The sequence below is a fragment of the Zootoca vivipara genome, chromosome 1 (assembly GCF_963506605.1).
Source record: "Zootoca vivipara chromosome 1, rZooViv1.1, whole genome shotgun sequence".
Classification (NCBI taxonomy): Eukaryota; Metazoa; Chordata; class Lepidosauria; order Squamata; family Lacertidae; genus Zootoca; species Zootoca vivipara.
In genome coordinates, this window is record NC_083276.1 from 13,587,036 (window position 1) to 13,875,393 (window position 288,358).

Genomic DNA, 288,358 nt, shown 5'->3' on the forward strand with positions numbered 1-288,358 from the left:
GTTAGGATGCGGTTCAGTAGAAAACGCAGAGTTAATTTTAGCAAACAGCCAGCAACATTTAAAAAACAAAAACAAACCTAGAGCCAAAATTTGTGGTAAGGACCCCTTGCAAGCTTTATCCCCCTCAAAAAAATGGGGGAGGCAATCACACACAGCTGAAAGAGGGTAGCCTCTTTAAATCACATGAACATGTATCAGTGTCCTTCACAGGTTTCTGAATAGACTCTTGCTACTTTCCACCTCTGCTTTTTGCACAGACTAGCTTGTCAGCAATCCTGCAGGGAGGTCTTGCTGACTCATTACCATGTTATGTGCCAGCAAAGCAGGTGAAGCCTCATCCCTCTGGGATGCTGACAAACGTTGCAGGTGCATATGGCACTGCTTTTGAAGGAGATTCTTGTTACAGCATCCATATCTCATCGCTATTATCAGAGGAGCTCCAATGCTTCCTCTTTATGCATGCATAAAAATGCCACACTTCCTTGCAACTACACACTGGTGGAAATCTAGAGCAGGGCCCTCTCACACTTGTTTCTCTCCCTTTTGTCCTTTGTCATCATTGTAGTTATTTTTATTTTGGTTCTCACATGACTTCAGCTGAGAGACAAGCAGGTCACTGCCTTCAGCTGTGTACAACCACATACTGTACACAATTTAAGTAGACATTGCCTCCTCTCAGAGCTAGGTAATTTAGGATGTGATCCAGCCCTTTCATCATGTTTAAAAGACAAGATCACAGAAGCTTCCACAGATACAAAAACACAGTCTCTTTTAACCTCCCAACTAGATTACTGCAAAACACTTTACATTAGATTAGCTCTGAAGAGTTTGGAAGCTCTACAGCTGGTACAAAATGCAGCCTTCTGGATGTTGGCGGGGACCCAAAAAACCTGAACACATCACATTTCTGCCAGTAGCACTGGCTACTAGTAGGATTCCCGGCCCAATTCCTAGTGCTGGTCTTAGTATTAAGATCATGGAGCTGTCCCAACATGTCACCGGCCCAACACACACAGTAGGCATATGGACCTTGTTTTCTCAAGTAAGGATTATCCTCCATCCGAAAGTGGATGATATTGATAACAGTCCCTTGTTGTGGTCAGATCACTTCCTGGTGGGGGATCTATTAGGATGGTCCATCCTCAGAGGCTGATGGAAGCAATGGGTTTCCAGATGGCTCTGGGGGAATCTTCTAGCTGATATGACTGGCACTCCTGTCAAAGCCCTGGCCAACTTCTGGAACATCCAAATAGCAAGAGCCATTGACATTATCACTCCTGAGTGTCCTCTTCTTCTTCATGGAGCCCATTTGGCTCTCTGGTATACTCAAGTTTAGGGTGAAGAAATAAGCTGGGGGGACTGCTCAAATGCAAGTGGATGAAAACTCCAGTCGAATGCAATCAAACACAGGAGAGGACTGATAATCAAGCTTACCTAGTGGCAGTGAAGGCAGCAAATAAGGCATACTTCGTTGCCTCCGCGGCATCCTCATTATGCCATCCAGCAGAGCTATTCTGGGTAGTGTGGGGCCATTTACAGTCTGACCCAAAGGAGGTGATAGAACCAACAGTAAAATCTCTTGCATCTATCTGCCTGGAGACCTTGGCTCCACTGTTAACAGCAGATGAAACTCCAGAGCACTGTCTAGTCCTGTTATGTTGCATGAATTTCCACTAGCAAGGCTCAAGGATGTGCACAAGATGCTTGGATCGGTCAGGGCAATCACTTGTGCTCTGGACCCTTGCTCCTCTTGGCTTTTTAAAGAATAAAATATTTAAAATACATTTATTCAAAAGGTACCCTTCAGCTTCGTCCACTGCCATAATACAACCTCTTTTGATATACTAACCATACTTGCCATCACCCTCAAAATCAGTAAATATTGGTTCAAATGAGTTGGCAATCCAATAGGAAGCCTATGGAAAATCTTGGGGGTAGGAAAGGCCAGGGAATTGCCAAGCTCTTATTATTATTATTTTGTTGTTGCAATGCATTTTAGGTAATGCATTCAATGTATGATTCATGTTCTAAGTTTTCTAGAAATGTAGAATTTAGCTAGAGGTCAAAACATAAATGTATGCTAAGCAAACCAGTGTTTCAGGGAGCTGTTGGCTAATGGCTGCAACTGGTTATGAACTCGATATGGTAGAAATAATCTTTTGTGACTGCAGAAACAATGTAGTTCTCCTGGGCTTAATCTGCTTTAGGCCTAGTCTGTATGTAGGGTTTATGCATGGAACTCTCCTCTTTTGTCATTTGGGTCTACATCAAGTATTTTTGCCGCTGCTGCCAGGCTAGTCAAGGATTAGCACAAACACACAAGGTAAATGAGGACATTCTTTGTTAGAAATCAGACTATATTGCAATGATACACAATTTAAAAGCATTTCTAAACTGCTTAATATTTAAAATATCTAAGCAGTGCCCCCCCATCACTTGAATATTGCTGGGTCCTGGCAAATTACTTAATGATTTTTCTGCCTTTTTTTTAGCAATCATAATTCACTGTGCTTGATGTAGTATGATTTTTTATTTTTGCGGACAGGCCGCGGACCACCTGAATAAGGTTCAGACTACCATTTTTGAACCCCTGGCCTAGGGAAAAGATACGTCTTTTAAAAGAAGTCTGAAGCAGCTGGTGAATGATACTTCGCATATGGCAAAGGGAGAGGCATTCCATAATTTTCTTTTACCTTTTATCATATAAGAAAAAGGGTTCTGAGATACCAAAATACGACACATAACCCAGGCGTGTTAACATTTAAAGGGCAGCAACATGAATACTAATATTGAAATGAACACTGTTAATGTTATTTGCACCGTTAGTGCCTACAGGTAGCATGACACGTTCTCAGTGCAACAGACTCAAGTCATAACCACATGCAGACACAAATATATCATTGGCCATAAGCCAAATGTTTTCCACTACTGGCTTTGTGCTAAATACTTAATGCTTTTCTGCTAGGTGCCTGAAGAAACTTTTTAAAAAAGGTGGTGGTGGTGGGGAAGGCATGAAAAACTGAAACACGAACAATATATGCTGCTTATAATTATGCTAGGAAAGCTCATTTCACTTTTTACATTAACTAATATGCTCTGATTTATAAACACACATTATCTAATAAAGGAGCTGCATTCACACAGAGACATTCATGAGTCTTCAATCAGCCTCTTCATTCCCTTTCCTCCGCCTCTTTTATTCCACTGAAATGAATACCTCAGTGGAGAGATCCAATGAATAGTAGGAAATAAAAACATGATTGGAATGCAATAATCATTTCTTTATCACAGTAGAAACCATCTAGAATTACAAATTATCTGGCATTAGCAAAATAACTTGTTATATTGTTGCTAAAAGATTCAAAAGGTATCATGATGATACTGTAATTGGGCTTTTACAAACTGAAGTATTTAAAAGCTCTCTGGAAAGCAAATCTCTTATTTTGGCAACCTCTGTGGACAGTCAATGGCAATGTTGCCATTCGCATTTGGTTTAGACAAGGGGGCTATTACTGCTACAGAGCAGGTGCAAATTTATTTTGAATAATCCGTAGGGAAGTCCATGTTTCTGAATGCTTTGATGTATGATTTATGACCAGCAATTATAATGCAGAGCCAATCATTTAACAGCAGGCTAGCTTATGTTTATGAAAAAATAATGACTTTCTTGCTTTCACTCTCAGCTGAAGAATGATTGTTATACATCAGTATGGTATTGATGAGTCACCATTATAAGAGTACCAGTATTACTTTAATAATATACATTTTTTCCCCTTCATGTTCTGCCACAAAGATAAATTATCTCTCTTTCAAAGATATACAAATGGGTAGAATCATTGGTGCACAGCAAGGCTGCAGTGGTCTGTATATACAAAACAGAACAGCAAACAACATATCCAATCGCCTAGAAAACTAGAGGGGAAAGGTTTTAAAGCTGGTGTTAGTATGATCAGGTGGTCAAATGCACCACTAGAATATGGTTAAGCAACATAAGGCAAATTTCAGCAAAAAAGGAAAGGCACTGGGAGATCACAAACTGTGATCCCATAGAATGTTTATAGTTGCTAAATACTGACTAGTGTGTATTTACTGTGCAGAAGTAGGCCTATGTACCTGTCTCAGTTCCACAGGAGTATCCTTGGGAATGTTCCTCTGAAGAAAACAATCTTCCAAATATGAACAAATATTTTGTGTGATTTTTTTAATGCAATTATATTTTTTCTATGTATGGTTTAGCACTTTTTACATCTCCCCCTTTTATAGTTTCACTTGGCTTGAATGCTCATGGTTTACAAAGAGGATCCACCAATGTCTCTTTTTTTACCATAATTCAGGACCCAATGAATTATGACCCATTGGTTCAAACTTCTATCTTGAAATGAAGCCACATATTGGGACAGAGAAAGTCAAGAGCCACTGTTCCAGGAATTAATAGTTCTTACTGAGTGAGGACAAATATTACCATCATTCATGAGAATATATGCAAATGAAGAAAACACAAAATGGTTTAAATGAAACCTTTTATTAAGTACAGGAGAAATTAATTCTGAACTCTCCTCAAACACTTTGATAGTTCTCTAGTGTTTATGTAATTGGTCAATCTGAAAACAAAGCTAATTAAAATAAATTTTATTCCTTATTTCAATTGTCTTATACTGTACACAAATCCATTTCATAACTGTTCATGTAATAGAAGAATCATCAGGATCCATCACTGATTTATTTCATCTTACTTCACAAGCACTATCTGCCTAACCTATGTAGCAGTGCTTACAATGTTACCATTCTTACATTCCACCAATTTTATCTGATGGAAGCTGTTCTGATATAAACTAGAAAGAAAAGCACTTTGACTCTGAGATCAGTGAGGCGGGGGGGGGGGGAATCCCATGTAAGAGCATGTGTGTAGAAAGTATGCTTAATGATGCTTTGCCAGCCAACACCTGCACAAAAGTACAATACTATTTTGAGATGGTTTAGTATGTCAACTATGTGGAAGGAAGAGCCTTGGGCATGCTTAAGTGGCATGTATGTGGATCTTACTCCTGAATATACCTCCAAAAAAAGCTGTCTTCCTTCAAATTTATATCCTGAGCAATTAATATGTAGAGGAAACTCATTGTCATTTGATAATGGAGGGAGCGTATGATGTGAGCTTCTCTGAAAAAACAAATTTGGTATATAGCCAAACCTGACTGAAGTCCTTGCATGTACTGAGAAGTGTGACTATTGCAGGCTGAATGCTCCCTAAAACAAGAACATTTATGCTTTATCTAGACACAGGATAATAGGCATGCAGTATAATTCTGGCTCAACACACAAAATTCAGTTAAGCTAGAACAGACAACTGCTAAACAGAGAGACACACATCATTTATGCTCAGCAGAGCAGTAGGCGATCTAAAAGTAATTACCAATGTGAACTGATGTCTAGAAGCACTCTTACATTTCTGAGCATATACATTCATTCTCTCTTGACAGCAGGGTAATTGGCAATCAGAATAAAAGGAAATAATTAATAATAAAACAACCAGCACAAGGTAGTCCAAAGCCATCAACGAGAGGTGCAGCAGTAAACAGACAATATATCCTAAAGCTGTTGGTTTATCTAATTCCCAGAGTGTTAAGACTATTACAGTTCCTTTATTATAAAGAAGTAATTTGAAAAAGTGTCTACAAATATACTTTTAGAAAACACTTTAGAGCTAAATGAATTTAAGTATTGAATTTTTGCACTTGTAATCATGTACTTTTGTCATACTATGTACAGCCAAAGCTCAGATCCCAAACACCTCTGTTTTGGAACGTTTACCCGGATGTAAATGCTCAGTTTTTTGGAAGCCAACTGCCCAAGGCGGCTTCCGCTTGAATGCAGCAAGTTCCTGCAACCAATCAGAAACCGTGCCTCAGTTGTCGAACATTTCGGAAGCTGAACAGGCTTCCGGAATGGTTTGACAACCGAGGTTTGACTGTATAATTTAATCCCCCCACCCCGCCCAAGTTTACCTCAAGAGTAGCTCACGCGCTTTCCTTTTTCTTACTACAAAATAGTCATTCTGGAACATAAGTGTCCCCTTGTAGATCAAGATGGCAATGAAATAATGGAGCATACAGACATATTTTTCAAACCAGGAAGAAAGATTCCATTATTTGGTGCAGTTCAGCTCTCACCAAGGAAGCTTTTAACTAAGATTCTGTTGCATAAACAATGGTAGTTGGCTTCGTTGCAGGAGAATGAGAAGTGCTGTTCAACTTGCATTCATGTAGCTTCAAATATCTGATTTTAAGAAACAGCCACGGTCGCCACTAAGATCCCAGTAATAATTAGGCCTTTCATCACATATATGCAGCACTGTGACCTACTAGCTTTCAGCTTCGCTCTTTTTTTAATCCAAATCTCTTGCAAGCTTTCTCAAATGCCACTTGTCCCATGAGAAATGTGATGGTAAAATTTCGTTTATACCAATCTCTAAATTTCAGAACCAAGGAAACAAAACAACATAAAACACAATTAGCCATATTGAAATTATTGCTGACAGTTAAAGATGTAAGATTCTGAGATGTCTTAATCGGTGCTTTTTCTTTCCTTGCCAATTAAAGCAAAGTTACTTTAGGTTTTTAAAGTGCTTATTCAGATGCCCTACTTCATAATCCATGTGTGATAATGCATGGCTCCAGGCAAGTATCTACATATTGCAGATAGGCTTTTAAAGAAACTTGATGACTAATTATATCTGTAGTTACATAAGCTATAATAATGTGATACCAATGCAGTGAGGAAAGAATTAGCTTAAGGGACATCCCAGTTATTTCTGTTTAAAGGATTCTGTACAGTACAGTTACTGGTATGTGTAAAAACTAAACCAAAAAATATTTATCAAAGACTTGACCCAGCATATCAAAACCATTGACCTAAGTAAACACCAGGACAGATGGATATCTTTTTAATGATGGAATAAACATTTATAATGAAGTGAACCCATGCACAGAACTTCCTGACAGTAAGAGCTGTTCGACAGTGGAATTTGCTGCCAATGAGTGTGGTGGAGTCTCCTTCTTTGAAGGTCTTTAAGCAGAGGCTTGACAGCCATCTGTCAGGAATGCTTTGATGGTGTTTCCTGCTTGGCAGGGTGTTGGACTGGATGGCCCTTGTGGTCTCTTCCAACTCTATGATTCTATGACATCTACTCAGTAGTAAGTACCATTAAGTTCAATGGTACCTGCTCCCAGGGAAGTGAGTATAAGTCTGCAGACTAATATTGTGTTAATAATATGCCTTAGAAAGTTGCTTGGTTACCTGATTCAGTGTTATCCCCCTCCTTCCCAGATTCCTTTTTTTATAATAATTTTTATTAATTTTATACAGACAAGACAAACAAAACATACAATATAGCACTGCCCCTTCGTTTTCCCTCCACCCACCGGTCCACCTCTGCCACCGGTAGTACCCGTGTGCGTTAAGAATCAAAGGGGTCCATTATAGGTTGGGTTTGGCCTCCCCCCTCCCCCCACATCCCCTCCCTGCCACTGAAAGGACGGGAATGGAGGAGCTCTGAGGATTGGTTTCCCCCAACTCTTTCATAAACATACTTAAACAAATACAAACACAATTTGTGTGATTCCTTTCTTTGTATGTATATTTGTTTTTTTAAATTGTGAATTTGTAGAGAGGATTATGCACTATAAATTTCTGTATGATGCCTAGCATAACAGTAGGAAAAGCATAAATAATTAATTATGGTGAAGCAAAGATTCTGACTCTTAATGGAATAGCAAAATGGGGAATCAGGTGGCAGCAAAGAAACAAGATCTGTTTGGTTCAGAAAAGGTTTTGCTAAAAAAAAAAGTGGTTTTAAAGGCAGACATGAACAAGAAAGATAGAACTGAATACACAAATAAAGAGACACAATTGTTCCAGGAATTATATTCTCACCTGTTATAATAAATATGCTTTTTAAAGTTTTTACTTAAAAAGGCTTTGTAAAATTCAGCCATTTCTTCTGCAGACAATGTTATTTTCTGGCCTGAAAGAGAAAAAAATTACAATACCTAAGTCAGAATGTTTTAATCATCATACCAGTGCTGTACAAACATTGAAACATAAATTCCTTGCAAAAACTGAACTTGAATTTTCAAACACTCAGACTGTAGTCTTAAGTCTTGCTATGAACGTCTTCGTTTGTCTTCCATAAATCACAAACTCTCAGCTTTCTTTCCTATATGTAATCAATGAATAATAGTGACTTGCTTTATGGGATTTTTAAGGGCAGTAATTTTTCTTTCTTTCTTAGAAACTGAGAAGCTGCAGATTCATAGCACAACCTGGAATTCTGGTGCAACCTCTCTAGGCTTCTGCCATAAACTATAAGATTCTCATTACACTCTTCTCTGAGTTCTCTCTCTGTTTTGTAAATTCAGTGCCAAGGAGCAACACTCTTATACAGAAAGACAAAGTTTGCTGAATAAATAAGTATTATTTATGCTAGATTAGAACATTTTAAAAAATGTAAACCAGAATCCTCCCCATAAGAAAAGTACTGTGAAATGTAGAAACAATGATCTAACCTTTTTCATCTCTCAGTTGTAGACCTTTGGCTTTCAATTTGGAATAGACAAATTCTTCTTTTTCCTGAAATAGGATCAGGAAATCTTAGAATATAAGGTTTTTGGCATCTTAGTTTGCTTATTTCACCTCAGCAATAACTGCTACTAAGTATAGGACTTTTAATGATCCCCGATCCCATTCCATCAAATATATTAACTGGCTGACTAGACGATCTTCAGCAAACAATTTGTGGATTATTTTGCAAATAAGCAATCTGTAATGCAGGAAAATTACTGGGGTAACTTCTTACTGGCCTAGTTATCTATTTGGTTTGACCTGCAGGCTTGGGAGAGGGTCATACAGCAGTACATTCAGCTCTCTGTCCTTTCCATCTGTAACAGGAGAGGCTGAATTCGTTCCTGCAGGCAGTGATTTTTACCAGAGTGACATCATAAAATATATTATTTGGGGCATTTATGTGTTAAAATTATTCTTCTGATTCTATTTTAGTCTTAATAACTACGGGGTGCAAAGATCAGGCCTCATACAAGAAGGCAACAGCAAAAAAATATGTTGGATGCCTCTCAACAATTCTCCCTACAAACTTTTAAGGACTCTCAGCACCACCAAGTGGTTTTACACTTCCTCTACATGCTTACCTTTCTAAATGATATATTCTGGTCTGCCCAGAACTGTTGATTCCAAACCTGAGTTTCCTGTCTAAACTCTCTAAGCCTTCGTTCCAATGGGGATTCGTGTTTGGATATATAAAACATTACTGGTCGGAGGTTTGAACATCGATCAGGAGGACCAATCCAATCATGGCAAGAATGTGAAGGAGGGCAAAAACTTGAAGCCTTAAAAAAAGAGATTTTTTTTAATAGTACCGTATGTTTCTTCCCCCATACAAAGGCACCACAAACTTTTTCAATTTTATCTGAAAACCCAAGGTACCCAAGACACAAAAAGTTAAGAAGTGAGCATTAACAGGTCTCCAGATCACATTTGTTCCAGTTCACATTGGGAGAAAAATCTAACAACTACAGTATGGTATCAAAGATAATTTATGTGGCCCATAACCATGTATTTCCTAGCCTCTCTTTGTAGCCAAAAGGACTAAAAAATTTAAAATTAACAAATTAAAGCAGGGGTACTCACAATGATGATTTACACCCAGCACCAATTTCTGCATTTGCCCAATACAGGATTCTAATAAACGGCATATGCATAGTAACTGAAGAACATAAACCAAAATTAAGCTTGTTTTCAGTATCTCACTTGGCAGTAAATCCATTTTAAATGATTAGGCCTTACTTGGCTAGGATCACCGTGCAAGAATACTGTAGAATATCCACTGTGTCTACCTACTAAAACCTACAATTTGCCATGTTTCTAAAAAAAAAAAAGGAAAGACAATAAGTAACAGTATGCAACTACAGTATTCAAATCAGCATAGCTTGCCAGTTCATTATCATTTTGGAATACAGCTCATATCTATGTGTTGATAGTTTCCCATCCCAATCAGACTTTGAGATACCATCATATGTAAATATGTTAAAAGAATCACAGTAGTTGTGTTCAGGCACCTGCCTTTATAAATTATTTTTAAAAGCAGAGATGGGAGGGGGGAGTGCTGCTGCTCATACAAGCTCTGCCCACAGCAACCCAGAGCACATCGCTCCCAGCTGTGCAGGGGCGAGGTGTCTGTTGGGTTTTTTTTACATACATTTGCTTGAACACAACACAACATACATTTATTTAAGTTATACTGTACTCATGTATAGCTTTAACTATACGGACCTTGCCTACAAAGGTCCGTATAGTTAAAGCTATGGTTTTCCCAGTAGTGATGTATGGAAGTGAGAGCTGGACCATAAAGAAGGCTGATCGCCGAAGAATTGATGCTTTTGAATTATGGTGCTGGAGGAGCCTCTTGAGAGTCCCATGGACTGCAAGAAGATCAAACCTATCCATTCTGAAGGAAATCAGAACTGAGTGCTCACTGGAAGGACAGATCCTGAAGCTGAGGCTCCAATACTTTGGCCACCTCATGAGAAGAGAAGACTCCCTGGAAAAGACCCTGATGTTGGGAAAGATGGAGGGCACAAGGAGAAGGGGACGACAGAGGACGAGATGGTTGGACAGTGTTCTCGAAGCTACCAACATGAGTTTGACCAAACTGCGGGAGGCAGTGGAAGACAGGAGTGCCTGGCGTGCTATGGTCCATGGGGTCACGAAGAGTCAGACACGACTAAACGGCCAAACAACAACAACATACTCATGTTCAATCAATTTCAAGCAGAAGTCCTCTGCAGACCTATTCTGTACAACACAGGGAAAGTAGGGAAATGAGGAGGGTGCAATGTGTTGAGGATGCTGGGGGCAGGGTCTTGCTAACCCAGGCCGATAAGCAGGAGGCCCTTCTGGCTGTCCCATCCATGGGGATGTAGCCATCTCTGTAGTGGTGTCCTGACTACAGAATCCTCCCCACCCACAGGTTCAGTCAACCTGTAAATTGATCGGCTTCTGGTGCCAAACTGAAATGCACTTATTCACTGAAACTGAAACTGCCAAACTGAAATGCACTTACAAACTTTTAGTGGTGCCAATTACAGGCCAAGGTTTTGGAATTTGCAGATTAGGTCTGTTGATAAATTGTATTTGATGCTAATTTTTGTTCTTAAGTTTTATTGTTAGTATGCATTTTTATCTGTATTTTACTGATTTGTTTGTGAACTGCCCAGGGATTCATTTGAATGAAGGACTATTTAGAAGTGTGACAAACTAAAATTGGGAAACACTAAGTGCACAAGCAGCACTGGATTCAGCTAACAGTTATTTGTGCTTATTTTGTCTCATATAAGTAAGACCAAAAAGCGGTTGTCACCTATGATTTGGAAGCTATTGATGGCATTGACTGACCTGCTGTGTGATGTCATGGAATGCTCACAAACATGCTAACTGATTTTGAAGTAAACGGTGACAGAATGTTAATAATAAAGTGGAAGATTGGATTGCCTGGGAAAATAGTTCAAGGAGCATCTAGCAGTGTTTCTCAAACTTGAGTTCATAGCTGTTGTTGAACTACAACTCCCATCATCCCTAGCTAGAACCAGTGGTCAGGGATGATGGGAGTTGTAGTCCAGCAACAGTTGGGTACCCATGTTCGAGAAACACTGGAAGAGGTAGCTCAAGGAAACATGTAGAGAAGGCACCCCCAAACTTCGGCCCTCCAGATGTTTTGGCCCACAACTCCCATGATCCCTAGCTAACAGGACCAGTGGTCAGGGATGATGGGGATTGTAGTCCAAAACATCTGGAGGGCCGAAGTTTGGGGATGCCTGATGTAGAGCATGAGACTCTTAAATTTGTTGTGGGTTGTGAGTTCGAGCTCCACATGGGGTAAAAAGATACCTGTATGGCAGGGGATTGGACTAGATTACCCTTGTGGTGTCTGTGAAATCCTTCCCCATTTTAACTTCATAATCTTGGGTCAACCACTACACCAGCTTTTCCTAACCTTAAACTCTCCAGGTGTCTTGAACAACTCCCACTGCATGCAAAAAGCCCCACGTTTAATGTCTAGCAACTGCAGGTAGGGCCATGGATGACTCCTGCTTGAAACCCTGAAGTGATGGCCACTGCAGTGACCTAATGATTCAAAGCAGCTTCCCACATCCCCATCCCTCAGCCTGACCTGCCTCACAGTTGTTATGATGACAAAATGGGGATGGAAAGGAACCAGTATGGTGTAGTGGTTTGCTGGTCTTATAAACCAGGACGGGGCGGGGCAAGATCCAGGTTCAAATGCCCACCTGGTGACCTTGAGCCAGTTACTTCCCCTGCAGCCTCACCTACCTCACAGGGTTGTTGTGAGGATACCATGGGGGAGAGAGAGAAGAGAACCAAGCAGGCTGCCTTGACTCAATGTAGGAAAAGCAGAATATAGGCTGTAATGAGTAAGAAGAGACACGTAGGTTCGGACCTCCTTGAATAGTGGGGCATAAATAGCCAGTTTGAGTCCCCTTCAGGTGAAACAGTGGGTATGAATAAATATAATAAATAATGATAATATAAGAAATGAAACGGAAAAAATAAGAATTAGGTTGGAAAGCCCGAAGCCTGAGTTTGAAACAAATACAAGCAGCAATAACCTCACCCAAAGTTTCCTTGGAACTAAGGCTCGCTGTGCTGAACAGGGCTTACTCCCGAGTAAATGAACTTGGGACGCACCACCGTTTGGTGTCTTAGGGGAAACCCCCGACATACTTTCCCTCGCCTCCAATCTCCCCCACAACTTCCATTACCCGGCTTTCGTGGGGCGGAGATACACCCCCGGCCTCAGGCCCTCCGCCGCGAGGGGAACCCCCGGGGGACGAGGAAGAAAAACGGCCGCAAGATGCACGTGAAGCCGCCGCCACCGCCGGGCGGCTGAGGGAAACTCGGCTCTTCACAGCCGCCGCCATCTTTCGCGCACAACCGACGCATGCGCACGACGACCCCTTCCACCCGGTCGCCGGGCAGATAACCGGCGCGCGCAAGGTCCGATCCAACCCTCGATAACAGGCAACGGTCGACTTCTGTCTTTCCGCTTTACGGCAGGGCGTCGCGAACGCCGAAATCCCTCTACAGCCTCAACAAATAGCCGTAGGGCGGGGAAGGCGGAGAGGAAAAAAAAGACGAGGGCGCATGCGCACACGCGCCAAGAGAGGCTCAGGTTAGTCCCCGCCTCAGGTTAAGGCAGGCTAAGCTGAGGGAAAGGAGGAGAGTGTGAGGCGACGGTGGGTTGGCCGGCGGAGTCCGGAGACGGCGGGGCTGAAAGGAGCCTGGTAGCTGTGGGATGGCCGGCGTGGCACGGCTGGCGCAGAGGGAGCGAGCCGGAAGTCGCCTCGCTGCGCCTCCCCGGCGCCCCTGAAGGAGAGGCGATGCGCTGACCAGAAAGGTGAGGGGCCGGGTGGGCGAGGGGCTAAAAGGCCTGTTGTTGTTTATTATGAGTATCCCCTGAGGAAAGAAGAATAAGGCGAAGCTAAAATAAAAATGGAGGCCCCCAATCTCACGCCCTTGGTTGCGGGTTCAGAGAGACTCGTGACAAGTGGTCGTGGGAACCCGGTGCGAGGCACTCGGTGTTGCAGCGCGGCGGCTGGTAGGTCCTTGCTCCGCTTGCGTGTTGAGGGAGAGATAATTAATCAGAAGACGGGAAGCCATACTAGGGGCTGGAATAGGAAGGCGAGTAAGTGCCGGCTTTAAAACGACTACGTGTGAGTGGTAAGTGAGAGGGAGATATTGCAGCCAGGGTGGCCGGAGAAGGGCTTTCACCTAATAAGAAAGGCGGGGAAGAGGGGCAGGGCTCGCCCCACCGTCATGCTCACAACCCGTGTCTACTGGAAGTTGTTATTATTTATTAAACTACTATACCGTAGGGTGGTTTGCAATATAAAAACGCCAAAGTGCATAGTAACAAGTTGCTCCAGTTGGTGAGGAGGATAGTAATAATCCTTACCTCTCGCTTTCGCACACTGGCTTCCTTCCAGATGAATACGCTGCTGCGTAGGGTTGTAGATCCCATATTGCCTGGTTTAAAAACAAAATAAAAGTGAAAAGTTCCAGGGCTATTGGGGCAACTTGGGAAGGGCCCGACCTGGGTAGGGGAGGGTCTCGGGACGCAGAGCGGCCGTGACGCGCCTCTTTTGCTCACCCGGTAATTTCACCCTCTTGCCAAAAGCGGATTATACGCAGGAGAGGTTGGTCGGTAGGTGCAATGGTTTGATCCGAGGGGACGAACGCTTTGGGAACGCCGGTGGGAAGAGGCCGACCCTACCTACTTGCGGGGACGGGCAGAGGAGTGGTGTTTTTTTGGGGGGGGGGTTTGCAGAGCCGCCTGGGCCTTGTTGCGCGGATTGGAAACCGCGGCGTGGGCATCATGGCACGCGCGGGCGCATTTGGACACCGGTTGTAGGATTGCTTGGCCGGGAGGAGAAGTGGCAGCTGGGAGGCGTCTCTGTAGCGAGGGCAAGGCATAGTAGGACTGGGTGAGTGACTACTACACCCTGTAGGGGAGAGGGAATCCCCCTGTGGGGCGGGGAAAGGATCTCACGTATTTTAAAGTTGCTGGGAGAGGGAGATGCCGGCCTAGGCCTGGCAAAACACGGCGAGGGGGATTTTCCTTCCTCCCCCCCCCCCGCCTTCCTCCATCGATCTCCTTCTGGCTGCTGAAGCTGCCTGCTTCCCGTTTTCCTGGCGCCCCCCTCCCGCTTTGAGCCGCTCCCGGAGAAGCGACTCGGACCCCAGGCGGAATTAGAGTGTCCGGCATTGTGAAGTCACTGGGGACCGAGGGCGGCGAGGGAGGCTGCCCGCGAACTCCGCCTGGGGGGAAGCGGCCCGAGCTCAGGGCTGATTCCCGGCTTCCTTCCTGCAGGAATGTAGGGTTGATATAGGGGGCGGGGGATCAAGCTCTGTGCACGGGGACTCGCTTCCCCCGAGGTGCTTCTCGCTGGGGTGAGAACGGGGCGGGCGCCTCTGTCTTTGTGTGTATGTGGGGTGGTGGGTGGGGCAGGGAGGGGGAGCTCCCGGGTGGGAGGACGGCGACAGCAAGAGACGGATGAACTGGAGACAAGGCCATATAGGCAGGGAGGGAATTGGGAAGTTCCCAAGGAGGTATTGAGATGTTGCCTGGCCGCAGGGCTGCTTGCCGTGGTTTGAAATGATGAGAGTGCACAGCTGCCTTATTGCTGGGGGCGTTGGAGAGGGGAAAGTGCAAGTGAAGTACTGACTGTACTGGTTATATTATGTATCTCATTACTAGTCTGACCAGGGCAAGTGAAGATGAGCGGCACTGTATCTTCTTTTCCTTGTTTAGTTGCTGCCTTTTTCTAGCACCAGAAAAGTAATGTTTGGGAAGCAGGTGGCACTATCATCTTTAATTTTCTTCCTTAGTGCATCAGCTACTTTGTTCTGCCTCGCCTGTGATGTCTAATGACAAAGGAAAGAAAACCCTCTTCTTGGTGTGCATATGATTGGGGGGGCAAGAGAGGCTCATGAAACACAGTTTACTACTTTAGTTAAAATGCATAGGATCAGGTGGTTAGTGTGTGACAGTAGACAAAATTCTAGGAGATACCCTTTTAAAATACTTTGTTCAAAAAGATCCAGAGATGTCATGCTTTTTAAACTACCATTTCATGAAACCCAATGGGACATCCATAGGGAAAGTCCTCTTTTGTTTGTGGACAGGTATTTCCAAGACTAGATGTTGGTAAAAAGTGAAATGTTAGGTCTTTGTAGAATTAGAGCAGAAAAGTTGAATTTTCAAAATATTGACTAGCAAGCAGGCATGTATTTCAAGCATCAGTTATATTTGATTGTATCTTTGCATTATTTCTAGCTCTGTTGGAACTGGATGAAGAAAAAGTATGGATATGGGTAACCAACATCCTTCCATTAAGAGGCTACAAGAAATACAGAAAGAAGTCAAAGAGTTTGAGTCACAAGTAATATCCTTCAGTGGTCTGTCTAGTGACAGAGCTTACAAGAAACTAGAGAGAGTTTTGACTAAACAACTTTTTGAAATCGATTCTGTGGATGCTGAAGGCAGAGGTGATGTTCAGCAAGCCAGGAAGAGGGCTGCCCAGGAAACTGAAAGACTGCTTAAGGAACTGGAGCAGAATGCAAACCACCCCCAAAGGTTGGAGATTGAATCCCTGTTTAATGAAGCACAATCATTGGTGGAACAAGAAATCACAGCTTTTTACAAAGGAGGCAATTGTGTAACTGAGGAATTTGAAGAAGGTATTCAAGATATCATCTTTAGGCTCACTCAGGTGAAAACTGGAGGTAAACTCTCTTTACGGAAAGCCAGGTATCGCACTCTGACCAAAGTATGTGCTGTTCAAGAAATTATAGACAGTTGTACAAAGCAGCAGCCTTCACTACCATTGTCCAGTGATGCACATCCTTCTGTCTCTAAGATTAATTCTGTCATGGTTGATGTGAACAAAGCGAAAGGGACCCTTATTGCTGTTTTAATGGGAGTAAATAACAATGAGACCTGTAGACATTTATCTTGCGTGCTCACTGGCCTGATTGCTGATCTGGATGCCTTAGATGTATGTGGCCGTCCAGAAATAAGAAACTACCGTAAAGAAGTTGTGGAGGAGATCAATAAATTGCAGAAATACCTGGATCTTGAAGAAGAAGCTGATGCCACTTCTGCTTATGACTTGGCACAAAACAGGTGCATTATAAAAATTGAGGAAATCCGCACAAAAATGAAAGAGATTTATGCTTCTCTTTCAAAAGTGGAGAGAGCTTCAGATTTATACCTGAAGTCAAAAGCAGAACTGCAAGGGTTAATTGCACAGTTGGATGAAGTGAGTCCAGGCAAAAATCCTTGTATCAGAGAAGCCAGGAGGAGAGCAGTGATAGAAGTACAAACCCTCATAACATATATTGACTTAAAGGAAGCACTTGTCAAGCGACAAATGTTTGCAGAGCAAACAGAAGCAGAACCCGCATCACATAAAGCTGTTTGGAATATTCTTGGAAACGTGTCCCAAATTCAGCAAGAGGTGCTGTCCTTCGATGGAAACAGAACTGATAAGAACTACATGAGACTAGAGGAGCTCCTCACCAAACAACTTCTAGCACTTGATGCTATAGACCCACAAGGGGATGAGCACTCAAAAGCAGCCAGGAAGCAGGCAGTGAAGCTTGCACAGAATATTCTTTACTACTTAGACATGAAAACAGATGAATGGGAATATTAAATAACAGAGGTCTTGTGCTGGACATTGCTTTCTCTCTTGCACTTTACGCCGACCAATCTCCCATAAATGACACAAGACCAAAAGTTTATTTGCTCATCACTTACAGGCCAAGTAAATGTTGGACTGAGCTATGCTGCAGCTGTCTTGTGTTGTCGCAGTCAGGCAATGACAGCAATCATGCCATTTGTGTTAGTTTTGGTCACAGCCATCTTTCCTCCATGATTTTTGATGAAGTGTTGCAGAACTGCCAAACCATCCTGTATAGAATTCTTCTATACAGTGAGAGAAAGCTATCTGTCCAACATGTTTTCTTTAAGGAGTCAAAGTGAAACTGATGAAGAGAAGACAAAGAGCTAATGTCTGTTAGCCATAAACCACCTTAGATGTCACATATTTCTGCCACTGCACAGTTACGATCCAAAGGATTAAATGCAAATTGGTCATGGCCTTTTTTGTATGTGCATTTGATTTAGTCTCGCTGATCTCTTGCCTAAGGTTTGGCTGATTACATACAGTGTTTAATAGGGGCTAATATAGGACTGTGTGTAAAAACAGTTTTTGCACTTGGGCATAAACTGCAGGCTGCATTTTGAAGCAATGTACTGATTCATATAGGCGTAGGTTGTGTGCAGTTACACTGATTCATAGTGGTCATTCTGAAAGCAGTTTTCTGTTTATAAACCAGGGCTGACAGCATAGGTTGGAAAAAATTCTACATGTTGTTGAAAAACAATAAAATATAGTGTTTGAAGAATTAAGCTGAATTCTTCAATAGCCAAGAGACACCTCCCTTCACCCCCCCCCCAAAAAAACCTGGGCTCTTAATGGTTGTGAAACTACTTTAGCCAGATTTTGTGATGTCTAAAATAACTTGCTTCCTGACACACTGGGCAGCTTCTAAATGACTCCTTTGCATTTTTCTGGTTTGAATGAAATTACAGCTTTTGGCATGATAAAAAATGAAGTAAGTGCGTTTACACATGAATTTGGCCGGAAACCATTGGTGTTCGTCACAGTTTCATGTGTTCCTGATACGCCCCAAATCCTTCTGGACTTAGTTGCTTTTAGTTATTTTTGGTGAGCTATGATAGTATCCTTAGCTATGTGTGATGGCAAGATGTTTGTACTTATATGCCTAAGATGTGTGTGGTCTGCTATACTTATATAGTTTTGAATCTTTCAGGCAGTTGGAATGGCAAACACTTCAAAGTGTTTCTATTTTTGATTGAAGCATAGTTGTCTATTGTGTTAGCTGTATTGATATAGTTGCATGTATCATTTGGTAACTGCTGCTATGTGTTTCTTTCTCCCCCCCCCCCATTAACCCAATGAATTCCCTGAATCCTTAGAGGAGCCTTACAACTTACTGTCAGATCTTATTATGTCTGACCATATTCCTAAATAAACTGAACTCATGTTCAGTGTAGATTGTATGCTAACCTGTTAGTAGTTTTGGGAAGAAGAAACCAGCATCAATCAAAGTGTTTGTAGAGTGCATTCTTAGTGGCATGCAGAAATCAGCATTAGGTAGAAATAAGTTGTAAAAGAAGTAACCAGAGTTTCTCAGATAGCTTCTGCAATCAAAATTACTGGCTTATGGAAGATTATTTCTTTGAAATGGCTTATAACTGTACATCTTGGATTTGTAAATAGAGTTTCAATATGCAATTAAGAGAAGCAAGGCTATCCTTAAGAGACGTGCCTTTTTAAGCGACACTTGAATTTACAGCACCTTATAGCTATGACTAGCTGGCTACATGCTGCTTCCCAGTGAAGTAGTCTACCCTTCAGACTGCTTCTATCCTTCAGCTCTAATATGGATAAAAAAATATTCTGCCATATTCACAGGACAAGAAGCTTGTTCAAAGCTTGGTGTTACCTCTTTGTGTTTATAGGAACTTGCTTAGCAAATTTTTGTCAAGGAAATTTATGGATTCAGTTTCAGTCTAGGTTAAATAGAACCCAATGCTAAATGATAGACTTGTTGGATGCTTCACCGTGAATGTCTTTCCTTTACCCTTTACCCTTTCCTGCTTTTTTTCTAGTTTGAGTCTTTAATGAATTGGTTAGCATCTATAACTAAAAGTAGTTCACTTTCAGTAGGTTCTTTTAGCCATAAAGGTTTTGAACCTAAGTTGTGTGCATACAGAGTTCCCATGTGCCTTGGGTTCCCCAAGTCACTTTATTTTCAAAACATGCATGTTTCCCCTATTCCCCTTTGCATACACTGCTGCACTGACTTCAGATTCATTGATGAAGCTATTGTTTATGTGAGAACTTCAGATGTATAGAACTCTCACTGTATAAGGAGCTCCTGGATTTGGCTTCAGATGGAATGTTTACTTCAGGAGGTGACAACTAAACAATGCTTATTAATGTTTCAGTTAACAGATTCATGGTACTTATTTTTTTCTAGTGATTTCATCTTTCATGTTTTTGTAAACATACTTAAATGTTCATATATTACCTGCCAGGGGAATACTGTTCTTTAACTATAGACTCCCATTATTTATACCCATTCCTAAGATTTGCTTCTCATAGTTATGTAGCATGTCATAGGTGCCGATTTAACAGAAAATCGTATGATGAAGACATATTACAAAAGCTAAACTCGCCCGGTTTTCTTTTTAAAGAAGAATGCCTATTTCATGAGTTTCAATGTACATCATTTAAACTTATCATAATCAGTTTATGCATGAATCAAAATAGTGAACTAAACAAGCTAAACCAAAAAGTCAGTTAATGTGGATTGTAAGAAATCCTTGTTTTGTGCTTTGAAGAATGTACTTTTTGTATTCAATATGCAACCAGGCTAGGAAATATGCTTCTTTCCATTTCAGTTGGCTAAAGATGTTTCCTGCTTTTGAATTACTCAGCACTGGACCAACTCAGTCTGCATTTTTTAAAACAATTAAAATCTTTTCTGTATGGAGTGCCATGACATTGTAGCAAAATAAGCATAGTGATGTGATTTTGCTGAATCTTTAAACATCATGATACTATTTTTCCCCCCAGATTATGATTGTATTGCTTTAGGAAAGGGTTGATCCAAGCAGCCTTGTTCTGATATATTTGCCAGCAACCACGATCAATTATTTTTCCTCTGATCTTTTGGATTTAACTATTCTTTTGCTGTGATCAACAAACTGTTGAAATGAGTTCCTGCACTTAAGCTGCTTCTAGGTCCCAGCACTTGGTGGTACAGATTGTGCTTTTTGTTCCTCATTTTTCTTAAAATTTAATTGACATGTTAGACTTGTATAAAAACTGCTTTTCATAAAGTGTATTGACTTCGTTTTTATGTACAGTATAGAATTGTTTTGGTGTGTACAAATTCATCAGATATTCCTAATAAAGCATTTTTATGCTTTTCTTCTTGATAATTCATTTCAAGATAAAACTCTTTTCCTTCTTTTGATAATGGACTTTCCATATAACAGTGCAAGAATGACACTTTTCCTCTGTACTTAGCAAACTGGTCTAGGTGTATGTTTAAAATGAAGATTTGCCTTCCCCACTTTTTGATAAAGAATGGAAATGTAACATCACTAAAAGCGGTGTATAATAAAACATCACAGGTTAGTGAAAACATTTAAGCACCTTATCTTTAGGCTCTGGTTAACAGACCTTTTCTAAAAGGTCTGAGTCTAATAAACAGAACTGGGAAATATTTTATCATCTATGTAGGATAGCCCCTTTAAATGTAGCAAGTGCTAAATGCTCCTATTCTACCTTTAAGTGAAAGCAAGTCTTGCTGATTTCAGTGGAGTGAACCCCCCCCCCATAAAGTATACATAGAATAGCAGTGTTAGCCAAACTGCATGCTTATATGAGAAGAGTCTGCTGGATCAGGCCAGTAGCCCATCTAGTCCAGCATCCTGTTTCACAGTGGCCAACCCAAATACCTATGGGAAACTGCAAACAGGACCTGAGGGCAACAGCATTCTCCCATCCTGTGGTTTCATGCTCTGCTTAAATGTGTAGCTGAATCCCTTCCCTACCCAATTATTTGGTATGAGAAGTAGAAGCAGGGAGACGGGGGAGAAAGAGGATGAAGCACCACCTTTTTCAGCTACTTCTCTCTAAATTGTCCCTACAATGTGTTTTTTGCAGCAGGTGCTTCATGTTTCATTAACATAATTTGCATGTAATTAGACCCGCCTTCTTTTTCTGTTTAATTGCTTCAGGTAGAGGGAGGCAGTCTCCTCTGACAGCAGACATTCAATGTCATTAAGGCATGGCAATTTTCTCTCTCTCCAGGATTCTTCTTTGAGGAGGGTGCCATTTGGATTTCCTGCTTCAGGTGCAAAAAGACATTTGGCCACCCCCATTTTCAGATTAGAAAACTAGATTTCTTCTTGCAGATTAGTATGTTTACAAAGAGAACAAATAGAGATAGGCCTCTCAGGGCATCGGCTAGTCATCATGTGATACATATTGGGAAGAATGTTTCCTTAGGAGCAGTCTTCCATAGAAAGTTAATTTTCCTGTGCTTGGCAATACTTCTTGATGATGCATCCTATTAACTGGAAACCCTAATCTCAAATGTGTGAGGACTGGCTATGTTCGTTCTGTGAGATGAATGTCCCCCGTGCATGTTCAGGGCCATCGTTTCCTTCCAGGGTTGAATGGGGGCCTGAAAACAGATTCTTTGGCCAAGCCTTGATTCAAAGTAGACCTTGCAACTTTCTCTGGACTATCAAATATTGGATGTTGGATGCTGCTGTGTCCAATATAGAAAGCTAATTTGATTGCTGCTGTGATAACTTTAATAGATTCCCCTCTAGCCCTACTTTCTGAGCAGTTCCTCTGGGGGAAAAACTTTAAAATATAATAGGAGCACAGTGGCAATTATAATACTTCTGTTCCAGTTTTGTCAGACAAGCTTCTGTCTTGGAGGAGCTCCTTAAAAACCTGCCTTTCAAGAAACTTAATCAGAAAAGGTATCAAGAGAACAAGAAATAACTCACAGTGATTTATTAAGGCTTGCCCTACATCTCTGTCTTAATTATTTACAGCCTCATCTGCCAAGTGCAAAACCTAAGAAGTAAGGTGATCAAACTACTGTTTAGCATGCAGCTTGCTTTTATGCTAGTTCACGCTGATGCCTCTTGACAAGGAAGAGGAGAGTTTCATATACTATTATGTGGTGAGCAGCTGGCTGTTCAGAATGAGCTGGAACTTGTGAGTAAAATGGAAGAAGCAAAAACATGGTACCGTGGTACCTCGGTTTACGAACTTAATTCGTTCCGGAAGTCCGTTCTTAAACCGAGGTGGTTTTCCCTAATGAGGCCTCTCGCCGCCGGCGCCCTTCCACCGCTCAGCTTCCGTTCATAGACCGAGGTAAAGTTTGCTAACCGGAACACTACTTCTGGTTTTGCGGAGTTCGTAAACCGAATAGTCCGTAAACAGGGCTGTTCTTAAACCGAGGTACTACTGTATGCTGAAGCAACATGGGGTATCTACTAGGAAGTAGTACCTCCAAGCATCAGGGATATTTGTTGAATCTCTACTTTTTTTTAACCTACCCCAGACTGGAAACCATTGAAAATGCCTCCACACCTAGTCTAAAAGATCATGATAGGACACAGGGCAGTAGCGGAGTCTGCTCTGCCATTTACAGGTAGTTGGAAAAGTTAGCAAGACACAAGCATCCCCTGTGATTGAGAGAAGAGAGAAAAAGTACGTACAGTATGTTTACTAGGCAGTGTTCTCTGGTGAGCAGTCCTCATCATAGTAAAGGCAGCTGAATTCTGCTCTTGCCAAAACCTGAATAATAGCAACATCCTAGCCTAACCTTAACACCATGCCTCTTATTAAACTACATGCACAATAAAAAATAAAAAATCCTTCCAGTAGCACCTTAGAGACCAACTAAGTTTGTCATAGGTATGAGCTTTCGTGTACATGCACACTTCCTGTCTTTTGTTGACAGGTGTGTCTCTTGTAATAATGTTTCTTCTGCTAAGTACCAGTCTAGTTCATAGGGGGTGGGGGGAGTGTTCTCTGTTCTTAGAGTTGTTTCATTTCCTGACACTGCCGGTAGCAATTTCTTTATAACATAGTATGAAGAGTCCTCTGGCATGTGTCAGCTCAATTAGCAGATTCTGGTTTGTTCTCTGTTGGTGTTTTCTTTTAAAGGTAGAGTCATCCCTAATTCCTGCTGGGTTTGATTTTCTCTTTATTCCAAAGGGAATATTATCTAGTAGCTGCATGGTTAGGACAGCAAGCCTGAGCTACTGGGTGTGGTTGCATGAGTGCCATTGTGTTTACAGTATACCTAAGACTAACACAATGAATGTAAATTTACTTGGATGTGGAAGTCATAAGGTTTGGAAGGGAACAGAAATTATCTTGGTCCACCCTTCTGTTCCAGTTCAGCACGGCTGTCCATGTGCATACTCCCATAATTCTGGGCAGGATATGACACAGGTATACGATTTAATATTGCCTCAAGAGAAGCACAACTCAGGCACCTAGACTTTGTTCTATAAACTGGCAATGACTGCAATGGTGCAGAAAAGCCCTTAGCTATCCATCTGTAAAATGGTTATAATATGAATGGCATATCTTATAGATGATCAGATTGCATTCCACTCTGTTTTTACCATGTTACTTGCTTCTATAGTGGTACCTCTGGTTATGATCTTAATTCGTTCCGGAGGTCCATTCTTAACCTGAAACCGTTCTGAACCTGAGGTACCACTTTAGCTAATGGGGCTTCCCGCTGCTGCCGCGCCGCCAACACACAATTTCTGTTCTTATCCTGGGGCAAAGTTCTTAACCCGAGGTACTACTTCCGGGTTAGTGAAGTCTGTGTGCCACACTTCTGTGCCACCTCAAGGCAGTTCACACTACATAAGCAGTGGCAGACAAGCTTTAGGAAAAAACCTGAAATGGTCAATAAAACTAGCAGTAAAAAATAGTAATTGCAGCTTAATTTAGAAACTCTTCGGAAAGAAAATGGGAACATTATGTCCTTGGGAGTTGCTGTACGATGGATATTCATTAAAAAATGCCTGCTGAGTTACTGCATCTCATCTTTCTGTAGATTACCACCCAAATTCTTGCCCTAAGCCTGGCTCTTGATACCAGATGTGAGCCAGGCTGGGAGAGCAGAAAGGTAAGAAAGGGGGAGGCTCCTCTCATCTGCCCATCATTTTTGACATCCATACCATGGATGGGACCCAGGTGGCGCTGTGGTTAAACCACTGAGCCCTACGGATTGCTGATCAGAAGGTCGGCGGTTCGAATCCCTGTGACGGGGTGAGCTCCCATTGCTTGGTCCCAGCTCCTGCCAACCTAGCAGTTCGAAAGCACGTCAAAATGCAAGTAGATAAATAGGAACCGCTACAGCGGGAAGGTAAACGGCGTTTCCATGTGCTGCTCTGGTTTGCCAGAAGCGGCTTTGTCATGCTGGCCACATGACCTGGAAGCTATACGCCGGCTCCCTCGGCCAATAATGCGAGATGAGCGCACAACCCCAGAGTGGACCTAATGGTCAGGGGTCCCTTTACCTTTACCATGTGAATGGGACAGACATTCAATATCAAATTCTAGATTTTTCTTATGATTGTTGCTTGCTTTTGTGATACCAATAGGCTGAAACAATATCTTGCCTACCTACAACTACCCTAGAAGAAAGGATTAATTTCTCTGCCTCCCCAAACAGTGAAGGCATTGGGTGCCTTACTGTCTCGTGTTTTGCATTCAGGTGGTGTGGAATTCAGAAAAGGTACTCTTGCCCAGGCTGGGGAGAAGTTTTTATCCTTATGTGGATGTGACTGCTTTCTGCACAGCAATATGTCTCACTGTATGTTGTTGCGCTTGTCTCGTTTTTCTAAACTCTTCTTTCTCACGGGAAATGCTCTATTTATGGAGCTCACAGATCCCGTTTCGACTGAAAGCATCAGTTGCTGTCGGCGTCTCATTGAAGAGTGGCAGCCTGACTTTGAAGTAACAATATCTCTGCTTTGCTTATTAGCTATACCCCCCAAAAGTCCTGATCTATGCAAATAAGATACAGTAATTTATAAATAAACCTCAAATGTTTCTTCGACTTCATTCCTCAAGGAGATTTCAGGCACCCTCTTAAATAAAACTCCCAAGCATGTTTTGGACTGCTGTGGCATTCTTCAGCTGAGTCATGTGTTATTAATATAAAGCGTGTAACCAGCCACTAGTCTGTGGCTGCAATCCTAGTTTACCTACCTCAATATCAGTGGTCTATGTTTTGTAGGCTGCCGCATAGTGTTCTCTTTGCTAACCACTGCCAGCAGGAATAAGTACCGCTTTGGGGGTCTCTGCCTAAGTGGGCAGTAAAGTGCTGCTGGCAGGAGCAGTAACTAATAGAAATATCCCAAAATGTTGCCTTTTGGGGTGGGATGCCAGAGGCTTTGGTTTTGCTCGGGGCTCTCAGTCTGGAGCTGGCATACAGCAAAAGGGGAAGAGAAGGAAGGAACACACATACACACCCCTTCATTGCGTATGAGAGAAGCAAAGACTCTTGTTCTAGGAAGTAAAAAGCTACTGTGTGGTTAGGAGGTGGGGTGTGAAGAGAGAATGATAAGAGATTGCTGCTTGGCTCGAGGCTATTTGAAGCCATGGAATTAACTGCAAATTGTGGATTCTGTGCCCCTTAAAAGTTGTACAGACCAGGATATTTTGGCAGGTGCAGCTTCCCCTGGAGGGGCAGGGTAATCTGCATCTGCAAAAATCCCTCATTAAAATGATAGGGTCCCTGACTTTTTTTATCTGGTCCCCTTACAGAGGCATGACCTTGCAGTGAAGAGGCAGCTTTCGTAGAGAGATGGCAGCAACCGAAGGCCAGGAATCTAACCTGCGAAAGGCAGCACCATTTACGCATTTCCAGCTTCCATGGATAAGCATTAGGACTTTCTATGGTGCTGTGCCTCAAGCCAGAGAGTGAGTGCAGTGCAGAAAGGAACTTGCGAAGCAGGTTGGGCCACACCAGCCTTCCCTAATGCGATGCCCTCTAGATGTTTTGAACCACAACAGCCATGCTAGCCGGGGCTGAAAGCAGTTGCAGCCAAAACATTAGGTGACACCAGATTGGGTAAGGCTAGCCTACACAAACAAGCCTACACACACACATGAGCGAATGAAAAAAACCCCTACTTGATTTCCTATATGTATGATCATGAGAGAACAATCCCATCATAAACAGCTGTAATCTACCCAAGTGCAACTGAAATGACTGCAAAGTTCAATACTAGTAGGGCCTGCTGCCACTAACCCCTCCTCCCTTTGCATTTGGCCAACCCCCTCACCTATCCCCTCAAACTCACCCAAACTGCCCCTCCAACTCCTAGCTCTCCCCATGTCCCTCACAGCTTGTCCCAAGCCCCACCACCTTTTAAGGGAAGGGAGAAGCACTTCAGAGAGTGGTTTATTGATGTGCCCCTCTTTCATTAAACAGCTCATGTGGCCCATGTACCATCCACACTGTTCACTTGGCTACCTGCTGTCATGTTAGAGTTGGGATGGCCACCTATTGGTGGTGGTACAAACTGCAGCATGATGACAGCCTTGCATTTTTATGTAAATAGGAAGAAAATAAAACTACTGGTTGTGTTTGAAACACTGGTGAATGGAGGTAAAGTTTTAAGAAGAGAAGGTGACGGTGTAAAGTTGGTCAGTCTTACTGGCTTTAGCAGTAATTTGGGGGACAACTTTTTGGGAATGAAATATTGGGATGGGCCACAAGTTCTAGTATTATGAGAGTAGAAAAATGTCCATATGCTTTATAATTTTACAAAGCTCTATTTGTTCCACTACCACTTTAGTGTTTTTTTTACACATATTTATTTCTTAAAAGTTATACAGAAGCCAGAATTTAACATGGGGTTTTTAGTACAGAAACCAGAAAGAGGTCCAGCCATATTTCCCCAAAGAAGCCGTTATGCCCAGCAAGCATTTTTGCTGTAGCCTGCGGCAGAAGGAGGAAACAAACAAGTACTAGTTTTTCAGCTTCTCTGAGCATTTTGCTAGCTAGTCAGCAGTGAACATCCGGCAACTGAAAGCAGTGGGAGCTGTTCTCTTTACAAACATCTGTTCAAGTACTTTAACACTGATGTTTTATTAGAATTTCTCTGTCTTCTGAACCTGGAGAGGAAGAATTGCTGTGTGGAATGAAGTTGAAGGGGAGCAGAGCAATATCCTTGCTTTGACAGTAATTCCCAAACTCTGGGCTGGGGGGACACTAGTGGGGAAAAGACTGTGCTGTCTGAAAAATAATATATTATTCGCCTCTATTGTACTGCACTTGTAGCAATAAAGTCCTTAGCTGAGCTGGTGTGATGTGGACATTAATAGCATGAATGCTGTGAACTTGCCCATTTAAGGTTATGTAAATAGGGAAGCTGCAGCCGCCTTTGAACCATAGGCGTGGGATAGGTTTTCTCTTTCTGCCAATTCTCTATTAGTGCCAATGCAGGCTTCCCTGCAAAAGTGAGATGTGGCTTCAGAGAGAGTATTTATAACACCAGCAGCAACGAAAGTGCATGTTAACTGCAGCTAATGTTGCACCTACTTTGGCCCTCAGACCCACTCAGTTCTTAAGGAAAATTACAAAGCAGTTTTCGGGATGGTAAACATCTCACATGGGATAGTTAAAGACTGGGGTGATGTCCAAAGAGGTAAAGAAGCCTAAGGGACAGAGTGTAGAAGCAGGAGGCAGAAGGGGGAGGGCGATGCAGAGCAGGCAATGGACTTGAGCAAGAAGAACCTAAAGGAATAGTATGTGAACAGTGCTGATTTGAGGGGAAAGAACTGAGCTCATATTCCCCCCTATAATTTTCTATTACACTGCCTTATGCTGAGCCAGTCTATGGGTTCCATCTAGGTCAGTATTGCCTATTCCAGGGTTTCTCAAACGTGGGTCTCCAGCTGTTCTTTTGGACTACAATTCCCATCATCTCTGGCCACTGGTCCTGCTAGCTCGGGGTGATGGGAGTTGTAGTCCAAAAACAGCTGGAGACCGACGCTTGAGAAACCCTGGCCTATATTGAGTGCCAGCAGCCCAGGTTTCCAGAGGCAATCTCTTCCACTACGCTGTCCAGCGGAGCTTTTTTTTGGAAAGCATGGAGCCTATTATACTCTTGCCCAAAGGAGGTGGTAGAACCAATGATAGCTTGCTGTGACTTTGTTTGCAAAGCATTTAGGTGCTAAAATCACTTGCATCTGTCAGAACCTTCACTCCGTTGTTACTGCAGATGAGTCTCAAGAGGTGTTCTCAAAGCTTCTCATTTTGGGAGAAAAACAACCATCAAGACCTCCCCCCCCCCCAAGCTAATGCTAATCTAGGCGGCATCATCAGAAATATAGTGTCCAGATCAAGGGAAGTCATACCGGTAGTACCATTCTATTCTGCCTTGGTCAGGCCACACCAGGAATACTGTGTCCAATTCCAGGCACCACAATTTAAGAAGGATGTTGGCAAGCTGAAACTTGTGCAGAGGAGGGCAACCAAGATAATCAGTGATCTGGAAACTAAGCCTTACCGAGGAGTGCTTAGTTGAAGGAGCTGGGTAGGTTTAGCCTGGAAAAAGGGAGACTAAGAGGAGATATGAGAGCCATCTTTAAATATCTCAAGGGCTGTCACATGGAAGAGGGAACAACCTTGAGTTCTCCTGCTCTGGAGGGTAGGACTTGAACCAATGGCTTCAAGTTACAAGAAAGGAGATTCCAATTCAACATCAGGAAAAAACTTTCTGATGGTAAGAGCTGCTCGACAGTGGAATGGTCTCTTTCGGGAGGTTGTGGGCTCTCTTTCCTTGGAGGTTCTTAAGCAGAGGTTGGATGGCTGTTTTTCATGGATGCTTTCGCTGAGATTCCTGCGTTGCAGGGGGTTGGACTACATGACCCTTGGGTCCTAATTATACAATTCCATGATTCTATGATCAGAGTGGAATGGATTCTTTCAATCTGAAATGAGGCTTTGGCGAAAACAGTATATGCTTCCTTTTTAAAGACTTAGACTCCCTGGCACCTGACCACGCACCTTCAAATCCAGACAGGTTTGCCTTAGCCTTTAATCTTCTGAGTCAAATAACGCACGCTGTCTCTTCATACTACCCTGGGCTATAATCATATTCCGGTGTTTTTAAAAGTCAGAATCAGTCAGGATCATATTGAGACTGTTCCAGAAAAGCATAAACTAGGCCAGACAGTTGCTCATAATATCTAAGGAGTGTGTTTAGTTCAGGAGCTTTGTGCATTTGGGCACAACAGTGGAAGTTTAGGATCAGTTTTCGTTCTCCAAGATGGGCTGCCTTCCCAGGTTGATGAGCCCTATCTGCCCCTCATTTAAATACAAATCCACCACTAATACAACATTACTGCACCAATACCATGTTGCAAAATGCAGCTGCGCAAAAAATACTAGTCTGGAAGGGCCCACAGAAAAAAAAAAGCCACAGATAGAATGGAATAAAATAGGATATTAGAGCAGTTATGCTGGAAAAGAAGAGTTGTCTGGAGAAGGAAATTTAATAGTGGCCAGTGGGGAGTATTTTTGCTGCCTTGAATAAAAGAAGAAGAAAGGAGTCAAAGAGAACTCCACGGTTTTGCATTGGGAGAGAACCAAGAATAGAAGTATTACCCAGCGTGAGAGAATTTAGTGCAGAAGGAGAACAAACAAACCATTTTGGATACGGTAAGCTTAAGTATAAGGGGAAGAGAGTATAGAGACCCCCCCTCATCAGAAGCAGTTCCTCCCCAAGCAGCAATGGCAGCGAGGACGCTGAGGAAAGCAGTCAGGAAGTGGGGAGAGAGGGCCAGGGCTCTGGCAGCACGGGAGAGCCCCTGCAACACAGGAGGAAGGAAGAGAGAGGGGGGAAGGGGGGGGAGAAGGAAAACATAGAGCGTAGACCCTTTCCTCCGGTTCCGGAATTACGCAGGAGAAGGAGGGGAAGGAGGTTTGCTGTCCCAAGACTATTATGTTGGAGGAAGTCAAGGGGCGGTTCAGTGCCGGATTCTGCATCGGACTGAGCAGACATGTTGTACATACCCAGCTCACTGTAAATAGCCTGCACTAATAAAAAGCTGTTTAAAGACAAGCATGCGGAGTGTCGTTACTCTAGAGTAGTCGCAAGAACCTCTGGCATTAAGATAAGTGGGAAACTTACAGCAAGCAAGAGCTACAAGACAACCATCTTTATATGAGAGGGGAAGATGAAAGTTATATCAGAAGAAGAAAAGCTGAGCTGCAGGTCATCGGCATAAAAGGGATAGTAACCGTTAAAAGAACAAATGATTGTGTTTTACTTTTAACTGCTTGACACGTTGTAAGATGGCTTGGTTGCATCTAACATCCTTGGCAGCTGCGCTTGCCAGTTACTGCCTGCTTGTCAGTGAAGTCAGATTTGGCAATCTGCGTGTTGTCTGCTGCGAAAATAAAATATCACTTTGTCACCCGACAGAACGAAGGGGTTACTTTGGAGCAGGGAGGAGTGGCATCCTTATCACCCTTGCTGTGACAACACGGAGGGGGCAAGCTCATTAATCATGCGGCGCCATCGTTTTTAAAAATACCACAAGGAGGCATGGTGCATTCATCAAAGGTGCATGATTTTACACACACACACACACCACCCTTCATCAGACGAGATGTCGAGGTGGTAGACAAGCTTAAAAATGAAGCATATAGTGGTACACAAAATAAAAGCAACAGGTAAAAGTCTTCAAGCTGGCTAATTAAATAAAAATGCCTGGCACCAGTGTTTTTGCCAAGCAAAATCCCTTTGCAGGGGCATTCCATAGCTAGCATGCCTCTGCTTAGCTAATGTCCATCTCAATGCAGATGGAAGAGACTTATCATGGAATTGTAGAGCCGGAAGGGACCCCGAGGATCATGTAACCCAAACTCCCTGCAGTGCAAGAATACGCAGCTGCCCCATATGGGAATCGAATCTGCGATTTTGGTATTATCAGCACCATGCTCTCTAACCAACTGAGCTATGGGAGGTCCTAGAGACCTGGGTAGGGGCTTGTGGAGACCTTAAAGCAGGTGTGGGGAATGCTTTTCAGTCTGAGGGCCACATTTCATTCCGGGCAGCTTTCCAGGGGCCACATGCTGTGTGCGCACAGCAGGGCCAGAGGCAGAAGGGAGCAGAGCGGTGAATGTGAATTTTACCTTTTGTACAGTATGCTTCTTTCCACACACTCACCCCCAACGCCCCACCTGCCATCAAGGCAAAGGAGGCATTGCCAGATCTCAAGGACACATTGCAGCTGAGCAAAAAGAACCAAAGAAGGATGCAAAGCAGGACCCCTGCTGACGGAAAGGCTTGCAGGGTTGCATTGTGGACCCTCCTCCCTTGCAGGTTTTTAAGCAGAGGTTGGGTGGCCATCTGTCATGGATGCTTTAGCTGAGATTCCTGCATTGCAAGGGGTTGGACTACATGACCCTTGGGGTCCCTTCTAACTCTTCAATTCTGCGATTTGGCCCCTTGGTCTCAGGTTGCCCACTCTTGCCTTAAAAGTACAAGCAGGTTGAAGTGGGAGCAGGGGCTTGAGCCCCAAGCTGTTTTAGGTCCCTTAAATTATTATTATTATTATTATTATTATTATTATTATTATTATTATTTTATTTATACCCTGCCCATCTGGCTGGGTTTCCCCAGCCACTCTGGGCAGCTTCCAACAGAAACATACAATACAATAATGGATTAAACATTAAAAGCCTCCCTAAACAGGGCTGCCTTCAGATGTCTTCTAAAAGTCTGGTACAGTAGTTGTTTTTCTCTTTGACATTTGATGGGAGGGCATTCCACAGGGCAGGCGCCACCACCGAGAAGGCCCTCTGCCTAGTTCCCTGCAACTTGGCTTCTCGCAACGAGGGAACCACCAGAAGGCCCTCGGTACTGGACCTCGGTTTCTGGGGGTGGAGACGCTCCTTCAGGTATACTGGACCGAGGCCGTTTAAGGGCTTTAAAGGTCAGCACCAACACTTTGAACTGTGCTCGGAAACGTACTGGGAGCCAATGTAGATCTTTCTTAGGACCAGAAGTTAACAGGTATCCAGTGAAGGCTTTCTGTTTGTTTGTTTATTTTAGAGCTGGTGTAAAACGAGTCGTGCCAGTTGGAGTTGTAGCAGCTGTGTTTTGTGCTAATTGAGGCTTCTGAGCTGTATTCAGCGGCAGCTGCTGTGTAACACATTGCATTAAACTAACCGAGATCACTGTGGCTGGAAAGCGGATGAAGTAAAGTTTGTCTCCTAACTTGGGGTCATCAAATGGAGCCTAATATTGAAAAATTCTGGACAGACAAAAGGGCATCGTTGAACTATGGAGTTTCCTCTTACAAGCCGTTGAGATAGCTCTGTCCTCCAAAAATTGATCTAACCCTCTTCTTAAAATATCCAGGTTGATAGCTGTCAGTATAACACAATATGGCTATTTTCTATTCTCCACTGTTGGAGGCAATATTATTCTATGTACCAACTGACGAGATGGTTGGACAGTGTTCTCGAAGCTACAAACATGAGTTTGACCAAACTGCGGGAGGCAGTGCAAGACAGGAGTGCCTGGCGTGCTATGGTCCATGGGGTCACGAAGAGTTGGACACGACTAAACGACTAAACAACAACCAACTGATGGTGCTTGCAGGCTCCCCATGGGCATCTGGTTGGCCACTGGGAGAACACGATGCTGGACTAGACGAATCTTTGGCCTGATCTAGCACGGCCCATGTTGTTACAAGAGGAAGGGGAAGTTCTCCGGCACTCAGGGAAGAAGCTATTCCCCACATGCATTGATACAGCTCATGATTTTCATGCAGAAGGTCCCTGGCTCCTCTCCAGGTATGGTGGGAAATGTTGTTCATCTGAAACTGAGACAAACCACTGCCAGTTAGTTTCTGTAATAGCGAGATACATGGACCAATTTTCCATTTGGAAAATTCCAGCTCCTCTTCTCAGATTACTGTTAAAGTGAACCACCACGAGATCTATGGATGAAGGGTGGTATACAAATTTAATAAATGAACAAAAAGGCCCTAGCCACAATGCCGGATTTCCATATAAGCTAAACAAGCTATATCTTAGGGCCCCACTCTCTTGGGGGCCCACAAAAAATTTAAAGGGAAAAAACCTGGATGTACATTTCCAAAATATAAGATGATAAGCAAATAAAATAAATCTACATACAGCAACAGTGTTTTGTGTTGTGTAGGCTCCTATTTGTTATGTGCAAATGGCTTTTGATACCTATTAGGGCCATAAATTACCATATGGCATATATTCAACACAAAAAACAGTGACAATTTGTTGTTGACAAAGGACAGCTGGACATATAAAGGGCCCCTTTACCTTCAGTAGCTAAACCTAAATCTGGCCCTGCCTAGCCATTGTTGCGGGGCAGCTTCAGGCATTACAGCACCCGAATAACAATAACAATAAAACAACAACAATATTTGTACCCCCACCAATCTGATTGGGTTGCCCCAGCCCCTCTGGGCAGCCTCCAGCATACACGAAAACATAATAAAGCATTAAACATTTAAAACTTCCCTATACAACGCTGCCTTCGGGTGTCTTCTAAAGGTTGTATCTCCTTGAGATCCAATGGGAGGGCATTACACTGGGTGGATGCCACTACCAAGAAGGCCCTCTGCCTCATTTCCTGTAACTTCACTTCTCGCAGTGAGGGAATCGCCAAAAGGCCCTCGGACTCAGTGTCTGGCCTGGATGATGGGGGTGGAGGTATACAGGGCCGAGGCCACTTAGGGCTTTAAAGGTCAGCACCAACACTTTGAATTGTGCTCAGAACTGTACTAGTGGGAGCCAACGTAGCTCTTTCAGGACCGGTGTTATAGGGTCCCAGCCACTCCCATGATGGGGGTGCAAACTAGAATCACAGGATCATAGAATTTCCAGATCCCACCCTTCCACCCTGCAGTGTGGGGCTTTGCACCAGCTCTTCCCTTGAGGAGAAGCTGGTGCAAAGCTCTGTTACACCACTGGGGGAGGGGAGATCTGCCCCCCCCCCAGAGGCAAAGCCGGGTGGCAGAACACCTCACCTCTTCCCAACTTGGCAGGAGGGGAGGTTTTCCGCAGAGCTTTGCGTGACAGCGGGCTATTCCACCAAGGGTGATGTTTCATGCCCTCCTGTATCTGCCTAAATTAAAGCCTTTTCTTTTTCCCAAGAGAACAAGAAAAGTGATGTTACCGTATGTCAGGGATCAAGCACAGCCATTGCAACTTCAGTATGGAAATGCCTCACAAGTCTGCCACCAGATGGCAATCTCTGCCTGTGGTTGCACTGAGGTAATAATAGCTAAGGTCTTCAAAGAGTGTGAATAAATTCTGAATGAAACAGACAGGGGTGGGAAAAGTTGGCTCTTAGGACTCTCCCCCTCGACAGCCAGACCCTTACCAGCCCTGCTTCACACCCTCTTTGAGAGGGTTTCGTTTTCATTCTTATCTGACTGGAATGAGTCCTTGCACTTCACAGATTTCAAGGGGGCCGGGGAGGGGGGGGGACATGACTGGCCAGTGAGAGATTCCCCGCCTAGGATTTTATTCTTTTTATTTATGCCAAGTTTCAAGGAATGAGATTAATTCACTTTTATTTATTATCCCCTGCTTATTTGGTTATTATTATCTTTCTCCTTGTCCTGACCATCCTCCCGAGGTTATATTCACAATCTTTCAATTTGGCTGGACTCTACACTTAACCGGCCCGGAACATTCCACCAGAGAGAAGGTCGCCACCCATGGGACAGAGGGATATCGACTGAATGACAACCCAGCTTTTACCTTGGGTTTTAATAGGTTTTATTGGTAACCATATTTGTAATGTATTTTTTGTTGGTGTTTGTCTTTTTGATGCTATGGCCCGCCGGCTATGCAAATAAAGTTGAAGCTTTAGTCCTTGCACTCCAATAATGCTTCTTGGATGAAGAATAGAGAGGGGTGCACGAGTGCCTATAGAAATGGGATATGCTACCCCTAAGAATCTTGCTCTCAAGGGTCGCAGCAATGGTTTTGTGTTCACTCACTTTTCATAGCAGCCAGAAATGGCTGCACCCCTTTATCTCATTCCTTGCAAATATTCTGCCTCTCAGGGCCAGGCACAGCAAACTGTGGTTGATTGCAAAAAGCAAAACCAAACCCCAAACCCTCCAAAACTAACTCTATTACCCATATATTGTCTCACTCTAGGTGGGAACAAAGCTGGTGCATTAATGCTATATGTATTGGTAGCTGGAAATTGCTACAGTTTAGGGGTTGCCAACAAGGAGCTTGCAGGTGCACTTGGCTGTGGGCTGGTGCCCATTACAGTTTCTCCAATTTGTATATGTGCCCAGTGGCCCAGAAAGGTTGGTGACCCTTAGGAGCTCATACTTGGGGTAGAAAATATTATTTATTTATTTATACCCCGCCCATCTGGCTGGGTTTCCCCCACCACTCTGGGCGGCTTCCAACAAAGATAAAAATACATTAAAATATCACAGATTAAAAACTTCCCTAAACAGGGCTGGCTTTAGGTGTTTTCTAAATATCAGGTAGTTGTTTATCTCCTTGACCTCAGATGGGAGGGCGTTCCACAGGGCGGGCGCCACTACCGAAAAGGCCCTCTGCCTGGTTCCCTGTAGCTTTGCTTCTCGCAGTGAGGGAACCGCCAGAAGGCCCTCGGCGTTGGATCTCAGTGTCCGGGCTAAATGATGGGGGTGGAGACGCTCCTTCAGGTATACAGGACAGGAAAATATAATAGCTGGCTTTCAGAAAGCCTCGTTCTTCACCATCAGCTACTACTCTACGTATGCATAATCTCACATTCAGGGTGCTTTCAGACAACCTGTTTATTGATCATCCGGATTTTTCTGCAGGGAGATTAGATTATGTTGGCTATTTAATGAGCATCCATTGTGATTTGTTTGTGTGGAAGATAGGTGCTGCTGCATCAAAGCAAATCAATGCAGGGAGCATTTCTGAAATGGCTATATGTCGGGGATCTTATTCCTGGGAAGTGATTCTCTTCCCCACTAGAAGTAGCAAAAATACAATGGCTCATTCTGAAGCAGCCCCACTTTTCAAGATCAGCTATCTGTACTTCATCTCATTTTCCACTTCAGCGGAGAACAGAAGAGCGGAGAACAAAACAACATAATGTCCCTTCTGTCACTCTCTAGAGAAAAATTGCTACATGTCATGATAGCGTACCTAGAACACTGTCTACCTTTGTGGTCCAGCACATAGGAAAATGAAATGTTCCCCACCTTGCGAACAAAACAATTGGGTGCTCTTCTGCTACCCTCCTGGCTAGCCAGATATTGCTAAATGCCAGCACCTCATCAATAGTGTCTCTCCAACTCAGGCATAACAAAACGTGACTGCTGGTTTTCGGAAGCCTTGCTCTTTACAATACACTACTTAAAAAATCAACTCATTTTTCACTTCTGGGTGAATAAGATAACGTCGGGTTAGTTAGCACTAAGGCGAATGTTCCATCAGTCAGTGCAAGGAATTTTTAATGTGCAGTGGGATGGTCTCCCCCTCTCCTCTGGCATGCCCCCCAAACCTGTTCTGGGGTTTCTCTACTGCAACCTTCTGGTCTGGAGCAGATGGGATACCACAGGGGACCCACAGACAGGAGGGGAGGGGGGAATTCTGTTCTGCTGGCACAAGTAGCTGTGGGATAGCTCCGTTGGTTAGAGCATGGTGCTGATAATGCCAAGGTTACAGGTTCGGTCCTCGTAAGGGACAGCTGCAAATCCCTGCATTGCAGGGGGTTGAACTATCAGATGATCCCCCAGGGTCCCTTCTAACTCTATGATTCTAAGTATTTAGTTGAATGGCACCCATAGCACTTGGTGGTACATATTGCATGGGTTTTGAAAAATGGCCACATCTCAGGGATCTCACACTTGGAACACTGTCTGTGGCGTCAAGCAAGGCAAAAAAATTATACAGTGGTGCCTCGCTAGACGAATTTAATTCGTTCCACGGGTCTTTTATAACGAAAAATTCGTCGAGCGAATCCCATAGGAATGCATTGAATTTTTTTTGAATTTTTTTTGCCCATAGGAACGCATTAATTGAATTTCAATGCATTCCTATGGGAAACCGCGATTCACTAGACGAATTTTTCGTAAAACGAATTCGTCTAGCGAGGCAACCTCCGCTAGAAAAAACCTTTTGTTAAGCGGAAATTTCGTTAAGCAGGGCATTCGTTAAGCGAGGCACCACTGTACATGTTTTTCAAATCGATATATCTGTCTCCACCTCTCTATTTAACATTACAAGTATTTTATAAACCTATGCTATCCAGCTAACATGTCCCCTAGTCAATTTTTTTATTATTATGATCTTTGAGCCACCTGGAAGCCTATTTCGCTTATCTGGATGGGCCATATTGCCTCTTCCTTGTATGATAAGAGTACTGGGTGCTCTTCAAACACCTTGGTTCCCCCACTTCTTTCTAAAGGAAAGCAGCTTAGAAAAATTCTCCACAGAGATGCCATTCATTAAAATATGAGGTGGTGGAGTGCTTTTTTTTTTTTTTTTTGCTAAGTGATAGCTCCAGTTCCTCTCTCTGAGAGGTTTCCTGGGAATACAGGCCATTAAGCAACCCCTCTGTTGGAATTGCCATAGCAACCCTCACACAATGCCAGTGTCCTGCTCCCCCCCCCAAAAAACCACCCCAGACTCTTGTTTCTGAGCTGACAGCTATGATTCGAATGCTCCTTGAACCGAATCTTTGCATGTGGAGCTGGCTTTACAAAAAAAAGGAGAAACAAATGCTTATAATCAGGGCTTGACTGATTTCTTTCATTTATGCTTGAGAAGGGAGTGTAAGAGGTTTTTAACACAGCACCCCTCTCTGCCAGTCATAGGGCAAATTCTCAGTGATGACCGAAAAAACAGAAGAAGCAAGGTTGGATTCTGCCATCATAATCTAGACCCATGCACCAAAAAACACAGGATGCAATGGGATTTGGTTTCCTAAATCTCAGCTATTAGTCTCTCTCTCTCTCTCTCTCTCTCTCTCTCTCTCTCTCTCTCTCTCTCTCTCTCTCTCTCTCTCTCTCTCTCTCTCTCTCTCTCTCTCTCTCTCTCTCTCTCTTAAAGCCAGTTTCTAGTCCTTTGGGTAATGAAAATGTGATTGAAAGTGTTTGGCCGTGCTTGCTGAAAAGTACAAGAGGTGACTGAATCAGTTTTCAGGGGGCTGGCGGTTCAAAGCTCTGCAAAGTTTTGCTGGAGATTAGCAAAACAGGAATAAATTCTGCAAAACAGTTTAAAAATTAGAACGAATTATGAAAAATTGCGCCATTTGCACTGGTCGCAGAAGGCTACTTTTAGGAACATGCTGTCTTATACCAGATCATACTTTTTTGTTCATTATATAGCTATCCCACCTTTCCTCCAAGGAGCACAAGACAATTTGCATGGTCCCTCCCCCCCTTTTGCCTTCACAGCAACCCTGTGTGGTAGGCTAGGCTGCGAGAAAACAAAGCCCCAAATCACCCAGTAAACTGAACAGGAATTTAAGCTTGGCTCTCCCCAGCCCTAGCTTCACATGATAGCATTGTTTAAGCAGTTCTCCTGGGTCTCAAGCAGTAAGCACAGGCCTTTCTTGTCACTTTTGCTGCCTTGTGAGCGTAGGGAGCAACTCTGGCACCGGGAGTGGCAAACCTAATGCGCACCTGGGGGCGGGCCATCACTACGTAGTGATGCATGTGCAGCGGTGGCGCTCCAGCACTGTGATCCCAGCACCGTCCATACGGCGCTGGAGCGGCAGTGCCGGCAAATTGCGAGCAAGCCACGGAGCAAGGTTTTTTTACCGTGCGGCTTGGGAGGCGCCATTGTCCTGCCGCCCGGTAAAAAGCCTCACTCCTGCTTGCCGCACACTTTGCTTCTTCCTGCTCCTGCAGGTGGAGGTGAGGGGTGGGCCAGGGAGGGGCATCAGCAGCCGCCACTGACACCCCTCCCTGGCCCGTCCCTCGCCTCCGCCCGCCCCTCGCAGGAAGAAGCAAAGCGCACGCCAAGCAGGAGCGAGGCTTTTAACTGGGCGGCGGGGCTTGGCGGCTTGGGAGTCGCGGGGAGGGGGGCACACCAAGTGTCACCCCCCTCCAGGGTGGCACCCGGGGTAGCACGCCCCCATGGCCCCCCTTGCTACGCCCCTGGCTGAGCCTTGAATCTTCTGCATGCAATACAGGTGTTCGACCACACCTTTGTTGTTGTTAAAGGCCCATCTGGAGATTCAAGCCCTCCACCTGCCACCTGGAGGAGGCCAGGAAAACCTGGAGACTTCATGCCAGACCTGCAGTCCAGCAACCATAGTGATGAATGGAAAATGGGAAGTTTGAACCATCCTGAGATTTATGGATGAAGGGTGGTATACAAATTTTAACGATGGTGATGTTGATGAAAGTGTGGAGTCTCCTGAAAGAGCTTCCAAGCAGAGCCTGGATTATAATATTTTACAATGATCCAAAACAAAACGAATGAGAGGGGGAAACATGCAAATAGTATTGTGTATTTTGCACGTGACCAAACTTTGATACGAGTATTTTCCGCATTTCAGTGAAAGAAGAGGATAGCACAGAAATACATGTCTAGAAAGAACTCTGTGGCTTCTTCCGGTGGATAATAATTAGCAGTTCTGCGGGTGCAGTTGTTAGGCTGGTGTTTAATATCCTTAAAAGGAAATTCCCCCCCTTTCTGCTGATTTTACATCTGGTGACACTCCCTGCCTCTTTGAGACCCAGCGCTCTAAAATAGAACAGTGTTAATTTTTAGACTCTTGGGTGGAAGTACAAGTGGCGGTTTCACTTAGGGACCTTAGGTTTGCAGTGTCAGACCCTTTAAGGCCTTTCCGTATGCATTGTGGATAATTCATTTCAGTAACCCTCTAGTAACCTGAATGAGAGCCATAATATATAGCCCACAATGTAGGAGGCTAAGGAAATGCCTGACATGGTGCGGTGTAGTAGTTAGAGCATTGGACTAGGACCGGGGAGACCAGCGTTCAAATCCCAACCGAGCCATGAAGCTCACTGGGCACTCTTGAGCCAGTCACCGGCCAGATCCATGCCACACATTTTAAGTGCATTCACAGCACATGACTTTCTACCAGAAGAAAGTGAGAGGTGGCTGGCTCCATAGAATCAGAGGGGGACTTGCTCAGATATGGTAGTTAAGGCCCATGAAGTGGGTTGGAGCAACTGCCTCAGGCGGCGGAATAATGCAGGGCGGTGCCCCCACGGGAGTCCTGCCCACCCCTGCTACCCGGCTCAGGGTTGCACGGCTGAGGTGGCAGCTTCTTCCAGCGGGATCTCGTGAGATTTCTAGCGAGATTTCACCAGAAGCTACTGCCACACGACTCCAGTAAGCAAGGCTTTGGCAGGGTGGGGTGGGGTGGTGGCAGTGGCAGCAGGGTGATAGTGGCACCTTCCTGTTTTGCCTCAGGCAGTGAAACAGGCTGGGCCACCCCTGGTAGTAGTAGCCACTTCACCCAAAAAAGAGGAGACCGCCTCTTCCCGTATGAACCAGTCTGGCCCCTGTAATCCTCATCAGAGGCCCTTCTTCATGAGTCTCCTCCAAAAGAAGTCTGGAGGGTGGCAACACGAGAATAGGCCTTTTCTGCAGTGGCTCCCCATTTGTGGCACACTCTCCCCAGGGAAGCTCACCTGACACACCTTCATTTTGTATTTTGTGTTTTTAAGTTGTGAACTGCCCTGGGATCTTCAGATGAAGGGCAGTATACACAATTTATAAATAATCATAATTCTGACAGAGAAGACAATCCTCTAACACCAACGGGCCTTTAATTTGGGCTTGTGTTTGCATAGACGCTTGGACTTTCCTTGTCTAAGAAGACAGTTTTATATCAGTGAAGAGAGTCACCAGAATCCTAAAGTCCCCAGCAGTGTCAGAATCATAGCTGCCAAGTTATCTCTTTTTTAAAGGGATTTTCCCTTATGCTGAATAGGCTTCCTCGCGAGAAAAGGGAAAACTTGGCAGCTATGGTCAGAATAGTTGTTGACATACAACCTTCCATGTGCCTTCCTTTCATTTCACTCATAACAGGGAAGAGGTTTAATGTTGCAAGAGATAAGCCTTCATAACACATACATGCCTTTGCATTTATATATGGGGCCCCCAATGTGGCGCCTCTGGGCACCTCTATGCCCCCAGACATCCCTCTTGGTGCTAGTCAAGATCCGCTGCCCCTACCAATTTTAAATCCCCCCCACTGAGTTACTGGCAGGCTGTTTTTCTGTTTTGGGAGGAGAGTGTTTCCTGCTGTTTTCTATCTTAGTTTTTTGGGGTGTGTGTGTGTGTGTGTGTGTGTGTGTATTTTTTTGCATCACTGTGTTCTCTTCTGAGAAATTGGTATCTTGTGGTGCCGCAGCAGTTTCTGAGATTCCCCATTCTCCCCTACCCCCCGCTATTGAAGCAGATTGAACTGGTGTGTGTGTGTGTGTGTGTGTGTGTGTGTGTGTGTGTGTGTGTGAACATTTTGCTTATCACCACCAGCAAGCACCCACCCACACAATTTGCCTTGGTGGGAATTCAGTGTGACTTGGAGGCACCCCAATTTAAAGACGAGGCAAAGAAGCCCTCATTCACTTTCAGCAGGGAGAAGAAGAAAAAGAAAATCCCTTTAATTCTGTTCCCTTCCACACCATAACTTCCTGTGACAAAGCAGTTTTTCAGTCCTACGTGCGTAGCTTGGCAAACAGGAGCTTGTGAGAGAGAGGAAACTGCACTTGAGAGAGCCGCTCATTTTCTTTGCATCTCTGACTTGCAGCTTCCAACTATCCCTTTGCCTAAAACACTGAGGTTTCCCTCCACCAACACAGCCCTACATCTTCCACACTTCGGACGTTGCTTATTTGTAGCAAAAAGCAGGGCAGTTTGTTTATTTACTTTGGACTACTTCTGGCTTTGCTAAGGGCCAGTTTCATTGTTAAGTTGCCCCATTCAATGGCCAGGGAATATAAAGAGGCCTTTTCCCCCCCCTTCCTCCTCCTCCTCCTCTCTCTCTCTCCCCCCCGCCGCTTGGTTTTCTCCTGCAAGGGGTCATTTTTTATTCAAGTGCCATGAATGATGTGAGCAGGGTACCAATGGCAGACAAAGAGCTGCATCCAGAGCTGGCCAAGCGTAGAGCGGCCTTTTTGTTGACAAAGGTGGGAGATGTAACCTCAGAGGCAGGACACAATGGCCAAGCCCGACAGAAGAAGCCTGAGAGTCGGCGTGGCTCCGCTTTCCAGGAGCTGAGGAACCATTCTGAAACATAAATCACGTCGGCTCCTACCAAGAGCCTTTCTAAGGTATATAAAAGGCTCCCAACTTTGCCACTCAAGTGACATGACGTCAGGGAATAATTTTTAAATGCCCAAAGGAGCAGGAAACACAGCCATTGAGGAGACAGGTGGTGTTTGGGGCTCTTGAAGCAGAGGGATTTGCTGCTGTTAATGCCGATGATTTGTTTGCTGTTCAGCCTGAGTCCTTTAAACGCATTCACTGGTGTTCCGTTGCAATATTTAAGTTTGGCCAAGAATCCCCACTTTGATAGGTGATCCTTTTGTCAGATTTTGCCAAAGAATTCTGGGAGCTGCAGTTTGTTAGAGAAGAAGAAGAAGAAGAGTTTGGATTTGATATCCCGCTTTATCACTACCTGAAGGAGTCTCAAAGCGGCTAACATTCTCCTTTCCCTTCCTCCCCCACAACAAACACTCTGTGAGGTGAGTGAGGCTGAGAGACTTCAGAGAAGTTTGACTAGTCCAAGTTCACCCAGCAGCTGCATGTGGAGGAGCGGAGACACGAACCCGGTTCCCCAGATTACGAGTCTACCGCTCTTAACCACTACACCACACTGGCTCTAGAGGCACTGAGGGTTATGGGGAGACCCCTATAATAAAGAACTCCTCATTTTCCATGTGGCATAAAGTCTGGTTTTTGCAGGGTGGGGGAGCAGGGTCGTTGCGCAAGAGCTCCAAACCGCAAAACCTGAATTTTCTGGTACTGTATATGACTGAACCCCGCCCCAAAATGGTGACAATTTGGAAGTGCCCGCAATTTAACCTTGGAGAGCAAGCTGCTTTTGCTTAGGAAACTCATTCTTTCATTTCTGTCCTTTTGAGAACGTTAAGCGGCAGAACATTCAAGCAAAGGCAACTGGGAAAGGCACATTTTCCGATGTGATTAATGGGGCAGGTCAGAGGCCAAAAAGAGCCCGAGTGAAACAGAAATGTGTTTATGCCTTAGAGATGATAGGTACCTTGTTTTTCCTCAGAGGACCCACTTACGTTCGAAAGCCCTCCATCTCCTTGCCTTAACCTTTCCGTTTCCTTATCTACTGCTTTCTCCTAGATAAAAATGTCCTTCCAACCTCAAAGAGCTTTTGAAATCACTGGGACAAATCCAATCTTGACTTATCACTATTCTTGTCAATAAAGAACACACCGGCGTTCTAAAGCAATTCACGTGTGTAACATCACAGATCACTTTTAAAAAATGGCATAGATGCAGCAAAACATTTCTTTTTCTACTTTGCTTGAAAAGTACAACCTCTGTACTGCTCCTATGTTTTGTACCATCGATTCTGTTTTCTTTTTTGCTTGTTTGTACTTCTGATTTGACATTAATAAAGAACTTTGTATATTAAAAATGCCATGCATGCAAACGACAATGGAACAAAGCTATGGTGATACAAGCCGCAAATATTTTGTCTGTTTCTCACTAATCTATTTGCTAAAATCCCTCCATTTACAGTTCATCTAGCTTGTTTGAATAGACCTTGTTGCTTAAGGTTATTCACATTAGCTCTAAAAGGTAACCTTCTCTGGAAGGCAAGCTGAGTGATATATGATGTGGTCGAAAGGAAAGCAGAGCAATACATTTGGCACCAGCTTGGCTGCAGGAGTTTACAGAAGGGTTATTATTATTATTATTTTTATTTATTTATTTATTTATTTATTTATTTATTTATACCCCACCCATCTGGCTAGGGTTCCCCTCGCCACTCTGGCCAGCTTCCAACAAATACAAAAATACATTAAAATATCACAGATTAAAAACTTCCCTAAACAGGGCTTAGGGAAGTTTCAAATATGTTCAAATATATAAAAGGATGTCATATAGAGGAGGGAGAAAGGTTGTTTTCTGCTGCTCCAGAGAAGCGGACACGGAGCAATGGATTCAAACTACAAGAAAGAAGATTCCACCTAAACATTAGGAAGAACTTCCTGACAGTAAGAGCTGTTCGGCAGTGGAATTTGCTACCAAGGAGTGTTGTGGTGGAGTCTCCTTCTTTGGAGGTATTTAAGCGGAGGCTTGATTCTAGGGCTGCCTTTAGGTGTTTTCTAAATGTCAGGTAGTTGTTCATCTCCCTGACCTCCGATGGAAGGGCGTTCCACAGGGCGGGCGCCACTACTGAGAAGGCCCTCTGCCTGGTTCCCTGTAGCTTTGCTTCTCGCAGCGAGGGAACCACCAGAAGGCCCTCGGCGCTGGATCTCAATGGGGGTGGAGACGCTCCTTCAGGTATACTGGACTGAGGCTGTTTAGGGCTTTAAAGGTCAGCACCAACACTTTGAATTGTGCTCGGAAACATACTGGGAGCCAATGTAGGTCTCTTAGAACCGGTGTTATGTGGTCTTGGCGGCCACTCCCAGTCACCAGTCTAGTTGCCGCATTCTGGATTAATTGCAGTTTCCGGGTCACCTTCAAAGGTAGCCCCACGTAGAGCGCATTGCAGTAGTCCAAGCGGGAGATAACTAGAGCATGCACCACTCTGGTGAGACAGTCTGCGGGCAGGTAGGGTCTCAGCCTGCGTACCAGATGGAGCTGGTAGACAGCCGCCCTGGACACAGAATTGACCTGCACCTCCATGGACAGCTGTGAGTCCAAAATGACTCCCAGGCTGCACCCCTGGTCCTGCATACAAAGCGCCACCCAACCACGTTAAGGACTCCACTCTGGATTTGTGTAGGGTTTACTCCTTAGCCTTTTCTTCTCCCCAAGATATCCTGCAAGGCAGTGGAGGTTCAGGATCAGAGTTTTCCTTCTCCTGGATGGGCTACCTTCCCAGGTTGACAACCCTCATCTGCCCTTTACAGCATGGACAGAAACAGCCTTCTTTTTTTTTTTTTTGAACATACTTTTTATTAATTTTACAAAATACAAAAAAAACAAAAAAACGGTACATACTTAAACCCCTTTTCCACCTCCTTCCTACCCACCCACATGGGTCCTCCCCTGCCACAGAAGTATCCCATGTATGTGAACAGTCAGAGATGGTCCATTTTATGCTTGGATTTCTGTCCTCCCCCCCCTCCCCTGACCCCAAAGCCCCCCCCTGCCACCAGGGAGCTCCAGCAAACCAGGGCAGTACGCAGGAGGACATCCATCCAACCATCTATTATCATACCAAAAAAAGAGAAAAATAGATATAGGAAAAAAGGAAAAAAGAAAGAGCGAAAAAAGAAAGAAAAAAACAATACAAAACAGAAATTTTTTTCTTGCATTCATAGTTGTAAAACCATATTTTGTGGGCTTCCCCTCCCCCCCCTTCCCCGGTTTTCATCCCTTTTTTATCATCTGCAACAGTTTCTTACTTTATAAAAATACACCTTTGTATCTTATACAACTTATAAATCAATTGTTAGCATTTTCATCTAATATTCAAATCACTGAAAAATCAAACTCCCATTTTCTCTTCCCGTGCCTAATTTTTTTTTCCTCCCTCTATAAGCCTCCATATTTTCACATTTTCCAAAATCCATTCACTTTTAAAACTATAACTATTCTCAATTTAACCTTACATCCCCGATTACCGGCTCCACCCCCCCCCAATCCAGCAAATTCCAAAGTCAGCAGACCAGTTATAAACCTGTTAATCCATCCTTATAATCACAACATCACTTTCCCTTCACCCCACCCCCTGTTTACAGTCTTTTGCCATCCAGGCCACCATACAGGACCCCTGGATTTCTTCTCTTCTCTGCATATTTTTTCCTTCTTCCCTGTGGGTGTTCTGGAATTCCAATAATACCAATCGTGCCCCCCTCAAAAGCAGGGCACTCCATCCAACTTTTTGTAGAGTAGAGTCATCATTTTTTCCGTGGTGTGCTTCATTTTGTATTGAATCATCACAGTCCTCATCCTCATCTTTTCCTTCCCCATCATTGTCATTCTCACATTCATCTTTTTCAGTGTCAAAAGCTTCATCTCCTAAAAAATCATATTCCGCCATCACCTCCTGGAATTTTTGCTGTAACACTTGCCGTCGTGTCTCCTCTTGACATAGCTCTATTCTTGTTTCCCACATTAAGGTCAAAACAGACCGCTGGAACTCAGGGGAACACTTTTTTGTTGACATATTTCAGTCCTGCCAAGGTCAAAACTTGTCACGTGGGGTGGAATATGATCACAGTTTATTTTCTCGACTCCATTTTAACAAGCTGGCTGCATTCTTCAAGTCTTATTAACAATAAAGTTCGAACTCACATTTCACAAGCACTTAAGTCAAAAAAGAAATTCCACAAAGTCCAGAAATACAAAGTGAAGTAAAAATTGACTTATAAATCCTGATCAACTCACTGGGTTGTCTGGGCTGCCGGCTCCCAAGGGAAAGAAAGGTTTTTCTTAGGCTTACCTCTTGCTGCAGGGCAGTCATAAACCACAGTCTCTCTCCCCTTTTCACCCTGCATCAAAGGGGAGATTCTCTTTGATGCCTTTGAGGGATCCTTTTGAATTACAAATCTTCTGTTTATGGCTTCGGGTTTCTATTTACTGTCTCTTTGTTACCGTGGGGGGGGGGGTGGCTTCCTCTTTTCTCCCCTCTCTCCCAGATCCAAATTGTTTTATAATCCAAATCGTGAGGTTACTTACAGTCTTTTCCAATCGTTTTATTTTCGGAAGAATCCAGCGCTCTCCGCCTTCGGCTTGAAGCTTCTCCCTGCTAGAATAACGTTGCCGCTCAAAATGGCCCCCGCGACTTCTACCCTCCTCACTCCGGAGCTCTTATTAGAGCTAGCCGAAGAGTTGGGGAGTCCGGATTGGGTCTGTGCTGAGCAAATTGCCCTCGGGACGCCCTTCCCGAGGTTCTAAGGGGCGCAGCGTCGCTCTCGCTGCCCTCCCCACTCCTAGCAGAGACGGGCCGTCTTGGAGACGAGACGAAACCCCGCCGATCGACGCTGGCGCTGAACCCGGAAGCCCAGAAACAGCCTTCTTGACCGTTGGACGCATTATTGGTGGCATCTACTCAATCCACCAGAGCCTGTCTTTACATGCAGGGGAAGTCCAAGTCCTAGAATAGAGTTTAATTAAATCAGTGGGTTGTTCTGTCTGGCCTTTGGCCTGGACCCAACTTCATCCCCTCCCCCATTTTCCCTTTCCCTTTTCCCTTTCCGTATGAGGCTGCATTTTAATTTTAATGTTGTATTTAATCTTGTTTTTAAGTTCTGTCTTAATCAATTGTTTTACATCTAGTGTTAGCTGCCCTGAGCTTGGTTTTGGCTGGGGAGGGCAGGGTATAAATAAAATTTATTATTATTATTATTATTATTAGTAGTAGTAGTAGTAGTAGTATATCTCCATTTATTTTTAATATATATAATAATTTTTATTAAAGGTTTTCCTGGTTTACAAAGGTACGTGCATTGTCTCCTTTTCAGGTTGTAAAGTCTTTCCCACAGATCAGTTACATTTGTTATGAGACATTAGGGTTGAGTACAGTATAAGGTTGGGGAAGAAGAGGGAGTTCTTGATATAGGTAGGTAGCCCTGTTGGTCTGCTGTAGTCAAAACAAAATAAAAAAATTCCTTCCAGTAGCACCTTAGAGACCAACCAAGTTTGTCATTGGTATGAGCTTTCGTGTGCATGCACACTTCTTCAGATAGCGTACATGTGGGGTTTTGTGTCAGCATCAACTGGCCAGGTTCTCTTTATATTCACTTGTTGCATTTCCTTGGTAGTAAGAGGGATTGGGGAAGGGGAGAGTGTGGTTGGTTGCCTGATCTCATCTGATATATATCCCCATTTTATTCCCTGACATCCTTCAGCTGGAAAGCTGTCCAGCGTAACCTAAGCCAGAAAAACACATCCTTTTTTTATAAGAAGCCTGGACCAGCTAGGGAGCTGTCCAGCATGAGCTGTGTTTTCAGGGCCCGGCATGTGAGCTGTCCACACAGTGCTGTTGCACCAGCAACAAACAGGCAGAGACAATGGAGTCTTGGAGTGGATTCGGCTGCCCTGCCTTTTCCGGAAGCACAGCAGCTCCTGATCCTGAGCACATGGCTAATACTTGCATCCTCCCTCTGAGTAAAGTTGAGGTACGGGAGATCTCAGGCTGCCAAATGGTCTCCAGGCAGCTTCCGGGTAAGAATATAAATACCCGGTAAGAGCAAACATTAAAAAAGTAATACACTGTAAAGGTAAAGGGACCACTGACCATTAGGTCCAGTCATGACCGACTCTGGGGTTGCGGTGCTAATCTCGCATTATTGGCCGAGGGAGCTGGCGTACAGCTTCCAGGTCATGTGGCCAGCATGACAAAGCCGCTTCTGGCGAACCAGAGCAGCACGCGGAAACGCCGTTTACCTTCCTGCTGTAGCGGTACCTATTTATCTACTTGCACTTTGACATGCTTTCAAACTGCTAGGTAGGCAGGAGCTGGGACTGAGCAACGAGAGCTCACCCCGTCGCGGGGACTCGAACCGCCAACCTTCTGATTGGCAAGCCCTAGGCTCAGTGGTTTAACCCACAGCGCCACCCGCGTGGGTTTTCATATAAACAATGAAAAATGCAAACCAAACAGCAGTGAAAACGTAAGTGTAAAAAACATCGATATTAACAAGACATTGCCAATTGCTCGTCAGTTATCAGACATGGGGAGTTGGCGAGTCAATTTCATTAGTTTTTTTGCAGTTCCTGCAGAGCCAACTCATTAACCCGCCAGTAATTCATCAATGTTCCGAAAACCCAGCCAGCATGGTAGCTTTTTCATTAACATATGAAGAAATGCAGCTCTGAGGCTGGACATTGTATCTTAGCCAATGCCATGCAGCAAGTGTCAGTGGGGCTCAGCCATAGTTTACTAGGTGATCTCGAGCTGTTGGCTGTCTCTCATGGTAGCTGCAAGGATGAAGTGGGAGAGCCCGCCTTGTCTGCTACCCTGAGCTCCTCAGAGGCAGGGCAAGATAAAATTGCAATAAATCATAAGCAAGTGATATGCAGGGGCCTGTTGATAAATCGTATGGGGTACTTAAATCTTGGCAGCTCGCTCTGCTGTGAAACTGAAACTTGTGGGCCTAGAGATGGTATCTGATCCTAGCCAAAAGCAGGATCAGGGTTATGGGTTCTTTGTGGAGTTGACTCTTCCTGAGGTGCTTGCCTTCATTGAGAAGAACAAGCTATTAACAGAGCTCAGTTAAGCCCTTACCAAAGACTCTGCCAAGATCAAAGCCAACATTCGGATGGTTTTAGAGGCCTTGCATGAACTCCAAGGTCTGCAAGATTTGCCTGAGGAGACCAGAAGGGACATCTTTCTTTAGGCACCAGCCCTTCCCTAGAGGGACGTTTTCAATGTGATATGCTGGAAGAAGAGTTGGTCTTTGGGGCATTTTGGTGGTGGCAGCAGGACCTGTGTTTGTAACTGAGGAAACCCTTGTGAGTTGGGTAGGGTGAATGTACTTACAAGCACAGCAGATCGGAGAGTTTGAGAGAGCAGTTTCTCTTGGGGTGGTTGATTTCAAATATTCCAAATATTCAACCCTTCTCTGCCTCTGTTTCCCCAGGAACTGTGTCTTAGTATAAGTTCATCTCAATTTGCAAAAGTAATAAATAAAGATGATTATTTAAATAAAAAAAAGCAGGATCACAGGGGAAAGTGCAGCACTCGAAACAAGGTGAAGCCATGTATGCAAAGGTACAACCAGGAGAGCATTCCTGATATTTCCTTTGCAGCTGTGACTTTACCTTTCCTGTGCCTGCCTGATGGTGTCAGGAGATTGGCAGATGGGCACACAGAGGGCTTGTCCACTTTTAGATCCATTCCGCTGAAGAAAAGGGGTTCTCCACCCCTAAACTAGAGAAATGTCTGGAGCACTTAAAAGCTGCAGCATTGCTGAAACTAAATAGGAGTAGGTCTGCATAGAAACTTGAGTGGAAGACCTGTGGGCAATGCATGTAGAAGTGGGATAAAAGCACATTAAATACACACACACACACACACACACACACACACACACACACGGGTGGGCTTGGCCACTTTTTCACTGGAGCTATTTTTCAGAAAGAACAAAATTCAAGTATGTTTCACACCAGGGTTTCCCAAACTTGGGTCTCCAGCTGTTTTCAGACTACAATTCCCATCATCCTTGAACACTGTTTCTGCTAGTTACAGGTAGGTAGCCGTGTTGGTCTGAGTCGAAGCAAAATAAAAAAATTCCTTCAGTAGCACCTTAAAGACCAACTAAGTTTATATTTTGGTATGAGCTTTCGTGTGCATGCACACTTCTTCAGATACACTAGAAACAGAAGTGTCAGACCCTATATATATACAGAGGGTGGTGGGGGTGGGTGGGAATGGGTGGTGGGCTGATGGGAGTGGTAAACCTGGAGATGGCTGTTAATGGCTGCTGATGGCTGCAATTAGTCCTGGGCTGAGGTGCTAAAGAGAGCTTGATCATGCATAATGAGATAAGAATCCGATGTCTCTATTCATCCCAGGTGCTTCCATGGTTTTAAGCTTGGTAATGATTTCCAATTCAGCAACTTCTCTTTCCAGTCTGTTCCTGAAATTTCTCTGTAATAAAACAGCTGCTTTGAGATCTTGTATAGAATGTCCTGGGAGATTGAAGTGTTCTCCTACTGGTTTTTCAGTCTTATGGTTCCTGATGTCAGATTTATGTCCATTTATCCTTTGGCGTAGGGTTTGGCCTGTTTGTCCAATATTTAGAGCTGAAGGGCACCGTTGGCATTTGATGGCATACACAATGTTAGAAGATGAGCAATTAAATAGTCCTGAGATGGTATGTTGGATGTTGTTGGGGCCAGTAATGATGTTGTCCGGGTGTATGTGGCAGCAAAGTTGGCATCTGGGTTTATTGCAGGCTCTGGTACCAGTGTCCATGTTAAGTCTGGTGGTTGTATTATTGTGGGTGAGGAGTTGTTTAAGATTGGGTGGCTGTCTGTAGGCAATGAAAGGTCTTCCTCCCAGAGCTTGAGAAAGGGAGCTGTCATTGTCCAGGAGAGGCTGTAGATCTCTGATGATGCGTTGTACTGTTTTAACTTGGGAGCTGTATGTGATGACTAGTGGTGTTCTGTTATTTTCTTTTTTGGGTCTGTCTTGCAGCAGGTTCTCCCTAGGTATCAGTCTGGCTCTGTTGATCTGTTGTTTAACTTCATCAGGTGGATATTTTAGTTCTAAAAAGGTTTGCTGTAGATCTCTTAGGTGAGATTCTCTGTCTGTAGAGTTGGAACAGATACGGTTGTAACGTAGGGCCTGGCTGTATACGATGGATTGTTTGGTATGTTTGGGATGGTAGCTAGAAGTATGTAGATATGTTTGTCGGTCAGTTGGTTTTCTGTATAAGGTGGTGTCTATACGTCCATCCTGTATTTTTATAGTAGTGTCCAAAAAATGTATTTCTTGCATGGATTGGTTCATTGTTAGGTTGATGGTGGGGTGAAAGTCATTGAATGTCTGGTGGAAGGTTTCCAGGGTCTGTTGTCCATGTGTCCAGATAATAAAAATATCGTCAATGTATCGTAGGTACAAGAGAGGTTTGAGTGGGTAGGAGTCTAGGAAACGATGTTCTAAATCTGCCATGAAGATGTTGGCATACTGTGGGGCCATGCGGGTGCCCATGGCTGTGCCACTGATCTGGAGGAACAGGTCATCACCAAATTTGAAGTGGTTGTGGGTAAGGACAAAGTGGCAGAGTTTGGTAGCAAAGTCCGCTGTGGTTTTATCTGAAATGGTGTTCCTTATGGCTTGTAAACCATCATTGTGTGGGATGTTGGTGTATAGAGATTCCACATCCATAGTGGCTAGTATAGTATTGTTTCTGCTAGCTAGGGATGGTGGGAATTCGTGGTGCCCTTAATAAACTACAGTTCCTAGCATTCTTGGGGGTAGCCATGTCTGTTTAAAGTGGTATTATAGAACATTAAATGTACAAGTTCTCAACCCGAAGTACCACTGTACAGTGCAAATGTGGCCCATCTGAATTTCTCCTTCCTAGGAGCCTGGTTTCAAGAAACTATGTAAGTAACACCTAGAAACCTTCCTAATCCAAACTGGTTTAGGGAGATGATTTTTCCCTTAAGAGTTAGTCTGAAATGACTATTAGCCACCAGTGCCCTGTGTCCCCCACTCTGTATTCAGTCAGTAAAATAATTATATGATGTGACCAGATTCTCATTAATTTACTGTAGTAGCCTAGTAATTTGATGGCCTCTTTAGTTTGCCAAGTGATACAGAAAATGCTTTGATGACTTCCCGTCCTTTGCTAAAGGTGGTGACTAAGGCCAAGAGAGATTCGGGATGGGGGTAAGTGTGAGGCAGGGAGCAGCAGCAATTTGATTCCTTCCTTTGGCCTCTGGCCCAAAAAGGCGGACGTGATTTGGAAGCTATTCATTCATTCATTTATTTTAGATGTTTGCAATTTGCCCTTCACCCAAAGGGCTCAGGCTGGCACACAGTAAACATGATAAGCCATCGTTAACAGTAAACAAAATTAAAAAGCAATTCAGCACCCATAATATTAGGCCACACTCATAAATAAAAGTTCCCAGACAGCAGAAAACAAAATAGAAGCATTCTTTCAGTGTTTCCAGATGACCTGTTTATTGAGTATTCATTCAAATTTGTTTGCATGGTGATCAGATGACGCTGGCTGGTTAATGAACATTCATTCTGATTTGCGAGCAGGCGGGTTAGGTGACATTGCCTCAAAGCAAGGGTTAACCCAACCTTTCCAGTGCTTTTCTCCTCACTTTCCTTATGGGATAAAGTTTGATCTTTGTGGAGGATTGTTGTGGAATACAGCCTGCATTTGCTGTAGTGATTGAATCCCACCCCTTTATCCTTCTTTATTAAATTTATGTCCTGCCCACCCATCCTCCCAAAGGAGTCCAGGGTGGCGAACAGCATGTGATAAAACAGTAAAAACAAACACACACACAACTCTTTAGAACAATTCCCGCACAGATGCAGACTGGGAAGGAGCTCAGCTGAAAAGGTTTCTTGGAAGAGGATGGTTATAATAATTGTTGTTGTTTAGTCGTTTAGTCGTGTCCGACTCTTCGTGACCCCATGGACCATAGCACGCCAGGCACTCCTGTCTTGCACTGCCTCCCGCAGTTTGGTCAAACTCATGTTCGTAGCTTCGAGAACACTGTCCAACCATCTTGTCCTCTGTCGTCCCCTTCTCCTAGTGCCCTCAATCTTTCCCAACATCAGGGTCTTTTCCAAGGATTCTTCTCTTCTCATGAGGTGGCCAAAGTATTGGAGCCTCAGCTTCACGATCCGTCCTTCCAGGGAGCACTCAGGGCTGATTTCCTTAAGAATGGATAGGTTTGATCTTCTTGCAGTCCATGGGACTCTCAAGAGTCTCCTCCAGCACCATAATTCAAAAGCATCAATTCTTCGGCGATCAGCCTTCTTTATGGTCCAGCTCTCACTTCCATACATCACTACTGGGAAAACCATAGCTTTAACTATACGGACCTTTGTCGGCAAGGTGATGTCTCTGCTTTTTAAGATGCTGTCTAGGTTTGTCATTGCTTTTCTCCCAAGAAGCAGGCGTCTTTTAATTTCGTGACTGCTGTCACCATCTGCAGTGATCAAGGAGCCCAAGAAAGTAAAATCTCTCACTGCCTCCATTTCTTCCCCTTCTATTTGCCAGGAGGTGATGGGACCAGTGGCCATGATCTTGGTTTTTTTGATGTTGAGCTTCAGACCATATTTTGCGCTCTCCTCTTTCACCCTCATTAAAAGGTTCTTTAATTCCTCCTCGCTTTCTGCCATCAAGGTTGTGTCATCTGCATATCTGAGGTTGTTGATATTTCTTCCAGCAATCTTAATTCCGGCTTGGGATTCATCTAGTCCAGCCTTTCGCATGATGAATTCTGCATATAAGTTAAATAAGCAGGGAGACAATATACAACCTTGTCGTACTCCTTTCCCAATTTTGAACCAATCAGTTGTTCCATATCCAGTTCTAACTGTAGCTTCTTGTCCCACATAGAGATTTCTCAGGAGACAGATGAGGTGATCAGGCACTCCCATTTCTTTAAGAACTTGCCATAGTTTGCTGTGGTCGACACAGTCAAAGGCTTTTGCATAGTCAATGAAGCAGAAGTAGACGTTTTTCTGGAACTCTCTAGCTTTCTCCATAATCCAGCGCATGTTTGCTATTTGGTCTCTGGTTCCTCTGCCCTTTCGAAATCCAGCTTGCACTTCTGGGAGTTCTCGGTCCACATACTGCCTAAGCCTGCCTTGTAGAATTTTAAGCATAACCTTGCTAGCGTGTGAAATGAGCGCAATTGTGCGGTAGTTGGAGCATTCTTTGGCACTGCCCTTCTTTGGAATTGGGATGTAGACTGATCTTCTCCAATCCTCTGGCCATTGCTGAGTTTTCCAAACTTGCTGGCATATTGGGTGTAGCACCTTAACAGCATCATCTTTTAAAATTTTAAATAGTTCAGCTGGAATATCATCACTTCCACTGGCCTTGTTATTAGCAATGCTTTCTAAGGCCCATTTGACTTCACTCTCCAAGATGTCTGGCTCAAGGTCAGCAACCACACTACCTGAGGTGTACGAGACCTCCATATCTTTCTGGTATAATTCCTCTGTGTATTCTTGCCACCTCTTCTTGATGTCTTCTGCTTCTGTTAGGTCCTTACCACTTTTGTCCTTGATTATGGTAATCTTTGTACGAAATGTTCCTTTCATATCTCCAATTTTCTTGAACAGATCTCTGGTTTTCCCCATTCTATTGTTTTCCTCTATTTCTTTGCATTGCTCATTTAAGAAGACCCTCTTGTCTCTCCTTGCTGTTTTTTGGAAATCTGCATTCAGTTTCCTGTATCTTTCCCTATCTCCCTTGCATTTTGCTTGCCTCCTCTCCTCCGCTATTTGTAAGGCCTCGTTGGACAGCCATTTTGCTTTCTTGCATTTCCTTTTCCTTGGGATGGTTTTCATTGCTGCCTCCTGTATAATGTTACGAGCCTCCATCCATAGTTCTTCAGGCACTCTGTCCACCAAATCTAAATCCTTAAACCTGTTCCTCACTTCCACTGTGTATTCATAAGGGATTTGATTCAGATTGTATCTTACTGGCCCAGTGGTTTTTCCTACTTTCTTCAGTTTAAGCTGGAATTTTGCTATAAGAAGCTGATGATCTGAGTTACAGTCAGCTCCAGGTCTTGTTTTTGCTGACTGTATGGAGCTTCTCCATCTTTGGCTGCAGAGAATATAATCAATCTGATTTCGATGCTGTCCATTTGGTGATATCCATGTGTAGAGTCGTCTCTTGTGTTGTTGGAATAGAGTGTTTGTGATGACCAGCTTGTTCTCTTGACAGAACTCTATTAGCCTTTGCCCTGCTTCATTTTGAACTCCAAGGCCAAACTTGCCAGTTGTTCCTTTTATCTCTTGATTCCCTACTTTAGCATTCCAGTCCCCTGTAATGAGAAGAACATCCTTCTTTGGTGTCATTTCTAGAAGGTGTTGTAGGTCTTCATAGAATTGGTCAATTTCACTTTCTTCAGCACCGGTAGTTGGTGCATAAACTTGGATTACTGTGATGTTAAAAGGTCTGCCTTGGATTCGTATCGAGATCATTCTGTCATTTTTGAGATTGCATCCCATTACAGCTTTTGCCACTCTTTTGTTGACTATGAGGGCCACTCCATTTCTGCTACAGGATTCTTGCCCACAGTAGTAGATATGATAGTCATCCGAACTGAATTCGCCCATTCCCTTCCATTTTAGTTCACTGATGCCCAGGATGTCGATATTTATTCTTGTCATCTCATTTTTGACCACATCCAGCTTACCTCCACTCATGGTTCTTACATTCCAGGTTCCTATGCAATATTTTTCTTTACAGCATCGGACTTTCCTTTCGCTTCCAGGCATATCCGCAACTGAGCGTCCTTTCGGCTTTGGCCCAGCCGCTTCATCAGCTCTGAATCTACTTGTACTTGTCCTCCGCTCTTCCTCAGTAGCATGTTGGACGCCTTCCGACCTGAGGGGCTCATCTTCCAGCGTCATAACTTTTATATGCCTGTTGTCTTTGTCCATGGAGTTTTCTTGGCAGGGATACTGGAGTGGCTTGCCAGTTCCTTCTCCAGGTGGATCACGTTTAGTCAAAACTCTCCACTATGACCTGTCCATCTTGGGTGGCCCTGCATGGCATAGCTCATAGCTTCTCTGAGTTATTCAAGCCCCTTCGCCACGACAAGGCATTGATCCATGAAGGGGGGTTATAATAATAACAAATAATAATTTATTATTTATACCCTGCCCATCTGGCTGGGTTTCCCCAGCCACTCTGGGCGGCTTACAACAGAAAAATGAAATAAAATAATCTATTAAACATTAAAAGCCTCCCTAAACAGGGCTGCCTTCAGATGTCTTCTAAAGATCTGGTAGCTGTTTTTCTCTTTGACATCTGATGGGAGGGCGTTCCACAGGGCGGGCGCCACCACCGAGAAGGCCCTCTGCCTGGTTCCCTGCAACTTGGCTTCTCGCAACGAGGGAACTGCCAGAAGGCCCTCAGTGTCCGGGCAGAACGATGGGGGTGGAGACGCTCCTTCAGGTATACTGGACTGAGGCCATTTAGGGCTTTAAAGGTCAGCACCAACACTTTGAACTGTGCTCGGAAACATACTGGGAGCCAATGTAGATCTTTCAAGACTGGTGTTATGTGGTCTCGGTGGCCGCTCTCAGTCACCGGTCTAGCTGCCGCATTCTGGATTAGTTGTAGTTTCCGGGTCACCTTCAAAGGTAGCCCCACGTAGAGCGCATTGCAGTAGTCCAAGCGGGCACCAAAAAGACAACAGAGATGGCACCAGTCTAAAATTCATGGGGAGAGGATTCCAAAGGGCATGCGCCACCACACTAAAGGCCCAATACTGATAAGATGGTATCTGCAGGAGGCCCTCACATGTGGAGGTCAGTGATCAATTTGTGAATGCAGGAGGCGAGATGAGCCTTTGCCAAAATAAAAACAATGTAGGGGCATGACACACCTCAGAGGGGAGACTATTCCAAAGTTGTGGGGCTACCACTGAGAAAGCTCTGCCCCAGATCCCGACACTGCTATTTTCACGAGGAAGGTGGTGTCAAGAGGGTTTCCTGTGCTGATCTTAGTAGACAAATCTGTTTTTTCCTGGCTTCTCTTGTCAGCCCTGCTGGTATCGCAGTCCATCCCAGGAACAACTAGCTAGTCAGTAGGTACACACTTAACAAGGGGCTGGCCTAAGACCCTGTCTGCACTGTGCATTTAAAGCAGTATCAGACCACTTCAAACAGTTGTGGCTTCTTCACTTAGAATATTGGGAACGTGTGGTTTGTTAAGGGTGCTGAGAGTTGTTAAGAGACCCCTATTCACCTATGAATTGGGCAACTCACAAAAAATAGACCAGTGAAGACTGGCACAGAAGGCTGAGTGTTGTGGGGAGGGAAGAATTTTAAGAATGGAGGGTCGGGGGGGGGGGGAATGGAATGAAGCATTCTGGAAGAAGCCACACCTGGCTGGCAACAGGACCACTTCACACTGCAACATTCTCTTGTTGATTCCACTTATATTCCTGTCCCCTGGAATGAGGAATGTCTGAAATATATGCCTCTGGTTGGCTTTGCTACCATCTGTTGCCACAATCAAAGCAATTTCCTTAGGAAACGAGAGGGAGGAGAAAGCTATTTCCATTATCCCGCAAAATAAAATACTCACCATTGACTCCCATGTTGCAAAAGAGCCTATGATGGATTATTAACCAGGATATTTTCTTTGTTTTGTGACCCAGGCACATTTTATACATTAGTCCTCCAAAGCATCTTCCAAAATGGTTGTTTGATCTCCCAAAAATAATGATGGGGATGGGGAAAGAGGGAGGGGATCGGACCAGACGGCCTTCACATCTAGCGCGCCTACAGTGCTGAGAACGATCCTTGCCTCACAAAAGGATTGATGGGATCAGACAGGTGTCAGTTGAAGGCTACAAAAGCAGAGAGGAGGCATCTAACTAAGTCACCCCCCCCCCAGCTGCTCTCGTCCCTCTGGAAGAATGTTTAATGAGCTGCAATCTGTTAAACTGCTCCGAGGTATCCTTAGCAACGGGGCTATTCACCCATTATGTGCTCCTGGCCCTGTATGTCAACCCACAGAATGAGTTGAATAAGGGCCGAGGGGGAACAAAGCAAGGGAGTTATTTAGGCTGTTACTGACTCAGCCAAAGCAGGCAGTCCTGTGGCCCATCTTAATTATACCCTCCGCAGCTTGAACAATAGCAAGTAAACAATCCCACCCTTCCCATTGGGGAGACGGACGGGCCTCTGCTTTACAGAGCACCACTAGGCATTCCCAAGCAAGTCCATTCCCTTCTGCTGTTATCCCAACATACAACCCGCTTTATGATTCGGCCGTCCTTGTACTTGTTTGTGAAGAAGGCAGCAAGGTGCTTGCTTTGTTGAGCGGCGGGCTGGAGCTGACGGCTTGGTTGGCTGTCGAATTGAGGACTGAGAAGAACTGAGCTGAACTAAAACCTGTTGAAAGCAGAGTGTTGGGAAATTCAGGACAAATAAAAGAAAGTGCTTCTTCGCACAGCACAACTTGCTCCCCCAGGAGGCAGTGACAGTCAACCATTTGGAGGACTTTAAAAGAGGATCAGATAAATTCATGAAGGAAAAAGGCTGTCAATGGCTACTTGGCATGGTGGCTAAGCTCTGCCTTCAAGGTCAGAGGCAGTTGACAGATAGTAAGGAAAGAGGAGGTTTTTCCCTACCAGATCTTAGGATATATTATGAAGCCGCTATCTTTTGCTGGTTGAAAGAATGGTGTTTATTGGATAATACAGATGTGTTAGATCTGGAAGGTTACAATAATGTATATGGATGGCATGCATATTTATGGTATGACAAGGTTAAAAGTCATAAAGGATTTAAAAATCATGTAATTAGGAAATCATTGATAAAGGTCTGGGATAAATATAAAGAGTTATTAGAGAGGAGGACACCCCTATGGATCTCACCTTTGGAAGCTAAGGCTCGGAAAAAATTGAATATGGAGGCCAGATGGCCCAAGTATAGAGATATTCTGGTGGAGGAAGGAGACCAACTTAAGTTAAAGACATATGAGCAATTAAGAAGTAATCTGGATGATTGGCTCCAATACCACCAGATAAATGAATTGTATAAAATAGATAAGAAAAATGGTTTTTCATTGGAAAAATCGAAGTTGGAGACAGAATTGCAAGATCCAAAGACAAAGAATCTTTCCAGAATGTATAATTTATTGTTGCAGTGGCATACGAAAGATGAACAGACAAAAAAGGTTATGATAGATTGGGCAAAAGATGTGGGACATAATATTATGATAGAAGATTGGGAAAGGTTATGGAAAAAGAACATGAAATTTACTGCATGTACGGTTCTTAGAGAAAATATGATGAAAATGATGTATAGATGGTATTTGACCCCAGTAAAACTTGCTAAGATTTACCATAACCAGGACAATAAATGTTGGAAATGTAAAGAGGCAGAAGGAACATTCTATCATCTGTGGTGGATGTGCCCATTAGTGAAGGATTTCTGGGAAAAGATTTATAATGAACTGAAAAGAGTGTTGAAAAACACGTTTGTCAAGGTCAGAGGCAGCAAATAGTGACTGGAAACTGCGGGAGGAGAGAAGGCTCTTGGATTTGGGTCTTGTTTGCGGGTTCCCCACAGGCACCTGTTTAGCCATGGTGAGGACAGGATGATGGACTAAAGGGGTCATTGGCCTGATCCAGCAAGCTCTTCTCAAAACTGCCCTGAGGTCATCATGAGCACAAATAAACACACACAAAAAGACATCTGGAAGGGTCCCTAATAAAAATCTTTGTTGTGCAGTTGAGCATTCCAGTGTCCCCAGTGGCCAGATGGCGATGGCAACCCATGGTCTTCTGCTGCTCTCAAGTCCCAGGTTCAAGACTTCCCATAATCTCTGTCACTCTGAAATTCTCACTTCCTTGATGGGAATCCGAGCCAATGAAGAATACATCTATTTGACATGCAGCTGGATAATTTCTGATGGAAATCCACACTGAAAATATGTTTGCTAAAGCACTTACTCTGTTTACCCGATGTTTTCATTCGAGTCGGATTTAAGAGGTAATGCACAGGATCTCATAAACTTCCTTTCTTTCACAGTGTCTTCTGTTTACACAGAAATGCAGACCTTTTGGCTGCAGAAGAGCCAAGTGCATTATTGATGGCTCCACATTCTGTAAATAGTTTATACGGGCTCATTTCATGATTGCAAAAAGATTGTCCTGTTTTCAACCCAAACAGGGACTGAAGAAGCTCCCTTGAGGGTTCTACTGTGATGGCAAATTCAGCCAGTCTTCCATCTGCTGTGCAGGATTATAATTCACCCTGCAGCAAAACAGAGAAGAAGAATGAGTCAGTTTAGCACTGGGATATTTTTTTTCTTAATGAAAACTTTCTCATTAAAACACACACACCCAAATAGAGAAACCTGTGTAGCCCAATCCAATGCATGCTTACTTGGAAACAATTCCTACTGAATTTACAAGGAATTGCATCTACAGGGGCTTACTCCCATATTTATTTCCCGAAGTGATCAATAGATTTAGGAATGTAACCGGTTGCTATTACTTATTGCTAAGTGCTAGGGTTGGTTGGCATCCATCTATCTTGAGAGACAATGGAGGAGTTCACCTTTGGGGGTGCAGTTGAACTGTTGGAAGGTTGCAGCACCTGCTGTGGCTGTAGAGACTGAAAGGGAAGAGACATGTTTTGTTGCAGCTGGGGAAGATGAAGGCGTCCAGCTGGGCTGCTGCAAATGCAACAGGGTGTTTCTTCTCTCTGGGCTCCTCCCAGTGCTCATTCCTCTTCTGGTCACTGTTATGGATATACAACTTGACTGTCTGTCTCCAGGCACTGTGGTCATCTGCAAGGGATTCCCACACGGCAGGGTTGATACTGCAAGCCTTCATGTTACATTTACAAACATTTCTGTAATGCAGTTGGTCTGCCAACAGCCTGGTGCCTGAAGCCAGCTCCCCGTAGAGTATTCTGGGGATGTGACCAAGCCAACATAGATGTGGCTGACACAAACTTGGTGTGATGCCCCAAATTTTCCTGACGCAGCACATGTGGAAGGTGCTGAGAAGTTGCTCCCGGTGGGTATAAGCTGCCCACTATCATAAAGCCGTGTGCTCAGGAAACCTGGTAGACCTTCATCTTGGTATTGGGCATTAGCATCACTTTCCTAGACTTAGGAATGTGAACCACTGAGCCTCTTGAGCTTGCTGATCAGAAGGTCAGCGGTTCAAACCCCCTTGATGGGGTGAGCTCCTGTTGCTCTGTCCCAGCTCCTGCCAACCTAGCAGTTCGAAAGCATGCCAGTGCAAGTAGATAAATATGTACCGCTGCGACGGGAAGGTAAACAGCGTTTTCCATGCACTCTGGTTTCCGTCACAGTGTCCCGTTGCACCAGAAGCAGTTTAGTCATGCTGGCCACATGACCTAGAAAGCTGTCTGTGGACAAACGCCAGCTCCCTCGACCTGAAAGTGAGATGAGCGCTGCACCCCATAGTCGCCTTTGACTGAACTTAACCTTCCAGGGGTTCCTTTACCTTTACTAATGTGATTACTATTTACAGTCGTACCTTGGCTCCTGAATGCCTTGGGACTCAAACGTTCCAGTTCCCGGACAATCGAAAACCAGAAGTGAGTGTTCCGGTTTTCGAACGTTCTTTTGGAAGCCAAACGTCCAATGGGGCTTCTGCCACTTCCGATTGGCTGCAGGACCTTCCTGCAGCCAATCAGAAGCTGCGCTTCAGTTTCCGAATGTTTTGGAAGTCAAACGGACTTCTGGAATGGATTCCGTTCCATCTGAGGTAAGACTGTACTTTATTTCTTCCCCTTACTTAAAGTGACTTTAGCTACATTTGAGCCTTTAGAAGTGGGAAGCATTTAAAAACCCGCCCCAGCTAATAATGTTTCATGAGTCACATATGCCTTCACATTAATGCTCCCTGACTTGATGGTGAGATGAAAAACCTTTTGTGATCCAAGAGTGTGAAGCACTTTTGCTCACAGCAGGGGGCAGTGCTATATGGTAAGTGGATTAATAGTCTTTCAGACATTTTGATGGCAGGAAATGTGTATAAACCACAAAGCCAAGCACAGAAACCAAGGAAGTTCAGTTCACACTCCTTTTTTTCACTGCTTTAAAAACAACAATGCTCAGTAACAATGCTTGTTCGTCATCAGCAGTGCTGTTCCTCTTCTTAAAAAAAAAAGCTGTAATTTTAGATCAAGGATGGTTTAAGAAGGCATGTGGGCATGTGTCTGATAATGAAATTCTGCTTAACTTTACCAAGTATACCTGTCAATCCCCCCCCCCCCAAGTTATGTTAACTTTCGATATGCAGCAGAGACACCCAGGTAACACAATTGGTTTTGCTACAGGACACTAGAAACAGATTGTTTTCACACCATTATCATGGCTTCCTCTGTTGAACAGCTCTTACCAGACAGCTCTAACACCAAACAACACTTACCAAACACCATATACAGTCATACCTTGGTTTAAGTAAGCTTCGGTTTGAGTACTTTCAGTTTAAGTACTCTGCGGACCTGTCTGGAACGGATTAATCCACTTTCCATTACTTTAAATGGGAAAATTCGCTTCAGGTTAAGTACGCTTCAGGTTAAGTACAGACTTCCAGAACCAATTGTGTACTTAAACCAAGGTACCACTGTATTTGAATTGGGAAAGTCTTGCCACTTTATAAGTTGTCTATCTCGCCCAATTTTTATCACACCAGTATACATGGATGGGGTGGCGGCGTGGGATCAAACTTCCTTTCATTACTGTATACCGAATTAGGCCAATGACCATTCTGGCTCAGTGTTGTCGACACTGAGTGGCAGCAGCTTTCCAGGATTTCAGACTGGGTTTTATCTCCCAGACCTAACTTGAGATGAATTGAACATGAGACGTTCTACAGCAAAGCAGATGCTCTTATCACTGAGAGATGTGGACCTTCCTCTTCAACAATGCAGACAACTAAGTGGCTAGTAAGATGACAATACTGGGCCGAAGTAAAAAAGAAAAAGCACCGTCGTCAGCTGAAGCAGTTCTCCTATTTGCTCAGACCAATAAGCAAGCCTAACCAGTAAACTTTTATAAGGTGAAGGCCTAGGCTGCCACAGAAGCTGGGGAGTTGGTTGACAAGGGTCTAGCTGTGACGGGAGTATTCTCTTTGTGCTGACAGCAGGGCATAAAGCCTTTGTCGGTGAATCAGGGCTTCCAAGGGGATGAACATCTACTGACGTGACGTGTGGGGAATATAACTAGCGTAACCTAGGGCAGCGTACCTCAAACTTGGGTCTCTGGCTGTTGTTCGACTACAACTCCCATCATCCCTAGCTAGTAGGACCAATGGTCAGGGATGATGGGAGTTGTAGTCCAGCAACAGCTGGTTACCCAAGGGTGAGAAACACTGAACTAGAGCTAGCCAATATAGCACCCTCTAGAGCAGGCATGTCCAACAGGTAGATCGTGATCTACCGGTAGATCACTGGACATCTGTGGTAGATCACCGGTAGATCAGTGGCTCCCCCAAAGAAGCTAAAAATCTTTGGCTGCCCTTAAAAAAGCTCAACATCTTTGCCCTGCACCCCTAAAATGACCTGCACCACAAAAAACAGGGCTTTCCTTCCTAAAACAAAAAGCTCAACGTCGCTTTCTTCCCTAAAGAAGCTCAACAACTTTTATGTGAACCCCCCAAAACAGGGCTTTCCTTCTTAAAAAAAAGTTCAACAACTTTGACCTGAACCCGAAAAGGGGGGGTGTAGATCACTGCCAGTTTTTAACTCTGTGAGTAGATCGCTGTCTCTTGGAAGTTGGCCACCCCTGCTCTAGAGGTTGTTGGGCTACAACTCCCATAATCTCTTGATGATTGACCATACTGGCTGATGGGAGTTGTAGTCCAAACACCTGCTTAGCTGTTGGTGACATTAGCAGGGCACCATGAGCATGAAGAGAGGTCCTGAAGAACACAGTCGAGGAAGTGAAACAAGACACTACTACTATGGGGGTAGAAGTGGCTTGAGATGTTGCTTAAGATCTAAATATAGCTGTAGCCAAAGGATGTGTTGCTGAAGTTTTGAGAACTCATTGACTGGAATTCTTAGCATGTTCTGCTGAACTTCCTCTAGGGCCTGAATTGGCTTGCTGGCATCACTACATTCTTTTGATGATTTCAGGATAGCACAGGGAGCAGCGGGGAACCTCCAGGCTGTGGGTCTAAGTAGGCCTGGCTGGGGTCCTACATTGACCCACAAGGCTCTTTTCCCTAAACCACACCCACCTGTCTAACATCTGACATCACATGTGCCATCAGGTGTTGGCTGTAGAAGACGAATGGGAGCCTAAAGAGCACTCCCAATACGCAGGTGGCGCTGTGGGTTAAACCACAGAGCCTAGGGCTTGCCGATCGGAAGGTCGGCGGTTCGAATCCCCGTAATGGGGTGAGCTCCCATTGTTCGGTCCCTGCTCCTGCCAACCTAGCAGTTCGAAAGCACATCAAAGTGGAAGTAGATAAATAGGTACCACTCCAGTGGGAAGGTAAACGGCGCTTCCGTGCGCTGCTCTGGTTCGCCAGAAGCGGCTTAGTCATGCTGGCCACATGACCTGGAAGCTGTCTGCGGACAAACGCCGGCTCCCTCGGCCTATAGAGTGAGATGAGCGCCACAACCCCAGAGTCTGACATGACTGGACCTGACAGTCAGGGGTCCCTTTACCCTTTAATATTTGCTTGGTGAGTGGGGCTCACAGACAACACCAATCAGCTGATCAGGGATGACAGCGAGTCCATTTCAAGGTGTGCTTTCAGTGCCAATCAGGTCATCAGCACTGACAGCGAGCCCTTTGAAGGTGTGCATTTGGGGGACGGTTTGTATCTTTCACTACAGAGGGGAAGCCATTGCTGGATCCAGCCCATGGATTGAGAAAAGGTTGCCCTGCCTGGCCTAGGGAGTGGCTTGCATCTCTGTTACTGGCTTTGCTGAAAATAGCACAAAAGAAACAGCTAATAGAGGGGTGGATTTTGCTTTCTCTCGGTTTCTCGTTTTTCAATTTTCAATTCAGCTCTCTACATTTTCCCACCAATTTGCAATTTTAAAAAAATCCACCTGAAAATCCTTCAGAATTTTAGTGCATTTCTCCTTCCATAGACATTTGTATGCAATTTTGCTTAATACGCACATTTCTGCAATGCGATTTCCCCTAATATAATACATTTTCCTATATAGCTTTCAATAATACAGGCATTTTTATGGACGATTTACCCTAGTATAGGCATTTGCGTCCAAATTATTTGGCTGGAGAACTGCATTGCAAAAGTGTGAATTTTAAAGCGTGGTTATGTTTCAATTCAGGCATTGAAAGTGTGAATGATGAGATAGATATGCCTTTAATGGTGAACGGAATTGAATTTCTTCCCCATCTCTACATCTAAGTGATAGTAATCTAATGCTGTTTACTCCAGCTTTGTTGATTTAAGACAAGGTGTCACCTAAACTTTCAACAAGGACTCCCTGCTTGGTCAATTCCAATACGGTTTGTCTCTTCCATCAGTAAAGCTCCTCTGAGTCTCCAGGCTTCAGCCACTGAGGCTGACAGGGGAAAAGTTGAGGTCTCGCTTTTACCTGAAGATTGAGGTGAGCGAGGCTGGCCATCCCCTTTTACCAGAGATATTAAGTGTATGCAGTAAGAAATCGATAATTATCCTGTGTTTTTGGCTGCAGCTTTCTGAGCTCATCTCAGGCATCTTGTCGAGAAATATATTGTACTGGGCCTTTGTGAGTACTTTTAGTAGTCAAATAAATCTGAGTTGTATCTTTTTCTTTTTATAGCCCGGATTCTTGTTCCTGTTTACACTGCCTGGTTAAACCCTTTCAGCCACCGAGGGCCTTCTGGCGGTTCCCTCATTGCGAGAAGTGAGGTTACAGGGAACCAGACAGAGGGCCTTCTCGGTAGTGGCACCCGCCCTGTGGAACACCCTCCCAGCAGATGTCAAGGCAATAAGCAACTATTTTACTTTTAGAAGACAACTGAAGGTTGCCCTGTTTAGGGAAGTTTTTAATGTTTGATGCTGTACTGTTTTTAATATTCGGTTGGAAGCCGCCCAGAGTGGCTGGGGAAACCCAGCCAGATGGGCAGGGTATAAATAATAAATTATTATTATTATATAACCAGAATGGGGGGACTTGTGGTCTCCAAAATCTCATTGTCCTCCAGCTCCCATCAGCCTCAGCATGGTCAATGATCAGGGATTATGGGAATCAGAGTCCATAAACTGGGCCGGATCATTTGTTAGACTGTCAAGCTTTTTATAGTTCCACCTCTTACATGTCTGCTGGCATATATCAACCGTGGCGTTCTCATAAACTCCTTGAAAATCCAAAGGGAAATCTCAGACAAATCACTCTGAAACAATTTACTTGCACAGGAAGCAAAGTAAAATGTTGCAGGGCTGAACCCAAAATTATTAACCAGGATGACTTTTCAGACCAGATATAAAGATAGCAGGGAAGGAGAATGAAACACCAAAAATGGAAACATGAAGATCACACTCAGAAAAAGATACTGCAGGAAAAATTATTCCTCACAGCTAGGTCATCTTTCTTGAAATGGGACAATTGCCAGAGGGACTTGAAAGAACATTGCTAGCTATTCTGAAGGGAAACTGTGTGTAACTTTCCTCCCTACTGGATAATAATTGCTGATAAAAAATATGACTGGTGAGAGGCTTTCATTCCAAGCAGAGACTTTGGTCCGACAACTTACACGGTGTATTTATTATTATTATTATTATTAGGTTATTTTATTTCATTTTTCTGTTGGAAGCCACCCAGAGTGGCTGGGGAAACCCAGCCAGATGGGCGGGGTATGAATAATAAGTTATTATTATTATTATTATTATTATTATTATTATTATTAACACAATATCAAATGCATTTACACATAAGATAATTAAAATCGGTTAGAGATGCAAATGCAACATGTACATTTAAAATAAGACTATAACCCTAACAAGTAGACACTCTTGATATAGAACTCAAAAAGCCTATCAGAACAAAAATGTCTTCAACTGCTTCCAGAAAGTGCAGATAATGGGAGCCTGTTGTATCTTCAAGAAAGAAGATTCCACCTAAACATTAGGAAGAACTTCCTGACAGTAAGAGCTGTTCGGCAGTGGAATTTGCTACCAAGGAGTGTGGTGGAGTCTCCTTCTTTGGAGGTCTTTAAGCAGAGGCTTGACAGGCATATGTCAAGAATGCTTTGATGGTGTTTCCTGCTTGGCAGGGGGTTGGACTGGATGGCCCTTGTGGTCTCTTCCAACTCTACGATTCTATCATTCTATGTATCTCGGCAGGAATGCTATTCCCCAGAACTGGGGCAGCCACACACACAGCCCTGCTCTGAAATCTTTGGAGCTTGCAGGATAAAGGCATTTAAAAGGCCATAGATTGCTTAATCGGTCAAAGCCCTGGTTATAGAGGAACGTTTTCACCAGGCTTCGAAAGATGTATAATGAAGGCGCCAGGCGAGCCTCCCTGGGGAGAACATTCCAGAAATGGGGAGCCACTGCAGGAAAGGCCTGTTCTCATGTTGTCATCCACCAGACCTCTCATGGAAGAAGGGCCTCCAAAGATGGTCGCAGGGCCTGGGTCGGTTCATATGGAGAGAGGTGGTCCTTGAGGCATTGTGGTCCTGGTCCATTTAAGGCTTCATAGGTCAAAACCAGCACTTTGAACTGGGCCTGGAAACTAATTGGCAGCCAGTGCAGTCAGGCCAGAATCGGTGTAATATACTCAAACGATTACTACTACTATAATTACTCAAACTATCTTGTACCGGTGAGCAACCTGGCTGCCAAATTCTGCACCAGCTGAAGTTTCTGAACTGACCTCAGAGGCAGCCCCATGTATAGCACATTGCAGTAATCTAACCTAGAGGTTGGACCCAGGTGGCGCTGTGGTTAAACCACTGAGCCTAGGGCTTGCTGATCAGAAGGTCGGCGGTTCGAATCCCTGAGACGGGGTGAGCTCCCGTTGCTCGGTCCCAGCTCCTGCCAACCTAGCAGTTCGAAAGCACGTCAAAAATGCAAGTAGATAAATAGGAACCGCTACAGCGGGAAGGTAAACAGCGTTTCCGTGCGCTGCTCTGGTTCACCAGAAGCGGCTTTGTCATGCTGGCCACATGACCTGGAAGCTATACGCCGGCTCCCTCGGCCAATAATGCGAGATGAGCGCACAACCCCAGAGTCGGTCACGACTGGACCTAATGGTCAGGGGTCCCTTTACCTTTACCTTTTTAACCTAGAGGTTACCAGAGCATAGGCAAAAGTAGTTAGGCTGTCCCTGTCCAGATAGGGGCATAGCTGGGCCACCAGCCAAAGCTGATGGAAGGCACGCCGCCACGCCACTGAGGCCGCCTGAGCCAAACTCACAGATCTAGTCAGAGTTTATTTTCCAAAACCTGCTTCCATTCGCTTTTCATTCTTCAACCCTTTGTTTCCCCACAACACAGCAGAAGAGCAACTGAAACAAAGAAGCCTCTGAAATAAAAGTTTCCTTTTGATTAGGACATTTCAAAGCCAGGCAGAGACTGGAATTGGGCTTGAAATGAAAATTGATTTTCTGTTTCACACACAGCTGCTCCAACACGTACAACGCTGGAGAAGTTGAACGGGGTCAACCTGGCACAACTCTCCAGTACAGCAGCAGAAGAAGAAGAACAAGGGGGGGGGGGAAAGCTTCATTCTGCACACAAACCCTCTGCAACCAGGAAACTAGATTTATATCAGGCAGCTCTAAGAATCCTCTGGTTTGGAAGGGTGGAAGCATTTAACCTCCATGCCCAGCCAGGACTTCCACAAAGGGTTTTGTAAGAACATCAGAAGAGCCATTGGCCTGATTCAGAAGGGCTATTATGTTCTTACATGTGTGGTGAAGCCAAAATCATTTGTACAGCACTGACCAGGGGCTCCATCTCCAGGGGGTCGAGACATTTTGGGGGATGGGGCCAGGGACCCCCAATGTTCAAAAGGGGTAAAAGGTAAAGGTAAAGGCCCCCCTGACCGTCAGGTCCAGTCGTGTCCGACTCTGGGATTGTGGCACTCATCTCGCTCTATAGGCCGAGGGAGCCGGCGTTTGTCCACAGACAGCTTCCGGGTCATGTGGCCAGCATGACAAAGCTGCTTCTGGCGAACCAGAGCAGCGCACGGAAACGCCGTTTACCTTCCCGCCGGAGCGGTCCCTATTTATCTACTTGCACTTTGATGTGCTTTCGAACTGCTAGGTGGGCAGGAGCTGGGACCGAGCAACAGGTCAAAAGGGGTAGAGGAGGCCAATTACGGTGCCAAGCAAGATGCGGCTTCAGTGGCCAGCTCCTCCTCTTCCTCCTCCTCCTTCTGTGGAGGGGAAGGAACGGGAAAGGAGCCCCTGGCTGGTGGCGGCAGCAGCAGGAGGAGTTGGTGTTTGTGTGCATGTGTGTTTATGATATGTGATGTCCATATTCAGGAGGAGCAGGGCCATCTTCACCATAGGCACCAGGGTGCTGGACTCTCATGGGTGCCATGCCAAGAGTCCGGGGCCTGAGAGTTGGAGTCCGGGGAAGAGCCTGCCCGTCGGTTGGAGAGCTGCGGCGGGCTCTTCTGCTGTGGGAAGTTTGGGGGCAAGCGAGCCAGTGAGGTGCTGGGGCGGCCGGCCAGCTCCAACCCTTCGGCATGCCTGGGATTGGCGTAGGGCCGTGGAGAGACCTGCTTGCACCACGAGGTGCCCAGCTTCACTCAGTTGCTGACGCCGACGCCTCGGCCTGATTTGTTGTGCTGGGCACCTTATGTTTCCTGTATTCTTTTCCTGAGCAGAGATAAGCGTGATGTCAGCTCCCTAGAAAAAGGTCAACAACTTTGGGCAACCGGGGGGGGGGGGAGCACCGAGCAGATCTTTGCACCCCAGCGCCGCATATGCTTAAGACGGCCCTGAGGAGGAGTGGGATCTAATACGCAACATTAGGGATGTCACAGAGTTCTGACCAAAACAAAAACAGGAGCAGAAATTGCTGGTGTTCGTTGATTTGCCACATTTCCAGAACAGAAATCAGCCCAGCAATTATAATTGGTAATTGTGGTTGTTGTTCGTGGTTGTTGCTTCGAGTGTGCAAACAATATGGAATTGATTACGCGCGTGCGCACACCCCGAATTGTGTTTCCTGTGAGTGGAATAACAATGTAATTAGATCATTTATGTAATTCTCATAAGTAATTACATTATGTAAGTTATGTAAGTGACGTACTCTTGCCATAGCAGAGAGTGAAACAAATACAGTGGTACCTCGGTTTACAAACACAATTGGTTCCTGAAGTCTGTACTTAACCTGAAGCGAACTTTCCCATTGAAAGTAATGGAAAGTGGATTAATCCGTTTCAGACGGGTCCGCGGAGTACTTAAACTGAAAATACTCAAACCGAGGTATACTTAAACCGAGGTATGACTTTAATGCAGTTTTTGGAGGAAGAGAATTTTTAGTGGAACAGAGGTGCTGCTGCAAGCGATGAATACGAGACATAATAGAAAATCATGCTGCCTTCTTTCCTCCCTACCCAAAAGCAAGGCTTGTTCTGTTTTGGCCTTGCAGGAAAGAAAAGAAAAACACACACACACTAAGATTGCCCTTGGGATAATGAACAGATACAGCTGATGAATCCAATATGCTGCTGTCATCCCTGTTGTTGTGGCATTAGTGTTTTATTATCTTGTTTTATATTGGTTGGCTGTGTTTTAAATTGATTTAAATTGTTTTATTATTGGGATAAGCTGCCTTGCGCACTGGCTCGAGCCAAGAATGCAGAATAAAAGCTGGAAAATAAATTAAAATAAATGACAGCTTATCCTATAATGGGGCATCTTCGCTGCATCACATAATATTGCTTTCTACTCCTTGAAAGAGGGCTGCAGCGTGGAGTACACAAAAATCTGTCCTTGGGGGGGAAAGAGTACTTGAAACTCAAGAGCAATGAGCAGATGGGGGGTGGGGAGGAATCCTGGATACAGAGTTTGCCAATATGACACCCATGGCTGCCAGTCACTATCACCCTCCCCTCTAGCTAAGGATCTCTGTTTGTAAGCCTGTTTGGTTCCTGTCCCCAGAGTATGGTTCAAAGATGCTAAAAGCCGCCCCCCTGCTGATGCTAAACCTGCCTGGGTCTGGTCAACCTCCCTGGGAACCACATTTCTGCCACCTTGGTTTCCCGATCCAAGGAAAGGAAAGATAGATGTGTAAGAAAATATATTTACACTTATTTGCTAAATTTGTATCTCACCCTTCCTCCCAAAGAAGCCCAATAAGACAAGTGTTTGATAAAGCCTTTGTGCAATTGTGCGTCTGTCGGTTGCTTTTAAATAGCAAGGAAGTTTGCGCTTTGGCACTTAAAGCTGAATTACAGGATCAGGCTGCCGAAAGGACCTTTGTTTTACTTTGCTCAGGTTCTTTGTCTTGATCCTCCCAGATCAAGCAGTACCAAAGCTTGGGGGAGTGTGTGTGTGTGTGTGTGAGAGAGAGAGAGAGAGAGAGAGAGAGAGGATAACAGGAAGTATATTACACAAAAAGGTAGAACAATGAATCGCAAAGCCCTTACTAAGTACCATGGGCTTACAGTACACAAAGCTTCTACACCTGGCAAACATGCTGTTCTGATAAATGAAGGGCATTGCCTGAAGCGCTGAGGTAGTGTCTAAAAAAGCAACTGGCTGGAACACAGCTTTCAGAAGTCTTGCAGTCATCTCATTACACCTCCTGTGCCAGATAGACTACATTTCTTACTGCTTTCTTGTTGGGCTTTGCACACAATATTGTGTCATAGCTGCCAAGTTTCCACTTTTCTCGCGAGGAAGCCTATTCAGCATAAGGGAAAATCCCTGTAAAAAAGGGATAACTTGGCAGCTATGTATTGTGTGATTGATTATGCGGGGCGGAACTTACCTGCCCCCCCCCAATATTTATTCAAGTTGGCACCCCTCGTTGGAGGAAAGCACATTTCAAAGCACTCCCCCCCCACCAATAATTCTGGGAACTGTAGTTTATTCCTCCCAGAGCTAAAATTCTCAGCACCCTTAGCTAACTGCAGTTCCAGGATTCTTTGAGGGCGAGGAAATATACTTTTAAACCATGGGAAGGCGAACTAAGGCCTGGGGGCTGGATCCAGCCCAATCACTTTCTAGATCTGGCCCGCGGACAGTCCAGGAATCAGCATGTTTTTACATGAGTAGAATGTGTGCTTTTATTTAAAATGCATCTCTGGGTTATTTGTGGGGCGTAGGAATTTTTCAAAATATAGTCCAGCCCCCCACAAGGTTTGAGGGACAGTGGACCGGCCCCCTGCTGAAAAAGTTTGCTGACCCCTGCTTTAAACGTATGGAATGTACCATAGCCAGCGTGTTTCATTGCAGTGGACATGACAGTATAGCTGACTAATATTAGGTACTTTTTGCCACAAGGAAGAAAATATGGGAAGTGAAACAGTAGATGGCAATTCACGAGAAAAGCAGAGTTGTGTGACTGTAAATAAACTTCTTTGGGGGAAGCAAGTCATAGGCCACATTGAAGGAGGACTCATTTATTGCTCAAATAATCCACCTCGCTTTGACTAAAACAGCCTATTTTGTTTTTATTCTGCTTAGAAGAAGCCGTATTTCTGAATACAGTGGTTTTATTTTGTTTAGGCAGTAGGAGCTCAAAGGGTGTAGTAGGCTAAACTGCATATGAACATGGAAAGCAATTGACAGACTTAAGCTGAGAATTCATTTCATTCCCTTCGCTATCTTTTTTGTTTATGTTCTATGCCTGCAGGCAGGGCTTGAATCCCTTTTATCTTTGTCATAGTCACTTAATTATAGTGCTCAGTGGGTTTTATGGGCTTTGTAAAATAGCAACCATCCTAATATCTGGGACAATGTATAATTGATTAACCAGATTGGTTTTAAAAGCTTATAAAGGAAAATGGTGCCCATAATTCATTGAGCACTAATGGAAGGAAAACAATAACTTTTAATACTAGCAGTGATGAAATCTGCAGGTGGGAATCACCGTCTTATTTTCTCATATATGAATTGGGATATTTCTAACAGAATACTTCTGAGAAGAAGATTGATGCAGCCAATGTATGCATTATCTAAAAATGAAGGCAACAGGCTTCAGCACTATTGTTTTTAGCAATTTGTAAGTTTAAACCCTGCTTATTTAACTTATATGCAGAATCCATCATGCGAAAGGCTGGACTAGATGAATCCCAAACCGGAATTAAGATTGCCGGAAGAAATATCAACAACCTCAGATATGCAGATGACACAACCTTGAAGGCAGAAAGTGAGGAGGAATTAGAGAACCGTTTAATGAGGGTGAAAGAGGAGAGCGCAAAATATGGTCTGAAGCTCAACATAAAAAAAAACCAAGATCATGGCCACTGGTCCCATCACCTCCTGGCAAATAGAAGGGGAAGAAATGGAGGCAGTGAGAGATTTTACTTTCTTGGGTTCCTTGATCACTGCAGATGGTGACAGCAGTCACGAAATTAAAAGACGCCTGCTTCTTGGGAGAAAAGCAATGACAAACCTAGACAGCATCTTAAAAAGCAGAGACATCACCTTGCCGACAAAGGTCCGTATAGTAAAAGCTATGGTTTTCCCAGTAGTGATGTATGGAAGTGAGAGCTGGACCATAAAGAAGGCTGATCGCCGAAGAATTGATGCTTTTGAATTGTGGTGCTGGAGGAGACTCTTGAGAGTCCCATGGACTGCAAGAAGATCAAACCTATCCATTCCGAAGGAAATCAGCCTTGAGTGCTCACTGGAAGGACAGATCCTGTAGCTGAGGCTCCAATACTTTGGCCACCTCATGAGAAGAAGACTCCCTGGAAAAGACCTTGATGTTGGGAAAGATTGAGGGCACTAGGAGAAGGGGACGACAGAGGACGAGATGGTTGGACAGTGTTCTCGAAGCTATGAACATGAGTTTGACCAAACTGCGGGAGGCAGTGGAAGACAGGAGTGCCTGGCATGCTCTGGTCCATGGGGTCACGAAGAGTCGGACACGACTAAACGACTAAACAACAACAAAGTTTAATCAACTGATTATTCAGTTCATTGGCTAAAACCCATGACTGAATTAGTGGCCCATGTGATGCTTAATTTGATTCTAAAAGGTAAAGGTAAAGGGGCCCCTGACCATCAGGTCCAGTCGTGTCCGACTCTGGGGTTGCGGCGCTCATCTTGCTCTGTAGGCCGAGGGAGCCGGCATTTGTCCGCAGACAGCTTCCGGGTCATGTGGCCAGCATGACAAAGCTGCTTCTGGCGAACCAGAGCAGCGCACGGAAACGCCGTTTACCTTCCCGCCGGAGCGGACCCTATTTATCTACTTGCACTTTGATGTGCTTTCGAACTGCTAGGTGGGCAGGAGCTGGGACCGAGCAACAGGAGCTCACCGCGTTGCAGGGATTCGAACCGCTGACCTTCTGATCAGCAAGCCCTAGACTCTGTGGTTTAACCCACAGCACCACCTGGGTCCTATTTGATTCTACCATCCCTATAAATATATAAATGAAAAGAGCAGCCCAAGTGACTTGGACATCCCATTTATTTATTTGAAACATCTCAAGCACAGGCAGGGACTTAACGATGGCTACAGGGTTACAGCACATTCCTTCTGCAAAGCCCTTGAGATCTGAATGGGGAGGGCAGGGGCGGCTGAGGGCAACAAGAAGATGTTCACGTATTTCCCTCCATCCATTCCCCGGCTAAGCCTGCACAGGGAGGGAGCTGCATTAGTCAGCCTATTTTTAATTAATTAAAACTTAAATACCACTCTTTGACCAAAGGTCTCTGAGCAGATGGGGTTGCTGAGCAGCCGTTGTTCCTTCAGAGGTGCAGCCGAGAGCCCCATCTACAAGCTGGCTGGATTTGGAAATGGCATGTTTAATTCTGACTCCTCCTGCGCTGCGGAAATGCACATGTAGATCTCTGGCAATGATACTGCGGGCCGTTTATTTGGCTTGCAGAGTGGAAAATGCCACCTTTTTCTAGGATTAAGATGGAGAGGCAAGTCTCTTTGCTGGTTGGAGGAGGGAACTAGTGAAAACAAAAGCAGGTCTATAATACCCACCAATAACATGGGCTGCCTTTTCCCGCGAGGATTAGATTTTTAAATTTGGGACAGTCTGTTCCTGCATGTCTGACATACTTTGTCCTTTTCTGAAACAGCATTTACTGCGAGCATAGGCATAGCTTGGGAGCAGAAAGGAATAACGGCTGAATTGCTGGTGTAAAAATCATCTGATCCGAGTGAAGTACATTTAAGTCCAGTTTCCTCAAGCGAGAGAGTAACAGCCGAATCTTGTCCACAGTGCGATCTTGCTCTGAATGGGACTTATTCCCAGGTAAATGTATGGATACAATGCCAGCTTTGAAGACGTGTTTAACTCTCTTCCATTGAAATACCTGTAAATGTAACTTCCATGTGCCAAATTTGGGCTGGATTGCCACTGTTGAAAGCCAGCCAGCCAGCCAGCCAACCAAAGTGTTTGGGGACAATAGATGAAAGAGAAGAGGCTTTTTAGTGCATCCATCAGTGAAGGACTGGATAACTTGTGGTACTCCAGATGTACTCCAATTCCGATCAACCCAGCCTGTATGGCCAATTGTCAGGAATGATGGGAGTTGTGGTCCTGCAACATCTGGAATGCCACAGGTTAGCCACTGCTGCCCTAGTAAGTTTTGTTTTGTTTTGTTTTGTTTTGTCTGTTTGTTTATTGAATTTGTAAATTCCCATTTTTCTGTGAGATGCTTTGAAAGACCTATCGAGTGTAGGAGTCGATCATTCTGACCTGTTTTGCACCCAGTTGCTTAGCTTATGCTGAGCAAGCTTGATGTCAGAGCCTGGCACTGTTGGGTTCCTCTGGCAGGGCCCCCTGATGCTTACTAGGGATGGGGGAGAAATTCAATTCAGTTAGCATTTAAAGGCGAACCTACCTAACCCAACACTTTTCGAAGCAGTGCATGAGCCCCAAACACCAGGCGTTCCTTGAACTTCAATTCAGATATTTAAAGGTGAACCTCCCTTTCTGAAACACGTCCTTCCTTTGAAATTTGCACTTCTCTGAATTCTGCAATGCAGCTTTCCAGCTATGTAACGTGCACAGAAAATGTTTATATTAGGAGAAAGCGTGTCTGAAAAACCGCACATCTTGTGGAAGGCTTCTACTGATTAGGTTTGCTAGCTGAATCCGGCCCCAACCCCAACTGAAGTTTGGACATGCTTCGTTCCATAAAAATTGCTGAGGCCTGCAGAGTGGGACAGGATATGAATGTGTATTCATGTATGCAAATGATTTTAAGGGGAGGAAAACCATGGTGTGCTTCTATGCATGCAGATCCAAAACAGATATAAGCACCTGAGCCAGTGAACAATGGCTGCTGCCCACACATTGCTCAATCTCTCATGCTTCTCCAAGGACGAGGGACTCAAGCGGATTTTACTTTGGCCATTTTGTAATATGAATGAAAAACCTACACCAGCCCAAATGCCTTTCCTCTACATTCTGGTCTATATCAGCCAGGCTGGGTAAGGTCCACAGAGCACATGTAGAAAGGCTAAGGTTCAGTTCCTGCCATCTCCAGCTAATAACTCTCTATCTCCTGGGTTGCGGAGCTAGATAGTTGCTTCAAGACAGGGGACTCAGCTACATTAGTCAAAAAACAGCGTTTTAAATGTGTTATAAAGATGCAACACCAGTTGGTAGTGTAGAGCACAAAACTTTTCTATGTGATTTTACAGAGGTTCCCCCCTCCCTTTTGTTATAATGATTTAATTTATGACTTATTTATAGCGGGTTTTTCCTGTGTGTAGATCCAGCCAGAGTAGATTGCACTGAGGTAGATATGGATCTAACTTCCTATAACACAGCTCCATATGATCAGCCACTAGCATAAAGCACTCAGAAACTCAAAGGCAATTTAGTACACTTGATAACCTCGCAAATATGTGTTTGCTTTGGCCACGGCTAACATGCTGTAGTAAGTCCCTTTGTTATTCCTCATGGACCTCGGCTTTTATCCACAAACACAAACGCGTTTCATTCTTCTGCCTCTATATCAAAACAGCATGAATCAGGTTGTGAATCAACTCTTCCCACTCATGTCAGGAGGTACCGCATTGAAATCTCAAGCAGCCTTGCTCAGGAGGGGAGATCTGAATCATGATGTGAATAAACTCCTCTTCATTATCCAGTGAAGATGAGCTGACAGCTCCTGTAAAAGCATCTCGAGTCAGCTGCCCAGGAAAAAGTAGGGCCAAGAAAAAACATGCTCTGCACCAAATGTTCAACCTAGAGATGAAGCCAACACCTGCATAGATTTTTGCAACCTATAGGATGCACAATTGCTCATGCACTTGAAGTCCTTTTAATCTACAATCTCTCATTAGATTGTGGAAGTGGCTAAAGCTCAATGCTAGAGCAGAGCATAAGATTATGGATCCAGTCCTTGCCAGGTCTCAAGCAGCAGAATTTTTGCCAGGCAGCTTCCACACATAGGGCACTTTCTCTGAAAGTAACGTCTTTTGTATTTCCAGAGAACCAAGAAGATTGCAGAGAGTCCGGATGACATCGCTGCCAAACGGCTACATATCAATCTTTTCGGTTGTGCTCCTGTCTTTTTAAAGAATTGGTTTGCAGCGTATTTTTCCTGCACCACCCTTTCCAAGTGCTATTGAAGTTCCACCTATATTTCCTGCTTGTAGCTCCTTCATTGCATGCTCTGCAATGTGACCTCTTTCCTCATTACTTTTAAGGGCCAAAATCTTACTCCTCCTGCCTTACTCACTTTAACTTTCCGATGCTTTGAATTGCATTAGTTTCCACTTCATTTCCAGGCACAGTTCTAAGCACTTGTTATTACCTAAAAATCTTGAATTGGCTTGAGCCCAGGACCATCTTCCCCTCTCATGAATCCGTCCACCCTCTGCAGTCTTGTTCCATGTCCCTTTGCCTTTTGAGGCTCAACTAGCCAGGACGCATTTACCATAGGAACATAGGAAATTTGCTTTATACCGAGTCAGACCATTGGACTGAGTACTGCCAACTGCTGACTTCACATTAGCAGTGATCCCTGCATTTCCACGTCCATCATTCAGCCCGGACACTGAAGTCCTGCTCCGAGGACCTTCTGGCGGTTCCCTGATTCCGAGAAGTGAAATTACAGGGAGCCAGGCAGAGGGCCTTTTCAGTAGTGGCACCCGCCCTGTGGAATGCCCTCCTGTTAGATGTCAAGGAACGAAACAACTACTGTATCTGACTTTTAGAAGACATCTGAAGGCAGCCCTGTGTCAGGAAGTTTGTAATGTTTGATGTCTCATTATAGTTTTATATTTGTTGGAAGCTGCCCAGAGTGGCTGGGACAACCCAGTCAGATGGGCAGGGCACAAATAATAAATTATTTTTACACTCTCTGGTTTTCTGTTGTATCGCATCATTTGCTGTACAAAATATACCAACCAACACAGGATTTCTGGGGCCTGTTTTTCTACAGAGAGTATTGACTATCTTTAAGGAGCCTGCTGTGTGGATGCATCTCACCTGCGCGTCTCTCTTTTTTCATCCTTGCTCCTTAAATCCATCATGGTTTCAGTGACTGCAGTAATTAATGGGTGACTGTATTCTGTGGCGTGCTTTTCCATGTGTCTTAAACCTTTCATTTTTCTCTCTGACATTAATAGTGTTCTCCAGTTGATGCCTTTAAGATTCTGGCAATATTTATTGTCATCTGATAACGTGGTTGACAGGAGGCATTATTTCCCCTCAAAATTGCTCAGTGGATTCTGTTGCTAAGAGCCGGTCTACACATTGTGCAGAATTCGGTGGCAAACTGGTGGAGTTTTGGACTGTGCTACTTCAGACTGTAGGTAGGTAGGGTCCAACTTTTTAAAAAACTACAACACTCCCCTACATAAAAAGAACACATTTCAGCTGGACATTATTGCCATGCAAGCTGAATCCCCTCTTCTGTGCAAGTATTAATGGTACAGCATCCTGCCCTATTTGCATCTAGTCACCCCCGACACTGCTACCAATGGAGCTACCACCAAAACCACAATTGTTCTTGTTACATTTAGAGTCCACCTTTCCTCCAAGGAGCTCAAGTTGGTGTAAACAATTCTCCCTCCCCATTTTATCCACACCACAACTTTATGAGGTAGGCTAGGCTGAGAGATGGTGAGAAAAGAAGAAGAGGAGTTTGGATTTGATATCCCGTTTTATCACTACCCAAAGAAGTCTCAAAGCGGCTAACATCCTCCTTTCCCTTCCTCCCCCACAACAAACACTCTGTGAGGTGAGTGAGGCTGAGAGACTTCATAGAATAGAATCATAGAGTTGGAAGAGACCACAAGGGCCATCCAGTCCAACCCCCTGCCGAGCAGGAAACACCATCAAAGCATTCTTGACATATGCCTGTCAAGCCTCCGCTTAAAGACCTCCAAAGAAGGAGACTCCACCACACTCCTTGGCAGCAAATTCCACTCTTACTGTCAGGAAGTTCTTCCTAATGTTTAGGTGGAATCTTCTTTCTTGTAGTTTGAATCCATTGCTCCGTGTCCGCTTCTCTGGAGCAGCAGAAAACAACCTTTCATCCTCCTCTATATGACATCCTTTTATATATTTGAACATGGTTATCATATCACCCCTTAGCCTTCTCTTCTCAAAGAAGTGTGACTAGCCCAAGGTCACCCAGCAGCTGCATGTGGAGGAGGGGAGATGCGAACCTGGTTCCCCAGATTACGAGTCTACTGCTCACAACCACTACACCACACTGGTGAGGCCTATATAATAATAATAATAATAATAATAATAATAATAATAATAATAATAATAATACCCCACCCATCTGGCTGGGTTTCCCCAGCCCCTCTGGGCAGCTTCCTGCACAGATAAAAACAAAGTAAAATGGCAGTGAGTTTCATGGCCGAGTGGGCTTTTGAACCCTGGTCTCCCAAGTCCTAGTCCACCACTCTAACCACACAACACTGGCTGTGGTGACAACACCTCTTTGTCCATGGAATGTACATCGAATGCAAGGGGTTACAGTGGTGATGCAATCCTGTATTCCTCCTTACGGTTAGAGACAATATGCCTCTAAATGCGAGTTGGTTGGAATTTCAGGTAGGCCTTCAGGTGTCTTCTAAAAGTCAGATAGTTGTTCAGTTCCTTGACGTCTAACGGGAGGGCGTTCCATAGGGCAGACACAACTACCGAGAAGGCCCTCTGCCTGCCTCCCTGTAATTTTACTTCTTGATGTGAGGAAACTGCCAGAAGGCCATCGGACCTGGACTTCAGTGTCTGGGCTGAACGATGGAGGTGGAAATTCAGAAATTACTGGTACTGTCAAGTCAGCAGTTGCCAGTACTCAGCCAAATGGTCCAATGGTCTGACTCAGTGTAAACTATTTCCTATGTTGCTATGGTAATTGCATCCTGGCCAGTTGAGCCTCGGAAGGCAAAGGGATATGGAACAAGATTGTAGAGGGGGGGGGACAGATTAATGAGAGGGTGAGATGGTCTGTAGGCCTTCTGAATGCATCTGATTGGCCAAGCTGCTGGCCTAGATTGGTCATTGGCCATTGGGGCCTTTCTGCTGACATCCTCAATGGAACCCACGCCCTCTGTTCTTGTTTCGATCATCCAAGTTGCAGTGCTTGGCACCTGCTAATGTAAGGTGATTTCATTGGTTTATTATGATCAACAGACCAGAAATATCTAGGAGAGTTACTTCTTCACATAGGGCAGAGATAAACTATGGAACTCGCTGCCGCAGGAGGCAGTGATGGCCACCACCTAGACAGCTTCAAAAGAGGGTTAGACAAATTCATGGAGGAGAGGGCTATCGATGGCTACTAGCCATGGTGACAAGGCTCCGTCTCCACATTTAGAGCAGCAATGTTTCTGAATTGCTGGAAACCACACGAGGGGAGCATGGCCTTGTGCTTGTATTCTGCTTGCTGGTTTCCCACAGGCAACTGTTTGGCCACTGTGAGAACATGGTGCTGGACTAGCTGGGCCATTGGGCCTGCTCCAGCAGCCTCTTATGTTCTCATTTCCCTCTGACATCTGCTTTGAGGGCTCCTCTTCCCCCAGCTCTGTTCTTCCAATCATCAGATCTTCACTCTGAGCCACTTTAATCCCCTCCACCTCTCTCTCACTCCCAGCTGTGTCCTTGAGCTCTCTTGAGACAGCAGTCCTAACGCCACTTACGTTAATGATAATTTAACTGCAGGCTTCCATAAAGTCATGGGACGTCTGTCCACTGAACTCTGAAGATTGACACCAAGGCATGAAACTCTTATTTCCAGAGGAGACAATCTGGTCCTTTAAAAAGTAAAAATAAAAATCCTCCAACTTTGGGAAGCCTAAAGGTAAAGGTAAATAGGTAGGTAGCCGTGTTGGTCTGGGTCGAAGTAAAATAAAAAAATTCCTTCAGTAGCACCTTAAAGACCAACTAAGTTTTTATTTAAAAACTTAGTTGGTCTTTAAGGTGCTACTGAAGGTAAAGGTAAAGGTACCCCTGACTGTTAGGTCCAGTCACGGATGACTCTGGGGTTGCGGCGCTCATCTCACTCTATAGGCCGAGGGAGCTGGCATTTGTCCACAGACAGCTTCTGGGTCATGTGGCCAGCATGACTAAGCCGCGTCTGGTGAACCAGAGCAGCGCACAGAAACACTGTTTACCTTTCCACTGGAGCAGTACCTATTTATCTACTTGCACTTTGATGTGCTTTTGAACTGCTAGGTGGGCAGGAGCTGGGACCGAACAATGGGAGCTCACCCCGTCGTGGGGATTCGAACCACTGACCTTCTGATCGGCAAGCCCTAGGCTTTGTGGTTTAGACCCATGTCCCTAGGCTCCACCAAATGCAGAAAAATGGACACAAGATCTCCCTCAACTAGCGGGGGAAATTCATAATCTATGTTAGAAAAGCAAGCTTCCAAGAGATTTGGAGCGCATTTTGGGAACTCTTTGTCAAGTGATACCCTGAGCAGGAGGCACAACACAGGGACTGAAACATCTCCAACATAATGTTTGTTAATCTGGGGCCCAGCACAGCATCAGAATTAATTTTTCCTAACCCTTATTTGAGCAAGTGAACTTGAGGACATCAGATACGATGCCAAATGGCTGAACATCAGAAATGAAAACACCCTAATGAAAAAGGGAACGATGCGCAGATTGAGAGAGGGCGGAAACTAAGGTACTATACTTTTCATTATAATAATGAGAAAACTCTAACAAGCTGTTTGGCCAAGCACAGGCTAGTGATCCCAACAACTCTTCCTGGCAGGTATTGCCCCAATGAGGCAATTGCAAGGATGGAATGTCCCTGCCTTCCCACAGTCCCCTCTGCGGGGTTTCTCTCTCTCCAAGCAATCAGAGACTGTGTCTCTGCACAAACAGTCTCTCCTCTGCCCTTTTCACTTCTCTGCATGTTCTAGGACAGGCATGTCAAACCTGCGGCCCTCCAGATGTTTTGGACTACAATTCCCATCTTCCCCAACCACTGGTCCTGCTAGCTAGGGATCATGGGAGTTGTAGGCCAAAACATCTGGAGGGCCGCAGGTTTGACATGCCTGTTCTAGGAGATCACAGTGGGTAGGAGAGCAGCTTGCAGCAGGAGGGGGAGACACCCTGGGCTCTTCAGAAGCTCTGTGTCTCCCGGCTCCCCTCCTCTCCAGCCTCTGAATCAGGACTGCTCTCTGCCCCAGCTTCTTCCTGCTCACCAAACCCTGTTACTTCTTCAGCTTTTGACATCTCCTCCTCCTCGTCTGCTCCCTCTGACCACTCATCGTCCTCCTACCACCAGTTCTCTGGTTCTGAGCCTTCTTCCCTTGGGGGTTCCCCAGCTGGTGCCCCCCCACTCTTCTGCATTCAGCCAATCCATAGCAGACAGACTCCTACAAGAGGTGGTGGACTCTCCTTCCTTGTAGGTTTATAAGCAGAGGTTGGGTGGCCATCTGTCATGTATGATTTAGTTGAAATACCTTCATGGCAGGGGGTTGGACTAGATGACCCTTCCAACTCTAAAATTCTACAATTCAATAGGTAAGAAGAAGAAAACAGCAACAGGTTTGTAGTCATTCTTGTCTTTTACATCACTCTTACTTAGAGGATATTCCTTTAAAAGCACCACCCATGAATAGGACTGGGGGGAGGGGATGACAGTCTTATGCTTCCTCAGAGACAATGAAGAAAGAAGAGATGGGGTTTAAAAGGATTAGACAAAAACAGCATTTGCATCATATTAGTCAGCTCAAAAAAGACAATGGTTATTGATCCTTCACCCTCAAGGGAATAGATGTCTCTTGCCAGCTGGAGCCAGGAAGCCAAGCCCACCTCCCAGAGACATAGCGTAACGCAATTACACATGGCTTCCTCCAGAGCATCTGCTGGTTAGATGATACCCTGGCGGTTAGATGGGCCATTGATCCACTAAAAAAGTGACAATTACACAGATCTCAGGTTGCAGCTGAGGATGCCATCTGTAGCTGGTTTTATATTCAGATAAACTCGGGTCAGCTGTGGCTAATGGGAGCGAGCAGGTTGAAGCTGGGCAAAAAAATGCGTGCCGTTCATTTATTTCTTATGTTTCCTTCTTAGCATCACCTAGTTTCTGGGCCTGGACCAATCCACCAGGATTTGCCAGCTGTCAGAGTCACTTCCTGCCAAAAAGGGGGACGAGGCAAAACAGACTGCAGCGAGACAAAGGCAGCAGGGAGTGGGGGGAAGAGATGCTGTAGGTCTAGGGTGGTGGAGGCATCTTACAGTTGTGGGGTGGGAGAGGGCACTTGCCTGTGGCTTCTTCTCATCCTGGCTTGAGAAACGTTTTAGGTGGAGGAACCACATGGCTGAGATCAACGGCAAGTTGCTTTTCAGGCAAAGATTGCTCAGCAGGGACGCCAAGCAACATATGGGGCTGGAACTATGCCCCTGGCTCTGCCGGCGGGATTGTAAACATGGATCTGGACCTGTTGTCTTCCTCTGCCCACACCCCAGCTTCTATATCTAAACATTTCCACAGGGATGAGGATCCTCAAGCCTAAGGATCAATTGTGGCCCTCTAGGGTTCTCCATCTGGCCCTGTGGACTTTCCTATGGCCACACACCCCTCTGCCTGATTCTTGAAGTGCCGTGGGGTAGGAGCAGGCAGCCTGCATAAAGAGGGACATGACTTTGCCCAGGGTTTGGTGGCTAGTTTGGTTGCTTTAGACTCCGAGAATCCGGTTCAAGTCTCAAGAGTCCCCGATACGAGCTCTTTCCACTGTTGCGGCAAAAATAATATTCTGCAGGAGCCGGTAGACAACATAGCAAGTCAACGGAGCTGTTCCACTTGATTCCAAATTAAGACATTGTTCTCTGTCATTCCAGTGTAATGATACGCTAGCACTTTGATTTATGTTTATTGAGTGTGTGCCTCCAACTTAATTTCCTAAAGTTAAAATTTAATGAAGCAGAACGGCCAAATAATTTTTTTATGTCCTGAAACTTCATGCAGTCAGCACGTTCCCTTCTTCCTCCACCGCCGACACTTATTTCATTAAGATCCATTTTTTCATGCAAGGTAATAAATGGAAGAGACAAAGAAAAATCGATCCCATCAATCAATGTCTTGCTACCAGTGTCTTACTATATGTTCAGTTGTTTAGTGATCATCACGGTGATATCTAGCAATCTAGGGGTGGATCTACACATGGGGGGAAAACACGCTATAAATAAGTTATGAATTAAATCAGGCATCCCCAAACTTCGGCCCTCCAGGTGTTTTGGACTACAATTCCCATCTTCCCCAACCACTGGTCCTGTTAGCTAGGGTTCATGGGAGTTGTAGGCCAAAACATCTGGAGGGCCGCAGTTTGGGGATGCCTGAATTAAATCATCATAACAAAAGAAGAAGAAAAAACCCTATGGAAAATCACATGGAAAAGTGTTGTGCTCTATAGCGCCATCTGGTGTTGCATATTTATAACACATTTGAAATGCTGTTGTTTTTTTACTAATATAGCTGAGTAGGAGTATTTATTTACTCTGTCTCTGTATGGCTGTTCATCTAACAGGACCATAATGTGATAAATCCTTGCTTCCACTGAAATCACCCACTGGAAGTCAGGCAATAGTGGGGTTGTCCACATTTTACAACACAAGGTCCAATGCCCATAGTCAGGGGCTTGGTCCAGATCTGACAGGAAGGAGGTTCTTCCTCCAGTCTTTCTCATGTCAGAAGAAGATTGGAATTTTACCCTTTTGATTGTGAACTAACTAACCACAGTTCCCTGTGATGCCTGAAGTCAAGGAACTGTAACTTGCTTAGTGAGCAAGTCAGGAACTGAAGTCACACTTTCACTCTGGTTTGTTCCCTAGCAGCCCCATGTTTGGCAACTGTGTGAGTGGACCCTGCACACCTACCAGTATCTGTAAGGAAAATGCAAGGGCCTATTGCCATACAAAATGAGACCTTTCGGTGCCTGGGGCAAGATGTGCAGTTGACACTTTCCCCCCACCCCAAATCTGGGCCCATAACCTGGTGTGGTAGGAGGAGCATGATGGGTTGCTTCAGGTTATCTCATTGATGCACCAGCCATGCTAGGGCAGCAAGTTAGCTAAGCGGCTGCAGAGCAGGACTCATGGCACACCTTTCTAGACACTTTCCACCTTTCAGAATTTGCTGCCTGAGGCAGCTACCTCATTCTGCCTCAAGGTAGGGCCAGCCCTGCCTGGAAGGTTGCCCAGAAGTTAAGGTGGCCATCAGATTGGAAAAGGCTCCCCATCACTGAACTAGATTTAGCGGCTCAACTGAAGCATTTCAGTTCCATTGCTCTGCCTCTTTGCTGTGTGAATAACAGCCCTGGCCAGGGTTGTTGCAAAGCAGGGGTGGGGGACGTCTGACCTTCCACATGGACTCCAATTCCCATCAAGCAGCATGGCAATTGATGGGAGCTGTAGTTCCTCATTCCTGCTGCAAAGAATACAGAGAATGGATGCAGACGTAACTGCAACCCTCTTAACTGATTCTGCTGTTCCCATAACTACCCACTATTTATGCGGTCTGATGCTGTTAGCAAGAACAATCATGCATGACTGTGGCTTCTCCACCCATGAGCAGGAGAAATTGCAACTTGGCAGAAAGACCGGAAATCCAGAATTTGTGGTGCAGAGACCTTGCTCTAGAGAAAACTCTATTGCTATTTCTTAATAGCATAGGTATGAGAGAATCTCAGCACTGCTATAGTTTGTGTGTGTGTGTGTTTGTAAAATGGCTGGCTCTAGTTACTTTGAGAACCTGGTTGCCATAGTAACCCTGGTGCCCCAGGATTCCGCTCCTAATTTGTAAGTGGGATGGGCCCCTGAGGCAAAGCAAGTGTGATGGTTGCCTACAGATCAGAGGATAATAGCAGAGAGTGGAGGTTGCTGTCCTTGTTCCACAGGAACGCTCACTCGTCTCTGGGGACTCGCTTGGTGGAAGAACGGCAGTACCAATGTTTTCTACATTTACACCTCAAGCGATTTGATTGCTTACCTCGCATTCCCTGCAGAGATGATGGTGGAATATGACATTTTCTTGTGACAAGGCCGTTGGTGGCGGGGGGGGGGGGAACTCCCAGGCATGTTTTCATGGAAAGAGATATGCTTGACTCTATGAAAATAACTATGCACTATTGACATTGTGCGAGGAGGCAACTGCTCCTGCTAGCATGGCTTTCAGGGTGAGCAAAGCATTTAGGGGATCAATCAATCAATATACTTTATTCGCCCGATAGTCAGAAACAAAACAAAAAAAAACATTTCTCAATACAAAGATAAACATATAAAACTGAAGGCATCAGAGGGATACATAAAAATATAAAAATATAAAACTGAAGGCATCAGAGGGATACATAAATGGGGTATGACCGCGCTACTAAACCTCCTACAGATAACCCACATCAAGACATTCGATTATACGTTTCCGACACTTGAGCGCCAGGAAGAGGAATTTAGCCACTGAGAAGGTTATTTTCCCAGTGGGCTTGTTTAGCAAATATGCTGCCCGCCGTTCTCTTGGTCGAGAACTAAACTGAGATAAATACGGGTCTATAAGATATTGCCTTAAATTATTATAAAAGGGACAACTCAGTAGAATGTGTTCTGTGGATTCTACCTCACCCAAGGCACAATGGCACATTCTCTGACCGTATGGGACTCCTCCAAATCTTCCCCTCAAAACCGCCGAATCAAGGACATTCAGTCTAGCTGCAGTAATTAGTCTGCGGTATTCCACGTAGTGGATATCCGCCAGGTAACGGGCTGGTGCAGACCGATACACCTGCTCTGCATTTAGGGGATCTGAACAGGGGAGGCTGGTTCATTAGAGAAAATGAGGTACTGCCCCACCAACCTCCGTTTACCCCCAGTTAGTCCCCACCTGTCTCCTGTCTAGCATACAACCAATCCAGGGGGTAGCATTGCCTGCCAGCCTCCTCCTCCTCTTCCTTACTCTCAATGTTGCCAATGAGCCGGGAGCACGATGGTGGCAAAAACTAGATCTGGGTCCACCTGCCTCTGGATCTGTCTACTGCTGGCTTCTGCCTTGCCAATTCCATTGGGCACCAATCACCATTGGCTCTGAAGACATTAACTTCAAATATATAAACCTCTGTCGCCAGTCCTCCCTTTAATTCCCCCCCACACACCCTCAGCATTCAGGACCACGTGACCAGGCAGCCACCATTTTAATCTCCCCACATTATACTCTGAGGCATGGTGGGAAGCGGTTCTCCCAGTGAGGGAAAGGTAGCCTGTGAATGAGATGCAAAAGATGTCCAACTTAGAATGAGAGCTTTATCAAAGTACTGTATTATGCGAATCTAATGCGCCGTCAAATCTGACATGCACCTTGATTTTCACAGCGTTGCTTGGCCAAAAAAGGGGGTGCGCGTCAAGTATGGTAATACCATAGCTACAATAGTCCATATTTAAGATGACGCTTGTCCTGATGGTATTTCTTGTCTGAAGGAAGAATCTGTGGGGGGATTTCACCAAGGCTGTCTGATTAGACCGTCTGGATTCATGCTCAAGATAGTGTTCAGAATTCAATTGTTCCCCTAGTGTTCTTCTTCAGTTTGTCACTGAAGAAGACATTTTAGTCAAAATGCATTGACTATTGGCTATGGAAGATATCTGGCTCACAATAGTGGATGGTGTAATGCGATGATAATGTTCACCTGTGCGCAATGGCCATTAGGCTGGCGTGGTGTAAATGCACTGGCAAAGTGTATCTGGTGCTTGGACTGCGTCAACCTTGCCCCTGCTTTGCTCCTACCCCTCCACTTCCTGATAAGCCACAGCCATGGGAAGCTGCTACCCTAGTGTCCTCTACAGCTGGTTCATGCATAGTGTATATGCCACAAGGTAAAGGTGACCCCTGACCATTAGGTCCAGTTGCAGACGACTCTGGGGTTGCGGCGCTCATCTCGCTTTACTGGACGAGAGAGCCGGCGTACAGCTTCTGGGTCATGTGGCCAGCATGACTAAGCCGCTTCTGGTGAACCAGAGCAGTGCACGGACACGCCATTTGCCTTCCCGCTGGAGTGGTACCTATTTATCTACTTGCACTTTGATGTGCTTTCGAACTGCTAGGTTGGCAGGAGCTGGGACTGAGCAACGGGAGCTCACCCCATCGCGGGGATTCGAACTGCCGACCTTCTGATCGGCAAGCCCTAGGCTCTGTGGTTTAACCCACAGTGCCACCCGCGTCCTGTATATGCCACTACCACTTCCTAATTGATAAATATATTGGCATGCATTGAGTTTACCATTGCGCATTGTTGCAGGCAGGCATTACTGACTGTTGCGGCTATGGCATTCATTTTATGAAGCTATCATTTTAAGTTGAACCTTTTAAGTTGTATGTTTTATGCATCAAATAAATTTGTATCCCATTCACAGGTCACTTTGGCTTCTTTGTATTCATATATACAAAGGGAACATATACTCTTGCTCTAGCTATGAATCTCCAGTGGGGGCATGCTATTCTATTTCCCTACAGTGTCACTATGTCCAGGGCATTAAAATGGCAGCTTCCTGGCACTGCTTGCAGGAGCAACACGATCACTGAGTAAATCCAAATGAAGGTGGCACAGGCAAAGGAGGGGGCCCACTGCCAGCCCCTGTTCCTGCCCCCCAAGCCTGGAATTGACATGGTCAACAGATCCTACTGTCTTAACTATGGATCATAACAACATTAACTTATGTACAAAACACAGGCAATAAAACATTTAACTAGCTTTGCAACCGTCTATCACATGAATTTGTTGATGCAATAGATAGATTAGTCTCAACTGATCTGGTGCAAGGACAAAGGGAACAACCTTCTCTACCATTGACCTCTCATTTTTTCTGAATTCAATTCTCTGTTTATGCGACCAAAAGCAAAAACTAACAACTCATTTTTGTGGACTTACAGTCCATTAAGTATTATTGTTGCTGACACATTTTTTCTGGCCCATTACTATCCCTCCACAGTATTTGAACATTCAGGGAACGAAGGTTTTCAAAATCTACTTGCTCTTTACTACAGAGGTTTGCAGTGAATGGTTTTGCCCTCCTCTTCTGAGGTTTTATAGTCCAGAGGCAAAGCCCATTGGCTCGTTCCTTTCATATATGGCAACTGTTGTTTTTCATCTAGAACTGCTGACCAGTTAATATTGTCATTTCATTTATTTCAGATTTGTCCTGTTTCATTTCTTCAACGTAATATTAGGCTACCAATGGAAGCTTTTGTGTTGAAATGCTTCTGCCATATATTGAAATACACTGCAGAGGATTCAACCTACAGTATTATGATTGCATTATTGGAGTGTTATGGTAATCATTTCATGTAATAAAGAATATTGCATCTTGTGTGTGTGTTTTGATAATGACCGTCGGTAGCCCCATTGTTTGTAAGAATTTGGAAGAAGCTCATTGTATAACTGCATTTCGAGTTCCCCTAAATGTGGGACGCAGGTGGCGCTGTGAGTTACGGTAAACCACTGAGCCTAGGGCTTGCTGATCAGAAGGTCGGCACTTCGAATCCCCGCGATGGGGTGAGCTCCCGTTGCTTGGTCCCAGCTCTTGCCAACATAGCAGTTCGAAAGCTCGTCAAAGTGCAAGTAGATAAATAGGTACCGCTCCAAGCGGGAAGGTAAACGGCGTTTCCGTGTGCTGCTCTGGTTCGCTAGAAGCAGCTTTGTCATGCTGGCCACATGGCCTGGAAGCTGTACGCCGGCTCCCTCGGCCAATAATGCGAGATGAGTGCCGCAATACCAGAGTCGGTCGCGACTGGACCTAATGGTCAGGGGTCCCTTTACCTTTACCTAAATATGAGACAGGTGGCTCGAAACGGAGATAAGGAATATTTGCAGCTACCGTACTTCATAAAGGCAAAGAGAATAACAGCCACAAGGGATGGCCAGATTAGCACTAAGGAGAATTGGGAGGTGGAGACAGCAGGTGCAGCCCATATGGGACCTGGCATCGAGGGGGCACTTGGGCACTTGACTAGTGTTTGCACATTGCCTTGTGGATTACATGTTCTGCTTTTTTCTTATCAATACCGTAAATGAACAGGGAGAGATTAAGTTGAGATCAGTGCGTGCAAGTTCACTCCTTCCACCCACAAAGCTGAAACAGGAGCATTGCTGTGATTGTTAATCATCTCTTGCGGAGGACTCTCACATGATTGCAGCTTCCCTAGCCTGCCTTAATGAACAAGCACCCGATCGATAAGAGAGCATATTGCCTGACTCTTAGTCCCGCATCGCTCATTGCTACCACCATTATGCCGAAACAAGCCCTCCAGGGGCACACAAATGTCACCAGCACATGGGTATGACGCAGTGTCTTTCCCTTGGCGCGCATGCAAGAAGCATTACCTCCCAGTTAGGAGGCAACATTCAAAGGCTTCATATCATTTTTTAAAATGTGTTGGCCCGTGAGCTGCTATGCTTGCATCTCAACGCATTTTTCCGCAGACTGCAATGCTTTAAAATGCATTAAAAACCTCCTGATACAGGGCTGCCTTCAGATGTTGTCTAAAAGTTGTGTAGTTCTTTATCTCCTTGACATCTGAAGGGAGGGTGTTCCACAGAGCAGGTGCCACTACAGAGAAGGCCCTGAGAAACTGAAACTAAAGAAATTAGACAAGGGTCATAGAATCAAAAGAACTGTGGAGTTGGATGAGACCCCTAAGTGTCATCCAGCTAACCCTCTGCAATTCAGGAATCCCTTCAATAATAATAATAATAACAACAACAACAATAATAACAATAATAAAATTAAAATTAAAATAAAAACATGGAGCCTAAAGACATCACAGTCCCTGCTGTTTCTCACTGTCCAAAAGGTAACACAGACCCTGGTAAGCGTGCCTGGTGTCCCTGGAATCTCAAACTGCTCGGAGGTTGCATGTAACAGTATTCTTCCTCAACAATCCCTTTTCCTCCAGCGAATGGCTTTTAATACAATGCAGGATTGGCTCTGTGGTTTACACCATTAAGCCTCTTGGGCTTGCCAATTAGAAGGTTGGCGGTTCGAATCCCCGCCAACTGCCAACCTAGCAGTTCGAAAGCACACCAGCGCAAGTAGATAAATAGGCGGGAAGGTAAACAGCGTTTCCGTGTGCTCTGGCTTCTGGCTCTGTTGCACCAGAAGCGGTTTAGTCATGCTGGCCACATGACCCAGAAAGCTGTCTGTGGACAAACACCGGCTCCCTCAGCCTGAAAAGCGAGATAGTCACCTTTGACTGGACTTAATTGTCCAGGGGCCCTTTACCTTTTACCCACTACAGCCACAGGTTAAGAGGCAGCTAAGCCATGATGAGCTGTGTGGAGAAACTCACACCAAGGTGGATCACATGTGTTGTTTGGAAATTATGGCTGATGGTGCGCTGACATCTGCTTGTATCTGCCATGAGGATGGAGAAGGGACTAGAACAGGCTGTTGCTTGCTTGTAGGGATGAAATATTTCTAGGCAGAAGCGCCAAGATATTCCAGAGCCCTAATATCTCTGTTCCGTTTTATAAGCTCCGAAAGAACATGATTCTATCACAGTTTGCCTTGCCTGTGCCTTATTCACAAACATAGCTAATTTATTGTGGCCATTAGTTCTGAGATTTACAAGACATCTCTACTGAGATTTGAATGTGGCCTTGTTTTCTTTAAATTTCCATTGCTGCCAAAAAGAGTATTTTCAGAACCACATTGGAAATTTATCTTGAGCTACTGGGGCCCCGCAGAACTGGTCAGCGTGATTATTAATGTGACTGACAAGTGTGACAATTACTATATCAGGAACTGTGACAAATCCCTTCTCACACCCTGCCCCCCCAACCCAACCCAAGACTGCCGAAAAGAGCAGAGTTCACACTATCAAAAATGCTGAGACTTCATTTATGGCTTCCTTGTTTCTGAGCCAGAATGAGACATTGGAGGCTTGACTTCCCCTGACTCTGGATGTTTTAACTCAAGAATTGCTAACCTGGTGCCCTCCTCATGCTATGGGCAACAATCCCCATCAGCTTCAGATGGAAATTGTCGTCCAAAGAATCTGGAAGACCAAGCTAGAGACCCCTATTGCCCTCACAGAGGTACAATTCCCAGAGCTCCCAGGGAAGATGAATTGATTATTAAACCGGTCTGAGAATTTTAGCTCGGTGTGAGGGGAATCAAGGGTCTCCTGACAACTGTCACCATCTTATGCAAACTACAGTCCCCAGAATTCTTTGTGTGAAGCCATGACTGTTTAAAGGGTGGCAGATGGGGCCTTTGTTTGTGTAAAACATTTCTGCTTCCCCTTTGCACACACTCCACACACGACATGCAACCGTCGTACGATATCATAAGATTGCGACGCCCATTATATCTCTACCAATCTGTTGCCTGCAGTGAAAGTGACTTTGCCTCTTTAGCAACACACGCCAGGTATATTTTGTGCCTACAGTCCCTTTGTACACTCTAAAGCAAATGATTGACGTCGTTCAGACTTCTTTTGAATATGGGTGTTTCCAAGCAAAGGCTAAACAAATATCCTTCCTTTATTACCCTTGCCTAGCTCTTCAACACCCTTGAATTTGTAACCTTCAAATGTTTATTCCTGAGGTTTTATCAACGTTCTTGGCCAGCTACTGAATTTTTGGAGTACAGTGGAACCTCGGTTTACGAACACCTCAGTTTACAAATTTTCGGTTTACGAACGCTGCAGACCCATCTGGAACGGATGAATTCACTTTCCATTACTTTCAATGGGAAAGTTTGCTTCAGTTTATGAATGCTTCAGTTTATGAACAGACTTCCGGAACCAATTACACCATGCTTCGGGTTAAGTACGCTTCAGGTTGAGTACTCCACGGACCCATCTTGAATGGGTTAATCCACTTTCCATTACTTTCAATGGGAAAGTTCGCTTCAGTTTATGAACGCTTCAGTTTATGAACAGACTTCTGGAACCAATTGTGTTCATAAACTGAGGTACCACTGTATATATACATGGCCTACTTTTTTTTTGCACTGGATTTACTTGGCCAGAAGTATTAGCTTCAATGGGACTGTCCTCTGAGAGGACACTCTATGATCACAATGTATGGCTGGAAGCAGAGGAGAGGTGGAAGGTGGCAGCTGGGGAACCCCCAAGGGAAGAAAGCTGAGAGCCAGGGGATTGATGGTGAGACAACGAGAAGTGGTCAGAGGGAGAAGTGGTGTTGGAAGCTGAAGAGGGTAACAAGGTTTAGTGAGCAGGAAGAGGCTGTGGAAGACAGCAGTCCAGAAGCAGAGGCAGAAGCAGAGACTGGAGAGGAGGGGAGGCTCAGAGGCAGAGATGAGGCAGGCTGCTGAAGAAGCCAGGGAGTCTCCCCCTCCTGCTACAACCAGCTCTCCTCTCCCGTGGTCTCAGAACCCGAAGAAGTATGAAGAGGGTGGAGCAAAGACAGTCACAGTGACAAAGTCTCAGATTGCTTGGGAAGGACCCAGGGGAGGAGGAAGCTTAGGGAACTGTGGGAAGGCGGGGACCTTCAGTTCTCTCAACTGCCTCATTGGGGCAAGGTCTACCAGGAAGAGATGCTGTGCTTACTCTAATCAGGAGTAGTGTGATAATTAAGGGTTCTTCCAGATGGGCTTAACTGAAAATGGGTCACTGAGATATTCCAATATTTCCTTTCTTTACGTATCTGATTTTCTCCAGTTTTAAATGGGGAGGGAGGCATTTTGTTGCCTTCAGTGTTGTGTTGATGCTGCTAAAAGCTTGCCTGCATGAGGAGCACCAGTCTCACGATAAGCACACATCTGGGCGTTTCTATTTCCCCTTAATTGCCAAGTTCCTAGGATGAACCTTTGACCCTCTTATGCACAATTTCCTGAGTAAAAGGTCCTTTTGAACTTTTAACGTCCTTGTGCACTTTTGAACCTTCTATGCAGGAGAGGCAAAAGGCAACCATTTTTCAACCCAAGTTAGAGAGTACTCGGCAAGGAAAGGGCTTTATCCTGTGAGTTTAATGGACCAAAAATGCAAGCATCGTTTGGGTAAATTCCTCCTTAAAGGTCACCACTTTCCCTAAAGAATTCCTTGTATCCTTGTCCAATCACTGAGGATTTGGGGGGTGTCACTGTTAATGGTCCCCTATGGCTTGGATGCACAGCTCGGATACAGCAGGAGTCATGAATTTTCTGGGCCCAATTTTGTGCAACTCTCTTCCAGTTGAGGTCAGACAAGCCCCATCCCTGTTGAAGTTCTAGCACCTACTGAAGACATCTTTTCAACCCTGCAAGCACTTTAATTGAAGTCTGGTTTTATTGTCTTAAGGGACACGGGTGGCGCTGTGGGTTAAAACACAGAGCCTAGGGCTTGCTGATCGGAAGGACAGCGGTTCGAATCCCCATGACGGGGTGAGCTCCCGTTGCTCGGTCCCAGCTCCTGCCAACCTACCAGTTCGAAAGCACGTCAAAGTGCAAGTAGATAAATAGGTACCGCTCTGGTGGGAAGGTAAACGGCATTTCCGTGCACTGCTCTAGTTTCGCCAGAAGTGGCTTAGTCATGCTGGCCACATGACCCGGAAGCTGTACGCTGGCTCCCTCGGCCAATAAAGCGAGATGTGCGCTGCAACCCCAGAGTCGGTCATGACTGGACTTAACTGTCAGGGGTCCTGTACCTTTATTGTCTTAAGATTTTTTATTTTTATTTTCTCTGTTTTGTATCTTGTACACTGTTTAGAGATGACTGTACGTAAGCAGTGTGTGTGTGATTTCTTAAGTTTACAAAAATGTGTGCATTGCCTCTTTTCAAGTTGTTTTCTACAGATCAGTTTCATTTGTTGTGAGACATTAGTGTTGCATACAGTGTTACGTCAGGAAGAAAAGAGGGGAAAAGAAGAGGGGGCATGGTGAGTAGGGTGGGGTCGAGTGGTTATGCTTCTATTATTCTACTTAAGTGTGTGTGAAAGGTTGTGTCAGCGTCGCTTGTGCAGGTTCTCTTTACTATTCACTCATATTCCTTTGGTGGCGAGAGATGTTGGGTGTGGTTGGTTGTTTGTGATTGGTTGTGGTGAACTTGGTTTTCATTGCGAGTGGGGTGGGTCGGTGTTTTTCAATCAGGTTAGCCAGATTGAATCGTATCCTGTTGGTGGATTCTTGTCGTTGTCTTGTTGGGCTGTGATGTGATAAAAGGGGAGTCATACCAGGGTGAAGGCATCTTCTTCTATTTGCGCTTGTGTCAGTTTCAGCTTATTGGTTAGTTTTTCTAATAAGGCTGTTTCCCATACTATTTGGTACCATTGGTCCATGCTTACTCCTTACAGGTCTCTCCAGTGTCTGGCTATGATGCTTCTGGCTGCTGAGAGGAGGTGGGTTATGAGCTCCTTTAATTAAGCGGTATATAAATTGCTTAAATTAAATAAATAAACGTGCAGAAAGTTCTGCCTCCACTGTTCCACCCACACTGTTGTGTGCCTCTGAGCAAGAGTTTTCGGAAACCACAAATAGATAGAGATCTTTTGTGCTCATCAGGTCCTGCTTTTCCACTTCCCGTTGGAACATCTGGCTGGTCATAATCATAATCATATATTATTTATACCCCACCTATCTAGTTGGGTTTCCCCAGCCACTCTGGGCGGCTTCCAACAAAACATTAAAATACAATAACCTATTAAACATTAAAAGCTTCCCTAAACAGGGCTGCCTTCAGATGTCTTCTAAAAGTCTGGTAGTTGTTTTTCTCTGTGACATCTGATGGGAGGGCGTTCCACAGGGCGGTTGCCACTACCGAGAAGGCCCTCTGCCTGGTCCCCTGCAACTTGGCTTCTCGCAACGAGGGAACCGCCAGAAGGCCCTCGGTGCTGGACCTCAGTGTCCGGGCAGAACGATGGGGGTGGAGACGCTCCTTCAGGCATAGTGGACCGAGGCCGTTTAGTGAGAACAGGATGCTGGATTAAGATGGACCATTGGCCTGATCCAGCAGAACTCTTCTTACATTTATTTCATAGAATCATAGCATTGGAAGGGGGATCCCGAGGATCATGTAGTCCAGGCTTTCCCAAACTTGGGTCTCCAGATGTTTTGGGACTACAATTCCCACCATCCCTGACCGCTGGCCCTGCTAGCTAGGGATGATGGGAGTTGTAGTCCAACAACTGCTAAGAAACCCAAGTTTGGGAAGCTCCGCTCTAGTCCAACTCCCTGCAATGCAGGAATTTGCAGCTGTCCCTTACAGGGATCGAACCTGCAGCCTTGGCGTTATATTACTGCTTGATTGTAATAAAACTTGTTTTTAGCTTTTAATGATTTTGCTCTGCTTCATGTTTTTTTGATATTGCTGCAAACTGCTGTGATATATTTTTAATGATGCAGTGCTATATAAATATGTTTAATAAGTAAATAAATAAAACCTCTAAGCGGTTTACAAGAAATATTAAAATGATTTCATCTTCACCAGCCTCTCTTGATTCAGGTTGCCTGGAGAACTATAGTTGAGTGTCACCAGCATTCTGGTGGTACCTTGCCCCCAAAACTCCTGATGATTGTTCCATCAGCTTCACATTAAATAGCATCAGGAACTGAATAGCACTCTGCAGCACTCCAGAGAGATGACTCTGTAACATCCACAGGTAGCCGGGGGGGGGGGGGGGGGAGAACCTGTGAAGCTCTTTATAATTTGGCAGTGCCAGTCTTCCTCTGCAGCTGGAAGGAACTGCTTGTCTCCTTGTATAAATCATTCACAGCATACAACAAATTGCTTCACATCCAGGTCCTAGAGGTGATTAATCACAGGTTGTCAGCTCTTGCTGTTCATCAGCTTGCAAAATTAAAAGACTACTCTTTTCGTCCTAGGTAGGCCACAGCAGACCTGGAAAACTATCAATATATATATAGGAAATAAATTTATAAGTGGAAGCATTGCTTTAAATTGAAAAGGGGGACAGAATTGGTGCTTGGAAGGCATATTTTTCCACCCACCTGCCTTTCCAGTTTGGGCAGGTGAAGTCCTGAATTGCCAGAATCCTAGCCATGCCTGATTCAGATGCAACAGAGAGGAAGAGCCGAGTGTCACCAGCATAATGTTTTTATTTATTTTTGATGGTAGAGATCAGGGGTCAGCAACCTTTTTCAGCCATGGGCTGGTCCCTCAGATCATGTGGTGGGCTGGACTATATTTTGAAGACAAAAAAAAAGGAACGAATTCCTATGCCCCACAATAACCCAGAGATGCATTTAAAATAAAAGGACACATTCTACTCATGTAAAAACATCCTGATTCCCGGACCATCTGGGGGCTGGATGGAGAAGGCGATTGGGCCGCATCCGGCCCCCGGGCCTTAGGTTGCCTACCCTGGTACAGGTGATTTGTTTTGAGAACGTACCGGTAATTGTTGCAACAGTAAACAACAAATACCATGTCCTAATAAAATTACAGCTTTTTGTCATGCTATGTAATAAAATTTTCTTTTGATCACTCCAGATTGTGCCAGATTTCCCGATGGGTGAGACTCCCACCAGAGTCTTAACAATTAATGTATAAATAAACATTGGTATCATGTTGATGGCATCCCTGCCCCAGACTCCTAATGACCACTCCCAGATAAGAAGAGTACTGGTGATAAAATGGTGCCCTTTGGTACACCATAGGGTAGACATCAAGGGGCTGATGAACACTCACCCAATGTAGATATGAACAGAATTGCTCCAGATTACCATGGCCACTGGCATCGAAAGCTGCAGAAGTGCTGTAGCTCAGTGCGTGCTTTGGGTGCATAATGTCCCATGTTCAATCCCCAGCTCCTCCTCCCAGCCAGCATGGTGTAGTGGTTAAGAGCAGTGGACTCGTAATCTGGGGAACCGGGTTCGCTTCCCCGCTCCTCCACATGCGGCTGCTAGGTGACCTTGGGCTAGTCACACTTATCTGAAAGTCTCTCAGCCTCACTCACCTCACAGAGTGTTTGTTGTGGGGGAGGAAGGGAAAGGAGAATGTTAGTCGCTTTGAGACTCCTTAAGGGGAGTGAAAGGCGGGATATCAAGTCCAAACTCCTCCTTCTCCTTCTCCTCCTCCTCTTCTTCTTCTCCTTCTCCCCTGCCTAGAACTCTGGAGAGCTACTGCCAGTCAGTGTAGACAATATTGTGGTTGATGGACCAATGCCCGGATTCAGTATGTTCCCAGCATGTTTGCACTCCTGTCTCAGCCGCATCTACACTGGCTTGGTCATGTCCACAGAATGGAAGATGGCAGGATCCCCGAGGACATGCCCTATGGGGAGCTGCCATCAGGCACCAGGCCCATTGGGAGACCAACTCTGCCCTAGAGGTGTATTCCAAACATGACATGAAGTCCGGCAACATCAATCCTGTCATGTGGGAATCCCCTGCAGACAACCGCAGTGCCTGGAGACAGCCAGGCCATGTATCTCCAGCAGTGACCCGAGGAGGAATGACTGCCGGGAGGAGCACAGGCAGAAGAAACGCCACGGTGCACCTGCAGCAGCTCAACTGGATGCCTTCATCTGCCCCAGCTGCAACAAAACATGTCTCTCCTGTATCGGTCTCTGCGGTCACGGCAGGCCCTGCAACCATCCAACAGTTTGACTTCACCCCCAAGGGAGCACTCCTCCATTGTTTCCCAAGAAAAATAAATGCCAACAACTGGGCCTAGGGCGGACTTATTGAGCATGTGGTCAGATGCGCCAGGACTCACATCTTCTGAAACTGATGCCACAGCAGAAGCTTAGACATGGCAATGGACACCTCTACAGAGGTTGTGACGGCCACTAGCTGATGGCTTTAAAAAACAAACAAACCAGGAAGATAAATGAATAAAGGACAATGCTAGTCATGGCTTTTAGATATAATTTCAGGAAGCTGCCTTATCCAGTCAGGCTATCTGTCCATCAAGTCTGTTATTGTATACTCTGAAAGGCAGCAGATCTTAAAAATCTGAGGCAGACAAAGGCCTTTCCCCATCACTTGCTACCTCAATTGCTTTTAACTGGAGATGACAAGCACTGAACCTGAGACTTTCTGCAAGCAAAGCATGTTTTCTATCACCGAGTGGTGGTCCTCCACTAAGATGGGAACCTCGAGGTTTAGACAAGAAAAGCAAACCTACATAATATAGTCCATGACCAATCAATAGATGCAAAAGGATAAACAGAGTCAAGGTACCCAATAAACTGCATGCATTTCTGTCACAGATATGAAAATGTTTCAGCAATGTTACAAAAAGTCAGTCCTAAGGCCCCTGGCCAATAGACTACTATACAATAACAACCAAGTAATCCTATGTGCTTCACAACACTGAAATGAAGACAAACACAGTGTGGAGCAGTGGGAATTTGAGTCAGCACAGCTAGGTATTTCAGAATACATTTTTCTGTGCACCATGGTTGAGGTATTTCAGAATATACTGATGTGATAGACACCGCCTGCAACTGTATATGGGCCAGAGTCCATAGACTTACTCTTCGAAAAGTTTTTAATATTTTCATATCTGCGTTCTAGAAATACATGATGCTTCTGTAGTGTCATTAAGTGTTTTCTCCCCACCCCACCCCTGGTTTAGAAACACATTTCTGGCCCTTTGTAAAGATAGGCTTGAAAGTATGTAAGTAACATGTCAAGAGACAGAGCTCTGGGGGCCCTTTCTCAAAAGCAATGCTATGTAAATGTGTGCAGATTCTTACATTATTAACCAGCCTCATGAACAGACCATAGGATAGTTTTTCCTGAACTTTATTTTGCAGAGTGAAGACGGCTCTCTATGGTGATAAGGAGCACCTGGCTGACCATTAATGGAACCAAAATGTAGAACCTGATGGTCCCTTGGTCAGAGATCCTGCAAGCCAGTTCTTCAAATCACGTGTTCTTGTAAGGTAAGAAGTGTAAGACCTTTGTTCATGCAAAAGAACTACAGAAACGACGAGAGTGAGGTCAGCGCTTCCCACACATTGACATCTTTGAAGCCAGTCTGTTGGAGCAGCTGCAGAGGTGGGTGTGCTGCTCCACGTCCCCAAATCACGTCAGAAGAGCCGGGCATATCTGCCAGCTTTGAAGAATCTAAAGGACACCCCACAATGCCCTGGTGTAGAAAACATGTGCTGGGCTTGAACGGATGAAAAGCATGTAACTTAAGAGTGCAAGAGCCTGCTGCTGGATCAGGCCAATGGCCCTGTTCTCACAGTGGTCAAAACTGATACCTGCGGGAAACCTGCAAACAGGATTTGAGTGCAAGAGGATGCCCCAATTGTGCGGTTTCCAGCAAGTGGCACCCAGAAGCATCGTCAATAGCCCTCTCCTCCATGCAGTTGTCCAATCCCCTTTTAAAACCACCCAACTCAAGTTTCCATTACTGCCACCAATGGGAGCGAGTTTCATAGCTGTTAGCTATGCACTGGCTGAACAAGTACTTACTTTTATTGGCCCTGAATCTCCCAACAGGGAGATTCACACCTGCGAGTGTTGTACTTCAGGCTCTGTTTGTGGGCTTCCCACAGGCATCTGCAGGAAGAGGGTGTTGGACTAGCGAAGCCTTTGGGTGCTTCTTAAATTTATGCATGCAACCCTCTCTCTCTCCCGTCTCTCTGCCGCAGACCCAAGCTGCAGAGATTGTCTTCATTAAGACTGCCAGCGCCGACTTTGGTGCAGGTGTTCTTCCTTTCCGCCGGGGATGCTGGAAGACACTTTGCAATTCAATCAGGCATGCAGAGACTTGTCCGCAGGGAATGACAGCTCTTCCACACCTGCCTAGGCGAGCGAGTCAAGGAAGGAGAGAACAGGCTGCACCCTCCATCGCTCTCCTGTGAAACCCAGCAGTGGGGCACCAGCAATGAATAACGGCAGAGGTGTGAATTCTTTGAATAATGGCAGAGATGTGAATTCTTAGTTTGACTGCAACGTTTTTAACCGGGAGTGAGGGACAATGTAAGAGGCATTGACACTATAAGCCTGTCTTCACCAACTTTGGACCACAATTTCCAACAGGGGCAGCTGTAACCCAAAACCTCTGAGGGGCACCAGGTTGCAAAAGGCTGCACAGGCAACTTAACTCACCTAGCTGCAAAAAGTGCTGTGCATTTAGGTTTTCCAACTTTTAGAAACCCATCCCTGCTCTGTCCCTTTATTGCTTCCTCCTCCTTTTTAATACCAGAGAAGAAAAGTGCTTGGCATTTTTATAGCATTGTATGTTTGATGTTCTGTCCTGCGGCAAAAGGGGAAGAAAATACAGCCCTCTGTTACAGCACTTTCCAACTCGCTGCAATGCAGCGAATGCTGGAGCAACAGGGGGAGGCTTCATGAGACTGGCTAAGGCTGCAAAGACTGTGCACATTTTCTCAGGACAAGCGCCACTGAACGCCACTTACTTCTGAATAAACGGGCCAACACCACATGAAATAAGCCAAAATTAAATCACATCTGCACTGTTGATTGCAACATTTCATTTCAGTTTGCCTGGGAGCCTGATTCAGCCCTCAGGTCTCTCTGTTCAGCCCTTGTTGTTGTTGTTGTTTAGTCGTTTAGTCGTGTCCGACTCTTCGTGACCCCATGGACCATAGCACGCCAGGCACTCCTGTCTTGCACTGCCTCCCGCAGTTTGGTCAAACTCATCTTCGTAGCTTCGAGAACACTGTCCAACCATCTCGTCCTCTGTCGTCCCCTTCTCCTAGTGCCCTCAATCTTTCCCAACATCAGGGTCTTTTCCAAGGATTCTTCTCTTCTCATGAGGTGGCCAAAGTATTGGAGCCTCAGCTTCACGATCTGTCCTTCCAGGGTGCACTCAGGGCTGATTTCCTTAAGAATGGATAGGTTTGATCTTCTTGCAGTCCATGGGACTCTCAAGAGTCTCCTCCAGCACCATAATTCAAAAGCATCAATTCTTTGGCGATCAGCCTTCTTTATGGTCCAGCTCTCACTTCCATACATCTACACCTTCCTTTGAGAGTTTTTGACAGGACTGGAATGAGTCCTTGTTCTCACATAATCCCTCTTGCTTGCCTAGATGGAGGGTTGAGAGCAGGGTCCGACTCTGTGTATAATTGAGCCTACTCTTGTTGGCATCCATCTGTATTGAGAGAGAATGGAGTGTGCCTCTGGGGGTGAAGTCAAACTATTGTGTTAGCAGCACCCAATGGATTTCCCCAGGGTACAAGCCTGGGCAGTGTGTCTGGAGGTCCTGGGCTGTCCAGATGACGAGACACCCCCCCCTTTTGGCCTGGCTGATGTGGTCCAAAGGAAAGCAGAGCAAGACGTTTGGCACCAGCTTGGCTGCAGGAGTTGCCGGAAGGAGGCGTTCAAGGCGCCATCCAACCATCTTAGGGACTCCCTTCTGGATCTGTGTAGAGTTTTTACTCCTGAGCCTTTTCTTCTCCTGAAGAGATCCCGCAAGGCAGCATAGGCTTAGAATCAAGAATAATGGGGTGTTAGGGGAGGGGTGGGGGACATGTTCTGCTCCTTCTGGGTTCCTGTTCCATCTTTGGTTCCTGTTTGCAGCTCTCACCTGTGGCTCCTAGAAGCTGCCAGCATGTGACAGCAGCTGCACCCTGGCAAACGGCTTCAACTGGCCGGCTAAACCAGGTGAGGGCAGCCGATGGGTCTCCAAGCCCTTGGTGAGTTAGGGACTTCCTCTGCATGTGAAGACAGGCTCCAGCAGATTCAACCAATATTGGGTCCAATGGTCAAGGAGGGGGTTTCCTGTGTGTGCTGTAGAAGGAAGCGAGGGGCAGATGAGGCTTGCCTAGGGCTGGGCAATACATAAAAATATTGTCCAAAACTGGTTTGAAGCCCATATTGTGTTTTTGGTTTCATCATTTTTGACCTAGCAAAAATATTGCGAATCATGATGTGTGTGTGTGTGCGCGCACGCACGCGCTATGTAAAAATCACAATGCGGGGAAAACAGTGAATCCAGCCAGTGCCCCCATATAGCTCTATCCTTATATCATGTGATAGATCAGTATTTCGGGATGTTTAGCTGGTGATATATTGCAATGCTGAAAACCAGGTATCGCCCAGCTCTCGGCTCGTCAGCCTTGGAAAACATCCCATCTAGCCTACTGCACAAAGGTAGCATATACATTCGTTGCTCCGCCCCCTTTGCCTCTGGCCACGCCCACCACCTGCATGTGACCCCTATAAGGTTGTTCAAATGGGAGTATGGAAAAAGCCCCCTCCCCCTTTTCTGGCTTTGCACTAGAAGCACATTGTACCAAGGACACCCAGTGTCGATTTGACTGCAAGCATCTTAAGGACAGAGGCGTTCCCTTGGTTCCGTTTCCTCTCCTTTTGTAGGTTTAAGCAGCTCTCCCCCCCTCCTTCCCAGTTGACCTGATGTTTGCATATGCCTGCTGTTCTCTCTTTGCTTGCAGGCAGGCGTTTGTAGCTACCCCATTAATGATGCAGCAGCAGTAGCAACTTCTAACCCTGCTTTCCCTCAAAAGTACTTTCGAGCACTGCATAACAGAAGACTTTTAACATCCTTCCGAAGAGGAGGAGGAGGAGGAGGAGGAGGAGGAGGAGGAGGAGGAGGAGGAAAGCTGCAGCCCTGGAACACTTACGTAACAGCCTCGAGCTCAAATGATTTGCTTTTCTGGTTTTTAATCTGCTCAGCTGTTCTATCTTTGCTCGCTGCGGTTGGTGGAACTTTTGTTAAACTGTTACGGATTAGCACCGGGGCTGTAACCCGTCAAAAGCTCAGCCATGTTTATTTTTGGTCAAGAAAAGGGTAAAACCGGATCCCGCACTTTCAGCCGTATCTATTAATCAGCCGGCGCATGGAATGGATAAAAAGATTTGCCTCGTGGCTCGCATTTCACCCAGGCCCTAGGAAGATAAGGTTGTGGCGTGCATGTACGCTGGTTAAGAACGCCAGGGAAGGGTTCGTTCTGTTTACAGCAATGGACATCTGTAAATACAAGTACCGTCTTACAATACAGGACAGATGGGTTAAGGGAGGGTTTTTTTGTTGCTTGTTGTTTGGCAGGGAGGAAGCAGGATGCAAATCTAGCCATTTATTCAGGACCAAGTGAATGTGCGATTGTGCTGAGGATGTTGCTCACACAGAAGAGGTAGTAGAATTGTCCCTGGACAGAATTGCAAGCAGGGATGAGACTAAATGACACTTCCTATAGGAAACCTCCAGCTCCATTCAGCATTCGATATCAGGGTGAAGACTTGCAGCCTAACTTCCCCCCCTCAAAAGCTAGATCTGCACTTTTGACAAGGGAGACTCACTCCCATCACCCAACCACAATAAATTGGGTTTGATGCTCTTTCCAGGGTGGTTCACCTATGTATGTATGCATGTATGTGTATATATGGATCCACACACCCACCTGCATTTTTATACTCTCTTTGGTGGGGGTGCTGCTAGCCAATTCTGGGCCTATGGCAAAATCTTTTTTTAAAAAAAACCCAAATATTAAATGAATTCCTAATGGCAAATAAAAAGCCGAAAGCAAAAAATTCTCCCCATTGCACACCCTCTTAGAGGGAAGAATCAATGCAGGGGTTCCAGAAAGCAAAAGGAAACCTCCTTGACATCCCCCCCCCAACAACCTCAATAAGTGGCTTTTGATTTTGCAAAGTCCAACCCACAGCTATTAGCTGCTAATCCATCTTCCTACCTGACAGGCAGCCAGCCAAGCACTGTTCCAGAAGGACAGTGTACTGCAAGGCTGATCTGGTTAGCGCTCCTGCGTGCTATTTAAACAAAAGCATAATCTTACTCAGTCTGACTATATATGGAATTGCCCGACGAGCAAAAAAAAGCTCGGGATGCTTGATTGGGAGGGAGGGAGGGAGGGAGAGCAGCGAGGAGGCCGCTAGCTTCTCCCGTAACTAAAATAGGCTTTTGGTAGCGAAGGTCAAATACCCAGTGTGACCCACCATCTCCCTAGGTGGCACGCCGCTTTTAAACTGTGCGTTTCCCTGCTGGAGACCAGCAGAAGAGGCACCTTGATCTGGTGGGCTGCCTTTGTCAGACGCTGCCCTGCCATCACCCCCAGCTCCTCTTCCAAGGTCAGGGACTGGCAAGCTGATTGTCCGAACGTTGTACACTCTCAGCAGGATCTCCAGAGTATTAAATTCGGCAAAGCCGTGCTCCTCCAGAGCCAGGCAGGTCCTTTGCACTTGTTCGATGCAAGGGGAAAAGGAACAGATGCGTCCACCTACAGAAAAAAAGGGGGGGGGTAAAAAAGAGGATGAATGAATGAGAACCGGCACCCTGGCTAATCTCCTCCAACCCTCCCCCCCCCCGCCCCTTCCCTAGCAGTGCTACCCAAGCTCCCGTTCTGTGAATCACTTATTTCCGTAGCAGCTTTGCTGAAGTTGCTGGGGCTGCCCCCCTGGTGTAAATTCTATGACAGGTGCAGTTTTTCGATTTCCTGGTTTTATACAAAGTGGGGAAGGCCGCTGACTCCTACTCACTGGAGATTTAGAGAGAGGTGGGTGGGTGCAGGGGCGAGGGTCTGCCTCCTCCAATTCAGTGCAAGTTTTATCTTGTATTTCATGCAGACAGGCAACAGGAACAGTCTGTGCCTTATCCTTGTGCCTGGTTCCTGGGTTGTTAGCATGTCACTTCCTAGATCCTTCACACAGATGCTACAGCACCTCAGTAAAGAGATACTGACTTTCACACAACGCGCTTCGTTAATGTCAGAGCTGTGTAAACAGTGACGGTCTCTCTTTTCCTCCGCTGCTGTACAAGTTGTCTCGGGCCGGAGAAAAGATTTCAAGGTTTGCGATTGGGACAGGCATTCCAGCTAATCTCCCCTGGCATCTCCTCGACTCGCACTCCCCCCAAAAGGGTGGCATCCAATTAAACAGTTCCACAGGACGTTCAACTGTGCGATGGAACTTCCCTGCCTTCGTCTCTGTTGTGGGAAGAACATATTTAGGGGTTGCACAGCATGACAAGTCCTTGGATGGACTAGTGGAACTGTCTAGTTGGTCACCGCCCAACATTATAAACAGTAGGTGTATGCAAATCTAACCGGTAATCCTGTTTTTTTTTTGCCTCCCTTTGCAGGAAGGAAGGCATTGCACAACCTCTTCCAGACTTACACAATGCTGGCTACTTCACTATGCCTTAGGGATATATCTCAGGGATATCTCACAAGTTGCCTTTTCTGCTTGCCAGTACACTGAAGAACACAGCAGTCTTTTATACAGAGCCCGACCTAGATGCATCTAGCTCAGGTTGTCTCAAACTTGGGTCTCCAGCTGTTGTTGGACTACAACTCCCATCATCCTTAGCTAGCAGGATCAAAGGTCAGGGAGGATGGGAGTTGTAGTCCAAAAACAGCTGGGGACCCAAGTTTAGCTGAAACGCTGATTTAGCTGAATATGTGCCCACCTTGACTGGCAGCAGCTCTCCAAAATTTGAGGCCTCTCCCAACCCTACCTGGAGATGCTGGGGATTGAACACAGGACCTTCTGCAAGCAGAGCAGGTGTTCTGTGTCCCAGATATCCAGCGTTTGAAAACAGAAGTTAATCAGACTCAAACAGCAGCCCACAATCCCAGCAGAAGGAAGCATACTTGCACAGGAAACACACAAATATAATTTCTGGGGCTACAAGGAGCAGACAATCCACATGGTTTGGAGAGATATAATTGCTTCTCTTAATTTTTTTTTTTTTTGCATTCGTATGAATGGCAGCATTAGACCACATGAGGACTGTGGATCCACGGGCCTTACATAGCTAGGCTTAAACTGAATGTCTTATCATTTCTTTTCCTATTATGACTACTTATCTACCTGTTTCAGAAGGAACGGTGCTTTAATCCCTGTGCAAAAACATCAATAGGCAATCAGCAGCAAAATTGTAAACTTTGAAGTGCAAGAGATTTTCGTGATCGGTTCCAAAACCACACCTCTTAAGAAAATCCAGCCCATATCCATCTATTCCCAGTAACAATATAATACTCTTTATTTTTAAAGGATCAGCCAGCAAGATATATGGCAGGCATCCCCAAACTGCGGCCCTCCAGATGTTTTAGCCTACAACTCCCATGATCCCTAGCTAATAGGACCAGTGGTCAGGGATGATGGGAATTGTAGACCAAAACATCTGGAGGGCCGAAGTCTGGGGATGCCTGATATATGGGTTAGTCAGCTACATTTTACTCAGAGTTAACCCACTGGAATTAATGGACCTAACATAGCCATGTCCATTCATTTCGATGGATCTACTCTGAGTAAAACTTCAACTAATTCAACTAATACACCCTCCCCGTTTACAGAATAAATTCCAGCTTGTTTTTTTTTTTTAAAAAAAAACTACAACAACACATTGAGCTTTTACAAAATACCTCCAGTCAGCTGAAATTTAAACTTGGTGTTTAATTAGAAATGCAAACGCTTCTGCAAAGAAATGTCACCTTTTAAACTGCTAGGGTGAATCAAGGACAAAGAAAAAAATACCAACAAACCCTGATTTCTCTGTCTATCTCTGTGACTCCCTATATGTTAACCCAGGCACCCCCAAACTTCAGCCCTCCAGATGTTTTTGGACTACAATTCCCATCTTCCCCAACCACTCGTCCTGTTAGCTAGGGACCATGGGAGTTGTAGGCCAAAACATCTGGAGGGCCGCAGTTTGGGGGTGCCTGTGCTTAACCTATCACAAACAATAGTAAAACTTGAAAGCCTCCTTATCACCTCCTTTATCCTGCCATTCTGCCGGATGACATCACTGGTCCTGCTCTAAAAGATGTCCTGCATACCATTAAAGGTGATAAAACGTATTACACTATCATAATCATCATCATTTTGATTTCTTACTTGCCCATTTGCCAGAAGGTTTCAGGTCGGGTCACAGCAACTTAAAATTCAATATTAAAAAACAACAACAATTCTAAACCAACGGCTGTCACTATACTCTACATTAGGCTGGGGTGGGATTGAAGGTATTTAAAAAGCCTGGGATTTTACAGTAGGTGGAAAAATAATCCCTGCTTGTGGAATGTCCTCCCTGGTGAGACGTCTCTGCCTCCCTCATTTAAAAGCATTCCTGCTCAGCCAGCCGTTTGTTGGCTCAAAAATACTGGCCATGGCAACCTTGAACTTCTTAGCGGTGAGGGCAATGTGGTTGCTTTTAGGTGGGTTTAAATGTTTTAAGTAGTTTTTCTTTAAAAAAATGTTCTTAATTGTGTCGTTGCAACTTTTTTTGTGTTTGTTGCCCTGAGCTTCTCCGGTAAGAAGGGCAGGATGTAAATTTAATACATCAAATATAATTGTTGGTGAAGTGGCCTTTGAGGAGGAGGAGGATAGACTGAGACAAACACATTGTGCGGAATAAGTTCTGAGCTGGTAGAATGGGTTGTGCTACTTCAGACTGCAAGTGAAGGGCTGTTCCCCCCCCTTCTTCCTTAAGTGTTTCTTTTTATTTTAAAAAACCTCCCTGCAAGCAGAAAATGGTGACAGGAGGAAGAGGGCTGAGCTACTACATGGCTCCCTGATGTTCTAGTTTTTTAAAAAAGAAGGGAATTTAAATTTAAAACACGCATGCATGCACTCACACACACAATCATCATAAACATCATCATCACCTCTACTAGAACCAGGGCCTTCTCAACACTGGCCCCGACCTGGTGGAACGCTCTGTCTCCTGAAACCAGGGCCCTGCGGGACCTGATTTCTTTCCACAGGGCCTGTAAGACAGAGTTGTTCCACTTGGCATTTGGCCTGGAGCCAACCTGATTCCATCCCCCTTTTTCCCTTTTATATGAGGCTGCATTTTAAATTTAATTTTGATGTATGTAGTCTTGTTGTTGAGTTGTATTTTAATCAGTTGCTTTGGCTGGGGAGGGCGGGGTATAAATAAAAATTTGCTATTATTATTTTATTATTGTAATTATTATGTGACTCAAGGCAGCTTACATATAAAAATGAGAACCGCTAAAAACATAGAAAAAAACAATCATTAAACAACTATTCCACATTGTTAAAAGTAAAACTATATACATGTACATAGTACAAGCTGTTTGACAGTGGAACAGTCTCCTCAGGTGGTTGTGGACTCTCCTTCCTTGGAGGTGTATAACCAGAAGTTGGATGGCCGTCATGGATGCTTTAGCTGAGATTCCTGCATTGCAGGGGGTTGGACTAGATGACCCTCGGGGTCCCTTCCAACTTTATCATTTTACAATTCTATACAGTTAAACCTCGGTTTTCGAATGCCTCAGCTGCTGAACATTTCAGAAGCCAAACACCCAAAACTGAAGTGAATGCTTCAGTTTTCAAACTCGCCTCAGAAGTCAAACGGCTTCCGAGGCGCGTTTCTCCATTTTTCTCAATGGAACTTCCTGACAGCCCTTTTATACCTGGTTTTCTAACGTTTTGGAAGTCAAACGGACTTCCAGAACGGATTACGTTAGAAAACCGAGGTTCCACTGTGTATAAAATCTGTTACAAATAATTACAACAAAAACTGCACGCAACACGCATGCAAGGGGATGTTAAAAGATGGCACCTACCCAGGGCCTTAGCTAGGTGGTGGTGAAGTGGGCCCCCGCCAGGGGCGCAGATGGGGGGGGGGTGGCGGCACGCAAAATCAGCTTAAAAAGATGTCCATAAATATGTCTGTAAATAAAAATATCGTTATTGCCTCATAAGAAAAGGTTATTAATAGAGGGTGAATTGAATGGGTGTAAGGGGGGGATGGAGGAGAGGCAGAAAGAACTAATTTGTCTGTGGCTAGGGGGGTGCAATCTGGACAGTTCTGCCAGGGGCGCAAGATCACCTAGGTACGGCTCTGCACCCCTACCATCAGAGATGGTATGGTTCATTCCAGAGGTGCCACAAGACGCGATAAGATTTATGGTGGCATGAGTTTCTGTGGACGAGATCCCACTTCAGCCAATGAAGTGGAAATTCATCAGCCTCAAATTCAGTCACTTTGGTGCTGCAAATGCAGCGGTTTGGCTTCACGCCCAAATGTGCGCTCAATTGTCTCTTCCCTGACCCACAAAAGGTTGGCAATCCCTGGTCTACGTACTACTACACAGATCTTCTGCGCGTTTGCCGAAGTAGGCTGTAAAATTGAAATAAGGACATCTGCACAACTGAGCATGGTTCTGTCGTCCACTTCCTTCCATGGGTTTTTGGCTAGAGCTGAGTTTTCAACCAAAAGTTCAGATTTTATTGATTCTCCGAGACTGTGGTACCCACAAGGAGGACTTTTCTTTTGCAGTTTCCGCCCCATCTTCTTCTAAAATTTTAATCCTCTAGCAAAGCAAATGCTTGTTTGCCCATCTGCAGTGGGGTGTCTGGGCCACAATTGCTTGAGGGAAGAGGTCAAAAGGTTGACCACAAGAGAGGAACTAGGTCAAATGGGCAGAAGGCGCAGGATGCTTGCTTCTTACTATCTCCAAACTAGAGATCAATCGGGGGTCACCAGAAGGCAACCACAGAAAGCCTGCAACACACACACACACACACACACACACACACACACACACAAAATCTGCATCTGCAACCCACCAGAAAGTTCACCTTAACTCCTGAGTGAAACACCCAAACCTTGGCAGGTTACATTTTTATCTGGAAGCCAATGTCTAAAACTTAGATACAGTCATACCTTATGTTGCGGATGCTTCAGGTTATGTCTTTTCGGGTTGCAGACCGTGGGAAACCCGGAAGTACCGGAACGGGTTACTTCCGGGTTTTGCCAATCGCACTTTGCGCATGCACAGAAGCACCAAATCGCGGTGTCGCTTGCACAAACGTGGCGCTTCAGGATGTGAACGCTGCGGGTTGCGGACGTGCCTCCGTCACAGATTACGTCCGCAACCTGAGGTTCCATTGTATAAGCTAATTGCCAAATGGCACCATGTCTAAGTGCCTTTTTTCTCCCCAATGAAATTTATTATGATTATTATGATTCATTTATATACCACTTTATAGGGACGCGGGTGGCGCTGTGGTCTAAACCACAGAGCCTAGTGCAGGCATCCCCAAACTGCAGCCCTCCTGATGTTTTGGCCTACAACTCCCATGATCCCTAGCTAACAGGACCAGTGGTCGGGGAAGATGGGAATAGTAGTCCAAAACATCTGGAGGGCCGAAGTTTGGGGATGCCTGGCCTAGGGCTTGCCGATCAGAAGGTCGGCGGTTCAAATCTCCGCGACGGGGTGAGCTCCCGTTGCTCGGTCCCTGCTCCTGCCCACCTAGCAGTTTGAAAGCACGTCAAAGTGCAAGTAGACAAATAGGTAGATAAACGGCATTTCCGTGCACTGCTCTGGTTCACCAGAAGCAGCTTAGTCATGCTGGCCACATGACCCGGAAGCTGTACGCCGGCTCCCTTGGCCAGTAAAGGGAGATGAGTGCCGCAACCCCAGAGTCAATCACAACTGGGCCTAACAGCCAAGGGTCCCTTTACCTTTATACCACTTTATATTTTAAAGAAAAAATCTCAAAGCAGATTACAACACATTAAAACATCAAACAAAACAGTCTAGAGCCAAGAAAGAAAGAAAGAAAGAAAGAAAGAAAGAAAGAAAGAAAGAAAGAAAGAAAGAAAGAAAGAAAGAAAGAAAGTTGGGAACCATTGGTGTAGAGTAGAAGAAATTCAAGGGTTCATGATCTGTTCTCTAAGGAACATTCTGCTTTCCTCATATTCACTGTCCCTCTCACCCCCTTTTTCCATTTCTCTTTCCTCCACAACCCCACCCTGATGACCACCAAAATGCCTCAAATTGACTATAATGACCTGTATGAAAGACTATGATTTGAAAATAAAGACACAGAATGAACTCGTTACTTATGGGAAAATGGTATCACACATCAAGTTTACTTTTATCCTTTTGTGGATTGCACCAAGTTCCTATTCAATTGACCCTTAACAGTGCACAACTACTCAGAAGTCAGCACTATAGAGTTTGATAGGACTTACTCCCAGGTTAAGTGGGTGCAGGATTGCAGCCTAAGGATATAATAATCGTCACCCAGGAATTGCATTTCCCCCTTAAATACCTGCAATAAATTGTTTACAAAGCCTTAATAAATACACAATACCCATAATTATGATATCGTTAATTAAGTGTCTATTTCCTAGCATGCGCTCAGTCATTAAATACTGCAAAAACGCAAAATAAATCCTACGCAGCGTTCTCAAAACAGAGAGATAAAACAAGTGCATTTTTCCTACTTCCTGGAACCAACATGAACGATTACGTAGAGTTATTGCTAAAACCCCAAAATTATTTACACAACCTCCTCTGAACATACAAATTAGTAACACATTTTCACACTAAGATCAGCCAAGGTTAAGAATGCACTGCCAAATTATAATCCTCAAGTAAGAATTGTTGCAAGGACCCTAAATTAATTTTTTTTAAAAATTCTACAAGTTCACAGAGTAGCTTCCCTCTCACGAAGAACAAAGGCCGACCAAAAAAATATGTCGGCAGACTTTCCGTATCTTACGACTGAACAATATACTTTTGCAGGAACCCAAAACCAATTGCACAACCACCAAAGATTCTAATAAACAAGAGGTTCTAAGCAGCAACATGTTGTGTGTGTGTGTGTGTGTGTGTTGTGGGGGAGCCTTGAGACTCCCCAGGGTGAGTGAACAGTCAGCTGGGCAAGTGAGGTAGCGATCAGGTGAGCAAATGACCAGGTGGGTGGAAGCTGGCCAGCTGGTGAAGAGGTGTTGCACAGCCAACATCTAAATGGGCTGGCACACAGATACAGTAGCTTTCCCCCTCTAGCGCAGTGTTTCTCAACCTTTTTGGGGCCACGGCACACTTGTTCCGTGAAAAAAATCACGAGGCACACCACCATTAAAAAAGTTTAAAAAATTAACTCTGTGCCGCCCTATATTATAATTATGACTGCAAGAAACACTTGCCAAATATTGCTTTCCGGCGGATCAGTGTTGTATATTGGCGGCCGCCAGGCTCGTTTGCACTGAGCTTTGGGAAAGAGGAGGAGAAATATTGCTTTCCGGCGGGTCAGTGTCGGGTATTGGCGGCCGCCAGGCAAGTGACAATGCAAATCGCCCTTCCAGTCGCCGCACGTCGCGGCACACCAGCCAGCGTCTCGCGGCACACTAGTGTGCCACGGAACAGTGGTTGAGAAACGCTGCTCTAGCGGATGGTCTTGTGGCCAGCTCAGCTCCTCTCCAGCTGTGGGAGGAGGGTGGAGGCAGCGCAAGCAAGCAAGCAAACAAACAAATAAGTTTTTATTTATACCTCACCCACCTGGCTGGGTTGCCCTAGCCACTCTGGGCGGCTTCCAACACATAGAGAACTACTGTAATAATAAAACATAAAACATTAATAGTAACACCCTGATCCGCTATAAAAAGTCGCAATAACTTTAGAATAAACAACCTGGATATCAAATAAAGCAATATTCGATAATCCATTAGGATCCAATGGTAAGCAAATAACAGTTAAACAATAATTCACACGTATCAGTTACAGGTAGGTAGCCGTGTTGGTCTGACGTAGTCAAAACAAAATTTGAAAAATCCTTCCAGTAGCACCTTAGAGACCAACTAAGTTTGTCATAGGTATGAGCTTTCGTGTGCATGCACACTTCCACACGAAAGTTCATACCTATGACAAACTTAGTTGGTCTCTAAGGTGCTACTGGAAGGATTTTTTAAATTTTGTTTTCACACGTATCAGTTATAAGGAAGAATTGCTAATCTATACAAAAAAACAACAACAGCAAAACACAATGCATAAAATATCACACAAAGGGTCAAATTGAGAAACAAGGACGCCTTCTTTTGTATGGGTGTTATTATTATCATTGATTCATTAATTGCCTTCTAAACTACAGTCTGAAGGCGATTTACACATGAAAAACAGTTTAAAACACACACATTTAAAACCCTAACAAGTGGGCAGTCATGGTAAAATACCTATTTAAAACCCTGCAGAAACAAAAATGTGTTCAACTGTTTCCGGAAAGTGCAGACATTGGGTGCCTGTCGTACCTTGACGGGAATGTTATTCCACAGGACAGGGGCAGCCACCAAAAAAGCCCTGCACCGAGATACTGCTCTGATTTACTCTCTGAATAACCCATTCAAAGTGAGGGCTGTCCCTTTGACTATGACAGGAATGGAAATAAAATCTAGGGTGAATTGCACCCTGCCCTTGCCTTCCCCGCACCTCAAACTTGCTAGAATCAGCTTGAGTTGAATGGACTAGCAATGATCTCAATTTTAATTTTTGGAAGAACCACTTGCACCCACCAATATAGTCAAAGGTTAACTACAAGGCAATCCCAATCCCACACTTTTCAGCCCTCCATTCCCATTCCACTGGGAATTGTTGACGAGAAGCACAATCTTTTCTCAACCAGTTACTCAGGGAAAGACACGCACCGGGCCTTCTTGTTCCATTATAATCCGTTCAAAAGGAACATAACATAGTTCTCTTGGGGGAAAAGGGAAAATAAATATGGTTCGACTTCCTTAACTTCCCAATTAAGTCAATGCAATCCTTCTTGGTGCTTGTCCCAAAGCAGTCTTTGCAAACCACACTTTGGTCCTGCCACAGCATTGGCCTGGCAGGTTATTTAAGCTAGTAAGTCTTTCTGGAATCTTCATCCCAGGATTTTCATCCTCCCAGCCTCCAATAGGAGCAAGGAAACTTGCTAAATCTTCAAGAGGTAGATGGAGACTTTGCTCCCCCATCTCATACTCCTTTTCTCTAGTCTACGGCTTTTTCCTCTTACCCTTAATTTGCCCTCCACTAAACCCATATCCACGCCCCCTGCTATACAGTGGTACCTCTGGTTACGAACTTAATTCGTTCCGGAGGTCCGTTCTTAACCTGAAACCGTTCTTAATCTGAGGTACCACTTTAGCTAATGGGGCCTCCCGCTGCCGCCGTGCCATCGGCACACAATTTCTGTTCTCATCCTGAGGTAAAGTTCTTAACCCGAGGTACTATTTCTGGGTTAGCAGCGTCTATAACCTGAAGCCTTGGTAACCCGAGGTGTTTGTAACCCGAGGTACCACTGAAACAGCCAAACTACTTTTTTAAAAAAAAGAACTGCTGGAAAAAGAGGCTAAACTACAATATAGAAAAGACCACGCAGATGGAAGCAAATTTATAGGAAATGGTTGAAAGAATAATCTATTTTCGTCCTCAGAATCTGGTTTCACCTTAGCTTGCTTTTTAAAAAATATTGGTGCTATGAGCGCTATACCTTAGCGCTATGCACTTGCGAGTAAGCGCCATCAGAAAAAGGACAGCAAAAGATTTTTGTTGCACCTAGCACGTTTATTACGGCATAAGCTTGTGCGGACTGGGATTCGCTACACCAAGCCTCGTCCACAAATGTTTATGCCAGAATGAAATGTGTTGTCTTTAAGGTGCCACAAGGCTCTTGTTGTGACAGGCTCACACAGCTACCCCTTCTGGAAACTGTCAGCAAAGGAGCGTTGACGAGTTTGCTAGCTGCATCCTCTTCCTTTACAAGCTCAGATTTTTCTGCCAAATTATTTTCAGGAGGCCCAGTTTAGCCAGGACACTTCTTGGGCAGTTCCAAAATCTGCTTGGTTCAGACTGCGTGGAATAGCTGTTTGCTGCTTTGGACTAAAAAGGGGGGATTTTTTTTTTAAAGGAAAGCGATGATGACGGTTCTCTAGTAAAGTAGAATTAGGCCACATCAACCATATATTTAAAGCAGGGTTCCCCAAACTTGGGTCTCTAGCTGTTTTTTGGACTACAATTCCCATCATCCCTGACCACTGGTCTTGCTCGCTAGGGAGGATAGGAGTTGTAGTCCAAAACCAGCTGGAGACCCAAGTTTGGGAAACCCTGATTCAAATCATTAGGATGCCACTGTAACAATCATGGCTTCCCCCAAAGAATCCTGGGAACTGTAGTCTGATACGCGTGTTGAGTTTTTTTTAGGAGACCTCTATCTCCCCCACAGAACTACAATTCCCAGAGTTCCCTGGAAAGAAGGATTGATAGTTAAACCATTCAATGTAAGCTCCCTATGATTCCTATCTCTATTGAGTTTCTCCACCCCATGAATAATTATATATACCTCTTTCATATTCACACACACACCCCGGAGCAAAAAAGCCCCAAATGCTGTCGCCTTTCTGCAAAGGGCTGTTGCTTCGGCCCTCTGATAATTTTGGCTGCCCTTTCCTGAACCCTTTCCCAGCTCCACAACATCCTTTTTGATGCATGGTGACCAATTCTGCAGACAGTATTCCAAGTACAATTGCATCATCGATTGCATAATGGCATTATGATATTGGCAGTTTTACTTTCAACCCCTTTCCTAGCATGGAATTAGCCTTTTTCAAAGCTCTCGCATCCTGGGCTGATATCGTCACTGAGCTATCCGCTATGACCCTGGTCAGTCATGACCAGTTTAGACCTCATGAGTGCACATGTGTGAGTTAGGGTGTTTTACTCCCATGTGCATTACACTTGTTTTTTTCCACCCTGGACAATTTAGTGTCATCTATAAACCTGGCCACCTCACTGCTCGCCCTTAACTCCAGGTTATTTATGAACAAGTTAAAAAGTCGCAAGTCCTAATGCTGATTCTTGCATATGCCCACTTCTTACATCCCTCAGTTGTGGAAACTGTCCATTATTCTTACCCTCTGCTTCCCGTTTTTTAACCAGCTACTGAACCGTAAAAGGAGATCTCCTCTTATCCCATCACTGCTAAGGTTCCTCTGGAGGCTTGGGGGGGGGGTTTCGAAAGCTTTTCGAAAGTCCAAGTACACAATGTTAACTTATATCCATAGGCTCGTTGATGCTCTTAAAGAATTCTGAAAAAATAGTGAGACAGGAGTTGCTCTCCAGGAAGCCATGCTGGTTCTGCCTCAAAAAGACTTGTTCTTCTACACGTAAGATTATTCTATTGTTAATCATGTTTCCCACCAGTTTTCCAGTTAAGCTAAGCGGCCTTTAATTTCCTAGATTCCAGTTTAAAAATTGATATCGCATCGCTCACTTTCCAATCCCAACTTGTGGAACCTGATCTTAGGGACAAGTTGCATATTTTTGTTACAAAATCAGCATTTTCACATTTGAGTTGGGAAAGACACCATCTGGAGCTGAGGGTTTGTCTGTTTTTAATTTGTCAATAAGTCCTAGAACCTCGCCATGTTGGTTCTACTTCTGCAAGACTTATATGCTTAGTAATTCTTTAATAGCACTTTCCACTAGTTTGCCGAGAACAGATGTTAAGCTAACTGAATTCTAATTTTCCAGATTTCCATCGATTCCCCCCCCCTTTTAAATGCTATTTCACGGGCCATTCTCTATTTCCCCATTTCCTGGAGGAATGTTGTATATCTGCGAACAGTGGAATCCTTAGAAGAGATTTCTCAGCAAATAATTAAGAGTTCCTAGGATTCTTCAAGGAAACAATATTCACACATTTTAGTCCAATTCGCCCACCAACTTTTTCTTGAGATGTGCTTTGGGGCCTACGCTGCACTGCCTGCGATATTACATGCAGATAGAGTGGAACAGGGTTGTGTTTATTTAAAGGGGATGGTATGTGTAAACAGAATAATCCCCAGTCCTTAGATGGAGTGCTCTGGAGACTGTTAGCTTTCCACCCAAGAGGCTTCGCATCTCCTGAATGCATCAACGCAACTCGACAAGAGACAATCCCCCCAAGGCTAACTGATCTGGAACATTGCGAAGGGTAGACAGAAACCAACATCTTTCAGCCGGTCATGTTTGAAGAGAGGCTCTGTTCCTAGATAGCACCCGAAGCCGCCTCCAGTCCAGAGCTTTTAAGACACACCTTTCCTCTCTTTATGGGGAGAGACTGCGTCTCCCGTTTGTCACAATGTCACCTCTGCGGCTGGGAATAGAAGGCTTCGGGCTTTGCTCCGAAAAGCCACCCAGCCAAATCAGCTCAAGGAATTAAAAAAGGACGTGGTCTGCCAGAAATCCAGGGATCATGTGGTCTCGCTTATGATGTAATGTCCTCATAAGGCAGGCAGGCTTCCTGGCACGGAGTAGGTTTTAATGAGTGGGGGAAGGGGGAGAGAAAAAGAATGGCTGGGGTGGCGCTAATTGTTGTTCGGCTCCTCTGCATTCTTTCCTATCTCCCCAGCCGGCTGCCGGGTCCTCTAACGAAGGCGCCCTCCTTTGCAGCCGCCCCGGAGGAGGAGGAGGAAGAAGAGGAAGAAAGCCCGTTATGCAATCTATGCAAATGATAACAAGGCAACCTGTCTGATAAAAATAAAGGGTAATGGGGACGCCAGAGTGCCCTGTTTATATCCAACGCTCACCTAAAAGAGGAAAGTCACAAGTTAAGCAGAAAAAGGCGGTCCAGTTTAGGACCACGCTACTTGGCAGGTGAGAACATTTGCAAAGGATCTTCCATATGGAAACAAACAAACAACCGGCCTGGATTTATATAGCCAGTGTGGACTTAGGGTTGCCACCTGTCCTGAATAATACAGGATTGCCCCATATTTTGATGTAAAATGCTATGTCCTGTATTTTGTCCTGTATTTCAGGACTTCTCTCTCCGCCAAGTTAGGGACCCTCTCCAAATGCATGTGTTTGAGAAAGGGTGTGTGAAAGGTCACGCATTTAAGCTCTGGGTAGCAAAGCACAGACAGGTTTACACGTGTGTGTGTGTGTGTGTGTGTGTGTGTGTGACAAATTCCAGAGGGGCCATCCTGTTAGAGATTCTAATGGATTGCTTTGAAGTCGCTTCAGCACCACACACACACACACACACACACACACACACTCAAAATTCTCCCCCCAACTGCACTGCCCCACTCTCTCCTGTAATTTGCCAGAACAAAGGTGACAAGCCTAAGTGTGATGGAGTGGTCAGCATGTTGGACGATGACCTTGGGGACCTGGGTTCAAATCCTCACCGGGCCATAAAGTTAACTGGCTGACCTTGGGCCAAACCAGTACCCTGTTTCTCATATTTTAAGACATACCCATAAAATAAGCCATAGCAGGATTTTTAAGCATTCAAGGAATATAAGCCATACCCCGAAAATAAGACATAGTGATAGGTGCAGCAGCAATGCCGGCCGCAGCAGGAGAAGGAAGAAAAAAATAAGACATCCCTTGAAAATAAGCCATAGTGTGTTTTTTTGAGGAAAAAATAAATATAAGACATGTCTTATAATATGAGAAACACGGTATATCTCAGGCTAACCTACCCCACAGGGCTGCTGTGAACTGAAGTTCTGAAAGGGGAAACTGCAGTCCTTTGTGGGCGGGGTTGGGGGTGCTTTCAGTGTGCTTTAAACGTCTGGTGTGTACACGGCCCATGCCTCCAAGGTCCTAGCCTAAGCACTTCATTGCATTGTATCTAAAAGCATTTTTTAAAAAACGTATTAGAAAAAATAATCGTCTTGTAATATATTAACAGTTTAAAATCACCAGTTGCAGCAATCAGACAGTGCATAGAATCATAGAGTTGGAAGAGACCACAAGGGCCATCCAGTTCAACCCCCTGCCAAGCAGGAAACAGCATCAAAGCATTCCTGACAGATGGCTGTCAAGCCTCCGCTTAAATACCTCCAAAGAAGGAGACTCCACCACACTCCTTGGCAGCAAATTCCACTGCCGAACAGCTCTTACTGCCAGGAAGTTCTTCCTAATGTTTAGGTGGAATCTTCTTTCTTGTAGTTTGAATCCATTGCTCCGTGTCCGCTTCTGTGGAGCAGCAGAAAACGCATTGCACCTTAATGTTCATGCACATGCAACAGAGCCCAATCTCCTGCTTCCAAGTTCTAGAGGAGGAGTCTAAAACCTAAAGGATGGCAACTAGGAGGTCTCACATGGTTTTTAATATGTCGCCCTCAAAAGACCGAAGCAGCCCAGTGATTTTTGACCAGGAGAAGCAACAGGAAACCAGTAGGTAGGTGGCCCCTGAGAAACAGGTACTGTTTGTAGCACAGAGGGGGGGGACATCACAGGGAGATTCTGAGTTCAGCCTTGCACAGATGCACTCAAAGTAAATCGTCACTGAGTAACTAATCCCATGGCTGCTAAGCCTGCTGCTTACAAATGGTTCTGCAGGACAGACCCGCTAGCTCAGCCTGAGAATTAAAAGAGGGGAAACACACCCACACAACTCGCAAAGTCCTTGCTGACGGTGGGCAAGTTTACCATGCACCTTGGAAGGCAAAGGTGCTTCTCCGCTCCCTGTGCCAAAGCGTGATGGAGCACAGGGAAAAATCCCCACAACCTGCCCCCGTTTGCTCCAAATACGGCCCATTCATTTATGTTGGAGCATCCGGAACGCAAGAGGCGAGTGTGTGTGTGTGTGTGTGTGTGTGTGTGTGTGTGTGAATGCGTGTGTCACTCAGCATCACCCTCCAAATCGCTGAACATCTGGAGCAGAGGTTCCTTCCCAGCTCAAACTTGTTTGCATTTCTGCAGTGCCAAGTTCATTTTAAGAAAACAGCACAGAAGGAAAACCCAGAGGGGAGTCTAATTAATAAATCACAGCTCTAACAGACAATATATTCTGGCTTTTTGCCACCAAGCTAAGCATTAAAAACAAAAACAAAAAACCAGAGGATGTTAACCAGGGTGCTGGGTATTCTCAGCATTTAGGCAAACGGCTGCAAGGGGTGGTGGAGTATGGGATCTCCATGAAATGTCACCTCACAATAAATGCTTTGTGCTCAAGAGAAGGCGCCGGGGGGGGACGGGACATGGGAGCAGCTTACTATTGTTCCCAGCAGGCTTCTCGAGAGTTTCTCCGTAGTGCTTCGCCCTGGAATGTTATGGAAGTGTTATGATTGACAGTTACACCAGCAGAGCTCCAGAGAAATGGAAAAGATGGCCCAATTGTAAACATTTCCAACAAAACCCAAACCAGAGAAGACCCACAGTTGGGTTTTTGAGACATGCATTCCAAGCCAGGCTGCAGAAGCAACACATGGGCTGTGTGGGCATGTCTCTATGTGTTAACTCTTGGGCGCACCTGCATTACAAGACGTCTTATGTCACTTTGCCATCATGGCTTCCCTCAAAGGATCTTGGGAGCTGCAGTTGGGTAATCAACATCCAAAAGAGATCTCTAGCTCTGTATGCCAGAACTAGTTCCCAGGGTTCCTGGTGTGTGTGTGTGTGTGTGTGTGAAAATAGAGACCAATGATGGTGGTGATGATGATGATGATAATAATAATATATTTATTATACCCTGCCCATCTGACTGGGTTGTCCCAGCCACTCTGGGCAGCTTCCAACAAAACTAACACAGGGTTTATTTATTTTTTTGGTCCCTGGTGAATATCGCTGTGCAGCTTTTCTGTAGCTGCAGTTTCCACAGTACAGCTTCCCAAGGGAATTCCAGCTCAGGAGCAAACCCCTAACGAGAAAGATGTGTCGTGTGAACGCTCCCCACTGCAACCACCCCCAAGGCGGCACCTTCAAGAACTCCCCTACCCCTGCCCCCAACTTTCGAAACAGCTACCCCCAACTCAATTTGTTTAATGAGATCTGTGCGTTAGCCCGAGTTGATACAGTAATTATCCCAGATTAGTCTTGCTCACATTGGGAAGCTGTGTGAGCCTTTTGATCCGGGGAGCTGTCTTAAAAAATGAATGCATTCATGTATAATGCATCTGGCGTGGAGGTGGGGGGAACAATGAGGGGGCCTGTCGAAACCCTTCCAGCCCACATCCATTCGACGCAGGGGGCGAAAGAGCTCTGCGGAGCCACTTTTGCGGAGAGGTCAAGCCTCTCTGTTTCTCGTAGGCTGGGGGGGGAAAGAGCTTAGATGGAAGACCGGCAGACGCGATAAGTAGCAGAGGATTCGGAGTTTGCACAGGTCAAAGCACAGCTTGGGTTGGAGAGATTGGAAATGAGGGGTGCTCTCAGTACAGGATCTTCCCATCCACTTTCTCAGTGTTGAAGCATGAAGCCTTGAGTCACCTGCTTTACAACGGAGGCTACGTCAGCCATCCCTCGGGAGACAAAAGGGCCATGGATAATTCATGCATTCCCATAATCTGAATAACTGCCTTCACAAAACACAAAGAATACTGTTTTGCAGCCGGTGCAGGAGCGCCGGGCCTTGCAGTACTATAAACAGTCTCCTGCCAGAACTGCAGCCCACAACTATGTAAAGCGGGGTTGCCAAAACCTCTGAGTCCCGTGACCCCTTGATGAGCTTATAAAATGGTCATTGACCCCCAAACCAAATCCTCTGAAAATAATGTCAAGATATATGAATAGAAAATCAACATTTATTAGTCACAGAATTGTAGGGTTGGGTGGCACCCCAAGGGTCATTTGGTGCAATGCAGGAATCTCAACATGTGGTCTCCCATCCAATTTGAAACCATACCGGGTCCTGCTTAGCTTTACAAATGTTCCAGCAGTTTTGTATAAATGATGTTATATTGTGGAATCACCTTATTTAATGCAGAGTTTCCTCTCGCGCAAGGGAGCTGCACTCTGTACATGACCCATGCCCTTTATTTCAGAGGTTCGTAGTTCTTCTTCTTCTTCTTCTTCTTCTTCTTCTTCTTCTTCTTCTTCTTCTTCTTCTTCTTCTTCTTCTTCTTCTTCTTCTTCTTCTTCTTCTTCTTTTGCACTATAACTTGCAAATGTCTTTTCAACCCGTTTTTGAACCCTAGATCTTTATTCGACACCTGCACAATCTCATCAAAAGGGTCCATATCAACCACCCTGTGCAGGGCCTTTAAACATCCTTGCCACTGCAGACATAGGAACCACAAGACTAAAAGAAGCCAATAATTTAGCCATTTGCAATGCATGTACTTCAATTTCTGGCCCTCTTTGGCTTCCCAACAAATCCAGACCCATGAGTGGATCATGAGAGCTAGGAGAAACAAAAGAAAAAGGAGCGCCTGCAATTAAGGTGTGTGGGTCCTGTTTCTAGAAGCTGTACCAAGCCGTCAAGCTAGGACAGTGAACTAGCACCTAGAGCCAGATCAATGTCCTTGCGATGAGACCCCTGCATCAAGAACTCAAGTGCCACAAGATATACCATGTTGCACCAAATCACAGTCCATCTTTAATCCACCATCCTGTCTCCAAAAGCGGCTGGCCGTCACTTGGGCAAACACAGAGGCAGGACCTGACGCAATAGCCCTGCGCTCTGTAGTTTCCAACCAGCACCCAGTGCTACCACGACAAGGACAGCTTCTTCTCCTAAGGGTGGGGCTGCTTCTTCTACTGATGTCACATGGGGATAAGCTTGAAAGGTGTGCAGGGGCTCCGGAGAAGGGCAAGACCTACTGCTAAGGCAGTGATGGGCAACCTTTTGAGCTTGGTGTGTCAAAATTCACCAAAAAACTGAGCATAACTTGGGTAGTGTGTCACTTCGAGAAAAAACACACCATAATTTCACGATATTTATAGTTTAAATAACAAAAATGTATAATTGTAATATATAACTGTATTTAATAAACCAAAAACCCCTTATTTATCACAAAGCGCCCAGAATTGTTGAGCTTTTTTGGGGAAGTTGCTGACCAAAGGTTTGGAGGTTTTTTTGGGGGTGCAAAAGTTGCTTTGCTTTTGGGGAGGGGTGCCCCAAAGCTGCAGCGCTTTTTTGGGGGGGAGAAGAGAACAGAAATAAATGCCGAATAATACCTTCGGTGGAACTAACACGCAGCATCGACATAGTCTGCCAAAGCGCCAAAAACCCCAGCACAGAACGGGTTAAAAAACGAACGCTGTTAACCCAATCATCGTCTGCCAAAGCGCCAGAAAAAACAGCACAGAAAGGGTTTAAAAAACCCCATCTCTGGCTACCAGCAGCAACAACAACAACAACAACAGCGTGAGGAGGAGCGGGAGAACAAATGGGGAAAACAACAACAACAGCGCGAATGGGCTGGTGGGGCACATGCCAGCCAGGAGGGCTCTGTGTGTCACGTCTGACACACGTGTCATAGGTTCACCATCACTGTGCTAAGGACTTCATGTTGAGAAGTGCCGGTATCCCAGTAGATGCCTAACTGAGTGTTGCCCTTCGTGTGGGCAGGTGTAACCTCCCATCCCTAAGTAGATCTCCCAAGAAGGGCCATAAGCTCAGGGACAGAGCTTTTGCTTTCCAGGCAGAAGGCGGATGGGCACCTCCAGCTAGGACCAGGAATGACTCATGTCTGAAGCTCTGGAGTGACACTGCCAGTCAGGGTAGGCCAGGGGTAGCCACCAGCATGGACCATCATCAGGGATAATGGGTGTCCCAAAAACATCTGGAGGACACTGGTTTGTTCTGAATTGCCCTAAGGTACAGTGCACATTCCGGTGCTTTATTTCTTAATACCTAAACCTATGATTCCTAACAGGACATCTTCAGGAGAAGAAAAGGTTAAGGAGTAAACCCTACACAAATCTGGAGCGGAGTCCCTAAGACAGCTGGATGGCGCCTTGCACACCTTCCGGCAACTCCTGCAGTCAAGCTGGTGCCAAACGTACTTGTCAGAGGTTGTTGTTGCGACTACTCTAGAGTAACGACACTCCGCATTCTTGCCTTTAGACAGTTTTATTTAGTGCAGTCTATTTACAGTGGAACTGGTGTGTAGAACATGTCTGCTTAATCCGATGCAGAATCCGGGAATGGACCGCCCCTCGACTTCTTCCAGCATAAGAGTCTCGGGACGGCAAACCTTCTTCCCCTCCTTCTCCTGCGTAATTCCGGAACCGGCGGGGGGGAGGGGAGGGTCTACGCTCCATGTTTTCCTTCTCCCCCTCTCTCTCTTCCTCCCTCACGTGTAGCAGGGGCTCTTCTGTGTTGCCAGAGCCCTGCATCCCTCTTCCTCCTTCCTCACTGGACTCCTCCCTGCTGGCAGTGCTGCTATTGGAGAAGCTGCTCTTGATGATGGGAGGAGGATCCCTGTATTCTCTTCTCCTTACAGTACTGTTCAGCTTTCCTTCGGACCACATCAGCGAGGCTGAGATAGGGGTCTTGTCGTCTGGGCAGCCCAGGAGCTCCATACACACTGCCCAGGCTTGCGCCCCAAGGAGGTCACTTTGGTGCTGCTAAATCAGCAGTTTTTGACTTCGTCCTTGGAAGGGCACTCCATTGCCTCTCGAGAAAGACAGGTGCTGACAATCAGACAGGTGCTGAACATCAGAAACGGTCCTCACCACCCTTCCTGGGAAATTAAAGTCTTCCTAACAATTTCAGGCACCAAAAAGAAACCGTAGAAGCAACGCCACACCATTTAAACTTCTGTATTTTTAGAAATGCATTTGTCGCGGTGCTGCGATACCACGGCTGCGTCACAACAACAGCAGGAAATTGCCATTATCTTGGTGGTGGGAGGCACTGATGGTTTGAGTGGGGGTGTGCGCAGCAACATCAGACGGCAGCATCCCTTTCTTTTGGCACTTGCTCAATGCTTACTAGCACACTAAAAAACATTGCCTTTGCAAACAGGGGGACAGAACGTCCTTTAAGAGAGCAGGCACGTGGGCAAACGGATGTTTCGCTGACAAGGGAAATCAGAGGGTTTAGCTCTCCCAAGGAAAGATGGGAGAATGCACTGAATCCATTACAAGGGGAGGGGAGGGGACACTGACAAATCGGAGCATCACCCATGAAGCAAGGTTACTTTGGCTGGAAGGAAAGAATACAAGATTCTGTGCATGTCAGGTCTCAAACCTGACTAGCGCCACATTTGCTCTTCTAATCATCTCAACTTTAATGAAATATGATCATCATCATCATCATCATCATCATCTTCTAGTGCTCACTGGGGGTTTCTTGGGTGGGATGTGGAATATCTATAGAAGGGCCAGAGCTCAGTGACAGAGCATCTGGTTTGTATGCAGAGGCAGCTAGTTGACCACTGCAAGAATCATAGAATCATAAAATCATAGAGTTGGAAGAGACCACAAGGGCCATCCAGTCCAACCCCCTGCCAAGCAGGAAACACCATCAAAGCATTCTTGACATATGCCTGTCAAGCCTCTGCTTAAAGACCTCCAAAGAAGGTCTCCACCACACTTCTTGGCAGCAAATTCCACTGTTGAACAGCTCTTACTGTCAGGAAGTTCTTCCTAATGTTTAGGTGGAATCTTCTTTCTTGTAGTTTGAATCCATTGCTCCATGACCGCTTCTCTGGAGCAGCAGAAAACAACCTTTCACCCTCCTCTATATGACAGAACAGGATGCTGGACTAGATGGGCCCAGGGGCCAGATCCAGCAGAGATCTTCTGATGTTCTCATCTTCACGTTCATGCAGATGGTTCCCCCAGGCTCAATCCCTTTCATCTCCAGGTAAGTCTTGGAGAGAACCCCGTCTGAAATACTGGGAAGCTGTTGCAAGTCAGTGTAAATCATAGTACCGCTCTATTCTGCTTTGGTCAGACCACAGCTGGAATAATGAGCGCAATTCTAGGCACCACAATTTAAGAAGGATGTTGACAAGCTGGAACATGTGCAGAGGAGGGCAACCAAGATGACCAAGGGTCCGGAAAACAAGCCTTATGAGGAACGGTCGAAGGAGCTGGGTATGTATAGCCTGGAGAAGAGGAAACTGAGAGGAGATATGATTGCCGTCTTCAAATATCTGAAGGGCTGTCACATGGAAGATGGAGAAAGCTTGTTTTCTCCTGCTCTAGAGGGTAGGACTCAAACCAATGGCTTCAAGTTACAAGAAAGGAGATTCCAACTAAACATTTGGGGAAACTTTCTGACAGTAAGAGCTGTTCAGCAGTGGAACAGACTCCCACGAGAGGTGGTAGACCCTCCTTCCTAGGAGGTTTTTAAGCAGAGATTGGATGGCCATCTGTTGTGGATGCTTTAGCTGAGATTCCTGCATTGCAGGGGGTTGGACTAGATGACCCTCGGATCCCTTCTAGCCCCTCACCCCCCAAAAGGAAAAAGAATCCAGCAAACTGTGGATGAGAGCACTGATAATTCTTTATTGGCAATCTATAGCCCTCTCCCCCTTACAGAATGACTGCTTCCAGAGAGGAATGGGAAGGATATGAAAATTAGATTTGGATTAAATCTTGCAGCAAAGCTACAGAAGTGCTGCCCGCTGGTCCCTCGCTGTCTAGAGCTCTCCATCCTCGGCCATTTATTTATTCATCCCCTCTCCCTCCGCTTCCTCATCCGTGCCCAGCTCTTCCTAATTATTCGGGAGTTTAAATGCTGCAGTCGGGAACGTTATGCAAATGAAATGCCACACAGCTTATTCTAAGCACATCATCTGGGCTTCTCCAGCACAGGATTAAGGAGGGGTTTCTGTTGGAAGCCTGATGTTCTGTCTTTCTTTTTTTAAAAAGAAAAAGTTCCCCAAACATTTTAGGGTGGGGAGGAGGAATTATTTATAAAGAGACAGAGAAAGGGAAATATAAGAAACAGTCGTCCGCAGCAGTGGCAGGAGGAAGCCCTACAAGTGGGACACCGACATATTGCGGTCACTGCAGCTTGCTTCGAAGTCTAGCATGGGAGACAGATGGAAACATAAGAGAGTTTCTGGATCAGGCCATGCAGCTTTCTAGATGGTTTCGCATCAGCCTTAACAACAACAACAACAACAACAACAGGAGGCACAAGATAAAAGAAACCAAAATAGAGTGGCACAATGGTTCAGTGTATTTGGCTGTTAACCAGAAAGTTGGCGGTTCGAGCCCACCCAGGTACGGTTGCAGGCAGGATTCCTGCATTGCAGGGGGGTTGGACTAGATGGCCCTTGGGGGTCCCTTCCAACTCTACAATTCTATGATCTCCATGTGGAACACAGGAAGCTGGAGTCAGACCGCTGTCAGTATGGCAGGGGTAGACTTTGGTCTTTCCAATTGCAGTGGTGCCCTGTGCGAGGTTAGAATTCAGCGCCCCCGCCTCTCGCCTTGCGTTCTGCCCAATTCACTATGTCATAGTTGCAGCGTCCTGCAGCACCCCCAGGCTAAGCATCCGGTGCAGTAGAATCACTCACACTGCCCTAAATTCACCTGTGAGCATGGCTACATTGATGAGCAGCAGCTCCCCAGTTTCCAGACTGTGGTCTCTTCCAGTTCTACCTGGATATACTGGGGGTCAACATGCGACCTTCTGCATGCCAAGCAGATGCTCTACCAGGACTTGCGAAAGGGTTACTGTAGTAAATGTCAAACAATGTGTTTTGGAAAAAGCTTAATTTGTTTTTTTTGGGGGGGAGTTTTCCTTCCTCGGGGACAATCTAAAACGTATATTTTACATTAGAAAGAATTTAGAAGATGTGTTAAAAACTTTTTAAACAGTTTGCAAAGAAGGGGCGATAGTGCTGAGCTACCCAGCAGGGTATCTTGCAAGGCTCATTGAGATAATGGGAAATACTTTTCAACAACAAAACCCCGAAATACAGTACTTAATGAAACTGTCAGTTCCGGGAAGGGGAACGGACAAATTCCCACCACTCAGGAACTTCAGATCAATCCTGCACTTAATGTAAACACAGTATGGAACTGTAAACAGCGTTCACTAGACAATCCCACTATTGTCTTCCTGGGGATGAAAGAGCCCCTGCCCTGGTATCACAAACAATCTTCCAATTCAACATCCCATTTAGTTTGTGGGAGTATGAGTGCATTAGAAATCGGGAACTGTCACTGACTGAGCACCTGAACATGTCCTACCGCGAAGCGCATCAGAATTAATGAAAGAAAAAGTTTGTGCATCTTCATCGACACAGCTGAACTGGAGTGAGCCTCCTCTTTATTTTGTATTTATTAAATTTCTAGACATCCGAGGATCACAGGGCTGTTGACAATATAAAAACACAAGGAAAAATAGCAAGAAACAAAAACAATACCCCCCGCCTCAAGTTTAAAAGGCCAAAGATTATTTAATTCGCCAAAGGCCTGAGAGGAGAGGTAGGTTTTCGCCTAAAGATATGCAATGAAGGTGCCAGGCGAGTCTCCCTGGGGAGAGCATTCCACAAAACGGGGAGCCACCACAGATATGTCCTGTTCTTGTGTTACCACCCTCCGGACCTCACGTAGCGGAGGCACACAAGGAAGGGCTGCAAAGGTGCTGCAAAGGAAAGGGTTGGGTGGGGAGAGGCGAGAGGCAGGACAGGTTTAGAAGATGAAGGGAGATCTGCAGTGCAGCCGCTTTTGAAAGCAAGAACTGCTGCTGTCAGGAAGCCCACAGTGACAGTAGCAGGAAGCCCTGGCCAAAAGGTACACAGCCGCAAGGCTGGTCCCAGCATGCTACACCTCACCGAGCAACGAATAAGGACCTTCGAATAAGGACCTTCGAAAGGCACAAACCCAGGGAAGGAGGAGCAGCAGCAATGGATGGATGCTTAACAGACCATTAACCCTCAAGGCTATTAAAATAATGAACTGCAACTATTCAGAGATCAGGGAGTGAGTCAAGCAAGGGCAGAAAAGGCTCCCTCTCCTCTTGTTAACGGGGATTTATGGAATGTTTAACATTAAAAATTAACACCCACTTTTCAAATAAAATGTTATCTCATCTCTGGGGGAGGGGGGGAGGAGGCAGACAGGCTAAAAGGACGATGACAAGCTGCCTGTTATTTTAGAGTTGGTAAGCACACTCCTTGCCTGCATATGATGGTTTAAATACATGGGAAGGTACCCTAGGCTTGAATTATGGGCAAAAAGGTAGGTGTGTGTGTGTGTGTGTGTGTGTGTGTGTGTGTTGGGGCCATCTATGAAATCCACAACCTCCTACTTCCATTTTCGCCCATGATGTATTTTCACTTCACTCATCGCTGCTGAACACATTGCTAGCTCCTATGCTGGGAAGCTCAAGTTCCCAGACACACAGCAGGGAATTCCCAGAGAACCAGCAGAAAACAGCTAGCCTTGGAAATGCTACTGAATTATTCACCCTAAAATAATTAAGTACAGTGCGGCTTGCTGATCTGAGAAATCAGATAAGCTTTACGGCCGGCAGAGTAGAACGTCAGGCTAAGGCAAGGGTGCATGGATTAATTGTTTGCCCACTTGGCAACAGAAAAGGAACAACATACCCAGCTTCAAATATTACTGAGCCCAACTCAAGATGCTGATATTAAGCCCTGCATGACTTGGGGGCCAGATGCATCTGGGGACCACCTCTCTACACATGGGCTTCAGGGCATCCTGAGCAAGTTTGCAGATGACACCAAATTGGGAGCGGTGGCTAATACCCCAGAGGACAGGATCACACTTCAGAATGACCTTAACAGATTAGACAACTGGGCCAAAGCAAACAAGATGAATTTTAACAAGGAGAAATGTAAGGTACTACACTTGGGCAGAAAAAATGAAAGGCACAAATACAGGATGGGTGACACCTGGCTTGAGAGCAGTACATGTGAAAAGGATTTAGGAGTCTTGGTAGACCACAAACTTGACATGAGTCAGCAGTGTGATGCAGCAGCTAAAAAAGCCAATGCAATTCTGGGCTGCATCAACAGGAGTATAGCATCTAGATCTAGGGAAGTAATACGGTAGTACCACTGTATTCTGCTCTGGTCAGACCTCACCTGGAGTACTGGGTCCAGTTCTGGGCACCACAGTTCAAGAAGGATACTGACAAACTGGAACATGTCCAGAGGAGGGCAACCAAAATGGTCAAAGGCCTGGAAACGATGCCTCATGAGGAACGGCTTAGGGAGCTGGGTATGTTTAGCCTGGAGAAGAGAAGGTTAAGGGGTGATATGATAGCCATGTTCAAATATGTGAAAGGATAGTCATATGGAGGAGGGAGAAAGATTGTTTTCTGCTGCTCCAGAGAAGCGGACACGGATCAATGGATTCAAACTACAAGAAAGAAGATTCCACCTAAACATTAGGAAGAACTTCCTGACAGTAAGAGCTGTTCGGCAGTGGAATTTGCTACCAAGGAGTGTGATGGAGTCTCCTTCTTTGGAGGTCTTTAAGCAGAGGCTTGACAGGCATATGTCAAGAATGCTTTGATGGTGTTTCCTGCTTGGCAGGGGGTTGGACTGGATGGCCCTTGCGGTCTCTTCCAACTCTATGATTCTAGGTAGGCAAATGGGCTGGCCCAATGCAAGTTTGCTTCCTGTATTCTTGTAAGTGCTTGAAACCCTTCCAATGGAATTTTTTGGGTCTTGATGACGACAGGCACAAATCCTGACACCATCATCTTTTCGAGGGCAAAGGTGGAGGGGGAAATACCGTAGCATCACCCCAAACTGTTGGTGGTTTGAGTTGTTTATACAGTGGAACACAACAGCCATGATTCTGCAAGCATTTTGTGCACGCATAACTGAAAATGTTGGCATTTGACTTGAACTGGAACCCTGACTGAGCTTTAACAGCAACACCCATGGGACTATGGGAATGTTCTTCTGGCATCTTGCCACATTGCCTTTTTTGCCTAAATTTATTCCAGATATAAGGTCAATGCAATTTACAAGTCTCCAGTTCACGAGCAGAGGCGATGCTGTGCCGTGGGAACAGAAGTGATTGCGAGTTGAGAATGCCCAAAGATGGTCTCCAGAATCATAGAATCATAGAAGTGCAGTCCTGTGCGTGTCTACCCAAAAATAAGCCTTGTTGAGTTCAATGGGGCTTGCTCCTAGGTAAGCAAGTACAGGACGGCAGCTTAGGAGCCTGCTAAGCTCGAAGCAATGCTTTAATCATGTATAATGTGGGTTGAATCTGAAGCCTTTGATAGTGCTAAATCCCTGTTTCCAATTTGGCACGGAGCAATCAATTCTCCTCTGGGAAAGGAAGCCCCAGTTCACCCCCCCATGTCCATAACCTATGGCCTTTGCACTTGATCAAGGTAGCTGGAGTTGGAATCCAACCACACTAAGAAGACCCCGTTTGGATCCAAACATGCTCTGCCCTTCAGCATACAAAAGGAATCTCCAGCAAACTGCAGGGCGATGTTAGACTTCGTGCTAGGGGCATGAGAAAAATATATATGCAGAAACAGAAGCAGAGTAATTTCTATAGGACCTCCTTCTTACAGCAGGGCTGGGAGCTGCGGGTCCGCCTTGAAATGCTTTCGAGCTACATCTCCCACCCTTCTTGAACTCAGTGTTCAAAATTCGCCAGTAGCTATCGACCACTGGCAACCAAGTGAAGATGACCGGGGGCCAGGATAGCGCCTGACGTCTCTACCATCAGGAGGTGTGTGCCCGGGTATCCTTGGCTCTTGCCTGTTTTCACACACTAACAACACATCCTGTAGAATTCTATCCGTCATATTTTATCTACCCAATCAGAATGAATTTCAGGAACCAAAAAAAAACACAAAAAAACCCCCACAACTTTTGAGCCGTCTGGCCCCCAAACGGCAGCTAGACATTTCGTTACGGCGACTATAACCCTAGTTTAAGGAGCCATTGGGCCCCTAGCTTATATACCTGAGCTTCTAACACTTCCCCAATCATTGTTCTTGCTGGCTGGGGTTGAAGAGAGTTGGAGCTCAACAATTTTTAGAGGGCTACGTGTTCCTCATTTGCAGATATTTCCCCTTCTGATCGCAACTCTTGGTTCCATCCTATTACATTTGAAGCAGGGCTGGATAAAGACATCCCGAGGCCCTAAACTTTCTCAAGTCCAAGAAAGCCCCCCTCCATCCCTTGATGGTGCTGTCATCAAGGGATAACTGCAGACGAGTGACTCAGCCCCCAAGAATATGAAATGTGTGCTGTTCCTGACTCAAAGCCCTAAGAGATGGCTTTCCCAATCTTTCATTCAACCACCACGGTCATTAGCAGGAATTTTTTTTTTAAAAAAAATCTATATTACACACACACACACACACACCCATCAAAATGTCACAGAGCATTTACTTTCATCAAGCTATGTTACTATGCCTTCCCACTCACTCGCAGCTCAGCTAGAAGTTCAAGAGCTTTTTATATTATTCACATGCCAATTACTGTGGAATCAAAGGGGGGGAGGGGAAAACAGTGGGAGAAAAGTTGTTTTTCTCCTTTCAGATCTCTGCCACTTGATGCAAAACCTGAAGCTCTTATTTTTAATTGCTTTTTAAGTAAAAAGATCTAAATGGATCTTAGCAACAAGCCGAGCATTTCAAGGCAAGGGCTGCAGAGCTTAAAGGTCAGGAGCCCAGTTCACACAGCAACAATATTCCTTGCAGAAATACAGACAGAAGCAGGAAATAATAATTATTATTATTCTGCCATTTTTGCTCCATGCACAGCCTGGCAATAACATAAAATAAAAAAACTGAGCAGGTATAGATCACTTTCAAGTGTTCACAGAGCTTTGCATGCATTATCTTTCCCCTGTCTACCCCCCCCCCATCTGAAATCTGTGCCCAGAGTTCAAAAACGGCTCGCGCTAATGAAATTCCCTGTTGCAAAATGTGCCTAGAACAATGGGAGTTTCGAACACTACCCATTGCTCTCTCTCTTAGACTTTCACCCACCTAAGTTATTGTGGCAGGAAAAGGAACACACCTGCAATTCCTTGGCAGGAACAAAAGGACAAAAATGCTACAACTCACAGGTCACTACTAGGGCTGGGTGATACAATAATAATAGTGATGATGATGATGATGATGATGATGATGATGATGATTTACTATTTATACCCCGTCCATCTGGCTGGGTTTCCCCAGCCACTCTGGGCGGCTTCCAACAAAATATTAAAATACAATAGTCCTTCAGATATTAAAAGCTTCCCTAAACAGGGCTGCCTTCAGATGTCTCCTAAAAGTCTGGTAGTTGTTTACTTCTTTGACATCTGATGGGAGGGTGTTCCACAGGGCGGGTGCCACTACAGAGAAGGCCCTCTGCCTGGTTCCCTGTAACTTCGCTTCTCGCAGTGAGCGAACCGCCAGAAGGCCCTTGGAGCTGGACCTCAGTATATCTCGATATATCATCCAAAACCAGTTTGAAGTCCATATTGTGATATCAGATTCATAATTTTTGACCTGGAAATATATTGAGGATCATGGTGTGTGCGTGCGCTATGCAAAATTCACAATGCAGGAAAAACCGTGAAACCAATGCCTCTACATAGCTCCATCCATATTTCAGGCATTGTGATATATCAGTATATTAAAAAGTTTAGTTAGCGTTGAAAACCAGATACAGCAGTACCTTGGTTAACGAACTTAATCCGTTCCAGAAGTCCGTTCTTAAACCAAAGTGTTCGTAAACCAAGGCGTGCTTTCCCAAAGCAGCGGGGGACTCAATTTACAAATGGAACACACTCAACAGGAAGCGGAACATGTTCTTATTCCAAGGCAAAGTTCACAAACCAAAACACCTACTTCAGGGTGTGCAGCGTTCTTAATCCAAGTTGTTCATAAACTAATCTGTTCTTAAACCAAGGTACCACTGTATTGCCCAGTCCTACTGTTTGCCTCTCCATAGCTCCATTCTTATTTCAGACATTGTTATATATTGTTATATTGACATGTTCGGCTGGTATATCACGATACTGAAAACCAGGTATCACCCAGCCCTAGTCACTACCCTTATTTTCCTTGACCAAACAGAGGCGGTGGCCCCAATCCCTTCCCTAGCCACTGCCTACTTTCAGTCAACCGCATTTCCCCCAGAATTGTAAAACTTCCCAAAATGATTTTGCATTTGCATCACGTTTCAAGGTTGGGGGTTTTTTTATTTAAAAAGTGAGCCCATTCATAGTGCATAGCTGGTCCGTGATCGCATAATAAAATCTGTATTTCACATGCTAACATCTTATACTGTAGTCAAATAATATCATTTTAGATTCTCTTCAAGTGAGGAATATGGAGGCCTGTTGGTACATGCTCTCTACTCCCATGCCCATCTAAGACCCCAGATGGATAAACCACAAAACAGGTAACATACCTTCATGCTTTAGCGCAGATTTGGCGTGCCCTATGGCTTCCCACGGCGACGGAATGTCCAGGAAGACTGCGTCTGCAAGGTGAGTGACGCCAAAGCCGCTCTTGCAGACATCTTGGTTCTTCACCGTCACCAAATGGCCCACCTTGTGCTCTTCAAACTCCTCGATGGCTTTCTCAGCTCTCTGCTGGTGGAACTCCACTGTATACAGGTGCCCTGTTGGGGCAATTGTCCTGATGATTGCATGAGACAAGGAGCCACTTCCAGTACCTAGAAGGGAGGGGAAGGAATTGCAGCCTTTGAGAAAGCATTTCTTACGAGAGAAGCATTCCCTCTTTATGCCCTTGTGTTAAAAGGATCTAGCAAGGGTTCATGGTCAAAGAGGCATTCGAAAACCGAGTCTCCCTGCTCCTAAACCCACCATCTAACCACTATTCCACACTGCCCCACGACTAGGGATCTGGCCAATTTTATTTCATCCACGGTAGAGGATTCTGATCATCTACTTTGCTAATGGGGAGAAAAGCACAGAGCTAAGAGGCTGTGTCTGCCCCATCTGCCTAGTGGGAGGTCGCCTTCTGTTACACAGCAGCTAACAAGACTTTTGCTTGCAGGGAATTTGTATGTTTGGAAGATAGTAAGTGAACAGAGATGAAAGGAGAATTTGCAGCAAGATCTTGAAGACCTAGTCATGTACTGTGCACCGTATCCAGGTTCGCTTTTTCACTAATTTTACAATCATTTTGACATTTCAAAAATTTACTTCCTTCCCCCTCTTTCTGCGGTTCCTTGAATTTATTTTCAATAACTTCTGCACATCCAAATTAACTTAATACAGTGGTGCCTCGACTTACGAATTTAATCCGTTCCGAAGGCACCTTCATAGGTCGAAAAATTCGTAAGTCGAAAAGCCCCATTGGAAATGCAGTTTCCCATAGGAATGCATTGGAAACGGAAAAATTCGTAAGTCTAAGCAACCCCATCTAAAAATTCATAAGTTGAAAAAACCCTATCTAAAACCGCCGCAGTTTCCATTCGGATGTCAAAAAAATCGTAAACGCGCGGCCATTTGCCCCATTCGTAAGTCGAAAAATTTGGTTGTCGGGTCGTTCGTAAGTCAAGGTACCACTGTATGCTCGTTTATTCATCTTCTTTAAATATATACTCTTATGAAACTGCAGGTTATTACGGTACCATAATCCCACCAATGTTCTTATCTGTTTACAATTTATCTGTAAACATTCAATAAACCATTTCCATTCTTTTATATAAAAAAGTTTGTTATCTTGATTTCTTATTCTTCCGGTAAGTTTCGCCATTTCTGCATATTCCACAAGTTTTTGTATCCATTCTTCCTTTGCTGGGACTTCTGCTTCTTTCCACTTTTGAGCAAGTAGCATTATTGCTGCTGTAGTAGCATTGTTGTTGTTTAGTCGTTTAGTCATGACTGTAGTAGCATACATGAATAAATTTCTATACATTTTAGGTAGCTCTGTCCCTATAATTCCCAAAGAAAAAGCTTCTGGGTTTTGTTTTTTTACGAAGGTTATTTTAAACATCCTTTTCATTTTATTATATATAATTTCCCAGTAAGCTTTAACCTTACTACAAGACCACCACATACGATAAAAGAACCTTCTTTCTCTTTACATTTCCAACACTTATTTTAGATTTATACTTTTTTGTCAATTTACTCAGTGTAAGATACCATCGATATAACATTTTTATATAATTCTCTCAGACCATAACATGCTGTAAATTTTATATCCAGATTCCACAATCGCTCGCATGCTTCCACGTCTATATATTATGACCAATATCTATTTCCCAGTATCTACCGGGCAATATCCAGATTCACTTCTAACAGATGCAACAGCCATGGGAATCAACAGTTCCACAAACAATGTTCGCTAGAACGTCAGACGCAGCAAAAGGAAGCGATCTGAAACGGCTTTGGTAGAAGAGTTAGTGGCCCACTTGAATCACAGAATTGTAGTATTGGAAGGGGCCACAAAGCTCATCTGGTCCAAAAAGATAGCTTGCAATGCAGGAATCTTTTGCCCAACGTGGGGCTCGAACCCACAACCCTGAGGTTAAGAGTCTCATGCTCTACCAACTGAGCTATCCTAGGGGCTTTCCCCTAGGAATCCTGGGTGCTGCAGTTTGTTCAAGGAGCTGAGAGTTGCTCAGAAACTCTTGTTCCCTGCACAGTGCTATAATTAGCTGTGCCCGCCCCACTCTTCAAAGGAAGGTGCATAGCCAAGATCGGGGGAAGATGGCAGTGGTAACATCTGGAGGGCTAGAGGTTCCCCACACCTGGATTGTAGGCTAAATCATGACGTTTGAGCTACTTGTGGCAACAGATGTTTTAGAATCTTAAGTAAATGAAAAATTGTACTGACGGCCGAGTAAAGAATGTGCGCTTTTGTCTGTTAATTGCAGCATGAATAATCTTTGCAAATTGCTGGAAGTGGCAGACAGAACCATTGAAAGCGGATAGTTGTTTAAGATATGGGATACGATTTAGTTAAATTCCCCAAGTTTAAAATTTCTTAAACAAGGCACTGTTAATAAAGAGAAACACGGAAGTAGTTGTTAGGTATCCTGCAGCGGAACAGCCAGTTGAACGCAAAAGAATGTTTTCTATTAAAAAAAACACACCATGCTGTTTGAATACAGGGCAAAATGTTTATGCTCTCTTTTTCACTTTCCCACTATTTGTTTTTTTATGCGTCAGTGTGAATTTATACGTTTATGTATATGCATAACTCACTGTACGCCGTGAATACTGAAATCTTCTTACTTGCAGCATATACAAGGAAAACCTGCAACAAAATAGGAATGTAAGAAGTGTTCTGCAGGATCAGCCCAGCATCCTGTTCTCACGGAGGCCAACCAGATGTCTAGTGCATGAGTGCAATAGATACTTACATTCAGAGGCATTATTATTATTTATTTATTATTATTATTATTTATACCTCAGATATGCAGATGACACAACCTTGATGGCAGAAAGCGAGGAGGAATTAAAGAACCTTTTAATGAGGGTGAAAGAGGAGAGCGCAAAATACGGTCTGAAGCTCAACATCAAAAAAACCAAGATCATGGCCACTGGTCCCATCACCTCCTGGCAAATAGAAGGGGAAGAAATGGAGGCAGTGAGAGATTTTACTTTCTTGGGCTCCTTGATCACTGCAGATGGTGACAGCAGTCACGAAATTAAAAGACGCCTGCTTCTTGGGAGAAAAGCAATGACAAACCTAGACAGCATCTTAAAAAGCAGAGGCATCACCTTGCCGACAAAGGTTCGTATAGTTAAAGCTATGGTTTTCCCAGTAGTGATGTATGGAAGTGAGAGCTGGACCATAAAGAAGGCTGATCGCCGAAGAATCGATGCTTTTGAATTATGGTGCTGGAGGAGACTCTTGAGAGTCCCATGGACTGCAAGAAGATCAAACCTATCCATTCTTAAGGAAATCAGCCCTGAGTGCTCCCTGGAAGGACAGATCGTGAAGCTGAGGCTCCAATACTTTGGCCACCTCATGAGAAGAGAAGACTCCCTGGAAAAGACCCTGATGTTGGGAAAGATTGAGGGCACTAGGAGAAGGGGACGTCAGAGGACAAGATGGTTGGACAGTGTTCTCGAAGCTACGAACATGAGTTTGACCAAACTGCGGGAGGCAGTGCAAGACAGGAGTGCTTGGCGTGCTATGGTCCATGGGGTCACGAAGAGTCGGACACGACTAAACGACTAAACAACAACAACAAACATTATTATTTATACACAGCCACTCTGGGAGGCTTCCAACAAAATATTAAAATACAATAGTCTGTTAAACATTAAAAGCTTCCCTAAACAGGGCTGCCTTCAGATGTCTTCTAAAAGTCTGGCAGATGTTTTTCTCTTTGACATCTGGTGGGAGGGTGTTCCACAGGGCGGGTGCCACTACCGAGAAGGCCCTCTGCCTGGTTCCATACTGCCTGCGACAGAGGAGACAGGAGCATAGCCACAAAAGTCTTCATGGCTAGTAGCCACAGCCCTCCCCTCTGTGAAAATGTTGCAGCAGGCCATGCTCTTGGTCCGAATGCCAGCCAGGCCTCCTCTCTGCAGCAGCTACGGTTCCCAGAGTAGCTTAACAATCAGTTCCTCTTCACAAGGAAACCTGGGAAATGTAGCTCAGGGAGGGGGAAAAGGGGGTCGCCTAACAATTCTCACCACCCTCTACAAACTATCTTCCCATGATTCTTTGAGGGAAGCCATGACTGTTCGAAGTGCTATCGCAGTGCTTGAAATGCAAGGTGCAAACGCGGACTCATTATGCAGCTTCTTCCATACTTAAGTTTTGTATTCCAAACAGGGGTTTCTAGTTGGCCGCGAGTCTCTTGGAATTATAGCATGCTCGTTTCCCCACACCACCCCTGCTCCGGAGGCTAGGACCCAAACTCATGGCTTCAAATAAATAAATAAAATGTCCAGTAGCACCTTAGAAACCAACACTGTATGTTAGTTCTGGGTATAAGCTTTTGTGTGCATGCAGTCCTTAACAGTCATCAACAGGTTTATCATACCCATTGAGTCAATCACCTGTCTCCTACTACCCTCCTGAGAAAAACCCCACCCCACCCTCCCGCTGTATATATATGGGTCTGGTGACTTCTGTTTCACAGAAGTCTGTGCATGCACATGAAAGCTTATACCCAGAACTAACATACAGTGTTGGTTTCTAAGGTGTTACTGGAAAATTTATTTATTTATTTCGACTGCGTCAGACCAACACGGCTACCTACCTGAACCATGGCTTCAAGTTACAAAAAAGGAGATTCCAACTGAACACCAGGAACAACTTTCTGATAGTTCTAGTTACAGGTAGCTAGCCATGTTGGTCTGCCATAGTCAAAACAAAATAAAAAAAATCCTTCCGGTAGCACCTTAGAGACCAACTAAGTTTGTCATTGGTATGAGCTTTTGTGTGTATGCACACTTCTGAAGAAGTATCTGAAGAAGTGTGCATGCACACAAAAGCTCATACCAATGACAAACCTTTGTTATTGTTTAGTCGTTCAGTCGTGTCCGACTCTTCGTGACCCCATGGACCAGAGCAAGCCAGGCACTCCTGTCTTCCACTGCTTCCCACAGTTTGGTCAAACTCATGTTGGTAGCTTCGAGAACACTGTCCAACCATCTCATCCTCTGTCGTCCCCTTCTCCTTGTACCCTCAATCTTTCCCAACATCAGGGTCTTTTCCAGGGAGTCTTCTCCTCTCATGAGGAGGGTCCTCAGCTTCCTGGGACCTGAAGGACCAGGTGCGCAGCCTGGGAGTCATTCTGGACTAACAGCTGTCCATGGAGGCGCAGGTCAATTCTGTGTCCAAGTATTGTAGCCTCAGCTTCAGGGTCTGTCCTTCCAGTGAGCACTCGGGGCTGATTTCCTTCAGAATGGATAGGTTTGATCTTCTTGCGGTCCATGATGGGACTCTCAAGAGTCTCCTCCAGCACCAAACTTCAAAAGCATCAATTCTTCGGCAATCAGCCTTCTTTACGGTCCAGCTCTCACTTCCATACAAACTTAGTTGGTCTATAAGGTGCTACTGGAAGGATTTTTTTTAACTTTCTGACAGTAAGAACAGTCTCCCTTGGGAGGTTGTAGACTCTCTTTCCTTGGAGGTTTTCAAACAGAGGTTGGATGGCCACCTGCTGAGGTTATTGCATTGTAGAGTTGGACTCGATGACCCTCGAGGTCCCGTCCAACTCTCCCTTTTCCATGATCCTATCTCCCAAGCCCACTTCCTCCCTTGGCAAGAGCTCTTAAGAGAGCCTTGCTGTGCTCCACAGCACAATGCCCCCACCCTCCAAGCATCTTTATTTACTTCTGGGGGAACCGCAAGCCCCATGCTAAATTACGCAGGCAAACAAGCCTGCCCATCGATTGCTTAGCGTGACAACAGCTGCATGAAGCCTCTTGCCAGGACTGGGGAATTTGGGGCATGCCAGGGAGTGTAATTATTTCTGCTCCCCAGAGGGTTAACCGTTGCCCTCGCCCCAGGTCCCTCCCCCATTCATCTCCAGAAGCAAACAGAAGGTACGTCAACACAGCAGGGGTGGGGAGAAGCAAAGGGGGCAGCTTGGCTCTCGTTTCCCACTCTGCTTCTACATTTTTAATTATCTGGCTTTTAAAAACCTGCTCCTGAACCACCAGGGAAGAAGACTGTTCTCCTTCCCTTTCTAGGAAACCTGCCCCCCCCCCATTAAAGTTGGCTTTGGCTTAGCGCCTGGGCTCTTGGGATTCATTGCAAGCCCTGTTTATGCCAAGCCTGGAATCTGACGCTATTTGGTGGTGGTTGCTGTTTAATGGCAGGAAGAATGGTGGAGCTTATCAACAAGGCAACACCCCCTGCGGTAGAGAGGGAGGGAATTTGCTCAATCGACACCCAAATGTACTTGAAAATATATTTCGCTTGGGGAAAGGACTGCAGCTAAGAATGTTGTAGGAGCCCTACTGATTCAACTCAAGGGTCTGGCTAGTTCTGCAACCAGCTGGAAGCATCTGGGAAGCTCACAACAGCCCTGCCCTGCTGCCTGTGCCCAGTATCTTGCACTCAGAGATAAACTGCTTCAGACTAGGGATGCTCCATTTACCTATGAAGGTAACCATTTGCATCCCTTCCAGTCAGGATTCAGTCCTCATCATGGGACGGAAACTGCCTTGATCGCACTGGTCGATGATCTCCAGCGGGCTAGGGACAAAGGTGAGAGTTGTTTCCTAGTTCTGCTGGATCTCTCAGCGGCTTTTGACACCATCAACCATAACATCCTTCTGGACCGTCTAGAGGGGTTGGGAGCTGGGGGCACTGTCATACAGTGGTTCCGCTCCTTCCTCCTGGACCGTGTTCAGAAAGTGGTGGTCGGGGATGAGTGCTCAGACCCCTGGGCTCTCACTTGTGGGGTGCCTCAGGGCTCTGTCCTCTCCCCCATGCTTCTTAACATGTTTAATAGATTATTTTATTTCATTTTTCTGTTGGAAGCCGCCCAGAGTGGCTGGGGAAACCCAGCCAGATGGGCGGGGTATAAATAATAAATTATTATTATTAATTATTAATTATTATTATTATTATTACTATGAAAGCTAATCATTGATAGACGTAGTGCCTCTGCAAAGCGTCGTTTATTCATATTTTAAAAATATATATCCCGCAAGTCACGATCAGGGCCCCGAAGCAACTTACAATTAAAAAAGCACACATACACACGCAATGTGTAAAATTCAGAACACAATTTCAACATCAAAGGTTAAAGCATCAGGGTAGCAGAAACGGCGCAAAAGGCCTCTTGGAATAAAACAGTTTTAACCTGGTGCCTGATGCTTAGCAGGGACAGTGCCTGACTGATTTCTTGTGGGAAGGAGTTCCGCAGGCCCACTGCACTTGAGGCACAGCTCCTTGCTGGCATGAGTTGTGCTTCTGGTCCAAGGGGGGGACCACTAATAGTGCTCCCCCCAGATGATATTGGTTGGGACATACAAGGTAAGGCAAGCTGTGAGGTAAATTTTCTATGTACACACTCTGCATTTACTCCACATTCTAGGCGCTCCCACCGCTGGTTTCAGAAGCTGCGTATACATGACATTAGCCACAATCCATACAGTATCTGCCCTGTTTCTATCTTGCCATTTATTGAGGCATAATTTGATGGGTTTTTTTACTCCCCAAACCAGTTTTGATCCGAAATAAGAAAAAGAACAACTTGGTGGCGCTTCAAGCAGGCAATGGCTAGGCAAGCAGTTCAACGCAGATCATATATTCTTAATAAACCATTGGATGGCTGCTATAAGCCAGTTAAGAGGGATATGAACCTATCCGCCCTCCTCAATCTGTGGAGGTTCTTTAGACCAGTGTTTCCCAACCTTGTGCCTCCAGATGTTTTGGGACTACAACTCCCATCATCCCTAGCTAGCAAGACCAGTGGTCAGGAATGATGGGAATTGTAGTCCGAAAACAGCTGGAGGCACAAGGTTGGGAAACACTGCTTTAGACAAGGTGAGTGGATATCTGCTAGGGAAGTTTATGGTACCGAATATTAAGGATGCTCAAATTGACACTCTCCCGTATTGAGGGGGAAAGGTACCTAGGAGACGCCTCTCACACTTCTGCCAAATGCAAGGCCGTGTGTGTGTGTTTGTGTGCACAAAGCTGGCAGGTGAACGTCTCCTCATCCCCTCAACATGGGGGGTGGGGTGGCAGGTGATGAAGATGGGGGACACATGTCGGTCTGAACAGCCCATCTGCCTCAGGGCAGATGGGTTAACCAAGCCTTGCATGTATTTGTAAAGTCAACTTCCATTTTTTTAAAATTATCTGTTAGGAAAGGCAGAGAGAGGAATCACGTAGCCCTCCTTAATTGCGGGGGAAACAATGGCCTCAGAGAAACTCCCTAAGAGAAAAAAATAAGAAGTCCTGAGGTAAAACTGCAGGTTTGGGGCAACGGACAACAAAAATACAGCAATCAGGTACAACCAACAACAAAACCGCCCATTAACAAATTACCACAATTCATTCATTCATTCATTCATTCATTCATTCAATTTGTACCACCCTATACCTGAAGGTCTGAGGGCGGTTACACAATATAACAACACAAAATACATAATAAAAATAACACAATTCATGACCTGTTAAAACCAGCCTAGAAAAGGCATGCTGCAGAAATGGTTTCTCATCTCCTTGGTCCAGATATACTTGCTGGAGCAAAAATGTCCCCTTGCACAGTTAATCGCAAGAGAGAGAGAGACCGACAGAGAGAGAGAAAGCATGAAATGGCCTTTGTTATTGTAGGATCTTCAAGCATAACACATTTGAATTTCACTGCTCCTTCTGGTTCTTTGTCCTCATGAGGACTAGGAACTTGCCCCGAAGAGAAAAAAGCAGCAGCAGCAGCAATGGAGCGAAACTCTCAAGGCTCATGGAGAGCATGGGAAAAGTCTGGAAGCCACATGAAAGCACTTGAGGCCGTGTGTGGGCTTCACGCCCACATTGTTCTTAGCTGCTAATTGCTATGCGGAGAATGCAGAATGCAACCCCATAGTTCCTCTACTTAGGCCACTAATGCTCTTTTTCTGGCAGGCGTTTTCAGACAGTTCTGCCTCCCAAGATCTGCCATTGTTCCTGCCAATGTTCCCGTTGTTATGAGAACAAAATATCTGAAGTGCACAACCGTGTATGAATTAGTATTCCTGAAAGGCACCAGAGATAACGAGGCTTGGCATGAGGGCTACACAAAGCCAGCCTGTCTCGCACACGGCACCCACCAGCTAGCGGAATAATACTGTCCCGAATGTGCCATCAGGCTAGGCCTCACAGTTGCAACCTGCTTCCATCTCTAAAGAGAGAGACCATACTATCCTGAACCTGCTTGATCTAAGCAGGGTCAGGTCTGGCTAGTACTTGGATGGGAATACGAGGTGCCCTAGACTTTTGCCTCCTTAAGAGATGGAACAGCTCAGTCGGTAGAGTATGAGACTCTTAATCTCAGGGCTGTGGGTTTAATCCCCACGTTCGGCAAAATATTTCAACATTGCACAGGGTTGGATTAGATGACCCTCGTGGTCCCTTCCAACTCTAAGATTCACATTCTTACAAGCTCAGGAGCAGCAGTTACGAGATCCCTGGGACAGACCAGGGCTAGGTCTACCATTAGGCAGTGGGTACCTCAGACAGGTGATTTTGAGTGTCGCAGAAAAGACAGCAAATGGCTAACTTTTAACATTAATAATAATAATAATAATAATAATAATTTATTATTTATACCCCGCCCATCTGGCCGGGTCTCCCCCCCCCCCCCGCCACTCTGGGCGGCTTCCAACACACATTAAAATATCACAGATTAAAAACTTGCCATTAGGTATTTTCTAAATGTCAGGTAGTTGTTTATCTCTCTGACCTCTGATGCGAGGGCGGGTGCCACTACAGAGAAGGCCCTCTGCCTGGTTCCCTGTAGCTTTGCTTCTCACAGTGAGGGAACTACCAGAAGGCCCTCGGCGCTGGACCCCAGTGTCCGGGCTGAATGATGGGGGTGGAGACGCTCCTTCAGGTATACTGGACCAAGGCCGTTTAGGGCTTTAAAGGTCAGCACCAACACTTTGAATTGTGCTCGGAAACGTACTGGGAGCCAATGTAGGTCTCTCAGTACTGGTGTTATATGGTCCCGGCGGCCACTCCCAGTCACCAGTCTGGCTGCCGCATTCTGGATTAATTGCAGTTTCCGGGTCACCTTCAAAGGTAGCCCCACGTAGAGTGCATTGCAGTAGTCCAAGCGGGACTACTATTATTTATTGTTGTTGTTGTTGTTGTTGTTGTTGTTGTTGTTGTTGTTGTTGTTGTTGCCAGGGAGGTGCTTGGTCTGAGGCAGGCATCCCCAAACTGCGGCCCTCCAGATGTTTTGGCCTACAACTCCCATGTGGTGTCAAACTAACCTCAACAGTCTTGGGAGTCACAGATCTTAATCCAACTTAGTCTCATTCAGAGCAGACATGCTGAAATCAGTGAACTGAAATCAGGCACGATTAATGAGTTTAATGGGTCTACTCTGAGCCAGTTAGACTGGATAGAGGTCGCCATGAGCCAATCCTCCTTGTGTAACATCCTGCCTGGTAGAGACGGAGGAAGAATATAATGTGAAACAGAAACTCCTTGGTTCAAAGCTCACCTCTCCCATGAACTCATTCGAGGGCCCGAGAAGAGTCAAGTCACTCTCAGGTCTGCCCTCTCTGCAACGAAGAGGTAATGATACTCAAACGCCTTATTCATTATTTAATGTCCTGCATTTAGGTTGCAGCTCCGCAGGAAAAGTTCTATAGCAGGCTCACAAGGCAAAATAGCAACCCCGCCTGGAAAAAGAACAGAGAGTTGGAAGGGACCTTGAGGACCATCTAGCCCAGGGTTTCTCAAACTTGGGGCTATTGCTGTTTTTGGACTACAACTCCCATCACCTCTAGCTAGTAGGACCAGTGGTCAGGGATGATGGGAATCATAGTCCCAAAACAAATGGCAGACCCAAGTTTGGGAAACCCTAACCCTGCAAAGCAGGAATATTCACCTGACCCTTACAGGAATCGAACCCTCAATCTTGGCTGTATCAGCACCAGGCTCTAACCAACTGAGCTATCCAGCCACAAAAACAACAAATTGTTGTTGTTGTTGTTAAAAAATGAAAACGCAATTCGAATTCTGAGAGGCGCCCAGGCTACAAAAGGCAAGTTGTTTAAAAGGCCTGGGTGAGTAGAAAGCTGCCAAAGGTGAACTTCATCCACAAAGCTCCCTGGGCCAGGCACTGTCTGCCCCCCTCCTATTTCAGAGATGTGCTTAAGACCGTTTTATTTATCCAAGCATTTCATAGAATCATAGAATCATAGAGTTGGAAGAGACCACGAGGGCCATCCAGTCCAACCCCCTGCCAAGCAGGAAACACCATCAAAGCATTCTTGACATATGGCTGTCAAGCCTCTGCTTAAAGACCTCCAAAGAAGGAGACTCCACCACACTCCTTGGTAGCAAATTCCACTGCCGAACAGCTCTTACTGTCAGGAAGTTCTTCCTAATGTTTAGCTGGAATCTTCTTTCTTGAAGTTTTAATCCATTGCTCTGTGTCCACTTCTCTGGAGCAGCAGAAAACAATCCTTCTCCTTCCTCCATATGACATCCTTTCATATATTTGAACATGGCTATCATATCACCCCTTAACCTTCTCTTCCCCAGGCTAAACATACCCAGCTCCCTAAGCCGTTCCTCATAAGGCATCGTTTCCAGGCTTTTGACCATTTTGGTTGCCCTCCTCTGGACACGTTCCAGCTTGTCAGTATCCTTCTTGAACTGTGGTGCCCAGAACTGGACACAGTACTCCAGGTGAGGTCTGACCAGAGCAGAATACAGTGGTACTATTACTTCCCTTGATCTAGATGCTATACTCCTATTGATGCAGCCCAGAATTGCATTGGCTTTTTTAGCTGCTGCATCACACTGTGGCTCATGTCAAGTCTGTGGTTTTTAGCTCTAGTCCACCAACCATCTTTTGCAACCGCACCGTGAATTTCAACTGTGCTGTTTTCAGTGCATAATTTACTGCTGGGCTTTCCGCACGCTGCTCTGAAATTTCATAATAATGTGAGCAGTTTATGAATTTGCTTCCGTGCAAAGAATTCCCTTCCTCGAGTTCTGCCACTGACTGCTGCTCCCAATTATACCCAGGCCATTATTCTATGTGCATGCCAGTTATTCATCGACTCTCTGCCCCATACCCGGCCAAGTCCCAAAAGCTATGGGATGATACGGTGAAAAGTGTGTCCCCAAATCCCAGAGCTAACACCCTTCACTCTGCCGTTGGCATGCCAGGCTCCTAAGCGACAGGAAGAACACCCAGACCCTTGCTAGGCTGCCCTGCTTAAAGTCTTTTTTTAAAAAAGGTCGTTTGCTCTTGCACTCAACTGGAGCGCATTAATCATGCATGTGCTCAGTGTACAAATGAGAGCAGAATCTAGGTTACTTCACACCGCCACTATTCAGAGCTGCCCTCAGCTGCCTCACTTGCTGCTTCGGGAATCAGCCATGCATACAAATGCCATCCGCAAGCCGCCGAGACCCACCACCACGGCTCTTGCTGCAACAAGGCAGATCAAATATTTGATCATAATGCCACAACCTTGCGCACAAGCCAAACTGCGTTACCGTATCTCGGCTGCGTGGTTCGACTTCCACCCATAGCTGCCAAGTACCCCGTTTTCCCCGGGAAACCCCCCGTTTGTACTTACCTTTTCCCGGTGGTCCCCCGTATCACTTCGTCTCCCGTTTTTCTCCGTTATTTTCTCCTGCCGGCGCCCATTTTTTTTCTTTCTGATTTGCCCTCCTATGGGCACCAAAAATGGCCACCGGCGGCTTCAAAAGTAGCATCTATGCATGTTCGGAAGTGCATAACTCGACTTCTGGTGTCGGCGGTGGCCATTTTTGGTGCCCACAGATGGGCAGAGCGACACCGGAAGTTGCGTCGACGCACTTCCTGACATGCGTAGAAGCGACTTTCGAAGCCGCCGGCGGCCATTTTTGGTGCCCATAGAAGGGCAAAGCAACACCGGAAGTTACATCGACGCAACTTCCGGTGTCACACAGCTGCCGGTCCTGGATTCTGCAGTCCGGGACTTGGAAGGTAAGCTTCCACCGGGAGCTGGAGGGATCCCACCTGCTCGCAAATGCCTTATGCACTCTCGAGGCCCGAATCCAGAGCGGTGGCTTGGTCTCTTGTTTCCAGGAACTGCAAAGGGTGACTCATCACCTACCATGGCCACCTGCTCAGCAAGAAACACACTCACAAGCACACCCACCCACCCAAGCATTCCAGATATCTACAAACTTGAAGCGGTATTGATTTTCAGGAGAGCAGACAGGGAGCAGAGAGGATAGAGAAGGGTGGAAGTGGTGTTCTTATTTTTGCAGATTCAGTGGGGGTGGGGTGGGGGGTGGGAATCAAGCATCACCCTTTGTGACCTTGTGGATCCAAACAGAATGAGCCCATTAGCAAGCCTAAGGATACATGAGTTAGGGCAAATTCAGAGGGAAGGCAGACAAAAGCAGCTAAGAGAATCCAATCAGGAAGTAGAAACTGCAACAGGAGAAGGCTGCAAATAACCTCTGCAGTAAAACATTGCATGCAAATTGCAGGGTTTGGCTACATGCCTCATGCCTAAAAGCAGGGGTCACAGCTTAGCAGCAACGCCTCAACACAAAGAAGAAATTAAAGAGCAGAGCTAAGGACATTTTTAATACATTTTAATACACTTGGACATCAAGAGCTCTGCTGTACTAAATAATTTAACTGACTAACGACAATTAAGAGAATATATAAACGGAACTTATCTCTGGTCTCAGAGGACACGCGAACTGCATTAAAAAGCAGCATGAGACAACAAAGAACGTGGTGCGGAGATCCAGAGAACTGAGAGCGAAAGGAACCGACCCCACCCCCCACCCCTCAATGCCTGGTCTGGACGTACCCAGATTGCTGGGGAAAGGACGAGGTGGACATTGCCAAAAACGTGTGTGGCGGAGCTAGCTATTCAGAGCTACAATTTCCAGGGTTCTCTATAGGGTTGCCAGACTCAATAGAGGACAGGACTTCTGTGCCTTTAATTGCCCTGCTCTCTTTTGAGTCTGGCAACCTTAAAGAGAAACCAGCAGACCCTTTGCTTGGAAATTAGACAAAGGGTCTGCTGGTTTCTCTTTAAGGTTTCCAGACTCAAAAGAGAGCAGGGCAATTAAAGGCACAGAAGTCCTGTCCTCTATGAGTCTGGCAACCCTAGTTCTCTTTTAAGAGGAGTTGGTTGTTAAGCCACTCTGAGAACCATAGCTGCTGCTGCTGAAGGAGGCATGGGTTACATTCTGAGCAGAAGCATGCCATGCTGCAACTGTTTTCACAGAGGAGAGGGCTACCAATGGCTCCTCCTCCCCATCTTCTCCCTCTGACCACTCATTGTCGTCCCACCACCAATCCCTGGGCTCTGAGTTTTCTTCCCTTGGGGGTTCCCCAGCTGGTTCCTCCCACCGGTCCATGACACTCAAGCAGGGAGGCGGCTGTCGCACTCATGATCTGCTCGTGGCCTTCCCATAGCCGTCTGGTTGGCCTGTGTAAGGACAGGATGCGGGCCTGATCCTGCAGGGCTCCTCTCATACAGTATTCCTGTTTTGTTGCAGATATTACTTGTATATGCTGCAGGTAAGGAGATTTCAGTATTCCGGGTGCACATGTACTTATAAATTCATACTGACGCTTTAAAAAGAAATACAGTAGTGGGATAGCAAAGAAGAAGAAAGGGGGGGGGGAGAGCATAAATACCTGCTCTGTATTCAAGGAAGCACAATACAATTTTTTTTAAAAAAAACACCAACAACATCATTTTGCATTCAACTGGATGTTCCACTGCAGAATACCTAACAACTAAACCCCTGTTTCTCTTATTAAACAGTGCCTTATTATAAGAAATTTTAATCTCAAGCAATTTAACTAAATCGTATCTCATATCTTAAACAACTACCCACTTTCAATGGTTCTGTCTCCCACTTCCAGCAATTTGCAAGGATTATTCATGCTGCAATTAACAGACAAAGCACACATTCTCTAATCTACCGTCCGCCGTTTTAATAAAATTTTAACAGACGTACTACTGAGACAAATTTCCAGCTACTTAAGATCTACGTAGATAGATAGATAGATAGATAGATAGATAGATACAGTAGATAGATACTTTATTGTCATTGTACATAGTACAACGAAATTGAATGCCATCCCATAAAAAACAAAACAAAAACACAATTGCAGCCCCCCCCACACACATACAAACACACCCACCACAACTCCCCAAGATCATATTATTTAGCTACAGCATTTAAGATGGTTATAGCTCTTGGACAGAAACTGTTTTTTAATCTATTCGTTCTTGATTTAAAAGTAGCTCAAACACCATGAATTTGCCTACAATTCAGGTGTGGGGAACCCTCTGGCCCTCTTGATGTTTCAACTCCCATCATCTCTGATCATTGGCTAGGCACCTTCCCTTTGAAGAGTGAGGCATGCACAGCGCTTAATAGCAGCTGGAGTCCTAGGACAGGGTGAGTAAACAAGCATTCCTTCAAGTGGGCTGAGCCTGTGAAGTTTCTTCGTGCCAACGCTGGTGTCAAGACTCATCGTCCAGGACGCTTGCAGCAGACTCAAGTCAAGGCTCATTCCAAGTTATGTTCCTTTGTAGAAGGCTCTACACCGATAGTAGATGGTGCTGCAGGCTGTTCCTCAGCTGACATGGGGTGTCTGGTGTCATGGGGACAGATCGCTCTTTGTCCGTCCACTTCATCCCTCCCCTGGACCCAGTTCTCCATCCCACACACCTCTGGTCCTCTCTCCAGGCTCAGACATCTGTTGGGGTCCTGCAGCTCTTTCTCCCACCCCCACTATGAACCTCCCCAGGGTTGCACAGCTCCAACTTTCTGAGCTGCTCCCATCAGGATCTGACCCCCCTCCCCGTCCGACGTGATACACAACCTCTTGTGCAAGATCTCAAGATGGAAGCCAGAGTGAGGTTTTGCACAAACTCTTGTACAATGTCACACACATCTTCCGCTAGCCCTTGTACAACAGATCGTCAGGAACAGTGCTACCGCCAGAAGTTCCTCTCCCTACACACACATTTCTGGATCCTTCCCATGACATTTATCACCCTCTCAAGATTTGCAAAGGGCTTAATTTAAAAGCCTGGCCAGCACAAAATACCAGCCCGATCATTTGCCAGCACAAGATGACAGCAACACGTCCTTCAGTTGTAACTTGGCATCCTCCACATATGCAAAATGTTATGAGGATTATATTACATCCTACTGAAAATGTGTAAATGAGTTATTTCTCACAGGGCTCGTGTGTGTGTGTGTGTGTGTGTGTTTGTGTCTTTATTTCAATGTGGTCCTTTTCACCAAGCAAACTGCCTACCTCTGCTTGACAATATGTACTGTCAAACGATTTGAAACATAACAGCAGGCATGCAAAACAAGTCGGAGCAATACGTTCACCTCATCTGCCAGTAACCCGCTTAAAAAAGAGAGAAAAACCCAACATGATGTATGCAAGACTCGACGGCATAAGATTAAAAATCCTGCCCATCAAGTTGGCAATTAATTTCAGCATTAAGCCAACTCCAACGCCCCGAGTTCCTTGCACAACCCTCACAGGAACTCGTTTGCAGTATCGCTTCATTCAACAACGGCACAAACGTGAAACATCTCTCCTTCACCTCTGGCCTAGAAGAAAGACGGGGAAAATGTGGCCCTGCACACACATCCCTGAGCATTGGCTGTGCTGGCTAGGGCTGATGGGAGCTGGAAGTCCAGCAACATCTGAACAGCCACAGATTTCGCAAGCAAGCAAGCAGCTGGCCAGTAAATAATTTTGCAAGAAGGCTATGGAGGTAGCTGACCAAAGTCGCATCCTCATTCCCAAACTGGCAAGCCACCAGCAATTCACAGTGCTACTGCAAACTTATACACAGAATCATAGAATCGTAGAGCTGAAAAAAGCTAGTGCTATTCTAGGCTGCATCAACAGAAGTATAGCAACCAGATCAAGGGAAGTATACTGCTCTATTCTGCCTTGGTCAGACCACACCTGGAGTACTGTGTCCAGTTCTGGGCACCACAATTTAAGAAGGATGTTGACAAGCTGGAAGGTGTGCAGAGGAGGGCAACCAAGATGATCAGGGGTCTGGAAACCAAGCCTTATGAGGAACGGTTGAAGGAGCTGGGTATGTTTAGCCTGGAGAAGAGGAAACTGAGAGGAGATAGGATGGCCATCTTCAAATGTCACTTTCAGAGCTGTCACATGGAAGATGGAGCAAGCTTTTTTCTCCTGCTCTTGGGGGTAGGACACGAAGCAATGGCTTCAAGTTACAAGAAAGGAGATTCCGACTAAACATCAGGAAGAATTTTCTGACAGTAAGAGCCGTTCAACACTTGAACGGTTTCCCTCGGGAGGTTGTGGACTCTCCTTCCTTGGAGGTTTCAAAGCAGAGGTTGGTTGGCCCTCTGTCATAGATGCTTTAGCTGAGATTCCTGCAATGCAAGAATCTCACCCAACGTAGGACTCAAACCCACGACTCTGAGGCCCTCTGTCATAGATGCTTTAGCTGAGATTCCTGCAATGCAAGAATCTCACCCAACGTAGGACTCAAACCCACGACTCTGAGGTTAAGAGTCTCATGCTCTATGCACCGACCTACCTTCTGGGCCATCACTATTTTGCCACCAGGTTGCCAAAGCAGAGGGGCCAGGATGACTCCGTGTTGACTTCCAGGGGTGCCGATCCCCAGCCCAATGTTTTGTGATGTATTACAGAAACACTGAGTTGAAGCAACCAAGAGGCACTCTGGACCAGGCTTCAGATGCTGTTGAGACTATAACTCCCATCATCTCTTACTATGCTAGCTGGGGCTGATGGGAGCTGAAGTCCAGAATATCTGGAGGACACCGGGCTGGTGAAGGATAACATAGATTAACCCCTTGCCCAAAAGGACAGGCCCATCTGCCAAACACCAGCCTACAAAGCAACTTAAAGAATCTGGGAAACAAGGTCAGAGTTAATTAAGACGGTGAGAATTGCCACACACATGACGAGTTTCCTCATTCAGTAAGAATTACCATATGAATCGAAGACGTGAGGTTTTCCCACACGTAACTGGTGCCCCCCAGCAAGGGTAGAGCCCTGACTCACCTGCAAAGTTCTACTGAATGATACGGAAACAGGTGCGAGCATGAAAATCTCTCCCTAGGCATGTCGCTGTCCAATGGCAAGTGCACTGCTTTCTTGCAAACGGGGCTGTATCACAGAATCTCAAACGAGTTGGGAAAGTCAACGCTGCTTTGATGCAGGAAATCCTCTGCTCTCACTGCCCCAAGTAAACGGCCATTCAGCCTCTGCTTAAAAACCTCTAATGGAGGAGAGTCCCCTGCCTTATGTTCCATGCAACACTGGAAGTTACAGGTCAGACCATTGGTCCATCCAGCTGGGCCTAGGACCCTCGCACTTACGAGACCGCCTCTCCCGGTATGCCCCACGGAGGACCTTAAGGTCCATAAATAGTAACACCCTAGAGGTCCCGGGCCCGAAGGAAGTCAGATTAGCCTCAACTAGAAGCAGGGCCTTTTCAACGCTGGCTCTGACCTGGTGGAACGCTCTGTCTCATGAGACCAGGGCCCTGCGGGACCTGATTTCTTTCCGCAGGGCCTGTAAGACAGAGTTGATCCGCCTGGCCTTTGGCCTGGACCCAACTTGATCCCCTCCCCCACTTTCACTTTCACTTTTCGTATGAGGCTGCATTTTAATTTGCATTTTAATTTTAATGTTGTATTTAATCTTGTTTTTACGTTCTATCTTAATCAATTGTTTTCTATCTAGTGTTAGCTGCCCTGAGCCCAGTTTTGGCTGGGGAGGGCAGGGTATAAATAAAATTTATTATTATTATTATTATTATTATTATTATTATTATTATGGGGTACACTGACTAGCAGTGGCTCTCTAGGGCTCAGACAAGTGTCTTCTCCCGGCCTTAACTGGAGATTCTCAGAATCGAACTCAAGACTTTATGCTGGCAAATCAGAACCTGCAGCCCCTTCTCTTAGCATGCACATGCATACCAGTCAACATTCCATGGAACCAAGGATGCCACTGTGTAAGTGATGGCTGACCTTTTTCATTATTTCGTTATGGCATAATTCTTTAGCAGAGGTCGAAATGAGGGCCGCTTGTCAGGAGCAAACACAGCAAAGCTTCTCCCATGTGCCATCTGCCGTAACCACAATCCCAGGTGAAAAGATCGCTGCTTTGAATGCAGAAGGTCTCAGATTCAACTCCCAGGCATCTCCAGGCAAGGCTGGTACGGCAACCTGTCAGAAACCCTGGAGAACTGCTGCCAACCAGAGTAGACAACACTGAGACAGATGGGACAAACGGTTCGACTCGGTATAAGGCAGCTTCCCTAGCTTCAAAGCAAGGATAATACAACAAGAATTGGTTGCAAAAGTTCACCGCCTCCTCAGACCCCCCGTGGCTCCATCTTGCTTCCTGCAGGAACTAGCAAGTACCCATGGGAGCTGGGTATCCGCTCTTTAAAGCTAGTGTAGGGGATCAGGCAGAAATCCAGCAGGTGTTGAAAGAGCTGAAGACACCAACAGCTGGAGTAACAAATTTGAGATACCCCCTGCAAGTGCCACATTTGGGAGAGCTGAGGAAAGCCAACATGTGTTTGCCTTTACAGAGTTCCACCCTTATTTCAGACACCATGATACAGTATAAGGGTACTGTCAGAGGTTCTTGTGGCTACTCTTGTGTAACCACGCTCCACACCTGCTTGTCTTTAAGGTGTTTTTATTGTGCATTCTATTTACAGTGCAAAGAGTCTGGAAAACATGTCTGCTTAGTCCAAGTCAGAACCTCGCAATGGCTTCTTTCTGTTTCGCGCCCAACATAACAGCTTGGGAACCCCAAAGCGCCTCCCTCTTGCCCTACGGGGTGCCGTGCGCCTCAATTCAGGTGTCGGGGGAAGGGCTGTCCTTCTGACTGCTCTCCCGTCATTTCCTCCCCAGCTGCCTCCTTCTCTACTCGGTGTTGAGGCTCTTTCATGCTGTTAGAGCCTCTTCCCTCCCTCTCTACTTCCTGACTCCTGTAATCTGATCCGCTACTGGAGTTACTGCTCTGAGAGGAACTCGACCTGATGAGGGGGGGGGGGTTGTTCCCTATAAGCCCTCCCCCTTACAGGTACATCACAATGTTTAGCTGGTGATATTTTACAGTGTTGAAAACCAGATATCGCCAAGCCCTACCAACATCATTTTTGTTGTTTTAATAAAGCTAATGATTGTTTAATGTGGTGTAATTCTGCTTTAAATGTATTGTGCAAGAAGGTTCTTGATCGCCACAGGCCTACCAATAGAGCACCTATATACAATCCCGAATGTACAATCTAGCCTGGCTCTCTGTGCTACTGAAGCTGCCATCTTGGATTTCCCAGCCCTAAACTTAAGCTCCATCTGCACTATACACTGAAAGCAGTATCCTGCCATCTTTGGTTTCCATGGTTTCCCCCAAATAATTCTGGGGGCTGCAGTTTGTTAAGGGTGCTGAGAGTCGCTAGGGCACCCCTATTCCCCTCACAAAGCTAAAATTCTCAAAATGGTTGAGTAGTCATTCCCTCTTCCCAGGGAATGCTGGGAACCGCAGCTCTGTGAGGGCAACAGTAGCCTCCCAACAACTCCCAGCACCCTTAAACTAAAGTTGCCAAGATTCTTGGGGGGACGCTATGACTATTTAAAGTGGCACAATGCTGCTTTAAACGCAGGTTGCAGGTGAGGCCTTACCTGAAGAGGCTAATAAGACTAAAGCATGACCGAAAGACTCCTAGTGATTTCTAGCGCAAAGTTCAAAGCATCAACTCAGTCCCTGGAGCTGTTTACCGGCAGTGCGAGTTTCCCACATGGAAGCGGGGAGAAACATCCTGCTGAATAAGGAAACAGGATGACAGATGGCATTTCGGCCGTCCAAGAAAGATACTGTCATGCCCAGACGCCTGCCAAAAGCTTGTGCAATCATAACAATATTGCTTTCGCTCGAGAGTCACAGGCTTTCGCTTGTTTTCTGACACCATGGTGCATGGGACGTGAGCACACTGGGCAGCGAGAGTGTGGGGAGGGGTGTCCTCAGGGGCCGCCCTCTCCTGGGTGGAACTCTCTCCCCCAGAGGGCCTGCCAAAGACCAACCCTGAGCACCTGCTAGACCCATCTCTAAGTCTTCGGGGGCTGAAAAGCCAAGTTGCAAAAGAACAGCAAAATTTCAACGAGTTTGATTTGAATGCTATTCCAGTGCTTAGTCTTAGAATCCTTTCCCTGGGTCTTGAAGAATAGACTTGCTATTAAATGCATACCCACATCAACTTAAGCACAGCTACTTATTCATTCCATACCATGGCGCCTACGATGACGTCATTTCAGCATAGGGCATCTGATAGCCGCAATGCACACATACAGAGATACCTCAACTCATAGAATCATAAAATCATAGAGTTGGAAGAGACCACAAGGGCCATCCAGTCCAACCCCCTGCCAAGCAGGAAACACCATCAAAGCATTCCTGACATATGCCTGTCAAGCCTCTGCTTTAAGACCCCCCAAAGAAGGAAACTCCACCACACTCCTTGGCAGCAAATTCCACTGCCGAACAGCTCTTACTGTCAGGAAGTTCTTCCTAATGTTTAGGTGGAATCTTCTTTCTTGTAGTTTGAATCCATTGCTCCGTGTCCGCTTCTCTGGAGCAGCAGAAAACAACCTTTCTCCCTCCTCCATATGACATCCTTTCATATATTTGAACATGGCGATCATATCACCCCTTAACCTTCTCTTCTCCAGGCTAAACATACCCAGCTCCCTAAGCCGTTCAATGGACCCTTTTGCACATTGAGATGGAGGGCAGCTGTTTTCCTCGGCTAGTTCAGTCTTCCCAATCTTCCCACAGTTGCGCTGCACACCACAGCAGCAAAGAGAGGATGCTTGGGTGGGGGGGGAGGATTTGGGGGTCCTGCTCTTTTGCGTGTCCCCCAAACTACAAAGATCAAGATAGCAACATGCTAGATTCTTAGCCGGACAGGAAGAAATGCACCCACTGAAGTGTATGAGGTCCCCCCCCCCACCCAAAAATAATAAGCCCCCTTCAAAAGCCAGGGTGCCATGACCCTCGGGGTCTCTTGCAGCTCTACGATTCCTTTTGGATCAGAAGTTTTTGAATGACCGTGCTGCAGACACAGTAATAGTACCGGGAATAACAATACGTGCAAGAGGAATTTCCCCGGTGAAAACAGTAGTAATGAAATGAGTAATTTTAAGGCCATGCAATGGATATAGTAATAACAATAGCAATACACCCCCCCCGGCCCGCCCCCGAGAGAGTAATCCCAATTGCCATTATTAAATGCCATGCAACAAGAACCATTACCTGATTCACAGACAACGGACCCCGGCTTCAGCTCGAGCATCATGGTGATGAGAGAGATGTCCGTCGAATACAGGATCTGCGTCCGGTGGGGGAGGTTCTGAGTCCACAGCTCGGGAGTCGGGTGAAGAATATATACCCAGCCTCCTTTGCTGCAGGTCACCTTGGAGCCATACTGCTTGCCTATGAGGTCGGCGGAATGCCTGATGACACCGTACTTCGTCTGGGTTTTACCGCCATGCTGCACCTTCACCGGAAACATGGACTCATGGCCCAAGAAGACGATGGCCGTGTCCCCATCCTTTATCGTCTGCCTGTACTCAATAAAACTCATCGCGATAGTCTTGTGGCTGGCAGGTTAGCTGGAGCTAAGGAAGAAGGGAACACACAGATTGTTTATTTCCCCCCCTCTGTGCCCATTCCTGCCTCCAATGTCTACACTTTGGCGGTGGTAAGGTTCAGGCCTGGGGGGCCAAATGCGTCTTTCCAGGACTGGGAATCCGGCCCTCAAAACTCTCCCTGGGCCATATCCGCTCTCTGTTCCTGTTTTGCACCCTGATTGGTTTTTGCCTGGCTGGAACGCATCCCTGAAATCAGACAATGCCTCTTGTTCCCCTGGATGAAGGACCACCTTTAAATACCGTCCTATCATGAGGTCAATTCCACATGGAATCAAAGAATTGTAGAGTTGGAAGGGACCACGAGGATCATCTAATCTAACCCCTTGCAATCTTTCGGGCCTCTGGTGTGGCATCCCTTTGGAACCCACTCCCACCATAAATCAGACAGGTGCCTTCCCTATTGTCTTTTCATAGAATCATAGAATCATAGAGTTGGAAGAGACCGCAAGGGCCATCCAGTCCAACCCCCTGCCAAGCAGGAAACACCATCAAAGCATTCTTGACATATGGCTGTCAAGCCTCTGCTTAAAGACCTCCAAAGGAGGAGACTCCACCACACTCCTTGGTAGCAAATTCCACTGCCGAACAGCTCTTACTGTCAGGAAGTTCTTCCTAATGTTTAGGTGGAATCTTCTTTCTTGAAGTTTGAATCCATTGCTCCGTGTCCGCTTCTCTGGAGCAGCAGAAAACAATCTTTCTCCCTCTTCCATATGACATCCTTTCATATATTTGAACATGGCTATCATATCACCCCTTAACCTTCTCTTCTCCAGGCTAAACATACCTAGCTCCCTAAGCCATTCCTCATAAGGCATTGTTTCCAGGCCTTTGACCATTTTGGTTGCCCTCTTCTGGACACGTTCCAGCTTGTCAGTATCCTTCTTGAACTGTGGTGTCCAGAACTGGACACAGCACTCCAGGTGAGGTCTGACCAGAGCAGAATACAGTGGTACTATTACTTCCCTAGATCTAAAATAAAAAAATTCCTTCAGTAGCACCTTAAAGACCAACTAAGTTTATATTTTGGTATGAGCTTTCGTGTGCATGCACACTTCTTCAGATGCATGCACACGAAAGCTCATACCAAAATATAAACTTAGTTGGTCTTTAAGGTACTACTGAAGGATTTTTTTTATTTTGCTTCGACTCAGACCAACACGGCTACCTACCTGTAACTTCCCTAGATCTAGATGTTATACTCCTATTGATGCAGCCCAGAATTGCATTGGCTTTTTAAGCTGCTGCATCACACTGCTGACTCATGTCAAGTCTGTGGTCTACCAAGACTCCTAGGTCCTAGGTCACATGTACTTGGGTGCCTGTTGAAGATTTCCCTCTTTTGACCACTTGTGGGATGCTCTCCCCAGTGAGGCCCACCTTGTGCCTTCATTATATATCTTTAGGCTCCAGGTGAAAACGTTCCTCTTCTATGAGGCCTTCATTATTTATGAAATAAATAATAACAATAGAAATAATAGCGATAGATTTCCAGTCTAAATATGGCAGACATAACAATGCACCGGGTTGGCTTAGCAGACTGTCTACTGGTGATAGGCACAGATATCTGAGATAGTCCAAAAGCTATTTCAGGTTGTAGCCTTAATTAAATCCCAGTCTCCCTTCATCACAGTTGTGATTCCAAATATGAGGAACGGGCATGGTTCTCAGAAGCAGCAATCTTGGGCAACCAGTTCTGCTCAAAGCACAGCCCCCCCCCCCCCATTTATCACAAATAGGAGTTAACAGATTCCTAGGCTCACTGTTAAGTGGGCAACTTCAAATGTATCCCAGAGGAGCAGAGATCTCGAAAGGACAGGGACCATAGCAACTCAACTCTCATCCAACAGGGATATGAGTTCTAAGAGGGCAGTATATAAATAAACCACATCCCTCATGGATTAGAAGGGCTGAGAGAGCTCCTTCTCAAACACACACACACACACACACACACACTGGACAGGTAAGCATTCCAAGTACTAACGGATTTATAACACAGGCTTAACAAAATATCTCATTGCAAAGCATATCGCAAGCATTCAGGCCTGCAGCATGTCTTGATCCAATTGATAGTGCTTAAAATTAAAAAAACAACTTATTATTACGTATGCATTTAGATTTATACTATAAGCCGCCTTGTGATCACCAGGTGAAGGATGATAGAGAAAAATAATAATAATAGAATATTAAGAGTTGGAAGGGACCCAAGGGTCATCTAGTCCAGCCCCCTGCATTGAGGAATCTGAGCTAAAGCATCCATGACAGATGGCCATCCGAACCCTGCTGAAAAAGCTCCAAGGAAGGAGAGTCCACCACCTCCTGATAACAACAACAATGTATATTGAACCTGCCTACCCTAGGATATAAGAGAAGCGCTATTGGATCAGGCCATAAGCTTGTTGAGCCCAGCAACCTGTTCTCACAGTAGTCAACTGTAAAGTTAAGGTTTATTTATTTTTGCCCCAATATGCATCACTTAGTTCAGGGCTTTTTCAAACTTGGGTCTCCAGCTGTTTTTGGACTACAGTTCCCATCATCCCTGACCTCTGGCCCTGCCTGCTAGCTAGGGATGATGGGAGTTGTAGTCCAAAAAAACAGCTGGAGACCCAAGTCTGGAAAGCCCCAACTGAGTTCTTGTTTGCATGACCCAGGAAACATGACACCTACTCCAAGATACGACCAGAGCTGCTGTCAATTAAGTGTTCAGGAAAATCCCTTTGCACTCTCGGTATTTTGTACAGGTGAAACCTGCAACAGGTTGTTGCAATGTGGAATGCTGTTCCAAGGTTTTAGTTGGCCGGCCAGCTGGCCAGGCCCTTTTCCATTCTATTTTCTCCTCCCTCCTTGGTTTTCTGCCTCCCCCAAACCCATTCCATGACCTGAAAACACTGGCGTTCCCCCAACTCTGCTGATTCCTGCATCCTCTCATGCATGGATGGTATAGTTTTAGCAACCAAAGGATAGGTGTTTAGAGAATGTGCTTATTATTAGTAGACAGGATACTCTCAAGGCCTCGTTAAGCTCTGACGAACAGGTTCAAAAAAGAATTCTGAAAACTTAACACTCAAAATATCACTCTGCATCCAGTTCTCAGCCTAATAATTAATAAGATTACGGTCAATGCAAATTTGATCTTTGCATCATAAGGAGGGAGGCGCCATCCTTTTTTTTCATCCTGTGCTCCCAACACACTGTGCTATTAGAAAGCAATTGAGAGGCAAGTGCAGTTAATTCCGAAACGCTAATTAAGTGCTGCAATCCTGCCTTCTGATTTGATTAACTTCCATTTGCAATTTAAAAGCTAATGGGATTTTAAAGAGAGGAAAAGAGAAATGCAAAAAAAGAGAGGACAAGATGACGAGCAGGTGGCAAGAAGAAACCTTTGGGCTGGGATTGTTAATTGCATAAATACATTTTTTTTAAACAGCTTTGCTCCTGTATGATTAAGAGAAGCATAATCACAGAGATATGTGAAGCTTTTCCATGCATGGAAACAGGTGGCAGAAAACACTTTGGCTACTAGATTTCGGGGGCTGCTGTAAAAGAAATGGGTGCAGGGCTGGCGGGTTTTTCCCTTCCTTTCTTTTCTTCCAAAGGTAACAGCTCTGAACTGCAGTAAAGAGGGTGGAAAAGCAATAATCTTTAAGGTGCCCAAGTCTGGCAGACCCCTGGCAGGGTCCCTGACTAGCTTAGGCCTCTGAGGCCCTGGGCAATTGTACCAGGCTGTTCCCTCCTCCTCCTCATGGGCCTACAACAAACTCAGACCCTCCAAGTGTCCCTATTTTCCAGGGACAGTCCCGGATTTACAGAAGCCACCCCAGTTTCTAATTTGATCCTGGAATGTCCATTTTCCCTTAAAGGTAAAGGGAACCCTGACCATTATATCCAGTCATGACCGACTCTGGGGTTGCGGCACTCATCTCGCATTATTGGCTGAGGGAGGCAGCGTACAACTTCCAGGTCATGTGGCCAGCATGACAAAGCCGCTTCTGGCGAACCAGAGCAGCACATGGAAACACCGTTTACCTTCCCGCTTGCAGCAGTACCTATTTATCTACTTGCACTTTGACGTGCTTTCGAACTGCTAGGTTGGCAGGAGCTGGGACCGAACAACAGGAGCTCACCCCGTCGCGGGAATCCGAACCGCCAACCTTCTGATCGGCAAGCCCTAGGCTCTGCGGTTTAACCCACAGCACCACCTGCATCCCCCGTTTTTCCTTAGGACATCCCTATTTCCATTGGAGAAATGTTGGAGGGTATGGAGTTATGCTTTAACAGGGAGTCCCAGTCAGATGGGTGGGGTATAAATATTAAAACTGATGATGTTGATGTTGTTGTTGTTGTTGATGATGGAATAGGAAGTCCCGGTTTTCATTGGAGACATGGTGGGAGAGTATGCAAACTACAGCTCCGATAATTCTTTGGGGGCAAGCCGGCCTGCTTGGAGCGCTATCTTCACGCTTTTAATGCAAAGTGCAAATAGCCAACCCTGAGCACAGGAGGAAGCCACACACACACACACACACATTTCCTTCAAACGGGGATCACCTCCCAAGCTAAGGGTGCAAAGGGCTTGCAATACCTTAACTCAGAGCTTTTGTTTGTTTTCCCCTCCACTACACAAGGAAACAGGCTTGTAGTAGCCCATCTGGCTCAGCATCCTGTTCTTGGGGGGGGGAACCCCAGAGAGAAAGACCCCGGAACAGGAGCAACCCTCTGGTTTTCAGCAACTGGTATTCTGAAGTACAGTACAGTATTGCTTCCTCCAGCTGCAGAGGCGCAGGGCAGAATGGCTATCATGCCACTAAACTAAAGCAAGCCTCATCCCCCATGAAAATGTGCTCGGTCCCCTTTGAAAGCCATCCCAAGAAGTGGCCGCCCATCGCGAGTTCCGCATTTCGACTGCGCTTTTCGGAATCTTCCAGCGACCAGCTCCTTTTAGGATCTCAGCAGGTGTATTTATAGATCCTTACCTTTGCCGGCTTCCCACGTGGGCGCACAGGAAGAAGGAAGCGGGGAGGGTGCATAGGATCAGAGCAGATAAACAACCTCACTCATTCGCGCACGTGGGTTGTTTTTTCCCTTCTTCCCTCCTTTCTTTTATTGTCGCTCTTTCCGCTTTCTTCTCCCTTCTCTCGGGCTGTCGCAGGCTGCTGACGCTCCTCGGCTTCCCCGCCCTCGATGGCTCCCTGCCAGGGATAAAGCTTGCCTAGTTCCCGGTTTGAATGCAGTGAGCGGTTTTTCGCTTCCTCCGTCCTCAGCATTTTTTGGTTTTTAAATTTCCACTGCAGTTTGTCTGAAGCAGAACGAGACGAAGCGAAGGCACGCGTGCAAGGCTTTATAGCATACACACAGTGACGGATAAACTAAACAAGCTATACTATAGCTTAGGGCCCCACTTTCTTGGGGGGGGGCCCAACAAAAATTTAAAGGAAAAAGAAACTGGATGTACATTTCCAAAATGTTTGTTATGAATCAAAAACCATTTTAAGTTAGAGCTTAATAATTATTTCACTATCAATATACTTCTTAATTGTATTTCACTATTAATTCACTATTAATATACTATTATTCACTATTAATATACCTCTTCTTAACTGTGTTTCACTATTAATATACTTCTTCTTAACTGTGTTTCAGTTCAACAATTACTTTGACAGAGGACCCAGTGTTATTATTTGCTGTAGTCTACCTCCCTAAGTAGTAACACTCCTTTTAATCAGTTTTCTTTTAAACAATTGTGAAAACCTATATTTATTGCCTATTTTTAGATCATTACTGTTTTTCTTTTATTGTTTTATGTATTGCATATTTATGTGTGCTGGTCAAGAACCGTAATAAATCAATCAATCAATCAATCAATTACTTTGATAAAATACATACTTTGTTATGTGCAAATGGCAGTATTGTCGATTCGGCCGCTCAAAGTAGGATAAAGTGATCTTGTAGGTAAATTGGTCCTAAGTCTAACCACTGTGCCACACTGCCTGCAGTGAAATATGCAGGTTGACTATTCTTCCCCTTTGCTTAAGCACTCACACTCTATGGGGGTGGGGGTGGATCTCACTTCCTGTTTCACAATCATTCTATACCAATGGAATTCTTGAGGCTACTGACTCAGGCTGAGAATGAGTCCATTTGAAGAAGACAAAAAATAATAATACCAGGGATTGAAGGACATGTTGCAACATACATTTTTCTCACATGGTTGCTTCCCAGAAAGCATCCTGGCCAACGTTTCAGAGCAAGCGTTGAACTGAAGCCTTGCACCCCCCCAGGCACAGCACTCCTATCTAAATATATCACTTGGCTTTTACTACTTAGATGGGATTTAGTTTATAAACAATTAGGCAACTGGCTGCCCAGAGGCTAAATCTCACATGTGGGTAGAGACCTCAAACCCTCAGGGCTTGTCCGCACTCTGGGTTTGATGCTGCTGGTGTGCATTTGTTTGTGTTCAGGGTGCCCACATATCCTTATCTCCCCCCCCCTCCCTGCAACTAAATTCAGATTTTACTGATCTGACAGTGGAAGAAAACCCAATATAAAACTGCATGTTACCCAATCCTGGATGCTCTGAAATGCATTGTGTGGGTGGCTTTTTCATTGAATCATAGAGTTGGAAGAGACCACAAGGGCCATCCAGTCCAACCCCCCTGCCGAGCAGGAAACACCATCAAAGCATTCCTGACAGATGGCTGTCAAGCCTCCGCTTAAAGACCTCCAAAGAAGGAGACTCCACCACACTCCTTGGCAGCAAGTTCCACTGCCGAACAGCTCTTACTGTCAGGAAGTTTAGGTGGAATCTTCTTTCTTGTAGCTTGAATCCATTGCTCCGTGTCCGCTTCTCTGGAGCAGCAGAAAACAACCTTTCACCCTCTTCTATATGACATCCTTTTATATATTTGAACATGGCTATCATATCACCCCTTAACCTTCTCTTCTCCAGGCCTAACATACCCAGCTCCCTAAGCCGTTCCTCATAAGGCATCGTTTCCAGGCCTTTGACCATTTTGGTTGCCCTCTTCTGGACATGTTTTCTTTGATATCTGTGGTGAGACGTCACTGGGTGGCATCCATTGTCACACACAGTTTTTAATCTGTGACATTTTATTGTATTTTAATCTTTGCTGGAAGCCGCCCAGAGTGGCTGGGGAGACCTGACCAGATGGGGTACAAATAATAAAATATTATATTTTTAATATTATATTATATAATTATATTCTTCCATTTTGTTTCCAACATCAGCCCAAAATAAAGGACTCAGCCTGCCCTTTTCCCACTGGTTATTTCTGAAGGTTTTTTTTTTTAAGCTCTTTTGAGCAGATGTGCTCTTGCACAAAACAGCTGTATTAATAAAAATAAAAAAATTGCCCTTGCAGGTACAGGGGGTGGGAAAGGAGGAGCAAATACATTCCTAATAAAAATCCCATTACTACTACTACCGGTACTACTACTAGTAGTAACTACTACTACTACTACTACTACTACTACTACTACTAAAGGAGGTGGGTTCTCAGTGCAGGAAAGGCTGAGTCTGTGCAAACAGGAACTGAGCAGGAAGAGCACACAGATTCTCATGGCTTGAGGATTTTTGAGGGGGTGTTTATTGAGAACTTTCATGGGTGCCATAGAAGGTACTGGCTGACATACATGAGCCCTTGAGTGCTGCTGTTGGCAACCATTGCTCCCCACCCCCCGACACGTGTCTATAATTTCCAGGGACAGTCCTGGATTTATAGAATATATCTCCGTTTCTGATTTGATCCTGGGATGTCCTGTTTTTCCTTAGGACATCTCTATTTTCATCGGAGAAATATTGAAGGGTATGGAGTTGTGCAACTCCTGAGCCAAGGAGATAAGTAACTGTTCAGCCTTTGGAAGACATTTGAAGGCTGTATAGGGAAGCCCCCCCCCCCCGTTTAGTATTTTATTGTGTTTTTATATGTGGTGGAAGCCACCCAGAGAGGTTGGGCCAACCTAGTCAGATAGGCCGGGTATAAATATTTATTATTATTATTATTATTATTATTATTATTATTATTTATTATATAGGACATCCCTGTTTCCATTGGAGAAATGTTGGAAGGTATGCTCTGGGACTTTTAACAGTTACCAGACATGCAGGAATTAACCAGGTTTAGCTTTCCCCATTATGTTCTCTCCGTACCAGGAAAAGCTTCACCTATTGAATTTCTGCATGTCAGACTGCTGTTAAAGGTATAGGAGCAGAGCCAGTTTTTTTTATAAAGGAAGCAGCCATATACTAGTTAAGCCTACAAAGAAGCAATTCACCTTTCTGACAGCACTCGGGTGTAATTTTAGAAGTATTTGCAATTTTAGAAGAACACAGAAAATGCTCAGATGCAAACGATTTCATCATTTTGTGGGCAGGCAACCTCATAATATTTATTGGGCCAAATATTTCAGTGCAAACTGCCCTTTAAGTTCAGAGAGAAACATATTCCATCCTTGGGCTTTAACAGTCCCTATGAAATGCGGGAAACAAAGTTGCCTCTAATTACGTTATTTTCTAATCCTGGTGGTTTAAAAAAAAAAAAAAATCTCCACATTCAGGAAAACAGTGTCTGTTCTTTCACATGTGCGTGCAAGGCAATAATATGTCTGAAAGAATTTGACTGTAAGGTCGCCAAAAGGACACAGTATCAGCGGGTAGGATTAGTTTAGACATCTGAGGGCTTGTTCACGGATTCCGGAATCTAAATATTGCATTGGGTGATCATAAAGACCATAGAATCATACGGCTGGTGAGGACCACAAGGGCCATTTAGTCCAACTCCCTGCAATGCAGGACTCTTCCGCCCAATGGGGTGCAATTCCTCTCTTTCTCCCCTTTTGGGTGGGGGGAAAGTGTAAAGAACAACTTCCCTACTTCAGATAGCTGCAATGTGAAAATTACAAACCTTCCAAAAATGCAAAAGAAAGAAACTGCAAGCAACGTATGTAGCAAACCTCACTTCTTTGTAACTAAAGTGAGGTTAGGTAAATTGCAATCTTGTGCACACTTAAACTAGGAGAAAGCCCTATTGAACGAAGTGGAATTTACTCCTGAGTAGACATATCTAGGACTGCACTGCAATATAGGGTGCTTAGATTCTCCTGCACCATTTCAGAAATGTAAGCCAGGGGTCAGCAAACCTTTTCAGCAGGGGGCTGTCCCTGAGACCTGGGGGGGGGCTATATTTTTTGGGGGGGGGAATGAACGAATTCCTATGCCCCACAAATAACCCAGAGATGCGTTTTGAATAAAAGGACACATTCTACTCATGTAAAAACATGCTGATTCCCGGACTGTCCGTGGGCCGGATTTAGAAGGCAATTGGGCCGGATCTGGCCCCCGGGCCTTAGTTTGCTTACCCATGATGTAAGCAATCCCTCTTACCTGCAGCACACACTGCATAACATTTATAATTAAGCCTCTGGGGGAAATGAATAGCACAGCCCCTGAGAAACTTCTATGCTTCTCCCCCATCTACGTATTAGAAATCTTTGGAGCAATTATCTGAGGGCTCCATATTTGATTGCAAACATGCTTCCTGCTCTATAATTCAGACCCATCTGCTGTATAATTCAACAAGATACTTATACGGTCAGTCGAGGAAATATCTAATGCCACCTTCTATCCCAGAGCGGTTATCAACACACGGGAAAGTTTGGGGGCGGGGGAAGCAATGTCCCAGTTCAGCAAAGCTCCCAGGCACAGCCCCCCCAAATCTATTTGCTTTTTGAAACACAGAAATCTGATGCACAACAATGATAATTAACCCGCAGGGGAAGCTGGGAAAGGCTGATGAAAGAGGAAGCAGGCAGGTATCCTCTAGCTACAGGTTCCTCGAAGATGTTGCATAGTAGCTGGTTTTTGTTACAGATTGACCTCTAGCATCTTTTAAGATACTGGGACAGGAAAACTCTGCCAGCTGCTATATCTATAGGCCATTAGCTAGTAGGGCTCTCTGCCTAACGGTGGTAAGGCAGAAATTAAGCTATAAGGGCCTGTCCACAATGACGTTTAATGCGGATTTGAAACTGCTTCTCTCGCTCTTTTGCGGGATCCACACAATGTTGACAGGAGAGCATGAGACCCTTAATCTCATTGAGTCATGGGCTCAGGTCCCACGTTGGCCAAATGGATTCCTGCATTGCAGGGGGTTGGACTAGATGGCCCTCGTGGTCCCTTCCAAATGTACAATTCTATGATTCTATAAAACGACAGCTTGCACCCCCCGCCCCTTCATTTGGATTTTCCCAACCCACAGATAATCCAGTAAGAAAACCACAGCTGCCCCCACATGCCAGGCAGCTTTAAATGTGATCCTTGGATGAAGGGTGGTATGTAAACAAGCAAACAAATACTGTAATCAAATATGAACTGTTTGTGTTTATTTTGCAAGGTGCTAGTCCCTGGTGTGGCTTGGGCTCAGCTGCAGTCCTGGCAAGTGGAGTTTTGAGGGTAGGCTTTGGATTATTGTAGTTCTCTGTGGCTGCTTGTTTGACGTGTCACTGTTAAAGATAACATTGCTACTGCTTGGAACAAGTATTGTGATTTTCTGTACACTGACCCACAACAACAACAACAACTTATTATTTATACCCTGCCCATCTGGCTGGGTTTCCCCAGCCACTCTGGGCAGCTTCCAGCAAAATATTAAAATACAATAGTCCTTCAGATATTAAAAGCTTCCCTAAATAATAAGTAAGTTATTTATATTAAATAAACTGTAAGTTTAACAGCAACCTCAAACCCAGAAATTGAGCAGGTGAACGTTTTCCTGCATGGATATAAGTGCTGGCAATAATTTAATATTATTATTATTATTTATTAAATTTATATACTATCCTTCATCCGAGGATCACAGGATGGATTACGGGATAAAAACACAAAAATATTATTTTGTGCTAAGGAAAGTTAAGAGATAGCTTTGAGTAGTCATGAAAAGGCATTTGCAGGATAAAAGTTAACAATCTAGAATCAGAGACCAAAGTGAGCTCATTGGCTGGGGTGGGGGATGAAGGTTGGCAAAATGAAAGCAAGAAATGGAGAGGTCACCTGACAATTCTAGAATAAGCCAAATGTAACCTAAGATAACCCACTGGGAACTCTAAGTCTGGCATTGTTGTTGTTTAGTCGTTTAGTCGTGTCCGACTCTTCGTGACCCCATGGACCATAGCACGCCAGGCACTCCTGTCTTGCACTGCCTCCCGCAGTTTGGTCAAACTCATGTTCGTAGCTTCGAGAATACTGTCCAACCATCTTGTCCTCTGACGTCCCCTTCTCCTAGTGCCCTCAATCTTTCCCAACATCAAGGTCTTTTCCAAGGATTCTTCTCTTCTCATGAGGTGGCCAAAGTATTGGAGCCTCAGCTTCACGATCTGTCCTTCCAGGGAGCACTCAGTCTGGCATTAAGACTGGCATTAAGTCTGGCATTAAGAGGAATTATCTCAGCTGGAGCTGTGCTAAGACGACAGCAGGGATTCTTGGCTTCCCCTTTGACGGCCTAAGACTTGAGGGAAGAAATCGGAACCTGCTCTGAAGTCATTAAAAAACATTGCAATTCTTGTACACAGTTATTTGGGTGAGGGATTAACACCTTTGAAAACATTTCAGTGGAAAGGCTTCTCTTCCTTTAGTTTGGGGGTGGGGAACCTGTCCCCCCAACCCAGAGGATGAAAAGTGGAGTCTAGCAACCTCTGCAGGGACCAAAGGTTCTCCAACCTTGCTTTGACTGCTGTCTAAGGGGCTGAATGGGAACAGTGAGACCTTTCCCCATCAAAATGCACTAAGGCAACCTTCCCCAACCTGGTGCCCTCTCAAGATGTGGTGGACTGCAACCCACCCACCCCAACTTGCTGAGCTGGTTGGGAGTTGTTGTCTAAGACATCTAGAGGGCGTCCAGTTGGGGAAGGCTGAGCGAAGGAAGACTTTAAAGCTCCAACAGCTCTCTGTCCACAGAATAGAGTTACAACCCTCATGGGGGGGGGGTTGTATTCAGATGCATATGGACCTGCCTCTGCCATTTTGTCATAGCGTTGGACTTCTGTTGATTTATCTATCTACTATATATATATTTGGAAAGCTGTTTTGTCTGTTTGGAAACCCCTTGAGATATCGTAAGCAGATTTTGCATATTTCAAGGTTTCTGTCTCAGTAGGAGCCTATTTTGAATAAAGATGGCCGACTGAACCTTTCAAAATGGCACTGAGCAACACTGGCTATGAGGCTTCAAGACTTCAAGTGGTATATAAAGGGTATACATTTAAGCATTCCGCTATTGTTATTTCGCTTTGGCTTTAATTAGGGTGGCCAGGTTAAAAAAACAACAACGACTGGCCTCTTATACCTTTTATTAGCTGTGTAGTAGAGCTGATTCCAGCAGGTGTGCATTACAATGGCTACCATGATTTGAATAGGCTGCTAGTAAAGGTAAAGGGACCTCTGGCCATTAGGTCCAGTTGTGACTGACTCTGTGGCTGCAGCACTCATCTCGTGTTATTGGCCGAGGGAGCCGGCGTACAGCTGGTCATGTGGCCAGCATGACAAAGCCGCTTCTGGCGAACCAGAGCAGCGCATGGAAATGCCGTTTACCTTCCCACCGGAGCGGTACCTATTTTTCTACTTGCACTTTGACTTGCTTTTGAACTGCTAGGTTGGCAGGAGCTGGGACCGAACAACGGGAGCTCACCCTGTCACAGGGATTCGAACCGCCGACCTTCTGATCGGCAAGCCCTAGGCTCTGTGGTTTAACCCACAGTGCCACCCGTGCCCCAGGCTGCTAGGTTTAGAACCAATATACCTTAGCAGTGAGCACAATTATTCTTTTCAGAGGACAATGTCCTAAAAATCACTCCCCCCCACATTTTCTCCTTCCTCTATGCTGCTCAGTATGGCGATAGGAAGCAGCCCAGAGTCATCTGGAGAGCTCTCTGTGGCTGAGGAGGGATTTGATCCTGGCTCTCTCCAGTCCTCAAGATAAGCCTTATCTCTTGCTAATGGCTCCAGATATCCGGTAAGCAGCAGCTGACAACCTTTGTTGGCGAATATTCCAGAAATCAATTTCAAAATATATGGCTTTCTCCCAGCTCCTCAGAATGGAGTGGTGGGTGGTAGAGAAGAGCTGTGCGTCTGATGATAGCAGTATCAACATTATAGCTCCATACGGCCTCACTAATCCCATTCATTGATTCGTTCATGGATTCAGTCATGAATCCCGAGCGGTTTGCAAATCAACCTAGCCTTGCCATCTAAAAAGTCACGATGTTAAATGAAAAAGGAATAGGGAGGGAAGCGGAATTACTATCACCATCATCATCCTTCCCTGCGTCATTTTGTCATCAGATTGATCACAGATCACTGTTTGAATAGGAAAACAGGCAAAACTATCAGTGCTTTAAAAAACAAACAAGGCTTAAAAAATGAAAACAGGAGCCTCTACAGACCTGAAAGTCCGGATTCCCTTTGAAATAAAGTAACCAGACTCAAAACACTGTGTGCAATTTGATTTCACTTCTGAAAACCAGGTCTGGAGTAATATGAAGCTGTTGGGCCTGATTCTGCTGAAGTCTTGCAGCCGTACTTATCTGCAATCTCACCCGACTTAAGCTTGTGTTTCCGTGTAACATTAGATGCAACTGGTAGGAAATGATTAATTGGTACTGTTGACAAAGCATATTGTTATATCCCTGTGTAAATCTTGGCCAAGGAACCAGTTCCACAAACATTCAGCACTTTATAGCCGTATATAAGTTAATGGAGCTTTGCAGGGTTCTCAAACACGAACAATTTCTGTTGGAGAAGTTCACCTAGGAGACTAGATCCAGGGCTCAGATTAAATACACTAGCCGGGAACCTCTGCTCTCAAATGATTGCACAACAGGCAAAAATTCACCAAGATGAGCTGCAGTTCTGGGGGAAACTGCACCTGTTGAAAAAACAACAGCAGCATGGTATAGTGGTTACAGCATTAGACTAGGACTTGGGAGACCAGCATCCAAATCCCTACTAAATCATGAAGCTCACTGGGTGACCTTGGGCCAGTCATACTGCCTCTCAGCCTAACCTACCTCACAGGGTTGTTGTGGGGATTTAAATGAAGAGGAGGAGAATAATGGACAAGACCTTGAGCTCCTTGAAGAAAAAAGGTGGAACTGCAACTAACTAACTTCCACCACTATTAAAGAGGCATATTCCTTATCAGGAGAGAAAAGACCCTGTGCATATGTTTCCCGCTTCCTCAAAATGATGGGAAGTTCCAGGAACATCACAGTGGAATGTACAGCATTGTCATAATATTTGTTCTATTTGCAAATATACAAGCAGATCATACTGGAAGTACCGTAAATTGGCACTCCTACAGCAGGCAGCACACACACTGATCCATCACTAGCTTTCTCATACAAATTGGCATCACCTTCCCCGAAACTCTGATAGAAGTTACAGCTCAAGACTGGAGAGAGAGAGAGAGAGAGAGCGCTATGAAGGAACATCAACAGAACTTCTGCACTTTTCAAGGTCACTCCCGGCTGACCTGTTTACTGAGCACTCATTCTGAGTTGTTTGCAGAGATGTTGTATGACAACAGTGTCAAGCAACTGCTATCTCCACACTTTGCAGAGCATCTTCCCGACCACAAAAAAGTCTGGGCGGTTTTTAGAAACGGGTTTGTTGTGGAACAGCACCGTATCCTCTGCAAACTACACAACCTGAGTTTGCAGAATGCAAATCTCACTTGCTCAATAGCCACAGTCTGGAAGCGCCCTGACAGTTGTGCAGAAGTGAGAATTTTGTCAGGTGTGGTTTCCCATCACGCTTAAAGAAGATGCATTTTAGGGTGACTGGGTTGCCGGCCTTTAACAGTTGTATGGTAGAGGCACTTTTGGCAGAAAATGTATTGTTGTTGTTTAGTCGTTTAGTCGTGTCCGAATCTTCGTGACCCCATGGACCAGAGCACACCAGGCACTCCTGTCTTACGGGAAAAATGTATTACACAAGCTAAAATGTCCTCTTTACACAATTGCTTCTGTTCCTTGACATTTCAAATCTCGCATTTTCCCCAAGGAGTTCCAGTTGCTACACACAGTTCTTCCCCCTAACTTTTATCCCCACAACTGTTGTTGTTGTTTGGTAGAAAAATAAGGTGTTGATACTCACCATGAAGTTGTTGTAGTAATTGCCTTGCTGGTGGGGGAAGGTGCACTGGCTACCTTTTGAGTATCCTCAGAAAAAAGCACTGCCCACAACAGTCCTGTGAGGTGGGTTAAGTCACGAAAAAGCACCGAAGATTACCCACTGACTTCCATGGCTGAACAGGGATTTGATTGCCACTAGTCCAGGGTGATGCATTCTGTTGACTGGGCTAACCAGGCTCTTTAGTATCCTTTATATCTGATGGCTCAGTTGGTTAGAGTGAGCCAAGGCTGCAGGTTCGATCCTCTTATGGGACAGCTGCATATTCCTGCATTGCAGGGGGGTGGACTAGATGATCCCCAACTCTATGATTCTATGACCCTAGCTTAGAAAAAGGGAGCAGCTTGCTCAGAGCTCAATCCAGCCTGTGAAAATAGGCTTGCCAACTTTTCAACCATCTCATGTAGCTGTGGCTTAATCTGGAGCAATTAGCAGGTAGAGCTTTTCACAGTGCAGAAACAAACCTCTTCCAAGATCCCACAGACCAAGTGGCTATTAAATAAAGCCTAGCTTGTATGCAGCTCAGCTTCTTATCCCTGCGCAAAAGCATTATTGGTGGCTTACTGGGAGAGCAGGTCTACCCATTTTACCAAGTGGGGTGATAGAATCCCAAGGTGGCTGAAGTGGAGTGGACAATTTAAGATTGTAGGTGGGCATGGCATTTAAAGACACACACACACAACACCTTCCCCTATTAAACAATAACACATCTCCCTGCAGGAAAAAAGTAGCCCATCAGTGAGAAACTGGGTCTAGTCTAGCTTGCTTGCTGTTGTGCTAGTTTTCTGCTTGCACTGCTCTCTCCCCACATGCAAAAGAAATTTAAAAATGTGAGCTGCTACTTGCAGGCTCGCCTGAGATGCAGTATTTTGTTGCCTGTTCCTCATGCCATGTACAAAAGTCAAATTGAATCTTACTGAAACACTGGCAGCAGGACATTTTAATTCACTGCACCCAGAGCAGCAGGCTAGCTTGGGGAGGGGTTGCGTACCCAAGGAATGCTGCAAGGCGCACAAAGGTTTGCCTTCCAAAACTTTGCACACACTCCTTGCCCCACCTCACTCTACCCAATGGTAGGACCGGCCCTGAGCCCATTTTTATCCCTCCATTTCACTTATATGTGTTGACTGGCAACACAAGGGATGTGGAGCTGGGAGTGCTGAAACGCAGCTGGCTGGAACAGGATCCTGGAACAGATTAAAATAATAACAATTATCCTACATTTATATCCCATCTTTTTCTCCAAGGAACTCAAGGTGACCTACATAGTTCTCCCTCTCTCCATTTTATCCTCACCACGACCCTGTGAGGTAGGTCTAGCAGAGAGACTGACTGGCCCAAGGTCACCCAGCAAACTTTACGGCTGAATGGGGATTTAGAACTCTGGTTTCCCAAGTCCTAGTCCAACACTCTAACCACTACACCTTACTGCCTCTCGATATATATGGAGCGTTGTCCAGGAGGGCTCATCTTATGACCAGGCTTCACACATGGGAAAAGGGACATGCCAACTCTTCTCTTATTGGAGAAGCTGCAAAAGAAATATTGTCAGCTGATGCAGAGAAAGGAAGAATCCTACTGAATGTTGCTTTTCACATGGAATGGAAGGGGTTAACAAACCTTTGTCTTAAAGAGTCCTTTCCCAAAAAAAGGCCCCTGTTAAAAATTATTTGCTGACTAGGCCTCAGCTGCACCTGCTGAAATTATTTCTGCCCTTCAAGATCTGAGTCCTCAACCACATCTCTCTGCATCTGGGGGAATTTCACTTTCTGCCTGGACCCTTAAAGACACAGGAAATGTCTCATCGGCTCACACACCACACCAGAACCGAAAGAGAACAAATATAATATGCATTTCTCACGCAATTCTGTGACAAGCAGCAACAAATGAAAAATTAAACCAGCTTTTGAATCATAGTGTAAAGAAGTAAACAAAAAACAAAAAAACACCTTCTTTCTTTGGTAGATTTAAAAGCTGCAGTCCTATGCACACACTGACCAGGGCACATAAGCCCTATGGAAATGGGTGTGGCACTTACTCCTAAGTAGACTTACCCAGGCTTGGCCTGCAAATGCCAGGCAGAGGCACAATGCAGTCGGGTTTGCAGCCCAGAGCTTCTGTGAAGCTTACAGAGAAAGGCAGCAAATCGCTCACATGACTCTCAGGTCTGGCCAGCAACAGATCCCCGACAGGTCTTGTTTGTATTTCAGTGCATTAAAAATATATATGTCGTCAGGTCCCCCAAAGAGCTGGGAATTTGGAAACCTTGGCACAAACTGGCATGTACCTGGCAACAGACTATTAATCAGTATTGTATTAAGAAAACACATTTGTGACGTCCAATGATGCTGCAAGTTTAGATGCAAGTCCCATTCCATCCAGCTGGGCTTATTCTCAATGAGGCATCTGTTTATTTACATCTTTTTTTTTCTCGCCCTGCTATTCGGGTGGGGGCCGTCCTCCTAAGTCAAGGGTATATAGGACGGCAGCCTGAATCCCCTACCCTCAGCCCACGTCCCCGAGTAACTTTCCTTTGTTCGAAAGGTCTTTTGCTTTAGCCTGTCAGAGAGTTTTAAAGTCCGGAGCTCCATCACTTTCTCTTTCAACCTCCGCCGCTCCTCCACCCCCACCCCCACCCCGCGCGCCTCCCCAATCTGACTGGGGAGGCTGGACAGCAAACTGGGGAGCGATAATAGGCAAGAAAAGACGGAGTGAGCTCACCCCTCCTCGAGAGCCGGGATCCAATGGAATGAATGGAATATAAATACTAGCCAATAGGCAGTGCGCTCTGGGTATCTATAAAAGTGATGGGAAGGTGGGGGCCAGGTTCCATTCCCGGCAGGTCTTTCTGGGAGAGCTGTGGGGTTGTAAGAGGCAAAGGGAACAAGCGCTTTGCCTTTTCTCGTCTTCGAAACCCTCGGTAAGTTTTTGGAGACCAGGCGGAGCAACAGCAGCTGCGGTCCTTTCTAGCAATGGAATGAGACTCCGGTTAGAGATGCAGGCTGGGCGAAAAAGGAGATCGGCTGGTGGCGGCGGTGGCTGTTTTCCTTTTTAGGGAAAAGCAGCCAAGAAATTGCACAGGGATAAAGAGAGCTTTTTAGGGGACGGGGGGGTAGGGTTACCCCAAGATGCGCGTTTGTAAGCTTCTTGGGAAGGGACCGAAGATGCTAGATTTTATTCTAAGGCGCGGGGCGGGGGAGACTACGCAGCTCAGAGCTAGAAATGCGCCCACCATAACCAAGAAACAGAGATGCTTCAAACATTGGATGCCTCGCTTAAAAAAAAATTCTTCTGCTGCAGGTATATTGCTAGGACGCCTCAGTCCGGCTTAGCTGATATTTAGCAGGGTGTTCGCATCCATTCATCTCTCGCCGAGGTCTCCAAAGCAGGCAGAGGAATGCGTTATATAATGGGGACTGTTTCATTTTCCATTATGTTCCTCCCGAGCTAAGCAAACGAGAGGAGAAGAAAGAGAGCCATTGTAGCGAATGAGGACTTTTTTTTTTAAAAGGGGGTATTAGAAAATCTCTGGATCGGTTCTGCGGGGCAGAACTGCCCCCCTTGAGAGTGGAGAGAGAGAGAGGCGCTGCAGAGAAGCCCCAGGAATCTGGGCGCGCTCGCCTAGTCTTCCTCCTCCTTCCCCCGAGCCGAGCTGCAGCCAGCCAGCCGCCCCTCTCCAAAACGCGGGTCTCGGGTCGCCTTTGGTCCGCGGTTCTCCGGGCTGCCCCCGAGCCTTGAGCAAGGCAGAAGGAGCCGGCTGCATCGGGGCGGGGCGGGGCGGCGCGGCGAGAGCGCGGCCGTGCGCTCTGGGCGCCTTCAGCCCGCGCCCTGCCTGCCTGCCTGCTTGCTTGCTCGAAGGGGCGGGAGACGCTCGGTTTCCCTGCGCCCGCGATGCCTCCGAGATGCACCAGCAGCAGGCAGTCCCTGCCACCTGCTCTTCGCCAAAGTGCTTCCTAGCGCTCGGCCGAGAAGCGTCGGCCGGATTTCCAGCTTCCTCGCCCTCTTCCCCGCCTGCTGGCTTGCTGTGCGCCAAACGCTCCGCATCCCGGACCGGCTTTTCTACTCTTGCAAAAGAGAGGCGAGCCGGGGCCTGGGGCGCGCGGAGAGGCTGCTCCAAGGGGCGGCTCCTCTCGCTCGCTTTGCAAGTCTCTCCCGGGAGACCGGATCTCTCTCTCTCTCTCTGCAAGCGAAACTAAGCACCCTGCAGTGCGTGCGTAATTTTGCTCGCGAGGAGATCGCGTCTTCTGCCTCGCTGCAAAATAAGTCTCCTCCCCGGCCTTGAAGGTCACCCCTTGGGACCGAGGAAAGGAAGGGAGGCGCTCGGTAGCCAAGCTCTTTAAAAGCTCCTGGAGGAAGCGCTTGGGCGGCTTGTTTTCTATTCCTGGCGCTGCCACCGATGCAGCGCCTTGACCTTGGGCAAATCTCTTAGCGACGGCTTCCCCTCTCTTTCGCTGTTCCCGGAGGCGACCTGTGCCAGCAGGAGAGGGAGCCTGGGTGGGGTGGGGACTGAGCCATGTTTGCCAAGTACCTGGCATTCCTCCAGGAGGGCAGGTGCCAGGGAGGCAGGGTGTTTGAATGGGCAGGTAGGGCAGGTGGCAAGGTGACCTTGCTCCGTGGCCCAGCCTCCTTCCGGAGAGCGACTGCTAAGCCAGTGCCCTGTGGGAAGAGGCAAGGTGATGGCAACGCGCTCTCTTCTTCTTCTTCTTCTCCCCTAGCCAGTCAGGTGCCAGCCATGCCATTCTCAAACAGCCACAACCTCTTGAAGTGCAAGTACTCTGCGGAGGATGAATATCCCGATCTGAGTGTCCACAACAACCATATGGCTAAAGTGTTGACCTTGGAATTGTATGCCAAGCTGAGGGACAAAAAGACGGCTAGCGGCTGCACCGTGGATGATGTGATTCAAACTGGGGTGGACAACCCAGGTAAAAAAAAAATGGACACCTGCTTTGATCCGGATCTGTTCTCCCTCCGTTAACGAGGAAGTGCTGCTTTGAAATGGCATCTGGAAGGGGATTCAACCTTGAAGCCTCCAAAAGGCCTGGCTACTTTAAAAAAGCCTCGCAAAAGCCCTTGACCACCCAAAACCTTGAAGGTGGCTTTATTCAAGGAATATAAATCCTGTCATTACATGCAATGGCCCCCACGGTCTCCCAGCAAATCCCTATGTAAATACCCTGCTAAATATGCAAACTGCTGCACAAGAAGAATTTTTCTTTTTAACCCAAGTTCTTAAAACTGAGGCTGTTTTATATATTAAAAAATCTCCCTTCCTTGGTTGTCTTCCGTGGCACTTCTTTGGCAAATAAAAGGGGAGCAGATCTTGGTGACCTTTTTTTGCTGTCTGTCTTAACGCTGCCGTGTTTGCGTTTTGTTTTTGTTTTGTCACACATTCTCTCTCTAGCAAGAATAAAATGGCCCTCTTTAATAACCAGAAGCTGCCTCCCGATGAGGAATACCCAGACCTGAGCATCCACAACAATCATATGGCCAAGATCCTAACCCCGGAATTGTACCAGAAACTGAGAGACAAAGTAACCGCTAGCGGCTGCACCGTGGATGATGTCATTCAGACTGGGGTTGATAATCCTGGTAAAAAGCCTTGATTGAGACTCTTCTCTGGACCAGTGGCTTTTTGCTTAGGCTGGCACTGACCCCTGTGTATGTGTTTGTGCCTGAAGCCAGAGCTGTGATTGCGGAAACGTTTTACGAGAAGTGTGGTTCCAATGAAACAAGTTACGCAACTGAGCCTAACTCATAATTTGTGATGGAGTTTCTTAAGGCTTGTTTCCCTCCCCGCCCCACACTTCCTAATTTGGAAACGATGCCATGTCCCATTCACCTTAATGGCTTTAAAAGGAGATTAGGAAAAGACACGGACATGGTTATTAGTCACAATATCTATATGTACAGGTATCTGAAGAAGTGTGCATGCACACAAAAGCTCACACCAATAACAAACTTAGTTGGTCTCTAAGGTGCTACTGGAAGGAATTTTTTATATGTACAGGATTAGAGCTGGAGTTCCCCTGAATATTGGTTGCTGGGGAATGGAGGCACGAGAGCAATGTTGCCCTCATGCTTTTGGGTTTCCCCTAAAAACTCGCCCCCCAAGGTATACCTTGGAGTACTAGACATTTGCCTGAGGGCTTCTGTCTTGACATCCTGTTTGTATAGATTTGCAATTTTTGTTGGGGGGGAAATCTGTGTTAACAATTGGACAGGCTCCTGAACTGTGTGCACCTTTGTAGAATGGTGACTGCATCTAAGCAGTGTGACATTTCCAAACAAGGGGGTTTTTTTTGGCCTTCATGGTCCTATATTGGTTCCAGGCAATACATATCTTGGTTAGCTCCATTGGAAACTAGTTCCTTAAAGGATCTCACACCCCCAGACAGCATAAACACACACAGCATGAAGCTAGAATGTATGCCATGATTATGTGAATCACAGGATTTAGCTCTGGGTGCAGAACTTGGTTTCCTGGGAAACTTGGCCGGCTAATGGAGAGAAAATGTTTGTAGTCCTTACTGCAGCTTCTGCCGAAACTTAAGAAGCCAAAGGATTCTCTTGATAAAATTCCAGAGGTTTGAGTGTGAAGCTTCTTCCCTGCATAACTCCTTGTTCCTGCAATATTAAATTGTGCAAAAGGGAAAGGAAAAATAACTAGAGTTATGCAGGAAGATAGTTCTCCCTCCCCCTCAAATTGCATCATGCATTCTAGCTTCAGAATCTTGATTAACGGGGTCAGAATTTTAATGTTGACACTGAAAAGACAAAGCCCTGTAAATGAGAAATGGTGGCCAGACTCTTTGAAGATGCCAGTACTGTATGGGGCTTGGGAAGCAGGCTAGGGACATCTCTTTGCCAAGCTGTAACCTTCCACTGGGTGATTATATTCATACGTGGAATAGATGCAATTGAAATCAATCAACTTTAGTCCTTCAGTTTCAATGGGTCTACTCAGAATATGAATGACGATGAATAATTGCCCATTGTCAGTAATCTGCCAGGCTCTTTCTCAATACTAGGCAGTGCCCCAAACCTAGAAACCCTTTGTAATACCAGTGAGCAAAAACCAGCTAATTGTGACCATCCAAGTCTGGTTTTGGGATTTCATAATGTTGAACGGTGACAGCGATCCAGGCACCTTTGCTAAAACTAGCTTTCTAAAAATATTGCACTTTTGTTGTTGTAAGCTGGTGTTGGTCATATGCATTTGTCTGCAAACTGCAAAATTTATTGAATTGGGCTTTGGGCCTTTACACCACAGTGAAACATGCTTTACTTATGCCTTATAAAGTGAATGGCATGCAAAATCTGTTCTTGTTCTTCTTCCTGATGACTTGAGTGCATGAAGCTGTTGGTATCTTGGAACTAGACGAGAGCACCATCCAAACTTTGGCTTTTCTGGCTTGTTGACCTCTGTAGGGCACCCGTACATTATGACAGTAGGATGTGTAGCCGGCGATGAGGAATGCTACGACGTGTTTAAGGAACTCTTTGACCCCATTATTGAAGACCGACATGGAGGCTACAAGCCTACAGACCAGCACAAGACGGACCTGAATTCTGATAACTTGCAGGTAGAGAAAACTTCTTTATATAGGGGTAGGTTTGTTGGAATTGCATTTTAAATTGACCTTACAGGGCTGACAGGACTTCAGTACATCCGGAGGGGGAGGTAAAAGCTCACTTGCTCTGGAACAATATCGTAGGCACTTGCCAAATGTTACACCCTGCCTTTTGCAGAAGCGGAACAGGCTTCCTTGAAGCCATCCTTAGGTTGACCTTGATATTTGCATGGGTTGACTACGATGACTGCTCCTGCTGGAAGAATAGTAGACTCAGACTTGTAGAGTTGGGGCCAGCCTCCTGCAATGCAGGAATTTTAACTTAAGCATCCATGACAGATGGCCATCCAACCCCTGCTTAAAAACCTCCAAGGAAGGAGAGACCATCACCTCCCAAGGGAGACTGGTCCACTGTCAAAGAGCTCTTGCCATCAGAAAATACTTCCTGGCGCTTAGGTGGAATCTCCTTGAAACTTGAAGCCACTGGTTTGAATCCTACCTTCTAGAGTAGGAGGAAACAAGCTTGCTCCCTCTTCCACATGACAACCCTTGAGATGTTTGAAGATGGCTATCGTATCCCCTCTTATCTAGGCTCAACATATTCAACTCCCTCAACCCTTCCTCACAAGGCTGGTGGGAGAAAGTGATAAACTCCCGCAAAGAGCTTGTTAGCACAGCCACTGAGACGGATCCAAACCCGTATTTCTTAAAAGAGGTGATTCTTCCCATTAAAAAGCCCCAATAATGGCTGTCTAGGCATATATGCCTAGGGCTGCGGGTGGCACTGTGGTCTAAACCACTGAGCCTCTTGGGCTTGCCGATCAGAAGGTCGGCGGTTCGAATCCCCATGACGGGGTGAGCTCCCGTTGCTCGGTCCCTGATCCTGCCCACCTAGCAGTTCGAAAGCACGTCAAGTGCAAGTAGATAAATAGGTACCACTCTGGTGGGAAGGTAAACGGCGTTTCCGTGTGCTGCTCTGGTTTGCCAGAAGCGGCTTTGTCATGCTGGCCACATGACCCGGAAGCTCCCTTGGCCAGTAAAGCAAGATGAGCGCCGCAACACCAGAGTCGTCCGCGACTGGACCTAACGGTCAGAGGTCCCTTTACCTTTCTTTACCTAGGCATATATGCAGACATAGATACTGAGAATTTATTAGGCTTGGTTGTGTGTAGGGGGGCAAATGCTATTTGTAGATTACTGTGAGTGCCTGGTGGCTATTGCTTCTTGGAGCAATTCTGGCGAGACATGTTCCTCTTAAGGCTGATGGTCTCTCTGAATGAGATTGGTGCAGGATTACTCTCTCTCCCTTTGTGTGTCTGCTGCTTCTGCAAAATTAACTCCTCCTCCCTCTGTGTCCCACTCACCCCAGTGTAAAGCTTGGAAAGAACAGTTCCTGAGAAAGGAATAGAGTAGCCAGCAATATTTTGATCATCTGCATAAAACTGATAGAGCTACATGTGGCTGAGAAAACCGATCTGTCTATAGCTGTGGTTCTCATACTTTTTTTCTCTGGGCCACACTTTGAGAACAAAAATTTGCTCATGCCACACAATTTTTTTTTTTTAATTGGAAAACGAAAAGGAACAACTCCTAGCAGTGCTTGATTTACAGCATAGAACACAACTCTTTTATAACGTGGTTACAGGACATCCAGGAAGTATAAAACAACGTATGATCAGGAATCATTCCCAAAATATAATAGATTGCCCTTGGATCTTCCTCCCCCACACCAATGTTGTATGCCACACCCTTTGAGAACCACTGATCTATCCATTCACGCAGCCAGGGATACTGGGATTGAATGAGCCCTAGATCACTTTGATGGCTGTTGGTTTCAGTGGTGCCATTAGGTAATCTTGGACTTTTGGATGTAATGAGCTTATGGGGCCCCCCTCTGGTAACGTGTGTTACTTCTGAATGCAGTAGGCTTGACTTGCTGACTTGCTGTGCTGGGGGGGGGGTCTCATTCTGCTGTGTGGGGCCTGGGATCTTAGCCCCCAAGTCCTAACCTGAGTAAGCTCCTGGCTGGATTTGACTAGCAAGCAGTCTGTGTGTTTGGAAGGTAACTTCTTTCCCGTTTAATGTTCTGTGTGTGCTCATCAACACCCACACGCTAAATCTATGGTCCCATCCACACCATATATATACAGTAAAGCAGATTTATAGCACTTTAACAGTCATGGCTTTCCCCATCGAATCCTGGGAACTGGAGTTTGTTAAACGTGCTGGGAATTGTTGCTCTGCGAGTGATAAAGGGCAGTTCCAAGGGTTCTTGAGGTTGCGGTAGGGGAACCGTGGCTGTTGAAGTGGGATGAATTTGCTTGGAAGGGATGGTGTCGATGTGGACAGAGCTTATTTAATTTAAATTGTAGCCGCTTCCCAGGATTGCAAGTTGGCCTGATCTCACGGACAAACTGAATCTTGCCACTTTTCCTCCCTGACCATGAGGCAGGCAGATCCAAAAATGGGGATCTAATTAATAATAGCAGGTCTGACATTTATGGCCAAAGTCCTGCCTCTTAATACGGACATGAGCCATGTAACTATGACTTCTTCCCTTCAGGGATTACTTTTCATTTCTCTGGGTGTGAATGGCAAAATGCTGCTTTCTGCAGAACTCTGGGACCAGTGCTTTTAATCTAGATCAGGGTTTCCCAAACTTGGGTTTCTAGCTGTTGTTGGGACTACAACTCCCAGCGTCCCTAGCTAGCAGGACCCAGCGGTCAGGGATGATGGGAACTGTAGTCCCAAAACAGCTGGAGGGCCGAGTTTGGGAAACCCTGATCTAGATGCTGGCTGTGCTTGAAATGTCTGAAGGGAAAGCTTACCAAGGAGAAATAGACCTTATCATAAATTGGCTGCACCATCGTCTGGATAGCTCAGTTGGCTAGGGCATGGTGCTGATAATGCCAAGGTTGCAGGTTCGATCCCCATATGGGAGAGCTGCGTCTTTATTCCTGTGTTACAGGGGGTTGGACTAGATGATCCTCAGGGTCCCTTCCATCTTTACAAATTATATATATATAATCATGGCAGCTGAGAACTTGTGATCTGCTGGCTGGGAAATCAATCTGCATCCATCTATAATGCATGGCTGTGAGGCAGGCCATTAAAGTTTCAGCACAGAAGCTTTGCCAAATGACTTGTGTTTTAATTCCTGGGTTGTTGCACTCATTAAATGCTGGGCCTGATGAATCATCTGCGGTTGCGCTGGAGTTGGTTCTAAGACGTTCCTTCCTGTATCTTGCAGGGTGGCGACGACCTGGACCCCAACTACGTGCTGAGCTCACGTGTCCGAACTGGTAGGAGCATCCGTGGCTTTTGCCTGCCGCCTCATTGCAGCCGTGGAGAGAGGCGTGCTATCGAGAAGCTGTCCGTGGAAGGTAAAAGGTTCTGCCATTTGCATGCTGCAAAAAAAAGCGAGCAGAGACTCTCTAGCCCGTAGCCCTGGACGTAACCTGATCACGTGGGATGAGGAAGAAATGCAAAATGCATGAATCATTCAAGCCTTGTATACGATGACATAGAGTTCTAGTTAAACACGGCGCTTGGGACTGAATCCTCTGGGGTGCCCCCCACCCCCAAGTTTAGGTTCTTGGCAGCATTTGGGAAGCTGGCATCTCCATTCCATAGCACCTCTTTAAAAGAGGAAAGGACTGCATTGTTGTCTCTAAAAGGTGAAATGTGGAAGAGGAAGTTTATTGTGCAATAAAGGCAAGCACACAGCCAGACAAGCCACACCTGCAGCAGGAAGCTGGGAGCTGGAGGAGTTCTATGCTCTTTCCCATGCTTGCATAAGCCTTGGCTCCTCCCTGGTATGGAAAAGCATACCTGACAGCAGATAAGCAAGTGTTGTTCCTTGGCATCCAACAACTTAATAGGGGAACAAAAGGGTTGAGAATAGTGGGCTCAGATTCCTCTTTTTCTCTTCCCCATCCCTGACTGCCTGGGGAAGTTGCCAGCTAAGCTGGTGGAGAATTAAAAAATTATATATAAGCACACTTGAGTTGCCATGCTGAGCTTGGATTGGCTGCCATCTTGGTATGTTGAGGTCATGTCTGCGGCATGCATTTAAAGCACATGACTTCACCCAAAGAATCCTCGGAATTGCAGTTCACCCTTAGCAGAGCTACAATTATCAGCACCTTCAACAAACAGCAGTTTGCAGGATGGGGGAGTGGAGCCACATGCATTGGATCTTAGCGTTGGGACCCAAGGGTCATCTAGTCCAACCCCCTGCAATGCAGGAATCTCTGCTAAAGCATCCGTGACGGATGGCCATCCAACCTCTGCTTTAAAAACCTCCCAAGGAAGGAGAGTCCACAACCTCCCGAGGGAGACTGTTCCACTGCCAAACAGCTCTTACTATCAGAAAGTTCTTCCTGATATTTAGTTGGAATCTCCCTTTTTTTGCAACTTGAAGCCATTGGTTCGAGTCCTAGCTTCCTTTATGATGTGCGTGTGTATAATCGAAATAAGAACGTTGGTTGCATGCCCTTAAAGATTGTGACATTTTTTAAATAAAAAATAAAAAAAAACCCAGCAGTAATTCTGCAAACCTCTTCCTTGCTTTTTCCAGCTTTGGCTAGCCTGGAAGGGGACCTGAACGGGAAGTACTATGCTCTGAAAAACATGACGGATGCGGAACAGCAGCAGCTCATTGATGACCACTTCCTCTTTGACAAGCCGGTCTCTCCTCTGCTCTTAGCCTCCGGAATGGCACGTGACTGGCCTGATGGCAGGGGCATCTGGTGAGTAACGCCCAGTAAAGGCAACCCTTTAAAAAAAAATGGAAGGAAGGAAATGGGGGATGCCAATATTCACTTGGCTGGAAACACCTAATATGTGTAGGTAGATTCCGGTCTTGCTTGATGCATGTCTTCAGCAGACAGGAGGAACAAGCCCTGGTCAGCAAATAGGAGAATTAAGACCGTTTGAACAATGATTAAAAAAGCGATTGCTTCCAATGTAAAATGGCCTCGGGGTGCAGCCTTTGTCAACCTAGTGCCCTCCAAATGTTTTGGATAACAACTCTGACCACTGGACATGCTGATCGGGGCTGATAGGAATTTTAGCAACTTCCAGAGGGCCACAGGTTAGCTGCCACCCTGTAACTAAACTCACTTGGAGCCAATTAGGCTGATTCCAAGGGAGGTGTTGATATCGACTGCCCTTTTGATAAAACAGTTTCACGGCCTATTATCGAGTAGCTGTTCACAAAGCTATGATAATGATTCCTCCTCCTTGGATCTCTTCCAGGATCTTAGCTTGGCCTCAAAGAATAAAGGCAACGTGAAGTGTTCTCTAGATTGCCCTGATATTCAGTTGTAGTGTGTGAATTTTGTATTGGGAGCAAGCCAAGTCATGCCAGGGAGTGCCGGTTCTGGGGTGGGAATGAATCCCTGCTATGCAAATAAATCCAGCATTCCTCACTTCTCCAAGTAGCCTGGATTATAGACGTGGGCATCCCCCCTCTGGTATGATTTAGGGTTGCTATACGTAAGAGGATGAGAGCTTTAAATGGCACAGCCATGTCTTGGCAAGAATATATGGAAGTCTGAACTTGTCCCAAAGTGAAGATCAGAGCTAGGAATTGAGGATTTCAAAAGCAGGATGCCAGTGACTATTGCATGCACTGAAAAAAATCTTTCAGGAAGATTTTATTGCAACCTTTCATAATACAATACAGGAAAAAAACAAACTGCTCTAAATGAGAGGCAGAGAAGAGTGCAAAGTCCTGTCTCACAGGTAGATCTTAACTTTTCCCACACCGAAAGTGCTGAACCCTCCCAGCTCTCGCCTGCAAGCTTCCCTTTCTTCCCCCATCCTGCCTCTCACACAGGGTCCTTCGCCAAGCTTTCCTCACTTTCATCTGTATGCAACCCCCCCCCCCAATAAACCCTGAGTAGACAATAACAAACACACACACCCAAGAAACAGAATAAAGCAGCAGCAAAAACAAGGTGGGGGAAAAATAGAGATAAAAATATTAAAGGAGTAAAAAAAAATGGATTAAGAAAAAAGATAAAGAAAATTATCATTGAGGAGTTTATTTGCAAGGCACCTTCAAACCCGCCCCATGGATTGGATCCTAACTAGGCTTCCATTCATAGATGGGACTAAGATCCAGTAGATCAGGGGTCAGAAAACTTTTTCAGCAGGGGGCCGGTCCATTGGCCCTCAAACCTTGTGGGGGGCCGAACTATATTTTGAAAAAAAATAATGAATGAATTCCTATGCCCCACAAATAACCCAGAGATGCATTTTAAATAAAAGGACACATTCTACTCATGTAAAAACATGCTGATTCCTGGACCACCCGCGGGCCGGATTTAGAAGGCGATTGGGCCGTATCCGGCCCCCGGGCTTTAGTTTGGGAACCCCTGCAGTAGATCTTCCTACTGGCAGAATTTCCATTAATTTACCTAACGTTCCCTGCACTGCAGCTCATGCTGTGCCCCCAAATCTCTAGAGCAAGTTTTTTTTGGGGGGTGGGACACAATAAACTCTAGGGACAAGGGGAGATCTTGATAGTTGCTTCCCCCCCCACTGTTTTCTACTGGCGGGGATGATAATTCCAATTGTGGGATATGCCTGCCAATGGGATCAAACTCAGGATCTCAATCCAATCCCATTTTATCCTTGCAACAAAACAAAGTAGAATAGGTTGTGAAATGGCTATTTGCCAGGGCTCCCTACTTCGGATCCGAATTCAGATCTCCAGGTATTGAGTGCATTGTGTTACCCACTGCCCGGCCCTGAGTTGTTGCTGTTTTAGAAACCCAAAAGTCTTTCCCAGATGGATCCCTACATTTCCAAGGTTTTCTTGTTCAGCTGAAAGCTAAAACAGTCAACCTGCGATGTGCATAACATTTGGTTGAAGGCAGAAAGCTCAAAACGCCCTGGCGTAGTTTTGATGGCCATCTAAGAGGGGGGTGGGCTTCTGCAAAGTCACCGTGGGCACAGAAAGCATCTGTGGAAGATCTCTCAAAAGCTACAACTATAGACACAGCAAGGTTTAAAAATGTGGCTAGCTTAGCTTAGATCTATGGCTCGAGGAAAGGTTAAAGGAACAGCTCTCAACGCCTTCCCTGCCTTGTGTCCTTCAGGCACAACGACAACAAGACATTCCTTGTGTGGATCAACGAGGAAGATCACCTTAGAGTTATTTCTATGCAGAAAGGTGGAAATATGAAGGAAGTTTTCACCCGCTTCTGTACTGGGCTAACGCAGGTAAGTCCCCTCCCTCCCTGTGTGTGTGTGTGTGTGTGTGTTAGTATTTTGATGTGCTGCAACCTTCTCTGCAGAGCTCAAAAGTGCTGACCTAAGTGTCGGCTCTAAACTCAATGCAGCAGAGTGTGGCTTTGCGAATTCGCATTTCAGGCAGAGATGGTGGCGCAGTCAGAAGAGAATGCAGATGCCTCCTGGCAACAGAGCCCTTGTGCCTGCGCAGGAGTGCTTTCTGCCTTCGTATCTGGAGGAATGAGAGGTCTCGGGCAATTGACCTTGGCCATGTGCTCCCAGGGGAAAGCTTGTCTCTGAAATTTCTGGAGAGCGTTGGAAGGCAGGCAGCCTTTGCATGCTTAAAGCTGTCGTCCTCTGCAGATGGAAATACAGTGCTCTTTGAGGTTGCCTGCATGTACGCAGCAACCTGATAGGCTCGAATAGATGCTCTAAGGCACATCATCCATAGTGGTAGGTTTTTGTAATCATGAGAGCTCTGAAAGGGTAAGAGGGCAGGTTTCTTCCTGACAGTAAGAGCTGTTCGACAGTGGAATTTGCTGCCAAGAAGTGTGGTGGAGTCTCCTTCTTTGGAGGTCTTTAAGCAGAGGCTTGACAGGCATATGTCAAGAATGCTTTGATGGTGTTTCCTGCTTGGCAGGGGGTTGGACTGGATGGCCCTTGTGGTCTCTTCCAACTCTGTGATTCTGTGATTCTCTTCTGTGTTTTCATATCCTCATAATCATTCGGGTATTTGGTCACTGCCTCTTTCTAAGAAAAGAGTCAGTTGAGTGTGAGGCAGTAGCCACATATTGGGTGGGGAACCTGTCTCATCCTGAGGGCCACTTTCCTTCACAGTCAACCTTCCGGGGGCCGCAGCACACTTGTGGTAGATGGAGCCCAGTGCAAAAGTTGGCAGAGAAACAGGTGCAGTTTGCAGTAAGCTACCTACAAGCCAGAAGTTTTCACGCTCTTCCATCTCTTCATCCTGGCAGGCAAGAGGCAATTTTTTTTTTGCCTTTTGAAGACATCTTCCTGAAGGGCTGCATTAAGCCTCAAGGCTGTGAGGCCATGAGGTGTAGCGGTTAGAGTGCTAGGACCTGGGAGACCAGGGTTCAAATCCCCACTTAGCGGCGAAGCTCACTGGGTGAGCTTGGGCCCAGCCACTGCATAAGCTCCTGGTTTCATCTCCATTTTATCATCGCAACTACACAGCTCATTAGGTCAGGTTGAGAGACATTGGCTGGCTTCCTGGCTGAGTGAGGATTTGAACCCCGATCTCTCAGGTCCCTAGCCCAGCACTCTAACTGCTGCAGCTGACTGACCTCTCTACCACCCTGCAATTATAGTCATGAAGAGGACTTGTAGCTCCTTAATCTTGAGAGGGAAAGGGGTTTCTTCATAATGGCCTGTCTTTTTTTTCGCCCCTGACACACCTAGATTGAAAACCTCTTCAAATCCAAAAGCTACGAATTCATGTGGAACCCTCACCTGGGCTACATCTTGACCTGTCCATCCAACCTGGGCACAGGTCTCCGTGCCGGAGTGCATATTAAGCTACCCAACCTCGGCAAGCACGAGAAATTTGGAGACATCCTCAAGAAGCTGAGGCTGCAGAAACGGGGCACAGGTGAGGAACCCAAAACCTGGACTTGGGGTTTTATATAAAATTTACTTCTTTCTCTTTTGGCAAGAGCAAGTGGCACTCAGGCTGTCGCGCAGACCAAGCCATAAAAAATATGCGAAATGACCACGGCAGGCATTTTAAAAAAACGAACATTGAAAATTAGGCCATTCTCTTGATTTGGTGGCCGGATCCAGCACTTTGGAATGGCCCTGATCTAACCCCGAAGGCAGCCAGGCACCGGTCAAGGCGCTGAACTCACTTTTACAGTCTTGCAGTTGGGGCTGGGGAATCATGTGGAGGGATTTTTTGAGGGGGGGGGAGCCCTGATTAAACATACAGGGGGAAGATAAGGCGATGGTCATTAACTTTATTTATATGCCACCCATCTGACCGTGTCGCTTCAGCCACTCTGGGTGGCTTCCAACAAAATATTGAAATGCAAAAAAACCTCAAACATTTCTAACCTCCCTGTACAGGTGTCTCCTTAAAATCAGATAGATGTTTATTTCCTTGACATCTGATGGGAGGGCATTCCACAGGGTGGGTGCCACTACCAAGAAGGCCCTTGTCTCTGCCCTCTTGGATGCAGGCAGGCAGGCACTTCACTGTTGGCGCCCCCCCCCAACAGCCCTGGGCTCTGGGTCACCTCGATTCAGTTTGTGATCCAGTGTTACAACCGTAAGGAAACAAATTGGAAGGTCAGGGCAATGGACACTTTTTCACCAGGTGTCAAAAAGGAGCGGTGTTCTTCAGCACAAACATTAGGAGAAGACAAAGCTTTCTATTAGTTTCCTCCCCCTAATAAATTTCATTAGTTTCCCACTATTTCCCAGTAATAGCCCGATTATAACATTTGGTACAAATCGGTAAAAACCAGGCAAAAGCTTTACTCTACAGCGAAAACCGCAGGTGCAGCGAACATTGGAAGCAGCTCTGTATCAAGTCAGAAAACTGATCCATTTGGCTTCATATTGCCTGCACTGGCTGGCAGCAGCTCTCTAGGATTTCAGACAGCAGTCTTTTCCTGAGCTACCTGGAGCTGCCCAGGATCAAACCTGGAACCTTCTGCTTGCAAACCAAGTCCTCCAAGCACTGCTGTTGCCTTGGATGTAGTCCCATATTTGAAGGAAAATAATAATAATAATAATAATTTTTATTTATACCCCGCCCTTCCCAGTCAAGACCGGGCTCAGGGCGGCTAACAACAAATAATATCAACACAAATATAAAAGAAACAATTCAGTTAAAACAACAGAATAATACAATGTTAAAATTCAATTTTAAAATTAAAAATCTACGAATAAGATAAAACCATTATAAATAAAACCTTAGGGGAGGGTAACCGTGGGGTCAGACTGCGTCAGTCTGAAGGCCAAACGAAACAGCTGTCTTGCAGGCCCTACGAAAAGATGACAAATCCCGCAGGGCCCTAGTCTCCTGAGACAGAGCGTTCCACCAGGTCGGGGCCAGTACTGAGAAGGCCCTGGTCCTGGTCGAGGCCAGCCTAGCCACCTTGTGACTCGGGATCTCCAATATGTTATTATTTGTGGACCGTAATGTCCTCTGTGGGTCATACCGGGAGAGGCGGTCCCGTAGGTACGTCTTGCTGCTTTAGGTTTATGGCCAGCTTGCAGGTTCAGCTGTTAGGCTGTTTGTCAGACACAGGGAACTTCAGGCAAATTATGCTTGCCGGGGTCCTGAATCGGCCTGCAAACCCTCAGCCGCAGCTAAGAACATTTGGCAAAGCTGTGGTTCCAAAGGAGCACTTGGGAGCCTTTGAGGGCATTCCTGATTATTCCTTTGCAGGCAGGGCTTGCCTTCAGCACCAAAATCCCTGCTGGGATTGGTGCTACTCAGGAGCTCTTGAGTGCAGCCAGTCCCTGCTGTTCGTCACTCTTCCTGCTTTCGGCAGGAATCTTTCCATCCATGGTTTGATTTCAAACCGAGGCTGGAAAGGAAGAGTTCAGACATGCACCTTTGAAGTTGAAAGTGCCTGGCGCAATGCAACATTGGTTGACAGGCAGAAAGGGAGGCTGCATCTGGCCTTACCCACTTCTGCTCTTGATAGTGCTAAAAAAGAGAGAGTATATAGTCAGGCAGTAGTGCCTATTAGGCAGCACAGCCAAAGGGGGGCACCCTTTGAAATTTGTCAGGGCAACACTAGGGTTGCCATATCTTGAAGAGCAAAAAGTAGGATAGCTTGAGCTGCTGCCAGCCTGAGAAAGAGGCGCACGGGGCCGTTGCCACACTCAAGCGTCTCTTTCCCAGGCTCGGGTTGGCAGTGGCCATGGCGTGCAGAGCGAGCCTGAGCTGCTGCCAGCCCCGAGCAGAGTCAGGACTCCAGCTCCTACCTGATAATTTGCCATGACGGCCTCACTCTGTGGTGAGGCTTCCGCTTCCAGGGCACAGCCCCCTCCAAAGCATGCAAGCCTCCCCCCACAATATTTAAGAAACCCCCCAAATGCAGACATTTCCTTTAAAAAAAATCTGCCTGGATGTGCATGTTGGCTCACAAAAAGAGGGCATGTCCTGGTTTTCTCGGAGGTATGGCAACCCCAGCTAACACTTGGTTATTAAGTTGAGATAGATGTTAGATAGCCATTTGCAAATGGCATCCTGGAAACCTAAGAGGCTGGTTCCTAAAGACGAATGTAGTGGAGAAAAATCTGTTTTAAGGATTTGGTGCAGGAAGGCATAAATGGACTCTGTATTCCTAAATTTCTTAGAGCCGCAGCATGCTACTCGTGTTTCGGAATTTATATCTCCTTATTTGAAGGACCACCCCAAAGCCAGCCTCATAAGTCAAAATCATTAGAAATAACACAGCAATGTAACCTCCGGTGCAATAAAATAAGTCATAAATTTGGATCCCATTGTTCCGCTTTATTGTACTAGCCTGGCTGTGGGGAACGTCTTTCATCCCTTCAGGCTAACCTTTATATGCTGTGAATGTATAAAAATATCAAAGTGGTTTACAACAACACATAAAAACATATAATGAAAAAAATACGAAAGTTAAAAACAGGCCCATTTCTGTCTGGCTTCAGGCCTGGTTATGGTACTAAAACAACCATTACTGAGGCTCCTGACTTTTATTAGGAGAAAGAGGGTAGAGATCATCTATCGATTCTCGTTGGCCTCTGTGTCATTCATCTCCATTGACGATGGTTTCTTTCTGGAGAGACTGTTGGGAGAAGGGAGCACCATGTTTATTTAGGAATACACACACACACACGCACACACACACTAGCTGCCCCTGCCATGCGGTGCTGTGGCTCATCCCTGTGACTGCCCCATCCTGTCCCGACCCATGAACTATCCCGGCCCCTCGGCCAAGTCTGTGAAGCCGAGGCGAGATGCTGTGGAGAGGGAAGCTTTCCTAGCTGCAGTACCAGTGTAGCCGTCGCTAGAGGGCGCTGTTTTGCAACATCTCCTGTGCTCCCAGCATGCACTTGAGGGTGATTTGTGAGTTCTGGAACACAGGGTTTTGGGGTTTTTACGTGGCCCAGGTGTGACATCTGTCTACGCAACCTGTATATGGTCACTCTCATATTCGCTTTGGACGTTGTGTCAAAATTTGAACGTAATCGGTCAAGCGGTTTTGGAGAAAAGTGGGCAGCCACCCAAATGCCCTTTTTACATATACAGTGGTGCCTCGCTAGACGAAATTAATTCGTTCCACGGGTCTTTTCTTATAGCGAAAATTTCGTCTAGCGAATCCCATAGGAATGCACTGAATTTTTTTTACTTTTTTTGCCCATAGGAATGCATTAATTGAATTTCAATGCATTCCTATGGGAAACCGCGATTCGCTAGACGAATTTTTTGTAAAACGCATTCGTCTAGCGAGGCAACCTCCACTCGAAAAATCCTTTCGTTAAGCGGAAATTTCGTTAAGCAGGGCATTCGTTAAGCGAGGCACCACTGTATATAATTCCACAATTCATAAATATCAGAGCAGCTGACAACAATCATACATAAAAAAACCATACAGTAGAAACAATATAAAATATTTAAATGAGTTCAGCAGTTACAGAAGGATATTTTCTTAATTGTTGGCATAATTTTGGCAGCATGGAAACATTTTCAGAAGGTGTTCGAAGGTGAGATTAGAAGGCACCTGCTGAATCTCTTTTGGAAAAACTTTCCACAGGGGTGGGACAGTGATACTAAAAACTTGGTTTCTTGTTGCTGTCAGAGGAACCTCACCAACTCAGGAGATGGGCAGCAATGCTCCTGCAGACTGTTTTGGGAGACCGAGCTGGATATTAGGGTTCAGGTGTTCCCTAAGCTACCCAGGACCCAAGTTGCTCAGAGCTTTATAAATCAATACAAGGACTTTGATGTTTCATTAACTTCACTCCTCCTTGCTGGATCAGTAGTAAAGGAGGGTAAGAAAGATGCCTGCCAGCCATATGGGAAAGAAACCGTGTGAGAAAAGGTTGAAGGAACTAGATCCTAGGGAGCGATGGATCCATCTCTGTGTGCCTTCTAGCGGCCCCCTCATTGTGGGAAGCGAAGCTACAGGGAACCATGTAGGAGGGTCTTCTCGGTAGTGGCACCTGCCTTGTTGAACACCCTCCCATCAGATGTCAAGGGCAGGGGTACCAACTTGAATAAAATATTGTGGGGGCCCAGGTAAGGCCCGCCCTGCATAATCAATCACATGATGAAGTGCATACACACCATTTGAATGGGAATGTCCATCAACTTTGTAGGGGCCCAGCCCCCCCTCAAATATTTTATTGTGGGGGCCAAAGCCCCCACAGCCCCTAGAAGTTGGCTCCCTATTGTCCAGGAGATGAGGAACTAGACAACCTCTAGAAAACATTTGAAGGCAGCCCTGTATAGGGATGCTATTTAATGTTTTATTATCTTTTTATATACTCTATTTTTCCATGTATAAGACCATATTCCCCCCCCCCCAATTTTTTAAAGTTTAAAATTGGGGGTCATCTTACACCATAGGTGCCAACTCCAAGACCGAAAAATCCGGGATCGGCAGCTGCGTGGAACCGGAAGTTGCGCTGCGGCCATTTTGGATGGAACTGGGCAGAGCGACACCGGAAGTTGCTTCTACGCATGCTCTGGCCAGTTCCAAAATGGCCGCAGCGCCGGAAGTCACACTGCGACCATTTTGGAACTGGGCAGAGCAGCACCGGAAGTCTCTTCTACGCATGCTCTGCCCATTTCCAAAATGGCCATCGTGCCAGAAATCGCTTCTGCGCATGTCCAGAGACTCCAGACATGTGCAGAAGGAGCCTCCCTGGGCTGGTAAGAATCTGGGGGATTTATGGGGTTTTAAAAAATCTGGGCTGCCAGCGGGAAATGGCTGGAAAAACGGGGGTTTCCCGGGGAATACGGGAGACTTGGCAGCTATGTCTTACACATGAATGTTGCCATTATTTATTTCCTAATCTTGGGCTCAAAAAATAGGGGTCGTCTTATACATGGAAAAATACGGTATGTTGGAAGCCACCCAGAGTGGCTGGGACAAGCCGGTCAAATGGGCGTGGAGTACAAATAATAAATTATTATTTATCTGCAAGGCCAACTTGAGTTTTAGGCAGAGTTCTTGGCCTTTTGGTTTGATCCACTTTTCCTGTTTGGTTTTCCTCAGGTGGTGTGGACACGGCTGCGGTGGGAGGCGTGTTTGATGTCTCCAACGCCGACCGCCTTGGGTTCTCTGAGGTGGAGCTGGTACAGATGGTGGTTGATGGGGTGAAGCTGCTGATCGAAATGGAGAAGCGCCTTGAGAAAGGCCAGGGTATTGACGACCTCATCCCAGCTCAGAAATGAAAAGCACTTTAACACCCCAGCTCTCCCCCATGCTTCTTCCTAACTTATTGGATAATTAATTAAAACAAAAAGAAATATGCTCCAATCAAAATCCTGGAGTCGAAAGAGAAATTCCCACTTAGTAACACTTGTAGAAAGTCTTCCATCCATTATGTGTTAGAGTTTATTTTTTTGATGGCTGAAATGTCACAGAGAAAATGAAATAAAACCATTGTTTGGCCTGACTAATGATTGATTTTTTGCCTTCTGTTCCGGAGGTCCGTTCTTAACCTGAAACGGTTCATAACCCGAGGCACCACTTTAGCTAATGGGGGCTCCTGCGCCCCCCGGAGCACGATTTCTGTTCTCATCCTGAAGCAAAGTTCTTAACCCGAGGTACTATTTCTGGGTTAGCGGAGTCTGTAACCTGAAGTGTTTGTAACCCAAGGTACCACTGTATAAGATAATTTGTCCTATGGTTCTAACTTGCTTCACCAACATCATTCTAGGGCCATTGTGCAAATCCTGAATTTATATATACCCAGAACACACTCCCCCTCACATATTTATGTATCTTCCTATATAAAGAAACATGTAAGATGTCGTCACGCTCTGCAGGTCTGCATGTCTCCCAGTAGGTGGCCATGCCGACTACAGCATGAGGCATGGCAGGCAACCCCAGATGAGCTATATATTGAAGGGCGAGGGGAGCCCTGCCCCCACCCCTCCTTTTCACAAGAGCTCGGGGACCGTGAACTTTAGGGTTTTCTCCACCTCATTCTCGAAGCAGCTGAAAGATGGTTTAAGACTTAAGATGGTGACTATCTTCAATGTCTCCTATCGGAAGTGGCTGGCTGGAATGGGCCATGTTAGGCAACTTTGGAGCCAACTTCAGGGGGCTGTGGGTGCTTGGGCACCCACAATAATATAGTTGTGGGGGCTGGGCACCCAAAAAGTCCATGAAAAAACCCAGCATGGGTGGTGGCTCTGAGAGAAGCTGTTCCGCTCCATCCTCAGCACAGCCGGCAAGTGAGGTTATCCTTTTCCAGGGGGTGGGGCTTGGATGTGGAGGCAGAGTCTCTCTGCCTTGGAGTTTGAACCCGAGACTCCGAGTGAGTGGCTTGGCAAACATGATTCAACCTTTCCTTGCTTCCACGAAGGAGAAATATCAAACTGGTGTATACTAAATAGGAGTGATGAGTGTTCCCTGCTACAAAATACATACCCTAAATTGATTTACAGTGGTACCTTGACTTCCGAATACCTCAACTTCCGAAGCTTTCGACTTACCTGGAAGTCTGCAAACCTGGAAGTATTTTCGCCGCGTGTGCGTTCTGCGCCTTCGCAGAAGCAGTGCGCGCGGTCTGCGCAAAGTGCAAAATCACGCTTCTTGCATGCGCAAAACGGGCGCTTCGACATCCAAAGGTTTCGACTTACGAAGGCGATCCGTTCCGTGGCGCTCTTTGTAAGTCGAGGTACCACTGTAGATCTCTCTCTCTCTCTCTCTCTCTCTCTCTCTCTCACACACACACACACACACACACACACACACAGTATATGGGATAATTTAATTGCTGATCAGAAGACACCAATGAGGAATTATGGAAGTGCAGAACAGAACAGAACATGGTGGCTACTAAGAATAAATTGAGGTGTTCTGACAGGAGCAATTATTCTGTGTATTATTGCGATGCTAGCAAAATCTTTATCACCGTGTGTGTGTGTGGTGGAAGGTCTTATAAATGACGTACATAGATGCCAGGGAGTGCAATTTGTTGCTGTATGCATTAAGCCAGGGGTCGGCAGACTTCAGACTTATGAGAGCTGTGCTTTAGATTAGAAATCTGATGTGCACTAGCCAAAGCCAGATGTAACCATATAGTTATTGGGGGTGTGCGCACGTGCACACACACACACTTAAGGAAAAGGCTCTGGGTATGGTAATCGTGGTTTTTTAAGTGGAATAAATAATGTGCATTGACTGCTTGCTAGGGATGGGGAGAGAGATTCGATTCAGTTGGCATTTAAAGGTGAATTTACTTAATCCAGGCATGTCCAAAGTCCATTTCTTCAATCCTAAAAAAGCTGAAGTACTTTGGTCGGCCCTCACGCATGTTCATTTCATCAAATCTGGCCCTCTTTGAAAAAAGTTTGGGCACCCCTGACTTAATCCACCCTTTTCAGGAGCAGTACGAAAACTGAAATACGATACACCAATCTTCAAAATTTGCACTTCTCGAAATGCAGTTCACCGGGTACATTAATGTGCACCAAAATGAATACATTAGTGAAAATAACATACCTGCGCATTACATATTATAAGAACATACACAATGCATTCAATTAGGGGAAATTGTTTCACCAAAATGTGTATATCTGGCAAAATAGAAAAATGTGCGCATTAGGAGAATTTTGCACTTAAAAACTGAATAAAATCCGAAGTCCATCCGACTTCCAAAATGTTTGGAAACCAAAGTGTGACTTCTGATTGGCTGCAGGAAGCTCCTGTAGCCAATCGGAAGCTGCGGAAGCCCCGTCGGACATTCGGCTTCCAAAAATAGTTCACAAACTGGAACAGCCAAAACGTTCGAGAACTAAGCTGTTTGAAAACCACAAGAAAGTAAAGGATGGGTGTTGACTACATGAAACAAATGATGACCTGGAATGGATAAGGCACGCTGCACTCTGGAGTGAAAATACTATTTTTGCCCAGCTTATCTAGCTTTCAAAACATACTCAGAAATTTTTATTGCCTCTTGGTTCCCAGCTATGGGACATTTGGCACAACAGAGAGCTTTCCTTGTTAGGTAGCTGCAGCTATGCTTTGATCTTGGCTCATAATCCCTCCTTTGCTAATTCTCAACATGTTCCTTCTTGTCTTTCTACCCCACTGAGGGAAAAATAATAATGCTTGAGTTCACATATGAAATTAATCAGGACTAAATTAAAACTAATGGGGGCACTAATAATGCAGGAGGCCCCTTGGGCGCAGTGACTTTCCCCCACTTGCTATGAACACACAGTGATTCACACCATTTGAAAGCACAGAGGCAAACCCAACTACATTGCTCTGCGATCTCTGCAGCTTCGCACATGCCTCTTTACATTAACGGAGAGCATTTGACAGTGGTTTTCCCCTTTACTGCCAGCAGGGGGAGATGCTGCTTTATCTGACTCTGCTTTAAGGGTTTCCACTGGTGAAAAGAATTGCATATGGCGGACTCCCCTTCACTGGAGGCTTTTAAACAGAGATTGGATGGCATTCTGTCGGGAATTATTTAGCTGTGTTCTCTGAATTGCAAGGAGTTACACTAGATGGCCCTTGGGGTTTCTTCCAGCTCTACAATTCTGTGAACTAATCAGGGGTCTCTCCCCCCCCCAACTATCAGGGGTAGCCAACCCGGTGCTCTCCAAGTATGGCTGGACTCCAACTCCCATCCTCTCCAGGCAGCATGACCAATGGTCAGGCACAATGGGAGTTGAAGCTGAATGACATTTGAAGGGCACAACATTAGCTACCATGGTTGGCAATATCTGGTTTTCTTTTTCCTTTTTAAAGAGCTTTATTTAAACATTTAAGTATTACAAAACAAGAAAAAAAACACCAACAATTCAAAACAAACAATAGACATTCAATATATTCAAGCAGACTTAAAGAAAAAAGAAAAAAAAACATTTACTCCCCTCCCCCCTCACGCTTCCCTCTATCCGTGTCCGATCTTCTTTTACCTACTGTACTATTTATAATTGTTTATTATAATTGCTTCATTGATTATGAAAAAGCCTTTGACTGTGTGGACCACAGCAAACTATGGCAAGTTCTTAAAAGAATGGGAGTGCCTGATCACCTCATCTGTCTCCTGAGAAATCTCTATGTGGGACAAGAAGCTACAGTTAGAACTGGATATGGAACAACTGATTGGTTCAAAATTGGGAAAGGAGTACGACAAGGTTGTATATTGTCTCCCTGCTTATTTAACTTATATGCAGAATTCATCATGCGAAAGGCTGGACTAGATGAATCCCAAGCCGGAATTAAGATTGCCGGAAGAAATATCAACAACCTCAGGTATGCAGATGACACAACCTTGATGGCAGAAAGTGAGGAGGAATTAAAGAACCTTTTAATGAGGGTGAAAGAGGAGAGCGCAAAATATGGTCTGAAGCTCAACATCAAAAAAACCAAGATCATGGCCACTGGTCCCATCACCTCCTGGCAAATAGAAGGGGAAGAAATGGAGGCAGTGAGAGATTTTACTTTCTTGGGCTCCTTGATCACTGCAGATGGTGACAGCAGTCCCGAAATTAAAAGACGCCTGCTTCTTGGGAGAAAAGCAATGACAAACCTAGACAGCATCTTAAAAAGCAGAGACATCACCTTGCCGACAAAGGTCCGTATAGTTAAAGCTATGGTTTTCCCAGTAGTGATGTATGGAAGTGAGAGCTGGACCATAAAGAAGGCTGATCGCCGAAGAATTGATGCTTTTGAATTGTGGTGCTGGAGGAGACTCTTGAGAGTCCCATGGACTGCAAGAACATCAAACCTATCCATTCTTAAGGAAATCAGCCCTGGAAGGACAGATCGTGAAGCTGAGGCTCCAATACTTTGGCCACCTCATGAGAAGAGAAGACTCCCTGGAAAAGACCCTGATGTTGGGAAAGATTGAGGGCACAAGGAGAAGGGGACGACAGAGGGTGAGATGGTTGGATAGTGTTCTCGAAGCTACGAACATGAGGTTGACCAAACTGCAGGAGGCAGTGGAAGACAGGAGTGCCTGGCGTGCTATGGTCCATGGGGTCACGAAGATGCTGTCTAGGTTTGTCATTGCTTTTCTCCAAAGAAGCAGGCGTCTTTTAATTTTGTGACTGCTGTCACCATCTGCAGTGATCAAGGAGCCCAAGAAAGTAAAATCTCTCACTGCCTTAAACAATACCCCAGCCCAAAAATCTGCTCAGCACACTCAGCTTTTGTAGCCGGGCCCTGACCTCACAGGCCAGGTGGGAAAAGACCCATAAGGCAGGGAGCAGGTCTGCCAGGACTAACAGCCAAAGAAGCCTACTCTTGAAGTTGTTACAACAACAACAACAACAACAACAACAACAACACCCATCTGACTGGGTTTCCCCAGCCACTCTGGGTGGCTTCCAGCAAAACATAATAACAATAACAATAACAATAACAATAACAATAACAATAACAATAATAATAATAATAATAATAATAATAATAATAATAATAATAATAATATATTATTTATACCACACCCATCTGGCTGGGTTTCCCCAGCCACTCTGGGCAGCTTCCAACAGAAAAATACAATACAATAATCTATTAAACATTAAAAGCCTCCCTAAACAGGGCTGCCTTCAGATGTCTTCTAAAAATCTGGTAGTTGTTTTTCTCTTTGACATCTGTTGGGAGGGCATTCCACAGGGTGGGCGCCACTACCGAGAAGGCCCTCTGCCTGGTTCCCTGCAACTTGGCTTCTCGCAATGAGGGAACCACCAGAAGGCCTTCGCCGCTGGACCTCAGTGTCCGGGCTAGACAATGGGGGTGGAGACGCTCCTTCAGGTATACTGGACCGAGGCCATTTTTAAAAAAATGTCAAACACTAAAAGCTTCCCAATACAGGGTTGTCTCCAACTCCCTTGTGCTTATGGTTCCTTTTGCAGTGTGCTGCTGGCCCAGACTTTATTTTTGCTTCCATGTATGGCTTTCTGTTCTGCTTTCTGATTTATGCAAAATATAGACACAGCTTTTGGAGCAATGAGTGCCCCGCTGTGCCTTTGCACTTCCTCCTCAGCCCAGCAGCAGAAGGGACATTGACCTGACACATGGGCACTGCCAGGGCGACTCTCATTTGACCAGCTCGTTGCTGCCAGGCATATGTAAACAGCAGCTCGACTTAAAAATAAAATTTAAAAAGTCAGCTGCAAGGACCAGCAAAGGGCACAGCTTGTTTCCATGGGAACTAGGCAAATAAGTGCCATGTCAAGCAAGGCTTTGTTTGTGCAGGAACAATGCTTGCCCCTCTTAGCGTTACCTAGCCCCAAAGCAGCACCATATCTCGAGGCTCTTATGAAAGGTATGGGCAGAGCTGCTTTAGGGACATAGGAACCCGCCTAATACCGAGCCAGGCCATTGGTCCATCTAGCCCAGTACAGTCATACCTCGGTTTAAGTAAGCCTCGGTTTGAGTACTTTCAGTTTAAGTACTCCGCGGAACCATCTGGAAACTGATTAATCCACTTTCCATTACTTTCAATGGGAAACTTCGCTTCAGGTTAAGTACGCTTCAGGTTAAGTACAGACTTCCAGAACCAATTGTGTTTGTAAACCGAGGTACCAATGTATTGTCCACACTGATTGGCAGAAGTTCTCTTCTGGTAGGTCACAGGGGTGGCCAACTCCCAAGAGACTGTGATCTACTTACAGAATTAAAAACTGGCAGTGATCTACCCCCGTTTTTGGTTGGTTCAGGGCAAAGTTGAGGGAGGAAAGGGACCCAGCGATCGACCACAATCTACCAAAACCTCCCAGGGGTCTACCAGTAGATCACGATCAACCTGTTGGACATCCCTGTGGTAGGACTCTCTCAGCTCTGCCTTGAGTAACTGGAGGTTTAGGCTGGGACCATCCGCATGCAAGGCCGATCGTCTCTTACTCCCCTACAGTCCTTCTCCAGCTTTGTGGCTAGGGAGATGGTCACTTTTTAACATTTTACATTATAATATACTTGCTACGCTTTCAGATATGTTTTCAGGCACAATCCAAAATGCTGGCCTCTGCCCACACCAGTGGTTCTCAAAGGGTGTGACTGAGGATGTCAAGAGGATGGCAAGTGTGTCAGGAAGATTCAAGGACAGTCAAAGAAACATTTAAACATTTCAGTGCAGTATAGTATAGTATAGTCTACTATAGGATCAAGATCAGAAATAGAGAAAGGCTTCTTTGTGTCGATGCGGAGATGAGTTAGTCTGTCTCAAACCAGACCCAAAATAAATGAGATTGCCTGGCCACAGCAAGCTCACACCTCTCATTGAGTTTGTATAAGGCATGTAAGAATCTCATTCATAATTACATATCAGGGATGCGGGTGGCGCTGTGGTCTAAACCACTGAGCCCCTTGGGCTTGCCAATTGGAAGGTCAATGGTTTGAATCCCCGCGATGGAGTGAGCTCCCATTGCTCGGTCCCAGCTCCTGCCAACCTAGCAGTTCGAAAGCATGCCAGTGCAAGTAGATAAATAGGTACCGCTGCGGCGGGAAGGTAAACTGCGTTTCCATGCGCTCTAGCACTCATCATGGTCCTCCGTGCGTCAGTAGCGGTTTAGTCATGCTGGCCACATGACCTGGAAAGATGTCTGTGGCCAAACGCCAGCTCCCTCGGCCTGAAAGCGAGATGAGCGCCGCAATCCCATAGTCGCCTTTGACTGGACTTAACCGTCCAGGGGTCCTTTACCTTTTTTTTAACCTTATAATTACCTTTTGGGAATGATCCATGCTCCTATGTAGCTGCATTGTTTAATAACTTCTGGATGCCCCTTGATCATATTTGAAAGCAGTTGTGTTCATGTGTTATAAATCAAACGCTGCCAGGAGTCATTTCTTTTTGTTTTCCAATATGTTTCTTAGCAAAATAAATAAATAAATAAATAAATAAATAAATAAATAAATAAGTAAATAAATAAGTGCAGCACATGAGCAAATTTTTATTCTGAAAGTGCGGCCCAGAGGAAAAAAATGTCCAAGAACCCCTGACCTATACAGACCTGCAGGGACACTTCCTGGAATAGCACAGAGTTTTAGAGTTGGAAGATGCAATGGCAAAAAGAAGATACTGTCCAAGCTCTGCGAAAATACTTCTGGGTGAAAGAAAGCCGACCTCCTCTCATGGCAGTCTGTTCCCTTGGTGACCAAATCTTAATCAGGCATGTCCAAAGTCCATTTCGGGGGGCCTAATCCGGCCTGCCAGTCGGTTTAATCCGGCGCCTGTGGCAGTTTATTTTCTGGGGTAAAATCCTAAGAAATCTCAACAACTTCACCCAAACTTGGGTCGGCCCCCACGGCCCATCACTTCATCAAATCTGGCCCTCTTTGGAAAAAGTTTAGACGCCACATCGGCCTGAGTGTAACCAGGCATCTTTGGCCAGGAAGCGATAAATTTTAGAGGCATGAAATTAAAAACACTCACGTGCGGATGAAGGCAGAGAAATACCCACATCGAACCAGCAACCCATGAATGCATTAATGCCATAGTACAGACACAGCCATAGTCCAAAACCTCTGGAGGGCACGAGGCAAAGGCTGGCTAAAGCAATGGTTTGGGGGCTAGCTGGCTTCAGCCATTGTTGCCTCTCTTCCAGCACTGTTCTTCCCCAGCCATTTGAAGCCACCGACTTCACAGATCCTTTAATATTTACTTGACTGCTAATTTGCATTTTGCTGTGTTTTAAACATATCAGAATGCTGTTCTGGGGCTTTGCCAGGAAAAAGAAAAGGCTAAAAATATTTTTTTAAAAAACCAACCCTAAACCAACCAATACTTTCACCAGCAAACCAAATTAAATCCTGGCATTCCTTCCCTTGTTACTAAATTGCTGTGGTTCTTCCAGGAGCTGTGTATGGTAAGACAAAAAAAGCAGCATCTTTTTTTTGCGTTTTTGCATCTGAGCGCCACCTTGTGGCTGCTACAGTCATCACCACTTCGTAACCTTCACTTTGTGCTAATTTTTAGCCCTGCTATAAATTCCAGAGTGGTAGTCCTGTTAACTGGGGGGTGGGGTGGGGAGGATCCAGATTGGGGTTCTCTTGCAGGGCGACCTTCTCCATTAATGCTGTGTGGAGGGGCTACAGAGCGGCATCAAAACAATCAATCCCTGGAATACTGTGTCCGATTCTGGGCACTGCGGTTTAAGAAGGATGTTGACAAGCTGGAAAGTTTGCAGAGCGGGTGACCAAGATGATCAAGGGTCCAGAAACCAAGCCTGATGAGGAACGGTTGAGGGAACTGGATATGTTTAGCCTGGAAAAGAGGAAACTGAAAGGAGATACGATAGCCATCTTCAAATATCTCAAGGGCTGTCACACGGAAGAGGCAATAAGCTTGTTTTCTCCTGCCTTGGAGGGTAGGACTTGAACCAGTGGCTTCGAGTTACAAGAAAGGAGATTCTGACCAAACACCAGGAAGAACTTTCCAACAGTAAGAGCTGTTTGACAGTGTAACGAGCTCCTTTGGAAGGTTTAAACATTAAAAGCTTCCCTAAACAGGGCTGCCTTCAGATGTCTCCTACGGTAAAAGTCTGGTTGTTGTTTTTCTCTTTGACATCTGGTGGGAGGGCGTTCCACAGGGCGGGTGCCACTGCCGAGAAGGCCCTCTGCCTGGTTCCCTGTAACTTGGCTTCTCGCAGCAAGGGAACTGCCAGAAGGCCCTCGGCACTGGACCTCGGTGTCTGGGCAGAATGATGGAGGTGGAGAGACTCCTTCAGGTATACTGGACCGAGGTCATTTAGGGCTTTAAAGGTCAGCACCAACACTTTGAATTGTGCTCGGAAACGTACTGAGAACCAATGTAGGTCTTTCAAGACCAGTGTTTTTCATGTTTGATATGTTTCTATGTTTTATATATTCTGTAAGCTGCCCAGAGTGGCTAGGGAAACAAATAATCAATCAATCAAATCAATCAATCAATCATTGGAAGTTTTAAAGCTGAATTTGGGTGGCCATGGATGAATTAGTTGAGGGGTTCCTTCCAACTCTGTGATTCTATGGAGTATAAAAATGATTTTAATAATAACCCCAACATAGAAAACTGCCTTAAACTGAGTCAGGCCATTGTTCCATCTAACTCAGTACTGTTATACACCGAGTGGCAGTAAAACTCCTATGTTTCAGACAGAGGACACTCCCTGCCCTGCCTGAAGATACCGAGGATAGAATCTGGGACCTTATGCATGCAAAACGGATGCTCTATCACCGAGCTGCAGCCCAAAGTTCGCAAAAGTACCAAAAGCCCTTAATAAAAGAACACAGGAACAGCCCACACTGCACCATTTTGTTGCAGAACCCACGTGTTAGCCCTATTTCTACGCATGGTCCTGGAGGAGACAGGATCCAGCCGGTGATAATATGGCCTCCACAGTCACTTAAGGACTCATTGTTAAAACCGTGTTTATGGAAGACAATCTTACTCGGCTACGAGTGATCACCAAAGAAGAAGACAGGAAATGTGCAAACGCCCTTTAAATTTCCCCCTACCTTGTTAAACGTGGGCAGATGAAGACAGTTTGTAAAATTAAAATGGCAATTTAACTGCAGTAAATTCTCTCCCCCTCCCACCCAAAATGGACAGAGGGAAGAGATGGCTTCACTCTTCCTAGCAGCTCGATATGAATAAAGACCCTGTGTGTTCCATCACTGGGGGGCGGGGGAGGCGGCACTGGGTCCCAATGGTTTCAAAGAAATGTGTGACCAAATCCGGCCAAATGCTAAAGGCCACACTTGCTATTGTGTGATTGCTTGGTGGCATTCAGCAGTGAACAAACTGCTCTGTGGTTGTGACATTAAGCTGCTGGACTCGGAACGGCCAGTGCTTTGGTTTCCAGAGAAACTGTCAACACAGCCACTTTGTACTGCAGAGAATCCATGTGCCTCCTAAGAGCAAGCAATGTTCCCCAGAGCTTCCTGCCCTCAGGAAAACCCTTCTGTGCTGATTTTTTCTGCCCAGAGCCCTGCATGCTGAAGGCACTTCACCAACCTGGTGCCCTCTGGGTGATCTAGATAACCACCACCACCAAACCTTTCATTGGCATCTAGATAACAACCTCCACCAGCCACCAACTAGCATGGAGGGCGTTAAGATTGCTGATGGTTGAGCTGCTTCCTCTGCATGCATGGGGCAGGAGCTGGGGTTGGAAAGCCCTTGCCCCCCAAATGAAAAACACACACCACACACATTTACAGAACCCCTGCAGGGGAAGTTCCTTGCCATTGTTGATCCATATGCAGGTAAATTTGAGGATACTCGGTGGTCACACAGCTTGGAAATTCAGAGTTTCAGATGAAATTTTTAGGTAGCAATCCCGTACACACTTCCCCGGGAGCAAGTCCTATTGAGCTCTAAGAGGTTTATCTCTTGAGTGTGAAACAGAAACTTTAGTAGAAAAGGTTGTTCAATTTGCCCTTGCCCGAGACTTCAGTTTGTCTAAGCTATGCTGTTGGAAACAACATTAGATAGATCTATATGCAAAGCACAGCAGAAGAATCAGCTTCTGCAAGTCACAGAATTGTAGAGTTGGAAGGGACCCTGAGGATTAATAATAATAATAATAATAATATACCCCACCCATCTGGCTGGGTTTCCCCAGTCACTCTGGGCAGCTTCCAACAAAAGATTAAAAATACATTAAAACATCAGTCATTAAAAACTTCCCAATAAAGGGCTGCCTTCAGATGTCTTCCAAAAGTCTTGTAGTTCTTTATCTCCTTGGCATCTGATGGGAGGGCATTCCACAGGGCGGGCGCCACTACCAAGAAGGCCCTCTGCTTGGTTCCCTGTAACCTCACTTTTCGCAGTGAGGGAACGGCGAGAAGGTCCTCAGCGCTGGATTTCTGTGTCCGGGTTGAACAATGGGGGTGGAGATGCTCCTTCAGGTATACTGGGCTAAGGCCGTTTAGGGCACCAACACTTTGAATAGTGCTCGGAAATGTACTGGGAGCCAATGTAGGTCTTTCAAGACTGGTGTTATGTGGTCTTGGCGGCCGCTCCCAGTCACCAGTCTAGCTGCCGCATTCTAGATTAGTTGTAGTTTCCGGGTCACCTTCATATAGAGCACATTGCAGTAGTCCAAGCGGGAGATAACCAGAGCATGCACCACTCTGGCAAGATAGTCCACGGCAGGTAGGGTTTCAGCCTGCGTACCAGATGGAGCTGGTAGACAGCTGCCCTGGACACAGAATTGACCTGCGCCTCAATGGACAGCTGTGAGTCCAAAATGACTCCCAGGCTGCGCACCTGCTCATTCAGGGGCACAGTTACCCCATTCAGGACCAGAGAGTCCCCCACACCCGCCCGCCCCGATCAATCCCCTGCAATGTACGGTAAGTTTGATTTACTCCCATCCGGACGTCAGGACAGGACTCTATATACAAAAACGTCTAGACACAGGAATAGCTTTTTTCCTTGTGCCATCAAATTGTTGAATCTGTAGTTGTGGGCGGAAGGGAGGCCAGTTGGTGGTATGGGGTCTTTTCGCTGTGAGAGGAACAGTGTTTGTATGAGGTATGTTTTTTCTTTACACTGCAATGTAGTCGAAGCAAAATTCAAAGTATGGTCGATACTTGGCCAATACACTATACCAGGGGTGGCCAACTCCCAAGAGACCGCGGTCTACTCAGAGAGTTAAAAACTGGCAGTGATCTACCCCCTTTTTTGCGTTCAGGTCAAAGTTCTTGAGCTTTTATTAGAGAGGAGAGCCCTGGTTTTTTGGGGTTTAGGTAAAAGTTGTTAAGCTACCACAGACGTCCAGTGATCTACCGGTAGATCACGATCTACCTGTTGGACATGCCTGCACTATACTGTACTAGTGGTACCTCTGGTTAAGAACTTAATTCCTTCCGGAGGTCCGTTCTTAACCTGAAACTGTTCTTAACGTGAAGCACCACTTTAGCTAATGGGGCCTCCTGCTGCTGTCGCGGAGCACGATTTCTGTTCTCATCCTGAAGCAAAGTTTTTAACCTGAGGTACTATTTCTGGGTTTGTGGAGTTTGTAACCTGAAGCGTTTGTAACCTGAAGCGTTTGTAACCCGAGGTACCACTGTATACTATACTATACAATACTGTTGTTGTTGTTTAGTTTAGTCGTGTCCGACTGTTTGTGACCCCATGGACCATAGCACGCCAGGCACGCCTGTCTTGCACTGCCTCCCGCAGTTTGGTCAAACTCATGTTCAACCATCTCGTCCTCTGTCGTCCCCTGTATACTATACTATACTATACTATTCTATTTTCTATTCTATTCTAATTCTCTCTCTCTCTCTCTCTCTCTCTCTCTGTGTGTGTGTGTGTGTGTGTGAGAGAGAGAGAGAGAGAGAGACAGAGAGAGAGAGAGCAAGACCCAAAACACAAGTAACAGAAAATACTTTTGTTCAACAATCAAATATCTATACATACGGTAGCAAGCAGTTTAAAAAAAATCAGACATTTTATACTTTCTTTTACAGTAACGATAACCTTTATCTCAGCCACCAGCAACTGGAGTTGATTACAGAGAACACCAAGGCTGCATTAGGATGTTTTTAACCAATAGGTAAAAGAGTCCAGTCAAAGGTGACTATGGGGCGTGGCGCTCATCTTTCTTTCAGGCTGAGGGAGCCAGCATTTGTCCTCAGACAGCTTTCTGGGTCATGTGACCAGCATGACAAAACTGCTTCTGGCGCAACGGAACACCGTGACGAAAACCAGAGCACACGGAAATGCCATTTACCTTCCCGTCGCAGCCGTACCTATTTATCTACTTGCACTGGTGAGCTTTCGAACTGCTAGGTTGGCAGGAGCTGGGACAGAGCAATGGGAGCTCACTCCGTCATGGGGATTCGAACTGCTGACCTTCCAATCAGCAAGCCCAAGAGGCTCAGTGGTTTAGACCACAGTGTCATTTGCGTCCCTTTTAACTAGTATAGCATGTTTGCAAGGAAGTTTTACACAGATGTGAAATTGGATGTGAAACATTCAGTATTGGCCTCCTAGGCCGAACTCAAGATGGGTGCATGAAGTACGTTTTAAAAGTAATGTAAAATAAAGCTCTTTTCACGCTTGTGCTTTGCTGGACTGGGGGCCACAAGCACTAAAGAGGACTCATGTGAAAATTACGTTAGGTAATTAAGCCTGTATTAAATCTAGCTCTTGAAGGACATTTCACATAACCAGAAGAGCGAAGAAGATGATGCTAATCTGTGCTTTCATTCAAAGAAGACATATCCATTTTGGTAACTGTCGCTAGAAGCATTGTCTCATAGAAAAGGTTGGTCACTTCTGGGTTCTTAAGACCAACAGATATGGAGAATCTATACAATGCAAATCATAAAATATACTCTGCAATGCAGTGATCCCAGCAGGGTTTTTTAAAAAATTATTTTGATTAAAGGTTTCCAGTGGTGATGATTTCACAGATGGTGTGCAATTCTTTGGTAATGACTAAGAAAAGAGAGGTATGGACAAAGGCCCAGGAACCAGACTTAGCTACTCAGCGTGACAGTTCATACCGACAACCTTACAACTGCGGTCTCACGCTGTCCCTTTTCCTGATGCAATGGAACTGAAAAAGTTTCAGATACAAAGCTTGCAAACCCCCAGATTCTGTGAGCATACAGATTTGTTCCAGTTGCTTCTAAGTCTCAGAATATGCTTGGTGTTTGTGTCTGGGTCCGCATGTGCAGAATCTTTTTTTAATAGTTTAGATATGTATCAAGAAAAGCACCGCAACCGCCTTTACATTGGCAGGCAAAGTGGCAGCCCTCTTTTAATCACTTTTTTTTTTTGCTTTAAGGACAAAATCTCCTGTATACAACAGTTAACAGTTTGCGAAGGAAGAGTAGCTACTGGCTTTTGCCCTGGCCGCTATTAGGTAGATTTAGAACAAACTGGTACCCCTCCAGTTGTTTTGTGCTAGATAGATAGATACATACATAGATAGATAGATAGATAATTTCCATACCTTACCCACTTGACTGGGTTGCCCCAGGCACTCTGGGCAGCTTCCAGCAAAAAACCCCTACATCTACAAACTTCCTTTATCATTAAACATTCTGGCTGGAACTGATGGGAGTCCAAAGTATCTGGAGGGTTGCGGAAGGCTAATTTAGAATAGAAAAATTGACAGGGAGAGAAAGTACTTTCCTCACTTATTTTTGCAACCACTGGTAATCCTCCTCCTCCCCCATGGCCAGCATTAATGGTCAAGGCAGTCAGCATTTTAATCATGGGACAATTCTCCCATTAACTGGAATTCAAGAGTTCTCCCACTCTTGTCCATTCTTGGCTGGCTTCTGTCCTATAGAAAATGGGTTCTATCCCACGGTGACTTTCTGCTAGCAGAGATGCTTCTGCTTGTGTAAGGAAGGGTACTGATTTTTTTTCTGGTCCCTCCAACCTTGTCCCCCAAAAGCTCCTCCTGAGGGTTGGGGGAGCCAGTGTTCGAAACTCCCATTGCTTTAGGCTCATCTTGTGACAGGGAACTTCATTAGTGTGAGCCTTTTCTGGACTCAGTCCTCCGCCCTAAGATTTCAGATTAAAACTGCAGAGTGGAAGGAAAGGAGGACCTTTTCCTGCCTCACTTTCCAGCTACTCTCTGAAGACTGGAGAAGAGACTCTCTTAAGAATATTAGGGTGGGCGGGCAGGGGAAGGACTAGATCATGCGAAAAATGAACACAATGTTTTAGCTGCAATTCATTCATTTTCAGCTTTGTATTCTTCTTATTTAAAAAAGCGTGCCATTCTGTTGTTGCGCCCATAACCTAGCTTTAAGGTGCCATTTAGCTCCTAGCTTTCATATCTCAGTTTCTAACACTGGGGGAAACCCCTGAATAGTACGGGTTATGGTATAGAGCAGTGGTCCTCAACCTTGGGCCTCCAGATGTTTTGAGACTACAATTCCCATCATCCCTGACCACTGGTCCTGCTAGCTAGTGATCATGGGAGTTGTAGGCCAAAAACATCTGGAGGCCCAAGGTTGAGGACCACTGGTATAGAGGACTGCAATTGGCTGATGAAATCGGGGTGCCTTGCCTTGTGCTAATGAAAGAGCTTCTATAACACAAAGCCACCACTGGATAACCCCCAACACGGGACTGTTCCAGTAAGTCTGCTGATAAACACATTTCTACCTCAACTTAACAGTGCCAGTGGAATTCCTCTGGAACAGTGGCTATTCCATTTCCTCTCCTATCTCTGCGCATGGCCCCCAGATCTCTTTGGGAGGCTTCCCCAACCTTCCAGAGCTGATTTCGAGGGTGGGGACTACAGAGGAGAGGTGGGGAAAGTTCTGTTCTGCTAGTACAATTGTCTTGCGGTAGCAGAAGGGGAGGGCTGGATACTGCCCATCTGTGTTAAAAAGGAGACGTTACGTGCACAATTCCCCAGGAAAGTTCCCTGAACCAGCCCCACTGGAGTGAACAGGAGCAATGCAAGAGCAAAGTGGCCCAAAATAAAATGACCAAAAAAAATTGCAATTTGTTCTAGTAAAAACCTTGAGGAGAAAAGATCAAGAAGATAAAATGCTCAACTTTTGCTTAGCAAGGAAAAAATAAAAACTTGAAGCATTTCCCCACAGTTTTAATTATCACAAAGGTGTAGTTTTAATTTTGATTCCAGACTTAAATAATAATAAATAGGTGGGAGGAAGATTGCAAGACTTGAGAAAAAGGGGAAAAAATAACACGAGTTTTAAGTTACCTCATGAGAGCAAATAAGAAACCACAGGAATACTGTTCACAACCACAAACCCAAACCCTTCATACTATTCTTAAACACAGCAGTGAATGGCAAAGCCTGCATTTACTGGTGAACTCGTTAGCTTTGTTTAACGTATTCTTAAGTGTCTCCATCTTGGCCATTTCAATTATAGCACCAAAATTAGCCCAAAAAAGAGGTACCAGTACAGCTCTAATGCTTTAAATGGTTTACATATAATACTTTTTATATTATAATTATACACACATACGGTACATTCACACATCCACACAAACAAGAGGAATATTCAAATGTATATATTTGTGTGTTTCAGATTGTTCGCCAAGAATCGGAGCAATGGAAATAAAGCAGAAGGGAATAATATTTTACATAGTAGGCAACTTTAATGCTGTAGTGCATATATATATATATATATATATGTATATATATAAAAAGTCCAATTCTCCCTCCCAGCTCAGCAGCTTGTCTCAACAGTTTTAATATCATGATTCAGAAGATGCAGAAATTATTGCCCTAAATATTATTCTATACATTTCCATTGGTGTTCTCAAAACAAAACCAAAAAAAATCCACTTGAAACTTGCTACTTTTAAATTTACAAACTTGATTGCTCTTCCCATTACAGCTTTAATTCATTGGCAATTTTGGAAGCAATGTTTTTAAAAGCTATGGATGTTCCCGATATCCTTTTGAAGCGAACTCCGTTCAGCGACAGTCTTGGCAGCTTACACACCTCCATCTCCCACTGCACGAGGTTCTCTGCGTGGCCGTCTCCATGGACACAGAAAAGCAAGAAACGCTCCCTCTGTTCATAGTCACAGTTATTGGCATCCAGGACCTTTCGGATTTCCCTCATCATATCGTTAGGGTCCATGGAGCTGGTGGTCTTCATGCTCCAGGTGAATCGTAGCGAACGGGGCTTGGCTTCTTTGTTGTCATCCTTCTGGTCAACGGACACGTTGCGGCTGAAAGGAAACAAAGCCTTAGTATTCATAACCAGATGAGCCCATTTCCTTTCCGAGTTGTTATGTCAGTGAAAGCCATTATGTTAGTAATAAGACTTTGCAGCATGCATTATTAAGCATGCTCTCTTGGCAACTGCTTACCAAGCCCCGTTGCGATTAAAAGATCCCGTTAGTGCCTAGCAACATCTGAATTAGGGGGTAAGCCCAATAGAGCTAAAGCCAACGAAGTGTCATATGAAAATACGTGTCGCTCTCCTCTAAGGTTTCCTCCCCCCCCCTTACAAAAACAGGTTTCGGAGGGGGAGATGTGAAAAAGAGAAGTCACATGTGTGGGTGTGATGCAACCTTTCCCAGGACACTGGTTCTCTCTGCTCCAAATAATCTTCCACTTCCCATCATCATGGAGTGCCAAATATGCATAATACACCAAATGTAGAATTTGAGTTCGGCTGTGGTGCTGGGGACTTTTAATGCAGAACTCTGCGTGTCACAATTTAACTCTTCCCAATGCGGGGCACTATCAATTACATGAGTTTGACCAAACTGCGGGAGGCAGTGCAAGACAGGAGTGCCTGGCGTGCTATGGTCCATGGGGTCACGAAGAGTCGGACACGACTAAACGACTAAACAACAACAATCAATTACATGTGATCCCTTAGGACCCCTTCCCCCCATCTTTGCTGGAAGCAGATGAGGACTTTCAGACTGACTTCCCACTTTCCTACAAGTTGAGAGCAGTTTTTCAAAAAACTATCACATTCAAGTAACTATGGTTGAAAAACTGCCCTTTAAGTTTAGTTCCAGGAAGGATCATAGAATTAACCTCTACTTTTATTTTAAAATGAATAAACTCTGCAGACAAAACTGGAAGGGATTGTAAGTGACGGGAAAATGTTCAACTACGGTGATTAGAATCGAAGCGTACTATCAAACTTGGTGATCTAGTGAAAGCAGCAAGCAAGACCAGCAGCTATAGAATGAATGCTGCTGGTTAATTGTTTCAAGTAGTGTCCAAAGAAAGGAGCAGCACTTTATTCCGCAATCCAGTATTTGAGTCTTTCTAACAGGATCTCAGCATAATTCAATCCAGGTTTTCATATCTGTTAATGAAATCCTAGAACTTATGTAGGAAAACGAGCCCACCTTTCAAAACCAAGGCTCTCTTATAGACATTTCTGTGATTAATTCTTAGTCACATGAATCTGGCCTTTGTGCTAAAAGGTAATAATAAAAAAGAAAAGCCTTCTACTGTAGGCAAAAACATTTCTTCTTATATTTTCCCATTCTCTACTTGACAATGGCAGAGAGTTTTCAATGACAATTTCAGGCCAATTGGAGAAGTCTCTTTTTTGAACTGTCCTGTAATCTGCTGGCTCTCTCAGCTACAATCTAATAGTCATTGCATAGCTCTGAGAGGCTAGATTTTTTGTCAGGGTATATACATGAAAAGTCAGAGTCATGTAATATAAGTGATTTAATCACAGCTTTGAGTATAGGAGGCAATCTTAGTTTTACATTTTCGTTAAGCTTGACAGATACCACCACCAGTGTCCTACTGCTTACATCCCTTGAAGGAGGGGAGGGGAGGGAAAGAGTGTAAAACATCTAAGGTTAACATTTTAAGCAAAAAATAGTTGCCCTCACCTTGAGCCCTCATATCTCCCGTTCCTCTCATATTCAGTTGGGAGCCTCAATGAAACAATGCCGAAGCACAAAGAAAGCAGGAAAGAGAAGACAAATCTTACACTAGTATGGATAAAAGTTGGCAGAACACTGCATAGCAACATCTCACTTAACAATTTACATTTGCAATTAGATGCTTGGCTTTAAACATTCAAATGATTAGTAGACTCAGAATATCAAACATGCCTTTGTCCAAATAAAATATATTTGGAAGCCTCAAACGTTTGCTATTAGGGCTGTACATTGATCTACAAGAAGACAGCTATGTGTGATCCTCAAAAGAAGATTCTGGTGACAACAGAAAGGACTTGCAACAATGGTGCTCGATTAAGCATTGGGCTGCTCACATAACTGTTAGGCAGGCAGGAAGAATAAATTACAAACACTAGAAATTCAGTTCCGGTATACCAGACAAGGCCCATCAAAATTTATTTTCAGGACTGTCCAGCCTGTCATCTCTCTGTTTATATATAAATGGACGAATCTCATGATTGGCTGGTAACTGCTTCTCCTATATTAAGAGAGTTTCCAGCTAGAACTCACTTAGCATTCCTCTGTCTTACCTGTCAAGAATAAACCTTTAGAAATAAACAGAAATAGTGCAAGGCACTTTTGAACTGCTGCAGAGAATGGTGGGAAGAAAATGTGAAGACCTTCTTTAAAACCAACTTCTGTCGATAGATATGATTTTCAGCAGTTGGGTAGGTATGCAACAGAAGAGTGGGAAATCCTTCCTATACACTGTTTGTTCTGCTCCATTTAACACCTTAGCTTTGATCACAAATGCTGAACTGAAAGCACTTAGAAGGGAGGGAAATGCTTTACACACAGACCTTACCCCAACCCTTTCAGTCCCACCCTTGTTGCCCTCTGTAGGGTTTTGTGTTAATTTGATACAGACTTTTGATTAGCTTGGAAGGCAGAAGTTCTGCAAAAATTTCTGCACAGGGATATTCACAATAAGCAGGCTATAAATCCAGCAAATTGCAGTATATCCACACCTCTGTAAAAAGTTTACTGCTCATCTCTGCAATTTGTAGTTTCATCTGTGCAGCAAAACATGCTGAACGGAGGAAAGAATCTGCAAGGGATTCTCTTCTATTCCATTTGCTCCACCACTGCACAGAAAGCAACTGGAACAAACTCGGATTCAAGGGATTTAAACGACTATGTGGTATGTTGAATTTGGCTGCAATCTCCAAATGAGCTTCACTGACTACTTCACATTGGAGCAATAGAGCTACTGAACTCTAATGGAGTGTAAGAACACAGAATAAACTTTCTGAATGGCAATACGAATGCATGGAGAAAGTTGAGGTATTCCGGAAATAGTCAGAATCCAGTAAGATACTGAATTGCCATCTTATCCCACAATCCATTGGTTTGTCAATCCAGTTATATACAGTGGTGCCTCGCAAGATGAAATTAATTCGTTCCGAGAGTTGTTTTGTATTGCGAAAATTTCATCTTGCGGTTTTCCAATGTAAACAAATCAAAGCGGAAAAAAAAGCAAAAGAAAATCGTCTTGCGAAGCACGGCCATAGAAAAATCGTCTTGCGAGGCAACAAAAAGATTGCAAAACGCTTTCGTCTTGCAAGTTTTTCATTGTGCGAGGCATTTGTCTTGCGAGGTACCACTGTAAAGGGAATTTGTACAAGTAAATGCACCAACTGTTAGTTCAAAATCTTTTTGTAACGGCAAAAATGGAACATGCTTCAAGATAAAAATTAAGCACCCTATCACAGAAATGTAGGAGGTTGCCTTTTACTGAGTCAGACTGCTGGCCCATTCAGCTCAGTATTATTTATACCAAATGGCAGCAGCACCTCTCCAGGATTCAGATGGGTGTCAGGAGGTGCCAGCGATAGAACCTGGGACCTTCCACATGCAAAGCAGATTATCCGTCACTGAGCTAAGGCCCTTCCCTGTCCACTTGATTAAGAGTGACTGAGATGTTCTTAGAATGACAGAATTCATGGCACATAAATATTTGCAATGAGGCCCCAGAAGAACATATGGTAGGCATCCCCAAACTTTTGGACTACAATTCCCATCTTCCCCGACCGATGGTCCTGTTAGCTAGGGATCATGGGAGTTGTAGGCCAAAACATCTGGAGGGCCGCAGTTTGGGGATGCCTGACATATGGCTTTCATGAGACACTTGCCAGTTGCACAAACAGGATGGCTTCAAGAAATGAAGCATGAAATTCATCTGATAATTCAGTTGTGGTTGATTCACCTATACAATTATTCCTTTGCATGCATGAAATAAAAAGGATTCTTGAAGAATTCAAAAAGTGAATGTCACATTTAAAAAGAATTTGGGGCCATACAGGGTGAAAGCCAACCTAGTGAGAGTGAGCATCTACTTGAGCTTCCTTTTCTCTTGTCCCTGCAACCCCCCCCCCCCAGATGTCCTCTAGAAGGTTAGGGGTCCTGCTGACCGGTGAAGAAAAATCAAAATCCATGCAAGTGGGTTTCCATTGCACAAGCAGGTGGACATCCTTAGGATGGTGGTGGAAGGGGTTTTAGTGAACTTTGTTTTTTGACTGATCTTGTTATCCTATCCTGATGGTTTTGCTGCCCTGTTATAACAATACCTTTGGTGCCCTGTTATGATGATACCTTTGTGTTTCACTGTAATTTGAGTTACAGGTAGGTAGCCATGTTGTCCTGCCGTAGTCGAAACAAAATAAAAATATCCCTTCCAGTAGCACCTTAGAGACCAACTAAGTTTGTTATTGGTATGAGCTCGTGTGCATGCACACTTGCACACGAAAGCCCATACCAATAACAAACATACCGTAGTTGGTCTCTAAGGTGCCTCCGGAAGGAATTTTTAAATTTTGTTTCGACTCTAATTTGACTGGCAGATTGTATTTTTTATTTACATATTGCATTCCTCTTCTTTGTTAGCCAGCTGGCACTCTTTGGGAAGGCACAAAATAAATATTTCAAAATTAAAAAGAGCAATGCAGTAGGCCCACAAGTGATGAGCATTTAACTTGTGTGCACTCAGCATTATGCACTTGGCAAAACTTAATTTTTTTAAAATTAAAAAGGGAGTGGAAAGGGGGTGGGCATCCGGGGGGGGGGACTTTGGCAACCCTACCTGCCATTAGCACCCAATGTGTTTTGTTGATACACAATTTTGGCTTTATGCACTATCCTCAGAACATAACCCCCCATAATTTGTAGGTCTACTGTACTGTAAACAAAGCACTGGCTAACTATTGGAATTGACAAAGTGCACTAATAATCAGATTTGCACTGCAAAATTAAATTAAGGATGTCTAGCAGTCCAGCTAAGGTTGTGCTTTCAGGGGATTCAAAATATTTAACAGAACAGGTTAAAGGCACATAAATAAGTGAAGTGATAAAACATTCAATGCAGCCATATCACAAACCAGGGTACTGCAAATGTTATGTATCCATTACAGAAAAAGCAGGTATCGCAGTGGGGAAGGCCTAAAAGCATGGGAGCAACCACAGGTGGTCACTGGAGACCATCCAACTTTAATGAAAGTTCCATAAGTGACCATACATCTGAAAATGCATTGACATTGTGGAGATGTCTTACCTAGCCTTAGAGGACAAAATAGGATTTTATCTATTTAGAGACATCACACGACACTTTTGTACTTTCAAAGCTCTGAATAATAATCAACACACTTTAGGAACTGCTGCAGTTCATTTAACTGCCTCTCAGCTGATGAAACAGGCAACCAGACACTTAAAATCAATGATACAGCAACAGGTTTTACGGAAACTGCCTGGGCTCTATCTCGTTTTTTGCCGTTGGGTAACCTATTATTAGTGTGTCCCAAAGATCGTAAACTTTAACTCTAGCTTAATCTGGAAAACTACTGTGCCCTGATTAAAGGCTCCACTCCAGATGTGGGCAAACCCATTTTTGTGTTCCTTAGCTTAGATTCATAGACTGGTAGAATTGGAAGGGACCCAAGGGTCATCATGTCCAACCCCCTGCAATACAGGAATCTCAACTAAAAGCATCCAAGACAGATGAGCATCCAACCTCTGCTTAAAAACCTCCAAAGGAGAGTCGACAACCTTTCAAGGAGTCTGTTCTACTGTCAAACAGCTCTTACTGTCAAGAAAGATCTTCCTTATGTCCAGCTGGAATCTCCTTTCTTGTAACCCCCAAAGCAGGAGAAAACAAGATTGTTTCATCCTTCATGTGACAGCCCTTAAGCTCTTTGAAGATGGCTATCATATCTCCTCTCAGTCTCCTCTTTTCCAGGCTCAAGACTCCCAATTCCTTCAACCGTTCCTCATAAGGCTCGCTTTACAGACCCTTCATCATCTGCACACTTTTCAGCTTGTCAATATCCTTGTTAAATTGTGGCGCCAAAGCTTACAGTGCAGAACCTTAACTTTGCCCTTACTGAAATTCCTTTTGTTACTTTGGGCCCAGTTCTCTACCACTGAGCTGTGCCATTTCTCTAATGCCAGCAGCGCTGTGAATAGCAGAGACACTCTGAATTGGCCAACACTAGTACGCATAGTGGGGTGTGCGTTAATCTTTTAGAAACCAAAAACTATGTGAAAGGGGACGACGACCAATTTCCCCTTCCTTGCCACAAGCTATGAATTCACATGTCAAAAGCCATGTGTGGCAAGCGCAATGCTATATCTGCAGGATGGCTTGAACCGTACCCATTTCTTGCACTTCAATTTCTTTCAAACTGCCTGGTCTACTGTTACCTTAACATACAAACGCTCTCTTGTTTAGCTGGTTCTCAAATGTGGCAGGCTAAATGTAACTACTTCTACTTTTTCTGTGAATACCAAGCAAACAGTGGAGATCCTTACCTCCAATGCTGCCTAACAATGCTCTCTTCATCAAACAGCTGAGAAACGTATCTCCATTCCAGAACCATGAATGCAAACTCAACCAAGCATGTTGCTAACAAGAGAGGTGTTTATAGTTCTGACTATGTCTCAATAGATCTTCAGGGTATTATTTGTATTTTTAAAGAAGTAAAAAGCCAGGACTAGGTTCCAAATATATTATCACCAGTGAGTGGCAAATAAACTAAAATGGCTCTTAAGCTGAAATTAAGATTGATAAAGCAAGTAGAGAATTACTTACCTTTGTATTACACTTTTAATCAATATTACTGAACATATCATTTTTCAATCATAAGCATGCTAAGTGTATTAGTATAAAGAACAAAATTATTTTTTGGTACTATCAAAGTAAGTAGAGCGCATAAGACATGCTTTGCATTTCATTATTATTCAGGTGCCAGAGATCCGTAGGGATTATTCATTGGTTAATGAATTTCTTTACTTATCTTGGGTATGTGAAGAGTATTTAGTTCTCAGCGGAAAGTTTAGTTTTGTTTCAATTTGTTTTAAAGAAAAACCAAGGCTAGAAAGCCAAATTCAATGTTAATTGCGAAGAGCTGGTTCTGAAAATAGAAGTAAAATCCTACCTTTTGATAAACCTGAATGACATGTTTCTAAAAGAAATTAAGCCAAAATAATAATTAAAATGTGTTGGTATGAAATTTGAAAATCCATTCAACAAGCGAGACACATAAGACTAGCTCAATGAAATACGGAAACAGTTTCAAATTTACTCTGGAAATACATGATGATTATTGGAATGGATGGATCTTCAGTGTTAAGGAGAATACAACACTTTCTTCCCCAGTCACTCCCCTGCACATATGAGAAATCCTTCACATCATTTCTGCTTTCTGAATTTGATAGCCAAGTAAAGGCAAATTATATTACAGTTGCCTATGTACAGTAGAGACATGGTTTAGTACTATGTTCACGAGCAAGTAAGAGATGTGTTGGGCATGCATGGTCCCCTCTTCCTCTCCTGGGCAGTGGGGAGAACTTCAGCAAAGTTTAGCTTTGCTTTCCATAAAACTTGATATTGTTATGTACAAACCAGGAGGAGTGGTTTAAAGCAAACTGTAGCTGAACAAGCCTACTTCATAACCTATGGCTTTAAGTTGGCTTTTTGTTTTTTTAAAAAGAAACTGTCTAGTGCGGCAAACTAGGTTTTGTGCAAAGTTAAATTAAATTCTGACCAAGTTCCTTTTCCCCAGCTGCATAGGAGGAAATGGAGTACCCAAGCCTGAGGCTTGCAGGAAATCTCTACTGTCCAGCAAGTTACACTAAACCATTGTTTAGCGTTGTGTGCAAAGGGTGACTTTTAAAGCCCTTGGGGTTACCAAAAAACAAAACAATACCCAGAATAGAAATAGAGTATCTTCTAGGAACAGGACTCAGAGCTTAGGCTGAATGTGACTTCATAACCCTTTCCAATTAATGCACACAGGAAAAAAACAGGACTGCAAGACCTTGTGCTCACAGACAGGGAAAATGTTTAATTTCTACAGCAGCCAGAAGCCCCTAAAGCAGAACTATTAGTGACAACAAAACTTCCAGCGGAACTAGAATGGAAGTTTGAAAACTTCAGTCTATAATCACATTGTGAAAGGACACAAATACTGCGAACTGCTGATGCAACAGAACAGCTTATTCAAGGTGTGAAAAGCAAATAATTACAGCGCCAATTATCGCTTAGGAGTCTTAAGTATAAAAGGAAATACTGACAAACCAGGCAAGGCACTGTAACACTTGAATCCCCTTACAAGAATCATTTTAAATTGAAACAGCTAAGTTGCTTCTAAAGTGAAGCCTCTGAATGTTTTGGAAAGCCTGTGAAGCTGAGTAGTGAGGCCTAAGAGTTCTTCGAAATCTCCCCCCCCCCCAAAAAAAAATGCATGACAGATGACACACAGACACTGGATCTGCAAAGGCTGCAAGATCTGTGAAGGGTGGACAAGGATGAAATATATATGGCTGTATTAAATGGTAAAACTACATTAACTGAAACAGGCTGAGCAAAATATATATCTCAGTGGTCCAACAACAGTGGCTTACAGAAAGACAGCTCAGTGTTTATCTCTTTCTCCTGAATGAGCGCTGTGTCACAACAAAGCACACACAAAAGCTATTCGACATTGTCACATCATCTGGCCTGAGAGCCTGGAGAACTTCTCAAGTCAATCTCTTTCCCAGTCCTGCTACTTGAGATCCCTTTTAGTTAGAGATGCTGAGGACTGGGGCTCTCTACATAAAAACGATGTCCTCTGAAACCAAACTACTACTACTACTACTACTACTACTACTACTACTACTACTATTACTGTAATTAATTTATTAATGCCTTCTAAACCACTGTCCCAATGGGATTTATACAGAATTAAAAACAGTTGAAAAATAGAAAAAACCCAAATATATTTAAACTCTTTAACAAGTGGACACACATTGAAAAAGATCCATTTATCCTACTGGTAAAGCCTACTGGAATGAAAATGCCTTCCACTCTTTCCGGATAGTGGGTGCCTGTCGTATTTCGACAGGAATGTTATTGCACAGGAAAGGGGCTGGCACGCAAAAAGCCCTGCTCCAAGTTACTGCAGAGTGGGCTTCTGAGATCTTCGGAACTTGCAGGAAAGACTCTCCTGCAGACTGCAGTGATCTACTGGGTGTATAACACTGTTGGTCAAATAACTGGGTCCCAAGCTGTACAGGGACTTATATGTGGGTACCAGCAGCATGAACTTGGCCTGGTAGCAAACTGGCAGCCAGTGCGAATCCCACAAACAAGGTGTTACATGCTGGCCGTAGTTTGCACTCACAAGCAACCTAGCTGCTAGGTTCTGCACCAGCTGCAGCCTCAACCCCAAGGCTTTCTGCACCCTTCAGTTAATTAGTGGTATGCATAAATCTGTTATAGGAAACTGCATCTAAGAGACTCATGTTAAGAACACTCTTCTGAGCACAGACAGATATCTATGAGGCCATTCCTGCTTCTGGAGGATGTCCTGGAAACAGCAAAGTTGTAACTCATAAGCAAGTGAAAGCTTACAGTACTTGCAAAATACAAAGGTGATTAAGTTTGGAACTATATTTTACATTTCTCAGTTTCCCGTTTTGGGACTAGCAGTCGCAACCCTGCACACCAGCAATTAGGCTATCCATCTGCTTCTGTTTTCTTTAGGAAGCTTTGAATCACTAAATCCTGAGGTGTCTAAAGCTAGGGTTTTAGGGGGCGTTCTATGGAATACTGACTACTCATTCTCCTGGGTATACCTCAGCGGTTAACCAACAGTATGTGAAGCTACAGAGTAGATAAGCTTTCAAAGTGTCAGGATTCCTGAAAAGTTCAGCTAGTCTTATACTAGCTCAGGCTTCCCCAAATGAAGGCCAGGATGAAGCCCGCAATGCTCTTTTATGTGGCCCCTAGTGACCACCGCCGCCCGCTCTTAACGGTGTGGCGCGGCTGCCCACTTCCGGGTCCCCGGAGCGTCGGAAATAGCTTGTGCGCATGCATCATTTCTGGCACGCTTCCGGGCCGGAGGAGGCACATGCACATGCGCACAAGCTATTTCTGGTGTTCCGAAAACCCGGAAGTGGGCTGGAAATCGCATGTGCGCATGTGTATGGGCGCACGCACGCTCCAGCCCACAGCACAATCGGCGCTGGTGGCACCGGCCCTCGGCGAGGTAAGTTTGGGGACCCCTGTACTAGCTAGTGGGCGAGAAAGAAAATCTCACTTCTTGCAAAGGGCTGAAGTGGGCTTCTGTTGATTAGACTTCCCAAGGGAAAACTTCAGTTATTAGCCAATTACATTGTTCATCATTACTGCAGGTCACTACTCGATATGCCTAGCCTTCTAAAGATGAGTTGATTTAAACTAGCTTTCCCGCCCCTCACAATTTAAGTAAACGGTCTTGTAGATTAACGATGCAAACCATAATCCTCTTTGCAGCACCAGAGCAACCACATTGCTTTTTGGAGAAGTGTGTATATAGGTTTGATAAAAGAAAAGGCAAATACTAAATGCTAAGTTCTATGTATGTCAACTGAAACCCCCCACCACTTGGAAGGTGAATATTAAACCTATAAAAGCTGAATTGCAGCATGGTTAGATTAAGTTCTTGGATATGGAGAATAACTGTGCCAAGCAAATTTCTGCTGCAAATATGGTGGTTTGTTTTTTTTTAAAATACATACCTCCTCGTCAGCTTTGAAGTCAATTTACTGAACAGGTTAGTGGAGCCCCTGCTTCGCGTCTGCGAAAGTGGGGTTGCTTCATGAGACAGGCTGGGTGATGCAGGGGGTCCATTGTAAGTGGCCGTGCGCCGTTCTCTCAGCTGGCCATGGAAAGTGCTGCGACTGGCAGTTCCTCTAGGAAAACGGATACGGTCAGGTGTTGTTGCGCTGCTAATGCTGTGAGTTGAAGCAACTGGAGTTCTCTGATCAGGATTAGCGCTGGAATAAGATCACGGGTTAAGTTAAAAAAATTCCACCAGAGAAACTCAAATCTGTACAGTACACAGTACAGGTAGTGCCCCCCCCCCAATTTATGTTCCGGGCCAGACTCCTGTGTGCATACGCAAAATCGCATAAAATGGGGGAGCACCCTGGAGAGTTCTAATGGCTTGCGAGGAGACCCACCTCAGAGCCTGAAGAGGTCTCCTCGTGAGCCGGAGGGGCAGCAGGACTTTGTTGAGCTGCTCAGCTTCACTGCCTAACAGCTGACATGTGGGGTAGCACAGCAGCAATCAATGCTTCCCCACGAGTCAACTGCCCCTCCAGCTCACACAGAGACACTCCCTGGAGCCCAAAGAGGACGCCCTCTACCATATGAGGAGACCCTGGGGTGGGTCTTGCGCACAAATAGATTGCAAGTAAATGAAAAGTTGCCTGTACATCTTTACAAGGAGCATTAGGTACCTCTACAATATGGTACAGAGCAAGGTTTATAGATTACAATCCAGAGGTAGCATTACTGCAGCACATAAATGATTCATTTAAAAAAAACAAAACCACAAACACTCTAGAAGCAAACAGGAGATCTAAAAACCTGGGTTTGCAGGGCAAAAAGAAAACCCCTACTGCAAGAAAGGAACTGAGTATTTTCTATGTTGATAATCTGAGAAGAGATTTCCAGAATATCACTCTAATCGAAAATATTAATTCTAATATTTTCCGAAGCTATACAAAATCACAACATATATTACGTTATCTGAATGAATTTGGACAGCAGTAAAGAACACTCAAGGTGTTCGTTAAGGGATCACAGCACAAACAACCTTGACCACCAAAATTTAAAGGGGGGGCGGGGAGAGAACACACCTTCTAGGTAGCATCAATTTCTAGCACTATCTAGAACTAGAATTTCCTTAGCGCGGAGTTAAGCAACAATGGGTGCCAGTTAGTTTCACAACAATGCCAGCATTTCTTACATAGACCTGAAGTTATCTGCACCATTGTTTACTGGAGGTAACATCATCTTCGCGTGCACAGAAGCCGACATGGACATCGACTTCTGGTATCGCAGCCGAACATTGGTGGAGGATGTAGTACAAACTGTATCAGGGCTAGCTGCATAAGCGAACATTTCAGCCAGGCTGCGAGGGGGGGGGGGGTTGGGTTCAGGCAGAAGCAGAAAGAATAGCAGGATGGACCAATGACAAAGATGCAAACTCAAAAGTGGACACCTTTTCTCCCACAAACATCTTCCAACTTAGACTGAATGCTCATATGCACAGTCAAGTCCACAACGGGTTAGGGGAACATTTCCTTACTGGTCACAAACATACGAAGCTCCTTTCTATTGAGAGGCAGGTTGTTTGTCCATCTAGCTTAGTACTGTCTACTCGGAATGTCAAAAATCTCTCTTAAGGTCTCAAGCAGAACTCACGCCTAGCCCTATTACCCAAAACCTTTAACTAGAGATGAAAGGGCTTCAATCTGGGATCTTGTTCATGCGAACATGTACTCTACCTCTGAACCTCTTTCCTTCCCTAAGTTACTTTCGACTATACAAATGGCTGGCCGTGTGCTGTTCTTACTGTAATTATTTGCATGTTTTAAACAGGTTTCATATATGTATATAGTTTTAGATTTACCAATGTTTAACTGTTTTTCATGATTGCTTTTTCTATGTTTTTAACAGTTCTTGTTTTTAATCTGTAAGCAGCCTTGAGTAAACAGAGAAATGGTGGGGTATAAATAATTAACAACAACAACAACAACAACAACAACAACAAGGCCATTTCACTACTGCAGTAGTGAAACCTCAGCAAATACTTGTCCTATGCCAATTAAAAATTTTTGCAATCTGCTATAGTTTTTCCAGTCAAAAGGGAATTCACTGACCACATCTGCATGTAATGCTGAAACTAAACCATTTAGAACAAGGAGTGGACTGGGAGCTTTTCCGTCTATGTTCAAGTAACAGAACTGGAACTGTGGTTAGCATTCACTTTGTTCCTTAATACACACACTGCTAAACTATGGCTTACTGTTACATGCAACTGTAGCCTCTACGCCGTTTTCTCCTGCCATTGCAAGACAAAGGAGACTACGACAAGACTGAAAATGCTGTTTAGGAGTTCCCCGCTTTGGGGGAAAAGTACTAGACCAAGCGTTTCCGGCCAAATCTTCACACCCCACAAGTAATGTATTTTATAACTGCAAACATATCCCTCACTTCTTGCGTTACTCAAAATCAATCAAGCACTGCTCACTTCAGTCCCATATTCTGCAATGCTCTTGCTCCCTTCCTCCTACCCTGCATCTGAAGGGAGGTTGGAATTCAGGTAGCAGGGCTTCAGATAGTGGGGACGGACAGACACCCCATTGCTACCCAGAATAGCACATGGTTTCCAAAAAGATATGAAAGCTCAAATCTTCTTTAATTAGCATGTCACAGAAAGGAGTTGAATAGTTTATGATCCGTAACAGCAGAGGACAAAATACATCCTGACTAAGGCATGTTAACCCAGGGCCATATTACAAGTGTAGAACTGCGGAGCAGGACGGATGGCATGGGACTTCCCACCAGGTTCATGGGTGGCTAAGATTCCACCCAAGAACTTCCAGTTCGTAGTTCATGTTCTAAATTAGCTACTGCCTTTTACGGTGATTAGTTAGCAGGATAGACTCTTCTTAAGCACAGTTAAATTATGGAATTCACTACTGAAAGATGACAACCAACTTGGGGATTGGACAAATTCATGGAGAAAAAAAACTACTGATGGGTACTAGTAATAGAATAAGAGAAACACAGAATTGTAGAGATGAAAGGCTTCCTGAGGGTCATCTGGTCCCACCCCCTGCAATGCAGGAATCTCAGCTAAAGCATCCATGATGGACAGCCGTCCAACCTCTGCTTAAAAACCTCAAGGAAGGAGAGTCCACCACCTCCTGCTGGAGTCTGCTCCACTGTCAAACAGCTCTTACTGTCATGATGGTTATATTACCTCCAGTATCAAAGGTACTATGTTTCTGAATACCCATTCCTGGGAATCATGAGTAGGGCAGTACTATTGCATTTTTACTCTACTTCGAGGCTTCCCTTAGGATCTGGGTGCCGATAAAGAATATTGGCCTTTGGTCTGATCCAGCAGTCTTAAGTTTTTTATGCCTTAGCAATATGCATCGTTCTTCATGTAAACTGTAGCAAGTGCCACCAGGTGTTCTAGGTAGCCAAGAACTACAGAAACAAAAAAGTTATGGGTGGCCAGAGACAAAAAGCGAGTCTAAAAGGCAGGCTCTTCCAATCGTGCCAGTAGAGGAAGTGGTCATTTGCAGATCTTTCAAATAGTGACCAGTCTTCCTATCCTTATTCACTGGAATAAAACATTCTGTCTCTGGCTTACACAATCAATGACAAGTGTGCCCAATTTGAAAAGACGACCTACTTTGCACAGCCTCAGAGACAAAAATATACCAGGCTTTTCTCCTCCAAATAACCTCCGTTACTGAACTATCTAGTGACCTGCCAAAGCCAGTTCAAACACAATCAGTTGTATTTCAACCACTTTGACTTTTTTTTCCAATTTGAAAAATTACAGGGCAGAAACCATTCTTTTGAGAGGTTCAAGGGTGCATGATTCGGAACTAGTAAAGTGAAATATCAAATTCCAGGGGTCTTGTGTGACACACAGGTCCTGCACAAATTATTACCCTGCAGGATTCTGTTAACCTTTGCCACAATGCAGTTTACATTGAACTACTCTGCACACTGGATTTTATATGAATATTCACAACTGACAACTCAAAGCAGTTGTGTCGTTAAACATGCACACACAAAATCCTCCACGGGTGCGTGGGTGAAACTACAGGCCTTCCCAGGAATCTTAAACTCTACTTCTCACTGTGCTGTCATAGTGAACTGCCCATCTTGCTTCTTTTCTGCCAACGCCTCCTTTGTCTGAGCTGCATATTCTCCAGTGGATTACAGGCCCTGGTGGGAGACGACAGGCAATTTAGTCATCCACAAGAATGAGCTAATTTGTTTCCCATAAGGTTTCTTCATGCCATGCTGGTGTCTTACTGCACTGCAGAGCAACAACTCAGCCTTTAAAAAAAAATAAAAATGCTTGGTGGGGGAAAAGCAGTGAATCCCAAGCTGAGAAAACCGAGAGGCTGCCTGAAATCAGAGACTAATGCATTTTGTGCTGTTTCTGACAAAGTTGCCCTATTTGCGCAAGGACGTCTGCTTGTGCAGTGGAAATATCCCCCACCTTCCAAAGTGTATTCAGGCTTCCCCCCCCCAAAAAAAACCCTTTAGATCAGATCTGAGGAGGTCGTGCAGGGAGGGGGGATTTCTGTTGCACAAATGGATATCGTTGTGTGAATGGGATGACTCCACGGGATACAACCCTTTGTTTCCAGGGCAGCAGTACTGTGAGTATTTAGCAGACTTGCAGGTGAATATGGTTTAAACTGGAATTTATTGTGGTGTGTGAGATGCCAAAGAAACATGGAATTATTTAAGAATGCAGCACATAAGAGTGTGTGCGCATGTGTGCCATTCACACGTGAACAATACACACAGATGTTTCTTTGGGTTCAATGCAAAAAAACCCCAAAATAGCTATTAAATAAATTAGTCTTAAAAAAATTACTGCAGTGTGGAACATATCCCATGTGTTTCTTCTTTGGAGGCAAAAAACCCACCCCTTAGTCTTATTCCCGTTTTATTGCAGCAATGCACTTAGCACATGTTGTAGACAACACACATGACATATTGTATGTTGTTCTTCTAGAAGACAAAAGCATTCCTTACTCGGGAGACAAATAATGAATTACTGCCTTTCCCAATAGTGGATGCAGCTGAAATGCACACCTGAGTGCTTTCAGAAATAAAACATGCAATTTTCTTCCATCACCTCCAGCATCTTCCATGCTTTGACTCGTTTCCATAGAAGTCATTTTCGCTTTCATAGATACTGAATCTAGATCTCTACCCTACTTTAGGACTTGTAAGCCAGGAAAGAAATCTCTCAGCATGGGACAAGTGCTGAAAACTGAAATTATATATATTTGGTGCTGTCCTCCTTTCCTTTTGCTTCAGGAAAAGCCTCAACACTAAAAGAAAACTCAAGTGGGAGCTTTGAACAGAAGCAAGCATACAAACATTACATATAGATACTGCAGACTTCACAAACAATCATCAGCATAATCCCGTCAAATTTAATCTTACCCAGGAATAAGTTCCATTCAGCTCGGTGGGACCTACTTCTGAATAGACATGCATAGGGTTGCAGTGTAAATCTCTATTGACATCTGCTGAATTTAAAGCGCTTCACATTGGCTGGATCATGCATTTTGCATTTTATTTTCAGGGACATCATTAGGATTTATCAAGGTAATTCTAAGGTCAAGTAGTGAGCTTATCTGGTGCATTCTCTAGCTCAGGCATCCCCAAACTGCAGCCCTCCAGATGTTTTGGCCTACAACTCCCATGATCCCTAGCTAACAGGACCAGTGGTTGGGGAAGATGGGAATTGTAGTCCAAAATATCTGGAGGGCTGAAGTTTGGGGGTGCCTGCTCTAGCTGATGGGCACTGTAGTTCAGAAACCTCTCAGGGGCCAAAGGTTCACCGCATCTGTTTTAGCTATTGTTCATGCTTACTGTTTGCAGAAGAAAAATAGTTGCATACATGTTCCCAGTGTTAAATGGCACCCCAAAAAAATTCAACGCAGGTTAACATTTATGTAGCTGCCTTGCTTTTATTATCTTTGCGCCTCTCTGATATCCTGCAGGATGAAGGTCTGGTGAACAGTACCATAAAGAGAAAAACTGACTGACATTTTTGTAGTATGGAAAGCTTTCCCCCTAAAATACCCTTACCTGCTCTCTTTCCCATTTTGAATGACTGAGTGTCTGTCTGCGGTTGTTCTTTCGCTACAAACATATGTATTTCGCCGCGTCATGGCCCCAGGTGCAGTGTTGTTCTATAAAAGAAATAACACATTTGTCCGTTTCCAAAAAGAAAAGAAAGGGTCACCCATGATCTTATTAGAAAAAAGCAGGTTTATTTGATTATGCTTAGGCTCCAAGTTATCTTACAGCTAATATACATCTTATGGTTCTTCCGAAATAAAGGATTTTTCAACTAAACTACGTGCCAAATAAGAATACTGTACAATTCAGAGACTAACAGACGTCGAGGCACAACTCTTAAATATTATTATTAGGTTCACTGGGAAGTATAGAAAACAGAACAAAAACTTAACACAAAAAAGCAAGGCTGGAAGGAAAACACAGTTAAAACAAAGAATAGAAAGGATATAGAGCAGAAGAGTTGGACAAAACATTTTCAAATATGTACACATACACACAGAGGAAGAGAACCACAAGCCCACTCAAAAATGACATTTTGTTTTGGGGCAGGAGCACAAAGAAAGTTAAATAATTACTTTGCCTCTGTCTTTACAGAGAAAGAGTGTGGAGATATGCCCAAGCCGGTGGTCAATTTTCCAGGAATGACAGAAGAGCTAGTGGATAACAGAATGGTTTTTTAAAAAGTGTTAAGAAGCACTGAAAACAGACAAAGCATATGATCAGGGGAAAGGCTTTAGAGGCAACAGGGAGAGCTTGAAAGGGGTGATCTCCCTCCCTCCTGAATAGTGCAGTGAATCAAGAGTGGGGTAAATACTAATAAGGACTAGTAATGAAACAGGCAATTCTATTACCACCACCACCCCACTCTAAGTTTCAAGGAATGCTGCAAGAAGAAAGGAGGTCACAGAGTCTAGCATTCACTGGCAAGGGAAATCTTGCAAAAGCTGTTGTCTCTGTCTAAGTCCTAGCGCTAAGCAAAACACTTTGATAAAAAGCAGGCTAATTAAAAGTGTAAAGGAAAACAGACGGGGCATGCTCAATTATCCTGTGCATGTTCTTTGAAGATTTAGTACTCCAGAAAAGGAAAATATAACGGGTATAACCATTATAGTAGCGGAGACACATGTATTTGCATGCGCGCGTGCACACACACACACAAACTGCAACTAGCTAAAAACTGGTATGGGGCATATGGTGACAGAAAGTAATTTATTTGTTTTAGGGGGGGGGGAATTCAGGCAGGATAGGGTCTTCCACTGCCTGCAATATGACACAAGCAAAGGCTTGTTGAACAACTTCCCCTGACCAAATTTATCAAGATCCCAGACATCTTGCAGAATTTACAATGGAAATCGCAGAACTATGCCAGATTCAAAAGGAAGAAAAATACTTTTGCTGTCATATATCTTTATAGCGTTGACTGGTTGAGTCAGAAAAGACTAAGAGAAACATACGGTACTGTGCTTCTCTGGGTGTTACTTTCCAGGTGCTTCTGCTGAGATCTCAAAGATAAATCCAAGCAATGAAAATAAGGTAAAAAACACAGAAAAAGAAAACAAAGGAACATGTGTGTGTGCTGAGCATCCACGACTCTCCTTTCCAAACGGAAGGCATGGCTAAACTGGAGATCGGAGGATGGCTCCTCCCCCAAGCAAGGATCTTTGAGACTCATCCCACATGTAAGGTTGTCCTCAGGAGCCTCCCCCTCTGGAGGAACATACTGTGCTTCTCTGGGTGTTACATTCCCTCCTGGACCTTTCCGAGGGACATACAAAGACCGGGCCTCAGAATGGTTCCCAAACTCTCACCACTGCAGGGAGAAATGGGGGGACCACAACTATCTGAATGAGAGACCTGCCATTGCATTGCTCACTTCCCTTCACGGTGAGGTCGGAAGGCAAGGAAATGTGCAAGTTAGAAGCTTGATTCCAGCCTCTCCCAAGATACAATTCTGAGGGCAAAATATCTGGGCTGTCAGACCTCTCCACTTCACGCACGAGGCCATTTCAGGCAAGGCGCACCCACTCGTCCCTCACCTGATATCAGGTGCGAGGCAGGTAAGGGTGGGGCTAGGAAAGGCACTTTGCAAAGCCCATTGTGCAGTGCTTCCAAAATGCGCAATGAACAGTTGGTGGTTGGACACCTTGTAAATTAGCTATGCCATAAACTACTTCTGATACATTAAGCCAAAGAGATAACTAAAGAGAAAGATGTCCATGCAAACAAGCTCTTTATGGTTGGTTTGTTTTTTAATCCCATGACTTACATTGGGTGCAGCAGAGCTTCTCTTACGCTCAGGAATATCCGCCTTATTTGGATTGCTGGCATTCCCAAGCATAGGGCTAGCAGGAGCAACTCCTCTTCCTCCAGCAGTGCTGCTGCTAGATTTCCGAGACTGGATACCTTCTTCTTTGAGGTCACTGTCCGTAGTGCTAGTTTGACTTCTTTTTGGATATGCCACCACTGGAGGAACGGATGGACCAGCTGAAAAAACACAGAGAATGGATTAGACATTTCGATTCCAAGATATCCTAAGACAGAGTAGTATTACCGTAGTATGTGTCCTTGATCAACCCATGAAAAAGAACGAAGAAGCTCAGTGGTGAGGATCAAAAGCATTTAAGATACGGTTTTGTACAACGATGACAGTATAAAGAATAAAGAGAATGTGGGCTGCTCTTGAGGCCTTTGCACAAGTATTGCAAAGTCTGAAGAGGGTTACACTGATTACACACAGAAACCCTCCTGCGAGGAGGAATTCTCATGTTTTCATAAGAATGCCTGAACGTGGCTGGAGAGACAATTAGTAGGTGGTTCTGCAGTCCAGATGCATGAGATTCAAGCTATAGTAAAGGTCATATTCCCTCTGAGTGATCTGGCGTGTAGCTTTTGGTGCCCTTGAACCCATCACTTTTCAGTAGAGGCTCAAGTTGCCTTGAGGGCTCAGAGTGTCTTTTACCAACTTATCTGGAATTGGATAACCTAGCTGCAATGAGCCACAATTGACGTTCAGATTGGTGTAGTGAGCTGAACACACGAGTTGAAAGTCCAGAAATTTCAGCTGGTGCAAAGTATGGCAGCAAGTTTTAACTAGAAAGCAGTTGTTATGAACACACCTCATTGTTCTGTTCTGACCTGCACTGGCTTCAAGTTAGCTTCCAGGTCCAATTCAAGATGCTGGTATTGAGTATAAAGTACTACATGGCTTATATCAAATGGAAAACCTTCTCTTGGATGTACCTATCCATACCTAAAGGTGATCTATGGAGGCTCTTCATCATGTGGTCCCCTCCACCTGAAGCTCAGAGGGTGTCTACAAGAGAGAAATCCCTGTAGGTATGCAATGCTCTTCCTAGAGAAGTTCATGTGTCACCAACATTGTTGTCCTTCTGGTGCCAAGTTAAGATTTTCTGTTGTTGTTCTCCCAGGCTTTTTAAGATTTGATTTTGAGTCTCTGTGTTGATGTTTCAGTACATTTGATGGCTGTTTTAGTTCTGGTTCTCTTTGCTAGCCTTTGCACTAAAATAAAAAGTTGAAACTTTCAACTTTTGCTTGCCTACTTCAAGCCAGGCTCCATGAGAAAAAGCTGCCCCTTCTCAGGTTGCAGTTAAAACTTTGCAGTGCATCCAGCTCAGTAGAAGGTTGCTTTTACTAGGTCATACAAGGCAAACGCCTGTGTGTTGCTGCTCTGCATAACTAGTAGACTTTGTTGAAGAGATGACAGCCGCTCAGGAGAGAGGAAATTCAAAGAAATACTGTTGAACACCCAGTCCCCCAAGTTCTTTTAAATACAGGCTGACCTAATAGTGTCAAAAAAGAAAACAAAGACACACACACACACACACACAGTAGGATAGAAAGAAGGGGCTTTTGTGCTTTTTCTAAGAAATTTCACAAGGTACTTAATTAAGTCTTCTCTAGAACAACTACCGGTATGAATGCCAGGGGGTGTACTGGCAAAGCAAGCACACACAATTAAACTGATAAGGAAAAGCAACACATTAGCCAACCAAACCTGTAGTTGTGTGATATAAATATTTTTGCCAGAAAGCACTGAGTAATGTGGGGGAAATGAAAAGTCCAAAATGAATATTTTAACATAAAATACATAAAAAAGGTAAAGGGACCCCTGACCATTAGGTCCAGACGTGACTGACTCTGGGGTTGCGACGCTCATCTCGCTTTACTGGCCGAGGGAGCCAGCGTACAGCTTCCACGCCGAACCAGAGCAGCACACGGAAACGCTGTTTACCTTCCCACTGTAGCGGTACCTATTTATCTACTTGCACTTTGATGTGCTTTTGAACTGCTAGGTTGGCAGGAGCTGGGAGCTCACCCCATCGTGGGGATTCGAACCGCCGACCTTCTGATCGGCAAGCCCTAGGCTCTGTGGTTTAACCCACAGCACCACCCGCGTCCCTATTAACACCTCATACTTAGGAGTAATTTAACAAGTTTATTTGTGACACTCCACATTCCGATTTTTTGTCTGGAAGATTTACAAAATACCCCCCAAGTAGGTTTGTAGTTTGTAGATTACCACAAATTTTGGGTGTCATCTTTGCCACCAACGTACAATATAAAGCTAAGCATTCCAGAAAAACCTGCTGCAGTTGGCTGAAAGTAACTTATTAATGATAGGCTGCTATAAAGGTGAGGGAGCCTTCTATGTAAAAATAACAACATACTGAAACCACCTAAAGGTCTCAATGAAACTGATCCACACGGCAGAACAAAACAATGAACTTGTCTCTTCTGGAGGAAATTATTGCCTGCCCAAGAAGTTTCTTGGTCAGTATCGCCAATAGAAACCAAACCTATGATGGGGCTCCCTTTTACCAGGACACTCAAAAAGTTAGTGAGAATTGGAGATGCTAGGAGGTCTTTATGGCTCTTCAATTTGTGGTAGGGTGAGGGGAGAAAGGGCTTAAGTATTTCTGGGTGGGTTAAATCCTATACAAATACATCTGGATATGAAGTTCCTGAAGTATTTGAAGATAGCTCCTAGATATTTGAAATATATGTCTAGAATTTCTTCATAGTTCTATGACATCTCTTCATAGTTCTATGAAATATCTCTGTAAGTACAATGTAGACATTTTCATTGATAGCCATTACTGGCAAAGGAAATCTCTCTGAAGTAAAACTAGAGATGACATGGGCAATTGGGAGAGGACTAATAGTTTAACTTCTGAAAGAACCATCACTCTCTGTAACAACTGCCCTTTCCATTTGCCATGAGTATTCGATCAAGTGGCGGTGGCATAACATGCACTAGCAAAAATACTTATCACAGTAGAACCATAGCTGCCAAGTTTTCCCTTTTCTCGTGAGGAAGCCTATTCAGCATAAGGGAATTTCCCTTAAAAAAAGGGAGAACTTGGCAGCTATGCAGTAGAACAGGACCACACCAAGTATCTAACTGGCTACCCTTTGTATCACTTTAGAATTTATATGGCGAGAATGTTTGAAACTGGTTATCTCAAAGCATTACCAAGATCTGCAATAACAGCAGCTGGGGCATAGAATTGGTCTCTCAATACCAAATTAAAACTTCCCATGGTTCAGCAAATGCTGAACTCTTCATTCTCAACACAATCTTTTCTTTAGCTTTTCGAGAAGCCTTCCCCAATCATGCGTCACCCAAGCTTGGGAAAGTCTGTTTTAGAGAGACTCTCTCAAAAGGTAGCTTGCAATCGACTTTCTACAGCAAGAGTTCCCAAATAATGAGAAGGCCGCTCACCATGGTCACTGTACCGTCGCTGCTTCTGGCTGGAAGATATACTCCTCTGCACTTTGTGATGGGGAGATTGTCCAGTACTGTTGTTGAGATCACTACTTGGCCTGACTTTTGCAAGCGAAAGGTTGCTGCTGGAACTTGAGTCGCTGGCATCCAACTGAAAAGAAGCAGACAGGGGAAAAGTTTGCATTATTAGTTCTGTGGCTGGCCCCAAACATAACAAAGGGATTTATAAAGGGAGCTTGAAATCCAACACTCCCTTGTGTCTACAGGGCAAAGCACAACCAAGAGTTACCTGCTTTGTGGATTTGAATGGGAAGACGAGTGAGCTGAGGAAATTAGTCAACACATGAGAGGTAAGAGCTAGAGGCATGAGCAAACAGATTCTTTCAGAACTTCTCGTAACTGGAGGCAACTGACCATTCCCTGCCCGTGAAACATAGGGGGAAGCATCTTAGTGGCAGCTATGAGAACTGTGTGCATCTCAGGTCTCTCAGGCTAACCTCCTAGCACCTCCCATTAAAGAATTTCAAGAGCATGATAGCAAATTCCTCTCCTTGACACCCTGGAGAGATGCTGCACTTAGGTGTTGACAGCAATGAGGCATGCTGACCACTGGTCTCATTCAGAAGAAAGAAGCTCTCTATATAACTAGTCAACCTGACATTCTTCAGTTTGGTAACTCACCAAGAGAAAGAAAATAAAAAGGATTAAAAAATAGGGTTGGTTTTCAGAACTTGGGCACCATGTTTTCGCTGAAGAACAAGGGCAAATTATGTAGCAGTGCTTTAGCGTGAAAGCCTTTTGGCTAAGATCAAGTGTGATGTACTGCATTTTTCTCTAACCGGCTGAAACTTTATCAATAAAAGGATGCTTCCAAAGAACCGTGTGTCAGAGTGCTTTGTCTTGCAGCCCAGTCACCACTAAACAAAATATTGCAAGTCATGCACACTACTCACTTAAATGATGTGTAACTTTCAACTGGCCATAACAGCATGAACGCCAATAAGGAGCATGTGTCATTTATTGCCTTCACTTACACAAGTCTACAAGTCATGTTAACTAAAATATTACTATAGTGGTTACCCTGTGGCAATAACTCTCGTCAAACCTAAGAATGCAAGAGCAATAAGTTGAAGTAAATACAATTTGAGAAAGCCTGGAAAGCACCTCAAAGGAGTTATGCTAAAACATGGAGCAGAAATATTTTAAATATATTCACTGCCTCTAATCTAAGTTGACAATGCAGCTTGCTGAATCTGGACCCGGTCACTCCAGACCCAAGAGCAGACTGTACATATTATTGGAAGTCTGAACATTTCCTTCCACACACTGCAATTATCTTCAGTTTGCCAGCAACACGCTTGATGGGAGTTCCACAAATTCGGAGGACCCACACTTATGGTGCAAGTCTAAGAGTTGCCCTAACCTTGCCAAACCTAGAGGCGAGAAGTTCTTGTTCAACTAGGTTCTAGGTCAGTCTTAAAATAGAACGAAAGCATTAAGAGTGGTCCTCGGTCAAATGAATATTATCAATTCTTTAAATAGAAGAATGGGAAAATATTAAGCACCTGGCAGCTCGATGAGGTAAGATGACTGCAAGAGTCAATAATAAGCTACCTCATGTATATCAAGATGCTTGAAGAGCCAAACCAGGTTTTTTCTTTACACCTAGGTCTGTGGGCCAAATGTGGACATCACAATAAACCATGGTTTACTGTGATGGGAGTGGGCCACAATAAGCCTCAGTTGCTTGCTCATCTCGTCCTCCAGTGCAGCTGCAAGGAGATTAGAAGCTTCTACTTCTAACTTCCTCCTTGCATCTGTGATGAATGAAGAAAGGGGAAGGTGAGGCTCAATGCTTGCTATTAACTCATTCCCAACATGATAGAGCATTAGTTATCATGAGGTACAAGCCAGTAGTTCTCAGCCATGGTTTGAGCATTTTACTCACCTCTGATGATTTTCTCCCCAGTAGCAAGTATGTAGCAGTGATTTCATCGTATTTCATTTTACTAAGAGATTCTTGTATTTCTTCTTGAGAATATCCCATTCCAACCATAATGTCTAGAATAAATTGAAAGTTTTCTTAAATATACAATGTTTTACGAGCATGAGTAGTCACACAAAATTACTACTTAATAATGGAACAAATTTAACACCTCGCTATGGGAGACAACATTAGCCAAGATCTAAATTTGAGCATTTAAGCAAGCAATAAGGTGCTGAGCCACAACCCAAACCATTGTGGGCTGTCATTATTAAGTATGTATGCTGGTGATCATCATCTCTGCTTACCTATTCTCTTCTGGTCCGAGATGTCTAGCTCTGGTTCAACAAAAGGCTTAAGTTCATCGTCCTCGTGCCCTGCATTGATCCATCTGTCCTTCATAATTTGCTGCAAAGATAGGTTTTGCATGAGTATTACCAGTAACAAAGATCTGTAGACAAGGCCAAAGCTTAAGATTTTTGAGCTGCTTAAGTGAAGGCAAATAAACTATCTTGTATGAAGAAGACACCTGCCTTTTCCATCCCTTATTTACTCTGCCTCTACCAAAGGACAGGGGGAGGTTTGTTAGTTAAAACCCCTATAATTTCTCTCATATTGAGACACTATGGGGACAACCCCCCCCCTTTTATGGTTGCGTTGACTGAGTATGGTGATGCTTGGTGCTGTTCCGGATAACTGTGTTGAACAGCTGGTAGAGAGGTTAAATCTGACTAATTCACGGGTAGAAGCTGGTGGCTGATAACCATGGAGAGAGCTTGGTTGTGGATGAGTGTTTGGGTGAAAAGTGTGAGGTTTTATTGCGGCTGGTAAAGTCCTGGATTAAGTTTGGTTTTAGCCTCACAGCGTTAGGCTGTCAGAGGCTTAGTGTGGTTTCTTGTATATGTACTTGGGAGATTGTTAGGACTGCTACCATGAAGTCTGTGTGCTGTGCCTGGGTCAGAGTGTAAGTGGATGTGTACGTGCAGGTTGACAAACAGGTGTGCTAGCAGATGTGGAATTCGTGTGGATATTGAGTGGAATCCCGTGTTACAGACTTTGATGTTTCATATATTGCATTTTGTTTTTATTGGGTTTGTACTAAAATGTAGCGCTACAGTGTTCAATGCAAAGATTTCACCTTGTGCAACAGAGGGTTCTCCGCTCCCTCTGCACATGCCTAAATCTGTTCTGGGGGTTGCTCCAACCCCCTGGAGAGGAGTTGGGAACAACACAGGACGCATGTGTATGGTGGCAGGAGAGGCCACAGAAGTGCTCTTGCATTGAAGAAAGAATTTAGTTGACTACTGGCCAACATTTCACATTTCTTTTTTTCCTTTTCTAAAAATTCTTTTGAAAACTGATTCTTTTTCTGATGAAGAGCAATATGCAAAAACATGATTTATCTTTTTAAAAGGATAACTAAGCGAGTAACAAGTGCTGTGTAAGCCGTCCTATTTGCTGTCAGCCTTAGCAAAAACAACTCTAGGGGACATCTGAGGATGGAGGGGAGTGCTCCACTGGGACCAGGGCCAGGAAGAGTGCTCAAAAAATTAAAATGTAAAAATGTTTAACAAAAGAAGCCATAGATGAGAAAACACACACACTAAAAGGAGTAACATGTTTAAAGCATTTCTATACCTAATACTGAATATTAAGGTAAAGGTAAAGGGACCCCTGACCATTAGGTCCAGTCGTGACCGACTCTGGGGTTGCGCGCTCATCTCGCATTATTGGCCGAGGGAGCCGGCGTATAGCTTCCAGGTCATGTGGCCAGCATGACAAAGCCGCTTCTGGCAAACCAGAGCAGCACATGGAAACGCCGTTTACCTTCCCGCTGTAGTGGTTCCTATTTATCTACTTGCACTTTGAGGTGCTTTCGAACTGCACCTTAATATTACTAACTTAATATTTACTATTATTCAGTCAACAGCCCGTACTAAACTGCTCTTCATCTTAATAACCTGGCTTTAAAGGAGATGGTTTTATTCAACCACCTGATATGATGCTTTGTATGTGAGTCACCATGGATGGACTAGGCCCCCCCAAAGGTGGCATATAAATACTTTAATGAATAAAAATTATTTTCTCAAATATATGTATATATATTTTTGGTAATAAAAGGCAACATCAGAAATCCCAGAATGTGGCTGGTAGCCAAAACGTCAGTTCATAAAGGGTGTACTGACACCAACGTACGTCTCATGAGTTAGGCAGGTCTACTGAAAGAGAGCTAGTGGGACTTAAGTTCTGCTTAACGTGAAGAACGCCCTCTAGGTGGAGCACTGCACCTCCATAACAATCACAGCAGCCTCGAGCTGCACAAAGAGGAGAGATCAAAAGTTGTTACAATACAGTGGGACCTCAACTTACGAACTACTCGACATCCGACGTTTTTGACTTATGAGTGGAAAAAGTGGTCGCGCATTTACGATTTTTTCGACATCCGAACGGAAAACCTGTTCGTGGCTAGATGCGGTTTCCTTGACTCACGAATTTTTTCGTTTCCAATGCATTCCTATGGGAAACCGCTTTCCCTATGGGAAACGCGACTTACGAAGTTTTCGACCTACGAGTGTGCATTCGGAACGGATTAAATTCGTAAGTCAAGGTCCCACTGTTTCCTGATTTCTATCCAACTGAAGAGTAGCATGTCGTGCTTCTTCAGTACAATACAATGGGATGATGCTACGAACACTTCCATTTAGACCAATGGCAATGTCGAGGTAGCTTTTGTGTGTGGGTTTGAGCAAGTCACTGTATGACCACCGCAGATGAGGCTTAATGCACTTGGAATGAAGTATTCCACAAGGTAACGGCACCATTTCCCTGCAATTCCAAAATGTACCGTTCTTTCATCCGGGGGAAACCATTAGAGAGTACCAAGAGTAAACAAGTCATCTATAAAAGGCATAACTATCCATATTATGTCCCTCGCAAACCCCTAATTGTACACTGCTTAGAAATTACTGTATAAAGTGGCATATAATTTATTTATTTATTTATTTATTTTAAAAAAACAAGGCCAAAATTACCTGGATGCACAAGTAATTTTAAAATTCAAAATGTGTAAATTCCATTCAATGAAACAGGAGGGGAGAAACGATATTGTAATGGTGAGGAAGATAATACTACCTCAAGAGTGCCTCTTTTAGTTGGGTTTAGCACCAGGAAACGTTTCAGTAGGTTTTCACAGTCCGTTGACATGTAGAATGGAATCCTGTATTTCCCTCTCAGCACTCTTTCTCTCAGTTCCTTTAATCAAAACAAGCACCAAATAGAAAATTACAGCTGTGCTATTAAGTACTGCCATAAGAAAATGACTGTACAGGAACTCCCCATCCTCCTCCCACCCTTTAAGCATAAATTAGGTGTGTACCTTTAGATTCTGCCCATCAAAAGGCAGAGAACCGCTCACAAGAGTGTAAAGAATGACACCTAAGCTCCAAACATCTACTTCAGGTCCATCATACTTCTTGCCTTGGAAGAGTTCCGGAGCAGCATATGGAGGACTGCCACAAAATGTGTCCAGTTTATTTCCAACTGTAAACTCATTGCTAAAACCAAAATCGGCTATTTTAATGTTCATGTCTGCATCAAGCAACAGATTTTCAGCCTGGAGGGGAACAATAGAGTAAGACGTGAGATTTCCCTCCCTGGAAACGAACAGTTTCTTCTGGTCCAAGTCCTTCAAGATCCAATTCATATTAGTCGGGCATATTAGCATGCGTCTTAAAAAGTTTGCTGATTTGCTCACTTACATTAAGTACAGCCAGCTTTTCAGAAGAGACTTAAAAAAGGTTTTGTTTATACTAGATCCTTCTCTTCAGTAAGGAACCCGGTTTATTGTAATACAGTAAGCAGAGCTCTTTTTCTTTTTTTAAGTAGAAAATTCACAGTGAGTCATACAAAATTATAAAAATTCCTTCCAGTAGCACCTTAGAGACCAACTAAGTTTGTCATTGGTATGAGCTTCCATGTGCATGCACACTTCTTCAGAAGAAGTGTGAAGAAGAAGTGTGCATGCACAAGAAAGCTCATATCAATGACAAACTTAGTTGGTCTCTAAGGTGCTACTGGAAGGATTTTTTTATTTTGTTTCGACTACGTCAGATCAACCCAGCTACCTACCTGTAACTTACACAAAATTGTTATACAGAGTTCAACCTGCTCTACTTGTGGAAATTGGGTTTACCGTTCATGAAGGCAAAGGTGTTTGGCAGTGGGGAGGAAACTAAATGTGTAGGGCAGACAGAAGTGATGGAGGCATTCGGCAGTGAGAGATTAAGTGAAACAGCCAAGGCAGCTTTTGAAAAGGAGCCTTTGAGAAAGGTAAGGGGAGCCATGAGAGGCTACGCTCATATATTTGATCAGAGGAGGTTCTGGTGGATTTGGGGTGCCCTTTAACGATTTTATTCATTTCAATTCAATCAGGAATGTGGTTAATTATCTGTGATAATTTTGATTAGTTTTCAGATTTATATCATTGGGTATGTTTTATGAGTTTTCCTTGCAACCTGTTCTTGGGATTGATTTTAATGAAAAGTGGGTTCAAACCGGTCCTAATTTGTATACAAATACTGTATACTGATTTTGTGATACACCAAGAACGGGTGCAAGCCCCAAAGAAGATGGAGCTGCGAACCTAGGGAAGTATAATAAAAATTTTTCCTTCAGTAGCACCTTAAAGACCAACTAAGTTTATATTTTGGTATGAGCTTTCGTGTGCATGCACACTTCTTCAGATACACACTTCTTCAGATGTATCTGAAGAAGTGTGCATGCACACGAAAGCTCATACCAAAATATAAACTTAGTTGGTCTTTAAGGTGCTACTGAAGGAAAAAAATTTATTTTGCTTCGACTCAGACCAACACGGCTACCTACCTGTAACTAGAACTAGGGAAGTATGCAACTAACATAATCCCATGAAATGGGGGTTCATCTCAGGGCGGTTCACAACATAAAATCACAATATAAAATACAAAATAAAAATTAATAAAACAACCCAATACCCCCCCCTCCACAACACATTTTAAAAGGGCATTAGAAGTCAATCAGCCAAAGGCCAGGGAGAAGAGGAATGTTTTGGCCTGGCACCTAAAGATAGGTAACGAAGGTGCCAGGCAAGCCTACCTGGGGAGAGCATTCCACAAGCAGGGAGCTACTGCAGAAAAGGTCTGTTCTCGTGCTGCCACTCTCCAGACCTCTCATGGAGGAGGCACACAAAGAAGGGACTCAGAGGATGATCTCAGGGTCTGGCTAGGTTCATATGCAGAGAGGTGGTCCTTGCAGTCCTGAGTCATTCTATGTCATTTTAAATGTGTTTCTGGCAGGAGGGTTATTGATTTGTTTTTTTGTTTTTATTATGTATTTTGTGTTCTCATTTTGCATTTTTATGTCGTGAACCGCCCTGTGGTCTTCAGAAGAAGGGCAGTGTACAAATTTAATAAATAATAATAATAATAATAACAATTTCTCTCTTTCACCATAACCCATGCAAACCTGCAAGTGAGAATTGAGCTAGCAAAATCCGTACTTAAGCAGAGTCTATTTACTACCAGAAATCATTTCTACTTCTCAAACTATTACCCTCAGCCTTAATAATATGCCAGCCTGCAGTGACTAACATGGTAGGTATTTTACTATTCACATGCCAACTAGTAGTCAAAATTCATCACAGAAAGTCATCCTTTACTTTTCTCGTAAAGAACAAGGAAATTTGGTATTAATCTAGGAACAGAACAGAGTATAAAAATATTTAATAAAGTTCAAGTACAAAATCTTGTGTTTCTCTTCTTACCTTGAGATCTCTGTGAACAATATGCTTTTGATGGCAATACTGCACTGCAGATACTATCTGGATAGAAAACAGGCTCAATTATATAAAGTGACATATATCAAACAACAGAGTTGCTAAAATTGGGAAGCAATTATAATGTCAATATAATGCCCATTATGAGTAACAAAATTACCAAAAGCTCCGAGCCTAAGCACACTTACTTGTGGGTAAGTCTTACTGAAATCAATAAGAATTATTCAAAGAAGTGCATTTAGGATAAGAGTCAAAGTGACAATTGAAGGCAAGCCTATTACCTTACTTAGGCTACTGTTACCCTTCAAGCAGATTGTTATGGTTTCTCTGTATGGTAAACAAGATTAACAGTCAGACAGACAGTATGTGACAAGTTAGAGACATCTTCTAAGTGATGCTTATGAAAATTCCTAAGATTTTTCCAGCTCTGACTCAAAACGTGGCATTCCCTATTGCTTAGCCGTAGGACTCAATTATTGCCCATTTCCATGCATATGCCAAAATTCCGCTATGCAACTTGAAGATATTATGAGTGCCGCCAGACACAAACAGAATGAAAGGTAAATTTCACCAAGAAATTTCACCAAATCAGAGGCCTGTTCTTAACATCAGGGTTCAGAACACACATAATGACAGAGACAGGCAAGTTAACATCCAGACAGCCAATCTTACAAGAATCTCAAATCTCTTTAAGAAAATGTTCATTTCTAACTGGAACAGGTATCTCTTCTGCTTCCAACTGTTTGAGTAATAGATCAAAAGTTAAGCTACTTTCCCTCTGCGCTTTCACAGCAGATTGGCTTGCAAGATGAACAGTGAGAATCACAACAGAGAATAGGAGCAGGGGGCGGATGAGAAAGAGGAACAGCAGACTTGCAGTTTGAAACAGGAGGAACTCAAATCAAGGACAAGCTGTTCTGCAGCCAATACTTGCTTTCTTTGAGCAGTTTCCAATTCATGACCCTTTATTCCACTGCAAACATGTTATAAAAAATGAATGGCTCACTTCAGACATAACACCAAACCATGACTTGGCACTACGTGAATTACCCTCGTTTTCATGTACCTACCCTCACACAGGCTGATTAAATTGCTTCCTTTTGTGCAAACCATAGTCTGTTGTTACATACTAGCCAGCAAACTATGGTTTGTGTTTGCCCTCGAAACCAAGATTGAGACTAAAGCTTAGCACCTCTACCTTAACACCTGTACTTGGAGTTTATCCTTATTGATTTCAATGGAACTTACTTCCCAGGAAGTGTGCGTGTCACAGTAAAATAGTCAAGGGCTTCCTTTTCATACACACACTGAAAAATGTAGGAGCTACTTCCCTGTAGTGATAGATAATCCAATGTAGCTTCAGCATGAATGTGGAAGTATTTGCTGATTGGGCCAATTTTGCTAGTATTTCCCAACATCAACACTCCCTCCAGGAGGGAGAGCAATCACTGACTGGGGGAAATGTTAATTAACTTAAAACATTAAAAAGTCTAGTACAGAATAGTCCATACATACCTGTCTAAATTTAGCTCTTGCTTCCTTTTCCTTCATTCTTCCATGTGCAACTAGATAGTCAAACACTTCCCCTGTAATTGAGATATATGAATGGTGAAATCTTTTGAGGATTTAAGTAATAACTAATTTATTTCTGACTGTGACAATTGGATTTTCGCGTTCTGGAAAATTCAAAAGCCTGCCATATTTTTGTGACTTTTAGACTGGCCCTAATGACAATATTACCCAACTGTGAACAACAGAACCTTAATAGCAGCAGCAGTTTATGAGAGGAAACAAAACATACAAGAATTTGGAAAAAAGAATTTGGTACGTGCATGAACACATGATATATGCAAATTACAAGATTAACATAGCTGCCAAGTTTTGAAATTTTAATCAAGTAGTCAACAGAGTAGCATGTGTTTTTACAGGGAAGAAAAATATTATCTTATTACAATCTTGTTTGACAGGGAGGGCTTCCTTACTGCTTGATGATTTGTAGGAACAAACATATGATAAATATTATTACTTTCAGAAAGAATTTTTTAAAAGATTTATCAGTGACACACAACCATCACACATTCTATTTCTTAGGCTTTTAATTAATGAAACCAGTCAGAGGAACAAATTAAAAATATATGCTAAAAGACTACAGTCACAGTACACAGTAAGTGATTCATTCCGAATCAGACAACCAAGGCAGGAAATTCTCAGTGATATTAGATGTAGTCCCTGACAACTCACCCTGCAGGCTTGTCTTTCAGCATCTCTACAGAATGATTTTAGCTCTTTTGCAATAGTGACATGGCATGGGAATTAGATATAACACTACAGTGGTTCCATCCCACCCCTATAATGCTCATGCAATATATTATTCTGTGCTAGCATTTCAATCTCTTCATGTGATATAAATGGGTATAATCAAAGCAGTGTAAACTGGGGTGGTGGTAGAAATGAGAATTTGGTGTACTTTGGCATACAGACAACTCATAAGACCATTTGTGAATATGAGCCCTTACACGGATTCTATGCTCTACTGTTTACCTAAAGGTAAAGGGACCGCTGACCGTTAGGTCCAGTCGCGAACGACTCTGGGGTTGCGGCGCTCATCTCGCTTTACTGGCCGAGGGAGCCAGTGTACAGCTTCCGGGTCTTGTGGCCAGCATGACTAAGCCGCTTCTGGCTAACCAGAGCAGCGCATGGAAATGACGTTTACCTTCCCACCGGAGCGGTACCTATTTATCTACTTGCACTTTGACGTGCTTTCGAACTTACTTACTTAATTACTAAATAAATAAATGTATACCACCATTTATCCAAATGTCACAAGCAGTTCACAAACAAAAATCCAAAATGAGAATTCTCATTTTGACAAGAATACAAAATAAAACAAAAACAAACTAATAACTCCAAGTGGAACACGCACTTTCACGATTTTTACATTTATATATATATAGATTTAGTCTAGTTACATCAAACTGAGGGGGCAGCAGTTTGCACACCTATTCACTACATAATTCCTCTCCAGTGCCTAAGGTAAGTCAAAATTGCCTTTAAAAATTACAGAAATGGCATGAATCTGGCCTGGGAAAGTCTAACAGTTCCAGGTTTCCTTAGATGCCAGGAGGCCTGCTTTGAATCAACAGTGAAATGCTGCACAGAAGCTTTACTTGTTTTTTCCTCTCTTTTGGGGGAGGGGAAACAGAGAAACTCTATGTCAAGTTTCCTTAACTCACAACCCATTGAGCTAAATACAGCCCATCAGCCATAGCCCACCTCCCATTTTGCTGTAGCAAAAAATAGTACAGTTGTTAAGCACTTGGAAGGTCACAACATATGGCTAGAGGGCTGTGTTTGGCTCAGTAGGTCACATGTTGTGCAGCAGTGCTCTGCATTTTCTGTTCCCTTAAAACCTTTGTATTTTTCACCTAGTTGTTTTAAAAGTGCTATCCTCTACTTTACACTCATCCATCCATCCGGGGAATATAATGGGATCTTGATTTGTTTTCCCTTTCATATTGTTTAATTATGCATCAGTAAAAGAAATGCTGGGGGGAAAAATATCATCAACATGTCTGCAGTTGGTAAAGTTAGCACTATGGTCCATGTAGTTTTGCATATGTATCTTATATTTTTGGAAAATGTATACCTTATGTTAAAAGAAAACTGATACATCTGGCTTCAATATGGAACACATTGTGTTGCTTTATTTTGTATACCACTCTGAGGGCCTTTCATCTTATAAAACATTAGTGTCTTACCTTCCAAGTCCCGGACTGCAGAATCCGGGACCGGCAGCCGTGTGACACCGGATGTTGCATCGACGTAACTTCCGGTGTCGCTTTGCCCTTCTATGGGCACCCAAAATGGCCATTGCCGGCTTCAAAAGTAGCTTCTGCGCATGACCGGAAGTGCGTCGACGCAACTTCCGTTGTCGCCCCACCCATCTATGGGCACCAAAATGGCCGCCGCCGACACTGGAAGTCACATCTATGCACTTCCGGTCATGCGTAGATGCGACTTTTGAAGCCGCCGGCAGCCATTTTTTGTGCCCATAGAAGGGCAAATCAGAAAAAAATGGCCGCTGGCAGGAGAAAATAACGGAGAAAAACAGGAGACGAAGTGATACGGGGGACCACCGGGAAAAGATAAGTAAAAATGGGGGTTTCCCGGGGAAAACGGGAGACTTGGCAGCTATGATTAGTGTGTGTGTGTGTGTATAAATGTACACATTTAGACTGAGAAAAGAAAATCAATAGTACAAGTGTCCACTGAAGGTACAAGGAAACTAATTTGGAATTTTTGGAGTCTGACCATCTGACTAATTTACTGCTTCAAGATAACAACAAGGGCAGTAAGCTCTTACTGAAGTCTGCTAATATTTACATGCTTTCACATTTCTTATGCGGAAAGTATAAGTGGTGGTTTTGAAATGTTATTATTTTTTCCAACATAAACATTATATCTAGTATATCACTTGATTTTTTAAAATTCTGTTTGGCTTGAAATAGTTTTGTACTTACCTCCACTAGCATACTCCATGATTAAGTAGAGCGTTTTTTCGGTTTCAATTACCTCGAATAATTTAACTGGAAGAGACAAGAACTGATTTAGAGATTAACATCAGTGTTACCTACGGTATATAGACAATATTTGTTACTGGACTTCAGTTTTATTTACCATTTCAAATAGTGACCTCAAACACTGGGGAGGCAGGGTGAATACATATTTTTAATCCATTTTCCACTGCCAGGCACATGAACATTACACACTGGTGCCTTATAGACACTCAGGTCAAGTGTCTACCAAATATCCTTTTACTGGAACAGCTAAAGGCTGAATCTGCAAAACATGTTCTCTGCCACAATCTCTCCCCAAGCTGAAGCCCTGAGTCACAACCCAGAGAACTGTTTGCCTAGTGCTGCAATATACAACAAAGCTTTTGGTTTCCTCCTTGAGCAACTCAGCCCCCAAACCGCATGATAAGCCACAACAGAAACATAGGGGGATTTTAAAGAAGTATATAGTAAAGAATGAGTATTAAAATAGAAATACAAGAAGCAGCAATGAATATCAACCTAAGGGGAGCTCCCCGGACTGCTGCTTTAAGTATTTGCTATGTATTTGTTGATGCAGGACTAATTTTGCAGTATTGAGACCACTTACAAAATCAATGAAGCAGGTCCTCTAAGTGCTTTCAGGAAGCATCAGTTGATTGTGTTTTAGAAAACTGACAAATCACATTTTTCCTAGGCACACACATCAAAGACTAATGCAGAAACATCCTGCTTTTTCATATGACTACCTACAGAAGTTTTAACACAATAGGTATTAAAGTAATAGTATTTAAGACCTGAAGAAGAAAAAAATACAGCTATTCAAATGTAACTAGATACAGGAGTAAAATAACTGTACCCGAGAAGTAATTATTTAATAACAGAATCTGAAATAAGCCATTTTCATCATTTACAAAACTACCAGACCTGCTCCCCAAATATCATATTTATAAGGCATGTAATATATTTCTTCATTAGCAGATAGTTTGCTTTGTATATGATAAGCATAGTTTGGTTGTTCTTAGGACAATGCTTCTGAAAAATTTACCAGAAAGTGCCACTTGTTTCAAGGGGTGCAACGTTCAGGGAAAGGGCCGCAGCTTGGCAATCACACATCTGTTTTTCATTCAAAAAGCCATTGTTTCAATCCCTGGCATCTCCAGGCAGGGCTGGGAGAGAGATTCCCAGCCCTGGAGAGCCACTATCAGTCTGTGTACACAAATACTGAGCTAGATGGACCAATGGTTTGACTCGGGATAAAGCAGATTCTCATGTTCCTATGGTTATGATAATACAGCACTCAGTTATGCAATAACATAATATAAGAGCTCGTTGTCGCTAGTATTTTAAAAATTATTTCCAATTGCCAATCATTTTCTTACAGAACACGAGGAACTATGAAGAAGCTCTTAGCTTCATAATACATGCATACATCATTATTCAATTATTCATGCTAGGGTATGATTTGTGCTTAAATCCTAAGTGGTGGGTATTTATAGATTGAGTTGGATGAAAAGTGCTCATCTAGCTGTTGGAAGAAATTTATGGGAATAAGCTACATTGACTTTCGGTGTTACAGTAGAGCCACTAATCACTTCCAAGTCCTATCTTGACATCTCCCTTTATAAGTTAGCACTGTTATCTCTGGATCGCATACATATACATATACATAACACACACACACACACACACACATATAATTCCCATGCTTATCAAGCTGAAACTCCCTCTACAAACCTAATAATGCAGAAACTGATAGTAAATTACACTTCATATTATAAATGTCAAATTAGCTTATTTTTCTGTGTAACCACACCGCATTATGCACAGCTTAATTACTGCCTGCTTTGATCAACCATAGTTTGTCACTGGCAACGTTCAGACGTAACACTAAAACATAGTTTAGCATGACATGAACAAGACTAGCCTTCTTCCCCAGTCTCGTGTGTTCCCTATAATACCTCAAGAACTGCCTCCCCCCATATGAACCAATCCAGACCCAGGCAGTCATAGTCTGAGGCTCTTCTTTGCGTGCTTCCTCCATGAGATCCAGAGGGCCTTTTCTGTGGTGGCTCCCCACTTGTTTAGTGCTCTGCTCAGGGAGGCTCACTTGGCACCTTCATTAAATATCTTTAGATGCCAGGTAAAAATATTCCTCTTCTCCTAGACCAGGAACATCCAACTCCCAAGAGACTGCGATCTACTCACAGTATAAAAATACTGGAAGTGATCTACCCATTGTGGGGGGGGGGGACAAAGTTGTTGAGCTTTTTTGGGGGGGGAGCCACAGGTGTTTAGTTTTTTTGGGGGGGGGACTCGCCAAAACGACGACGCAGCAGCGGTAATGACTACTTCCATATCCAAACTCATCGGCTAAAAACACTTAAAGACCGCCCATTTGACAGAGCAAGGGTGGCGGGGGGCTGGGACTTTCACTCCATTGTTTTTCTCTTCCTCCGATTGACAGGGACCTCGCGATCGACCGTGATCATATGGAGATTGACCTGTCGATCACGGTCGACCTGTTGGACATCCTGTCCTAGACCTTTGGCAAATTAATCTATGGTCTTTTAAGCTGTGTGGGGGGGGGGGTATTGTCCGTTTGTTATTATGGTATGTATTTTTGTGTTTTTATATTGTAAACCGCCCTGTGATCCTCCTATGAAAGGCAGTATAGAAATTGAATTCATCATCATCCACTAGGAAGAGGATGACAGAAGCCTTTACTTTCCATTTCCCTTAAATGTCATTTGATATGTTATCTGGAGCTGGGATCATAGTTTATCACTAACTATAAGAAGTATAATAAGAGAGGTCCATATCGCTTGTTCTGGAGAAGGAATATTTTGAAACTGACCAGAATTACTGATAAACCACGACACAAAGAAATCCCGTTTAAGAGAAACCAAATGTAAAAGTAAGTATTCAAGCTCCTCTTACTTGCTATGCAAGAGGAGAAACAGAGAAAGCTTGCAAGAAGGCCAAGCTCATTCACTTTGTGCTACACTACCATTTCAATGCAACATCCGAATGCAGCCAATTGTGTCTGAAAGTGGCAAATTATTGCAAACCAAGGTGATCTGAAGGCAGCTGTCTATTTTTGTTTTTAATTAGATTTTTAATTAGTTGTCCCCTCACATACATACATGAAAAGTAATAACAGCCATCTTGAGGAAATAAGCTAGCGTTATGTGAAGACAGTCAAAAGCATTTAAAAAAATTAGAACTCTTTCAAACTATTACAGTGTAGTCCTAGAGTATACCAGAAGTTTAATGTGATCAGTATTGACTGGACTTCAGATTTAATCTAAGAACAGTTATTTCCTGGCAGTTGAAGACTAGCCTCCTCTTTATTTTCTTCTCCCTGATGAATAGGTGTCAAAGCTACAAAGCCTACCCAATGTACACAGCAGAATCTAAGCAATGTTAATTGGAAGAGATTTTGGCTACATCTGAATGCTAGATGCAGGTAGCACAATTAAATCGCTTTTGCTAAAGACATGTTTGCTTCAATTTTAGATACAGCATGTGAATGTGTTACTGGGTTCTGCATGAACTATAAATGCTAACAAGTTCCGATACTAGTTTTCTATACTGTATATTAAGTCTGAACTTTGTAGCAAGAATATTGAACTGCATAGGAATAGCATTCCCTCAGAAACCACACTTATAAATGACAGTACGGTATCAATTACCACTTATTTTTACACTAAGCTCAATTTTAGGTTGACTTGAATTTTCATAGTAAACGCAATAGAGGTATTGGGGATTATGTAGAAGCTGTCAAAGAAACCTGAGTCGACTGGAGATTTAAAGTGCTGAGTTCAGGAATAGCTGAATCTCTTATTTAGGAGACATAGGATTTATTTTATAAGCTTAGAAACATGTTTGAGAAACAAAATGCATCTCTTTAAGCTCTGACTATCCACATTCTCTTCAGGAAAAGCAAAAGGGAACTTCAAAACTGGAATGTATTTTTAAACCAATATACCCCTTAATTCTACAAAATTAAGTGAAATATTGTAATTTAATGTTCCTCTTTAACATTCTCCAGAACAAGACATCTAGGAACATCAACTGTACTGGGTTTGTTGCCCAGAAATTTCCTCTGAGAGGAAGCTGCTGGACTTAATGTGCCCAAATATGTGGCAATGGATAGGCATTCATATAGGACAGGCTGGCTAGTAACCATGCAAAGAAGTGCCTCTTGAGTTATCAAGAACCAACTTGTTATTCAGGCTCTCTGCTTATGGTACACTATATCCTGAGGGTTCATACGATGAATACACTATTTTGCCTAGCAGCAAGGGAGAGGCATTCAATGAAGGCAAGTTTAAGCAACAAGTGATGGGCTTTACTGTTGTACATCAATTTACGACTTCTGTAGAAAACAACAAATAAACTAAATAAATACTATACAGATGTTGTTGTGATCAAGTCCATCTTGCCAGCAGGGTTCCCCCCCTTTTTTTAATTGGACATGATGAGTTTCTTGCACAACTTTGTGGAAAGGTGGGATTTGCAAAAGCACAGGGGACAGCCACTGAAATCTTGTATTGTGTACAAAAGCCCCACAGGCTCCAGAGCCATAACGTTTTTTTTTTTAATAACTAAAAAAAGCGATAATTTCAGTTGGAGGACACTGAAATATAAATTTTGAGCAACAGCTTTGTGACTGACACACACATGTATGGAATAATAGAAACAGAAGCCTTCACATATTTTATGCACATGGGGTAACGTGTAAGTTTAAAAAACAAAAAGTTCACCTAAAGCAAAAACATTAACCCTGTTCAAAAATTACTGGGATAATGGAGAACCTTCATATTCTATCTCTGAGGGATGCATCAAAACTAGCAGAGTTGTACTAAGACAGGGGCACATCAGCTTCCTCCATCCCCTGCCTACCCCCAAAATCTTCTTCAGCCGGTCCCCCATCCTTCAGAGCTGAATTTTGAGGGCAAGCAGGGCACTGCACGAGAGAGGAGATTTCTGTTCCACTATCACACATCCCTTATGCTAATGGCATGGGAGCATTGGATAACGCTCATATTTTATAAACACACACACACTTTAGTCAATTAACTACTGAATAGTTATTCCCACTTCTCAGCCCTCAAAAGTAAAAGCCTTTAACACGTGCCTTACCTATATTGGGATGATTTAAAATCTTCATTATCCTCACTTCCCTGAACAGCTGGAACAGAGAGAAAAATACAATTGTTTATGATTTTTAAAAATCACAAGCCGTTACTTTTTATTTAATAATCATATTTTAGGAACTTGGAAAAGGGTTCTTATATCTGAAAAAGGTTTAAAAGAAACACCCCAACAAAAAGCAAGCCACACATATTGGGACACATAGCTGTAACAAGTTGATGCTAAAGAGATTTCAGAAGGACATTCAAGTTTCTTTGCATGTCTTCTTAATCTGAACTCTAGAAATACTTTAGTGCTCCAAGTGCCAAAGGATGAACATTCCAGGAATAATTATACAGTTTGATATGAATCTGGAATCTGTCCAGTTCTGGGTCAAAACAAAATGTTTACCTCAAAAGGTTTCACAATGATTTTTGTGACTCTGCCAACATGCTAGCACAAGTATCTAATAAGAATAGTGGGCAGACGCGAAGGAGAAATTCACTGCTGTATGCTTTCCTAGTGGTGAGATCCAAGGCACAAGGTATAGAATGGCCCAATTTGCAGTGTTCAAATGAGACACTATGATCTGTGTATGTCTGAATAAAACCCACAGCTCTTGCTAATTAATTAAGACAACTCCCAAAAATTTAGTTGCTTATGCTCTAAACAAGGGCTGTGCAATTCCTTCCCACAAATACTGCTTTTTTAGAAAGGCTGTAATAAAACCGCCCAGAACACTACAGATTTAACAGTGCAGCTCAAGACCTCTAACAGTAATCTGCTTTTTCATACTGCAATATAAACAAAAAGCAATCATAAGAGTTGGCAGCGGATTAAGTCAAATGTCAGCTGTATGGGGCATTTCCTGGGATACCTGGCAGCTGTAAGGGATTTTATATATACTATATTAAAACTTCTCTTTTTCAAAGTCTGAGATAACATTGAATAAAAATTCCCAAATTCCTCATGGATATTTATTGGGAGATATGTATATATTTAGCATTTAGGGGTGTGTGTGTGTGTGTGTGTGTGTGTGTGTGTGTGTGTGTGTGTGTTCATTCCTGAGACTGATGGTAGCCAATCCCTCAGAGGGCAACATCACAAAAGGATTCCTAAACTCCTTTGGGGTTTAAAATTATATCAAGGAGGAGGGGAAAACTCTGGTCCTCTTAAGTTTCCAGAGATGCGTACACAGAAGAAAAAGTGGGACCTCCCCCCAAAAAAGCAGCAGTTTATCCATCTGTCGTTCTTTTCTTTTCTTTGTGTGTAAAAGTCTATTATTGCATTATGTTGTCATGATAGACAGCACGTATAATTTGGAGGGTGTGGGGGTCCAGCTTTTGAAGGCTCCCCAAGATGAAAAGTCTGGTTCCTAGGAAGTGCAGTAATCTTGCAGTTCTCTGCAAAGGAGTGTTCTGCTCTCACATCCTTTCAAGAAACCCAGTATTCCAGATGGTTGATACTCTCAAGCATTTTCCTGATTATTTTCTAAAAGCTGCCCTTAATGCTAACGGAGGGAGAGCAATCAATTGGTTTTGTATTAAACCAACGACTCTCCTTAGAGATATATTAGCAAACTATCAGGGCATTGCTAGAATAGTATGGTGGGAAAATATGGGGTGTCAGCATACAAACTACAAAAGTATAAAAAGCTGTATGGAAAGCAGCATAATTTTATAGTCTGAAAGTCTAGCAACAATCCAGGTTACCACGAACAGTTGAAAGGAAGCAGGGAAAAGTGCACAATCTCCAAGAGAGAAACCATGGGGAGGGTGGAGTACTAAGTCATCCCCACTTTTCACCTGAAAGCCATACCCAGGTTGCTTTCCCCGGTAAAGATTCCTGGCTTGGGTTTGCAGCATTTCAAGAAAAATCCAATTGGATTGAGAAGAGCTGCAGTGAAGGAAGGGGATAGGTTAAGCCTCAACTCCATCCTGCTGCTTTTCAGTTTTTCCACAGCTGTTGGGTTCCCAGACTTGAATCTGTCATTCACTTTGTATCTGTATTGGTACTATTTTTAACTGGTTTTATATACAGTATGGAACTGTTTTCAAAATGTTTGTATTGTTTTTATATGGAAATGTTTTAAATTGTTTTTAGACTTGTTTTATGGTAACAACTGTTTTATAGTTGCATATTCCATTGTTGTAAACTGCCCTGAAACATGGTGCAGGGCAGGAAAGACGTCTAGTAAAATAAATAAACAAATGTGCAGCTCCAGTCTAAGAAAGTGCATCTCAGTAAATGCTTAATGTTGAATACATTTTGCCCATGAGACAAAACAGCAGAAGAAACAGAGGCTCTTGTTCAGTTTATGCAGCAGTTTGGAGCACTAGAATAAGGACGTAAGACGGGTAGGTGTTATTTCAGACTTTTTTCGTATGTAAATTCCTCGTTCAAATGGGATCAAATTCATCTGATAAGACTGTGCACTTTCTCCCCCTCCCCACAAAATGCAGGGAAAAGGTCAGCATTAAGTTGAAACCACCATGGACTGTGGACTTCACTGAAAAATGCTAACACAAAGTTAAAACTACGGTAAGCCAGGGCTAACATGAAAAATACTACAAAGGGAAATGAACTAAAATACCTGAATGGCTAAACAACTAAGTGAACCTACCTTCTGTAGACTAGTTGGGTTCAACTGTGTTTTGTCGATTATTTTTATTGCAACCTAGAGAAAATGGTTCACAGTTAATATTTGTTAACAAATGGATTTCATGTTACAGTTCAGAGATATTGGTGATGGTAAGTGCACCACCCTTTGAGCAGGGACTGCACAATACAAAATGACAAACACATCTGACATGATCTGAAGATTCAAGCATTAGTACTTAAAACCTGTGGATCAGGGATGCTGTGAATGTATCATGAGCTTCCATAGGAATATCACACAATCTTCGTCCAAAATCAATCACAAGCTGCATTCCACCACATGCAACTTATGTGGCACCTGTATTTCTGAGAGCCTAACCTGGAGCCAGTTATCAGCATCCTATAAAATGGAGTTGGTGCTCAAAAAGCAAACATGTGACTCGGCCACCAAAACAAAACACAAATAAACTGGATAGAAAATAATTCAGGGCTCACATTAGTTTATCATTAATGAGATCTGAAAGAGGTTCTAAATATTGTTGCTTGGGACCTGCACAAAAATATGTTGCAGTGTTGTGTTCCTGTTCACTGCTCGCGTCTGTCCATCAAGCCCTCTATGACACGCCATTCCCTCCCTCTTTAACAGCCATTATTCCATGGTCACTAAACATGCTCAGACCCCACTAGGAGTATCTTGTTTTTTATTCTGCTGCCCTTCATCTGAGGATCACAGGCCAGTTTACAAAATTAAACCACAAAAATACATAGCATAGTAACAAATGAAAACAATAATTTATTTATCTTCTATTTTATCTATTAAATAAACCCTAAAGATTTCCCTAAGCCTACTCATACCTAAGCTGCCCAGAATGCCTGGGGCAACCCAGTCTGAAGGGCAGGGTATAAGTAGGTAAATACATAGAAAAATACATAGAAAATTATAATTATAATTATTTTCCTCCTCTGTGTGCATAGTTCAATTCTGGCATCATAAGCAATAGCTCTTACACCTTGAACATCTGATATAGAGAGAATGATGATATAGTGCAATATGGTGATTTGCAAAGAACAGCAAGAACACATCCCTGTCCTTCAAGCACTGAGCCAAGAATGGAACACTGGATCCAATCAAATGAAATTGCTACACATACTTAGACAGAAATAGTTACATTAGGAAAAGAGGGGCAAATTAGAAAAGCCATGTTTGCAAAACTAATACAAGATCAATTTTTCAGAAGATGTTTTGAGTTAAATTTAATTCCTGGTGCCAGTTCACACCGCTTTCAGAAGCTCTGTTCAATATCTCAGCCTCAGTAGCAGCAAAAGAGAAAGAGCAATGGGTACAGCGGCAGCAGCTAGGGAGGTGACAAATCACATGACTGTTCTATATACTAGAGGCAACAGCACTAGTAGAGCAGGTGTAATTCTCAAACAGAAAAAAGAATTATGAATCCAGCCATTGAAAGAATGCCAAAGACTCAAGGGTACCCTTAAGGCAATTTAAGACAATTCAGTTTTGTCCCAAGGACATGTCACCTCAGCAAACTTATGAGGTGTTCAGTTAACCATGTTTAGTGGCTGCTACTCCTAATAGATAGAAATTCAGCCTGTTGTCCCACACATAAGAAGAAATCTGTGGATCAGCTCAGCATATGAGAGAGGAAGAAAATTTCCCCTTATTCACACAACTCAATCATTTAAAGCATTTTTACAGTGCTCTTCATCAAGAAGAGTTGTTAAATCCCTTGGCATACAACAAACACTAAAACATCCAACATACCATCTCAGGACTATTTAATTGCTCATCCTCTAACATTGTGTATGCCATCAAATGCCAACAGTGCCCTTCAGCTCTCTATATTGGACAAACAGGCCAAACCCTACGCCAAAGGATAAATGGACATAAATCTGACATCAGGAACCAGAAGACAGAAAAACCAGTAGGAGAACACTTCAATCTCCCAGGACATTCTATACAAGATCTCAAAGTAGCTGTCTTACTACAAAAGAATTTCAGAAATAGACTGGAAAGAGAAGTTGCTGAATTGCAACTTATCACCAAGCTCAAAACCATGGAGGGACCTGGTTTGAACAGAGATATCGGGTTCTTATCTCATTATACATGATAAGCGATCTTCAGCCATCTCAACCCTTGCTTTTTCATGCAAAACCATTTGCAGTCGTTTGCGGTCATCAACAGCTATCAGTCAGTCAATCACCCATTTCCACCACCCTTCTGAGTGATCCCCCCTCCCCATCCCCACCCCTCCCCACCCCTTCTCTACATAAGTGCCTGGAAACTTCCATTTCACTGTATCTGAAGAAGTGTGCATGCACACGAAAGCTCATACCAAAATAAAAACTTAGTTGGTCTTTAAGGTGCTACTGAAGGAATTTTTTTATTTTACTTCGATCCAGACCAACACGGCTACCTACCTGTAAACAAACACTAAAGTTTTAACAGACCAGGGAAGATTTAAAAGCTGCTCACAGTGTACACTGAACTTTCTATCTGCAGATGATGAAATTTCAATTTCCTTCCTTCCTTTCTAAGCGGCTGCTGCATCTCAGACAATCAACTTTAACACAAGTTTCTACACAAGTGTTACACTGAGCTATAAGCCTCTTTGCCTTGATTCAACTTTCAACAATGTGTTCAACACAGATCATCCCTACACACAGCAGCGCCAGCCAATCCTGGTAAAGACGACACAATGCTGCAAGCTGCAAGCCCCTTCTGCGACTCACCAGATGCACATTGATCCATAGCTTTATCACCTCCAGACCAGATTAACTGTAGCACCATGCACTAGGGGGATGCTGCAAAGCTACTCACAAACATCAGCTAGTATAAGACAGCTGTCTGTTGGCAGATTGGCCTTCCTTTCGTAACTAGTGTTATCACGCTTGCCTGTAATCCACACTGAATTCCGTTGCACTTCTAGGTGCTCATTTCAAAAGGTGACTTTTCAAATGCTAGGAATCCTCAAAAGTGAAGACCAGCAGTTGAGCAGCAACAATAGGTCATGCCTATTATCCAGCCCTATCTTTTCTTTAAAACTATACGTTTGCCTGAATTTGCAAACGTATTTTATATTGTATATTCCTGCGTATAAGACTACATTTTAACCCAGGAAAATCTCCTCAAAAGTCGGGGGTCGTCTTATACGCCGGGTTGTATGTCTTATATGGCGAGTATATCTCAAACTATATTTTAACTGGAAAAGTTGGGGGTCGTCTTATACGCCCAGTCGTCTTATACGCCGGAATATATGGTATATTATCTCGAGTACCCTCTGGACAGACACTCCTTGAATTTATCAGATTAAGTCATCCATCTACTTCTGAAGTAGCTTTCTGAAAAGTATCTGGAGACTAAGGCAACACCTTTCCATGAATATGAAAGCAAATACGTGACCTAATAGCACATTCACTGTTAAGTGTATGTGGAGAATGTAAAATTGCAGGACACAGCTAAATCAAGAGGATGTCCGCATATTTGAGTTCCTTTATTTTGTCTATAGGGATTAGTATTTTATTCAGTACATAAATAAAATAAAAAATAAATGCATTTCGCAACGATGCCAAGTCAAAGTGGCAGCACCATAAGCAGTGAGAACTCCTTAAGTTATCAAAAAGTGAGCCACCAAGTCATCTAGATTTGCAAATGCAAGAGAGATTAAGGAATGGCCATATCTTTTAAGCAGTCTGCATCTTTTAATCAGGTACAAGTTCAAGGTGGCTTAGAGACACATATTGTCAGCAGTTCCCAGGGTGCTGGTGACTAGCACAAAGCAACAACCTGAGTAATTTTTTATTTTATTTTGCTAAGCCTGCTCCCCACTCCACAAATATGTCAGCATTCAGCTATGACTTCAGTTCAGTCCATCTGCAAGGGAAACACAGCCTTCATTTCTCCCAATTGTCCAAAATTACATACTAGCTTTGAACGGTTTCTGTGCTCCCCATTATTAAGGTCTGCCTCACACTTCAGTTCAAAAATAAAACTGCATTCCACACATGCCGGCTATTTCTTATTCTTGGAACGTGATCCTGAATGAATTTGGAAGCAAGTTTCTCTGAATTTAATGCAACTTACACCCAAGTAGGATTACAGTAACATTAGCATACTGCATAAACAAAACCCAGATCATGAGTTTATACAAAATGTAAAGTGATGCATTTTTTGTTTACGATGAAAGAATGTATGACACCAACCTACTCAAGCATGGCAGATCCAGGTTAACCAAAGGAACATAACCGCAATTTTAGATTAATTAAATTTAGATTAATTAAAACTGAAAAATAAGCTGGGCTACAATTTGTCCTAGACCTTTTAAAAAGGCACAACAACACACAACAACAGTCAATACATTTAAAACAAAACTAAAGCAATACAAAATAGACACTCAGGGCAAAGACCCATTTACTCAGCTGGGAAAGCCTGTCAAAACAAAAATGTCTTCGATTAGAACTGGAAACTACAGATAGTGAGCACCTGTTGCATCTCAGCAGAAATACTATTCCACAGAACAGGGGCAGTTGAACCACTACTATATTTAGCCAGCTGGTTTTTCCAGGTGACACTAATCTACTACAAAACTGATGATTCAAAACTGATGATTCAATTCTATTCCTAAAAAGATTTAAAGAGTGTTGGCAAAATATTGCTAGGAATACCTATGAAGCACAGAAATTCATTTGAGTCAAGAGGTGGGAAACCCATGAGCTGCAATTTATTTATTTTATTTTTGCAATAAATGGTATTCTCCCTATTTTGGCTTACACACATTTCAATCTGGAAAAGCATATTCTTTGGATCAAACCTTTGGGGTTTTTTATTCAATATAAAGATGGAGTATTCATACATATTTTTGAGGTAACATGATTATGTGATAAGTTCACACTATTACTGCATTTGCTGGAAATTGCTGTGTTAGGGACTTCTTGATAAAGCCAAAATATTAGTAGTAGTAGTAGTAGCAGTAGCAGCAGCAGCAGCATTAATTATGGTAATTAAATTTGTATATTGCTCCTCATCAGAAGATCACAGGGAGGTTTACAATATATTGGCTGCTCTTTTATGCTTAAGCATATTTAAAATAGCTTTTTGTTTTCGAAACATGAACAACACTGTACCTCTCTTCCAGTAAGAATGTGTCTGGCCAGTTTGACTTTTGCAAAATTCCCCTTTCCAATCGTTTTAAGAAGCCGGTAATTCCCAATATGGGGTTGTTCATCTGCACAGGAAGCTATAGAATTCCTACAGCGGGCACCAGACCGACTAGGTCGAGGGGGAGCTTCCTGCCGTCCTTCTCCATGAGAGGTATGCTGTAACAAAGAAATACACATATTTAAGACAATGTACTTTGGAAAACATTGTTCCAAATCGAAGAGAGAACAGACTCCAATGAACTAGAACTTGGCAATCACAAATAAATTAATGGGGCAGTAGATCAGGGCAGACAAACAGTGTTTCACACAGTGACTTTTGTCATCGTAAAAAGGAAATGAACAAATTCATGGAGGGATACAAACCATGATACATAATAATATGTTGTATGCCCATCAACAATTACTCAGTATTATCCAAGTACAGCGGTACCTCGGGTTACGAACTTAATTCGTTCCGGAGGTCTGTTCTTAACCCAAAACCATTCTTAACCTGAGGTGCGCTTTGCTAAAGGGGCCTCCTGCTGCCACCGGCACGCAATTTCCGTTCTCATCCTGGGGCAAAGTTCTCAACCTAATGTACTACTTCCAGGTTAGCGGAGTTTGTAACCTGAAGTGTTTGTAACCCAAAATGCTTGTAACCCGAGGTACCACTGTATAAGATCTGTAGTGCTCTTGTGGCATCCAAGGAACTGATTATTAGATTCACCCTCTAAACAGTGCATTTCAGGATTTTGCAAATGTGTCTTAAGGAATCATCAAACAGGAAAGTTGGCATTAACATAGAACAAATGTGGGCAGATGCAGCCACATACATACAGGCTACAGCAGGCATCCCCAAACTTCAACCCTCCAGATGTTTTGGACCACAATTCCCATCATCCCTGACCACTGGTCCTGTTAGTTAGGGATCATGGGAGTTGTAGGCCAAAACATCTGGAGGGCCGCAGTCTGGGGATGCCTGGGCTACAGTCATACCCTCTTACCGGTAGGAATAAACCTCACTGAACTCAACCAAACTGTCTTCTGAGTAGATGTGTATATAACTGCATTGTTAGGCTTTATTTTGGTCCACAAACTCCAATAGAAACAGAGCCCAAGTATGTGTAAATCTATTTGCTCACACCTCCTTCATTTCCCCAGCTCTTCTAATACATTTTTCCTGTTTCCATGTGTTAAGCTATTCGGCCTCTCCATCCACCCCCCCTCTCCACATTGTCCAAATGCAGGTGGTAACCTCATTGAGGCAGAGACCTGCTTTTCTTATATTTTCCTTGTATTTCACAGTGCACACTGATGAAACTGTAGAACATAACCAAATGGAAGTGAATCACTGTTCCTCTTTTAACAAGGGCTGTAGCTCAGTAGCAAATGCAGGAAGTTCTAGGTTCAATTCTTGGTATCTCCTGATAGGGCTGCAAAATATCTATTTGACAACCTAGAGAGCCTGTGTAGACCAGAGGTAGCCAACATGATACTCTCCAGGTGCTGTTGGACTACAACACCCACCATCCCTGACCACTGGCAGGGAGTTGGGAGTCAAACAACAGCTGGAGGACATTGACATGTTGGCTAAACCTGGAGAAGACAATTGCTAGGTGCACCAAGGGCCTGATGCAGTATTAAGCAACTTCCTACATTTTTCACCAAATCTCTTTTCTAAACTTCTTTAAAATATGTTACTAATAATATCTACAGAAACACTGCTTAGGGTATATTCCCTAGAATTTTCTATGTTGTAACTGCAAGACGTGATGAAATGCAGGCATCAGTTTTAGACAAACTCAGTAACATCAATGATGCCACTATATTCTGCATCCAGAGGACCAGTTGAATTATCTAATTCTATCACAATTTTTAAAGGTCTTGCCACTAAAATTGCTTGATCTGAAGGAGAAGTGTTAATGTATAAGAAATGATACGTAAGCCAACTGCTATCAAGAGCCAACTGAGTAACAACTGAGTAACCTACAGTGATAATAAAAAGTTTATTCTGCTCCTTCTAATGATGTAGCGCAGGCCTATTTGCTCTGACATTTATGGGATGTGCTTCTGTACACACACACACTCACACACACACAGGAAGGGAAAAAGAAGATGAGAAAAATGACCGGGTCACTGAGAAGACATTCTGATCCAAGCAGCTAGACAAAATAAGCAAACTGTCATATACCTTACAAACATGCACCTAAATTGTTTCTCTATACTGAAAGTGCAGAGCACTTTCTACTAAGGGTGTGCACTAACCAAAAGCCCTTTGCTAAAGAGCTGTGATTAAAAAGCTCTGGTAAAATCATTGGGTATTGTATCTAGAGTAGAGAAGCCAGCCCATTCACACAAGAACTTCTGCACAGCACTGCTTGCCTCCCTCTCAACCTCCCCCCACCAATCTGTTCTGGAGGTTCCGCCACTCAAAGCAATTATGGAGGGCCATGAGGCACAGGGAGAGCAGAGGGGAAGTTTTTGTGTGCAAGTCCTTGTGCCAATGGGATGTTTTCATTGAATAAAACCTATTCCCTTAAATTAGTCCTGTCACTGACAAAAGAGCTCTCCCTCCTACCACTCACACGCTTTTCTTATAGGGCAAGCTTGGGTCAAAAAGTTTGAAATTTTGCAGATACAATGCATGGCTTTTTTACACATCCGTATCTCCGTATCTCTCAGTGCAGGTGGCGCTGTGGGTTAAACCACAGAGCCTAGGGCTTGCCCATCAGAAGGTTGGCGGTTTGAATCCCTGCAACGGGGTGAGTTCCCGTTGCTCAGTCCCAGCTCCTGCCAACCTAGCAATTAGAAAGCATGAAGTGCAAGTAGATAAATAGGTACTGCTACAGCGGGAAGGTAAACGGCATTTCCATGTGCTGCTCTGGTTCGCCAGAGGTGGTTTTGTCATGCTGGCCACATGACCTGGAAGCTGTGCGCCAGTTCCCTTGGCCAGTAACGCGAGATGAGCGCCACAACCCCAGAGTTGGTCACGACTGGACCTAATGGTCAGGGGTCCCTTTATCTTTATTTATCTCTGAATTGCCCCAGATTACTTCAAGGTCCATATTTTAGCTCAATATGCTTCTGAAAGCTCTTGCCTTGTCCTGGACAAGCCACAAATCTGTTTGGGGTGCCCTATTTCAGTTCCTGATTTGGGATTCATTCAAATCTGATGCACTTCTAGTTTCTACTATGTTAAGGATCATCTCACTGGCAGTAAATATTAGCCATCAAGACAACTGTAGAGACTTCATTTTAGTTTAGTAGCTGTGGCATCTTGCCAAAAACACCTCAGAGACTATCAGCTGGCAAAACAAAGTGAAAAAGAACTTGCAGTCAATATAAGATGAATTTAATCCCTCTCATTCTAAACATCAAGTATGTTGTGCATGGACAATAGCATTCCTTCTGAAATTATTTTACATGATTCTAAATAACCTACACTAGCAGCTTTAGCTGTGTGTGCACACAACAGGTCCTATGCTATTCATAAAGGGAAAATATTGTGTTGTTTTGAGATTTTTACAGCATTTTTTCTTTAGTCCTGTGCTTGAGAATGCGTCAATAAGGTGAAAGGCTCTGTGGAAAAATATGGTAAACTAGCACATAAAGGTGATAAAATATAAAACTATGCGAAGAGTTCACTTCCCTTTAGAAACCATATTTGGGACACCACATTTTCTCATTTCCTCGCTTCAGTCTTCAGCCATTCTCCTATTTTCATTTTTCTTCTATCTTTTCCAACATACGGTACTTCACAATTTATATCCAAATGCCACCCCACCTCATTTATCTTTTCTCCCCATTATCCTTACATCATTTTATCATCACTTCCAACCTGATGGGCCCTGACCCAACTAGCTTATCCTTCCGTTAGATGCAGGGCTTTGGTTTTTAATTACTGATGGAAGCAGTGGGAGGGCCTCAAGAACTAATAAAAAACAACAACACAACGTTACATAAGGTGTGCAATATAACCAGCAGTCTTTGTTCAGAGGCTGAAACTTTGTGTTGAGTTCTCTGTATTTCAGTGCCAAGTGAAGAAGCCAATGGATCAAAAGCTAGTGGAAAAGTAAACCCTAGAAACATCATTGCATGAAGACTATGCTGTGTTCCTGGGCAGCCCACTTCAGGGCTCCCTACCAACAGACACAATGAGGAAACTTAAGATCTACTTCTCAAGTAACAGATTTTGGGGTACAGTGGTACTTCTACTTACGAATAACTATACTTATGAATGTTTCTACTTACGAATGGAGCTCCGTCCACCATCTTGGATGCGGTTTAGATAGGATTTTTTTCTACTCACGAATTTTTAGATAGGGTTGCTTCTACCTACGAATTTTTTCTCCCAATGCATTCCTATGGGATTCGACTTACATTTTTTTTCGATTTATGAATGTGTGTTCGGAACGCATTAAATTCGAAAGTAGAGGTACCACTGTACCATTAAATAGGCAAAAGCTGCCCATCATATAAGATAATGAGGGTGCCATTTGTATATCCCACCAAAAGCACCAAAACTTCTGCAGTGTTCAAAGTCAAAATACAGAACAGGGCACAGTACAGGTCAGAAAACAAGAAGAGGAAACCTATTTATTTTTTAATAGAAATAGTAAAGCCTTCATTTATGTGTATTCAAATCCTTCATTGTGGAAAATTGATCCAGAATCTGATTTAAGAGCTGGCAGCCGCTGAGAAGTCAGCAATATACAGGAAGAAAGAAGCACAGATAAAAGCTGACAAGCCCTGGTTGAACGAAACTATCCTGACAAAGCAAGAAGGGGCGTAGATTTTGTCCTTGTGATGGGAGTCACTGCCTTCTCCAGTTTAAAAACTTTTAAAAGTCTACAAAATGCTTATGGACAGGGTTTGTGATTTCACAAGCTACTTCCTTGTCAGCAACTGAGCAAGATCTTATCTTCTGGAAGGACAGGAATAAAACAGCAAACTAAGGAGAGAGAAATAAATTGCGTAACATGCATGCATAGAAAAAAGGCAGAAACAAGCCAGCTTTTTGAATAAAATTTATAACCCACCTTTTCAGAAAAGCTTTCCCCTACTGATGTTCCGGCATCCTTTCCCATTAAGAAAGAAGCATGAAGGAAAGCAAGAAAAGAAAAGAAAAATGAACAAAAATAAAACCTGGGAAGTGTGGTGTTGGAATTTTAAGGAAATACTTGTGCCAACTTTCAATTTGTACATATTGCAAAAAAAGTTAACACATTGCAAACATTAGCAGCAACTCAAAGAACAACCATTCACCAAGGTTAAAAATTTCTTGACTGACTTATTCTAAAAAAGTAACCTGAAGATGAAAAACCTGTCATATGACATTTTATACCCACTGAAGGGGATAAAATCTTATAATATAAACCGTGTGCATGCTTAGAAGAATTAGTTTATTTAAGGAAACCTATATTTATTGTATTCTGCAGGGAAGTTGCAAGTGCAAATGCTCACCTAAGCACGAAAGGCAACAGAAATAATTCATATGTTCAAGTTGAATACTGTAATGCACAGCAGCCTAAACCTATCTATGAAATATTTCAGCTATAGTAAAAAGAATCATCATTAAGATATATCTCTGGATCCCAAATAAACTCAAGCGGATAGCAGTACTGTAAAGCAATAAACCTTTAAGAGCAAGTGTGCAGGAGTAATTGAGGATACACCTTCAGTTTTACCCTACCACATAATCTGTATTTGCACTCTACACAATTTCCTCCCCTAACTGCATGAACACACTTCTGTAGCATGGGCATAGCCGGCGTGGGGGGGGGGGGCAGGGGCAGGTGCTCCTCCCCTAAATCAATACAAACCTGAGGTTCTGCCCCCTCACAAAAGCCTGCCTCCACAACAAAGAGCCTGGCTACACCCACGTTCTGTAGTCTAGACAGGAAGTTGTGTAGGCAGCAACCTGCTCCATCCAGAAAGATGCTGTAGTGAGTCAATTAGTGGAAAGTGATCTCTCTAGAAAAGGGAATTATCCGAAAAATATATATGAATAAATCCAACCAACATTATCACTATTTCTTGGGAATTCTTTAAATGTGTTTGATTTGGAAATAGAACACATTAAAGGTAATATGTTAAATTTCAGGTCAGAAACACCCAAGTATTTGTGCTCAATAGCAATCGAGTAGTCAAGCATCTCTATTACAGGACCATCAAAAACAAGGTTCTGTCAGCATACAGAAATGACACCTGTTGGGCTACTTAACTCGAAACTTTGCAGACATTATCTACCCAATGTGATCTTTCACATTTATCGCCAAAGCAGAATGTCTAGTTGCCATTTTGGGGCAAGACCGCTTTAAAGTTTTTCAAAGGACTGCCTGCCTGTGATTGGTTAAACACCTGGTTAGTTCATATGGCAACCTTGAGTTAGGTTAAGAACTTTGATAATTTAAATAAGAAAAGTCACTTTATCCAGGGACAGTCCACATTTATATTGGCCTATTCCTACCTCTCTTTCTTAATGGTGACACAGACCATTCATAACATAGGAATATTCCTGGGCAGTGGGCTGGGTAAGTGAAGACAAGCTACAACAATAAATTATAAAATCATAAAATCATTCATAACTATAACTGTAACGACTGCACTTTGCTTCCTGAAATTCATTCTGATTGTGCAGATAAAATTTAACTGATAGAATTCTACAGGATGTTGTATTAGTGTGTGAAAATACTGTAGTCAAGATCCAATGATCCCCAGGCATGCACCTCCAGATGGTTTAGATGGCATGCGCCATCTTGGCGCTCAGGCATCTTCACTTGGTTAAAAGCGGCCAATAGATGCAAAATACGCCTGGCTAATTTTGAACACTGCTGCGTGCACTACAGAGTCCCATCCCATGCAGCAAGACCCACAAGTAGTCTGCCCATACTGACTCCCGCTCCACACTAAAACCTCCATCCCTCCGCAAACCCACATAATTTAACACATGAACACCCCAAGTGATATCCAACAAACGAGTTCTGTAAGCAAAAAGATTTCCACTTATGCAATGGAATTTTTCCTCCACCTCCTATTTTCTCCCCATGCCCCCCCCATCTGCTCCATTAAGCCAAATGGGAACCTGTTTTTCCACCATATATTTATTGTTGTCATTCTCATGTTGAGGGGGAGATAGGAACAAAGTACGGTAACATCTGAAGCAAGAGTAATTTTTGAGGCTTAACAGAGTCTGCCTGCCGGAAGGTTTTTCACTGATCAAGGAGGATACGGAATTTAAAGAATATAATGCAATCCTGTGTCAGAAGCCTCTCTGAACAAAAGAGGGCCATATCTGTTCATTGCACACATTTTAAATAATTAATAATAACAAAATGTATGCAGGTAACAGTTTGTTTGTAGTTTCCCCTCTTCCCAGAATAATTCCGTAACTTGGAAATAATGCACATCTATTGTACAAGTTTCATGCCAGACCAAGCATTGGTAAGGATTAAGGGCACTAACTGATAGAATAAGAGCCTGTGTAAATACTTTGGGAGTGGGGAGAGGATTGTGGTTGTTTAACTGATCCTGAGAGAGAACATGCTATCTTGAATGTTGTATAGCTCCTTCAACTGCTGCCCATGGCTCATGGGTTTTGGAGGTGACTCAGATCTGTACGAGATTTTTCTAGGTCAGCCTAATGACATTTTCAAATTTATAATTTTAACTTTCAAAAAATGATGTGGCATGGCAGGTCATTAAAGGTAAAGGTAAAGGGACCCCTGACCATTAGGTCCAGTCGCGGACGACTCTGAGGTTGCGGCGATCATCTTGGTTTACTGGCCGAGGGAGCCGGTGTACAGCTTCCAGGTCATGTGGCCACCATGACTAAGGCGCTTCTGGTGAACCAAAGCAGCGCACGGAAACGCCGCTTACCTTCCTGCTGGAGCGGTACCTATTTATCTACTTGCACTTTGACATGCTTTCGAACTGCTAGGTTGGCAGGAGCAGGGGCCGAATAACAGGAGCTCACCCCGTTGCGGGAATTCGAACTGCCGATCTTCTGATTGGCAAGCCCTAGGCTCTGTGGTTTAACCCACAGCGCCAATAGAATAAACACTACTGTTAAGCCCTAGACCAGGGTCTTCCAAACCTGGGTCTCCAGCTGTTTTTGGACTACAATTCCCACCATCCCTGACTACTTGGTCCTACTAGCTAGGGATAATGGGAGTTGTAGTCCAAAAACAGCTGGAGATTCAAACTGGGAAAACCCTGACCTAAACCAGCATAAGCTCAACTTCTAACACTGTGAGCTGCATTTCAGTCTATGTATTATTCACAACACAGTGTTCCATAGTGTTTGGAGTGTGAACAGAAGTGTACACATAACTGAGAACTGTCAAAAAACCTTTAATAAAAAAAACACTGAGAACTGTCAACTATATCCAACAATAGTTACAGAACTACCTTCTTATGTTCAACAAACCGTAATGTTTTAGATGCATTTTCTTCACTTAAAGAAAATCTACTCCAGATGGCAACAAAGAATGCAAATAATCACTCTCAGCTACACCAAATACAATTAGGTGCAATCTGTATATTCTTGCCAAAACTACTTTTTTAAAACTTGCAAAATTACAAATGTATTTGAAATCCCAACTTTTTTTAGAATTCTGTTTCCTAATGTAGCAAGCTATAGAACAGCTAGGAAACCTATTTTCACTTCATATCATGAATAAGGTACTGTACACAGTGATGCTGTGATAGTAGCACAAGTTCATAAAATGATACAAACTGTCCTTGGACAGCGTCTTTGCTATACTGTATAGAAAAATTCAATCTCAGTAGTATTGTTCCAGTTTTGATATTCTTTCAGGCTGCCTTTTTTCCTTAAGGCCTTGACACTCAGCCTCACCTTCTATCTTATTTCATCCACTTACCCTTGAAGTCCCCAACTCATCCTCTTGGCTTCTATGAAATTAGAGCAGCTAAGCCTATGGCTAGTGCAGACAGAAGCAAGATGTACTGAATTCAAGGAGACTCGATATATATAGATATATTAGATATATAATCTACAGTCAAACCTTGGTTTGCGACCGCTTCTGTTTCCGACCACCGCGGACCCGGGTTCCGCGGCGCTCAGATGCGCAGAAGCGATCTGTGCAGCGTGTGCGTGCGTAGAAGCGTTCTATCTGTGCTTTATGCACGCGCAGAAGCGTGCCTCGGGGAGCGACGAACTCGGGAAGTGACCGGCTTCCCGGAAGCAATTGTGGTCGTAAATGGAGGTATGACTGTAATTGCCAAATTGTGCCTTAAACCTGGGTTACGGTCTCCACAATGGAATGTCTAGGCGCTGTTTTCATTTGTTTTTGTTTTTTTTGCAATGGAGTACATTATATTATTATTATTATCATCATCATCATCATTATTATTACTGTATTTCTATACCGCTTTATATTTTAAAGAACAAATCTCAAAGTGGATGATATTAAAACATCAAATAAAACAATGCAGAATAAAACAAATTCAAGCTTCAAGGAAAATATTTCAGATCCTTCTCTAAATGACATCATGCTTTCCCCAGTCGCCAACCCAGCATCCAGAGATCTTCATACGGTTGCAATTGGACCTGTGCCAATCGTGAAACATGCCTGGCGCCTGGCTAATTTCGAACACTGATTGCAGCCTACGCGAGGTCCTTCCAAAAGGTTTGGGGAAGGCTGTGGGTAGTTTTTAAGAGGTCAGCAAAAACTGATGGATAAAGCATTGGTAGGATTTTGTCAGTAAAGAACTTGTGGTCTTCTGTGAACTGTGGCTTTGGCCAAATTTTTATTTCTGTTCCTATACTCATTTTCACATGCTCATTTTCTGCAAAGGTTGTTTTAATCATGTGGGACTTCTGCAAGTGAATTAAAGCAGAATCCACAAAGCACTTGGTTTGCTGTGAATATTTTAGACCAAGTGCAACATGTCTACCTTAATCATGTAATCACAGTGAAAACTTTTACCAATAGAGAATCTGTGCAGCCTTTGCTCTTTTACACACTTTCAATTCTTTTATAATTTCCATTATTTTATACAAACTCTCTTTCATATGGTGTAAAATCCTGGGGATGGAGCAAGTGTTCTTTTGTAAACAAACCAGTCCCTAAAAATAGATCCAGGGGAACATATTTTGCAGTTATACACCTTGAGCTACTGTGCTCTACTTCAATGTGAAAAGAATGCAAGGTCGATTTTGTGTAAGAGCTAGACAACAGGACAGCCAGAAGCTTGTAACCAAAATTAACACTCCAATTTAAATGATAAAATATTTCATTGTGCAAAGGCAATCCTTTATGTTCTCTTGGCTACTAGCTTCTTCACCTTCCCAATCATACAGCTCCTAAGACTGTTAAACTGATTGGCCAGGTATACCTGCCATACAATAATCAGTTTAAAAAGTTGACAGCAGACAAAGTATAATCTTTACAACAAATAGCTTGATCGCCTTAAAACATATCCTAATTTTTCCTCCACATTAAAAAGTACACCCTAAAAAAAAATCAAGCCTTCAAAGGCAACTAGCGTGAAATTATTAAACCCACAAAAAGGGCACGATTCAAGAACAGTAGTGCATTAAGTAGCCAATAGAAAGCTAACAAAATTGACCTGTCAATGCCTAAGTACATGAATCACTGGATCACCAGCATATGTGGTCAACAGAGTTCTTCTTACTGTAACATTTTCATGTGTCAGTGTAACTATATTTCACATACAGTTTAAGCGTGTAGGTCAAAGGCAAGCACACATACTCTAAATATAGAATCCCATCTGCAGCCAACCTGCAGACTGGGGAAGACTGGCAAAGCTGGGCATCTTCATGCCAAGGAGCTAGAAATGGGAACAGCCTAGCAGCCAAAGGAGTTTAAGGCCTTTAAGGCCAAGGACTATTAAAATGCCAAAATTCAGCCTCTCACTTGCACTATTATTTTCTCAGCTCCTGCTTACGGTAGTTACGTAAGCAGAAGTAATCATTAGTTTGGGCCACAAGTATGCTGTAATAATGTGATGTTATAAAGAATGAGTACAACCTAGCTGCTATTAATCATGGGAAACACAAATTTAATTGCTAGAGCCGTGCAACAGCATAACCCCAAATATCTGGGTGCCTATATGGTGAAGGTGGCATTAGATTTAATCACAAAATAAAAAGATAAAGGTGCATAAATGGGAGGGGGGGGCTAGAAAGAAGTGACACACCCAGAATAAGGAATTATCCAGCAATAGCACAATAGCTTTATTGTAGTGCAGGAACATTCAGAGTGGATTTTGCTTTTAAGAAAAGGGAGAATCTGTAGCATGTATCCGAGATTTACTATATCATCCGAGTGACACAGACTTTGTTCACTGATCAAAACAAGTTTTTACTGACCTCAGCACTGAAGTGTAAATATAGCAGCTGAAGAGCAAGATGTAGTCAAGTCTGAATCATCAATAAAACTGCAAACTAAGTCCAATTCCCATATAGCCATTGTTAGTAATTATGTATGAAGCCAGAAGGACACCCAATGGTCAAAGATCTGAAACTGATGTTGGAAAGCCCCTGTTCAGATTTTTATCCTGTGATTCAGTGACGTGCTATTTTTAACTAGTCAATTTTTGGCCAAAAAGTTCACTTACAGATTTGATCCACGAGGCTAGCTATAATAGGAGCTTTGGGAGTTCAGTATTTTAAAGGTCAAACTCCAAATCTAAGAGGGCTACATAATACAACCTCATTTATTCCATTGCCTTGAAATAACCAAGGACATATATACCAAATGATCTAAAATGGGCAGATCCATATTCAGATTATCAAAGTATGCATACTTTGTAAGGTAAAAATGGCCACAAAAGGCCCTTTTTTGATGTAGTAGATAGCTCTGATTCCACAGTGCAGTTCCAAGTATATGTATCTGACTGATAGCACAATCCTATGCAAACTAACCAGGGAATAATGAACACAATGGAATTTACCTCCACCTAAAAATGCCTAAGACCATACTGTGAAAACAGTAGCAATGCACAGCCCAGCAGCAGATATAATGTGGACCAGACTTCATAGCAATGCCCACTGCTGATGTCAAAAGTGTTACTACAGAACAGAACAGGCTCTATAAACAGACCTATTAGCAAAGACAATGCTGTATCTTTTCATTGATCAGCTATTATAGCAGAATTCACGATGACATCCACAAGGCAGACTGTACGGAAATTGGGTCTCATTTCACGCCATAAATATGCCTTCAAAATGACTGAACAAAATGTGTAAAAGCTTCCAGGAACCTTGATAGTACTTCCTATGGGATGAAGGGTAGTCTAGAAATACAAACAAAAAACAAAGGACAGGCTGTAGCTCTGGGTAAAGAATCTGCTTTGTGTGAAGAAGTTCCCAAGATCAATCCCTGGCATCTCTGAGTAATGCTGAGAGAGGACCCCACTTGAAATCTTAGAGAGACACTACCAGCGAGCAGAAATTATTCTGAGCTACATGGACCAGTGGTCTGACTTGCTAAGGCTGTTTCCTGTGTTACTAAATAAATAGCACCCAGAAAAATTCAATTCAAACAGAAAGCGTTAGGAGTTCCTTCCCCCTTATGCTTTCCAAGTCAGCTCACTGAGCCACCCCTGAATCTCCATCCTTTTTTAAAAAAAAAAAATTAAAGTAATCCAATTTTCTGCTGGAGAAGCAGTGTAAAGACTGCTTCACATGCCATTGAGTGTTAATTTTCAGCATTAAATAAAGCCAGTCTCGCAAAAAGTGTCAGAAATTAGCTACCGGTAGGTGCCATGTGCATTTTGCGACTGGTGCAGGTCCAATAGTGACCACACAGAGATCTTTGGGTGCCAGGTTTGTGACTGGGGAAAGCACTTAGAAAGGATCTGAAATATTTTCCTTGAAGCTTGAACTTGTTTTATTCTATTTTATGTCTGAATGAGTTGTAAACCACTTTGAGATTTGTTCTTTAAAATATAGAGTGGTATAAAAATGAAATGAGGAACAACAACAACAACAACAAACTTCACAGGGGGGGTGTACCTAGAGATTCCATTGTGGCGATGATTATAAACTAGGTTTAAGATGCCATTTGGTGATTAGATTATATATCTGAGTTTCTAAAACTGCTCGCAAACTGAACATTATCTAACGACCTACAATACTCAATAATCACTTCACACAAGTTACATACACCAATGCACTACATCATGTGTAAAAACCATGAAGATGCCCATTCACTTTTTTCAAAGCTACTGCTTGTAGGAAGGCCTGCCTGGCTAAAAGATTACATTAAACCAAGAACAAATGTTGGCCTCTCAATTCTTCAACAGAAGGAAACTACAAGTGCTAGTTCACACATAACAAAGCTAGCCTTTGGGGTGCTGCCTCCATACCGGCAGCATGGCAGAAGAAGCAGGGGAAGAGCAACTCAGGGACTTCTGAGCAGCATGCACCAGCATGCAACTATGTGATAATGTGATGTGTGAACAAGCTCCAAGTGTGAACAGTCCCAAGAGGCTACAGTCTCTGACAGGAAGGGACATGTGGGATGGGCTGTTGCTGGTATGTGAAGAAGCATAACAGTGGAACACACATCTCAGAGCTGCAACTATATCAGATGTGAGGAACCTTTGGGCCTCCAGTTGTTGCTGAACCATAAGCCCCATCATCTCTGCCTACTGCTCATATTTGCTGGGGCTTATGGGAGTTATCATTCAGCAACATCCGGAGGGCCAAATGTTCCCAACATCTGAGCTAGATAAACTCTAAGCAGAAACTGAAGGCTTAAGTTCACATGAAGTAGCCACAAATGTCAGAATTCAATAATCAAGAAGAGATTCAGAATCAGCTATCTGAGTTCAGAGCACAATGGCTGTCTTTGGACATTCATAATGTTTAAAGCTTAAATTGATTTTGGAGAATGTGATTGTGCCTAATGGTTTTACAAAAGAAAAATGGGCTTCTGCACTGACTTGTAGGATATGTCTTCAAAATTAAATATAGTTCAACTTCAAGCACAGGCAAGAACAATGCTCATTCAGCATTTTTCTAGAAACTAATATGAAACTGTAGTAAACATTATCTGTCTTTGCCAATAAATGTTGTAGATTGCTACCTTGGAAAGTTCAGCATTGGCTCAATTACATCCCTCCCAGGTAACAGAAATAAGCTTTAAAAAAATGAGTATAAAGAAATTCAGATGGCAGTCGCATGACTAAACCAAAGAGCAATTTCTTAATTTATTTAGGTGACTTATAATCTGTTCTTCATTAAAATCAATCCTAGACATACTAAAACAAAGCAATAGAAAAAAGCAAAACACAAAAATAAATCAAATCTATTATAGCACTTTGGGAGCAACAAAAATCTCTTGCGGTCAACAAAACAAATGCCTGAGTAATTAAAAATGTATTTACATGGTGTCTAATACTTACGACCCAAATCTGCAAGATGAGGGCTTTCCACCATCAGAATGCTACTATAAAAGACACCTTCTCACATGTTGCTACATAACACACCATCAGCAAGTACAGCTCTGTTGACCTACCTGACCTCAAAGATTTGGGGGGGGGGTAAACATATACGGGATCAGGGAGTCTAACCAATACTTGGGTCCTAAGCCCCAGTTTTCGTTCTATGCTTCTTTCTTTAGGACACACTTTCAGAATGAAATTTTGCTCACGCCACACCTAATTTTTAATTGGTAAAAAAATACATTGGAAATAAAAGAAGACACAACTCATAGCAGTGCTTGATTTATAACAAAGTGCATAACTACTTTAGAATGCAGTGTTTCTCAAAACTGGGTCCTCATCTGTTGCTGGACTGCAGCTCCCAATCATCCCTAGCTAGCAGGACCAGTGAACAGGGATGATGGGAGTAGTAGTCCAACAACAGCCGAGAACCCAAGTTTGATAAACACTGTTATAATATGACCATGGAATATCCAGAATGTATAAAACAATGCAGCTACATTAGAACATGAATCACTCTCATGATTGTCACTGAATCTTCCTGCCACACTTGCTATCCTCTCCTGCCACACCAGTGTGGTGCACCACATCCTTTGAGAACCAGTGACCTACCTGTTCCCCCACTAAGCATTGTCACCACACTTGTAATGGAAGAATCTTTCAACCTGAAGAAATTACAGGTGTAAAATGTAAATTATCAAATTTAAAATGCAATCAGGAAGCACTGAGCTGTGTAATCTAACGCTAAGGATCCTCCTACAATCTAGTACTTGCATGGTCAAGTGCAGGCCTCAATATAAATATAACTCACTACTACCTACGTGCATCCTCCGAAACCAACCAACCCAATTCAGCTTAGTATGCAAGCTGGGACATGATCAAAGAGGGAATGCAACTAAGCAAAAAATCTAACAGCATACTGTTTTAATTTTATATTTTTAACAAATGGGCTACCCACAATAAGTTTAAGAATTGATCTAATCTAGAACTTGAATATCCACACTGGAAAATGGTATTAAGACAGTTCCCACCAAATACTTCTAAGCCTGATGAACTTGCTGATACTGTACTAGAGTGATCTAGCTAGTAAAAGAGTTAAGTGGTCAAACCTACTGAATAAACCACAAGACAGACAATGAACTACAGAAGTGTCCAACACAGCACAATTTTCTCTAAAAGACAACTCTGGAGGCCTGGAATGAAGTCCACAAAGATTCTATAATTGAATTACTTCATTAACTCTGGCTGAATATAGCCTTTAGTTCTTTTTATAATCTTTAAACTAAAGTAAACAAAGAATAGAGAAGTTTTATCTACTATGTCAATAAATCCAAAGACTTGACAATGCAACAATTGTTCCGCTGAGCATATTTTCCATCTCTATCTACTGGTAAGCATGTTGCAAGTATCCTTAGTCAATCACAATGAATAGGCCAGCTAACACACACACTGTACAGCACAAAATATGCATCCAAGTAAGTATGTTTTTCTCAACAGTGGATGGAGCCTATTGAAGATCTTCCTTCTCCAAAAAGCCTTTTAAATGGTGATTTTTATTCTCATTTAGATAGATGTACTGAACTTGAAATTGTTTTTATACCGTATATTTTTCATTGTTTAACTGCTTTGGGATCTTTTATGGGAGGCAATTCATAAATGAGATAAATAAAACGCCTTCTTTCTTGGAGCCTATCAGAAATTTTTAAGTTTACAATAAAACTGGCTATCAGATAAGCAGCACACACAGGAGATTTGTCACTTGTGTCTTCAGTCCTGTATCAATGGACATGCTGCCAATTTCTTTGACAGAAGGAATTTGCATTTGAAATCATATTGATAGCAAACCTGGTGTTCCAAAAGTTAAAGAAAATATTCAACTTTTTCTCTCCAAATTCTAGAGACACCAAACGTCCAAACCTTTATTGTAATACAGCATAAATACCTCTTAATTCACATATTTCATTTGAGAATAATTCAATTTTCTTTAGCATTTATGCAACCAGCCTCAAATGCTATATATGAAGGTAGATACAACATCTAGATCAAAAGGGAGGGGGTCCTTTAAAATCACCTAAGTGACTGCTAACACAAGGGCTTACCCGGTCACTTATGAGATATACAAATCAGATTTGAAATATATGTTATCTAGGTCACTCAATCCAATCTTTGTCAGAGGAAAAGAACCATTCTTTACCATTCTAAGTTTATACATGATCCACTTGTAATGATTAGCATATTTTATGCCCAAGAACATCTGTTCTGATTATCTGTTACATTCTAAAGACATAAGACTAAAGTGTGAGTGACTTAGAAAGAGAAGTGAGAGGGATCCCAAGTTTAAAGAGAAGGTTATTGCAGGCAGGCCTTGATAAGAGCTTCCCTACTGATAACATTCTTCACAACAACCTGTACAACATCTGTCACCAGATGTCCAGCTGCCAGACAATGAATGTCATAACAGTAGAGCAATGGATGCCCTAGGTGATGTCAAGATGTCCTCTGAAAGGATTTCAATTATCACAGTTTGACCGCATATTATCAATTTCATCCGAACTTCAAACATCCGTATTTTCATAGAAAACAGCACATTTCCACCCACTATTTAATAACCCATATCATGATACCTCTTTTAAGATGGAGGCAAAATATACTATGCTGCATACTGTGACATTTAACACCAGGCGTTTAAAAAAAGGCATTCAGCTTACTATAAAATTCTCATTACAACAATGGACAATCCTGAAGTACACTCACGTTTTCATTCACGGTGGGCAGTTCATTCACTGTGGGCAGCGGAGTTCTAGTGGACATTTTCATCCACTTGCGCTGAAGCACCGTTTGCAATGGCAAAATCCAGCTAACGTATGGTGTATAGAGATATATAAAATCCTAACACCCCCCCCCGAATAGTTATATATATATATATGTGTATGTATATATATATATATTTACAAAAAAGAGAGCATTTTTACTGCATGATAGTGGTTAGGAAGTACCACCATCAAGGGTGGGGGTGGGTGGGAAAAGAAGGGGAGTGTGGGGAGGGAAATCCGGCTTGCTTCCCCCTTCTCCACCACGACCCCCGTTTCTCATCTATATTCCAGTCTGATAATGGAGCATTGTATCCTCCCAGGAGTCTTCAGGGATCATCCTACAGACAAGCTTAGGATCCTTCGAAGGCGGCAGCGGCGGATTAAAGAAGACGGGGGTTCTCACGGAGCACAAAAAAGAGGGGTGGGGAGAAAGAGAAGTGTGTGCCTGTGTTAGAGAAGCGGGGGGAGGCAGGGAGGCAGACGAGGAGGCAAGAGCCGCTTCTGAGGAGGGAGGAGACGGGGCTGCGGGCGAGCAAGGGCGGGGGGGTGTTTCGGGGAGCTGCAGAGGGAATCCAAGTGAGAGAAGGGGATAAACCGGAGTCGGGGAGGATGAACCCTCTCTCAGAGCTGCCCAGGGGAGGCTTCTGTCCCCCTCAAAGGACCCCAAGCCCCGCTTCACCGGGCCTCGGCGCTCATGCCTTTCACCCTCCGCCCCGACTCCTCCTCCTCCAGCGAAAGTCCCGGTTCCTCCTGCCGCCGCTACGCTAACAAGAGCGGGCCCTCCTTCCGCAGCGAGAGGGGTCTGGCGCCGAGCCTTCCCTTCTCCGACACACCGAGAGCGGAGGAGACCCGCCGCCGCCACCGAGCAGGCTTCCTCCTTCCTCCCCACCACCCACCCCGCTTCAGCCAGAAGCAACAGCAGCAGTAGAGCCGCCGCTCCCGGATGATCCAAGATGGCCGCCCGGCTTCCTCTGCTCCGGCGTGAACCGGAAGAGACCACCCCCTGCACGGAGCGAGGCCGCTGCTCCTAATGCTGGGGCTGCGGGGAGAGAGACAGAGAGGGATGGAAGAGGGCGCAGGCGCAGCCGCGCGTGCTGCGTTTCCCAGCCCCCACTCCCTTGTTGCTAAGGTCCCCTGGAAGGAAGGGAGGGGGAGGAGCTTTGATTTGGGCGCGCGCTGTTGGTTTCTCTGGGGGGGGAGGGGTATTCCCTCCTCAGGAGATGATGATGATGATGATTATTATTATTATTATTACAGTACTACTAATAATACTACTAATAATAATACTAATAATACTACTAATATTTGTATACCACTTTTTATCCGAAGATCACAGGGCTGGAAGCTGGGTTATCGCCTCAGAGGATTATTAATATTATTATTTATTAAATTTGTATACCACCCTTTATTCAAAGACCACAGGGCTGGAAGCTGGCTTAGTGCCTCAGAAGATTGTTATTATTTATTAAATTTGTGTGCCACCTGTGACGGATTGGCCTGGTGGGCAAAAGAACTCCAGGGTGCAGAGAGTTAAACCCCAACCTCCTGGATAAATGACGCATTCCATTCCTGAGGGGCGGGACTGCCAGGAGTTTAAAAGGAATGGGAGGCAGTTAATTCGGGGGAGAGGGTTGTTGGAGCGAGGGAGAGTGTGGGTAGGCGTAGGAGATCTTAAAGTGTTCTGAGGAGTTTAATTAAGTTATATTATCTAGCCATTGTTAATTGAAACTAAGAATATGATCTAAGAGCCTGTACACATGAAACCATTACGCGTTTAAAAGACCTCTAGTAATAAAGCTTTCTTAAATGTTAGTGGATGTGCTTAGTTATTCCAGCTGGGTATCTAAACTCACAGAAGTGGTGGCTCAGTAGAGGACAAAACTTACCTCGGGAATAGAGGCGACAGTTTGTGTCCTAGAGTTACACTGAGGAGGCTTAGGAGGCTAACCTGGGGTGCTACAAAGTTGCCAGAGTGGAAAGGGCAAACTTTTGCAGTGGGGAATCAATCTGACTGAGACCCTTTACTGTAGGCAAGAGGTTAGTCTGTCAAACAGCCTGGAGTTTATCATGATACCAGGCCATGTAAGCTGGAAGACTCTCTTTACTAAGAAACCCAAGTAACAGGGGTTTATTTTAAGGCAGCAGGAGAAGTGGGGGGTGGTGGTTTCACCCCGGATTCCTGTGTCACATTTTTAGTAATAGAGAGGGAGGACATTTCGTCACATATTAAGAAGGATCCCCGAAAGTTTAGTGACAACGCCGGGACTGGGTTTGCCGCATATTAATTGGTGGCAAAGTCCCTGGTTTCGTCGCATTATTGGTGGCAGCGTCGTGATCTGAATCCACAACCAAAGTCGAAGTTTGTGGGAGTTTGAAGATAATATTTTCCAGAGAGGAAAATGGCACATTTAAGAAAAGCAAGAGAGGCTAAAGGGGATGAGAGGACAGAAAGGGCTGAAGAGAGCCCAAATTCTGAAGTTCAGCTTATGAGACTAAAAAATTAACAATGGCACCCTCCATCCAATGATCAGAAGGCGGAGGAAGGCGGAGGAAATGGAGGCAGTGAGAGATTTTACTTTCTTGGGTTCCATGATCACTGCAGATGGTGACAGCAGTCACGAAATTAAAAGACGCCTGCTTCTTGGGAGAAGAGCAATGACAAACCTAGACAGCATCTTAAAAAGCAGAGACATCACCTTGCCTACAAAGGTCCGTATAGTTAAAGCTATGGTTTTCCCAGTAGTGATGTATGGAAGTGAGAGCTGGACCATAAAGAAGGCTGATCGCCGAAGAATTGATGCTTTTGAATTATGGTGCTGGAGGAGACTCTTGAGAGTCCCATGGACTGCAAGAAGATCAAACCTATCCATTCTTAAGGAAATCAGCCCTGAGTGCTCACTGGAAGGACAGATCGTGAAGCTGAGGCTCCAATACTTTGGCCACCTCATGAGAAGAGAAGAATCTTTGGAAAAGACCTTGATGTTGGGAAAGATGGAGGGCACTAGGAGAAGGGGACGACAGAGGACGAGATGGTTGGACAGTGTTCTCGAAGCTACGAACATGAGTTTGACCAAACTGCGGGAGGCAGTGCAAGACAGGAGTGCCTGGTCCATGGGGTCACGAAGAGTCGGACACGACTAAACGACTAAACAACAACAACAAGGAAAAGCAAGGCATTCTGGGGTCAAATAAGAAACCAGGACGGCTTCTGTAAATCAGGGATGTCTCTGGAAAATATGGACACTTGGAGGATCTGTTCTCACCTCAGATTATTATTATTATTATTAATATATTACTGTCAAAGGGCTGGACGCTGGGTAAGCACCTCAGAAGATTATTATTATTATTATTTATTAAATTTGTATACCACCTTCCATCCGAAGACCACAGGGCAGTTCACAACATAAAAATACAAAATGAGAACACAAAATGCATTAGAAAACAAAAAACAAACCCATAACCTCCTCCGACAAACACATTTAAAAGGCCACAGAATGATAATCAGCCAAAGGCCTGGTTATAGGGAAATGTTTCTGATAGGCTGCTGAGGAAGAGCGTCTATTTTTGTATTTTCATATTTGAACCACCCTGTGATCCTCAGTATGGAAATTTAATAGATGACAATAATAGTAAGGAGTCTGCCCTCCTCTTAAAGGTAAAGGTAAAGGTAAAGGGACCCCTGACCATTAGGTCCAGTCGTGACCGACTCTGGGGTTGCGGCGCTCATCTCGCATTATTGGCCGAGGGAGCCGGCGTTTGTCCGAAGACAGCTTCCAGGTCATGTGGCCAGCATGACAAAGCTGCTTCTGGCGAACCAGAGCAGCACATGGAAACGCCGTTTACCTTCCCGCTGCAGCGGTTCCTATTTATCTACTTGCATTTTGACGTGCTTTCGAACTGCTAGGTTGGCAGGAGCTGGGACCGAGCAACAGGAGCTCACCCCGTCACAGGGATTCGAACCGCCGACCTTCTGATCAGCAAGCCCTAGGCTCTGTGGTTTAACCACAGCGCCACCTGGGTCCCTCCTCTTACACACAGGTAAATAATACAGTATATTATACCTCCCAGCAGTAGTCATACATATTGATGATAATAATAAAAAAAATCCATTTCCTCTCAGAGTAACGCATGCTTCCTGGTTAAAGTATGGGGTTGTTGCAGTCAAGGAAAAGAAAAGGCTTGCTTGTGGCACCTCAAAACCAAAACAAAATCCCCTAAATCATATTTATTCTGGCGAAACAGGTTGGATGACCACTTTCTAGTGGTTTTTTAGTTGTTATTCCTAAATTGTGGGGGGTTGGGCTAGAATGAAGCTTGGGGTCCCTTTCAGCTCTACAATTCTATGCATCTTAAGTCTACAGATGTGTTCATGGTCCTGCATGTCTATAAAGACACACACACACACCCCTATGCAAATATTAGTTACAGGTAGGTAGCCGTGTTGGTCTGACGTAGTCGAAACAAAAAAAACAAAAAAAATTCCTTCCAGTAGGACCTAGAGACCAACTAAGTTTGTCATAGGTATGAGCTTTCGTGTGCATGTACACTTCTTCAGATACACTGGAACAGAAGTGTATGCAAATATGTGAGTGATTCTAGGAACTGAAGTGCCTTCTAAAATGTGGTGTTTGAATTAGCCCTTAGGGAACTTGAGTGTTCTTTCACTTCCCCCTTTCATTTAACTGTGACAGTTGCCAAGCTGATATTGGCATTTGTCTTAACACACCATGGAAGTATTTTTTGAAAGCATCCTGTCTGAATTTTCCTTATCACTATGTCATGGTTTTTGTACAGTTTGCTATATGAGCATCTTCCTTAATGAAGAAAGCCTTTCAGGGCTATGAGCTATTGAGCCACCCCACCTGCTTGAGGTGGGGTTTAAAGGAGAAATTTATCAGCTGGAAGGTAGTCAGTGAATGAAAAATAATACAGTACCATTTTTCAGCTACCTGGCAAGAAAGCAACAACATGGGAGAACTGGGCTTCAGTAATATGTTCTTTTTGATGAACACACTAGCACTATGTGTCTATTGGATGGGCAAGTGCTCCTCCACTAATTTTTTTTTTTATCATAATGAAATTTACTCGGGGAAAGGCTATCCTTGGAAGTTCCTACTGCTTGGGGAAGCGGGGAACATGAAGGTTAGGATTTAAGGTATGAGAGAGCCTCTTGTCTGAAACTCTGGAGTAGCACTATCCTTCCCCAACCTAGTGCCCTCCACAGGCTGTGGACTACATGTCCCATTAGCCTCAGCCAGCCATACCTGTGGAGCCTGATGGGATGTGTTGTCCAAAACATCTGAAGAATGCTAGGTTGGGGAAGACTGGCGAAGGCAGTACTGATTTAGATGGACTAATAATCATTAAAGCAGCTTACCGTGCTGTTAGGCTGCCCCACCATGGCTGATTTTCAGGATTTGATTTGATTTGCTTCATTGTATTCCCGTGCTGCTTTTCATTCAAATTAATCCCAAAGCAGCTTGCAAACAATAACTAACAATAACATGATAGAACATCATAAATACAGCATAAATCATAATTAACAGATCATCAGTAAAACATCTACAATCCATAGAACACTGTTGACAAAGCAACAGCTAAAAAATAAGCTAAACATAACAACTAAAGCAAAAATCCTATTATATGATTAACAAATCAATAGTGGAGGTGGGCATGATAGAGGTTTTTAAATTTCTGCATGGTGTGGATGAAGTTAATAGAATATTCCCTCCTCTGTCATACTAGACCTCGGGGATCATCTAAAAAAAAAATCTGTTGGCAGTAGATTCAGAACAAAAAAGTAAGGATTTCACATCATGCATAATTCCTTTTATAGAATTCACTGCCACAAGCTATGGTGATGTGTACTAGCCTAGGTGGCTTTAAGAGAGGATTAGACAAATTAATGCACAATAAGGCTGTTTGACCATGGTGGGTTCAGCCACATGTATGAGCTGCTGGAGGTCAGCAGAGGGAGTGGTCAGTTGCCTTTAGCTGCAGCTACTGGGCTTCCTGGAGGTATCTATAGGGCAATTATCAGAAATGCTGGACTAAATGGGGGACAATGCAGCCGGTCTCTTCTTAGAATGGCTGTAGCTCAGTGGTAGAGCATCTGTATTAGGTACAGAAGGTCACAGGTTCGGTCTCAGGTATCTCTAGTTAAGACTAAGACTGGGAGAGATCCCCACCTGAAACCCTGGAAAGCCATTCCCAGCCCTTGTGGCCCATATTGGGCAAAATGAGCCAATGGTTTGACTCGGTATAAGGCTTCTTATGCCAGTTAAGATTTTACCCATATGAAGGAAAGTTCTAGTCACAGCAGACCTATTGAAATTAATTGACCTATTTTAGTTACACCCATTAATTTCAACGGGTCTACTCTAAGTATGACTTACATTGGATACAACCCAAAGCTCATACCGGTTTTTCATGTGGCAGACGACTTGAAAGTTTGGGAGCTGGGAAAACCTGGCAAGTGTAGATAACAAACAGGCAGGGCAAGTGATTTTGTTCCAGAAAGAAATCTGGAAAAACCTGCATGCTATGCATTTGTCATCTAGTTTTGCTGCATGTTCAAAATCTGGCAGTATTCTTTGGCTTCTAGGCTCACATGGTGAGGGAAAGAAAGACAAATTAAAATGATCCCTTGGGAATAATTTCCATTTGCCTTCTTTCCTCAGCATGAAACTCTAGGATACGAGCACTCCCCTGTCCAGATATATTGTTCTTCAACTCCACAAAACAGCCCTTTATTATGCAAATAGTTTTGCAATTCTACGCTTCCTTTATCCTCACAGTATCTGGTGCTTTCATGGGAAACTGAAAACACCTTTTCTTTGAACCTGCTGTTTGTATGAACGCATGGATATTGTTAAATTAATTTGTCTTCAGCTTTAACCTCCACCAGCAGAATGGCACCCTTTGTTGATTGCTTTCGATATCTGCAGAGTTGCCTTGTGCCTGTAGATGCAAAGGGAAGGACATTGGGCCCCGTTCACCAGCCACAGCAATATGTGTTACTGGGAGGTTTTATCTTCTTCATATTATATCAGGAAGAATATATTACTTGCTTGCTTATCTTAAATACTTTTTATCCCACCATTTATTTACTTATTTGGGGTCTAGGGGTGTTTCGGGATGGGTAGTACTTCTGATGGGGGAAATGTCATGCTCCTTCTGGGGTAGGTTGTCCAGCTTTGGTCTCCACCCTGCACTCAGCTCTTAGAAGCTGCCAACATGCAGCAGTGGCCATACCCCAGGAAATGGCTTCAACTGGCTGGCTAAACCAGGTGAGGGTAGCCAATGGGTCTCAAACCCTCGGTGAGCTAGGGACTTCCCCTGCATATAAAGATGGGCTCCAGACCAATCATGGGTCCAAAGGTCAAGAAGTTTCTGCTCCTACTGTAGAGGGAAGTGAAGGGCAGATGGGGCTCATCGAAATGGGAAGGTAGCCCATCTAGGAAATGTAAAGTTTTTTAGGATGGAGTATGAAAATGGGCTTTTGGGTGTCAGTTTTACTCATAATACACCTATTGAACGTTGAACCCTTTGCAATGTTAATTTCAGTGGGTCTGCTATGAACTCTACCATTCTGATTCTACTTGAATTGACTTTCCCCCAAATAGGACTTCTTGTGATAAGGAAAGTGATGGGCAGATTCACTGGAAATCTGGGATAACATTTGATTGAGGCAACATTCTAGTCTAACATCTCTGAAAACAAATGGGATAAATTACATCATCTAACCTCCAACAAGCCTTTCAAAACCTTTTGAGAACTTCCCCTGTATACATCTGCATTGGAATTATTTGAACGGATCTGCTTTAGAGCAAACATGCATAGAGGACCGTGCTGTAAGTGTTTTTTGTTGCTAGCAGCCTCCGCTGACAGCCGTAAGCACATTTATGGAAAGGGTCATATTTCCAGCTGAATGTGCTTAGGACTGGGCTATAAGTTTACCATGCTTTACGTTTAGTGTACTATAAATCTGCAAACACTTGTAATTTGTGAAGCAAGAGCTGCTAAGGGCAGAAGATCAAACTTCCCCCAGTAATCTTTCTTTGAAGCCGGTGCAGTGATGCTAATAATTAAATTTTGCCCAACATGTTTTAAAACCAACAAGCTTGTTTTATAGAAGCTTTCCATTCATATCTCAGCACGTCCCCCATGGAGATTCATCTCCTTTAGGATGCTTTTGCCTTCTGAGTCAGGCATGTAACTGTTCCACCTACACTGTATTTCCTGTGCGGTTAATACTGTATTGAATCAAAGACTCCATTCACAGGGATGGAAAAGGAAAATAGATGACTCCAGTCCGTGTGATGTTTTCAAGTGCAAATTAATAATGGATGGACCTGAACATTAGCAGGAAGGAACCAATTCTGCGGCAGCAAGAGAGATGACCTGAGCTGTTCTGCATGTTGCTATAGTAGTAGCAGGTGTTGGCACCCATCTGTCTTGGGAGACAATGGAGGAGTGCGCCTTTAGAGGTGATGTCAAAGCGTTGGAGAGTTACAATACCTGCTGGAGCTGTAGAGAGAGATGCGGGAGGGACATGTTTTGTTGCAGCTGGGGCAGATGAAGGCATCCTGTTGGGCTGCTTCAGATGCACCATAGTGTTTCTTCTCTCTGGGCTCCTCCCAGTGCTCATTCCTCCTCTGGTCGCTGCTGTGGATGCACAACCTGACTGTCTGTCTCTAGGCACTGCAGTCGTTTGCAAGGGATTCCCACACGGCAGGATTGATATTACCAGCCTTCATGTCATGTTTGCAGACATATTTGTAGCACAGAGTTGGTCTGCCAACTGGCCTGGTGCCTGAAGCCAGCTCTCCATAGAGCACTTCCTTGGCATCCTTCCATCTTCTGTTCTGTGGACATGACCAAGCCAGCATAGACGTCGCTGAGACAGAAGTGCAGACATGTCAGTTTGGATCCTAGAGTGGCGCAGCGGCGGCAGCAAACCGCTCCATAGTGCTTTTGCTTCTCGCCGCTCTGCCTGAGCAGGAAGAACCAAAGGGCGCCTGTTGAGTGGCACGTGAATCAGCCAACGGAGCCTCGCCTTGCCTCACCCCTGGGAGAGGCGGGGGCGTGGCCCAGAGCGACACCCCCTCCAGGGCGGTGCCCGGGGCGAACCGCCCCCCACCCCCGCTTGCTCCGCCCCTGACTAGATGACCCTTCCAACTCTACTATCCTATGATTCTATATATGTAAATAAACCATATAAATGTGGGATTATGAAGGTGAATCCTTCGTAATGTGATGATAGTTCTGTAAGCAGCATACCTGGAACAGCAACAGAGGGTCCAGCACACTTCTGTAGCGTGCTTCCTCTGTCCCAAGCTTCCAGAACTCAGCAGAGCGATTTACAGCCACAGCGGTAGGAACGCGTGTAAGGAGAGCAGATAGAAAGAACTGCTCAGATATGGGTGCGCAACAGTATTTTGTGGCGCCCACAGCCATGTTTTAGATTTCAAAATGTCTCCCCAGGCCCCCAAGGCTGAGGAGCCCTGTTAGAGTTGCCATATTTCAAAAAGTAAAAACCAGGACACCCTGAAAGTTGTTGAGCTTTTTGTTGT

General features: G+C 44.4%; 5 protein-coding genes across 18 annotated transcripts; 2 read left to right on the forward strand and 3 right to left on the reverse strand.

The window, feature by feature from the left end:
• Positions 1-4,825: 4,825 nt before the first annotated feature.
• Positions 4,826-14,884, reverse strand: LOC118080281 (cytochrome c oxidase assembly factor 8). 3 transcript variants are annotated; one of them, XM_035105275.2, is made up of 6 exons: positions 14,240-14,884; positions 14,045-14,115; positions 9,204-9,401; positions 8,565-8,628; positions 7,933-8,023; positions 4,826-6,468 (listed from the first exon to the last, which is right to left on the reverse strand). In XM_035105275.2, the coding sequence occupies exons 2-6, from the start codon at positions 14,108-14,110 to the stop codon at positions 6,369-6,371; spliced, it is 519 nt and encodes a 172-aa protein (XP_034961166.1). In that variant the 5' UTR covers positions 14,111-14,115; positions 14,240-14,884; the 3' UTR covers positions 4,826-6,368. The 3 variants fall into 3 exon arrangements, with proteins under 3 accessions (XP_034961166.1, XP_034961147.1, XP_034961156.1); XM_035105256.2 differs by lacking the exons at positions 14,045-14,115; positions 14,240-14,884 and adding an exon at positions 12,852-13,170; XM_035105265.2 differs by lacking the exons at positions 14,045-14,115; positions 14,240-14,884 and adding an exon at positions 12,704-12,993.
• Positions 13,239-103,579, forward strand: BAG5 (BAG cochaperone 5). Of its 6 annotated transcripts, none has more exons than XM_060271663.1 (2): positions 13,239-13,261; positions 15,926-20,689. In XM_060271663.1, the coding sequence occupies exon 2, from the start codon at positions 15,954-15,956 to the stop codon at positions 17,304-17,306; it is 1,353 nt and encodes a 450-aa protein (XP_060127646.1). In that variant the 5' UTR covers positions 13,239-13,261; positions 15,926-15,953; the 3' UTR covers positions 17,307-20,689. The 6 variants fall into 6 exon arrangements, 3 of the variants coding, with proteins under 3 accessions (XP_060127646.1, XP_034961102.1, XP_034961111.1); XR_009557147.1 differs by lacking the exons at positions 13,239-13,261; positions 15,926-20,689 and adding exons at positions 13,268-13,486; positions 100,920-103,579; XR_009557148.1 differs by lacking the exons at positions 13,239-13,261; positions 15,926-20,689 and adding exons at positions 13,268-13,486; positions 73,854-81,167.
• A 1,585-nt stretch (positions 103,580-105,164) lies between these two features.
• TRMT61A (tRNA methyltransferase 61A) lies at positions 105,165-164,555 on the reverse strand. Its single transcript, XM_035105243.2, has 4 exons — positions 163,809-164,555; positions 158,441-158,805; positions 135,890-136,156; positions 105,165-106,337 (listed from the first exon to the last, which is right to left on the reverse strand). Exons 2-4 carry the CDS (start codon positions 158,769-158,771, stop codon positions 106,009-106,011), a joined length of 927 nt encoding a protein of 308 aa, XP_034961134.2. The 5' UTR covers positions 158,772-158,805; positions 163,809-164,555; the 3' UTR covers positions 105,165-106,008.
• Positions 164,556-176,826: 12,271 nt separating this feature from the next.
• Positions 176,827-196,482, forward strand: CKB (creatine kinase B). 3 transcript variants are annotated; one of them, XM_035105306.2, is made up of 8 exons: positions 176,827-176,957; positions 178,753-178,962; positions 181,469-181,623; positions 184,862-184,994; positions 186,191-186,362; positions 188,721-188,844; positions 190,273-190,462; positions 196,080-196,482. In XM_035105306.2, the coding sequence occupies exons 2-8, from the start codon at positions 178,770-178,772 to the stop codon at positions 196,256-196,258; spliced, it is 1,146 nt and encodes a 381-aa protein (XP_034961197.1). In that variant the 5' UTR covers positions 176,827-176,957; positions 178,753-178,769; the 3' UTR covers positions 196,259-196,482. The 3 variants fall into 3 exon arrangements, with proteins under 3 accessions (XP_034961197.1, XP_034961214.2, XP_034961205.1); XM_035105323.2 differs by lacking the exon at positions 178,753-178,962 and adding an exon at positions 179,442-179,629 and having other exon boundaries at positions 176,830-176,957; XM_035105314.2 differs by having other exon boundaries at positions 176,851-176,957; positions 178,757-178,962.
• A 16,082-nt stretch (positions 196,483-212,564) lies between these two features.
• MARK3 (microtubule affinity regulating kinase 3) lies at positions 212,565-279,753 on the reverse strand. Of its 5 annotated transcripts, XM_035105337.2 has the most exons (19): positions 278,725-279,753; positions 266,574-266,612; positions 261,520-261,711; positions 256,406-256,459; positions 253,792-253,840; positions 248,611-248,676; positions 245,606-245,676; positions 244,079-244,135; positions 241,655-241,891; positions 241,411-241,530; positions 238,587-238,686; positions 238,243-238,355; positions 236,292-236,445; positions 232,815-233,032; positions 230,555-230,658; positions 224,419-224,676; positions 220,812-220,838; positions 215,314-215,358; positions 212,565-213,669 (listed from the first exon to the last, which is right to left on the reverse strand). In XM_035105337.2, the coding sequence occupies exons 1-19, from the start codon at positions 278,785-278,787 to the stop codon at positions 213,324-213,326; spliced, it is 2,313 nt and encodes a 770-aa protein (XP_034961228.1). In that variant the 5' UTR covers positions 278,788-279,753; the 3' UTR covers positions 212,565-213,323. The 5 variants fall into 5 exon arrangements, with proteins under 5 accessions (XP_034961228.1, XP_034961238.1, XP_034961256.1 ...); XM_035105347.2 differs by lacking the exon at positions 220,812-220,838; XM_035105365.2 differs by lacking the exon at positions 215,314-215,358.
• Between the last annotated feature and the right edge of the window lie 8,605 nt (positions 279,754-288,358).

Coding starts and splice junctions, on each gene's coding strand:
- LOC118080281 (XM_035105256.2), bottom strand. CDS start 13,010: ATGGCGGCGGCTGTGAAGAGCCGAGTTTCCCTCAGCCGCCCGGCGGTG. Junction 8,629..9,203: donor AGAATATATCATTTAGAAAG/GTAAGCATGTAG, acceptor ATCCTATTTCAG/GAAAAAGAAGAATTTGTCTA. Junction 8,024..8,564: donor ACAACTGAGAGATGAAAAAG/GTTAGATCATTG, acceptor TTTCTCTTTCAG/GCCAGAAAATAACATTGTCT.
- BAG5 (XM_060271663.1), top strand. CDS start 15,954: ATGGATATGGGTAACCAACATCCTTCCATTAAGAGGCTACAAGAAATA.
- TRMT61A (XM_035105243.2), bottom strand. CDS start 158,771: ATGAGTTTTATTGAGTACAGGCAGACGATAAAGGATGGGGACACGGCC. Junction 136,157..158,440: donor GTCCGTTGTCTGTGAATCAG/GTAATGGTTCTT, acceptor CCTCCCTTCTAG/GTACTGGAAGTGGCTCCTTG. Junction 106,338..135,889: donor ATCTGCGCTAAAGCATGAAG/GTATGTTACCTG, acceptor TTTTTTCTGTAG/GTGGACGCATCTGTTCCTTT.
- CKB (XM_035105323.2), top strand. CDS start 176,845: ATGGGAAGGTGGGGGCCAGGTTCCATTCCCGGCAGGTCTTTCTGGGAG. Junction 179,630..181,468: donor GACTGGGGTTGATAATCCTG/GTAAAAAGCCTT, acceptor TGACCTCTGTAG/GGCACCCGTACATTATGACA. Junction 184,995..186,190: donor CGAGAAGCTGTCCGTGGAAG/GTAAAAGGTTCT, acceptor TGCTTTTTCCAG/CTTTGGCTAGCCTGGAAGGG.
- MARK3 (XM_035105337.2), bottom strand. CDS start 278,787: ATGAAAATGTCCACTAGAACTCCGCTGCCCACAGTGAATGAACTGCCC. Junction 248,677..253,791: donor TTTAAATCATCCCAATATAG/GTAAGGCACGTG, acceptor TGTCTCTTCCAG/TTAAATTATTCGAGGTAATT. Junction 220,839..224,418: donor ACTTCAAAGCTGACGAGGAG/GTATGTATTTTA, acceptor AATTTCTTTTAG/AAACATGTCATTCAGGTTTA.